Genomic DNA, 288,358 nt, shown 5'->3' with positions numbered 1-288,358 from the left:
AAAATTCAAAATATTCTATTACCGTACTTCGAAGCATGTCAAACGCTGTTTAAAATCAATTTTTATGCCATTTTTCTCGTAAAAAAGCGATAATATTCCGACCGGGAAACCCTGTTTTCGTTCAAAGACTGAAAATAAAAACATGGAGTCGTCTCGTGCACGCGCGCGTCAGTCTCATTGTTCTCAGATCGACCACTTACCAAATGCGCTACTGTTTTTCAGCCATGGCCTGCAAAGTCATCATTCAACGTTCTGGCGCCTTCTGAGAGCCTATGGGAGCGTTAGAAAATGTCACGTTACAGCAGAGATCCCCTGTTTTGGATAGAGATGATCAAGAAATAGTCAGAGAGGGCGCTTCCTGTTTGGAATCTTCTCAGGTTTTGGCCTGCCAAATGAGTTCTGTTATACTCACAGACACCATTCAAACAGTTTTAGAAACTTTGGAGTGGTTTCTATCCAAAGCTTATAATTATATGCATATTTTAGTTTCTGGGCAGGAGTAATAATCGGATTAAATCGGGTACGTTTTTTATCCGGCCGTGAAAATACTGCCCCCTATCCATAACAAGTTAAGATAACATACATGCTACAGCCCTGGCTAAGAAGGTGACTTATTGAGAGAAAGCATGCACTAAACCTGGGCATCGATCCTGTTATTCTATAAGAGAAGGAATGAAGAAATTATTAGATGAAAGCTTCCTCAGTCTCATGAAGTAGCCTGAGAGCTATTAGTGAAGAGTTTTGGTGATGTGAAATCACCAACATTACTAATAATATCAGAGCTGGAAGCTGCATCCAGATTGTGCCTGACACTACCAACACACACAAACACACACACACACACACACACACACGCGCCCACATGCACTGTGTGTTACCTCTCCATCATTGTATAAAGCAGACACTCTCTCTCCACCTCGTCTCCTCTCCAGCCTCGCATCAGGGGCTTTTGTGTGCGATGAATGCAGTCACAAGTAGGAGGTATTTTAATTTCAAAAGAGAGCACTCTTAGCATTGCTCTTTGTGTTTCTATAGCCAGTGCTGTGAGGGATGGAAGTATAGCTGAGGAGAGTGGAGAGCGATGGAGATGGAAAGAGTGAGATAAATAGAGTGTGTGTGCAGAGTTCTCACAATTTCTCCCTGTACATCAAAGCAGTACAGCAATTAATGCGCTATAGGCCATAAGTATGTACAGTATTTTGATTGATTTCATTCTGACTGCATAAGAAATATACAGAGCATACAGTGGCTTGCGAAAGTATTCACCCCCTTCTTGGCATTTTTCCTATTTTGTTGCCTTACAACCTGGAATTAAAATAGATTTTTTTGGAGGTTTGTATCATTTGATTCACACAACATGCCTACCACTTTGAAGAACTAGAAATAACACAAAAAAAATTAAAACTTGAGTGTGCATAACTTTTCACCCCCCCCCCAAAGTCAATACTTTGTAGAGCCACCTTTTGCAGCAACTACAGCTGCAAGTCTCTTGAGGTATGTCTCTATAAGCTTGGCACATCTAGCCACTGGGATTTCTGGCCATTCTCCAAGGCAAAACTGCTCCAGCTCCTTCAATTTGGATGGGTTCCGCTTGTGTACAGCAATCTTTAAGTCATACCACAGATTCTCAATTGGATTGAGGTCTGGGCTTTGACTAGGCCATTCAAAGACATTTAAATGTTTCCTCTTAAACCACTCGAGTGTTGCTTTAGCAGTATGCTTAGGGTCCTTGTCCTGCTGGAAGGTGAACCTCCGTCCCAGTCTCAAATCTCTGGAAGACTAAAACAGGTTTCCCTCAAGAATTTCTCTATATTTAGCGCCATCCATCATTCCTTAAATTCTGACCAGTTTCCCAGTCCCTGTCGATGAAAAACATCCCCACAGCATGATGCTGCCACCACCATGCTTCACTGTAGGGATGGTGTTCTCGGGGTGATGAGAGGTGTTGGGTTTGCGCCAGACATAGCGTTTTCCTTGATGGCCAATAAGCTACATTTTAGTCTCATCTGACCAGAGTACCTTCTTCCACATGTTTGGTGAGTCTCCCACATGCCTTTTGGCGAACCCCAAACATGTTTGCTTATTTGTTTCTGGCCACTCTTCACAGCTCTGTGGAGTGTGCGTCTTAAAGTGGTCCTATGGACAGATACTCCAATCTCCGCTGTGGAGTTTTGCAGCTCCTTCAGGGTTATCTTTGGTCTCTTTGTTGCCTCTCTGATTAATGCCCTCCTTGCCTGATCTGTGAGTTTTGGTGGGCAGCCCTCTCTTGGCAGGTTAGTTGTGGTGCCATATTTAATAATGGATTTAATGGTGTTCTGTGGGATGTTCAAAGTTTCTGATATTTTTTACATCCCAACCCTGATCTGTTGTTCTCCACAACTTTGTCCCTGACCTGTTTGGAGAGCTCCTTGGTCTTTATTGTGCCGCTTGCTTGGTGGTGCCCCTTGCTTAGTGGTGTTGCAGACTCTGGGGCCTTTCAGAACAGGTGTATTTTTACTGAGATCATGTGACAGATCATGTGACACTTAGATTGCACACAGGTGGACTTTATTTAGCTAATTATGTGACTTCTGAAGGTAATTGGTTACACCAGATCTTATTTAGGGGCTTCATAGCAAAGGGGTGGAATACATATGCACGCACCACTTTTCCGTTTTAAATATTTTAGACATTTTTGAAACAAGTTATTTTTTTTATTTCACTTCACCAGTTTGGACTATTTTGTGTATGTCCATTACATGAAATCCAAATAAAAATCAATTTAAATTACAGGTTGTAATGCAACAAAATAGGAAACATGCCAAAGGTGGTGAATTATTTTGCAAGGCACTGTATTTGAATATTGAACATTGTACATTAGGGGGTTTGAGTAATGTTTGATTCCGCAGAAAATTGGTTCAGAGTTTTGGATGGAGAATGCCCTAATAGAATATTCTGGGATGATTCTGAAACCTAGAGCTTTTCTTCAATCAGGAGCACTTGCGTCACAAGCCGATGTCCCCCTTCAGCATTATAATCTCTCTTTCTCTCTTTCTGTCACTTTCTGTCTGTCCTTCTCTTTCTCCATATCTGTTTCCTCTACACTCTTAGATAAAAAGGTGCTAAGTAGAACCATACAGGGTTCTTCGGTTTGTCCCCTTGGGGAACCCTTTTTTGTGCTGGGTAGATTCACTTGCGGAGGGTTCTATGTAGAACCCTCTTCATAGGGTTCTTCAAATAACCCCCTTTATATGGTTCCTCTATGAAGGGTTCTACCAAGAACCATTTTATCATCTAACGGTTCTTCCTAGAACTGTCTATGAAGGTTTCTATCAAGAACCCTTTTATTTTTGGAGGGTTCTTCATAGAACCCTCAATGAATAGTTCCACCAACCTTATTAGCCTTTCATATGTAATTATTTATGACAATACATTACATACTGTAAGGCCTTTCTTTGAGGGCCTAGTTAAACCCTAACACAGGGGTGTTAGGAATCTCCTGGTTTACAGGCCACATCAGGCCTGCAAGCTACATTATTCTGGCCTCCAAAGTGATGTGTAATTCCTTTTGGAATCCAGACAGAGTTAGGATATCCAACAAGTGGAATTGTTAATCACCCACAACCTGCATTCAGTACGACTGCCAGGGTAGGGAAGATTGAATAGTGAGACTACCTCAATCATCAAAACTGAAACAACCATCTAACTAACGGGTGCAATAAATCCAATTACTAACAGATTGGATTAGTCTTTGCGTTGCGTCAAATTAATCACCCAATCTCCCTGCAATAGACATGCTGAGAAATATTATATATGGTTCTATGTAAAACCTTCCAAAGAATCCTTCCTTCTTTGCCTTCCAAAGAATCCTTCTTGACTTCCAAAGAATCATCAAAGATCCCTATCTTCCAAAAACGGTTATTTGGATGTTAAAGGTTCTAGGTAGAACCCTTTGCCTTACAAAGAACCCGTGTCTTCCAAAAAGGGTTCTTCTGATCAAAAACGTTCTTGGTAGAACCCTATCCCTCCTCAAAGAACCATTTTGGAAACATTTTATCTAAAACTGTGTGTCTCCCGCTATGTATCAATATCTCTCTTCTCTCCTCTCTCTATGTCTCTCCTTCCATTTCTCACTCATCCCCCTGTACCCTTGTCTCTCTCCATCTCCCCCTCTCAATTTATCTCTGATCAGACAGCAGTCTCTCTCTCCCTCCACACAGACCCAACTGATCACCACCAGTCCAGACACTGAGTTACTTTCTGAAACCATATTGATTCTTCTTTTTGATTTGACACGGTGTTATAACAGACGCAGGGTGCACTGTGCTGGAAGAGAGCAGCCCAGGAACTGACCTTCTTTGAGATGAGCGAGAAAGAAACATTTATTTTGTACCTCTCAGTTCAACCAAGATGCATGAACAGGAGAACAAACTAGGTTGTGCATTACAACAGCTCTTAGAGGACAATGGACGTGGAAGAAATGCTTCTTATTAATAACTATCGACCTGATTTGAGAGATATTGTGACTCTGAAAGAGAGAGAGATGAGAGAGAAAAGGAGAGGGACAGACATTGAGAGAGAAGAAGCTAGAAGTGTTTGTTGTCCTGAAAGCTATGCTGTTTCCTATTCTCTGCCCAAGACAGATGTCTGATCTTTCATGCCAATACCACAATGGTACAGATTACGCAGTAGGTAAATGTTTTCTGTCTGTCGGCCAAAACATCCCACTCATTCTTGGTCTTTAGATGCACTATTGTAAAGTGGTTGTTCCACTGGATATCAAGGTGAATGCACCAATTTGTAAGTCGCTCTGGATAAGACTAAATGACTTAAATGTAAATGTTTGTGTGCTAGAATCTTTATTATAGGAAATTACTTTAGTAAACTGCAGTATAGTATTGTATAACTGTGGCTTTACTTTCATTATACAACTGTGAGCCACAACAAGTGTGAAACATAAAAAACACTTGTTTGTTTCACATTTGCTTTTGGGCTCATTGTGTAATTGTATTTGGGGTATATTGTAATCAGAATCAAGTCAATGGCCCTGCTAATTGGCCAGAAACTATTTAGCATGGGCTGATGGTAATTACCACATTGGAACAGCACTGCTCCGTCTAGCTGCATCAAGGTTTGGGTGGAACCAATGAGAGATGTAATGCATGATCCCGAAATCTGTTGACTTGTGTACGTTTGTTGATGAGCTATATCTGTGAATTTTGTGAATTTGTCGCTATAAAGTATTTATTTAACCAGGTAGGCTAGTTGAGAACAAGTTCTCATTTGCAACTGCGACCTGGCCAAGATAAAGCATAGCAATTCGACACACAACAACACAGAGTTACACATGGAAAAAACTAAACATACAGTCAATAATACAGTAGAACAAAATAAAACAAAAAGTCTATACACAGTTAGTGCAAATGAGGTAAGATAAGGGAGTAAAGGCAATAAATAGGCCATGGTGGCGAAGTAATTACAATATAGCAATTAAACAATGGAATGGTAGAAGTGCAGAAGATGAATGTGCAAGTAGGGATACTGGGGTGCAAAGGAGCAAGATAGATAAATAAATACAGTATGGGGATGAGGTAGGTAGATAGATGGGCTGTTTACAGATTGGCTATGTACAGGTGCAGTGATCTGTGAGCTGCTCTGACAGCTGGTGCTTAAAGCTAGTGATGGAGATATGAGTCTCCAGCTTTAGAGACTTTTGCAGTTCGTTCCAGTCGTTGGCAGCAGAGAACTGGAAGGAAAGACGACCAAAGGAGGAATTGGCTTTGGGGGTGACCAGTGAGATATACCTGCTGGAGCGCGTGCTACGAGTGGGTGCTGCTATGGTGACCAGTGAGCTGAGATAAGGTGGGGCTTTACCTAGCAGAGACTTGTAGATAACCTGTAGCCAGTGGGTTTGGCGACGAGTATGAAGCGAGGGCCAACCAACGAGAGCGTACAGGTCGCAATGGTGGGTAGTGTATGGGGCTTTGGTGAAAAAACGGATGGTACTGTGATAGACTGCATCCAATTTATTAAGTAGAGTGTTTGAGGCTATTTTATAGATGACATCACCGAAGTCGAGGATTGGTAGGATGGTCAGTTTTACGAGGGTATGTTTGGCAGCATGAGTGAAGGATGCTTTGTTGCGATATAGGAAGCCGATTCTAGATTTAGTTTTGGATTGGAGATGCTTAATGTGAGTCTGGAAGGAGAGTTTACAGTCTACGTATTCTAAGTCAGAGCTGTCCAGAGTAGTGATGCTGGACGCACGAGCAGGTGCGGGCAGTGATCGATTGAATAGCATGCATTTAGTTTTACTTGCGTTTAAGAGCAGTTGGAGGCCACGGAAGGAGAGTTGTATGGCATTGAAGCTCGTCTGGAGGTTAGTTAACACAGTGTCCAAAGAGGGGCCAGATGTATACAGAATGGTGTCGTCTGCGTAGAGGTGGATCAGAGAATCACCAGCAGCAAGAGCAACATCATTGATGTATACAGAGAAGAGAGTCGGCCTGAGAATTGAACCCTGTGGCACCCCCATAGAGACTGCCAGAGGTCTGGACAACAGGCCCTCCAATTTGACACACTGAACTCTATCAGAGAAGTAGTTGGTAAACCAGGCGAGGCAATCATTTGAGAAACCAATGCTGTCGAGTCTGCCAATAAGAATGTGGTGATTGACAGAGTCGAAAGCCTTAGCCAGGTCGATGAATACGGCTGCACAGTAATGTCTCTTATCGATCAAATCAAATGTATTTATATAGCCCTTCTTACATCAGCTGATTTCTCAAAGTGCTGTACAGAAACCCAGCCTAAAACCCCAAACAGCAAGCAATGCAGGTGTAGAAGCACGGTGGCTAGGAAAAACTCCCTAGAAAGGCCAAAACCTAGGAAGAAACCTAGAGAGGAACCAGGCTATGAGGGGTGGCCAGTCCTCTTCTGGCTGTGCCGGGTGGAGATTATAACAGCACATGGCCTAGATGTTCAAATGTTCATAAATGACCAGCATGGTCAAATAATAATAATCATAGTAGTTGTCGAGGGTGCAACAAGTCAGTAACACAAGAGTAAGTGTCAGTTGGCTTTTTCATAGCCGATCTTTGAGAGTATCTCTACCGCTCCTGCTGTCTCTAGAGAGTTGAAAACAGCAGGTCTGGGACAGGTAGCACATCTGGTGAATAGGTCAGGCTTCCAGCAGATCTGGGACAGCAGGTCTGGGACAGGTAGCACGTCCGGTGAACAGGTCAGGGTTCCATAGCTGCAGGCAGAACAGTTGGAACTGGAGCAGCAGCACGGCCAGGTGAACTGGGGACAGCAAGGAGTCATCAAGCCAGGTAGTCCTGAGGCATGGTCCTAGGGCTCAGGTCCTCCGAGAGAGAGAAAGAAAGAGAGAATTGGAGAGAGCATATTTAAATTCACACAGGACACCGGAAAAGACAAGAGAAATACTCCAGACTGACCCTAGCCCCCCGACACATAAACTACTGCAGCATAAATACTGGAGGCTGAGACAGGAGGGGTCAGGAGACACTGTGGCCCCATCCGATGAAACCCCCGGACAGGGCCAAACAGGTAGGATATAACCCCACCCACTTTGCCAAAGCACAGCCTCCACACCACTGGAGGGATATCTCCAACCACCAACATACCATCCCAGGACAAGGCCGAGTATAGCCCACAAAGACCTCCGCCACGGCACAGCCCAAGGGGGATGCCAACCCAGACAGGAAGACCACGTCAGTGACTCAACCCACTCAAGTGACGCACCCCTCCCAGGGACGGCATGGAAGAACAACAGTAAGCCAGTGACTCAGCCCCTGTAACAGGGGTAGAGGCAGACAATCCCAGTGGAAAGAGGGGAAACCGGCCAGGCAGAAACAGCAAGGGCGGTTCGTTGCTCCAGCCTTTCCGTTCACCCTCACACCCCTGGGCCAGACTACACTTAATCATAGGACCTACTGAAGAGATGTGTCTTCAGTAAAGACTTAAAAACCTCTTACATCTAGACGTTCCGCTAGCGGAACACCTGCTCCAATAGCCAATGATGGGCGTGGCGCGAATTACAAGTTCCTCAAAAATACAAAAACTTCAATTTTTCAAACATATGACTATTTTACACCATTTTAAAGACAAGACTCTCCTTTATCTAACCACACTGTCCGTTTTCAAAAAGGCTTTACAACGAAAGCAAAACATTAGATTATGTCAGCAGAGTACCCAGCCAGAAATAATCAGACACCCATTTTTCAAGCTAGCATATAATGTCACATAAATCCAAACCACAGCTAAATGCAGCACTAACCTTTGATGATCTTCATCAGATGACACCCCTAGGACATTATGTTATACAATACATGCATGTTTTGTTCAATCAAGTTCATATTTATATCAAAAACCAGCTTTTTACATTAGCATGTGACGTTCAGAACTAGCATACCCCCCGCAAACTTCCGGTGAATTTACTAAATTACTCACGATAAACGTTCACAAAAAACATAACAATTATTTTAAGAATTATAGATACAGAACTCCTCTATGCACTCACTATGTCCGATTTTAAAATAGCTTTTCGGTGAAAGCACATTTTGCAATATTCTCAGTAGATAGCCCAGCCATCACGGCTAGCTATTTAGACACCCACCAAGTTTAGCACTCACCAAAGTCAGATTTACTATAAGAAAAATGTTATTACCTTTGCTGTTCTTCGTCAGAATGCACTCCCAGGACTTCTACTTCAATAACAAATGTTGGTTTGGTCCTAAATAATCCATAGTTATATCCAAACAGCGGCGTTTTGTTCGTGCGTTCAAGACACTATCCGAATGGTAAAGAAGGGTGACGAGCACGACGCATTTCGTGACAAAAGAATTCTAAATATTCCATTACCGTACTTCGAAGCATGTCAACCGCTGTTTAAAATACATTTTTATGCCATTTTTCTCGTAAAAAAGCGATAATATTCCGACCGGGAAATCGTTTTTTAGTACAAAGAGAGAGAAAGTAAGAACATGGGATCCCCTCGTGCACGAGCCTCAGTCTGATGGCCCTCTGATCGACCACCATCCAAACGCGCTAAAGTTTTTCAGCCAGTGGCTGGAATTACATCATTCAGCTTTTTCCCGGGTTCTGAGAGCCTATGGGAGCCGTAGGAAGTGTCACGTTACAGCAAAGATCCTACATTTTCTTTAAACAGAGCCAAGAAGCTCAAGGAATTGTCAGAGAGGGTACTTCCTGTTTTGAATCTTCTCAGGTTTTTGCCTGCCATATGAGTTCTGTTATACTCACAGACACCATTCAAACAGTTTTAGAAACTTTAGGGTGTTTTCTATCCAAAGCCAATAATTATATGCATATTCTAGTTTCTGGGCAGTAGTAATAATCAGATTAAATCGGGTACGTTTTTTATCCGGCCGTGAAAATACTGCCCCCTAGCCATAACAGGTTAAAGGTTGAGACTGAGTCTGCGTCTCTCACATGGGTAGGCAGACTATTCCATAAAAATGGAATAGTCTGGCGGTTATGATGTCGTTTAGGACCTTGAGCGTGGCTGAGGTGCACCCATGACCAGCTCTGAAACCAGATTGCATAGCGGAGAAGGTACAGTGGGATTCAAAATGGTAATCTGTTTGTTAACTTGGCTTTCGAAGACCTTAGAAAGACAGGGTAGGATAGATATAGGTCTGTAGCAGTTTGGGTCTAGAGTGTCACCCCCTTTGAAGAGGGGGATGACCGCGGCAGCTTTCCAATCTTTGGGAATCTCAGACGATACGAAAGAGAGGTTGAACAGGCTAGTAATAGGGGTTGCAACAATTTCGGCAGATAATTTTAGAAAGAGAGGGTCCAGATTGTCTAGCCCGGCTGATTTGTAGGGGTCCAGATTTTGCAGCTCTTTCAGAACATCAGCTATCTGGATTTGGGTGAAGGAGAAATGGTGGGGGCTTTGGCGGGTTGCTGTGGAGTGTGCCGGGCAGTTGACCGGGTAGGGGTAGCCAGGTGGAAAGCATGACCAGCCGTAGAGAAATGCTTAATTAAATTCTCAATTATAGTGGATTTATCGGTGGTAACAGTGTTTCCTAGCCTCAAAGCAGTGGGCAGCTGGGAGGAGGTGCTCTTATTCTCCATGGACTTTACAGTGTCCCAGAACTTTTTTGAGTTAGTACTACAGGATGCAAATTTCTGTTTGAAAAAGCTAGCCTTAGCTTTCCTAACTGCCTGTGTATATTTGTTCCTAACTTCCCTGAAAAGTTGCATATCACGGGGGCTGTTCGATGCTTATGCAGAATGCCACAGGATGTTTTTGTGCTGGTCAAGGGCAGACAGGTCTGAGTGAACCAAGGACTATATCTATTCCTAGTTCTACATTTTTTGAATGGGCATGCTTATTTAAGATGGTGAGGAAGGCACTTTTAAAGAATAGCCAGGCATCATCTACTGACGGGATGAGGTCAATGTCATTCCAGGATACCCCGGCCATTGTCATGTGTTGACCTGAAAAATAATATTTTCCACGTGAGTGATCAGTAAAGGTAGCTATTGTTCTGTGACATATCACATTCATAAGTCAACGGCCAAACCCCGCTCAGTATCAGATGCCCACCCAACCTTATATTGACTCCAGATTCCATCTCTCTCCAAACAACGGGGTTCACTGGGTCAAGAAAAAGAATGGAATAATCTGATCAGGGTTTAGTGAGTAGGTGGTCTTGTCATATCAATTAAAGCTCTGACTAGCCCCTCTGCATAGTTTCACTCTCTCTGGGAGACCCCATATTTTACCTTTACCCTTTTTTTACCATTGATTTTCATTATTTTCCAGTGCAAATTGCCCAAGATTTGGACAATGGGTATAATTTGGGCTCATTGTGTAATTGTATTTGTATATTTTAATTAGAATCAAGTCAATGTACTAAATTGTTGTTGTTTTGTTATTTTGCCTCTACTGTTTATTCTCTTGCAGAGAGGCTTGTCTAGCTGTGTACTTTTATATGGGAACGTGAAGTGCTTTTTTATTACAGTCAGTTCAATTGGTCTTTCAGCTGCTCAATTGGCAAAACATCTTCATCCGCATCCAGCGAGTCCCAGACTGTGATTACAGCTTAGACTGTAAAACTTATTTATTTTTCACCATAGAGTAGAAGGCAGCACTCACTGGCCAAACACCAAACACTGCTGCTTATGTGGCGCTCAGCTCAATAGCCTCTTAGCTCTCTCTAAGGAGGAGAACAGTGGAAGAGTTTGTTTCCTCTCCCTCTCAAGCCTACTAATCCTGCTGCATTGTCTGTGTTTGCTAGCAGGCTTCTCTCTCTGCCTTTGTTGTGGTTGTCAAGCCAGTTTCTCTCTCCCACCTCTGTGTGTCTCTCTCTCCGGCTGCCACTAGAGATCCAGGAAGTAAAGAGAGAAAGAGAGAAAAAATACCCAGCAGCTGAGGGAACAAGGAAGTGAATACAGCCAGGGCCTGAGCTTCAACTGTGAAGTGAAAGTAGAGCAGGTTAGAGCACAGAGAGCAGGGCAGCTGTGCTAAGGAAGTGCTAGCTAGCTAACGTCATCACTGGCTGTGCTCTCCGCAGCAGAGAGAGAAACAAAGAGTGACAGAAAGCGAACAAAACTGCAGAGCCTGCCTCACAGATATACCAGTAAGTACACATTGGGAAGCGAGCTTCACACGGGTAGGCCCCATAGGGGGAGAGAGAGTGTGTGTGTGTCGGTGTGTGAAAGAGTCAGAGAAATGGAGCTAGCAGAGTGGAGAAGAGAATTGAAGAGTAGGGGGAGTTTTATGTGCAGTGAGGCCCAGTTGGTGGTTGTTTGTGTCAGAAAGGAGAGAGAATAGCCGAGCAGTGCTCAGGAGAGGTAGGCCCCCACGGAGCGAGAGAGGAAAAGAGAGAGAGAAGGAGATTGGAAGAGAGAGAGAGCACAAAACATACTTTTGTATGCAGCTCAGGCCCTGCTGTGTGTGTCAGGCAGGCAGCGTGGGTAGCCTCCATTCTTAAAATGCTCTCCCGTCGAGTGAAATAAATGAAATGGGAAGGGAGAGGAGAGAAAAACAAAAATATCGAAGCGTTAACCTCTCTGGGCCAGTGGGACGTTTGCGTCCCACCCTAGTCAACAGCCAGTGGAATCGCATGGCGCGAAATACAAATACCACAAAAATGCTAGAACTTCAATTTCTCAAACATATGACTATTTTACTCCATTTGAAAGATAAGACTCTCGTTAATCCAACCACGTTGTCCGATTTCAAAAAGGCTTTACAGCGAAAGCAAAACATTAGACTATGTCAGGAGAGTACCCTGCCAAAAATAATCACACAGCCACTTTCAAAGCAAGCATATATGTCACAAAAACCAAAACCACAGCTAAATGCAGCACTAACCTTTGATGATCTTCATCAGATGACACTCCTAGGACATGATGTTATACAATACATGCATGTTTGGTTCAATCAAGTTCATACTTATATTAAAAACCAGCTTTTTACATTAGCATGTGATGTTCAGAACTAGCATACCCACCGAAAACTTCCGGTGAATTTACTAAATTACTCATGATAAACGTTGACAAAATACATAACAATTACTTTAAGAATTATAGATACAGAACTCCTTTATGCAAACGCTATGTCAGATTTTAAAATAGCTTTTCGGCGAAAGCACATTTTGCAATATTCTGAGTACATCGCTCGGCCATCACAGGCTAGCTAATTTGACACCCACCAAGTTTGGGGCAACCTAAACTCAGAATTACTAGTAGAAAAATTGGATTACTTTTGCTGTTCTTCGTAAGAATGCACTCCCAGGCCTTCTACTTCAACAACAAATGTTGTTTTGGTTCCAAATAATCCATAGTTATATCCAAATACCTCCGTTTTGTTCATGCGTTCAGGTCACTATCCGAAGGGTAACGTGCGAGCGCATTTCGTGGCAAAAAAATTCCAAATATTCCATTACCGTACTTAGAAGCATGTCAAACATTGTTTAAAATCAATTTTTATGCTATTTTTCTCATAAAATAGCGATAATATTCCAACCGGACAACATTGTATTCATTCAAAGACTGAAAGAAAAAAATTGAGAAGTCTCGTGAAAGCGCATCTCAGTCTCACTGTCCCCAGGTAGGCCACTTACAAACTCTGCTGCTGTACTTTGCCCAGAGACAGGAGACACGTCATTCCGCTTTCTGAACACTTTAGAGAGCCAATGGAAGCCTTAGAAAATGTCACGTAACAGCACAGATGCTGTATTTTCGATAGAGATGCAACAGAAGGACAGCAAATTGTCAGACAGGGCACTTCCTGTATGGAATCTTCTCAGGTTTTGGCCTGCCATATGAGTTCTGTTATACTCACAGACACCATTCAAACAGTTTTAGAAACTTTAGAGTGTTTTCTATCCAAATCTACTAATTATATGCATATTCTCGTTTCTGGGCAAGAGTAGTAACCAGTGTAAATCGGGGTACGTTTTTTATCCGGCCGTGAAAATACTGCCCCCTAGCCCCAACAGGTTAACCCCTTCTAGAGCCGCCACTGCCTCTTTATCTTCATCATCAACTTTCCCCTTCCCCTGGTCTCTCTCTCCTCCACACACACTGTTCTCTTGTATCCCAGCCGTACCGCATGCCCCATTTTCCACCACCCCTGGCTCTGCCACAGGCCTCATTCCCTGTACCATTTCCTCCCCCGCCCCCTCCCTTGTGTGTCTGTCCCTGCCCAGCTGTTGGGACTGGGGCTGCAACACTTCCTGGCCGTAGGGCATCAGTTGGTGTCGTGTGCTGCAGGCGTGTTTCTCGGCGTGGCCAGGGCAGAAGACGAAGCTGCAGGTGTGACCTGGGTCGCCGGCTGGGCCTCGTCAGGCTCGCACGCATCACATGACCCATCCATCTGCGGTAGCTCGTCCTCATCAGGTCCTCCACTTCCTCTCCAAGGTTCCCCTTGGTCTGTCATTGTAGTGGGTCTGAGTAGGGTGAGTAGGTGGGTAAGTGAAGGACACCCTGTGGGAGAGATGAGTAGTAGAGGACAGGGTATATAAATAGGTACTTGCTTTACCTAAGCAAGAGTAACAAGTTGTAGGGACTACTGTCAGAGGGGAAACAAAACACATCCCTTTCAAAGGTACTGTACCTGCCAAAGTTTACTGCTTTTGTCTGCAAACACACCCCTCTTTGTTTGCATACTTTTCCCCACATACACACACTGTAGATGCACAAACTGGTGAGAGTGCATACCTGCATTATCTAATGCATACACACTCTCTTTCTCTCCAAGTTTCTCCTCTTTCTGTCCAGCATCAGGGCCAGACCATTTAATAAGAGGGACACAGTGACAGTGGAGAGGCTGTGCTGTAAGGAGGGCACTCTCTATTGCAAGGCTGACGAGAAGGTAATCTGTGGGGTGTGTGCTGTGCAGGGGGAGCACCGCGAACATGAGATCATCACCCTGCGCGAGGCCTACGTCTGGCAGAAGTTGAGTTGCACAGTGTCTTCAGAAAGTATTCTTAACACTTGACTTATTCAACATTTTGTTGAATTCAAAATGAATATAAAAAAATCTCACCCATCTACACACAATAACCCATAATGATGAAGAGAAAACATGTTTTTAGAATTTTTGGAAAATTTTGTGAAATTGAATGCAGAAATATCTCATTTACATATGTGTTCACACCCCTTTGCTTTGACACAGCATATTGAGCTCAGGTGCATCCAATTTCCTTTGATCATCCTTGAGAAGTCACTACAACTTGATTGGAGTCCACCTGTGGGCAATTATATAAGGTCCCACAGTTGACAGTGCATTTCAGAACGAAAACTATACCATGAAGTCCAAGGAAAGAATTGTGATGAGGCATATATCTGGGGAAGGGTATAAAACAATTTCTAGAGTGTTAAAGTTTCCAAGAGCACAGTGAAAAATATCCCCAGACTTTGCCTAGAGCTGGCCTTCCGAGCAAACTGAGCAACCGGGCAAGAAGGACCTTGGTGAGGGAGGTGACCAAGAACTCAATGACCAGTCTGACAGAACTACAGAGTCCCTGGGCTGAGATGTGAGAACCTGCCAGAAGGACAACAGTCTCTACATCACTCCACTTCACCAGTTATCAGAGTCGGTACAGCCACCCGGTTTCTTCACGCATCACGCCGACTGAAACAAACATCTCTCTGGTAAGAAGAAGGGTGGGGGTGTATGCCTTATGATTAACAAGTCGTGGTGTGATCATAACAACATACAGGAACTCAAGTAATTTTGTTCATCTGACCTAGAATTCCTTACAATAAAATGCAGAATGCATTATCTACCAAGAGAATTCTCTTAGATTATAATCACAACCGTGAATATCCCCCCCCAAGCAGACATCTCGGCCGCCCTGAAAGAACTTCATTGGACTCTATGTAAACTGGAAACCATATTTCCTGAGGCTGCATTTATTGTAGCTGGGGATTTTAACAAAGCTAATCTGAAAACAAGGCTCCCTAAATGTTATCAGCATATCGAATGCGCGACCCGGGCTGGCAGCATTCTGGATTATTGCTACTCTAACTTCCGCGACGCATAGAAATCCCTCTCTCGTCCTCCTTAGCAAATCTGACTACGACTCCATTTTGTTGCTCCCAGGCTATAGACAGAAACTAAAACAGGAAACGTCCGTGCTCAGGTCTGTTCAACGCTTGTCCAACCAATCTGATTCCACACTTCAAGATTGCTTCGTTCACATGGACTGGGATATGTTCCGGATAGCCTCAGACAACAACATTGATGTATACGCTGATTCGGTGAGCGAGTTTATTAGCAAGTGCAGCGGTGATGTTGTACCCATGGTGACTATTAAAACCTTCCCCAACCAGAAACCGTGGATTGATGGTAGAGGTCGACCGATTATGATTTTTTTCAATACCGATACCGATTTATTGGAGGACCCAAAAAAAAGCCGATTTATAAAAATAAAAAAAATAAAAAAAATAATATATATATATATATATATATATATATATATATATATATATATATATATATATATATATATATATATAATTTTTTTGTAATAATGACAGTTACAACAATACTGAATGAACACTTATTTTAACTTAATATAATACATCAATAAAATCAATTTAGCCTGAAATAAATAATGAAACGTGTTCAATTTGGTTTAAACAATGCAAAAACAAAGTCTTGGAGAAGAAAGTAAAAGTGCAATATGTGCCATGTAAGAAAGCTAACGTTTAAGTTCCTTGCTCAGAACATGAGAACATATGAAAGCTGGTGGTTCCTTTTAACATGAGTCTTCAATATTCCCAGGTAAGAAGTTTTAGGTTGTAGTTATTATAGGAATTATGGGACTATTTCTCTCTATACGATTTGTATTTCATATACCTTTGACTATTGGATGTTCTTATAGGCACTTTAGTATTGCCAGTGTAACAGTATAGCTTCCGTCCCTCTCCTCGCTCCTACCTGGGCTCGAACCAGGAACACATCGACAACAGCCACCCTCGAAGCAGCGTTACCCATGCAGAGCAAGGGGAACAACTACTCCAAGTCTCAGAGCGAGTGACATTTGAAACGCTATTAGCGCGTACCTGCTAACTAGCTAGCCATTTCACATCGGATACACCAGCCTAATCTTGGGAGTTGATAGGCTTGAAGTCATAAACAGCACAATGCTTAAAGCACAGCGAAGAGCTGCTGGCAAACGCACGAATGTGCTGTTTGAATGAATGCTTACGAGCCTGCTGCTGCCTACCATCGCTCAGTCAGACTGCTCTATCAAATCATAGACGTAATTATAATATAATAACACACAGAAATACGAGCCTTAGGTCACTAATATGGTCGAATCCGGAAACTATCATCTCGAAAACAAAACGTTTTTCCTTTCAGTGAAATACGGAACCGTTCCGTATTTTATCTAACGGGTGGCATCCCTAAGTCTAAATATTCCTGTTACATTGCACAACCTTCAATGTTATGTCATAATTACGTAAAATTCTGGCAAATTAGTTCGCAACGAGCCAGGCGGCCCAAACTGCTGCATATACCCTGACTCTGTTGCAAGAGAAGTGACACATTTTCCCTAAATTCATGTTAGCAGGCAATATTAACTAAATATGCAGGTTTAAAAATATATACTTGTGTATTGATTTTAAGAAAGGCATTGATGTTTATGTTTGGAGCAACGTGTACCTAAGAGATTATATGCAACGCAGGACAGGCTAGATAAACTAGTAATATCATCAACCATGTGTAGTTAACTAGTGATTATGATTGATTTATTGTTTTTTATAAGATTAGTTTAATGCTAGCTAGCAATTTACCTTGGCTTCTTACTGCATTCGCGTAACAGGCAGGCTCCTCGTGGAGTGCAATGTAAATCAGGTGGTTAGAGCGTTGGACTAGTTAACCGTAAGGTTGCAAGATTGAATCCCCGAGCTGACAAGGTAAAAATCTGTCGTTCTGCCCCTGAACAAGGCAGTTAACCCACCGTTCCTAGGCCCTCATTGAAAATAAGAATGTGTTCTTAACTGACTTGCCTAGTTAAATAAAGGTGTAAAAAAAAAATGTTTGTATTTATTTTTAATTACCGATTTCTGATTGTTATGACAACTTGAAATCGGCCTGAATTAATCGGCTATTCTGATTAATCGGTCGACCTCTAATTGATGGCAGCATCCGTGCAAAACTGAAAGCGCGAACCACTGCTTTTAATCATGGCAAGGCGACCGGAAACATGACCGAATTCAAACAGTGTAGCTATTCCCTCAAGCTAAGCGTCAGTATAGAGACAAAGTAGAGTCGCAATTCAATGGCTCAGACACGATGTGGCAGGGTCTACAGTCAATCACGGATTACAAAAAGGAAACCAGCCCCGTCGCGGACACCGACGTCTTGCTCCCAGACAAATTAAACAGCTTATTTGCTCGCTTTGAGGACAATACAGTGCCACTGACACGGCCCGCTACCAAAACCTGCGGGCTCTCCTTCACCGCGGCCAACGTAAGTAAAACATTTAAACGGGTTAACCCTCGCAAGGCTTCCCTAGCCACGTCCTCAGAGCATGCGCAGACCAGCTGGCTGGTGTGTTTACGGACATATTCATTCAATCCCTATCCCAGTCTGCCGTTCTCACATGCTTCAAGAGGGCCACCATTGTTCCTGTTCCCAAGAAAATGAAGTTAACTGAGCTAAACGACTATTGCCCTGTAGCACTCACTTCCGTCGTCATGAAGTGCTTGAGAGACTAGTCAAGGATCATATCACTTCCACCCGAGCCTCCCGTGTGGCACAGTGGTCTAAGGCACTGCATCACAGTGCTAGCTGTGCCACCAGAGATTCTGGATTCGAGCCCAGGCTCTGTTGCAGCCGGCCGCGACTGGGAGGCTCATGGGGCGGCGCACAATTGCCCAGCGTTGGCCGGGTAAGGGAGGGTTTGGCCGGCAGGGATATCCTTGTCTCATCACGCACTAGCGACTCCTGTGGCGGGCCGGGCACATTGACCAGGTTGCCAGGTGTGCATTGTTTCCTCCGACACATTGGTGCGGCTGGCTTCCGGGTTGGATGTGCATTGTGTCAAGAAGTAGTGCGGCTTGGTTGGGTTGTGTTTCAGGGGATGCATGGCTCTCGGCCTTCGCCTTTCTTGAGTCTGTACGGGAGTTGCAGCGATAGGACAAGACTGTAACTACTACCAATTGGATACCACGAAATTGGGGAGAAAAAAGGGCAAAAAATAAATATATAATAATAAAAAAATATATATCACCTCCACCCTACCTGATACCCTAGACCCACTCCAATTTGCTTACCGCCTCAATAGGTCCACAGACGAAGCAATCGCAATCACACTGCACACTGCCCTAACCCATCTGGACAAGAGGAATACCTATGTAAGAATGCTGTTCATCATGGGAGCTGTACTGTTAGATTTCAGTGCAGCCTTTGATATTATTGACCATAACTTGGTGTCGAGAAAAATGACGTGGTATGGCTTTTCAACCTCTGCCATATCGTGGATTCAGAGGGTTTTCTTTAATGGAAGCTTCCTTATCGTCAAACATGTAAAGTGTGGTGTACCGCAGGGCGGCTCTCTAGGCCCTCTACTCTTTCCTATTTTTACCAATGACCTGCCACTGGCATTAAACAAAGCATGTGTGTCCATGTATGCTGATAATATCTATGTTATAAAAGTGGTACTGTGTAATGCCTCTGTTATAAATGTGGAATTGTGTTTATATCCATGTTATGAATGTGGTACTGTGATTAGATCTGCTACTGTATCTAATAGAACTCAGAGGGTTTTCTTTAAAGAAAGCTTCCTAATGTCAAACATGTAAAGTGTGGTGTACCGAAGGGCAGCTCTTTAGACCCTCTACTCTTTTCTATTTTTACCTGCCATGTGGTACTGTGCAATATCTATATTATAAATGTGACACTGTCTAATATCTATGTTATAAATTTGGTACGGTGTTCATATCTACATTATAAATGGACATTTCCCCTCTGCTTCTCCCCCTATGGACATTCCCCCCCACTGACTTTTCCTCTGCCCCCACTCCAACAACATTCATCAATGTTGAGCTGTTAATATGTATATTATAGTTTTATAAATTATCCTTTTTTTTTAATTTACTTGGTCCCCACATCCCCTGAATAGTCTTTACTCTGCCGCCACCCCAATGGACATTCATTTATTCATCACTGCTACAGTTATGTTGTACAGTATATAGTGCTATTTCTATATTTCTATTGTTGTTTTTGTATTACCCTTTTCCTTATTTTATTTCACTTTGTCTTGCATGTTGGAGTGCAGAGCCTAATATTTGTACTATATCCTGCAATCACACCTGCAACCCTGTACATGTGACTATTTAGCACTCAACCTCTGAATCGGAATCTCAATAAACAAGTAGTGATCATGCTCAATGTGAAGTCAAAAAGTCAAAATGTTCCATTACCGTACTTAGAAGCATGTCAAACGCTGTTTAAAATCAATTTTTATGGTATTTTTTACGTAAAATTGCGATAATGTTCCAACCGGACAATAGCGTATTCATTCAAGGAGAAAAATAAAAAAGAGCGAGCTCGCGGGACCGCGCATATCCAATCCCTTTGTTGCCAGGCAGATCACTCAGAAACTGAGCTCCTATATTCTTCCCAGTGACAGGAGAAGGCTCAAACCACTTTCCGAAGGCTTTAGACAGCCAATGGAAGCCTTAGAAAGTGCAACGTAACACCACAGATACTGTAGTTTTGAAAGGGACTAGAAAGAACTACAATTCTCAGATCCTCCACTTCCTGGTTTACTTTTTCTCAGGTTTTTGAGTTCTGTTATACTCACAGACACCATTCAAACAGTTTTAGAAACTTCAGAGTGTTTTCTATCCAAATCTACTAATAATATGCATATTCCCATTTCTGGGCAAGAGTAGTAACCAGTTTAAATCGGGTACGTTTTTTCATCTGGCCGTGAAAATACTGCCCCCTATTCATATCAGGTTAACAGTTTTGAAAGTCAGTTTCTTAAATGGTGCATGTTTATCAATAATTTGAAGAAGCAATTTCATAAATTCATCAAGTGTAGGGTCTGGATGCTCCTGATTAATCACATCAGACCAACAAATATTTTTACATCATCCACATAAAAGTCTCAGCAAAATCTTTTGTGTGATCTCTTATACTGTACACTATTTTATGCCCAGCTTTTGGAACTTTGGCTTTCCTAGATATAACCATTATTGTGATCACTGCATCCAATGGGTACGACTACAGCTTTGGAACAAAGTTCTAAAGTATTAGTAAAAATGTGTGGATCTTGTTCCTGTAGTGTTTTGTAAACACCCTGGTAAATTGATTATTAACCTGAACCAGATTACAGGCACTGGTTACAGTGAGAAGCTTCCTCTTGAGTGGACATCTTGATGAAAACCAGTCAATATTCAGGTCCTCAAGGAGGGAGACCTTTCTGTTTACATCACATACACTATCAAGTATTTCACACATATTATTTAGATGCTGACTGTTTGCACTTGGTGGCCTATAGCAACACCCCAAAAGAAAGGGCTTTAGATGTGCCAAGTGAAGCTGCTACCACAACACTTAAAAAACACTTGACATGAGATCTTCTCTACGCATTAGAGGCATATGGCTCTGAATACATACAGCAATATTCTTGTTTTGCTACTGCTGTATTATCTAATTAATTATCTAAGTGAGTCTCAGAAATGGCTAATATATTAATGTTATCTGATGTTAGCAAGTTATTGATTTCATGAACCTTATTTCTAAGGTTACATATATTCATATGGGCTATTTTCAGCCCTTTCCTGGGTAGCTGATCAGAGATAGACATAATATGGAAAAGCGCGTTCCGTGTTCAACAGGAAGTGACGTGTTGTGCAGTGCATGGGTATGAATACATTCTGAAGGCGCTAACATAGATATAAGCAGTCCCACCATTTATAACATAGATATAAGCACATTCCCACCATATATAAGCACAGTCATGGCATAACAAAAGAGTTCTAAACTTACATTCCATTGTAAAGGGAGTGAGATATCTCAGCCACCTCTGTCCTTGAGTAGCTGAACTGCAAAGGCATTCTTCATGGTGAGAGAGCATACAGCACAGTGACAAAGCCTGTATGTAACTCATTCTATGCCCTCTACTGTATATGACCTACATAACATCACAATACATCCCCTACAGTATAGGAGAAATGATACAATCAATATTGTTTATGTATCTGTAATGTCAAATGATAGTAGTACACTAATAGAGCTGAGGAATATCAAATGATAGTAGTACACTAATAGAGCTGAGGAATATGAAATGATAGTAGTACACTAATAGAGCTGAGGCACTCATACAGCATTTCAAGTCAACACACAAGGGCTTTAGAAGAGTAGAGCAGAGTATCTCCATATGTTTAACATATAAAGATGTCATGTATTAATAATAATAAAAATAATAATAATAATGTATGCTATCATTGGACAGCTACAATGACATCATGACAAATCTTCCCAATTATCCAGCCCTATTAATAATGTGTTTGGAATATATTCCAGTGTCCGTTTGGCTGGGGATCAATTCGTTCCTGCGTCATGGCTTCCTTTCCAGATGGCTTTTTAATGCAGAAGTTTTACAGCCCGTCCCCTCCCGTCCCGTGACTCACCGACTAACTAACTGCTCTCTGTGGGCAGAGGAGATATCATGGAGCGAGAATGACACATCATCAGCTTGACTACGGAGGGAGTAGAGAGACGACATTAGCAACGTGAATGTCCCACCCACCTGAGGATCTGTCTTTTTCAGCCATCTATTTCTTGCGTTTGAGTTATGCAAAATCCACTTGTCACGTCTTGCTGGATTGATTGCTTTCATTTTACTCCTGCGAGTCTTTCATACTCTTGCTTGTGTCTGTCGTTTTTTCCATTAACGTTCCAACCGCGGACATTTTTGTAATGACCTGTCAAACACAACCCGGTAATGGCTGAAATGGGCTCAATGGAATACATAGGCCTTGTCCAAATTTCTTTATTTTACTTTATTTCAACAGGGTGCCCTGCATTTTACAATTTACACATTCTACAGAATACAAGCGACAGTTAAAATACAAAAATATACAAAATACAATCATAGATATCATCTACATCTCTCAGCTACCAGGTCTTCTATCAATACTCTAAACTGTCTGAGCGGCACCAGAACATCCAATTTCAATGAGATCTGCATATTTTCCCAGCAGTTGGACACATTAAAACAAAAACTGGATCTACCCAATTCGGTGCAGACCCGAGGAACCTCAATAGTTAACCTGTTTAGGATAGGGGGCAGTATTTTCACTGCCGGATAAAAAACGAACCCGATTTAATCTGGTTATTACTCCTGCCCAGAAACTAGAATATGCATATAATTGTTTGATTTCGATAGAAAACACCCTAAAGTTTCTAAAACTGTTTGAATGGTGTCTGTGAGTATAACAGAGCTCATATGGCAAACCAAAACCTGAGAAAATTGCATTCAGGAAGTGCCCTCTCTGACCATTTCTTGGCCTTCTATAGCCTCTTTATGGAAAATAGAGGATCTCTGCTGTAACGTGACATTTTCTAAGGCTCCCATAGGCTCTCAGAAGGCGCCAGAACAGGGAATGATGACTCTGCAGTCCCTGGCTGAAAAACAGTAGCGCATTTGGATAGTGGTCGATCTGAGAACAATGAAACGGGTGTGCGCATGCACGTCAAGAGTCCATTTTACATTTTCAGTCTTTGAACGAAAACGACGTCTCCCGGTCGGAATATTATCGCTATTTTACGAGAAAAATCGCATAAAAATTGATTTTAAACAGCGTTTGACATGCTTCGAAGTACGGGAATGGAATATTTGGACATTTTTTTTTGTCACGATATGCGCCGGCGCGTCACCCTTCGGATAGTGTCTTGAACGCAAGAACAAATTTGGATATAACTATGCATTATTTGGAACAAAAACAACATTGGTGTGGAAGTAGAAGTCCTGGGAGTGCATTCTGACGAAGAACAGCAAAGGTAATCCAATTTTTTGTATAGTAAATCTGAGTTTGGTGAGTGCCAAACTTGGTGGGTGTCAAAATAGCTAGCCTGTGATGGCCAGGCTATGTACTCAGAATATTGCAAAATGTGCTTTCACCGAAAAGCTATTTTAAAATCGGACACCGCGATTGCATAAAGGAGTTCTGTATCTATAATTCTTAAAATAATTGTTGTTTTTTGTCAACGTTTATCGTGAGTAATTTAGTAAATTCACCGGAAGTGTTCGGTGGGTATGCTAGTTCTGAACGTCACATGCTAATGTAAAAAGCTGGTTTTTGATGTAAATATGAACTTGATTGAACAAAACATGCATGTATTGTATAACATAATGTCCTAGGAGTGTCATCTGATGAAGATCATCTAAGGTTAGTGCTGCATTTAGCTGTGGTTTTGTTTTTTGTGACATTATATGCTCGCTTGAAAAATGGGTGTGTGATTTATTTCTGGCTGGGTACTCTCCTGACATAATCTAATGTTTTGTTTTCGTTGTAAAGCCTTTTTGAAATCGGACAATGTGGTTAGATAAAGGAGAGTCTTGTCTTTAAAATGGTGTAAAATAGTCATATGTTTGAAAAATTGAAGTTTTGGTTTTTTTGAGGAACTTGTAATTCGCGCCACGCCCTATCATTGGATATTGGAGCGGTGTTCCGCTACATCTAGATGTAAGAGGTTAACCTGTTAGGGACAGATGTTCCCCTCTGGATAAGAGCGTCTGCTAAATGACGTAAATATAAAATGTCTAACATAGCCTGGTAAACAGTTGGGGCAATGATATACATAAGTGTTGTTTGCAAACAGATTAATATTACAAGTTTTAGCAAATAGACCAATATTATTGATATAAGTTGTAAAGAGAGCAGGTCCCAGTACCGACCCCTGCGGTACACTTTTTGTAATATCCAGGCAACTAGACGTAACACCATCAGAGATCACACATTGACTCCTGTCTGACAGATCATTTTCAAACCACTTGCAAGAAGCCTGATCCAGGCCAATATCAGTCAACTTTTGAATGTGAGGGTCAATTGTATCAAAGGCCTTGGAAAGGTCTACAAATAAGGCAGCACAATTATTTTTATGATCCAAGCAATTTAACACATCATCTAAAGCAAGTGTAGCAGCTGAAACTGTACTATGTCCAGGTCTAAAACCAGATTGGTGTACATTACAAATAGAGTGAGAAGTAAAAACAATTCCTAGCTAGTCAGGTAAAGTTAGTCATGGATTCTAAAACTTTGTAAATGCAAGATCATTTGGAAATTGGATGGTAGTTATCTAAGTCAGAAGGATCAGCAGTATGACGATAATTTATGATTGGGATTATGTAAACGGGATTTGGTGTTGATAAATCAATGTCTCAGCACAACCTTGAAATGCGAGGACAGGGTCCAGACACCAAGATCATTTGGATGGACCCCATCCTTTCTGTAGAAAATCTTCTGTTTCCAAAAGGTGTCAACAGAGCTACAGCAGACTCATAGCCAGTATTGTAGTGCCAGCAACCTGCTGAATCTTTTGCTGCCATGACTCAGATAATTGGATGTTTATTGGAGTCTTTCAGAGTTCCAATCAGTTCTATAAAATCCAGTTTCAGACATTCCGAGCTAGCCATCCTAATGTAATTAAATCCCAAATGGATTATGACAGCGACAGCCCCCCATGTTCTGGCGTAAAATGGTAGGAAGCAGCCTAGTAATGTCCTATTCCCGAGCCCCAGGATAACGAAATGTTTTTGCCTCGGGAACCGAGATGTTTCTCACCATAGAGCTGCCGATTATAGCGTAAAAACCATTGTGGCTGACTGAGGAGCCAGTGCGTCAGACACCCTCGAGGTCCGGTGATCCGAGTCCAAGGAAGAATCCGATGCAGAATCCCCCTGGGAAGGAGTCAGGATAGCTGGAACATCCAAAGCCAGGATGGCAAAGCTGTTCAACAACTGGATTTGGGTCAGCCTTCCCAATGCCAAAGAAGCCCCACTCACCACAGGCTGCTTCCCTCCATTAGCTCTACGGCTGGTGGTGCGCTTCCGTGGTTGGGCAGTAGGAATGGTGACAGTATCATTCACTAAATCATTCACTGCCCTTGACCAGCACAAAAACATCCTGTGGCGTTCTGCATTAGCATCGAGCAGCCCCCATGATATGCAACTTTTCAGTCAAGTTAGGAACAAATATTCACAGGCAGATAGGAAAGCTAAGGCTATCTTTTTCAAACAGAAATTTGCATCCTGTAGCACAAACTCAAAGTTTTGGGACCCTGTAAAGTCCATGGAGAATAAGAGCACCTCCTCCCCACTGCACTGAGGCTAGGAAACACTGTTACCACTGATAAATCCACAATAATTGAGAATTTCAATAAGAATTTTTCTACGGCTGGCCATGCTTTCCACCTGGCTACCCCTACCCCGGTCAACAGCCCTGCGCTCCCCACACAGCAACTCGCCCAAACCTCCCCCATTTCTCCTTCACCCAAATCCAGATAGCTGATGTTCTGAAAGAGCTGCAAAATCTGAACCCCTACAAATCAGCCGGGCTAGACAATCTGGACCCTCTCTTTCTAAAATTATCTGCCGAAATTGTTGCAACCCCTATTACTAGCCTGTTCAACCTCTCTTTCGTATCGTCTGAGATTCCCAAAGATTGGAAAGCTGCCGCGGTCATCCCCTTCTTCAAAGGGGGAGACACTCTAGACCCAAACTGCTACAGACCTATATCTATCCTACCCTGCCTTTCTAAGGTCTTTGAAAGCCAAGTTAACAAACAGATTACCAACCATTTCAAATCTCACCGTACCTTCTCCACTATGCAATCTGGTTTCAGAGCTGGTCATGGGTGCACCTCAGCCACGCTCAAGTTCCTAAACGATATCATAACCACCATCGATAAGAGACATTACTGTGCAGCCGTATTCATCGACCTGGCTAAAGCTTTCGACTCTGTCTATCACCACATTCTTATTGGCAGACTCAACAGCCTTAGTTTCTCAAATGTTTGCCTCGCCTGGTTTACCAACTACTTCTCCGATAGAGTTCAATATGTCAAATCGGAGGGCCTGTTGTCCAGACCTCTAGCAGTCTCTATGGGGGTGCCACAGGGTTCAATTCTCGGGCCGACTCTCTTCTCTGTATACATCAATGATGTCGTTCTCGCTGCTGGTGATTCTTTGATCCACCTCTACGCAGACGACACCATTCTGTATACCTCTGGACCTTCTTTGGACACTGTGTTAACTAACCTACAGATGAGCTTCAATGCCATACTACCCTCCTTCTGTGGCCTCCAACTGCTCTTAAATGCAAGTAAAACTAAATGCATGCTCTTCAACCAATCGCTGCCCGCACCTGCCCGCCTGTCCAGCATCACTACTCTGGACGGTTCTGACTTAGAATATGTGGACAACTACAAATACCTAGGTGTCTGGTTAGACTGTAAACTCTCATTCCAGACTCACCTTAAACATTGTACAATCCAAAATGAAATCTAGAATCGGCTTCCTATATCGCAACAAAGCATCCTTCACTCATGCTGCCAAACACACCCTCGTAAAACTGACCATCCTAACAATCCTCGACTTCGGAGATGTCATTTACAAAATAGCCTCCAACACTATATTCAGCAAATTGGATGAAGTCTATCACAGTGCCATCCGTTTTGTCACCAAAGCCCCATATACTACCCACCACTGCGACCTGTATGCTCTCGTTGGCTGGCCCTCACTTCATACTCGTCACCAAACCCACTGGCTCCAGGTCATCTACAAGTCTCTGCTAGGTATAGCCCCGTCTTATCTCAGCTCACTCGTCACTATAGCAGCACCCACCTGTAGCATACGCTCCAGCCGGTATATCTCACTGGTCTCCCCCAAAACCAATTCTTCCTTTGGCCGCCTCTCCTTCCAGTTCTCTGCTGCCAATGCCTGGTACGAACTGCAAACATCTCTGAAGCTGGAGACTCTTACCTCCCTCACTAGCTTTAAGCACCAGCTGTCAGAGCAGATCACTGCACCTGTACATAGCTCATCTGTAAATAGCCCATCCAATCTACCTCATCCCCATACTATATTTATTTAGTTATCTTGCTCCTTTGCACCCCAGTATCTCTACTTGCACATTAATCTTCTGCACATCTACCATTCCAGTGTTTAATTGCTATATTGTAATTCCTTTGCCACCATGGCCTATTTATTGCCTTACCTCTCTTATCCTACATCATTTGCACATGCTGTATATAGATTTTTGTACTGTATTATTGATTGTATGTTTGTTTATTCCATGTGTAACTCTGTGTTGTTTTATGTGTCGAGCTGCTTTGCTTTATCTTGACCAGGTTGCAGTTGCAAATGAGAACTTGTTCTCAACTAGCGTACCTGGTTAAATAAAGGTGAAATAAAATAAATACAATTAAAATGAATCCATCAGAAGCGATGGTCCTGCTCCATTTTTTAGTAATGTGGGAGACTTCTTCTGGGAGGGGTCCCTGGAAGGCATTGGCCATTCAGTCAATGAGTGTTGACATGGTGGTGATACTCTCAGCACATCGGAATGGTGTCCAGTCTGGGGGAGTAGACAAGGAGAAGGTAGGCGGGAGTGCTTTCCCCAGTAGATTGTGTAAATTCTTAATGTGTTTGCTAAGAGTAGACACTTCTTCTCTATAGTCCTCTGCGAGTAACCAATTGTGGCATTGGAACTCCGGTTGGTCCACATTGTCCCGGAAGAGAGCGTAGTAAATACAGCTCCTGCAGCGCACAAATATTTCTCCTTCCAGTCAAAGAGTGGGCGTTTCTCAGGGTCAGTGAATACCCATACTCGTGTCCTAAATAGTATCCCGTTTGAGTATGAGAAAAATGTATGTTTTTAAAAGTATGCAGCATTTCCAAAATTGAGTATACTTTAAATGCCCACGTGTCATACTCATTTTGGCTTTGACCACAGCTGATCAATTAGATATGGGGATGCGCTATCGAAATCAACGAATAGTTGGAAACAACGCAATTACACATGATGTATTCTCAGTATGCGAAAATAGAATGTTTAATAGTATGCAACATTTCGAAAATCGAGTGTGGTTTAAATGCCAGGATGTCATACTCATTCCAGCTCTTCATCTAGTAGAATTAGATGCACACTTTTCCACAATGCATTGGAAGAGGTGGGCTGTGAGTGATGGGCCCTAGTTCTCTTCAAGTAGCCAACAACAAACTAGGCTACTTAATTGGGATGATGCCTGAAGCTTCTGTGTTGGTGTTCAAATGTAGGCTAAGTCATTTTTGTTCTCCTTAAAATGATCACAAGAATTGCATTGTAGGCTACATCTTTGAGAATGTAACTGTTTTTTATTTTATTTTTACCCAAAGTGGATTTCTGTTTTCTCACTGAAAAGTGTTTATTGTTCTCTTCGTCAGAGCTTTTAGTCTTGTCCGTCTATGGCAAACAGAAAGTGTATTTATTTAAAATCTATGAATTATTTTTGATAAATGGCTATAAATCTACAGTGGATATAAAAAGTCCACAAAAACCTGGCTTTTTAACAGGGGTGTGTACTGTAAAAGAATGAGACAAAGATAAATCATGTCAGAACTTTTTCTACTGTTAATGTGATCTATAATGTGAACAATTCAATTGAAAAACAAACTGAAATCTTCAGGGGGGAAAATGAAAAATAAAAACCTTACAATAACCTGGTTGCATAAGTGTGCACACCCTCTTATAACTGGGGATGTGGCTGTGTTCAGAATTAACCAATCACATTCAAACTCATGTTAAATAGAAGTCATTACACACCTGCCATCATTTAAAGTGACTGTGATTAATCACAAATAAAGTTCAGCTGTTCTAGTAGGATTTTCCTGACATTTTCTTAGTTGCATCTCAGAGCAAAAGCCATGGTCCGCAGAGAGCTTCCAAAGCATCAGAGGGATCTCATTGTTGAAAGATATCAGTCAGCAGAAGGGTACAAAAGAATTTCCAAAGCATTACATATACCATGGAACACAGTGAAGACAGTCATCATCAAGTGGAGAAAATATGGCACCACAGAGATATTACCAAGAACTGGACGTCCCTCCAAAATGTATGAAAAGACGAGAAGAAAACTGGTCAGGGAGGCTTCCAAGAGGCCTACAGCAACATTAAAGGAACTGCAGGAATTTCTGGCAAGTACTGGCTATGTGCTACATGTGACAACAATCTCCCGTATTCTTCATATGAATGGGCAATGGGGTAGGGTGGCAAGACGGAAGCCTTTTCTTACAATAAAAAACATCCAAGCCCGGCTGAAGTTTGCAAAAACAAACATCAAGTCCCCCAAAAGCACGTGGGAAAATGTGTTATGGTCTGATGAAACGAAGGTTGAACTTTTTGGCCATAATTCCAAAAGGTATGTTTGGCACAAAAACAACACTGCACATCACCCAAAGAACACCATACCCACAGTGAAGCATGGTGGTGGCAGCATCATGCTTTGGGGCTGTTTTTCTTCAGCTGGAACCGGGGCCTTAGTCAGGGTGGCGGGAATTATGAACAGTTCCAAATACCAGGCAATTTTGGCACAAAACCTTCAGGCGTCCGTTAGAAAGCTGAAGAGGAAGTTCACCTTTCAGCATGACAACGACCCAAAGCACACATCCAAATCCACGAAAGCATGGCTTCACCAGAAGAAGATTAACGTTTTAGAATGGCCCAGCCAGAGCCCAGACCTGAATCTAATTGAACATCTCTGGGGTGATCTGAAGAGGGCTGTGCACAGGAGATGTCCTCGCAATCTGACAGATTTGGAGCGCTTTTGCAAAGAAGAGTGGGCAAATATTGCCACATCAAGATGTGCCATGCTAATAGACTCCTACCCAAAAAGACTGAGTGCTGTAATAAAATCAAAAGGTGCTTCAACAAAGTATTAGTTTAAGGGTGTTCACACTTATGCAACCAGGTTATTGTGAGTTTTTTATTTTTCCCTTTCAAAGATTTCAGTTTGCTTTTCAATTGAATTGTTCACGTTATAGGTCACATTAAAGATGGAAAAAGTTCTGACATGATTTATCTTTGTCTCATTATTTTACATCACAAAAAACTGGCATTTTAACAGGGGGGGTAGACTTTTAAATCCACTGTATGTCAGTGGCTGCGATGTATAGTTCAGCCAGGAGTTGATGGACAGTCGGAAAAGTGAATGAAATGGTAGGCGGGACATCCCAGCTTCAAGTGGTTTCAGATTTCACATCTTATGTCACACGGGCTCAGAAATAACACTGCGTCCATGGGAACCAGGGCTATAGATCGAAACATTTCGATCTATAAACGAAAATGTCAGTTGGAACTGGTACCAGAACCATGCAGGTCCCCTAAATAGGGGACCTTACATCTAAGTTAATATGAGATGAAAGGAGAGTTCCTAACGAGTTCAGGAAGCCGAGCTAGAGCTCTGTGAGACTTTCACATTAACGGGGGCAGATGTTTTGACCAAGAGAGACCTTTAGAACATATGCACATTTTCTCTAATACTAAAGATACAAATATGTGTTTTACAGTTATAAGGAAGGTGAAATCTTATAGTTAATCATTTTATAATTTGATTATGCTATATTTAGAAACATAAGTAAATTCAAGCCTTATTCATAGTTTTGTTGAATAGGAAATACATCATACTGTACATAAAATTTGTACTGTGTACTTACATTTATGTCCTTAAAAGTGACTACACCTCAGCAATTTATAAAACATTTTACTAGAAAGGTGAGATTTCAACCTTTCTTTGAGCATGCAACATTACTAGTTATTGTTTATGGCCCTTTCATGATAAATAATCACTTTTATGCCGACTATGGGGATTATACCGCTTTACATTTTCAATCCCATTGAACTGTTTAATGAGGCAGTCTAGACAGTGCAGGTAGGCCTAGACATAGCATGTGTTTGGTGGTTGCAGCCCTGTTCCACCCCTTTGTTACTTTATTAATATATTCAAATGAACCCATTGTATTTATGCTAACTAGGCACGTATACTGTTCTATATTCTAACACAACATATTGTAAAAAATACCATTAGAACATTTATATATGAGTGCGTTCTAAGAAATCAAAGTGAAATTGACAATACATTGAATACCTGAATGTTCATCATAATCTCTGAACTTCATTAATTATTTGTCTGTGCCAGCAAAATGTTTTATGTGCTATAATTCGTTCAATATCTGATGGATTTAAAACATTCTAAAAGTTTGAAATATCTTCATCCATTGTCCAACTATTGCATTTATTAGAATCGTTTTTAAAACCTTTTAACAATTTTGATGACCGTTATTAAGGATATTATCACTTCCACATTTACACTCAGGCATACATTATCATGACATTATCATGACATTAGCAGGATATTATCATGACATTAGCAGGACATTATCAAGACATTATCATGACATTAGCAGGATATTATCAGGACAATGATGATTAAGTACAAAATTGTATCCACTCACTACTGTAAGTCGCTCTGGATAAATTACAATTAAAAAAAAAATATATATATATATATATATATATACTGCTCAAAAAAATAAAGGGAACACCTAAACAACACATCCTAGATCTGAATGAAAGAAATAATCTTATTAAATACTTTTTTCTTTACGTAGTTGAATGTGCTGACAACAAAATCACACAAAAAGAATCAATGGAAATCCAATTTATCAACCCATGGAGGTCTGGATTTGGAGTCACACTCAAAATTAAAGTGGAAAACCACACTACAGGCTGATCCAACGTTGATGTAATGTCCTTAAAACAAGTCAAATGAGGCTCAGTAGTGTGTGTGGCCTCCACGTGCCTGTATGACCTCCCTACAATGCCTGGGCATGCTCCTGATGAGGTGGCAGATGGTCTCCTGAGGGATCTCCTCCCAGACCTGGACTAAAGCATCCGCCAACTCCTGGACAATCTGTGGTGCAACGTGGCGTTGGTGGATGGAGCGAGACATGATGTCCCAGATGTGCTCAATTGAATTCAGGTCTGGGAAACGGGCGGGCCAGTCCATAGCATCAATGCCTTCCTCTTGCAGGAACTGCTGACACACTCCAGCCACATGAGGTCTAGCATTGTCTTGCATTAGGAGGAACCCAGGGCCAACCGCACCAGCATATGGTCTCACAAGGGGTCTAAGGATCTCATCTCGGTACCTAATGGCTATCAGGCTACCTCTGGCGAGCACATGGAGGGCTGTGCGGCCCCCCAAAGAAATGCCACCCCACACCATGACTGACCCACCGCCAAACCGGTCATGCTGGAGGATGTTGCAGGCAGCAGAACGTTCTCCACGGCATCTCCAGACTCTGTCACGTCTGTCACGTGCTCAGTGTGAACCTGCTTTCATCTGTGAAGAGCACAGGGCGCCAGTGGCGAATTTGCCAATCTTGGTGTTCTCTCGCAAATGCCAAACGTCCTGCATGGTGTTGGGCTGTAAGCACAACCCCCACCTGTGGACGTCGGGCCCTCATACCACCCTCATGGAGTCTGTTTCTGACCGTTTGAGCAGACACATGCACATTTGTGGCCTGCTAGAGGTCATTTTGCAGGGCTCTGGCAGTGCTTCTCCTGCTCCTCCCTGCACAAAGGCGGAGGTAGCGGTCCTGCTGCTGGGTTGTTGCCCTCCTACGGCCTCCTCCACGTCTCCTGATGTACTGGCCTGTCTCCTGGTAGCGCCTCCATGCTCTGGACACTACGCTGACAGACACAGCAAACCTTCTTGCCACAGCTCGCATTGATGTGCCATCCTGGATGAGCTGCACTACCTGAGCCACTTGTGTGGGTTGTAGACTCCGTCTCATGCTACCACTAGAGTGAAAGCACCACCAGCATTCAAAAGTGACCAAAACATCAGCCAGGAAGCATAGGAACTGAGAAGTGGTCTGTGGTTACCACCTGCAGAACCACTCCTTTATTGGGGGTGTCTTGCTAATTGCCTATAATTTCCACCTGTTGTCTATTCCATTTGCACAACAGCTTGTGAAATTGATTGTCAATCAGTGTTGCTTCCAAAGTGGACAGTTTGATTTCACAGAAGTGTGATTGACTTGGAGTTACATTGTGTTGTTTAAGTGTTCCCTTTATTTTTTTGAGCAGTGTGTGTATATATATATATATATATATATATATATATATATAATTTTTTTTATTTTTTATTTTTTTATTGTAATTTATCCAGATTTTATATATATATATATATATATATATATATATATATATATATATATATATATATATATATATATATATACTGCTCAAAAAAATAAAGGGAACACTTAAACAACACAATTTACATCCAAGTCAATCACACTTATGTGAAATCAAACTGTCCACTTAGGAAGCAACACTGATTGACAAATTTCACATGCTGTTGTGCAAATAGAATAGACAACAGGTGGAAATTATAGGCAATTAGCAAGACACTCCCAATAAAGGAGTGGTTCTGCAGGTGGTGACCACAGACCACTTCTCAGTTCCTATGCTTCCTGGCTGATGTTTTGGTCACTTTTGAATGCTGGCAGTGCTTTCACTCTAGTGGTAGCATGAGACGGAGTCTACAACCCACACAAGTGGCTCAGGTAGTGCAGCTCATCCAGGATGGCACATCAATGCGAGCTGTGGCAAGAAGGTTTGCTGTGTCTGTCAGCGTAGTGTCCAGAGCATGGAGGCGCTACCAGGAGACAGGCCAGTACATCAGGAGACGTGGAGGAGGCCGTAGGAGGGCAACAACCCAGCAGCCGGATCGCTACCTCCGCCTTTGTGCAAGGAGGAGCAGGAGGAGCACTGCCAGAGCCCTGCAAAATGACCTCCAGCAGGCCACAAATGTGCATGTGTCTGCTCAAACGGTCAGAAACAGACTCCATGAGGGTGGTATGCGGGCCCGACGTCCACAGGTGGGGGTTGTGCTTACAGCCCAACACCGTGCAGGACGTTTGGCATTTGCCAGAGAAGATTGGCAAATTCGCCACTGGCGCCCTGTGCTCTTCACAGATGAAGCAGGTTCACACTGAGCACATGTGATAGACGTGACAGAGTCTGGAGACGCCGTGGAGAACGTTCTGCTGCCTGCAACATCCTCCAGCATGACCGGTTTGGTGGTGGGTCAGTCACGGTGTGGGGCGGCATTTCTTTGGGGGGCCGCACAGCCCTCCATCTGCTCGCCAGAGGTAGCCTGATAGCCATTAGGTACCGAGATGAGATCCTTAGACCCCTTGTGAGACCATATGCTGGTGCGGTTGGCCCTGGGTTCCTCCTAATGCAAGACAATGCTAGACCTCATGTGGCTGGAGTGTGTCAGCAGTTCCTGCAAGAGGAAGGCATTGATGCTATGGACTGGCCCGCCCGTTTCCCAGACCTGAATTCAATTGAGCACATCTGGGACATCATGTCTCGCTCCATCCACCAACGCCACGTTGCACCACAGATTGTCCAGGAGTTGGCGGATGCTTTAGTCCAGGTCTGGGAGGAGATCCCTCAGGAGACCATCTGCCACCTCATCAGGAGCATGCCCAGGCATTGTAGGGAGGTCATACAGGCACGTGGAGGCCACACACACTACTGAGCCTCATTTGACTTGTTTTAAGGACATTACATCAAAGTTGGATCAGCCTGTAGTGTGGTTTTCCACTTTAGTTTTGAGTGTGACTCCAAATCCAGACCTCTATGGGTTGATAAATTGGATTTCCATTGATTATTTTTGTGTGATTTAGTTGTCAGCACATTCAACTATGTAAAGAAAAAAGTATTTAATAAGATTATTTCATTCATTCTGCTTTAGGATGTGTTATTTTAGTGTTCCCTTTATTTTTTGGAGCAGTGTATATTGAATTAAGACATTATCATTGTATTAAGTGTGATAATCGTTGTCATAATTTTTCCTCTGAGGAATATTTAGAATGATAAAAGGAATTTGACAAAGTTTAAAAACCAACTTCAAATGGTTTGACTGTGTCTCTGTCTTTTTTCTCCTCCAGAGCAGGGAGGGTTACGACCTGCTGGGCTGCACACAGAACACTGAGGTCAGTACAACCAAACTGTTACAACTAACATTCCAATATGGCCGATGGTGTTTCTACCTCGTAACATTGCTTTGAACGAGAACGTCTGATGATGATTCTTTTCCTTCAAATTCTATAACAATGAATCCCATCAGCGGCAGTATGAGACATCAGTCTATCGTGAGCTAAAGATGGATTACACAGAGATTACATCCTAAATGAGACAGGGGGTAAACATGGGAGCCAATTATTCCCATCTATTCACTGTGTTCCATTTACTGGGAGGGCTCCCATTTGGCTCCCTGTCTAAGAACCTAGAGATTTATGCCATCACCACCTAAATCTGTCTTCATCTCCTCCCAGACACACATACATGGCTCTGTTGAGCAGTACTATAGATAGATATCGTCACAACATCCTTGTTTACTGCTGAGACATAGTACAGAGCCCTGGATTGCTTTCATACAGTGCTAGTGACTGTAGGTCTTCCTTTAGGTAGTTTATTGTTCAGTGCAAGTTATTGAACATGCATGTTTGACATGGAGTAGGTTATTTGGCAGGGGTCCTGTTTATAGAGTGATATTAGTAGTGTTTCCTTTAGTGATGTTGGTTCCCACAGTAGCCTATGGGATTGGCAGGTGGCTAAGTTGTTATCCCTGTTGGCAAGCTACCTCAGGTAGACCAATGTAAAACACACAACAACTGAAATAGACTTTCACTATTCCAGGTCGACCTTGGAAAGGATAGCTGTAATTCCTGCCCAGATAGGTTAGTGTAGGGACACAGTCACTGGAAATAAAACGGTGTGCGTGCGTGCATGTCTGGGAGTTAGGTCAGTGCTAACCAGCCAGGTCTCATTTATTTACCACAGACAGTGTTGTACCTGGCCCCCCAGTGAACCCTGCAGGCCTAACGCTCTGCTGTGTCGTTACATAACTCTGTCTCCCGCTGAGAGCTGACCTGCAGCCATGCACCATAATCTAGCAGGTTCATTTGAACACCCTTTGAAAAGGTAATACCCTTATGGGCAGCCCCAGCCCCGGCAATATATCATACTGAAATATCAACGCTGCCCCCAGGCCTTCCCGCTACCCCAGGCCTTCCTGGACCTTTTGTCTCCTGTACCTCCACCAGAGAGGTGTGGCGTGTTCAGGAAAATCCACTTCCCTCCTTATTCACAGGCTGACGTGTCAGGAACCATTAGGTGGATTTGTCGCTGTGTCCTCTCCATGCTCTCAAACATCACAGCTTCTCATTATGCAAGACTGCAAGCTGATACAGTGCAGTCAACTGGTGGCAGAGGGAGGGGTGTGTGTGATGAGGAAGTTTGAAAATATGTAACTTTAGCATGGTAAAATGAGTCTAGCAAGAGAAGAGGTGTGTGTGTACAGTACCATCCCCCTGCGGCGCATGGAGATATGGGCTCAGAGACTTGCAGATTCAAATCCCCATACCTGAGGCAGAGTACACAATTAAGTAGAGGGAATTTAATTTAAGTTAACAACAGTTAGGGGTTCAACTTTTTTATCCACTCACCTCCTTGCATGCATGCACATACACACACACACGCACAAGCACGCACATTTTACTATCCTTGTGGGGACAAGGATAGTAAAAGGATAGTAAACCTAACCCTTACCCTAACCTTAACCCCAAGCCTTAAAATAGCGTTTGTCCTTTTGGGGACCTGTCTATTTTCTTGTTTTTCTATCCTTGTGTGGACTTTTGGGGATTTCCGTTACCTACGAGGATAGTAATACACACACACACACACACAGCTCAAGCAATTTCTTCAATTGTCAACACATTCAAAAATGAATAGAGGACGTGTACCGGAGATGCGTTGGTTGGGAATTGTGTAGAGGTGCGCGTTCGGGCTGTGTGTCCTTCGCGGATGCTGGTGTCAGAGCCACATAGCTATGTCACAATCGGATGCTGGACTATTGCGTCTCAGCCTATCTAGACTATGATTTAGGCTTAACTGCCTGCCTGCTTGCCTGCCAACCTTCCTGCGTGTGTGTGTGCATGTCTATGTGTCTGTCTCTGAGAGCAGGTAACAGTGTGTTAACGGGGGGATCAAGGCAGCAGGTAGTCAGCAAATTTACCTCTGTCTCATATTTAATTTACTGTTTCCTCTGCATAATGCAGTCAGTGGCACAATGCCTGCTGGGGTGGTGCTGCTGGCTGTCTCTCGCTCGCTCGCTTCAGCCAGGGCCCATATTAGGAGCACCGAACACACACACACACACACACGCACACACACCTTCCGGCAGCATCCCTTTTCCCTGCTTCAGAAAATCTAGAAAAGTACACATTAAAGCTGTCACAGGGAGGCCAGGAACAGACAGAAATGCATGGGAAAAACTAAGCTGTTGGCCTATTTCTTTCTTTCTCCTGCTCTTTCCATCTTTCCCTCTCTCTCTGCCTCTCCCTCCCTTTGTCCTTCTTGCTGTCCTTTCACAGCATTTTAATTGAATTACCGTATGTATCATTGCCCAGGAGCTCACTGTACCTGACTTTCTTTCACAACCGTGAAAGGCGCAGGGCATTGAAACTCCTGCCGTTTGAATGCCACAGGCCCTCTCTCTCCCTCCCTTGCTTTCCCCCTAGTTACATTACTTTAGAGTAAAAAAGGGTGAAAGTAAACAGCAGCAGTGCGTGAGTAAAATCACTGGGGAGCCCAGCCAGAAAAAAAGCCAATCTACAACCTATGTGTTGTGATAATTGCGTTGTTTGCTCTATATCCTGTTAGTTCATATGCCTTGCGACCGTGATACAGAGGCCTAACGCCAAGACGATAAGAAGACACAGTGGCAGAATAAATTCAACCACACCTTTGTTTCATCACAAAATCGGCGAGTAACCTCTGTCCGATGAAGTCCACAAAGCATATTGAATGTAACAAACAGTTACATGACCTACAGCATGGTCAAGCAAGTTAATGTTTCTGACATTTTCAGACCACTAAACAACTATCGATTTAGAACCACGGGACGTTACTGCAAGTCGCAAAGAAAACAGGAGTTGCCTTGACTATGCCAGCGCCAATTCAACTTCAACATCATCAAATCACCTAAAAGATACCAAAAACGATTTAGTCCAATCAACGTAAGCTAACTATGATGTGGCTGTCCATGGTTCTGATTTGTGTGTGTGTGTGTGTGTGTGTGTGTGTGTGTGTGTGTGCAAGTGGAAAAACATGATGACTCACCCTACTTGTAGAGAAACACCAATGCCATCCTCCGCTCGTTCATATTGACAAAGCGGTCTATGACTGTCATACAGTACACGCTTTTATTTTTTGTTGTCCTAGGCTACCTGGCTAAAATTCTTGCTTGCAAGCCTAAATTCCTTTCATGGACAACAATGCGCCAGGCCAGCTAATAAACATTAGCCTACTACATCTAGCTACATATTTTACCATCCTCTCAGGCCAGGGGCACAATGTAAGAATTTATGGTTGAATCAGAATCAGATTTTTCTTTGCTCTCAATGTGATGTGATTGGAGTGAAGCCAAATCCAAACTGGTTTCCCTTGACACTTTTTTGGGTGTTCGCCATGACCATTCACAGTTGAGCTCACTTAGTTCAGCTCAATGCTGATTTGCTATTTATACTTTTTTTTTTATCAAGGGAGGCCAAGTGCTCGCTGGCTTCCCTTGCATTCAATGCTATGGGTGGCAACAATGTCATGTTACTTTTGACCAGACAGCATCAGATAGATGATCTACACATACAGAGAGTAGCAATTTATTGCTCGCTTGGATGCTTTCTCCAATGAGATACATTCAGCCTCTTGTGAATTGAAGGAAAATTATGAAACAAAGTCAATTGTTTGGGGAAGCCTGGCTTCCCTTGGCATCCATTAATACACGCCACTGAAAGTAAATAAAACATGTTACCTCTCCTCTGTTGAGTTAGTGGGTCATTTGGAGAATTTGATTGCTGGCAGAGAAACGCCGATATCAGAGAGACCGAGAGCGCAGAATGGGGCTTTGGATCTCCCTGGAAAAGTGTTCATTTGGAGTGGGGCCATTGTTGCCAGAGGGAGGGACTGACAGTTCAAAGTCATTTGCTCCTAATGTTCCATTAATGCTTTTTTAGCCCTTTTAAAAACATTACACAGACCCTGGGACTGGGGATAAGCACCAGCAGGACCTATATGGGAGGAGATGACCTTCACAGAAAGTTTCATAACAAGTGTACACAGAGATGCGCAGTATGTATTTTAAATATGCATTTCAGTTACTTCTGAGTATTTTTTTCATTCGTATTGTGCTGGGCTGAACTACACCAATGTATTTTGTAACAAGATACTTTTGAGAACTCTACTTAGTATTTTCAAAATACCAAGTACTTTTCTATACCACTTGTTTTATAGTGCTTCACCCTTTCACCTTGCATTGGTATAGTGCTTCACCCTTTCACCTTGCATTGGTATAGTGCTTCACCCTTTCACCTTGCATTGGTATAGTGCTTCACCCTTTCACCTTGCATTGGTATAGTGCTTCACCCTTTCACCTTGCATTGGTATAGTGCTTCACCCTTTCACCTTGCATTGGTATAGTGCTTCACCCTTTCACCTTGCATTGGTATAGTGCTTCACCCTTTCACCTTGCATTGGTATAGTGCTTCACCCTTTCACCTTGCATTGGTATCAGAAGTCTGATGGCACTATGTTGTGTTCTTTTTTGTTTTTTGTTATTTCACCTTTATTTAACCAGGTAGGCCAGTTAAGAACAAGTTCTCATTTACAACTGAGACCTGGCCAAGATAAAGCAAAACAGTGTGACAAAAACAACAGCACAGTTACACATGGAATAAACAAACTTACAGTCAATAACACAATAGAATAATCTATATACAGTGTGTGCAAATGTAGAAAGGCAATAAATAGGCCATAGAGGCGAAATAATTACAATTTAGCATTAACACTGGAGTGATAGATGTGCAGATGATGATGCAAGTAGAGATACTTGGGTGCAAAAAAAACAAAAAAACTATATGGGGATGAGGTAGTTGGGTTTGCTATTTACAGATTGGCTGTGTACAGGTGTAGTGATCAGTAAGCTGGGTCTGCTAAACTGACTTAATGCGTATGTAAAAATGGACAATCGCAAAGCATGCAGAGTATTATTCGAATGAGCTCCGCCCTGAAACCTTGTTTCAGGGCAGAGCTCTAGAAGGGATATAGCTTTTGTAAAAATGTACTTTTATTGGCAGATTTAGGGGAACTTACACAGCAGGTTAGGAGAATTAACATAGCAGGTTAGGAGAATTAGGTTAAGCTGTATCTCATCTAGACATGACCCTGAAACAATGCCAATAATAATACCCAGTGTGCTTTGTAGTTCATTTTGGTATGTTCATTTTCACATATACATTAACATTTTGGTCATTTAGCAGACACTCTTGTCCAGAGTGACTTACAGTGCAACCAAGGTTGATAAACAACAACATATCACAGTCATGGTAAGTAAAAATTTGAAAATACATATATTTTAATTAAATACATTTCAAAATACAAGTATTTTGTCTTTTTATTTTAATGCAATTACAAAATACCCTGAAGATCAATGTATTTTGTCATTTTTGCCCATCCCTGAGTGTACAGGCCTTAGATGTTTTCTAATCTTCCGTAGCCGTTAGGGCATATGTATGCTAAATATTTCAAATTTATGCATGACTATGAGTTCAAGTGATCGTTAAAGAAAATTGTAAACACATACAGGCTTTAGCTGTTTTGGAGCTAAGTAGGTAATGTTTTCCTGTTTCTTATAAATGGCATGATTAGCTGGTTGTGTCTTTTGCTTTGGTCTATTTCAGAGTGTTGGCTCTGTTAGCATTCTCTATCAGTACTAATTGGTAGCACCACGTTCTGAATCTCCAACCCCAAAGGAGCCACTGTCCGTTGTCAATTTCATTGGAGTGTACACTGTATAGACTTCTGCAGTCATGTGCACAGCACTCTCTCTCTCATGACCAATGTTTAAGACATTTGCTATTTTTAGTCAAACACAGATCACAACTCTTCTCTGTCACATGTTGATACCAAAGAGCCGTTCCGTCTTTATCATTTTGATACCAAACAGTCGTTGTCTGTCTTCGTGTAGCCTCAGAGGCACAGTGGCCCAATCAATGCCCACACACTTGCCAGTGCCCTCTATCTCTTTCCCTCCCCCCTCCCCTTGTTGTGCCCTGTACCCTCTCGCTCAGCCCCCCCCCCCCCCCGGTGGCTCCATTTGGAGGCCTCAGTCTGCTCCAGTGTAAATTAAGATTAGCACGCATGGCTGCCTCCCCTCTCACTATCAGGACTACCAGGGAGAGAGGTCCAAGGGCAGAGGGCCATGCTCCATAAACAGCCAGTGCTAGGAGCGTGCCCCATCCCCTCTGGTGCAGGAGTTGTAGGGACCCAGCAGAGGGCATGGGGGTTCACTGGAGGCACCGGAGGATAGTAGAGGTGGTGAGAAAATGTGTCACCGTGTCAGATTGATGACATGTACACAGAAAATTTGCGATCAGAATTTCACCACACAGTGTTACATTTGAACACTTTCTTAGAAAGTATATTTGACCATCTCAAATAGTTTTAAACTAATAATTTGTGTTGACAAAGTGTTGACAAACTAACATGGGTGTTATATATTCCGACTTAAATTACAGGAGAAGTTATATTTTCTACAACCAGATCTCTATTTTTTATGTAAATGATATGTTATGGAAGGGTCCAGAAACCTTTTTTGTGATTTCACGGTTTTGAGAAACCTTATGTAGCATGGGGTCCCGAAAAAACATGAACAAAGGCTCCCAAAACACCCAAATATGTGTTGGACTAGTAACTGAATAGTTGCAAGTTCGAATCCCCGAGCTGACAAGATACAAATCTGTCGTTCTGCCCCTCAACAAGGCACTTAACCCACTGTCCCTAGGCCGTCATTGAAAATAAGAATTTGTTCTTAACTGACTTGCCTAGTTAAATAAAGGTACAAATCTGCACAATGTTATATTCTGTTTTGCGCAACTCAAGCCGATTCCCCTATCCAGCTGCTCCATTCTCCATGTATGCCTGCTGCTACAGGTAATTGCCAAAATAAAGGAAACACCAACATGTCTTAATAGTGCGTTGGGCCACGACGAGCTGCCAGAAAGAACAGCTTCAGTACACCATGGCATAGATTTTACAAGTGCCGTGCTTTCAATATACGAAAGGTGTCTGGACCCTTCTATAACATGCCAATTACATTACATTTGGTTTTAAAAAACACTTCTCCTTTAACACTTCATTAGAGCTGATGCTGTTACACTTTCTCAGTGTTAGGGAATTAGTAACTCGTTTTGGGTTGTTGTTTTAACACTAAGGTGTAAAGCCTTATTTCCATATTTATTTCCCAGGGTGCCTTTTGAGTGAATTTTAGAGGTACCAGTACTGTGTTTGCTAGTGACAGAGACATGATTGTTGCAGTTGATGGCTTTCAGTCTTGTAGCCTTCACCAAGTGAGTGCCTATGTCAATATTTTATCATAAAAATGTAATTATTTATGACTATACATTACTTTGTTTTACAATACCATACTTTAACATACTCGTTGTACCCAAGCGCAGTTGTCTGAAACTCCTGGTTTGCAGGCCACATTGGCAAGTCACATTTTTCTGGCTTGCAAAGTGGTATATCATTCTTATTGGAATCCAGCCACAGTTAGTATAGCCAACAATTTGACCCTTTTTTCACCCACAGCTCAGTTAGAATGGGTGCGAGAGAAGATTACTATATGAGACTACCTAAACCATCTAAATTGGAACAACAATCTCAATAACGGGTGAAATAAGTTCAACCACTTACAGATTGGAATAGTTTAGAAAAAGTTTGGATACACCTACCCATTCAAGAGTTTTTCTTTATTTTTACAATTTTCTACGTTGTAGAATAAAATGCCAAAAGTGTGCAAACTCTCATCAAGTTAAAGGGTGGCTACTTTGAAGAATCTCAAATATAAAATACATTTAGATTTGTTTAACACTTTTTTGGTTACTACATGATTCCAAATGTGTTATTTCATAGTTTGGATGTCTTCACTTTTATTCTACAATGTATAAAATAGTAAAAATAAAGAAAAACCCTGGATTGAGTAGGTGTGTCCAAACTTTTGACTGGTATTGTATATTTAAACGTTTTTGGAAAACGTGGTCGCATTAAAACAACTGAGGGATATTTTACTGTAACTCTGTTACCAAACTTTACATATACACAGTTCTTGTGAAATTTTCCGTGTAATTTATTCAAGGTAGTCCTTGTGTATTTTTTGTAACCCTTATTTAACTAGGCAAGTCAGTTTAAGAACAAATGCTTATTTACAATGACGGCCTAACCCGGATGATGCTGGGTCAGTTGTGCGTCACCCTATGGGACTCCCAATCACTGCCGGATGTGATACAGCCTGGATTCAAACCAGGGACGGTAGTGACACCTCTTGCACTGAGATGAAGTGCATTAGACTGCTGCGCCACTCAGGAACCCATATAGAGTTTTATAGATTGTTAAACTTTGAAATGAATGGTTTTTTTCTCAAATGTATGCCAAAGTCAAAAATCAGAGCCAAAGCGTAATTCCATTGCCGTGGAATTGCCCGCCAATAGGTGAAATGGGACAGAAAAAGTAACTTCTAGAATCAGTACACTGGTTCTGTGCCTACTAATTTGCTGTGATTGGATCGCCTGGAATCAGAATGAATGATGGACCTTTTTCAACTCCCCGCATATGAAGGAAGTAAATCAAAATGTTACATCTCTTTGTTGAGATAGGGAGTAATTTGGAGAATCGGATTGCTTGTGCAGAAATGCCAATAACTGACAAGACTTTCGTCCCCAATGCCCCAGCTTTGTCAACTTCTGTGAAACAGCTCCACTGGAGCAATTATGGGGAGGGGAGGGATCAGGGGAGGGGAAGGATGAGTGGAGGGGAGGGTAGATGTGGGAGGGAAGGGAGGTATAAAGATGTGAGATGACGTGAAGGCATTGAGGGGCATAGGGGGTGCCAGGGGACCTTGACAGGGGGCTGTGCGGTGCTCCTCAACGCTTCACCGTCTACGTTGTCGTGTTGTGTTGGAGGCAGAGGCGTCCCAGTGAGGGGCCTGCTAGTGGAGGTGTCATATTCTAATGAGTCATAGCTAAAGAGAGCTCGGCGGCCTTTAAGATGGGAAATGGATTAAAAGGGAGTCTCAGTAAGCAGTTCAATTGCCCTGAAAGCCAAACAGATGGCATGGCAGAGGGGCTCTGAAGACTCTATCTGCAGACTGGAGCCATGGAGGAGAGCCTGGGGAGGAGATGCACCATGCCAGGCTGCAGCCAGGTAGCCACCACATGGCACAGACACAGGGCTGGCTCAAGGCTTTTGGGGGCCCTAAGTGAGATATGGTTGGGAGACCCTCCCAACTTGCGGCAAAACATTTTGGTGACCCCTCTCTTCAAGGTGGAGAGAAAATGTTTAGTTTTTCCCTGCAATTCTAAACATTTTGCCTTGGGGCATAGAGAAAATATTGTACTTTTAAAGGAAGTATTCTGCAATTCGAGTATACATTTTGCCATGGGGCAGAGAGAAAATGTAGCAGTTGTATAACACATTTCATGCGATTCTACTCATTTTACCATGGGGCAGAGATAAACAACTTGCAATTTTACAGCTAATTTACTGCAATTCTACACATTTTGCAATAATTTATGCCATGTTAATATGATATCTGAGGGAGAATGACTAACAAAATCAATAGGAGCCCCCTGGAGGTAAGGGCCCCTGGGCACGTTCTTATTGTCATGAGTCTTGTCCTGGAGGCATAACTGAGTGATTTCCCCTGAGATAGGCCACCTGCAAAGTCCAAATTGGCTATATTGTAGAAATTCATGAAAACCAACATTTAGATTTTTGGTCTTAATTTAAGGTTAGTTAGGCATTATGGTTAGCAGTGTGGTTAAGGTTTAAAAACAGATTTTTATGACTTTGTGGCTGTACCAGCTAGTGACCACTCTGCAGAGCTGCCTCTAGAACAAGATTCATTACGAAAAACGCTATCCTGCTCCTACATGCCCGGTCGATATTCGGCCATAATTACTACAAGTTTAGCTGGCTAGACTAACTACCAATCTAAAAAGTGATAGCTGACATGACTAATTGAGTGACTGTCACTGACTGACATAACAAGAGAGAAACTGCTGATGCACAACCACATTTTGAAATTGCACCTAGTGTATTCTACTATTCTTACTCTCAATAGTAAGTTGAGACCCCTAGCGACCGGGGGCCCTAAGCGACCGCTTATGTCGCTTTTGCCTTGAACCGGCCCTGCACAGCGAGAGAGGAAGATCATTAATATGACACTACGAGAGCGAGAAACAGAAAAAGAGGAGGTTGAGGCCCCATCCCCTTTTCACTCTCACTCTCTCTCAATTCAAATCAATTCAAAGGACTTTATTGGCATGAGAAACATATGTTTACATTGCCAAAGCAAGTGAAATAGATGATTAACAAAAGTGAAATCTTTGTCTATCTCTCTCTATCCCTCTCTCTTCGTCTTTCTGTCACTCTCCGTTCCTCCTTCTCTGTCACCTTCTGGCTCTAGTCTTTTACCCCATCATCCTCTGTTATTTTATAATCTCCTCATCTCTCTTTTACTTCTACATTTATGCACTGGCTCTCTACGTCTCTGTCTCTTTTCCCCGTTTTAGGTCTATATCTCAATAATTCATATCCTACAAAGGTAGTTCATTCAAGTTCATTTGAAATTACAGTAATGTATCTCCTCACCTTACTGTACTCTCTCTCACTTTCTTCACCTTCTCCATATTTGACCTTCTTCCTCTCTTCCTTCATCTTCCTAACACACTCTCTCCCTCTCACCTTCGTTTCCATCTTAAGGCTGGTTTATAGTCCGTCTAATAACATGTCTATAGACCATTTGAATGCGACGTGTTGTTGACAAAAACAACATTAATTTATAATAAGGGGCGAGTGTTTGTAGACTGTCAATCGCAACCTCTCATCCTCCTCTTCTTCTTCTAATTTCTTCACATTCTCCTTCTATCTCTCTCCAAAAGTATTTGAACTGAAATATTTAGCATATCTCTCTCTCTCTCTTTCTCCTTCCCTCTGTCTCTTCAGATGTCTACAGAGCAGTTGGAGTCGTATGTCAACAGTCAGTTTGATGACCTCTACCGGCTGGTTCGTTTGGAGGAGAAGAGGACCCTCCACCTGGTTGACCTGAAGGAAGCATTCCTGACTGCCGCCGCCGCTGAGAATATTGCTGAGATCACCGTCCACACCAAGCAGCTCCAGGAGGAGATATCACACAGCAGCTGGGCCAGCTGGACAAGGCCGGGGCACAGCCTGGGGCCGCAATAGCAGCCCTAGTTCAGGGAGGAGCACCTGGCCCGAGCCCCAGACCAGCGGTGAGGCCTCTCTCCCTTATACACCACCATGGTCAGGGTAGATGTTACCACTATAGGCACTGATCTTGGATCTGTTTACCATCCCTAAATATAATAACCTTAATCATTGGGGGGTAAAGCAGCAAAGACTTTATAACTGACCCATCACAGGGATAAAACTATGGTGGGTTCTTAGATGTAAACATGTTTAGCACTGCGTAGCCAAGGGCTTAAGTGTAGCTGTGTATGTCCTCTGACTGCACACACACACACACACACACACACACACACACACACACACACAACAGCTGGAAATACTCTACCACCTATTCTACATACCAATCTCTACCAAGGTTAAGTTCTCACATGCCCACACCATTACTCAAATAAACAAATATACACAGATATGTATTCTCACTTACACACACACACACACACACACCACACATATGCAACAATTTCAAGGATTTTACTGAGTTACTGTTCATATAAGGAAATAAGTCAAATTCATTAGGCCCTAATCTATGGATTTCACATGACTGGGCAGGGGTGTAGCCATGGGTGGGCCTGGGAGGGCATAGGCCACTTGGGAGCCAGGCCCACCCACTGAGGAGCCAGGACCTGCCAATCAGAATGAGTTTGTCCCCACAAAAATACTTTATTAAAGACAGAAATACTCCTCAGTTTCATAAACTGTCCAGGTGGCTGGTGTCAGACAATCCTGCAGGTAAAGAAGGCGGATGTGGAGGTCGTGGGCTGGCGAGGTTACACGTGGTCTGCAAATGTGAGGCCGGTTGGACATAGGGCCAAATTCTCTAAAACAACATTGGAGGCGGTTTCTTGTAGAGAAATGAACATTCAATTCTATTGCAACAGCTCTGGTGGACATTCCTGCAGTCCGCATGCCAATTGCATGCTCCCTCAAAATACATCTGTGGCATTGTGTTGTGTTACAAAATGGTACAGTTTAGAGTGGCCTTTTATTGTCCCCAGCACAAGGTGCACCTGTGTAATGATCATACTGTTAAATCAGATTCTTGATATACCACACCTGTCAGGTGGATGGATTATCTTGTCAAGTGAGAAATGCTCACTAACAGGGATATAAACAAATTTGTGCACAAAATTTGAAAGAAATAAGCTTTATGTGCATATTAAACATTTCTGGGATCTTTTATTTCAGCTCATGAAACATGGGATCAACACTTTACATGTTGCGTTTATATTTTTGTTCAGTATATACACTATATATACAAAAGTATGTGGACACCCCTTCAAATGAGTGGATTTGGCTATTTCAGCCACACCTGTTGCTGGCAGGTCTATAAAATCGAGCACACAGTCATGTAATCTCCATAGACAAACATTGGCAGTGGAATGGTCTTACTGAAGAGCTTAGTGACTTTCAACGTGGCACCGTCATAGGATGCCACCTTTACATCAAGTCAGTTTGTAAAATGTCTGCCCTGCTAGACCTGCCCCGGTCAACTGTAAATGTTGATATTGTGAAGTATAAACGTCTAGGAGAGACAATGGCTCAGCCATTGGCTCAGCCACCGAGTGCTGAAGCATGTAGAAATCATCCTCGGTTGCAACACTCACGACCAAGTTCCAAACTGCCTCTGGAAGCAATGTCAGCACAATAACTATTCGTCGGGAGCTTCATGTAATGGGTTTCCATGGCCGAGCAGCCGCACACAAGGCTAAGATCACCATGCGCAATAGCAAGCATTGGCTGGAGTGTTGTAACGCTCGCCACCATTGGATTCTCACGCGTCACCATCTGTCAGTCCTACGTACGAATCTGGGTTTGGCGGATGCCAGGAGAACACTAACTGCCCGAATCCATAGTACCAACTGTAAAGTTTGGTGGAGGAGGAATAATGGTTTGGGGCTTAGTTCCAGTGAAGGCAAATCTTAAGGCTACAGCATACAATGACATAATAGACGATTCTATGCTTCCAACGTTGTGGCAACAGTTTGGGGAAGGCCCTTTCAGGATGTCTTCACAATTATTCTACAATGTATAAAATAGTAAAAATAAAGACAAACCCTTGAATGAGTAGGTGTGTTCAAACTTTTGACTGATACTGTGTACGTATTCTCACTCACATGCACACACACCCCTTCTCCACACACTCCTCCTCCCTCATACTAGTTAAGAGAAGGCTCTTATTACTTACAGGGTTAAATTAAAAGATCCTGCTGGCCCATTACTCACCTGCTATAGTTTAACTACTTCAGGCTCCCAGTCAGGCAGTCAGGGAGAGAGGAAAGGTGGGCTGTATTAATGGCTGTGGCCGGCCTGCAGATTGGTTTCCTGGTTTGAGAAATGGGCCAGTGGTAGGCCGAGTTCATTAAGGCCCTAATTGGATGGTGATGGTTGCCCTGTTTGTTCTCTCCTGGAAGTCATTGCTGCAGTGTGTAATGCCTGCTGTGACTTAGAGACATCGAGGAGAGAGAGAGAGACAGCGAGAGAGAGACTGTCTGAGCTCCTACAGTGGCACTTAGGTGTGTGTGCCACCGTGCTTCTACATCTGCATTGTTTGCTCTTTGGGATTTTAGGCTCGGTTTCTGTATAAGCACTTTGTGACATCTGCTGATGTAAAACATTTAATTGTGTGTGTGCATACGTGCGCATGATGAGGTACAAATAAAAAGTGTGTGTGTGTGTGTGCATGCATTTATATCTCTGTGGTGTGCAAGAGAAACGAAATGGAGAATGAGATAGAAAGAAGCCCTTAACACCAACTTATACACACAATCTAATCATTCTCCAGCGAGTTTCAGTTCTGTGTGTGTGTGTGTGTGTGTGTGTGTGTGTGTGTGTGTGTGTGTGCTCGCTAAGCAGTTAGTCTAACTAGAGGCAAGACTGATAAAGAATGTTATGGCAGTTGCTGTGTACATGTATTACAGAAATGCATGGGCTCCTGTTTTGCAGTGTAATCTACAGATCTGTCATTAAATCAATAGAGAGCGGTGCGGGCAGTAGGTAAGCAGCTGTACAGACGTACGCCGCTGTGTTTACCCTCCAATCACCACACACCATGATTACTGAGCACTTATCTGTCACCCCGGAGGAAACCATCTCTCAGGCTGTCTCACAGAACACACACACATGCACACACATCACCTCACGTAGCATACACAAATAGTCAGAGAACAAACACACTTTCACACACACACATAGCAGAGTAAATCCGGACGAGCACACACACTCATTTACCTATGCTTACGTTGAACTGTACTGACTGCCAGGAAAGTACCAAAATGTATTTGCTCTATGTGTGTACAGTAGACATAATCGTGTTGACACAGACACCGATTAGACTTTCTGAAATACACATTTTTGTCACACTCACACATATTCCAAGAGTGACACAGACAGGAAGGAGTGCCTCCACCCATACAGATAGACAGTCATGCACACTGACTCTCTCACATGCCCCAATGCATCAATACACAAAGAAACGCATTCCATTGAATTGTGTGAGGTGTGTTTGCACCCGTATGAGTCTGTGTTATTGTGCATACTAGAATGCGTGTGGCTGTTTGTGTAAGCAAGTTACAGTAGTGCCTTTGTGTGAGCAAGTGTGTGTGTGTGTGTGTGTATGAGTTTGGCAGAGGAGTGTATAGTCAGCTGGTCCAATCAGCCATTAGTCAATTATTAAATGCCAGGTGTGCGGACTGTGTTGACCCAGGCCTGAACTGGACCTAACCTGGTCCTGACCTGGTCCTGAACCAAATCTAACCTTTTTCTGACCTGGTCGTGAACCAGACCTAACCTGGTCCTGACCTGGTTCACAGTGAGGGACAGAGGGGCTGATCTTAGACAACCAATAGTCTAGAAAGTAAAGCTCATAGTGACTAAACAATTACTGCCATCACTGTAGACCACTCATTCTACAGTATGTTTTCACCTAAATCGGACATGGGTTACAATTAAGTGATAATGCCAGAGAAGCTGGTGTTTGGAGGATATATTGGTACAGGTTTTGTTAGGCCCGAGACACTGTTCTAATCCCTTGCTTTCTAGCTAGCCAACTACGGCTAACTTACAGTCACGTCAAACAGTGCAGCCAGAATAACAGCAAAGTAGCTGCATTTGCATTTGTTTAAGCTGTTTCCTAGTGACATTTATTTGGATACATCCATAACAATGAGCTAATGATGCGCGATTTCGACTGTTGTAGAAAATGTGCAATATCGTCAGAACACTGTTGTTCAGAGGAGCTAGCCAACAACACAGCTAACACAATCACTTCAATCTGAAGCTGGAAAGACAGCAAATTAGCTACACTTCATTTCGTTTGACCTGTTTTCTGTTGATAGTTCTTTGTATAGATCCATAAAAATTATGCTGATTCATGATTTCGACTGGCTGAGAAAAGTTGCTTGCCTGTCTGTCTCATCCCGACTCATTACTATGGGACAGCTAGAGATCGAATTTGAATATTGAAACAATGTTGCAAATGTTGGAGAGACAAACAGCAAGGTTTATACAAATCTCTGCTGTTGAAAACAAAATGTTAGTCTAAAAGAAATGTGAGATAATGTCTAGATGCTTTTTATAGTGGAGATCAAGTATATAAGTTGCCTGGTTGGGCGTATGAGACAGTGGATTGTGCAGTCAGATGGAACAGAGTAAATAGGCATTTTAACGTCATAGATTTAGCCGGTGGTAACTTGTGGAATAGTCGCTGACTGGAATGCGTTTTTAACAAATCAGCATTCAGGATTAGACCCACCCGTTGTTTAATAGTAAACTAAACACCACCCTGCCTCACAATATGTTCTTATTTTTACATTCACCTTTTGAATTCATTTGAATTCTGCACCTATTCCAATGAGATGTGGTAAGAAAGTGGGAACTAAGTGGGAAGAAATATGGCAGTATTCTGTTGTCTTGTTTTAATAAAAAGCAGCGATGGCATTAGCGGCTCAGGGCCCTTTGAGGGAAGATACAGTATAGTGCTGTATAGTTAGTCTCTGTGGTCCTCCTCTAGCTAGTGTCTGGGCTGGTGGCTGCTAATTAAAGTGTGAACAGTGTCTACTGTCAGAGTAGAGCTCCACCGCTGTATTAATTTACTCTCCTCTCATGTGACACAATGATATGTGAAAGCCACTGTCTCACACTCACAGTCACTCAGTAAAACGGTCACACGCTTACTAAGTCACACTGTAAAGCTGTCATTAAGGCACTGTCTCAAAGCCAGTATCACACAGACACTCATACTCAGACACTTTCTTAAACCCTTTTTTCTCCTTGGGTAGTATTCGTCATCTACAGGTATATACAGTAAGTATATAATAATTCCTACAGTGTGAATGCATTAAAGAACTGCTAAGTGTCTGTAAATAGCTTTTGATTTGTGAAGGTTTGCCAGCTGTGTAGCTACAGGACCTCTGTGTTATTGGCCCCTGTATTAAAACAGCTGTCTCCCTTGTCTTTTTCAGCAGCGCAGAATTGAGGCCAGGCCAAGGTAAGTCTGATTAATAACATTCTCAGCATCTAGCAGAGCAGGGAGAAAAAAATACATTTTCAAATCCCCACACTCAGGTGGTTTTACAGTGGGTTTACAGGGAGAGGGGATCAGTATACCACACACATCCATGCTCACACTCACATGTACAGTAAACGTGCATGCTCTCTCTATCTCTTTCACACACACACACACACACACACACACACACACACACACACACACACACACACACACACACACACACACACACACACAATTTTCAAGGGCTGGAGAGAGAAGCGTGTATCTCCTCTCCTCCTCCCCTGTAGTCCTGTATAGACCTTTTCACACTGCATTGTTCTTAGCCCCAGGCTAGACTGTCCCTGGGCTAGATTAGCCTGTGCTCAAACAAGCATTTTTTATCCCTGGGCTAAGCATTAGTTATACTTGTATTCCAAAGCCCTGGGCTAACGGACAAACACAACATGCAACCAACATTCTATCTCGACACGCAACCTGTAGCTCAGTTGGTAGAGCATGGTGTTTGCAACGCATGGTGTTTGCAACGCCAGGGTTGTGGGTTCGATTCCCACGGGGGGCCAGTACGAAGAAAAAAAAAATGGATGAAATGTAAGTCGCTCTGGATAAGAGCGTCTGCTAAATGACTAAATGTAAAATGTAAAATGTAAATGTAAATGTAAATACATTAATTAACACATTAGTTCCTCTAGCTTCGAGCCTAGCATTTGATTTCCAACAGTGATGGTTTGTATAAACCGTACAAACTTACAAAGCCGTACAAATTTGCCTGTCTGACTTTTTTTTATATAAAAAATAAAAATGATTTCACCTTTTATTTAACCAGGTAGGCTAGTTGAGAACAAGTTCTCATTTGTCCTCCTCTTGTCGTGTTCCGTGTGTGTATATAGCCACTCCTGGGCTACAATTACCTATCTGGACCCGTTTTACTGCCGATGCGGAGCCCCATCGGGCCTTCACGACTGGACTACCGACATTATCTGCCCGAGGGAGTTATCCAACTGGCCACTCCGTCGCGACGTAACCTGAACGCCCATCTGGGGCCCGCTAATCGTTAGCTGTCTTATCGGCTGCTATCTGAATAGGTCTATCGGACAATTTTCTTGGGCCACTATAACTATTTTGCCAATTAGACTGGTCCCCCCTACCACACAGAACCCCACTAATCTACAGATGGAAACGCACGAGGTGGCTAAAACCAGACCTCCCTCCATCTTCTGCCAGCTTGCTACCTATGGCCCGGCTAGCTTTCTGAATCTCACTGGACCCTTATGATCACTCGGCTAAGCATGCCTCTCCTTAATGTCAATATGCCTTGTCCATTGCTGTTCTGGTTAGTGTTTATTGGCTTATTTCACTGTAGAGCCTCTAGCCCTGCTCATTATACCTTATCCAACCTTTCAGTTCCACCACCCACACATGCTATGACATCTTCTGGTTTCAATGATGTTTCTAGAGACAATATCTCTCTCATCATCACTCAATGCCTAGGTTTACCTCCACTGTATTCACATCCTATCATACCTTTGTCTGTACATTATACCTTGAAGCTATTTTATCGCCCCCAGAAACCTGCTCCTTTTACTCTCTATTTCGGACGTCATAGACGACCAATTCTCATAGATTTTAGCCGTACCCTAATCCTACTTCTCTGCTCCTCTGGGGATGTAGAGGTGAATCCAGGCCCTGCAGTGCCTGGCTCCACTCCTATTCCCCAGGCGGTCTCTTTTGATGACTTCTGTAACTGTGGTAGCCTTGGTTTCATGCATGTTAACATTAGAAGCCTCCTCCCTAAGTTTGTTTTATTCACTGCTTTAGCACACTCTGCCAACCCGGATATCCTAGCCGTGTCTGAATCCTGGCATAGGAAGTCCACCAAAAACTCTTAAATCTTCCTCCCTAACTACAACATTTTCAGACAAGATAAAACGGCCAAAGGGGGCTGTGTTGCAATCTACTGCAGAGATAGCCTGCTGAGTTCTGTCCTACTATCCAGGTCTGTACCCAAACAATTTTAACTTCTACTTTTAAAAATCCATCTCTCTAAAAACAAGTCTCTCACCGTTGCCGCCTGCTATAGACGACCCTCTGCCCCCAGCTGTGCTCTGGACACCATATGTGAACTGATTGCCCCCATCTATCTTCAGAGCTCGTGCTGCTAGGTGACCTAAACTGGGACATGCTTAACACCCCAGCCATCCTACAATCTAAGCTTGATGCCCTCAATCTCACACAAATTATCAATGAACCTACCAGGTACCACCCCAAAGCTGTAAACACAGGCACCCTCATAGATATCATCCTAACCAACTTGCACTCTAAATACACCTTTGCTGTTTTCAACCAAGATCTCAGCGATCACTGCCTCATTGCCTGCATCCGTAATGGGTCAGCGGTCAAACGACCTCCACTCATCACTGTCATCACTGTCAAACGCTCCCACATATGGTGTCCAGGGCACAGCTGGGGGCAGAGGGTGGTCTATAGCAAGCAGCAATGGTGAGAGACTTGTTTCTGGAAAGGTGGATTTTTAAAAGCCTCGGAAACAATGTTTCACTTTTGTAATTCGCCCCTGTACAGAGAATACTGTCAACAAACTAACTTTTCTGATCTAGGTGAAATCATGCAAAACTATTATTATCATGGATATATCCAATTAAATGTTATTACAAAAACTATGAAAACAGATGAAAATGAAGTGTTTGCTGCCCTTCCAGCTGTAGAGTTTGAAGCTTTAGTTGGCTAATTGAGAAGACGTTAGCCAGCCGGCATAGCAACCATTTTTGTTAGGCATACTAATTAAAGTTTTTAGGTTTTTGTCCCCAGATGGAAGGATGAAATAGTATGAATCAAAATAACGTGCATAATAATTATAAGCATCACAAGTATATGTAAATTGACTTCCCTGGGCTATCGTCCCACCCTAGTCAACAGCCAGAGGAATCACTTGGCGCAAAATACAATTACCTAAAAAATGCTATAAATTAAATTTCTCAAACATATGACTATTTTACACCGTTTTAAAGACAAGACTCTCGTTAATCTAACCACATTGTCCGATTTCAAAAAGGCTTTACAGCGAAAGCAAAACATTAGATTATGTCAGGAGAGTACCCTGCCAAAAATAATCACACAGCCATTTTCAAAGCAAGCATATATGTCACAAAAACCAAAACCACAGCTAAATGCAGCACTAACCTTTGATCTTCATCAGATGACACACCTAGGACATTATGTTATACAATACATGCATGTTTTGTTCAATCAAGTTCATATTTATATCAAAAACCTGCTTTTTACATTAGCATGTGATGTTCAGAACTAGCATACTCACCCAAAACTTCCGGTAAATTTACTAAATTACTCATGATAAACGTTCACAAAAAAACATCATTATTTTAAGAATTGTAGAAACAGAACTCCTTTATGCAATCGCGATGTCAGATTTTAAAATAGCTTTTCGGCGAAAGCACATTTTGCAATATTCTGAGTACATTGCTCGGCCATCACGGCTAGCTATTTTGACACCCACCAAGTTTGGCGCTCACTAAACTCAGAATTACTATTAGAAAAATTGGATTACCTTTGCTGTTCTTCGTCAGAATGCACTCCCAGGACATCTACTTCAACAACAAATGTTGTTTTGGTTCCAAATAATCCATAGTTATATTCAAATAGCTCCGTTTTGTTTGTGCATTCAGGTCACTATCCGAAGGGTGACGCGCGAATGCATTTCGTGACAAAAAAATTCAAAATATTCCATTACTGTACTTCGAAGCATGTCACACGCTGTTTAAAATCAATTTTTATGCTATTTTTCTCGTAAAATAGCGATAATATTCCAACCGGGCGACGTTGTATTCATTCAAAGGCTGAAAGAAAAAAATGTAGAATTCTGACCAGGCTGACCACTCACAAATTCTCCTGCTTTTCTTCAGCCAGAGACTGCAGACACCCCATTCCACTTTCTGGCGCCTTCTGAGAGCCAATGGAAGCCTTAGAAAATGTCACGTTACAGCACAGATGCTGTATTTTCGATAGAGATGCAACAGAAGGACAACAAATTGTCAGACAAGGCACTTCCTGTATGGAATCTTCTCAGGTTTTGGCCTGCCATATGAGTTCTGTTATACTCACAGACATCATTCAAACAGTTTTAGAAACTTTCTAGTGTTTGCTATCCAAATCTACTAATTATATGCATATTCTCGTTTCTGGGCAAGAGTAGTAACCAGTTTAAATCGGGGACGTTTTTTATCCGGCCGTGCAAATACTGCCCCCTAGCCCCCTAAGTGACAATGCAGCTTTTGTGATTGGACGGTGAGCATTCTAGGTATTGTTCTAGACCCCGTTTTACACTGACTATTTTGGCACCATGTTTCTTGGGCTAACCCCGAAAATTTGGTGCTAACCCTGCTCCAGGGCAGGGCCAGCCAGCCCCGGGCTAAGGTTGGCGCTAGCCCACTTTAGTATGTGCAAAATAGAAACTTTTGGAACCTAGAATGTTGGCTGTCAGAAGTATTACAATGTAAACATACTGTCTCCATATTTCAACACATGGTATATGGGGGAGTAGTGAGATATCCAATGGGATGGATTATTCTTTTCTCATCACTCATCTTGATAAAACGTAGAATAAAAATGTGGAAATCAATCAATCCTACCATTAATTAACACAATGAAAAAATCTGTGGCAAACAATAACGCAGGGACTAAGGATGGGGTTGTGAGCATGCGGGTCTGGGCAGATGAGATGTAGTCATGCTTTGTGTGCGTCTGTAAGTTGTTGTTTGTATGTATACGTTTGTATATGGAGTAAAAATACAAAAATGTAGCCCGGGAACACTTGCTTAGGCCCTGGCAAAAATCTTCCTTATCCCAGGGCTAAGGTGCATTGTGAATGTGCCTTATGTGTGGCACATCCATGGCCCAGCCAGCATTTAGCTGCTCTAATCTCTATGGCCGCTGGAATTTAACGCTCAGAGAGGTGACGATCTCCCTGCTCCAATCACACGGCCACACAGTGACCTGCCCCATCCCGCTCCACTGGTCACTGGGCCAAGCCAGGCCAGGCTGGGCAAATGGAGAGACATACTGTCCACTAGCATGTGGTCTAGCTGTAGTTTCATTATTGGGGTCAACCCAAGCCCTCTGGTGGAACAACCGTGCTTAGGCGGCATGGTCTGTGTTGTACTAAGCTTGTCTAGAAGGTAGTCGTGTGAAAGGTCTGTGTCTTGTCTGCTTGTCTGCCTGAATGCCTGTCTACTTGTCTGTATCTCTGTCCATCTGTTCATCCTCTTATTCATTTGTCTGACTGTCATTTTGTCTGTCTCACTTGTAGAGGTGTGTAGGTTAGTGTGTGAGACGGTGTGTGTGTGTAGGTTAGTGTGTGAGACGGTGTGTGTGTGTAGGTTAGTATGTGAGACGGTGTGTGTGTAGATTTGTTTGTGAGACAGTGTGTAAAACAGTAGGTGTAACAGATAGCCTTTACCCAGTCACACACATATTGATCCCCTGACACTGACATGGCTTTCAGGAGTCGCTCGCCTGGAGAAGCTGCCTTCCCATCAACCCCTGCTGTGGCCTGTCCCTCTGGTGTGTGTCTCTCCAGGCCTGGATGTCAGGCTTCCCACCTCACCACATCTCTCACACACACACATACACACACTCGGTAATGGTCTGAGACACAGGCAGAGCCTGCCTGTCTGCCTGTCTGAGCTGTGCAAATGTCAGCCTTAGCATCTCGGGTGGGAAAGAAATGCTTTATCTGAAAGGTACTATCTGGGTGAATAATGGTTAAAGAAGAAAATGTCTGATAAGACAGACACCTACAAGCTAAAAGTTTTGAAAAATAACAGAGTGCTCAGTGTTTTATCTTTGGAATGTTGTTGGATTTTCAGAACATATGTATAAGTGATAACCAAATTACAGCTATGACGGGGAAACTGAATACACACTAACATCAGCCTGCATTGCCTTGCTCTGCTACACTCCTTATGACTGAAAAAGCCAGTGTAACAAATAAATATAGGAGTTTCAGGATTTATTTTGGAGGAATATACAGTATTTGTAGATATTTGCCGATTCTAGTGTTTTGTTTTTAACGGCCCTGTCCCAGTCATGGAGAAGCCCAGTATAACTGCCATCTCAGGGGCTGTAGGAGCTTTAACCTGCCAATGGTAATGCTTAGACCCAAGCACAATCCACTGCTCTCTACTCCAGACCAGATGGCTGCAATTTGGGACCCCAGGGTGGCATAACGCTTCTGCAATGCCCTTGGTCAAGGTTAACACACACACACACAGACATACACACATACACATAAAAGTATGCGCAGACACACATGATGAACGCACACACACACACACACACACACCACCTTTCTCCATCTTCATAAAACGCCTAGGTTGCAGAATCCAGCCCAGCTCCCTGCCTGAATAAAGACATCAGATAATGACTGGTATAAAACATAATGAACTCATCATACAAGAAGGATGAGAGAGGGAGAAAGGGAGGAATGTGACTGGGGGAGAGGAGGGAATGCAAGTATTTTTATTGTCTGAAGGGTTAGTTTACAAGCTCGGGAAGATGGGGATTGAGGCAGTGGAGAGGAGAAAATTAATTGGAGGAAGAATGGGAGAGAAAGATTTGTAGTTATGTATTAACTTTTATTTATTCAGGGGAATCCAATTAAGACCAGGGTCTCATTCTCAATGGTGCCCTGAGAAGAAATAATTCACAAATCAACATAATTCAATAAAACAGCAAAAAAGAAACTACAGATACAGCAGTTACAGATGCATTACAATTCAACAACACAAATAAATTCTTACAATCAACCAAAACACTCGCAAACCTCAGTGAATTCCTTCCTCATCAGCGTTCTAAACTGCCCTATTGGCACCAGGGATTTGTATATTATGGGGGGGGCATTAAAACTAAAGGCTGATTTACCTAGGTTGGTAGAGGCATGAGGGACCTCAAGAGTTAACCAACCCTGTGAGCGGGTTTGGTGCCTCGTATTTCTATACTTTAACACTGAAGTGAGATATGTTGGAAGCTGGTGCAGCAGAGCTTTGGAAACAAAAAGGGAGAAATTAAGTGATCTACGGGAATTTAGAGTAATCCAGCCGAGCTTCTGATAAAGGATGCAGTGATGAGTATTAAACCTGTCACCTGTGAAAAAGCGAAGCACACTATGGTACACTATATCCAAGGGTTTTAGAGTAGTGGCTGCTGCTTTCTGATAAATGGTGTCACAATAAACAAGAGCTGGCAGAAAGGTTGCCTTTACAACCTGCTTCCTGATGTTTAGAGAGAAGAATTGTTTTAAGATGGTCATACCATGGATCATTTAGCTATTTGATTTTGAATTATAGGATCCTTCAGGTATAGCAATTATTTGATAAAATATTGAATTTGGTGTTTAGTATTATAACCCATAGAAATGCATTGAATAACACATTCGTAAGTGGAAAAAAGGACTGTGAAAAAATAAATCATAAGGAATAAAGTTGTGTAGTGTCTGTCCTATATCTAGGAGGTATAAGAAAGCTCAGGAAATATTTGTTTTTTTCCTACACATATTTAACCCCTTATTTTTGTTGGCACAAAACTACCTCCATACTTCCATTCATTTGTATGGGTTACCTTCTGACGAGTCCCGTGACAACTGTGGGAGTCGTAGAGCAAAACGGATCCATCGTGTTCGTGGGAGTCTTATCTTTCCATAGATTGGTCACATTAGTTTGTAGGCCAAACCGTTCAGACGCTACAGAAGTTTTCATGAGAATACCGAGTTTCGGGATGTCTCATGTTCTGACAAACACCGCTGTAGCTCAGCCACCTTCCACTGCAGATGCGGAATGCAGAAATAGGCAGATGTGGTGGATTGAGAAGCAGCCCATGCAAAAAAAATAATCTCTAGTTTAAACTGACAGATTTTTTTGTAATTTCTTTATTATGTTACTTAGATTGACACACTGGTGCGTCAATAGACTCTCTTCATAAGTAGGTCATCCGTATGTTTTTTAAATGTCAAGTTGTTGTCAATCCAAAAGCCCAGATATGTTTAGGCAGGAACCTGCTCGATGAGAGAACCATCCCATGCTTAAATGTGTAAACCATATGAAATATTTCTATGAGAATTAGAAAACAACATTTATTTCATTTTTCCTGCATTAAGTACCAATTTTAAATCAACAAGGTCTTTCTGCAAGGCAACACAATCAGATTGCAGCTCTAACATAGCCTGGTCAGCAGTAGGTGCAATAGCATACATATGTGTAATCTGCATACAGATGAATGTTACAGGATTTTGCCGATAGACCAATATTATTTATATAAATAGTAAAGAGGACAGGTCCCAAAATCAACCCCGGCAGGACACCTTTAGTAATATCGAGGTGACTTGACACAAATCAGAAAGCATACATTGTGTCCTGTCTGACAGTTCCCAAACCACTTGCAAGATGCCTGGTCAAGGCCCATTTCAGACAACCTTTGAATAAGTAGGGGATGGTCGACATTATCGAAGGCTTTGGATAGGCCTATAAATATGGCAGCACACTGATGCCTATGGTCTAAGCAATTTAACACATAATTTAAGACAAACATAGCTGCTGAAACATTGCTATGTCCAGGTATAATACTAGATTGGTGCACATGAAGAATATAATTTGAAATTAACAAAGTTATTAGCTGACTGTTTGTGATTCCAATATTTGAGCAAAGCAAGATAGTTTAGAAATTGGGCAGTAGTTACAGTATATAGGTCAGAAGGATCCCCGCCTTTGTGAAGGGGGAGGGCATTCATTGCCTTCTAGATCTTAGGGATAGCACCAGAAGCAATCGTTAAACAAACAAAAAAATGTGGGTCAAAGGTTTGACATTGAGGGGGCAGAAAGCTGCAGTAAAAAGGGATTAAGCGAATCAGCTCCTATGATTTTTTTACATAAATTTTTTGCAAGGCACTTCATTGACATCAAATGGTTCAAATGAAGAAAAACAAAGTCCGTGCCTGGAAGTGCATCATTCTCTGCTATCTGTTTAGAGGTGAATAACTTGAGGTGTTTTCAGAAACTATTCTTTCAAATAGCTGACCAGCTGAGGCAAAATGGTCATTAAAAGCACCATACATTTCATTTTTAACTGTTATGGGACCAAAGGCTGTCACAACCTGCCGGGGCAATTAGTGGGTGAGTTTTGTTTCAAAGATTTTACCACTTTCCAGAATTTAGCTGAATTTCCACCACTCTCAGATATACAATTCAAGAAGTATGTTGGCTTTTTAAAATGTATATATTTAAACTCAGGACCCTGTCTTTCAAGGATAGTTCCTAAAAATTCTAATAACTTCAGTTTCCCATGCTTGTTCAATGAACCATAAACAATTAATGAACATGCACCTGTGGAACGGTCGTTAAGACCCTAACAGCTTACAGACGGTATTAAGGCAATTAAGGTCACAGTTATTAAAACGTAGGACACTAAAGAGGCCTTTCTACTGACTCTGAAAAACACCAAAAGAAAGATGCCCAGGGTCCTTGCTCATCTGCGTGAACGTGCCTTAGGCATGCTGCAAGGAGGCATGAGGTCTGCAGATGTGGCCAGGGCAATAAATTGCAATGTCCGTGCTGTGAGACACCTAAGACAACGCTACAGGGAGACAGGACAGACAGCTGATCATCCTCGCAGTGACAGACCACGTGGAACAACACCTGCACAGGATCGGTACATCCGAACATCACACCTGCGGGACAAGTACAGGATGGCAACAACAACTGCCCGAGTTAAACCAGGAACGCACAATCCCTCCATCAGTGCTCAGACTGTCCGCAATAGGCTGAGAGAGGCTGGACTGAGGGCTTGTAGGCCTGTTGCAAGGCAGGTCCTTACCAGACATCACTGGCAACAACGTCGCCTATGGGCACAAACCCACCGTCGCTGGACCAGACAGGACTGGCAAAAAGTGCTCTTCACTGATGAGTCACGTTTTTTTCTCACCAGGGGTGATGGTTGGATTCGCGTTTATCGTTGAAGGAATGAGCGTTACACCGAGGCCTGTACTCTGAAGCGGGATCGAGGTGGAGGGTCTGTCATGGTCTGGGGCGGTGTTTCACAGCATCATTGGACTGAGCTTGTTGTCATTGCAGGCAATCTCAACGCTGTGTGTTACAGGGATAACATCCTCCTCCCTCATGTGGTACCCTTCCTGTAGGCTCATCCTGACATGACCCTCCAGCATGACAATGCCACCAGCCATACTGCTCATTCTGTGCATGATTTCCTGCAAGACAGGAATGTCAGTGTTCAGCCATGGCCAGCGAAGAGCCCAGATCTCAATCCCATTGAGCACGTCTGGGACCTGTTGGATCGGAGGGTGAGGGCTTGGGCCATTCCCCCCAGAAATGTCCGGGAACTAAAACATATTCAAAGATGACAAAAAATGTAATGTGATACAATTTTGGTGGAAGAGTGTGGTAACAGCTCACAGCAAGAACTGGTAAATCTGGTGCAGTCCATGAGGAGGAGATGGACTGCAGTACTTAATGCAGCTGGTGGCCACACCAGATACTGACTGTTACTTTTGATTTTGAGTTTATATATTTTAGTTGTATTTTACCCCCTTTTCTCCCCAATTTCGGTCTCATCGCTGCAACTCCCCAATGGGCTCAAATCAAATGAAATCAAATTTTATTAGTCACATGCGCCGAATACAACAGGCGTAGAGTGAAATGCTTACTTACTAGCCCCTAACCAACAATGCAGTTTAAAAATATACGGATAAGAATAAGAAATAAAAGTAACAAGTAATTGAAGAGAAGCAGAAAAATAACAATAGCGTGACTATTTACAGAGGGTACTGTTGCAGAGTCAGTGTGCGGGGGCACCGGTTAGTTGAGGCCCATATCCTGGGGAGGCGGGAGGCGAAGGTCGAGTCATGCGTCCTCCGAAACATGAGCTTCCAAACCGCGCTTCTTAACACCCACCCACTTAACCCGGAAGCGAGCCGCACCAATGTGTCGAAGGAAATACTGTTCACTTGACGATCGAGGTCAGCCTGCAGGTCCCCAGCACGTCACAAGGAGTCGCTAGAGCGCAATGAGCCAAGTAAATCCCCCCGGCCAAACCCTCCCAGGACAACCCTGGGCCAATTGTGCGCTGCCCTATGGGACTCCCAATCACGGCCAGTTGTTATACAGCCCGGGATCGAACCAGGTTCTGTAATGACGCCTCTAGCACTGCGATGCTTTTCTAACCCGAGTAAGACATCTCTTTCTCAAATGTCTGAAGGACTGCCAGTCAGTGGTAGAATTAGTCAATCTAGCCTTGGCCCAAGCTAAGTTTCTTTCATGAAATCTCTCAGACAATTAATGCGTGAAGCATGATTTAGATCGGTCCTTTAACCTTAATATTTTCTATGGGGCATGCTAATCTACAACAGAGTTAAACAGAGAGTTAAGGGCCTAATCCAAATCAGAGATTGAGGACACACCCTCCCAATCATACAACCACAGGTCATACAGCGATGGTTGCTCATTGAACCCCCCCGCCCAAAAATGCGCCGACATGATTTATGATTTCTTACAGGCAATGGGACAATGGTCACTGGTCACTGAGCTTGTTAGCAAACAGGGGCGTTTGTTTGAATGATTTCCAAAATAGTATATTTTTCAGGCTGGTTTAGTTGGGACAGGTTGGTTTAGTTATCAGATGAGGTCAATTTAGCTCAGTACAAATATCTTTCAGTCTATCTGAACCAATCCAGGTAAAGATCATCGAATATTAATCATTCAGATTTAGCAGAGTTAAACAGCATGTCAGTCTATTTGCTAAGAGCAATTGGGAGGGCTGAGGGAGGATGATAAACTCCCACTAACGTTAGTTGGGCATTATTACCAAGGCACACATTTAGGACAAGACATTCAAATTGCTTGGGGACAGAGGTGGTAATACACACAGCAACATTCAAGTTGTTCTTTATGAAATGGCAACACCCCCATCTCTGCCAGCTCTGTCAGATATATAAACATTATATCCATTCAGAGACACATCAGTCTGGCACAGACTTTTTTAACCAAGTCTCAGTAATTATCAAAATGTCTGCTTTGGTCTGAGAAGCTAGAATTACAATAAGATCCATTTTCTAAATCAAACTTCTAACATTTACATGAATCAGTCCAAGGCCACAGTTGTGGTATTTCAGATCAGACTGAGTCTCTAATACAAATATGCTATGATCAGTAGATAACCCTCTATATCAAATTGCCATGGGGTTGTCTTGAAATGGTATACAGTATCGTATATACAAGATTGCTTAGAACTGTGCCATTTTGTCTATGCCTCAAACTAGGACGTGGATTAAAACAAGAATCAATGAGTGTTACCTGTTGCGGACAAGGACTGATATCCCATCGCTTTTTTAGTTCCCTTTCGATGTTAGCGCTCAGCATCCAAGCTCCTCTCCTGTTCAGGTGCAGGCCATTCCTTTATAGGAACTGTGGTTGCTCCCGAAACAAATCCAACGCTTTTTCTGAGTCCTGATTTCATCCAAGAGTCCAGTGCAAATAGTCGGGAGAAGTGATCAATTCCAAGACCTAGGGAGAGGGAGAGGGAGAGGGAGAGGGAGAAAGAAAGAAAGAAAGAAAGAAAGAAAGAAAGAAAGAAAGAAAGAAAGAAAGGGGGATTTTTTAAAAAGAAAACAAATTAAAAATCCCAATCAATCGAGTCTATCTGTCTTTAAAAGTTGATAATTGCTTGTCTCTGTAGGATGTTTTTCAGCCTGTGTGAGTTGCAAATGATCATAGACAGGCGTTTAGGGAGTCTGTCCTTAGGGATAAGGTTTCTGTTAGTTTTTTGATAAAGACAGAGGCAGGACATTCACTGAGGCCTATGGCACTTGGAATGCTTTCTGCTTTCTTTCTTCGGCTCACTCTATTCAGTAGTTGAGATGTCCCCATTCAGAGTTTTGGAATAAGAATGCCCTAATAGAATATTCTGGGATTGTTCAAAAATCTTGAGCTTTTCCTCGATCAAGGCTGCAGAGGATCAGGAACACTTGCGTCACAAGCTGTCCCCGTTTCACGTTATAATCGTTCTCTCTTTCTGTCTCTTTCTGTCCGTTCATCTTTCTCCACCCCTTGTTCTGTGTGGTGTCTTTCCATATCAAAGGTTCAATCAGATACAGTCTATAAATAAAGAGAAGAGAAAACAATGAGATCCGGTCAAAGAATATACCAGCTTTATCCAATATAAGATTTGGGAAACTTTTCTCATTTTAATAAGATAATACGTTTTATTGACACATACACCGCATAGGTTTAGGGAAATGTGTTGTTTTACAGGGTTGGGTTAGCAGTTGCATCTTCCATTGCAGTTGTGCTATTTACAGCATCTCTTTTTCTTTTTTTCTGGGTTATATATCACTGTATCCCTTTTTAGCTGTCAATGACATCACTGAGCGATGGCCCCGAGGGATGAAATGTACTTCTACAAACAGTGCCTTCAGAAAGTATTCACACCCCATTGACTTTTTCCACATTTTGTTGTTACAGCCTACATTTAAAATTGATTAAATTGCGGTTTTTGTATCACTGGCCTAAACACAATAACCCATAATTATTCAAGCCCTTAATTATGCCAAGCCTAAATAAGTTCAGGAGTAAACATTTGCTCAACATGTCACATAATAAGTTGCATGGGATCACTCTATGTGCAATAATAGTGTTTAACATGATTTTTGAATGACTACCTCATCTCTGTAGCCAACACATACAATTATCTTTAAGGTCCCTCAGTCGAGCAGTGGATTTCAAACGCATATTCAACCACAAACACCAGGGAGGTTTTCCAATGCTTCGTAAAGAAGAGCACCTATTGGTAGATAAAATAAATTTAAAAAAAGAAGCAGACATTGAATATCCCTTTGAGAAACGTGAAGTAATTAATTACACTTTGGATGGTGTATCAATACACTCAGACACAACAAAGATACAGGCGTCCTTCCTAACTCAGTTGCCGGAGAGGTAGGAAACCCGCTCAGGGATTTCACCATGAGGCCAATGGTGACTTTAAAACAGAGTTTCATCGCTGTGATAGGAGACAACTAAGGATGGATCAACAACATTGTAGTTACTCCACAATACTAATCTAGATGACAGAGTGAAGGATGCATGTACAGAATAAAAATATTCCAAAATGTGCCTCCTGTTTGCAATAAGGCACTAAAATAAAACTGCAAAGAAATTACCTTTATGTCCTGAGTACAAAGCATTATGTTTGGGGCAAATCCAACACAACACATCACTGAGTACAACTCTTCATATTTTCAAGCATGGTGGTGGCTACATGTTATGTGTATGCTTGTCATCGGCAAGGTCTACTGAGTTTTTTTAGGAATACAGCTAAGTATAGGCAAAATCCTAGAGGAAAACCTGGTTCAGTCTGCTTTCCAACAGACATTGGGTGACAACTTCACCTTTCAGCAGGACAATAACCTAAAACACAAGGCCAAATATACACTGGAATTGCTTACCAAGACGACATTGAATGTTCCTGAACGGCCTAGTTACAGTTTTGACGTAAATAGACTTGAAAATGGGTGTCTAGCAATGATCAATAACCAACTTGACAGAGCTTGAAGAATTTTTAAAAGAATAATGTGCAAATATTGTACAATCCAAGTGTACAAAGCTCTTAGAGAATTACCCAGAAAGACTCACAGCTGTAATCGCTACCAAAAGTGATTCTAACATGTATTGACTCAAGGGTGTGAATACTTATGTAAATAAGATATTTCTGTATTTCATTTTCAAAAAATCATATTTTCACTATGGCATTATGGGTTATTGTGTGTAAATGGGTGAGAAACAAAATACATTTAATCCATTCTGAATTCAGGCTGCAACACAATAAAATGTGGAATAAGTCAAGCGGTATGAATACTTTCAGAAGGCACTGTACACTGTATATATGGCAGGTAGCCTAGTGGTTAGAGCGTTGTGCCAGTAACTGAAAGGTTGGTAGATCCAATCCCTGAGCTGACAATGTGGAAATCTGTCTTTCTGCCCCTGAAAAAGGCAGTTAACCCAAATTGTTCCTTGGCCGTCATTGTAAATAAGAATTTGTTTTTAATTGACTTGCCTAGTTAAATAAAACAAATATATATATATTTACCAGAAGGCATTGCTGTGGTGGAGCTTTTAAAGTGCGTTGGCTCACACCCTGTTTAGCCAACACTGCTCCATTTAAGCAACCACTCCAGGAACAAAGGACATACAGTATGTGTGTCAAAGAGCTACGGGACTGTGATGTGCATAAAGTCTGCTTAGCAGGGGAGGCTTGGCAAGCATATAAATCATGCAATGTAATCACACTAATATGATAGGCACTCTGGGGTGTCTGGCACTTCTAATGATGATAGCAGGTCCCTCCACTTATTCCTCCACTCTGTCACGTTTCTCTGCTCTGTCCCTGTCTCTGGAGCCATGAAACATCCCCTGACTTCCTCTCCTGCTTTATCATGCATGGGACCTACACACACACACACAACCTCTGTTTTATCATGCATAGGACCTGAGGAGAAGTAGCGTTACCTCAGAGAATAGCGATAAGAGGGCTAAGGGCTATCGCTCTCACCAGAGCCTTTAAACACGAACACTATCTCTCTCTCCTACTCTCTTTCTGTCTTTCTTTCTTCCCCCCCTCTCTCTCACTCTCACTCTCACTCTCTCAAACACACACACACACACTAACAGCAGGACATTAATTTAAACACACCGTCTGAGCTGTAGTGGCTCACGTCCAACTACCTATTTTGTTGTTGTTTTGATCATCTCCATGAATGGGTGGTTAGTTAGTAGTGTTCTGGTTGAATGGATGGTAAGTTAGTAGTGTTCTGGTTGAATGGATGGTTAGTTAGTAGTGTTCTGATTGAATGGATGGGTAGTTAGTAGTATTCTGGTTGAATGGATGGTTAGTTAGTAATGTTCTGGTTGAATGGATGGTTAGTTAGTAGTGTTCTGGTTGAATGGATGGTTAGTTAGTAGTGTTCTGATTGAATGGATGGTTAGTTAGTAGTGTTCTGATTGAATGGATGGGTAGTTAGTAGTATTCTGGTTGAATGGATGGTTAGTTAGTAATGTTCTGGTTGAATGGATGGTTAGTTAGTGGTGTTCTGGTTGAATGGATGGTTACTAATGTTCTGGTTGAATGGATGGTTAGTTAGCAGTGTTCTGGTTGAATGGATGGTTTGTTAGTGGTGTTCTGGTTGAATGGATGGTTAGTTAGTGGTGTTCTGATTTAATGGATGGTTAGTTAGTGGTGTTCTGGTTGTGTTCTGGTTGAATGGATGGTTAGTTAGTGGTGTTCTGGTTGATTAGTTAGTGGTGTTCTGGTTGATTAGTTAGTGGTGTTCTGGTTGAATGGATGGTTAGTTAGTGGTGCTCTGGTTGAATGGATGGTTAGTTAGTGGTGCTCTGGTTGATTGGATGATTAGTTAGTGGTGTTCTGGTTGAATGGATGGTTAGTTAGTGGTGTTTTGGATGATTAGTTAGTGGTGTTCTGGTTGAATGGATGGTTAGTTAGTGGTGTTCTGGTTGATTGGATGATTAGTTAGTGGTGTTCTGGTTGAATGGATGGTTAGTTAGTGGTGTTCTGGTTGAATGGATGGTTACTTAGTAGTGTTCTGGTTGAATAGATAATTAGTTAGTGGTGTTCTGGTTGAATGAATGGTTAGTTAGTAATGTTCTGGTTGAATAGATCATTAGTTAGTGGTGTTCTGGTTGAATGGATGGTTAGTTAGTGGTGTTCTGATTTAATGGATGGTTAGTTAGTGGTGTTCTGATTTAATGGATGGTTAGTTAGTGGTGTTCTGATTTAATGGATGGTTAGGTAGTGGTGTTCTGATTTAATGGATGGTTTGTTGGTAGTGCTCTGGTTGAGGTCTGGTTCTGTGGATGGAGGGTGTACACGGAGAAGAAGTTGGAGCTCTCTGGCGTTACCTTCCTGTGTTCAGTTCAGTCAACACATCCAGGGTCAGGTGAAGGAAGGGTGTGGTGTTGAGATGAGTTGCCCTTCAGATGGTCAAACAGACCAGTGGAGGACGGGAAGAAAGAGAGAAGTGAGAGAGGAGTGAAATGGTAGAGGACAGTGGATGGACCCCTGAGATGGAAACACAGTGAAATATTTACAGTACCCAGAGAGAAGAAAAGGCACTGCGGCCTCCCACTCTCTCTCCCCCTCCCCTCCTTCATCCCTCCATTCTCCCCACCTCATCACATGTGTGCTGTATGCCGCGGTATAATCAACATGCACTCACTTAAGTGGCTATAGGCTATGTAACATCAGCCAACATGGTTTTAGTAAGTGCTGCTGGTGTGTGTGTGTGTGTGTGTGTAGATGGGCCCAGCTCGCTGCTGTGGTTGGTGATGGAAGATCATGTGTCTCTCCTCCACCTCACACTCCTCTCCTCTCTTATTCACACTCCAGTGGGACTGTGGATGTCACATTCTACTTCACACTCTGCACTATCCTGCTTACACCATACACACACACACTGGCATGTGCGCACTAACATGCACACTGGCATAACACCTTTCATTTCGTTCTCTGTGCATGCACAAATACACACACACACACACACACACACACACACACACACACACACACACACACACAAACACCAGTCATTGAATGTCACGCCACAAATAAACATGCATTATTCATTGAAAAACTCACATGTACTAGACACAGCGCACACACACTTCTTAAGGCTCATGTCACTGGTACTCACTCTGAGGGCCACTATCAAAAAACATCAACAAGGCAGCCTAAGCAGCACATATCTTATGCATGTGTGTGTGATCTTTCATGTGTTCCTTTAGAAGATGACTAATGGTCAGGTTTTCTTTATCTCTCAGGGATTCACTGGAATACATAAAAGGTCATTTTACAACAAAGAAAGCTTCTGATAACCATCGCAATTTAATGTTGGGAGTTGCCATAGCAACCTGTACATTATGGTTTTGTATTTTGTTCCCCTCTACAGACGTGGGCCTTTAAATGGAAAGGGTAGTGCTGCAAAATTACAGCTTTTCAGATGAATAGAGTTTCTGAAATGGCACAATCTGAATCATAGAAATGTGTTCTCCCACGTCAAAAAAATGATCCACGATAATGTTTTTTCATAAAAGATGTAACTGACAGAGTCTGGTTCTATAATGAATGTTGCTGTGGATGAGCTGCCTGATAACTCTGGTTGAGTTCAGTTGTAGATAGGAAGACTTGCAACAACACACAGCCTAGCAGTAGCCTGTGTATGGAGCAACATTTTGAATCCTAATATTTGAAGTCATTACTGGACAATATTGGTGTTGTTTTCTGCATTGACCATCACCCCCAGTACAGATGTAGGATCTTAATTTGATCACCCTGTTGCAGGATAACTTTCTTACAATGCAGGACATTTAATAGTGTATTTGTGGTTTTAAAAGGTTTCGCAAGTTTGTAATTTCCCTTACAAAAAATGTATTAACCCTGACAAAAAAGTCCATTTAATTATAATTCACATAATAATTCACATTTTCTGTTGCTGCATGATTCTTTTCCTGCTGTAGAAAACTGGCTCAAATTAAGATCATACATCTGTACCAATCACAGACTAGTATACTGTAGTACCAGGACTGTGATCTTAGGAAGTGTACTGAGTGAACTTTCCTGGTTAAATAAAATGAAATAAGCATATAGTGTCTGTAAATAATGGATTGTCTTTTTCTGAGAGTGTTTGTCAGTGTGTGTCGGTTTGTCAGTGAAGTATATGTACACACTGTGTTTGCCTACTCATTCATTTGAAAGCAGTTATCCTCAACGTTTTCTGGTGATATTGAAAAGGAGCCAGGAGAGTATGTACTTCAACTATCTAACAAGGGAATCAAGAGGGTACCGCTTTAAGTATTCAAGAAGATGAAATCCTGTTTAACTCAGAACAGAGAAGGGAAAGAGGGGAGATTGTAGCTTTCTGGGCATGCAGTAATATAGAGGAATAGGGGATGAAAAATGGGAGCAAGCCTAGTGAATCATACAGTATCGCATAGGGCTCCAGTGCACAAAACAACAACAATAGGTTAGTCTGACAGCAAACTTCAGTGTGTACGGTGGTATAAACAGTTTGCTATCTTCTCCTGTGTTGCACATTGCGTTGTATCTGCCTCCAGGGATGCTCTTGCTGATAAGCTTGTGTTATCCAATATATTACCAAGTATTACACTTCCTACCAAGTCCATGTACTGTACTGTGGCCTCGTGAGCTCAGTACAACTGTTTGACTCAAATCAAATCAAATTGTATTGGTCACATGCGCCGAATACAACAGGTGTAGACCTGACAGTGAAATGCTTAGTTACGAGCCCCTAACCAACAATGCAGTTTTAAAAAATACGGATGAGAATAAGAAATAAAAGTAACAAGTAAAGAGCAGCAGTAAAATAACAATAGCGAGACTATATACAAGGGGTACCGGTACAGAGTCAATGTGCGGGGGCACATGTACATGTAGGTAGAGTTATTAAAGTGACTATGCATAAAAGTTAACAGAGAGTAGCAGCGGTGTAAAAGAGGGGGAGAGGGGGCAATAGTTTGGGTAGCCTTTTGATTAAGTGTTCAGGAGTCTTATGGCTTGGGGGTAGAAGCTGTTTAGAAGCCTCTTGGACCTAGACTTGGCGCACCGGTACCGCTTGCCATGCGGTAGCAGAGAGAGCAGTCTATGACTAGGGTGGCAGGAGTCATTGACAATTTTTAGGGCCTTCCTCTGACACTGCCTGGTATAGAGGTCCTGGATGGCAGGAAGCTTGGCCCCAGTGATGTACTGGGCCATTCGCACTACCCTCTGTAAATCAAATCAAATCAAATTTTATTTATATAGCCCTTCGTATATCAGCTGAAATCTCAAAGTGCTGTACAGAAACCCAGCCTAAAACCCCAAACAGCAAGCAATGCATGTGAAAGAGGCACGGTGGCTAGGAAAAACTCCCTAGGAAAAACTCCCTAGAAAGGCCAAAAACCTAGGAAGAAACCTAGAAAGGAACCAGGCTATGAGGGGTGGCCAGTCCTCTTCTGGCTGTGCCAGGTGGATATTATAACAGAACATGGTCAAGATGTTAAAATGCTCATAAGTGACCAGCATGGTCAAATAATAATAATCATTGTAGTTGTCGAGGGTGCAACAAGCACGTCCGGTGAACAGGTCAGGGTTCCGTAGCCGCAGGCAGAACAGTTGAAACTGGAGCAGCAGCATGGCCAGGTGGACTGGGGACAGCAAGGAGTCATCATGCCAGGTAGTCCCGAAGCATGGTCCTAGGGCTCAGGTCCTCCGAGAGAAAGAAAGAAAGAAAGAAAGAGAGAATTAGAGAGAGCATATTTAAATTCACACAGGACACCGGATAAGACAAGAGAATACTCCAGATGAAACAGACTGACCCTAGCCCCCCGGCACATAAACTACTGCAGCATAAATACTGTAGTGCCTTGCGGTCAGAGGCTGAGCAGTTGCCATACCAGGCAGTGATGCAACCAGTCAGGATGCTCTCGATGCTGCAGCTGTAGAACCTTTTGAGGATCTGAGGACCCATGCCAAATCTTTTCAGTCTCCTGAGAGGGAATAGTTTTCGTTGTGCCCTCTTCACGACGGTCTTGGTGTGCTTGGACCATGTTAGTTTGTTGGTGATGTGGACACCAAGGAACTTGAAGCTGTCAACAGGCTCCACTGCAGCCCTGTTGATGAGAATGGGGGAGTGTTCGGTCCTCTTTTTCCTGTAGTCCACAATCATCTCCTTTGTCTTGATCACGTTGAGGGAAAGGTTCTTGTCCTGGCACCACACGGCCAGGTCTCTGACCTCCTCCCTATAGGCTGTCTCGTCGTTGTCGGTGATCAGACCTACCACTGTTGTGTTATCGGCAAACTTAATGATGGTATTGCCTGGCCGTGCAGTCATGAGTGAACAGGGAGTACAGAAGGGGACTGAGCACGCACCACTGAGGGGCCCCTGTGTTAAGGTTCAGCGTGGCGGATGTGTTGATGCCTAACCTTACCACCTGGGGGCGGCCCGTCAGGAAGTTCAGGATACAGCTGCAGAGGGAGGTGTTTAGTCCCAGGGTCCTTAGCTTATTGATGAGCTTTGAGGACACTATGGTATTGAACACTGAGCTGTAATCAATGAATAGCATTCTCACATAGGATGGGGCCACAGTGTCTCCTGACCCCTCCTGTCTCAGGCTCCAGTATTTATGCTGCAGTAGTTTATGTGTCGGGGGGCTAGGGTCAGTCGGTCACATCTGGAGTATTTCACTTGTCTTTCCCGGTGTCCTGTGTGAATTTAAATATGCTCTCTCTAATTCTCTCTTTCTCTTTCTTTCTTTCTCTCTCTCGGAGGACCTGAGCCCTAGGACATGCCTCAGGACTACCTGGCTTGATGACTCCTTGCTGTCCCCAGTTCACCTGGCCGTGCTGCTGCTCCAGTTCCAACTGTTCTGCCTGCAGCTATGGAACCCTGACCTGTTCACCGGACGTGCTACCTGTCCCAGACCTGCTGTTCCAGACCTGCTGGAACCCTGACTTATTCACCGGACGTGCTACCTGTCCTAGACCTGCTGTTTTCAACTCTCTAGAGACAGCAGGAGCATTAGACATACTCTGAATGATCGGCTATGAAAAAGCCAACTGACACTAACTCTTGTGTTACTGACTTGTTGCACCCTCGACAACTACTGTGATTATTATTATTTGACCATGCTGGTCATTTATGAACATTTGAACATCTAGGCCATGTGCTGTTATAATCTCCACCCGGCACAGCCAGAAGAGGACTGGCCACCCCTCATAGCCTGGTTCCTCTCTAGGTTTCTTCCTAGGTTTTGGCCTTTCTATGGAGTTTTTCCTAGCCACCGTGCTTCTACACCTGCATTGCTTGCTGTTTGGGGTTTTAGGCTGGGTTTCTGTACAGCACTTTGAGATATCAGCTGATGTAAGAAGGGCTATATAAATACATTTGATTTGATTTGATTTGACATAGGTGCTCCTTTAGTCCAGGTGGGAAAGGGCAGTGTGGATTGCAATGGAGATTTCATCATCTGTGGATCTGTTGGGGTGGTATGCAAATTGGAGTGGGTCTAGGGTTTCTGGGATAATGATGTTGATGTGAGCCATGACCAGCCTTTCAAAACACTTAATGGCTACAGATGTGAGTGCTACGGGTCTGTAGTCATTTATGCAGGTTACCTTAGTGTTCTTGGGCACAGGCATGATGGGGGTCTGCTTTAAACATGTTGGTATTACAGACTAGGACAGGGAGAGGTTGAAAATCTCTGTGAAGACACTTGCCAGTTGATCAGCACATGCTCGCAGTACACATCTTGGTAATCCATCTGGCCCTGCGGCCTTGTGAATGTTGACCTGTTTAAAGGTCTTACATGATCACACAGTCTTCTGGAACAGCTGGTGCTCCCATGCATGTTTCAGTGTTATTTGCCTCGAAGTGAGCATAGAAGTAGTTTAGCTCGTCTGGTAGGCTCGTGTCACTTGGCTGTGCTTCCCTTTGTAGTCTGTAATGGTTTGCAAGCCATGCCACATCCGACGAGTGTCAGAGCCGGTGTAGTATGATTCAATCTTAGTCCTGTATTGACGCTTGCCTGTTTGATGGTTCATCGTAGGGCATAGCAGGATTTCTTATAAGCTTCTGGGTTAAAGTCCCGCTCCTTGAAAGCGGCAGCTCTAGCCTTTGGCTCAGCGCGGATGTTGCCTGTAATCCATGGCTGCTGGTTGGGGTATGTACGTGAGGTCACTGTGGAGACGACGTCATCGATGCACTTATTGATGAAGCCAATGACTGATGTGGTGTAGTCTTCATTGCCGTCGGAGCAACCCCGGAAAATATCAAATCAAATCAAAGTTTATTTGTCACGTGCGCGGAATACAGCAGGTGTAGATCTTACATTTAAATGCTTACTTACAGGCTCTAACCAATAGTGCAAAAAAAAGGTGAATGTCTGTGTGTGTAGGTAAGTAAAGAAATAATAAAATAAGAGTAGCAAGGCTATATACAGACACTGGTTAGTCAGGCGTATTGAGGTAGTATGTACATGTAGGTATGGTTAAAGTGACTATGCATATATGATGAACAGAGAGTAGCAGTAGCGTAAAAAGAGGGGTTGGCGGGTGGTGGGACACAATGCAGATAGCCCGGTTAGCCAATGTGCAGGAGCACTGGTTGGTCGGGCCAATTGAGGTAGTATGTACATGAATGTATAGTTAAAGTGACTGTGCATATAAGATAAACAGAGAGTAGCAGCAGTGTAAAAGAGGGGTTGGGGGGGGTCACACAATGCAAATAGTCCAGGTAACCATTTGGTTACCTGTTCAGGAGTCTTATGGCTTGGGGGTAAAAACTGTTGTGAAGCCTTTTTGTCCTAGACTTGGCACTCCGGTACCGCTTGCCATGCGGTAGTAGAGAGAACAGTCTATGACTGGGGTGGCTGGGGTCATTGACAATTTTTAGGGCCTTCCTCTGACACCGCCTGGTGTAGAGGTCCTGGATGGCAGTGATGTACTGGGCCGTACGCACTACCCTCTGTAGTGCCTTGCTGTCGGAGGCCGAGCAATTGCTGTACCAGGCAGTGATGCAACCAGTCAGGATGCTCTCGATGTTGCAGCTGTAGAACCTTTTGAGGATCTGAGGACCCATGCCAAATCTTTTTAGTTTCCTGAGGGGGAATAGGCTTTGTCGTTCCCTCTTCACGACTGTCTTGGTGTGTTTGGACCATTCTAGTTTGTTGTTGATGTCCTCAATGCACTTATTGATAAAGCCAGTGACTGATGTGATGTATTCCTCAATGTCATCGGAAGAATCCCGGAACATGTTCCAGTCTGTGATAGCAAAACAGTCCTGTAGTTTAGCATCTGCTTCATCTGACCACTTTTTTATAGACCAAGTCACTGGTGCTTCCTGCTTTAATTTTTGCTTGTAAGCAGGAATCAGGAGGATAGAGTTGTGGTCAGATTTACAAAATGGACGGCGAGGGAGAGATGTGTATGCCTCTCTGTGTGTGGAGTAAAGGTGATCTAGAATTATTTTTCTCCTCTGGTTGCACTTTTAACATGCTGATAGAAATTTGGTAAAACGAATTTAAGTTTCCCTGCATTAATGTCCCCGGCTACTAGGAGCGCCGCTTCTGGATGAGCTTTTTCTTGTTTGCTTATGGCAGGCCATGAAACCAAATTCAACAATTGTTTATGTGTTTTGTCATTTGCGTGTGTAGACTATTTAAAATATGTTTAAACCATTAATTTGGTTTCATGGCCTATCATGCCCCCCAGGAAGAGAGAGAGAAAGGTGTTAGATGAAAAGATAAGTAGGTATATAATGCAGTAAACGTGCTAATTAAAACAATTGTCCTGGAGGAAACATATACCTGATATTGTTGAGTAGGGAGAGAAAGAGAAAGTGTGAGAAAGAAAGAGCAAGCTTGAGACAGAAAAAGGATGTGCATGTCAGAGAGAGAGCCCATATGAGAGGTAGACAGCAGGAGAAGGTGGGAGCAGTGTATCGTAGAACACAGATGTGTTGTGATTCTCTGTGTAGTTTGACTAGTCAACATCTGGAGGGAAGCATTCTGTTACAGCGTGACGAGACCAGGCAGGGTCATCATCGTCACGGAGTGGACACAGTAGCAATGGAGAATATGTAATGGTCTGTAATGGACTACGATGGTTATCAGAGCACTGGCGACGTACAGCATCCATTTCAACTAGCAGCTAAAGGTCAGTGTAGCAGTCTAAGTCTCCAGGCTGATAGAATTGTGGGTCTTACACAAGGCGGGCCTATTGGTTTTGAAAAGACAGTCAATGTCTGCTTAAGTGTTTTCTGGGACAGAGTTTTTTAAAGTTGGAATAACTGGGCACTGGGACTCAGTAACTGGGGATAACTCTCCCTCCTCCTTTGTCTGTGAAAACACACACGTACAGAAACAGACACAGAAAAGAGCAAGTGCACAATCTCTCCTTTCTTTCTTTGAGTGCCAGTGTGCTTCCCGAAGCAGATTGCCACCCTGTATCTCTGTAGAGAGTACTCCCACACATACACACTCTAGAAGTTACAGCACACAGAAGCATTATTCATGCAAACAGTCACAAGACTGAACACAACACGCACACACACTACTGGAGTGTTCATGCTCATTTTTTGTCTTTGTCTCGCTCTCTCTCGATTTCTCTCTCTCTTGATTTCTCTCTCTCGATTTCTCTCTCTCTCTCACACACACATTCACTCACACATACACACACTGCGACCGATCGAAACACACAGTGCAACAAACCCTGACACCCCGGGGTAATGTTCTAGGTTTGGTGTCAGCTCAGTGGAGATGCTGGAGGATGATAGCGGTGAGCTGAACAAAGGCTGATGAATCAGCTGCTTATCAAACTCCAGCCCCTCGTACGAACTGTCAACGCGGCAGCAGCAGAGCCACATTATCACCCAGCACCACCGCAGTGCCACATCACAACCCCTCATCCCCCAGCCGCAGCCCCACTCCCGTCCCACTGCAGGCAGGGCCCGCCGAATCGCGTGACATCACAACACACAGTTCAGCAGGGTAGAAAAGCCGAAGACGTCTGTTCCTCCTCTCCTTTCCTCCCTCCCTCACCCCATCCAGAGAGAGAGAGGGACAGCGTGAAGATTGTCATGGCATGTTTAATTTAGCAGCCTCCCGACAGTCGCTGTCACAGTGGCGATTTATGTGTTGCCGTGGCGTTGTGTTGCCTCCCACCTCAGCATCAGTATTCGGCGGCGGAGGGAGAAGGCAACCTTGAGTGGAATGTAGGGGCAGGGAGGAGTAGAGCGAGTGGAGGGAGCCAGTTTTTAATTACCCTGCTATAGGGGGTGTGTTAGTATGCACACCACATAACACACATCCTCTCACTAGTCAAACATCCAGACAGCTTTTTTATTTTTTACTATTTTCACTTTTTTATTTTTTACTATTTTCACTGTGTTGTTTTTTCCCCGCTTTGGATTGAGCGGGGCTGTTGAGGCAGACTGCTGATTCGTTTTTCTTTGTTTGAGGTGAGGTGAGAAGGAGGTTGTTATCGTGGTAGTTTTTATACTGTAGATGTGAATGTTTGCTGGTTGCTGTGAACTTGCACTGATTTAAATGACAGCGCCGTTGTTTCCCCCCTAGCCTCCATTGAAGGTATTTATGTGGTTGTGTCCTGGTAGTAGGGGTGTGTTTTTACTAACAGGCATGGATGGACAGGCCACTGGCTTTTCCAAAACACTTAAATTGCCTTCTGTCTAGTGCTATCCTGAAATATCATCGAGGGGTTTAACTCCAGGAGTTGGCATGCTTTTATGACAGACGCTTTACAAGATGCATTAGCACACATAAAAGTTTATTAGTCATCCAGCTAGCAGCTAACACTGTGGAGCTGTCAGGCCCCAGTGGCAGTGTCTCTGCTTGTTTCTCTTTCTGTTCCTGTCTCAGCTACTACTACAGGAACCACAGACACTGGGACCAGGCATACACACATACTCACAGCTCTATTCTGTTCTGTCTGGTTCATTATGAGGGCACGGATTGTATGCTCAAATATGAAAAGTTATGTAATCAATGATATCCCCAGTGGTTAGTATTCAGGGCAAATTCTGTCAGTCGATTCAAAAAATATATTTATGAGAGGACATGTGGAACTGAGGGACGGGGGACATTTATCAGGTGAAGAATGTTTTGACAGCAGCACACAGGCAGGCAGAGAAGATGGTATAGGCTTCCTGTGTGTCCTTCAGACTAGGGCTATGTACGTGTGGATGACAGGACTTGTATGGGGGGAGTGTTCACATGACAGAAGGCTTTGCCTAATAGCCAGGCTGTCACTTCTCCGACCACACTCTCTCTCTATCCTCCTTTTCTGCTACCATATGTGCCTCTGCTATCTCTCCATCTCTGACGAAGGGAGAGAAGGCGAGAAAGTGATTTCCATAACATCGCGCCAAGAGAGCACACTCAGACAGCATTCCGAAGCATTCCCGGACAGCTTGCCTCGGCACCTGGGTGATTCTCCAATGGAGGTGGCGCCAGTAATCTGCCGTTAGGGAAGGATGGAGGGAGGGAGGCAGATGTGCCAGTCTGCGTGAGTGAGTGAGTGCGTGAGTGAGTGAGTACGTGCAATGTTTGTGGGCGGGAGGACGCTGTGACCAGTCACTCTTCATAATGGCCTGGCGCCTATACATCTCATAACATACATCACATGGGCCTGATATTCATATCACACCAGGGGGAGTTCCCCTCTAGTATAGCAAGAGTGATGGCTCTTAGAGGCACAGAGAAGAGGAGAGGAGGGAGGGAGTGTGGGGATGGGGGATGGTTTTACTGTTATTTATCCCCTGTTAGCTATTGATTTCTCAGCACAGCAGAGGTGTGGTTTAATAGAGGGATAGATACAAGTTTATCTCCATGCTGTTTTTCTCTCTGCTGTCCTTGAATCTCCAACTTTCCAGAGAGAAGTTTAAGACATATTTAGAGTAGTGGTGAAGAAAGAGGCTTTTTCAACTGAGATGAGGAAAATAAACCTGGTTTAAAGTTTGGATCCTTGGCAAGAAGCTGGAGAGAAAAGACAAAGGTTCCTCCAAACTCTGCTCTCCTCGGTAGAAATGTCAAAGTTAGCCGCAGAAAGATCCAAATACTTTATTTTACTTTCTTGCCACCCATTTCAGGTGTGCAGCCCACACAAACACTCACATTCGTGGAGCGCTAACTGAGTGTGAAGGATTTTGTTCCAGTGCTTCTCCGAAACACCTGATTCAGCTAATCAAGGTCCATCTCTGCTATAATTAAATGGTTAATGTTGTGATCAAATGCTATGGTTACACTACAACACAGTTGGCAGCATTGGGCTGCAACACCGGCACTTGGTCACATTGGAATTCCCATGACCCCCTCGTCACTCCAAATAACCTTTTCTCCATTCAACCACGTGCTACAGCTTATCATTTCCACAATGTTCCAGAACCCAGTGTGACCGTTCTGTGACCTCCCAGCAGTTCCATAAGAGTGGCTTGTCCAAGCTGGTTATAGCCTCTGCTCTATTACCCTCTGACACAGGGTGGGACTCTACACTCTACAGTCATCGGCTGCGTCCCAAATGGTACCCTATTCCCTTTATAGTGCAGTACTCTTGACCAGGGTCCATGAGGCTCTGGTCAAAAGTAGTGCACTATATAGGGAATAGGGTACCATTTGGGACGCAGGTTATAGTCATCGTCTGGGAGGTGGTGAGTGGTACAATACCATACTGCTCCAGGACTTGTTCCCATATGCAGTCCCAATGAAACCCAGGACCAAATGGCATTGCACACTCTGGGGACAAGTCTTTATAGTGCATCGTGAACACAGAGGGCTCCAGTACTATGCAAGGCCTTGGTTGTTATGGGTCCTTCACTTCCCTATTTCCTGCCTGCCTGCCTGTCTGCCTGGTGTGTTCTGCAGGCTGCTTGCTTGGGGGATCCCGGCACATTGGCCTACATTAAACTACAGCATTACTGTAGGCACTGATATGCTCCATTTCTCCATCTGGCCCCAGACAGAATGAAACGAATCTCATCTTCTTTTCAGGCCTGCTCCATAGCTTCCACTAGAGACTTCTCTCTCTCTCTCTCTCTCTCTCTCTCTCTCTCTCTCTCTCTCTCTCTCTCTCTCTCTCTACACCTCTTTCTACACCTCTTTCTATACCTCTTTCTATACCTCTTTCTATACCTAGGCCTCCACTTTTATGTTTGTTTTTCTCTCTCCACTCTTCTATAGGAAGCTCTTTAGAAACTAATGACAGCTAATAGGACTTTAACGACTCTGGAGGTGGTATAGGAGGCAGGCACAGGATCAGCCCAGGATGTACTCTAATTGTTTATCGTCTATTTACATCTCTGTGAAGAATTGCTTTATGGGGGAATTATCAGCCACGTGACACGTGCTACACAAACATCCCTCCCTGCCGAGCCGCTAGGCCGCTTTGTGTCATTCTGTTTAGCCCCAATTTTTATTTCACATTACTTATTAATGAGCGATTTTATTTATTCGCCCTACGCAGGCGGCAGAATTTCTCGATGCAACTCTCCTCAATTAATTCCTCAATTGCCCCTGTGGCAACAGTGATTGATAAAGCACTAAATGAACCTATGTCAGATTGACTCTTTACCATGATTAATGCTCTTATCAGAATGTCTCTTTGTTCATTCCTGTAAACGATTAAGGCAGGTGCATACATTGTCGACGCGCACAGGAAATTGGCTCTTGGTGGATAACAGCTGTAACACTGCTACTAACACACACATACTATCTCCTCAATGATTATTCAGATTGGATGAACATCAACTACGCTTGATTTAATTCCACATCACTGACCTTATGTGTTCCAGCGTTGTGGTTTAGAGCCAGTAGCACACAGAGGCATATTCAGGCTATTGTATGCTACACGTAGTGGGTAGATTGCATGGATATCTTCTTGGGCAAGTGATTGGTAGTATCCAGTGAATTTTATAATGTACATTTTTACGTAATGGCATGCAAGAACATGAGCTGGAATCAGGGCAGCTGGAGGCTGTGGGACAGTAAGCTAATGATATGGATTCTTTCCCTACTGTACTGAGCAGCGTTTTGCTCACATCAATCACTTGCAATGTAAACTACAGGTTATAAGAAGCGGCAGCTCCCTCCGCTTCTCTGCCTGTAGCGAACAGATTATATCTTACACGCACCGTGCCAGTGTAATCATAGTTACATTATTTACCTATGAGATGTTCTCCTGGCCCTGTGAGTGAATAGACTTCAGTCACCATTAACAGTACAGTACTCTATACATGTATGTATGAGGGAATGCAGTATCAATATGCTGTGATGACATGGCTAGTAAAATAGATTGGTATAGTGATGGATAGTGATGGAGTGCTGCATCAGTGCTGCATCAGATGACACTCCATCACAATCACCCAACGTCAACACAATTGAGATGGTTTTGGATGAGTTGGACCGCAGAGTGAAGGAAAAGCAGCCAACAAGTGCTCAGCATATGTGGGAACTCCTTCAAGACTGTTGGAAAAGCATTCCAGGTGAAGCTGGTTGAGAGAATGCCAAGCGTGTCCAAAGCTGACATCGAGGCAAAGGGTGGCTACTTCGAAAAATCAAAAATATAACATTACTGAACTCTGCGAAGCACTTATTTGGGCTGCAATTTCTGATGCTGGTAACTCTAATGATCGTATCTTCTGCAGCAGAGGTAACTCTGGGTCTTCCTTTCCTGTGGCGGTCCTCATGAGAGCCAGTTTCATCATAATGCTTGATGGTTGTTGCGACTGCATTGACTGACCTTCATGTCTTAAAGTAATGACGGACTGTCGTTTCTCTTTGCTTATTTGAGCTGTTCTTGTCATAATATGGACTTGGTCTTTTACCAAATCGGGCTGTCTTCTGTATACCACCCCTACCTTGTCAAAACACAACTGATTGGCTCAAACACATTACGAAGGAGAGAAATTCCACAAATGATCTTTTAACAAGGCACACCTGTTAATTGAAATGCACTCCAGGTGACTACCTCATGAAGATGGTTGAGATAATGCCAAGAGTGTGCAACGCTGTCATCAAGGTAAAGGGTGGCTACTTTGAAAACTCTCAAATATAAAATATATATTTGAACACTTTTTGTTACTACGTGATTCCATATGTGTTATTTCCTAGTTTTGATGTATTCACTATTATTCCTAAATGGAGAAAATAGTCAAATAAAGAAAAGCCCTTGAATGAGTAGGTGGGTCCAAACTTTTGACTGATACTGTATGTGTTACATCATATGACAGGCTCCCATCTGGGTTGCCTCCCACAATTTTCAAATGTTCCCAGCTGAACATGTCTGTAGTAATAGAACGTCAGTTTGGCATAGAGCAGGGCTCCCCAACCCTGTTCCTGGAGAGTTATCGTCCTTTAGGTTTTTGCTCCAACCCTAGTCTTTTAATAACTGCATTTCGCAATGTTCTGATATGTCTGCCTCGTGATTTGTTGGGAGAGTTGTCTGTCTGAAGAGGACCCACCCAGATGTATTTTTTAACCCTTATTGAAGTTGCCAAAGTGTCCGTCATTGAAACCAGACCCTAATCACCGCTGAAGCCTAGGGTCATGTTTCTGAGACTCTCCTTGTAGATTCAGGATGTGATTGGGTGCTAGACAGCTTTTTGTTTTCTCTCTCTCTCTACTGCAACTCAGTCTTCAGATAGCTTTATCAAAGGAATTGTTGAAAATAATGTTCTGGGAATTATGTCAAGCAACGCTCTGAATGGTTTGCGCTGATATCTCCTTTATCATGGAATAGTACCTCTACTCATGTCTTTTTTCCCTCTGCGGCTTTGTTTCACAGCTTTATTAGGCCATCTGTTATGTCTTTGTCTCTATTTTAGTGGGTGCGTGTGTGTGTGTATACAGTATGTGTATGTGTGGTGGCTGCTGTGAAGTGAAGAGTGAGATGATGATGAGTGAGTGGACTGGCCGGCAGGTGTTCACTCCCTGTCAGGTCGGGGAAGGTTGCCTCAGCAAGCCGCTTCAGTTTATAATAGACACTCCAACGTCAATAACAGCTGTATGTAGAAAGATCCACTTACTGAATAGCTATTCACAGCTCTTATCTAGAGGCGATGTGGTGGAAGCATACATTTACAAAATCCTCTCTTCCCTTTCAACCTATGAAACTCTACGCGCTGACACAGACACACACACAGACACACAATCTCCAATTTACATTATAGCAGCTCCTCCTGCTTCCTCTGAATCACTCTGACAGAGAATCCATTTCCTCCTCAGGCTTCATGTGAAGCAGTGATCTTTTTTTCTCTTCCTCTCCACCTTTCCATGTCTCTCTCTCGCTCATTCCCTACGTCCCTCCCTTCCCTCCCTCCATCCACTCCTTCCACTCTGCATTTCTTCTCTTCACACTTCATCCCCAGCTGAGATTCTCCATGGCAGGATGATTGCAGTACAAAGTGCTAGAGACTGGCACAGGGTTTCCCAGGGACAGGTGGATGAGCAGGGGCCATTTCTAAATTACACATTTTCCACAGAACAGCTGTCGGATGAATGGTGGAGGACTGATCTACTGACATTAACCAGAAAAGAGAGAGAGATTGGGATGGTGAGTGGAAGAGAGAGGAAAGGAGAGGGAAAGAGAGACAGAGAAAGGAAGAGAGAGAGACCGAGAGAGGAAAAGAGAGATGGTGTCCTGCAGGACAATGGTCAATTAGACCCAGTGGATCGTTCGCTGTGATAAGTCAAATTACCCATCATACCCCTGCTTCCGTTTTCCACAAGGGACCGCCATCTGCCCAATGGAAAAAATACTATAGTGCCTCTGAAGTCCGCAAAAACACAACAGTGAATACTGTAGTATTTACTGCATATACTATTGAATTTACAGTTTTTTAATCGCACCCTTCAGCTACCCTCAACCCCTCCTATTTATCTCTGAAGGTCATCCAATTTTGATTTCTAATTGCCATCTTTTTTTCAACTGTGCTGTGATGTTTTAGAAAAGTTAGAAAACCTTTCAATTCTCATAGTTTCTACAGATAAACATTTTTGCTAAGAGTATTATATAATGGATTAAGACACACCCAGCAGTGCTATCTGCAGAGTTAGCTCCAGGTAAATGTTGCAATTCTACAGTCATTCCTGGACCTGCGACCAAAAACAAGCTACATAAGGGCAGTACCAAAACAGTGATCTCATGATTCTGTCTCTTTGTTGCCAAATCCGCAGCGCTGATAGGATTTACTGTAGTGTTTTTGCTGACTTTCATTTTTACTGTAGTGTTTTGGGGTACATTTCTGTATTTACTAAAGTGTTTTATTATATTTGATGTAGAAGTGGGTGGCTTTCTCCTTGAGGAAACCTACTGGATAAAGACTAAAAGAGCAAATGTTCCATAGCCTGTAGGTAGGACTGGGTTCTGAATGGAGAGTTCAGGGCTTCTGTAGGGAACAGAATATGACATATACTTGGCATGTAAGTTTCTCAGTTATGGGTTGTACAAATTGGGATATGGGGGAGGGGAATGGGCAGGGTATATGAAAATTGAATACTGTAGTATTTACTATAGTTTAAAAAATTTAGTGTTTTTCCGGACTGTAGTGTTATTGTGGACATTTCTGTAGTATTTACTACAGTATACTACAAAATGATATACTAAGTACTACACATGATTGGGGGATACTACAGTGTGTAGTATAGTATTCTACAGTTTACTACAACATTTTATAGTAAGTACTGTAATATTCTATAGTAAACTTTAGTTTTTTTATGTGGGTGGACTAACTCTTTCTTTTCTTGTTCTCACTCATACTTTCTCTCATTCTCTCTCTCCCTTTCTCCTTCCTTCCCTCTACCACTCTCCCTCTCGATCAGTCCATGTCTCAGAGCTGTTTGTGATGTTATATCCTCCCGGGGAAGCTACAAATTTTACTTCATTAAGTAGCGGCACTGCTTACTGGAGAGCTAGGATAAGAGGCTGTCCTGGGGGCCCTATCAATATCCGTTAAGGATCCTCTCTCATTACGGCCCCTTTCCTTGCAGGCCCTTGGGGCCCCTGAGAAATGGGCCTCTCTCTCCCTGCCTAATGTTATCGAGTAGGGTCAGTTGGCGGCCCTGCTTTTTGGAAATGCAAATGGCGATATTTATTTAACCCACGGATGACTGCCATGAGTGCCTCTCCTCTGCATCTCTGTTCCCTCACACAGGTTAGCATTATTCATCATGAATCTTGTTCTGGAGGCAGCTCTGGCACACTAACTGGCACAGCCACAGTCTCAACCCCCCCCCCCCCATCGCTGTTTCACCCGTCCCATTAAGACCATCCGAAGTACCGCATTCTGATTGATTATGCATGGTGCAATAAGGCTAGATTTGTCAAACCAACCTTCGCTTTGGCTGCCCCTCCTGTCCAGCTCAGGAATTCGGCGTCGCCGGCCTTCTAGCTGCTGCCGAACCTGTTTCTGGCAAACGCCCTTCACTCATCAACCCCGGACTTGTCTCGTCATCATTACACACACCTGGTTCCAATCCCCACTCTATCACTGTATATATACTCAGTCATTGTATTAAGTTGCTTGTTTTCCTGAGAGGAATCTCTCCTAGTATTTCCTGAGTACTTTATTATTTTGCACTTTGGGTTTCGTCCCGCTTTTCTATATGGTGCTTTAATAAATCTCAGTAGTTCTAAACCTGCGACTGCCTCCTGCCTACTCTTCTCTACACTTGTGACAAGATTGAGGAGGCAAGGCTGGAGCGTGATGGGCGCATTTCCGGATGATGACTTAGAAGCCCTGCGGTTTCTAGGCCAAGAGCAGGGAATTCAAACTCAATCAGGGCACAGCTCGCTCCCCTCCTCCCTCTCTGCATCTCTCCCTCCCTCATTCCCTCTCTGTCTGTCTCTATAGACCTCAGCAACGACGCCAGAAAAAGAACAGAGAGAGAAAAGTGTGTCGGCAACATGGTGCTTGATCCTACTCTCTGGTTCCTTGCGGGGCACCTAAAGTTTTCCAAAATGAGTGATGGGTTCATTTTAGGGGTGACTGGCTAAGCATTTCCAAATTAACCAGTCAGTGGATATTAGTACGATTTGGAGACGTTTGACACTTTCAGCTAATTTTTCCCCCCACAGCACTCTCTCTTTCTCAGCTTTGTCTCTCACACACACACAAGATACACATCCAACCCCATCTCTCCGTCCATCACCCAGGAGCCCCAGGACTGTCCCAACCCCAGACTCTGCAGTGAGCTCCGCATTGGGCTTTTCAGCTCAGCCTGCCCCCTATCCATGGGCCACGGTCACAAGCAAGGGGAGGAGGAAATGATTGGTTGTGATCAATAATGCATCGACTACATTAAAGCCCATAAATAAGAAATGGCTGGTAAGAACCCGGAAAGTCCTCTTTAAGATAGCACTTTCCCACAACTCGACTGTTCTAACCAGGGCAGAGCGGAGGGAGAGATGGAGAGGTGGTGGAGAGAGCTGGAGAGAAAGAGAGAGAGAGAGAGAGAGAGAGGTGATGGGGAAGTGTGCATGCATGTGCGTGTGTGCATTTCCAGAGAAACAGAGAGAGACAGGTAAAAAGAAAGAGGTATTCTAACCTTGTAGGGAATATTTATCTCTTTATTCTGACATTTCTTCCATGTTAACTCTATCCCTGCTTTCTCTCTTTCTAGACAAAATGGCCTCTCTCCTGCGGGTAGGGTAGAATATACTGTATAAGTTATTACATACATGGCTCCTAGGGCTGAGCCAGGACAATTGCAATAGAAATAGTTCATTTATCAACGTAGGGGAGCCATGTAAATATATTTGTAATTATGTCAAACAGCAGGGAGACTTTTTGGTTGACTGGAGATAAAAGATGAAATTGCCTAACACAAAAAAGCCTTTCTGAGTTTCTCCCTTAACTCAACTTCTCCCCCTCATGTCAGGCATGGGGGAATGGTGTGTGTGTGTGTGCGTGTGCATATGTGTGTTTGTTTGAGTGTCTACTCTTTGATGAAGTGCCCTTGTTGGCTGAGAGGTGTGTTGAGGTGCAGAACCAGAGGAAGCAGCTCTTTATATCTGCAGCCAGGAGAGAAGTATGCACATACACATAACAGAACATACACAAACACTGCAGAGCATACACACATGCGCACTCACACATACATACACACACTGCAGAGCAGAGCAAAACAAACAAACACACACACACAGAGGTGGGCTTAGTAGGGCTCAGGGATAGCTGCATGCCTGGTCCTGGTTAATGGACGTGGTGCTCTGCTGCCTGAGACAGCACCTCAGTCTAAAGCTGGGGAGCAGGAGAGGGAGGAAGGACAGAGGAATGGGTGGTACGGGTTGTTAAAAGAGGAGAGAACAGAGGATAGGCTCTTTGACCAGATCCCAACAAGAGAGGATAGGAGAGAGAGGGGAGAGAGGGATGTTTGGATTCAGACAGAGTAAGCGCCAGCAGATATGTGGTCTTTGGGAGGGGAAAGGGGGTAAGAAGATAGAATGGTTAGAAGTACAGAGAAAGATCAGTTAGCAGAGTGGGGAGATAGAACGTTTGAGGGGGAAGAGTAGGAAGTGGGTAGAAGGAAGGGAGGAAAGAGAGAGAAAAAGAGGAGGATAAGTGTGCAGACATGAGAAGTGAGGAGGAGTATGTCTGTTGTCTTCTCTCTCTCAGGGAGGAATGGGGAGAGGTAAGAGGAGGGATGAGAGGAGGAGGATGAGAGCATGAGGGGAGAACGATGTATTTTTCCTCTCCCTTCTCTGTCGTTCTATCACCCTCAGAACGTTGTCCAATTAAGGGATATGATTATTGCAGCCTGTCCCCAGTGGAATGAAATCTATTACACTCTCTCTGATTGCTACAGGCTCCACCAATTTGGCAATCACTTTATCTGCGTCACTCGACAGCCACTAAGTAGAAAGATTTCTATACAAAATTTCAAAATTAAGACTTGATTGGTGACATGTAGTTTGTGCGTCTGTGTGTGTTTGTGTGTGTGTGAGAAAGAGATTTTCTTCTCACGAAGATGTTCTTGTGTGTCTCGTTCCATCAGACTCCCTGAGCCGAGACGAGACCCCAGGGACTATGGAGAGAGCAGGTCCGGATCCTCAATGGGATACGCCCCCTGACAAATCTCCTCTCTCTCCTCCTACCTCTGTCCAGGAGACCAACACTAGAGAGAGTCTCCTTTTCTCTTCATGTCTGCTCACGTTGGAGTGACCTTGAAGAAGGCTGCTGGTGGTGTAACAAAATGGATCTTATTGCTTTCAGAACTTTTAAAACTACAATAACTATTTTAATTGAGGAGCATGACATCCATGCAATCAATTTTCGTCAGGCTCAATTTTCACACCCAATCAGATCCTTGGCTGGTGAGCTTGGCTTAGAGAGGACTATGGGTAGGAAAGCGTAGCGGCTGAGTGCCTGCTAAAACCCAGCTGAGGTCAGGAATAGAACATGAAATCCTGAATGTGACACGCTGTGCTTTACTTTAATTTCTTCTGTATATTTTATTTTGACAAGCAGCCTTGAAAATAGAAAAGTTGACTGGTGACAAGACTTAGATCAGAGGAGGAACATAGAATGTACAGGACAAGGTGGGTGTTCCTGTTTTATACTCTAAAGGGAAATGTATTACAGGTGTCTCGAAAATCTTCCTTGACGTACAAATACAACCTAGCACTCACCTCTCATGTCCTCTCCTCTTCTTCTTCTACCTCACCTTCAAATTCTCCCCACTCCCTCCTCTTGTGTGTGTGTTTGTCAGATCCATCATCAGATGAAGCATTGACACATTATTAATTTGTGAGAGCTGCAGAGTACATGCTAGGTGAAAATCAAAGTGTATTTTGCCTGTATGTAATAGTCCTCTGTGCAGTGTCAGCATTCTCTAATACCACGCTTCATTACCCCGAGACAATCTGCACAGACATGTCACGATCGTCGTAAGAACTGGACCAAGGCGCAGTGTACGTAGCGTTCCACATCTTTATTATAAAGTGAAACTTCAGCAAGTACAAAACAATAAACGAACAAACGAAACGTGAAGCAAGTGAAGTGATCACAGGCAACTACAAAAAAACAAAACAAGATTCCACCAAACACAGGGGAAATGGCTGCCTAAATATGCTGTGGGGAAATGGCTGCCCCACAGTGGGGAAATGGCTGCCCCAATCAGAGACAATGATAAACGGCTGCCTCTGATTGGGAATCATACCAGGCCAACATAGTAATAAAACAACCTAGATTACCCACCCTAGTCACACCCAACCTAACCAACATAGAGAATAAAAGGCTTTCTATGGTCAGGGCGTGACAGTACCCCCCCCCCCCCCCCCGAAGGTGCGGACTCCGGCCGCAAAACCTGACTCTATAGGGGAGGGTCCGGGTGGGCATCTAGCATCAGTGGCGGCTTCGGTGTGGGGTGAAGTACCCACTCCGATCATGGATCCGCCAGCATCGGTGGCGGCTCTGGTGCGGGACTTTGCCCCCGCCCAGACCACGGGTCCGGCCAAGGAGCCGGGTAGAACGCCGTGCCCGGACTGGCCCTCGGCGCAGAGGAGGACCCCGGCCATGGAGCTGGGTTGAACGCCATACCCGGACTGGGCACCGGCGCCGAGGAAGGCTCCGGCCATGGAGCTGAGTTGGCTGCCGTGCCTAGACTGGGCATCGGCGTAAAGGAAGGCTCCGGCCTTGGAGCGGGACTGGACGCCGTGCCTGGACTGGGCACCGGCGCAAAGGAGGGCTCCGGCCTGTGGACCATCATAGGAGATTCCGGACTGTGGACCGTCGTAGGAGGTTCCGGACTGTGGACCGTCGTAGGAGGTTCCGGACTGTGGACCGTCGTAGGAGGACCGTGGACTGTGGCCTGTGGACCGTCGTAGGCGTAAGGCTGGCACAAATCGTACCGGAACGATGACACACTTCGCACGGCGAGTGCGGGGAGCTGGCACAGGACGTACTGGGCTGTGAAGGCGCACTGGAGACCTAGTGCGTAGAGCCGGCACACATCGTACCAGACAAATGATACACTTCTCAAGGCGAGTGCGGAGAGCTGGCACAGGACATACAGGGCTGTGGAGGCGTACTGGAGACCAAATCAAAAAATCTAATTTATTTATATAGCCCTTCGTATATCAGCTGAAATCTCAAAGTGCTGTACAGAAACCCAGCCTAAAACCCCAAACAGCAAGCAATGCATGTGAAAGAAGCACGGTGGCTAGGAAAAACTCCCTAGGAAAAACTCCCTAGAAAGGCCAAAAACCTAGGAAGAAACCTAGAGAGGAACCAGGCTATGAGGGGTGGCCAGTCCTCTTCTGGCTGTGCCGGGTGGATATTATAACAGAACATGGTCAAGATGTTAAAATGTTCATAAATGACCAGCATGGTCAAATAATAATAATCATAGTAGTTGTCGAGGGAGCACGTCCGGTGAACAGGTCAGGGTTCCGTAGCCGCAGGCAGAACAGCTGAAACTGGAGCAGCAGCATGGATAGGTGGACTGGGGACAGCAAGGAGTCATCATGCCAGGTAGTCCCGAGGCATGGTCCTAGGGCTCAGGTCCTCCGAGAGAAAGAGAGAAAGAGAGAATTAGAGAGAGCATATTTAAATTCACACAGGACACCGGATAAGACAAGAGAATACTCCAGATGTAACAGACTGACCCTAGCCCCCCGACACATACACTACTGCAGCATAAATACTGGAGGCTGAGACAAGAGGGATCAGAAGACACTGTGGCCCCATCCGATGATACCCCCGGACAGGGCCAAACAGGCAGGATATAACCCCACCCACTTTGCCAAAGCACAGCCCCCACACCACTAGAGGGATGTCTACAACCACCAACTTACCGTCCGAAAACAAGGCCGAGTATAGCCCACAAAGATCTCCCCCATGGCAAAACCCAAGGGGGGGCGCCAACCCAGACAGGAAGACCACGTCAGTTACTCAACCCACTCAAGTGACGCACCCCTCCCATGGACGGCATGGAAGAACACCAGTAAGTCAGTGACTCAGCCCCTGTAATAGGGTTAGAGGCAGAGAATCCCAGTGGAAAGAGGGGAACCGGCAAGGCAGAGACAGCAAGGGCGGTTCGTTGCTCCAGCCTTTCCGTTCACCTTCACACTCCTGGGCCAGACTATACCTAATCATAGGACCTACTGAAGAGATAAGTCTTCAGTAAAGACTTAAAGGTTGAGACTGAGTCTGCATCTCTCACATGGGTAGGCAGACCATTCCATAAAAATGGAGCTCTATAGGAGAAAGCCCTACCTCCAGCCGTTTGCTTAGAAATTCTAGGGACAATTAGGAGGCCTGCGTCTTGTGACCGTAGCGTACGTGTAGGTATGTACGGCAGGACCAAATCGGAAAGATAGGTAGGAGCAAGCCCATGTAATGCTTTGTAGGTTAGCAGTAAAACCTTGATATCAGCCCTTGCCTTAACAGGAAGCCAGTGTAGGGAGGCTAGCACTGGAGTAATATGATCAAATTTTTTGGTTCTAGTCAGGATTCTAGCAAACGTATTTAGCACGAACTGAAGTTTGTTTAGTGCTTTATCCGGGTAGCCGGAAAGTAGAGCATTGCAGTAGTCCAGCCTAGAAGTAACAAAAGCATGGATTAATTTTTCTGCGTCATTTTTGGACAGAAAGTTTCTGATTTTTGCAATGTTACGTAGATGCAAAAAAGCTGTCCTTGAAACAGTCTTGATATGTTCTTCAAAAGAGAGATCAGGGTCCAGAGTAACGCCGAGGTCCTTCACAGTTTTATTTGAGACGACTGTACAACCATCCAGATTAATTGTCAGATTCAACAGTATAAAGACCTCCTCCATTCCTGCCATTATTGAAAGAGATGGTGATACTTCACATCTCAAAATTGGGTTACTTAATGTTAGATCCCTCACTTCCAAGGCAGTTATAGTCAATGAACTAATCACTGATCATAATCTTGATGTGATTGGCCTGACTGAAACATGGCTTAAGCCTGATGAATTTACTGCGTTAAATGAGGCCTCACCCCCTGGTTACACTAGTGACCATACCCCCCGTGCATCCGGCAAAGGCGGAGGTGTTGCTAACATCTACGATAGCAAATTTCAATTTACAAAAAAAAAACAATGACGTTTTCGTCTTTTGAGCTTCTAGTCATGAAATCTATGCAGCCTACTCACTCACTTTTTATAGCTACTGTTTACAGGCCTCCTGGGCCATATGCAGTGTTCCTCACTGAGTTCCCTGAATTCCTACCGGATCTTGTAGTCATAGCAGATAATATTCAAATTTTTGGTGACTTTAACATTCACATGGAAAAGTCAACAGACCCACTCCAAAAGGCTTTCGGAGCCATCATCGACTCTGGGTTTTGTCCAACATGTCTCTGGAACTACTCACTGCCACAGTCATACTCTGGACCTAGTTTTGTCCCATGGAATAAATGTTGTGGATCTTAACGTTTTTCCTCATAATCCTGGATTATCGGACCACCATTTTATTGCGTTTACAATTGCAACAAATAATCTGCTCAGACCCCAACCAAGGAGCATTAAAAGTCGTGCTATAAATTCTCAGACAACCCAAAGATTCCTTGATGCCCTTCCAGACTCCCTCTGCCTACCCAAGGACGTCAGAGGACAAAAATCAGTTAACCACCTAACCGAGGAACTCAATTTAACCTTGCACAATACCCTAGATGCAGTTGCACCCATAAAAATTTAAAACATCTGTCATAAGAAACTAGCTCCCTGGTATACAGAAAATACACGAGCTCTGAAGCAAGCTTCCAGAAAATTGGAACGGAAATGGCGCCACACCAAACTGGAAGTCTTCCGACTAGCTTGGAAAGACAGTACCGTGCAGTATCGAAGTGCCCTCACTGCTGCTCGATCATCCTATTTTTCCTACTTAATTGAGGAAAATAAGAACAATCCGAAATTTATTTTTGATACTGTCGCAAAGCTAACTAAAAAGCAGCATTCGCAAATGGAGGATGGCTTTCACTTCAGCAGTAATAAATTTATGAACTTCTTTGAGGAAAAGATCATGATCATTAGAAAGCAAATTACGGACTCCTCTTTAAATCTGGGTATTCCTCCAAAGCTCCATTGTCCTGAGTCTGCACAACTCTGCCAGGACCTAGGATCAAGGGAGATACTAAAGTGTTTTAGTACTATATCTCTTGACACAATGATGAAAATAATCATGGCCTCCAAACCCTCAAGCTGCATACTGGACCCTATTCCAACTAAACTACTGAAAGAGCTGCTTCCTGTGCTTGGCCCTCCTATGTTGAACATAATAAACGGCTCTCTATCCACCGGATGTGTACCAAGCTCACTAAAAGTGGCAGTAATAAAGCCTCTCTTGAAAAAGCCGAATCTTGACCCAGAAATTATAAAAAACTATCGGCCTATATCGAATCTTCCATTCCTCTCAAAAATTTTAGAAAAAGCTGTTGCACAGCAACTCACTGCCTTCCTGAAGACAAACAATGTATACGAAACGCTTCAGTCTGGTTTTAGACCCCATCATAGCATTGAGACTGCACTTGTGAAGGTGGTAAATGACCTTTTAATGACGTCAGACCGAGGCTCTGCATCTGTCCTCGTGCTCCTAGATCTTAGTGCCACTTTTGATACCATCGATCACCACATTCTTTTGGAGAGATTGGAAACCCAAATTGGTCTACATGGACAAGTTCTGGCCTGGTTTAGATCTTATCTGTCGGAAAGATATCAGTTTGTCTCTGTGAATGGTTTGTCCTCTGACAAATCAATTGTAAATTTCGGTGTTCCTCAAGGTTCCGTTTTAGGACCACTATTGTTTTCACTAGATATTTTACCTCTTGGGGATGTCATTCGAAAACATAATGTTAAATTTCACTGCTATGCAGACGACACACAGCTGTACATTTCAATGAAACATGGTGAAGCCCCAAAATTGCCCTCGCTAGAAGCCTGTGTTTCAGACATAAGGAAGTGGATGGCTGCAAACGTTCTACTTTTAAACTCGGACAAAACAGATGCTTGTTCTAGGTCCCAAGAAACAAAGAGATATTCTGTTGAATCTGACAATTAATCTGGATGGTTGTACTGTCGTCTCAAATAAAAGACCTGGTGCATGGAGCTGGAACAGTTTTTACCAGACTGCTAGCACGCTCCTCAGGACGAGTACAGAGAGCTGACTCAGGTGGCATCAAACGGATAACACGCTCCTTAGGGCGTGTGTCATGCATCGTACACCAACACAACAACTCTCTCATTTCTCTCTCCTCCAATTTCTCCATCAACTCACTGACAGTCTCTGACTCTCTCCATTCACTCTCCTCCAATTTCTCCCTCTTCTCCCAGATTGGCTCTGGTTCACTCCTCGCCTCCGCCGACCACCCCGTGTGCCCCCCCAAAAAAATGTTTTGGGGCTGTCCTTTGGGCTTTCCTTGTGGCCGCGAACCCCGGTGTCGTCGCTGTCCTCCCTTCTCTCCTTGCGTCTGCCGCCAAGGAAGGCGATCCTGTCCTGCCAGGATTTCCTTCCAAGTCCAGGATCCCTTCCCATCCAAAATCTCCTCCCAAGTCCAGGATACTCTCTCCTCCTGGGCACGCTGCTTGGTCCTGTTGTGGTGGGATCTTCTGTCACGATCGTCGTAAGAACTGGACCAAGGCGCAGCGTACGTAGCGTTCCACATCTTTATTATAAAGTGAAACTTCAGCAAGTACAAAACAATAAACGAACAAACGAAACGTGAAGCAAGTGAAGTGATCACAGGCAACTACACAAAAACAAAACAAGATCCCACCAAACACAGTGGGGAAAGTGCTGCCTTAATATGATCCCCAATCAGAGACAACGATAAACAGCTGCCTCTGATTGGGAACCATACCAGGCCAACATTGAAATAAAACAACCTAGATTACTCACCCTAGTCACACCCTGACCTAACCAACATAGAGAATAAAAGGCTCTCTATGGTCAGGGTGTGACAAGATAGTACAGTCCTGACTCCTGATGACTGACTTCACGCAGAACTATGTCTTACTCCATCATGTCTTTCAATATTCACATACAGAGGGTGTGTGTGTGTGTGTGTGTTTTGTTTGTGATGTGATCTAGAGACAAGTCTTAATGTGAAAGGAGAAGGTGACCTTTGACCTAATCAATATGATTTGAGTTGTGAGCAGGACTCAGCCCTACCCAATGGATCAGGTTACTTTGTAGCAGTCATATAATGATTTCTAGAAAGAGATGCATTGATTGTTTCTATTCAGCAATAATAGTAAGAGTAAAGAGGGTGAAAGGAAAATAGTCAAGACATTAAATTGTTTTAATTTTTGTTGCCTTAACCTGTCTGGGGTATGTGGGACGATTTCGTCCCACCTACGTAACAGCTACTGATATTCCAGTGGCGCGATTTTTGAATCGTTAGAAATACTATTACTTCAATTTCTCAAACATATGACTATTTTACAGCTATTTAAAGACAAGAATCTCGTTAATCTAACCCCACTGTCCGATTTCAAAAAGGCTTTACAACGAAAGCAAAACATTAGATTATGTCAGCAGAGTGCCCAGCCAGAAAAAATCAGACAGCCATTTTTCAAGCTAGCATATCATGTCACATAAACCCAAACCACAGCTAAATGCAGCACTAACCTTTGATGATCTTCATCAGATGACACACCTAGGACATTGTGTTATACAATACATGCATGTCTGTTCAATCAAGTTCATATTTATATCAAAAAACAGCTTTTTGCATTAGCATGTGACGTTCAGAAAACGCATAACCCCCGGCAAACTTCCGTTGAATTTACTAACAGTTTGCTAAATTACTCACGATAAACGTTCACAAAAAGCATAACAATTATTTTAAGAATTATAGATACATTACTCCTCTATGCACTCGATATGTCCGATTTTAAAATAGCTTTTCGGATGAAGCACATTTTGCAATAATCTAAGTACATAGCCCGGCATTACAGGGCTAGCTATTTAGATACCCACCCAGGTCAGCATCCACCAAAATCACATTTCCTATAAGAAAAATGTTCTTACCTTGCTTGTTCTTCATCAGAATACACTGCCAGGACTTCTACTTCAATAACAAATGTTGGTTTGGTCCCAAATAATCCATCGTTATATCCAAACAGCGACGTTTTGTTCGTGAGTTCTAGAATGCTTCTTCCCGGTTTCGCGCATGGCGCATTGGCGTGTCAAAAATGTCTAAATATTCCATTACCGTACTTCGAAGCATGTCAACCGCTGTTTAAAACCAATTTTTATGCCATTTATGTCGTAGAGAAGTGATAATATTCCGACCGGGAGTATGCATTGAGCCTAAACAGCCGAATAAAATTTCTCCTCAGAAGCGACTCATGCACGCGCATCATTGAAAGGTCCTCGGAGCATCCACTTACAAAAGGCGATAATATGTTTCAACCTGAGGCTCCCTCGTAAACCTTCAGTTATTTCGCGGGCTCTGAGAGCCTATTGGAGCCCTGGGAATTGTCACGTTACAGCTAAGATCCTTACTTTTCAATAAAAAGATGCAAGACGCACGACTCCTTGTCAGACAGGGTACTTCCTGCTTGAAACCTTGTCAGGTTTTTGCCTGCCATAGGAGTTCTGTTATACTCACAGACACCATTCAAACAGTTTTAGAAAATTCAGAGTGTTTTCTATCCAAACCTGAACAATAATATGCATATTCTAGCTTCTGAGTTGGTGTAGGAGGCAGTTAAAAATGGGAACATATTTTTCCAAAATTCTCAATACTGCCCCCTAGCCCAGACAGGTTAAATTAACCTCTCTAGGGTAGGTGGGACGAAATCGTCCCGCACTATTCAACACATCAGAGCGCCAAATTTAAAACCACAAAATGTCATAATTCAAAGTTCTCAAACATAGGACTATTTTACACCATTTGAAAGATAAGACTCTCGTTAATCTAACCACATTAGGCTTTACAGCGAAAGCAAAACATTAGATTATGTTACGAGAGTACATAGCCAGAAATAACCACACAGCCATTTTTCAAAGCAAGCATATATGTCACAAAAACCAAAAACACAGCTAAATGCAGCACTAACCTTTGATGATCTTCATCAGATGACACTCCTAGGACATTATGTTATACAATAATGCATGTTCTGTTCAATCAAGTTCATATTTATATCAAAAACCATCTTTTTACATTAGCATGTGATGTTCATAACTAGCATACACACCGCAAACTTCCGGTGAATTTAGTTAATTACTAGCATAAAACGTTCACAAAATACATAACAATTATAGATACAGAACTCCTTTATCTATAATTCAGATTTTAAAATAGCTTTTCGGCGAAAGCACATTTTTTTAAATATTCTGAGTAGATAGCCCGGCCATCAAGTCTAGCTAATTTGACACCCACCAAGTTTGGCCCTCACCAAACTCAGATTTACTATAAGAAAAATTGGATTACCTTTGCAGTTCTTTGTCAGAATACACTTCCAGGACTTCTACTTCAACAACAAATGTTGTTTTGGTTCCAAATAATCCATAGTTATATTGAAATAGCTCCGTTTTGTTCATGCGTTCAGGTCACAATCCGAAGGGTGACGCGCGAGCGCATTTCGTGACAAACAATTTCCAAATATTCCATTACCGTACTTCGAAGCATGTCAAACGCTGTTTAAAATACATTTTTATGCGATTTTTCTCGTAAAATAGCGATAATATTCCAACCAGGCGATGTTGTATTCATTCAAAGACTGAAAGAACAAAATGGAGAATTCACATGAATGCGCATCTCCAGTGTCACTGTCCCCAGGCAGGCCAGTAACAAACTCTGCTGCTGTTCTTTGCCCAGAGACTGCAGACATCTCCTTACACATTCTAGCACCTTCTGAGAGCCAATGGAAGCCTTAGAAAATTTCACGTTACAGCACAGATGCTGTATTTTCGAGAGAGAGGCTACAGAAGGACAATAAATTGTCAGACAGGGCACTTCCTCTATGGAATCTTCTCAGGTTTTGGCCTGCCATATGAGTTCTGTTATACTCACAGACACCATTCAAACAGTTTTAGAAACTTTAGAGTGTTTTCTATCGAAATGTACTAATTATATGCATATGCTCGCTTCTGGGCAGTAACCAGTTTAAATCGGGTACGTTTTTTTATCCGGCTATGCAAATACTGCCCCCTAGCCCCAACAGGTTAATTAATAAATGAAATTACAGATAATGGTTTCAGAAGCCTATTGTCTCCCTTAGTAATGTGTTACACAAGCTGAGTCCTGTGAAGAGGTGTTTTCCAGTCCCATATCAATCAAATGTATTTATAAAGCCCTTTTTACATCAGCCGAAAAGTGCTGTACAGAAACCCAGCCTAAAACCACAAACAGCAAGCAATGCAGATGTAGAAGCACGGTGGCTAGGAAAACCTCCCTAGAAAGGCAAGAACCTAGGAAGAAACCTAGCGAGGAACCTGGCTCTGAGGGGTGGCCAGTACTCTTCTGGCTGTGCTGGGTGGAGATTATAACAGTACATGGCCAAGACGTTCATAGATGATTAGCAGGGTCAAATAATAATAATCACAGTGGTTGTAGAGGCTGCAACAGGTCAGCACCTCAGGAGTAAATGTCAGTTGGCTTTTCATAGGCGAGCATTCAGAGTTAGAGACCGCAAGTGCGGTAGAGAGAGTCAAAAGCAGCAGGTCCAGGACAAGGTAGCACGTCCAGTGAACAGGTCAGGTCCATAGCCGCAGGCAGAACAGTTGAAATTGTAGCAACAGCATGACCAGGTGGACTGGGGACAGCAAGGAGTCATCAGGCCAGGTAGTCCTGAGGCATGGTCCCAGGGCTCAGGTCCTCCGGGAAGGAGAGGGAGAGAGAGAAAATTAGAGGGAGCATACTTAAATTTACACAGGACACCGGATAAGACAGGAGAAATACTCCAGATATAACAGACTGACCCTAACCCCCCGACACATAAACTATTGCAGCATATGTGAGGGACATTCCTTCTCGCCAACTCACAGGCAAACTTTGGGATGGAGGGAGGAGTAGATGAGCTGGGTGAGGAAGGGAGTATTTTTCAGTCTTTCCTTTTTCAAGATTCATGGCACCGTTTGATTCAGATGGGGTTGGGTGAATAGAGGAATGAATGGAGGAAAGGGGAGAAGAAGTCCTCTTAAATTCTATCTTCTAACTGCTAGCACCTTTTAAATGCAGTCAACAGCCAGGGAGAGATTCCCTTAGACCTCGCCAAGAAGGAACCACTCTCATCCCCTCACAGCCGTAATCGAAAACAGTGTCTCATCTTCCGCTCCCCCAACTTTCCTTTTTATGCCTTCACATAATCGGGGCACAGCACGTACTGCGGATTCACACCTGCTTTCAAGCGGAGATGGAACGCTCCATTAAGTGTGGTGCTGCTGTCTCAGCAGACCTCCCAATGTCTTTGCGTTGAGATATCGACGGCTAGAAACTCATTTAACAATTGGTTATGGTTAGCTGGAGCTGGAGTGTATGCGGTTCTGCATTCTCTCTCCTCACCTGTTTCCCTTTATAGAAATAATGGGCCTTAATGACTTACTGTAGGAGGCATTGATCCCCAGGCCTGGCTAAGCCACTGCTGAGTGTCAGTGGACCAAAGCACTCAAAGCCTTCTAGTGGGGACTTTTTTCCTCTGCTAAATAGATTTTGGCCAGAGAAAATCCAGAGGGAGAGGGGTTTTCATGCTATCAAAGGAGGGCTGTTTTCAACACGTAATCATTAGCCTGTCATACGTGTTGCCTCGATCGTAGATTCCGACTTGATCAAAGAAATAATAACAGGCCTGAGGGGGAAATGGAGAGGAGAAGATAGTCTGATCTAATTTAGCGAGAGAGACCACAAGGTTCCCTTTTTTCCACACCCAATTACACCTGTTCTCCCAGGCTGGGCTAAACATACACGCCTGCACACAAACACACACACGGATACACACACCGGCACAGATACACACACAAACACACACACATCCGTTAGACCACCGTCTTCCCGACAGGCAAAATAGAGAATATGTGTGTTTGTATTGACAATAATTTATTATTTTGTGGGTTTTAAGATGAAATTAGCTACGTGACGGGGATGCTAGTGGCGGGTGGCTTTCATTACTGTGTTTAATAGAGCCTTTGTCTCTCTATGTCATTTAAAAATGTAGGCTGTGGTTTCAGAGTAGCAGAGCAGCTCAGACGCCCACCTTCCTACTATGACATGCTTTAATGATTCTGCTTATTGGCATCAAGCCTTGAGTAGCAGGGGGAAATGGTAATTATGTTCAATGTTCAGACCACACACTGCAAGAGGCTCAAACCTGGTTGTATGGCTGCACTTTTCAATATGCGGCTGCACATTTGTATTTGCGCGTGCGTGATGGCCTGTCTAAGATAGGAGCCGTTTATTTGAGGAGACCCACCCCTGCCTAGATTGCATAGTGCCTCACAGGTGAAGAGAATGTATTGCCTGTCTCAGGGTAAAAGCACTTTCCGATTCACCTTTCCCCAGCCCCCTCGAGCAGACACACACACACACACACACACACACACATTCTCGGGAGATAAGGATCAACAGCAGGATTCCACCCTGCATTCCTTTGGCTCTTGAACCCTGCTACTACAGACAATGAAGTCCTTTTTCCTACAGCATCAATTCACCAATTGTTCAGAATGCAACAACCATTTTTAATAAAAGGAGAGGCTGAATATCAAAACAGTAACATTATTCACATGTTGTTGAACACTGAGAAGCTTGGATACAATAGTTATTAGTTTGAATTAAGGTTGTCAAACTATTACAATAATTAATTGCGATTAAACGTAGTATTTTCTGTAGTTAATCGCAATTAATTCATTTAAAAAGCAGTGCATTGAGTTACAGGCATACTATGCTTTTATTGTAAGGGACAGAAACACAAAACATTCTCTATCAGAATGTTTATAATAACATTTTCATCATAACCAACACAAAAGTCACTATAAATTGGCCTACTCTAAATTGGTCTACTCTCTCTTTACAATCTTCTTGAAAAGGCGTCCCGCTAGCGGGACAACTTCCGGTGAAATTGGAGGGCGCGCAATTCAAATAAGTAATCATAAAAATGATGGATATTAAACATTTATGTACATACAAGTGTAATATATCGGTTAAAGCTTAAATTCTTGTTAATCTAACTGCACTGTCTGATTTACAGTAGGCTTTACAGCGAAAGCATGCCATGCGATTGTTTGAGGACAGCACCCCACATCAAAATACTTTTTTTATATCCTTAAAAGTCTGTTTAGTTGGCGCCATCGATTTGAGTAATCCACTCGTTCAACATGCAGAGAAAGGAATCCAAAAAGCTACCGCTAAACTTTGTTAAAACAAGTCAAAATAACTTTCTATATAATCCTCAGATGCCCTAAAATGTAATTAAATTATAATATTTCATATGGAAAGAATTATGTTCAATAGGAAAATGATATTAGCAGGTGCGTGTCCTCTTCATCGCACGCGCATACACTAATTTCTAAGTCTGTGTCCCTGTATCAAAACTCATTATTCTTCCTTGTTTGGGAAGAAACAAGCCTGAAACCTTGAACAACGTCTACTGACATCCAGTGGAAGCCATAGGAATTGCATACTGGGAGCAAGATTACATTTTTTACCTATACGTTCCATTGGAAGAGCATGGGCTCTCAAAAAAAGAAAACATTTCTGGTTGGTTTTTCTTTGGATTTTCTCCTACCATATCTATTGTGTTATAGTCTCCTACATTATTTTAACATTTCTACCAACTTCAGAGTGCTTTCTTTCCAATGGTACCAATTATATGCATATCCTGGCTTCAGGGCCTGAGCAACAGGCAGTTTACTTTGGACACGTCGGTCAGGCGGAAATGGAGAAAAATAGACCCTATTCTGAAGAAGTTTTAAAGCTTCAGGCATTCTAAATTTGTGTTCTCCCAATTTCTGATTAGATCTAGTCTTGGCTACTTATCCGTGTTCTTCAACATGACAAACTAGTCACAAGCTACTACAAAAAAAGTAGCTAAATGGAATGGATGTCCTGTTGTAATTAAAATCATTAAACTGATGATACACTTGCAATTTTTTGGGCAATATTGCAGAGCAATGTTGCTGGCAACGGAGTGGGGTATGAGACACTGCAGCAATGAGGAGCAATGAGGAACATGGACATCAACTTTAAACTACATTTCACCATATATTTACTTATCTCCTATAGCTTGTTGTTGCCTGTTGACTGACACATCTGTACTGGAATTGATCAGCTAACAAACGAGCTGAAACAAAGAGGTGTTGGCCCTGCCTTGTTAAGTCCACTCAACCTACTGCCAGTGAAGTCAATAGCAATGCAGACATAAGGATAACTAGATTTAGCAAACTTTTTACTTCACAATTCTAAACGAAGGAGTGTAAATGGAATTCATCTAGCTAGCCAACTAGTTAAACATACAAAAAAACGATCTAAAATGAAATGCGGAATGTAAAATCTACATGGCTGGCTAGCTAGCTACCAAATTAGCCTGTTTGTCCCATTGACTTAGCATAGATTTCTGTAAACCTGCTCCTAATCAAAAGCATACACACCACGTCAACATTTTCAGCAGTTAAACATAAACTGAACACAGTATTAACGTATTATGATAAAATATTGTAGTGACGCAACATATGAGACCTGAATGGCCAACATTTCACTTCATAGCTACATAACAGCTACTGCCATCGAGTGCACATGTCACGTCCGTCGTACGAAGCGTACATCTTATTTTATTTAGATGAACACCGACAAAACAAAGAAAATACAAAAACGAACATAAAGTTCTGCAGGCTTAACAGCAGCTAACAAAAACAAGATCCCACAAAAACCCAGTGGGAAAAGGCTGCCTAAATATGATCCCGAATCAGAGACAACGAAAGACAGCTGCCTCTGATTGGGAATCATATCAGGCCAACATAGAAATACATAAACTAGAATGCCCACCCAAATCACACCCTGTCCTAACCAAATAGAGAAATAAAAAGGCTCTCTATGGTGCAGGGCGTGACAGCACACTGTGTTGTGTGTTGCGCTTGGTCAGGGAGGTGATCAAAAAGCCGATTGTCACTCTGACAGAGTTCTAAAGTTCCTCTGTGGAGATTGGAGAACCTTCCAGAAGGACAGCCATCCCTGCAGGACTTCACCAATCAGGCCTTTATGGTAACATGGCCAGATGGAAGCCACTCTTCAGTAAAAGGCACATGACGCCCGCTCGGAGTTTGCCAAAAGGCACCTAAAGATTTTCTGGTCTGATGAAACCAAGACTGAACTCTTTGGCCTGAATGCCAAGCGTCACATCCAGAGGAAACCTGGCACCATCCCTATGGTGAAGCATGGTGGTGGTGGCATCATACTGTGAGGATGTTTTTCAGCGGCAGGGACTGGGAAACTAGTCAGGATCGAGGCAAAGATGGACGGAGCAAAGCACAGAGAGATCCAAAGGCGCTTCAACAAAGTAATGAGTAGAGGGTCTAAATACTTATGTAAATGTGATATTTAAATTTTTTTACAAAAACTGTTTTTACTTTATCATTATTGGGCATTGTGTGTAGATTGATGATGGGGAAAAAACGATTTAATCAATTTTAGGGTTTGATGTATCAATTTCAGGCTGTGATGTAACAAAATGTGGAAAAAGTCAAGGGGTCTGAATACTTTTTGAAGGCACTGTATGTGCTTAAAAAGGGTCCCTGCAGTAAATAAATTGAGATGTGATTAATGGTGTCCAAAACATGTGTGGAATAAAAAATTGAACTCATTAAAACGTTATTAACACCTTCACTTTGACAGCCCTAGTATTAACTGAGCAGCTTTAAAAGGCAATGTTCCTTAATGCTGTGGTTTTCTAAGTGAAAACCTGGAAGTGGACTGCTTTAATAGATTGATTAGTTCTGTGCCTCCCTGGGCTAGTTAAAAACACAGAGGACTAAAATGCCTATTTGTGGTCTGAGCTCTGAATCAGAGGGTGGTTTTTGGTACTGGGTTGGGCTCATCATCATCTAGTCGTCTGAAGTCGACGGGATGAATAGTGAAACTGCCTGTCCTCCATTGCAGAAGGAGGCTCATACCTAAATCATCAGAAACAAGTGTCCAAGGCTCTGGTGTGTGTGTGTGTGTGTGTGTGAGACAATAAGATGGACAGCTGTGTCTGAGATTTTGGCCCATCCCAGACTGAGTGTCAGGTGTGGCACAGACAGACAGGTGTCAGGCAACACACACTGATGAACAATGACTGTGTGGAAATGAGAGGGCCCAGAAATCCATCTCCCACTGTCTTCATCACTCCTTTGTCCCCAGGTCTGCCAACATGACCTCTGGTCCACTCATCTGTCTGTAGGTCTGTCTGGGTCTCCCTGGCTCTGGATCAGTTTGTGTCTCTAGAACTTGTCTGTCTCTGCCTGTCTGCTGCCAGGTCTGTTAGCCCATTCAATCTGTCTGTCTGTCACTGGGAGTGTGTATGTGTGTGTAGAGAAGGTTGGTTCCTTCTCAGTCGGTGAAAACGGTACGTTTGTGTGAATAAAATGTGATCCTGCGGCAGATACCCATCCTGCTGGTGTTCCATCTGGGAGCTGTAGCACATTCTCTCCCTCTCTCTCTCTCTCTCCAAACTCTCTCTTTCTCTCTCTCTCTCTCTCCCTCCAAACTGTCTCTCTTCAAACTCTCTCTCTCTGCTATCCCACAGGTACAGGTAACAGCAAAACAATAGAACTCTGGATTGCATCATCAAAGTGGTACATGAAAAGGCTCACCCCAAAAACAGTTTCATCATGTTTGTGTCAAAGAAGAAAGTTGAGCATCCGACTCAGAATTTAAAACATGTTCCTTTTTTTTCTTTTTCTCAGAAAGAGAACAGCACTGGTTGTTGTGATGATTCTGCCACCCGCCTACACCAGCTGTTCACTACAACCTGGCAACCCAGCATGTCCACCCTCCTGCGCGTGTTCTCTCCATTCTCCCTCCTTCCTCCTTCCTCTCATCCCTCATTCTGTGTATGCGGTCTGTCACTCTGTTGCTGTCCAGGCTCCTCCAGAGCTTGTTAATTGCGTTGGCGACACAGGACAGTGTTTGAGTCAGCATGTCTAATTGCTCTGTCTAGTAGTATGGGGGCAGCGTGGCAGCTCAGGGTATGCCACATGGCCTCTGTCCTGCCCCCAGGCCCTGCCCTCCTCTGTCACATCACATCTGCTTTCTGTTTGATGACATGGAAAGGTTGTTCTTTCTTCATTTTTAGGGACAGTTAAAGGACTGAGAGACCTTGTTAGGAGTGTGTTAGGAGCTCAAGGTATGCCAGTTTGCTACCTCTGCTTATAACTGTCACTCAAACCATTCTGTTCTTACATGAGATTCAGGGTGAGGGGGATGCTGCTGCTTCTTTATGGGACCAAACTATTTCCAACTTTTTTCATTTTAACTTTTTCAAAGTTTAAAACATAGCGATCGGATCGTAAATGAAGGCAGCTGAAGTCTGAATCTCCTGAGGGTGAACGACAGGCAATAGACAGACTTTTTGGGGATTGTTTGGCGCGTAATCTGGCTAGCCTAGCTATAACGTTACATTTAGCTGGCTATCTAACGTTACCTTGAACAGCAATAACAGAAACACTTAACCGCTGAAACATATGGATTCTGATAGAAATCTACGCAGTGGTGAAAAAAGTATGGAGCCAAATTTATCAAAGTAAGAAAGTGCCAATAGCATGGCTAATCTCATGACGGAGATAAGGAGTCTAGGTACAAAAATTGAAAAAAAGATGGATGAAATGAAGCTGAGTATTGAAAAAGGAATGAATAGTAAAGTTGACAGCTTACGTGCATCTTTGGAGAAAGCCATTCGGAATGATCATACAGCTTTGCTGACTCAACGGGAGAATAATAACAAGCAGCTACAAGACCACATAGCTCTTGAAGTTGGACGTCTGGAGTTCCTAGAATCTGGGAGAATAGGTGCTGCCAAAACAATAAAGTTCAACCCAGACGTGTCTATCATAGCTGATGAAAACGAGGACCTAATCTCCAAAGTGAACCAGTTGATATCGGTAGGCCTAGGCTGCGAAACAGAGGTGATTGCAGTTGAGAGGATGAGGGAGAGGGAGAGAGGTGAAGGTCCCAGGGTTGTGAAGGTGAAGTGTCGGTCCGTGGAGGAGAAAGGGGCTCTGTTACGGAAAAAAAAGCTGCGAGTCTTCCTTCGATCAGCCAAGTCCCACACCGATCGCCTTATAGAACTGAATTTCAAGACGCTGCTGAGGGAAATACCAGGAGGAAATTACTATTTTGTTATGGGAAATGGACGGATCATGAAACAAGATCAACCAGAAGGACAACGCGGACAAGGGCATGGGGTGGACAGACCTACTAGATACTGAGGGGCTTCCCATCCCCTACGACATTCGATTTCAGTTGGAATGTTAATGGATAGACTACATTGAACAATAAATTACAAATAATAATACTAAAATCCTTAAACCCAGACATTATCTCAATAAATGAAATTAAATTTTATTTGTCACATACACATGGTTAGCAGATGTTAATGCGAGTGTAGCGAAACGCTTGTGCTTCTAGTTCCGACCATGCAGTAATATCTAACAAGTAATCTAACCTAACAATTTCACAACAACTACCTTATACACACAAGTGTAAAGGAATGAATATGAATATGTACATAAAAATATATGAATGAGTGATGGCCGAATGGCATAGACAAGATGCAGTAGATGGTATAGAGTACAGTATATACATATGAGATGAGTAATGTAGGGTATAAAAACATTATATAAAGTGGCATTGTTTAAAGTGGCTAGTGATACATTTAATTACATCAAGATGGCAAGATGCAGTAGATGGTATAGCGTACAGTATATACATATGATATGAGTGATGTAGGGTTTGTAAACATTATATAAAGTGTCATTGTTTAAAGTGGCTAGTGATAAATATATTACATACATTTTTCCATTATTAAAGTGGCTAGAGTTGAGTCAGCATGTTGGCAGCAGCCACTCAATGTTAGTGATGGCTGTTTAACAGTCTGATGGCCTTGAGATAGAAGCTGTTTTTCAGTCTCTCGGTCCCCGCTTTGATGCACCTGTACCGACCTCGCCTTCTGGATGATAGCGGGGTGAACAGGCAGTGGCTCGGGTGGTTGTTGTCCTTGATGATCTGTTTGGCCTTCCTGTAACATCAGGTGGTGTAGATGTCCTGGAGGGCAGGTAGTTTGCACCCGGTGATGCGTTGTGCAGACCTCACCACCCTCTGGAGAGCCTTACGGTTATGGGCGGAGCAGCTGCCGAACCAGGCGGTGAAACAGCCCGACAGGATGCTCTCGATTGTGCATCTGTAAAGGTTTGTGAGTGTTTTTGGTGACAAGCCGAATTTCTTCAGCCTCCTGAGGTTGAAGAGGCGCTGCTGTGCCTTCTTCACCACGCTGTCTGTGTGGGTGGACCATTTCAGTTTGTCCGTGATGTGTACGCCGAGGAACTTTCCACCCTCTCCACTACTGTCCCGTCAATGTAGATAGGGGGCTGCTCCCTCTGCTGTTTCCTGAAGTCCACAATCATCTCCTTTGTTTTGTTGACATTGAGTGTGAGGTTATTTTCCTGACACCACACTCCGAGGGCCCTCACCTCCTCCTTGTAGGCCGTCTCGTCGTTGTTGGTAATCAAGCCTACCACTGTAGTGTCGTCTGCAAACTTGATCATTGAGTTGGAGGCGTGCATGGCCACGTAGTCGTGGGTGAACAGGGAATACAGGAGAGGGCTGAGAACGCACCCTTGTGGAGCCCCAGTGTTGAGGATCAGCAGGGTGGAGATGTTGTTACCTACCCTCACCACCTGGGGGCGGCCCGTCAGGAAGTCCAGGACCCAGTTGCACAGGGCGGGGTCGAGACCCAGGGTCTCGAGCTTAATGACGAGTTTGGAGGGTACAATGGTGTTAAATGCTGAGCTGTAATCAATGAACTGTCACGGGCGTCGTAAGGATTAGACCAAGGTGCAGCGGGAACGTGTATACTCATCTTCTTTATTTTTTATTAAAAGAAGGAAAAACAAAAGAAACACGTATACAAAACAACAAACAACACTAAACAGTCCTGTCAGGTGCACAGACACAAAACAGGAGACAACTACCCACAAATCCCATTACAAAAATACCCCTATACATAGGACCTTCAATCAGAGGCAATGAGGAACAGATGCCTCCAATTGAAGGTCAATCCAATGAACTAAACATAGAAATAGATAGACTAGACTGAACATTGAAATACACTAACATAGAACATAGACCAAAAATCCCCGGAACACATAAAACAAACACCCCTCTTACATAAGTACATAGCCCAACAAACCCTGAAATACTCTAAACAAACACCCCCTGCCACATCCTGACCAAACTATAATAACAAATAACCCCTTTACTGGTCAGGACGTGACATGAACAGCATTTTTAGATAGGTATTCCTCTTGTCCAGATGGGTTAGGGCAGTGTGATGGCGATTGCGTCGTCAGTGGACCTATTGGGGCGGTAAGCAAATTGGAGTGGGTCTACTAGGGTGTCAGGTAGGGTGGAGGTGATATGGTCCATGACTAGTCTCTCAAAGCACTTCATGATGACGGAAGTGAGTGCTACAGGGCGGTAGTCATTTAGCTCAGTTACCTTAGCTTTCTTGGGAACAGGAACAATGGTGGCCCTCTTGAAGCATGTGGGAACAGCAGACTGGGATAAGGATTGATTGAATATGTCCGTAAACACACCAGCCAGCTGGTCTGCGCATGCTCTGAGGACGCGGTCGGGGATGCCGTCTGGGCCTGCAGCCTAGCGAGGGTTAACACGTTTAAATGTTTTACTCATGTTGGCTGCAGTGAAGGAGAGCCCGCAGGTTTTGGTAGCGGGCCGTGTCAGTGGCATTGTATTGTCCTCAAAGCGAGCAGAGAAGTTGATTAGTCTGTCTGGGAGCAAGACATCGTGGTCCGCGATGGGGCTGGTTTTTTGTTTGTAGTCCGTGATTGACTGTAGACCCTGCCACATACCTCTCGCGTCTGAGCCGTTGAATTGCGACTCAACTTTGTCTCTATACTGACGCTTAGCTTGTTTGATTGCTGTGCGGAGGGAATAGCTACACTGTTTGTATTCGGTCATCTTTCCGGTCACCTTGCCCTGATTAAAAGCATTGGTTCATGCTTTCAGTTTTGGACACAACAGAAAAACTCATGTGATAGCCCCCAGAGGCTCTGCGGGAGTGGGAATATGTGTAAAGTCTGATATGATGAAAGCATATAAAATTGAAATTATCGATAAATCCATATAAGGAATTATTGGTTTGCGCTTTGAACATAGGGAGTCAGAATATTGTTTTGTTGGGTTTCCATACTATTTGCCACCTGAACAGTCCACATAGGGTAGAGATGCATCCTCCTTCTATTGTCATTTGTTAAGTCAAGTATACCTATATACAGAAGCAGATGCTATTTACATATGCGGGATCTTAACAGTCAAATTGGGAGATTAGATGACTATATAAATTATTTTGATGATATTTCATCACGTGTTGCTTTGGATGACTTTGTTAATCATCATGGGGAAACCCTATTAGAATTCCTTTGGGACTCTGAAATGTGTATCATTAATGGAAGGATATGCCCCTTAAGCAATAACTTTGCATCCATATCTGACAAAGGAAAAGCTGTGGTGGACCATATATTTACCCTGCACGACTCTCTAGAAACTTGTTTGGAATTTAAGGTGTTATCTCCTACACAGATGGTTGAAGAACATGGATGTTTTGACTTAATTGGAGAAAAAAGTTGACTTCCTGATCATTCTCTTTTATTTATGATCTTTTCTGTTGGCCACAAACTTTCTCAACCAGGTATTACTGTGCATCACACAGGGCAAAATATACATATCCCGCATAGGCATAAATGTAAGAAAAGAAATGTGCCAAACGACTTTTATGTTCTGAAATGGCATGTAGAGCTCTGGTGGAACTCATTGAAACTCTGCAAAGATGCCAAGAAACAACATTTGTGATATGACATTTTTTGATATTATATATTCTGAAGTGGGAAGAAATGTGAATAATGAATACACCACCAAGTCCAGGAAAGTTTACAAGCCGAACGAGCCTTATTGGAATGATGAGTTAAGGGATCTATGGTCAGTAATGCGGAAGGCTGAGTACTTATTTTTACAGTGTGAAGATAAGAATCCAAGAGAACAGTGTTTTGGAATTAATTTAAGAAGAATCGGCATGTGTTTCACAAAAGACTGTGCCTATTTAAACGGAGATATAAGAGAGGGCAGTTAATACACCTTGAGGAGATACAGACAAGAAGTCCTCAACAGTTTTGGAGCCAGATAAACAAGTTAGGACCAAAACAACATAAGAAAATTCCAATGGAAGTCAGGGAAGAGCAGGGGGGGCTGAACACTGATATTACACAGGTACTTAAGGAGTGGGAGAAGGGGTTTGCTAGTTTGCTCTCAGGTAATGAAAATGTGGCATATTTTGAGGAATCATTTTTTAAAGAAATTTTCCCTGAGAAATAAAATGGAAAATACAATGTTAGAACCCTCTTATATATGTAACCCGTATTTAAATGAGGAGCTGTCTGTGGCAGAAGTTAAGAAGATGATTGATGCTGCAAAACATGGGATTGATTAACTGCCTAATGAGGTTTTAAAATACCCTAAATTAATTGATGTTCTATATGATTTGCTCCAAATTTGTTTTGAGTACAGTGTACTGCCATCCACTTGGTATAAGTCTATATTGAATCCCATTCCCGAATCTTCAAAAAAATGACCCAACAGTGCCACTGAACTATAGAGGCATATGTTTTATACATTATATTCATATTCCATCCTTAACAATAGGCTAATTACATTTTTGGAGGACCAAAACATTCTGGTGGAAGAACAAAATGGTTTTCGTAAATCCAGAGCCTGTATAGATCATATCTTCTTGGTCTGCACAATAATTAGAAATAGATTACACGAAGAGAAGCCTACTTTTGCATGTTTCATTGAATTCCAGAAAGCTTTTGATTTTGTAAGTAGGGATCTTCTAGCCTATAATTTGTTAAAGACGGGTTGATGGAAAATGTTATCACGCAATCCAGTCTCTTTACAAAGCACCAATTGCTTGTGTGCGTTTTAATGAATATCGTACAGATTGGTTTCCCACACCCTCGGGTGTAAAACAAGGAGACACCTTATCACTGACTTTGTTTGCTTTGTTTATAAATTATTTGCCAAAATAAATGAAACAGTTAAATATTGGAGTAAGATATGATAAAACGCTAAGTATCCTTTTATATGCTGATGATATTATTTTGATGGCAGAAACTGAACAAGACCTGCAGAACATGTTATTATGTGCAGTCAATTGCTGTAAAAGATGGAGACTCATGATTAACCAGACAAAAACACAGAAACTGTTTTTCAGTTTTGTTTTGGTGAAGACATTCTTGAGTTTACTAGCATTTATAAATATTTGGGTCTTTTTATTGATGAACATATTACCTTTCTATACGTAACATCTGACCTGGCAGACTCAGCAAGTAGAGCTCTTGGGGGAGTTATAGGAAAAACAAAAACACTCAACGATATTGGGTTTTGCTACGTATTCCAAACTGTATCAGACATGCGTGTGTCCTGTTCTGGACTATTCAGCAGGAGTGTGGGGTGCTACGAGGTATCTCAAAAATGAACATGTCCATAACAGAGCAGTACATAACTTTTTTGGTGTCCACAAGTTAGCACCTATACTTGCAATAACTGGGGACATGGGCTGGGAATCCTGTGAGGTGAGATGGAAGGTGTGTATGGTGAGACTGGAATAGATTGTTGGATATGCCAACTGCCAGAATAGCTAGAAAAGTTTTTCAATGGGATCTATCCATAGGGTGAGCCTGGGCAACTGAAATGTCTGACTTTTTCAACAGTCTGACTGTGAACATCTGTATGAAAACCAAATTAAGGGAGACAGAGATATGATTAAAAAACAACTTGATGCAATATGAAAAAAATGGGTGGAGGAGATTAATCATAAACCCAAATTGAGAACCTTTTGTTTGATTAAGGATGAGTTTGTGTGTGAGAGACATATTATGTATAACCTACCTAAAAGCAAGAGATCGCTATGTGCACAGGTAAGATCAGGAATATTGTCTCAGCGTATTGAAACAGGTAAGATTAGGTATATTGCCTCTGCGTATTGAAACAGTTCGGTATTGTGGTGAAATGGAAGAGGAAAGACTATGTAACTATTGTGACCTCGAAGAAATAGAGAATTAAACAAATTGTATCCTCTATTGGCCTTTCTACCGTGATATACACTTGCTCTTATTCCAGAAAGCACACCAGATATACCCTGGCATTATGTGGCTGAGTGATGAGGAGAAATTGAAATGTTTTTTAGTTTATTGTGTATTTCCGTTTGCGGAATATTGAGATAAAGCCTTGCATAAAAGAAAAAGGGCTACCTATAATTAAATAGTAAAAATATTTAGCTTCTATGTGGATAATGATGTGTGTATATATATTGTGTATAGGCTTGTCTACCATATGAATCTTCTCTTTGTGTCAGACTGGGTTGAAGTTACTTCTTTTTTCTATTTTCTGTATTTGTTTGTCTGTATTTGTTTGTCTGTATATGGTATGTATGTATGTATGTATGTATGTATGTATGTATGTATGTATGTATGTATGTATGTATGTATGTATGTATGTATGTATGTATGTATGTATGTATGTATGTATGTATGTATGTGTATATATGCATGTACAGTTGAAGTCGGAATTTTACATACACCTTAGCCAAATACATTTAAACTCAGTTTTTCACAATTCCTGACATTTAATCCTAGTACAAATTCCCTGTCTTAGGTCAGTTAGGATCACCACTTTATTTTAAGAATGTGAAGTGTCAGAATAATAGTAGAGATAATGATTTATTTATTTCATCACATTCCCAGTGGGTCAGAAGTTTAAATGCACTCAATTAGTATTTGGTAGCATTGCCTTTAAATTGTTTAACTTTGGTCAAACATTTCGGGTAGCCTTCCACAAGCTTCCCACAATAAGTTGGGTGAATTTTAGCCCATTCCTCCTGACAAAGCTGGTGTAACGGAGTCAGGTTTGTAGGCCTCCTTGCTCGCACATTCTTTTTCAGTTCTGCCCACACATTTTCTATAGGATTGAGGTCAGGGCTTTGTGATGGGCACTCCAACACCTTGACTTTGTTGTCCTTAAGCCATTTTGCCACAACTTTGGAAGTATGCTTGGGGTCATTGTCCATTTGGAAAACCCATTTGCGACCAAGCTTTAACTTCCTGACCGATGTCTTGAGATGTTGCTTCAATATATCCACGTAATTTTACTTCCTCATGATGTCATCTATTTTGTGGAGTGCACCAGTCCCTCCTGCAGCAAAGCACCCCCACAACATGATCCTGCTCCCCCATGCTTCACGGTTGGAATGGTGTTATTTGGCTTGCAAGCCTCCCCCTTTTTCCTCCAAACATAACGATGGTCATTATGGCCAAACAGTTCTATTTTTGTTTCATCAGACCAGAGGACATTTCTCCAAAAAGTACGATCTTTGTCCCCATGTGCAGTTGCAAACCGTAGTCTGGCTTTTTTATGGCAGTGTTGGAGCAGTGGCTTCTTCTTTGCTGAGCGGCCTTTCAGGTTATGTCGATATAGGACTCGTTTTACTGTGGATATAGATACTTTTGTACTTGTTTCCTCCAGCGTCTTCACAAGGTCCTTTGCTGTGATTGATTTGCACTTTTCGCACCAAAGTACGTTCATCTCTAGGAGACAGAATGTGTCTCCTTCCTGAGCGGTATGATGGCTGCGTAGCCCCATGGTGTTTATACTTGCGTACTATTGTTTGTACAGATGAACGTGGTACCTTCAGGCGTTTGGAAATTGCTCCCAAGGAGGAACCAGATTTGTGGAGCTCTACAATTTTTTTTCTGAGGTCTTGGATGATTTTGAAGGTAGGCCTCGAAATATATCCACAGGTACACCTCAAATTAACTCAAATGATGTCAATTAGCCTATCAGAAGATTCTAAAGCCATGACATAATTTTATGGAATTTTCCAAGCTCTTTAAAGGCACAGTCAACTTAGTGTAAACTTCTGACCCACTGGAATTGAGATACAGTGAATTATAAGTGAAATAATCTGTCTGTAAACAATTGTTGGACAAATGTAATATGTCATGCACAAAGTAGATGTCCTAACCGACTTGCCAAAACTATAGTTTGAAACAAGAAATTTGTGGAGTGGTTGAAAAACAAGTGTTAATGACTCCAACCTAAGTGTATGTAAACTTCCGACTTCAACTGTATGTATATTATTTTACTGCTCTAGGAATGTAATTATTGTTTAGATAACCGTATTTACTATTATGTATCTGTATATTATTTTACTGCTCTATGTCACAGGCGTCAGAATGAGTAGACCAAGGTGCAGCGTGGAATATGTTCATCTTGAATTTTAATGCCAAAATAGAACACTTTACAAATATAACAAAAATGACAGCTGACAGTTCCGTCAGGTATTTACAACAAAACAGAAAGCAACTACCCACCAAACGCAAAGGAAAAACAGGCTGCCTAAGTATGGTTCCTAATCAGAGACAACGATAGACAGCTGCCTATGGTTAGGAGCCATACTCGGCCCAACACAAAGAAATACAAAAACATAGAATCCCCACCCCACACCCTGACCTAACCACATAGAGAAACAAACCTTCTCTCTCAGGTCAGGGCGTGACACTCTAGGGATGTAATTATTGTTTGGATAACCTTATTTACTATTATGTATTGACATTTTTTATTTGTTCATGATCATTTTTTTCACTCTTTATGATGCACAATGCAGAGAACGCCGGAAGAAGAATTATAATTTCATTACCATAGTGAATTATTGTAATGTTAGTTTATGTGTCAATTAATCCCTTCTGGGATGGGTTGCCAATTGGCAAATTGAAACGAAAATAAAATTTTATTAATTCTTAAATTTTTTATTCATTTATTTAATTTAATTTCACCTTTATTTAACCAGGTAGGCTAGTTGAGAACAAGTTCTCATTTACAACTGCGACGTGGCCAAGATAAAGCAAAGCAGTTCGACACTGTCAGGTCCTGACCATAGAAGCTTTTATTTTCTATGGTAGAGTAGGTCAGGGCATGACGGGGTTGTGTCTAGTTTAGATTTTCTATGTTGTCATGTTCTTGTTTCTGTATTTCTTTGTTTTTTTGGGGGGGGTGATCTCCAATTAGAGGCAGCTGGTCATCGTTGTCTCTAATTGGAGATCATACTTTAGTAGTTGTTTTTCCCACCTTGGTTTGTGGGAGATTGTATTTTGAGTAAGTGTATGTTGCAACTCTTTGTCACGGTTTGTTGTTTTGTTCATTAGTTTATTTGTATGTCTTGCATAGATTCACAATTATAATAAAATGTGGAACGATACACACGCTGCGCTTCGGTCCCATTCTTCAGACAACCATGACAGACACATACAACAACACAGAGTTACACATGGAATAAAAAAACATAGTCAATAATACAGTAGAAAAAGTATATATACAGTGTGTGCAAATGAGGTAAGATAAGGGAGGTAAGGCAATAAAATAGGCCATAGAGACGAGGTAATTACGATATAGCAATTAAACACTGGAGTGATAGATTTGCAGAAGATGAATGTGCAAGTAGAGATCCGGTGGGGCAAAGGAGCAAAATAAATAAATAAATACACTATGGGGATGAGGTAGTTGGATGGGCTATTTACAGATGGGCTATGTACAGGTGCAATGATCTGGGTGGGTGCTGCTATGGTGACCAGTGAACTGAGATAAGGCGGGGTTTTACCTAGCAAAGACTTGTAGATGACTTAGAGCCAGTGGGTTTGGCGACGAGTATGAAGCGAGGGCCAGCAAACGAGAGCGTACAGGTCACAGCGGTGGGTGGTATATGGGGCTTTGGTGACAAAACAGATGACACTGTGATAGACTGCATCCAATTTGTTGAGTAGAATGTTGGAGGCTATTTTGTAAATGACATCGCCGAAGTCGAGAATCGGTAGGATAGTCAGTTTTACGAGAGTATGTTTGGCAACATGAGTGAAGGATGTTTTGTTGCGAAATAGGAACCTGATTCTCGATTTAATATTGGATTGGAGATGCTTAATGTGAGTCTGGAAGGAGAGTTTACAGTCTAACCACACACCTAGGTATTTGTAGTTGTCCACATATTCTAGGTCAGAACCGTCCAGGGTTGTGATGCTGGACGGGTGGGCAGGTGCGTGCGGCGATAGGTTGAAGAGCATGCATTTAGTTTTACTTGCATTTAAGAGCAGTTGGAGGCCACAGAAGGAGAGTAGTATGGCATTGAAGCTTGTCTGGAGGTTACTTAGCACAGTGTCCTCCATGGACTTTCCAGTGTCCCAGAACTTTTTTGAGTTTGTGCTATAGGATGCAAATTTCTGTTTGAAAAAGCTAGCCTTAGCTTTCCTAACTGCTTGTGTATATTGGTTCCTAACTTCCCTGAAAAGTTGCATATCACGGGGGGTATTCGATGCTAATGCAGTACGGCACAGGATGTTTTTGTGCTGGTCAAGGGCAGTCAGGTCTGGAGTGAACCAAGGGCTATATATGTTCCTAGGTCTACATTTTTTGAATGGGGCATGCTTATTTCAAATGGTGAGGAAGGCACTTTTAAAGAATAACCAGGCATCCTCTACTGACGGGTTGAGGTCAATATCCTTCCAGGATACCCGGGACAGGTCGATTAGAAAGGCCTGCTCGCTGAAGTGTTTTAGGGAGCGTTTGACAGTGATGAGGGATGGTCGTTTGACTGCAGACCCATTACGGATACAGGCAATGAGGCAGTGATCGCTGAGATCTTGGTTGAAGACAGCAGAGTTGTATTTGGAGGGCAAGCTGGTTAGGATGATATCTATGAGGGTGTCCGTGTTTACGGATTTGGGGTTGTACCTAGTAGGTTAATTTGTAATTTGTGTGAGATTGAGTGCATCATGCTTAGATTGTAGATTGGCCAGGGTGTTAAGCATGTCCCAGTTTAGGTCACCTAGCAGCACGAGCTCTGAAGATAGATAGGGGGGCAATCAATTCACATATGGTGTTCAGGGCACAGCTGGGGGCAGAGGGTGGTCTATAGCAAGCGGCAACGGTGAGAGACTTGTTTCTGGAAAGGTGTATTTATAGAAGTAGAAGCTTGAATTGTTTGGGCACAGACCTGGATAGTATGACAGAATTCTGCAGGCTATCTCTGCAGTAGATTGCCACTCCGCCCCTTTTGGCAGTTCTATCTTGTCGAAACATTGTATAGTTAGGGATGGACATTTGTGAGTTTTTGGTGGTCCTCCTAAGCCAGGATTCAGACACAGCTAGGACATCTGGGTTGGCAGAGTGTGCTAAAGCAGTGAATAAAACAATTTTTGGGAGGAGGGTTCTTCAGTCACTCCAACCATTCTGCTCTTACTTGAGATTCAGGATGACGGGGATGGAATTATACTCAGTCACACTGGTAAAGAGCATCTGCTAAATGAGTAGAAATGGAGTGGTTTTAAAGTGACTTCTAAGCTATAATGACCCTGTTAAGACTTAAATGCCGTCTCACAGTTGAAATTATGCAGTCATTTTCTTTCCATAATGAGTGGCTCCAATTGGCTTTCAGATTGAAATACAGGAATATAAAACTTCAAGCAGTATAATATCAAGCTTTCTTGAAAATGTCAATTGTCACAGTCATTTTGCATATCATGAGTGTCAACTAAATGCTGAGCAATGAAATAGCGTGTGTCCAACATTGTCTCGCCCTTGTCTCACCTTGGGTTGATCTTGTCCTGTTGTTGTTATCTGTCATATATTATTGTATTCTGTCCTTGAGTCTCTCCACCCACTCACTCCTACTGTACATCATCCTGGTGCTCTCTCTTTCTCTCAGACTCTTCCCATGGCAACCGGTTAATCAAGATGACGGGCGGATAAAAAAGTGGATCCTAATTGGATTTGGGTGATGATGATAAAACGTTTACATGCAGATGTCTGTAGATGTCCTTATGATAATCACTGCTGATTCTCTGCAGTATTTTCTAAAAGCTAGGAGCAGCAACAGTGATGCTGGGATGACTGAGGAAGAGACTCGTAAACAAACCACTGATGGATAAGCATTCACCCACTGAGCTGAGCAATCTGCATCTGGCTTGATGAATCCATCCACCCTGGTAAGCACAGCTGCATGCAGGCAGGAAATATACTGTATACAGAGTCTGGCCATGGTTGTGTGTGCTCCCTACACATTATTCCTGATATAGAGCAATACTTTTGACCAGTCTCATATAGTGCACTAGTTTTGACCGGAGCCCCACATAGTCCAGAAGACAGCTATTTATCTGGTCTAGTTCTTACATCTTAAAAACTGCCCAGGCCTTTGACTGTCTACCATTGTACCTGTATTAGACATACTGTCAGGCTTCAGCTTATCTTTGTGAAAAAGATTGTAAATTATCCCACAAATGACCTTTCTCAAATGTGAACCACTAGTCTATTCTACTACATGGACATACATTGCCCTCTGTAGTTATTTGGGAAAGTGAAGCATTTTTTGGTGAAATCAAACAATGACTTTGAATGCACACTGTCGAATTTAATGTGAGTGTATGACTACATCGTGCTTGTGACTCTACAAATTTGTTGGATGCATTTGCTGTTTGTTTTGGTTGTGTTTCAGATTATTTTGTGCCCAATAGAAATTATTGGTAAATAATGTATGGTGTAATTTTTGAGTCCCTTTTATTGTAAATAAGAAGAAAATATGTTTCTAAACACTTCTACATTAATGTGGATGCTACCATGATTACTGATAATCCAGAAATAATTGTAAATAATGATGAGAGAGAAACTTAGATGCTCAAACAGGTTTGTTTTTTTGTGGGGTATGATATTGTGCGTCTGTAACTTTCTCACTCATCATTATTCGTGATTCATTCAGGATTATTCATAATCATGGTAGCATTCACATGAATGTAGAAGTTACTCTGTTCTATTCTAATTTACAATAAAAGTGTCTCCAAAATAACACAATTCATTATTTACCTTTCATTCCTATTGGGCACAAAATAATCTGAAACACAAACAAAACAAACAGCAAATGCATCCAACAAATTTGTAGAGTCACAAGCTTGATGTAATCATTGCGTGCTAGGAATATGGGACCAAACACTTAACTTTTTCCTACTTTAATACACATATAAGTGAATTTGCCCCAATACATTTTGTTCCCTAAAATGGGGGACCATGTACAAAAAGTGCTGTAATTTCGGTTCACCCGACATGGACGAAAATACCCTCAAATTAAGGCCGGCAGTCTGCACTTTCACCTCATAGTCATTATTTGATTTCAATTCAATTTTTTGGAGTATAGAGCCAAAATAAAAAATTATCTTTCACTGTCCCAATAATTACAGAGGGCACTGTACATGCTCAGGCCTGTATCAGAGACTTGCACTGAAACTGAGAAAGTGTTAGAAAGAGAGAGAGGGAACAGAAATAAACAAGTAGTTGGGAAATAGGAGATTTTGCTCTTCAAGGGTGAATCCTCAATACAAACACATAGATCATACATGTGATGTTGGAAGGGCCAAATGTTTTTCCACTCTTTACTATAAGGTGACATACCACAGAATAATTTCTGCTTTCTGTTTGATATGTCTCTGCTAGAGAGAGGCCCATGAGGGTTTTTGTGACACCCCTCAGAGTGCTGGATGCCTGGGGAAAGAGTTTGACTGACTGAGTGAATGTGTGTGTCCCAGGGCTCTGCAATTTCTTCAGTCCTTCTTCGAGCCTTGCCTGTGGGTGGCATAGTCACACCCACACCCTTTCAACAGCAGGAACCTCTTGCGAAGTCCACTCTCTAACAATGTTTCTAATGAGCCTGGTGCTGGGCTGCTCTCTACCTAAACAGGGTCCTGCTTGGCTGATAGCGTAGCAGGCAAACAGATGGTGGAGATATGCATGCAGACGCACTCCGCTCATCTCATCTGGCCCACTGAGGAGGAGAGGAAAAGATGAACAGTTCAGCTCTGAGAAATACTGGAGACATATTTCTATTTATTCACATTACGCTTCAATTAAGGCCTCGTTGTATTCAGAGCACTGTTGCAAAGAAGTTAAGAGCATCGAAAAGGGAGTGCATCTCTGAGTAGAAGTAACAAACCATTCTCTCCTCCTTCCTGTCTCCTGTCTCTGTTGTAATGGTTATCTGTAGGGACAGAATATTTTTCGGACCACAGGACCCCTCCATGCAGGGCCTGACTGGTGATGTCACATGGTCAGAAGACACTCAGGGCCCTAGTTATTTGATTATATGTGTTTTGGTTCTTAGATCACAGCCAATTAGAGCGCTGCATTTCCTCTGTGCCCGCCTCAGTACCCAAGCAACCACATTGAAGCAAACAGGCTCTGATTGTAACCATGATGTATGGGTTCTCATAAAGATATGATAAAACACCCTTCTGATTAAACGAGCGCCCAGTCATGTTAATTGTTCTTCTGGTGAAAGTTCAGCCTCAGCATGTATCTGTGCACTAGCTGCCACTGGCAGCACTATTTAATGAGACTTTCTCAATTAAATGATCAGCATGGAAACAAAGAGAGAGGCCAGCTTCCTCTGCCATCGGCTGACATTTATGTGATATGCTGACTGGTGGTGGTCTTTAAAATGCCCTGGCAGGCAGTTTATGGCCCAATGAAACCTTCTGGTGGATGGGTTTGATGCACCTCTTTATACCATCTATCCTCTCCACAATCCTAAATCCAGCCTGATTATTATTATACTGCAGTGGCAGTTTGTAGCCCCATGAAAATGTTGGAGTAGATTGGAGCATATTCCTACAGCCCACCCCACCATACACACAGACACACACCATCTTTCCAAAAGTCTAATGTTTGGTCCACCCGTTTCTCCAAGGGTGCTGAGGTAGGCCTCTCCTCTGAGGATTAGGGAAGATCAAAGCCGGCCTTATTTCACGCTCACATTTCCTTCCTCTGCGACAGGCGGCTGGGAGGGAGGGAGGGAGACAAACACCACCGGTCAACACTCACACTAACTCCCCTGCATTAGGGATCTACAACATAGATGTTTTCCTTCCTAAATGAATATTATAAATGTACCATGCATATCCAATGTTCTAGTTGTTTAGTCTCTGAGAGAGATTATAAATGAGCATTCCTACAGTTGTACCTATCGTTTAAATGCTTTAGGGCCTGTCCTTGCTCTTCAGTCAGTGTGGACTCTAGGGGAATGTTGCAGACAACCGCAGCATCAGAAATTAAAATATTCTGACCCGTTTAAATTCTTCCAGACATTTTTCCTTGGTCGTCAGTCACTGTAAACGCAGGCATGCATGGGGAGTTCTGCAGCCAGCTACAGCACCTAAACTATTGACTCTCAACAAAGAAAGATTAAACATATTTTGAATTCCACCATTTCCCACTATTCAGATCTATTCCCAGCTAGCACATTTGGTTCCTTGGAAGTTGGTTTCCCATTGCTTCTGGGAATGAAGCCACAAGTTACCTGAATGTTCTGAGAACGGAAATGAAAATTTCACCTGTTCTGGAAACCTTACATTTTAGGTTGCTGGGAGGTTATAAGAACGATTTATTATTTTTCCCTGAACGTTTTCCTGGGACGTTTTTATTAACATTCTGAGAACAGAAATTCTAGGTTATTTGAAGGTAAATAAATATTGTTCAGAGAACATGTTTCAATAAGACTTTTAATAACACTGCTAGCTTAGTTCCTTAGGCATTAATCAGTCCACTGCGCCACAAGGATGGAGCTAGCATGCCATGTGTTTTTAATTCATACAAAGTTGTTCATTTAAATCTATTCAATCAGACCCCATTTTGAAGGAAACAAGCACTCATTAAGATCGGGTTTGGCCAATTAGGGCATGGCCAACACACCTGAACACACTTAACAAGATACAAGATAGAGAGTTTTGTTGACGCTGAGAATGGAATGTAGATGTTTTTAAATAACATTCTTAGAACGTTCTTTGAACATTAATGTTTTGTGTTTCTCATTTTTCTGAATGTTCTGAGAACATGACTTTAAATAGAACAATGAGGAAACCTGCAGAAAACGTTATGCTGAATAATTAAATTCCCACAGAAGAACATTGTTTCTTAACGTTTTCTAAATATTCAGAGAACTTGACTTTAAATAGAACCACAAGGAAACCTGTAGAAAACGTTATGCTGAAGTACTGAAATTACCACCTAAGAAACATATGGTTCTCTGAACGTTATGCACTTACTGGGTATCCTGCACCATTTCCGGAACCATAGGACAAACACGCTAACACCAAACTAAGAAACATACAGTTCTCAGAACTTTATGTGCTAGCTGAGTTGATTATGTCCGTTAATGCTTGTTCTTGTAGTTGAGTGAGTCACTCTTCAGGCCTACAGACTGAGAATAGTTTGGCTGCCTGAAAAACATTGGATTTTTCACAAAGAAAGGTTATGAACATGCATTTTAACTATTCACACATCATTGTCTAGATCCTGCTAACAACATGGCTCTGTTGCTCTCTCCCTCTCTCTCTCTCCCTCTGTCACTGTGTCTCTCTGTCACTGTGTCTCTGTGTCTCTCTGTCATTGTGTCTCACTGTCCCTGTGTCTCTCTGTCTCTTTCTCACTGTGTTTCTATGTCTCTCTCTCACGGTGTCTCTGCTTCTCTCTGTGTGAGTGAATGGAGTTTGGCATCACCTCTTCTTTATGTGTGTGTCTCTGTGTGTATGTATGGCTCTGTGTGTCACGGCCCACATTCCTCACTGTTGACTCTAATGAAAAAAGGCAAGGTGAGGGAACAAAGACATTAAGTAAGGTGCGTGCATGTGTGTGTGTACCAGGGACATAGAGAGTAAGGGTTTGGTTGGAGTCTGTGTATTGTACTCTAATCCAACAGAACCATTTCCCAGAATGATTTGTGGAGTTGGGGCCCAGGAGCCGTGGATACGAGCTGGTAATTCCTCTCTGGGTGATCAAAGGCCTTCTTCCCCCTCCCTCTCCTTTCCTCTCCCCCCGTCTCTCCCTCTACTCTCCTGTCCTCCCTACCCTTCCTCACAAAAAGGCCCTTAATGCAGCCCCTTCTTCTAATCACTTTCCTCTCTCCCTCCCTGTCCTCTCCACCTATCTCCTCCCCCTGTTCTAGTCAGGGTTGAGGTAAGTCAGGCGTGAACACTAAGCCTTTAGCGACAGCCCTCATTATCCCAGAGCCCAGGACACCTCTGGTGCCACCACCTGACCGTTATCCCCTGCCCGCTTCAAACCTTAGCCCCTGTCCGCTTGACCGTTAAACCATGTCCACTTTAGCTCTTACCCCTGTCTGCTTGACTGTTACCCCATGTCCACTTCAGCTCTTACCCCCTGTCTGCTTGACCGTTACCCCATGTCCACTTCAGCTCTTACCCCCTGTCTGCTTGACCGTTACCCCACGTCCACTTCAGCTCTTATCCCCTGTCTGCTTGACTGTTACCCCATGTCCACTTCAGCTCTTACCCCCTGTCTGCTTGACTGTTACCCCATGTCCACTTCAGCTCTTACCCCCTGTCCGCTTAACTGCGATCCCCTCCCAACTTTCACTGTTATCTCCAGCCAGCTTTCACCCTCCACCGCTTTAACCTTTGACTTCTTACTTCCTACTCACTTTGTCCTCCCTATCCAAACCTCTACTCTCATGGACACTCTAACTGACAGTTGTGGCTGCTTTGCATGATGTATTGTTGTCTCTACCTTCTTGCCCTTTGTGCTGTTGTCTGTGCCCAATAATGCTAGTACCATGTTTGTCCTGCTACCATGTTGTGTTGCTACATTGTTGTTGTTATGTTGTGTTGCTACCATGCTGTGTTGTCATGTGTTGCTGCCTTGCTATGTTGTTGTCTTAGGTCTCTCTTTATGTAGTGTTGTGTTGTCTCTCTTGTTGTGAGGTGTGTTTTGTCCTATATTTCTATGTTATTTAAAAAATACATTTTCTTTATACCAGCCTCTGTTCCTGCAGGTCTTTTGCCTTTTGGTAGGCCGCCATTGTAAATAAGAATTTGTTCATAACTGACTTGCCTAGTTAAATAAAGGTTAAATAAATATATAAAAATGTCCCTTTCCTAGATGTCACAAACCCAGTTCTCTTAATCATAATAATTGTGCAACTCAAACACCTTACTCCTCTCCAGTTCAGTCACTCTCTCACTGTTATCTTGCAGTTTCCATTCATTTTCAACCTTTTTAATATCAGATGTTTTAATCGGCCCAAGGTTATACTCAATGTTACTCTTTCACAGGGCTGAAGTTTTTTATCTAATGGATATACAAATATAAGCCCAGAGCAGGCTTCTGAAATATGCAAGAGTGGGGGCAGTGAGAGAAGGCAGGGAATGTCCCACTTTGGTCCATAAAAAAACACCTGCAGTAGGCAGTTGGTGGGCCACTAAGGCAGGCCGTGGGGCTGAGGGCTGAGACAGGGCCAGCCAAGCCAAGCTGCCGGCAGTAAAACAGGCCTTGCCTGCTGGGAAAACTGGTGATGGGGCCTGGCCTTTCTCCACTAGCCCCCCCCCCCCCTCCCCGCCTGTCATTTTTCGCACATGTGCTATCTCTCTTACCCTCTCTCTCTCTCTCTAGCAGAAATTCTCTTTATCTCTCTTTCTCCCTCTATATTTCTCCCTCTGACCCCCTAAGACACACCTGTCCTTGACACACATCCTTGATGAGAGAGGGTAAGACACATCCTTGATGAGAGAAAGTGGTAGTCAATTCCCTGGAAGGTGGCTACTGGTGGAGGGGAGGGAGGGATGGATGGAGAGAGGAATAGAGGAATGGATGAAGGGGGGAGGGTGAAGGGTGAAGGCTGGACACATGGCACAAAGATGAAATAACTATAAAAAGATTAGATGAATTACCTGGAAAGTGGATGCTGGAAGAAGCGACAGAGAGAGGGAGCATGGGGACAAAAGGAGGGAGGGAGGCTGGACAGCCCACACTGGAAATACCTATAAACTGAAGGATGTGTCAAGGACAGGTGTGTCTTAGGGGGTGAGGAGTGGCATAACTTTGAAGAATGACGCACACACACTACCCTTTCCTCCTCATTTACAGTGGGGTTTTTTTATCGCTTTGGTACTATTTTCACAAGCATGTGGTAAAATTGCACAACTCAAAACAGATCATCAACCAGGCTGTTTTTTCAAAACTTAAAAAAAAAATTCAATTGACTAAGTACAACACACAAAATTAACTTTTTCACCAAACCCAATTAGTGTTTTATCTAGAAATACCTTTCATATGAAGTAATTGCCTTTTACCATGCAAAGCTCACAATACTTTTCATATCATTCCCTTCTCATTTAAAACAAATATTTTTGACCATCACTTAATCCAACTGCACTTAATGGTTAATCACTTAACCGTTTGGTAAACCTATAGATTTTAAACTGGTTTGTCTACTATATATGGATTTTGAGAATAACATAAATAAAATGTGTGTTTGTAAAGTATAAACATCTAAATGACCTATTTGATACATGATAACCATACATAATGACTACTTGTTATTGCTAATTGATCTCACATAGTGGTAACCACAATTGGTCACCATGTAAAAGCAGTGGTGGAAAAAGTACCCAATTGTCATACTTGAGTAAAAGTAAAGAAACGTTAATAGACATTGACTCAAGTAAAAGTGAAAGTCAGCCAGTAAAATACTACTTGAGTAAAAGTCTAAAAGTATTTGGTTTTAAATATACTTAAGTATCAAAAGTAAATGTAATTGCTAAAATATACTTAAGTATCAAAAGTAAAAGTATACATAATTTCCTTATACTAAGCAAACCAGATGGCACAATTTGCTTGTTTTTTAAAATGTATGGATAGCCAGGGGCACACTCCAACACTCAGATATAATTTACAAACAATACATTCGGGTTTAGTGAGTCTGCCAGAAAAGAGGCGGTAGGGATGATCTCTTGATAAGGGTGTGAATTGGACCATTTTCCTGTCCTGCTACGCATTCAAAATGTAACGACTACTTTTGGGTGTGAGGGGAAATGTATGGAGTAAAACTTACATTATTTTCTTTAGGAATGTAGAGAAGTAAAAGTTGTCAAAAATATAAATAGTAAAGTACAGATACCCCAAAAAATTACTTAAGTAGTACTTGAAAGTATTTTTACATAAGTACTTTACACCACTATGCAAAAGGGGAACTTGCAATTTCTTTCAACATGGAGCAGGATAGACAACAAGGGAGAAGAAGAAATCGAAGTGCTCGTTGGATAAGGGGCCTGTCAGAGAGGTGGGCAGGGGCCCCATCAAAGAGGTCAATGAGGTGGGCATTGCCCCCTTCAAAGTGGTGGACATCAAAGAGAGGGAGGCAGACGGCAGGGAACTGTTGTGTCTGATGAAGACCGGGCCATCCTCGTTGACCATGTGGTAAACAGAGGCCTTACAATTGCAGAGCCTGCCAGATTAGTTCACCCCGTTCTGAAAAGATCAACTGTCAATGTGATTGTGAGAACATTTTGCCAAGAAAACCGGTAAGTCTACAGGATATGCACTATGCTTTACCATTACACCTCATTGTGTAAATGACATATTGTAATGCATGTAAATTCACAAAACATGTTACAGTATTCTTACGGTACGATCTATTGACAGTATACTCTGTTCTACCCTCAGAATTGACAGAAGACCCCATGGTAGAGGCAGAGTACTGGTCCACCAGCAGGAGTTGGCAGTGGTGGAAATGGTAAGGGCCAGGAATGACATACAGCTGTCCGAAATAAAGCAGGCCATTGAGGAGAACGATGACACCTTTGCCAATGTGGCATCCATCAGTCTACCAACAATCACTCACCTTTTGAAGAGGCACCAGGTATCTATGAAACAAATTTACCTGGTGCCTTTTGAGAAAAACTACGACCGGGTGAAATAACTGCGGGTCGAGTAAGTTCAGGTACAGCAGTATATACTGTATTACTGTTACTATTTGATGTACATGCTACTTCACAATATCAAATTGGAACTATACTGTAAAAATAACTTACCAAAACATATTTTTAGAGGGTGATGGTGCTTTTTGCTGCTGTGAACCATCACAAATATATCTTTGTTGATGAAGCAGGCTTTAACCTGACCAAAACTCGGCTCCGTGGGAGGAACCTCATCGGCCACAGGGTGACCGTCCAAATTCCTTGGAAAAGGTGGGGGAAACATCTCCATGTGCGCTGCTATCTCTGAAGATGATGTGGTAGGAAGTAGGTCATTACTTGGATCATCATACAATGCTGCACACCTCATGAAATTGAGCAGGCCTGTCAAGGTGAAGGGGTCACTTATGTCATTGTGTGGGACAATGTCAGGTTCCATCATGCAGAGATGGTTCAGGCATGGTTTCGGGCCCAACCCCGATTCATGACCCTATACCTGCCCCATACACTCCTTTCCTCAACCCTAATGAGGATTTTTTTTCAGCATAGAGGTGGAGGTGTACAATGGCCATCCCTATGAGCGTGACACCCTCCTTCTGGCCGTGGATGAGGCATGGGACAACATCAATGCAGACCAATGTCAAGCTTGGATTCGCCATGTGTCACGTCCTGACCAGCAGAGGGCGTATTGCTTAGTCTAGGTCAGGATGTGGCAGGTGGTTTGTGCTTGTTTAATGTTGGTGATTGGGACTTCAATTGAAGGCAGGTGTGTATAGTTGCCTTTGATTGGAAGTCCTATATAGGTGTGTGTGTTTGTCTTTGGGGTTGTGGGGAATTGTTCTTGCACTGCGTTTGCATAGCCTGTCCATGTTGTGAGTATCATTTATTGTTTTGTTTTCCGGTGAATGCTTTGCCTTTTACCATTAAAAGAAAATGAGTATCCACAATCCCGCTGCGCCTTGGTCCTTCTCTATCCAGTATGACATTTTCAGCAACGAGTACAACATATTTTGTGACACCATGCCAAAAGGTTTTTCCTGAAGTGCTTGTACAATGAGGACCTTCACTGTGATGTGGATGAGAATGTATGGCCAAATGCATTTAATATCTTACATTTGATTAGACAGTACACATACGGAGCATTCGGAAAGTAATCAGACCCCTTTAATTTTTCCACATTTTGTTACGTTAGTCTTATTCTAAAATCAACAAAAAACAAACACATAATGACAAAGCCAAAACAGGTTTTCAGAAATGTTGGCAAGTTTATTAAATATCGAAAATGAAATATCATATTTACATAAGTATTCAGACCCTTTCCTCAGTACTTTGTTGAAGCACCTTTGGCAGCGATTCCAGCATCGAGTCTTCTTGGGTATGACGCTACAAGCTTGGCACACCTGTATTTGGGGAGTTTCTCCCATTCTTCTCTCCAGATCCTCTCAAGCTCTGTCAAGTTGGATGGGGAGCGTCGCTGCATAGCTATTTTTAGGTCTCTCCAGAGATGCTGGATCGGGTTCAAGTCCAGGCTCTGGCTGGGTCACTCAAGGACATTCAGAGACTTGTACTGAAGCCACTCCTGCGTTGTGTTGACTGTGTGCTTAGGGTCATTGTCCTGTTGGAAGGCTTCCATTTGGCCACTCTAGCATAAAGGCCTGATTGGTGGAGTGCCGCAGAGGTGGTTGTCCTTCTCGAAGATTCTCTGAACTCTGGAGCTCTGTCAGAATGACCATCGGGTTTTTGGTCACCTTTCTGACCAAGGCCCTTCTCTCCCGATTGCTCAGTTTGGCTGGGCAGCCAGCTCTAGGAAGAGTCTTGGTGGTTCCAAACTTCTTCCATTTAAGAATGACGGAGGCCACTGTGTTCTTGTGGACCTTCAATACTGCAGAAATGTTTTGGTACCCTTTCCCTTTGTTCAGGGACACATTATTCCATTTCTGTTAGTCACATGTCTGTGGAACTTGTTCAGTTTATGTCTCAGTTGTTGAATCTTGTTATGTTCATAGAAATGTTTACACATTTTAAGTTTGCTGAAAATAAACGCAGTTGACAGTGACAGGACGTTTTTTTTTTTTTTGAGTTTAGATATTCCATAAAAAATCATCTGTTTCCAGCTACAATTGTCATTTACAACATTAACAATGTCTATGCTGTATTTCTGATCAATTTGATGTTATTTTAATGGGCAAAAAATATTAGCTTTTCTTTCATAAACAAGGACATTTCTAAATGACCAATTGTTGTGTGGTGAGAGATGTTTACAATCAAAATGAATTCACAATGACAGGTTTCGATGAAAGACCGGCAGCGTTACAAGTGTGACCAGTTTGGAGATTTGTACTAAAAGTTGTGAAAATGTACCACATACTTGTGAAAATAGTATCAAAGTGATTAAAATACATTTTTATTGGCATTGCCTATTTGCTGTTTCTCTGCATCGGCAGCTGGCAAGACGTCTGCTATACGAACTACCCATGTCAAAGGAGAGAGATAAAAGTATTACTTAATTGAAGAATAAATTAATGCCTTTAGAGGAGCTTGATGGAGACTTCGGGGTGATGTGACACAACACATGGGTGTGCATATTTGCATAAGTGTGTGTGTGTGTGTGTGTGTGTGTGTGTGTGTGTGTGTGTGTGTGTGTGTGTGTGAGAGAGAGAGAGAGAGAGAGAGGGAGGACTGTGTGTCTGTGTCTCTCTGTGTGTTTATCCTTGAGCGTGTTACACGACACATGCATGGGTGTGTGTGGTCCATTTGCCACCAAAGTGGATGTGCTAATGGGCTAGCAGGCAGATTCTTGCTGAAATCATCAGTGGTATGTCCGCTGAAGTGTCCTCTGCTCTGCTCTGTCAGACACACAAACACACACAGAGTTGTCCTTCACATCACACCACTCCTGACATAGTGTACACTATCGTGGTTATTAAGTTTGGGATGGGTATTGAAGGAGATACACACACACACACACACACACATCCTCCTATTAGCCAGTCCTTTAGGGAGCTTGGCATTTCCCAGCTGCTGTGACAGCAGTCCAACATGACAAGGGCATGTCATCCTGAAGCCTATGTGACTTTTATTACTCTCCCTCAGATGCAGTAGTAAAAAATGATGGATTTAAAGTCATGCGTTAAGGATGACCTCACAGTGGAGCACAAGATAACTGGCAAGGTTAAATTAACATCCCAGAATGCCTTGTGGCTTCCTCTGTTCTTCATTCTGCTTCCCTTGCTCTTTCACACCTACCCTCCTCTTCCTCCCTCTCTCTCACATTACCATCTTACTCATCTCCCCTCTGTCTTTGCTTCTACATCTCTCTCTACTTATCAAAATTCAACTCCATATTTCAAATTAGATGATGAAAAACATTTGAAGTTGCCAATTATTCTAATGATTATTTAATTGGCAAAGTGGGCAAACTTAGGCAGGAAATGACAACAACGAACAGTGAGCCATCGTACTTATGCATAAAAAAAAAAATTATGAAAGAAAAGCATTGCAGGTTTGGATTTTGTAAAATGAATGTGGGGGAGGTGGAAAATGTATTGTTATCTATCAATAATGACAAAACTCATGGAATTGATAACTTAGAAGGAAAGCTATTGAGGATTTACTCATTCTAACAGCAGACCTATCAGCCTGATGCCAGCTCTTAGCAAACTGTGGGAAATATTTTTGGGGACTAAATGCAATGCTATTTCTCTGTACAGAAATTAACAACAGACTTTCAGCATGCTTATAAAAAAGGGCACTCAACATGTACTGCACTGACACAAATGACAAATGATAATAAGAAGATTGTGGGAGATGTAATGTTAGATTTCAGTGCAGCCTTTGATATCATTGACCATAACCTGTTGTTGAGAAAACGTACAGTACCAGTCAACAGTTTGGAAAGACCTAATCATTCAAGTAATTTTCTTATTTATTTTTTGATATTTTTCTACATATTTTCCACATCAAAACTATGAAATAACACATATGGAATCATGTAGTAACCAAAAAAGTGTTGAACATGTCAAAATATACTTTATATTTGAAATTCTTCAATGTAGCCACCCTTTGCCTTGATGACAGCTTTGCACACTCTTGGCATTCTCTCATCCAGCTTCATGAGGTAGTCACCTGGAATGCATTTCAAAAGCACAGAAAGAGTGTCCAATGCTTACGTCCTTCGTATTTTGGCGAATAATTATATAGTACGACATCGGGGAACTTTTGGCATACAAACTATAACCATAGTATGACCAATAAGCATAGTACATGCTCAATTTACGTCACAAATACTACGGTTAGTGCAGTTAGTATGATAATTCAAACACAGCTATTGTCTAAATGACTGCTAGAAACACATTCATAACCATAAAGGGGTAACTAGCCCCCAAGAGGCCATTTACCCCCTAATACTGGGGGGAAAATTGCCCCCAACACACTCATTCAACACAAACTCAGCAAAAAAATAAACATTGATTTTTCAGGACCCTGTCTTTCAAAGATAATTCGTAAAAATACAAATAACTTCACAGATCTTCATTGTAAAGGGTTTAAACTCAGTTTCCCATTAATGAACTTGCACCTGTGGAACGGTTGTTATTAAGACACTAACAGTAGGCAATTAAGGTCATAGTTATTAAAACTTAGGATACTAAAGAGGCCTTTCTACTGACTCTGAAAAACACCAAAAGAAAGATGCCCAGTGTCCCCGCTCACATGCGGGAATGTGCCTTAGGCATGCTCCACGGAGGCATGAGGACTGCAGATGTGGCCAGGGTAATAAATTGCAATGTCCGTATTGTGAGACGTCTAAGACAGCGCTATAGGGAGAAAGGACGGACAGCTGATTGTCCTCGCAGTGGAAGACCACGTGTAACAACACCTGCACAGGATCGGTACATCCGAACATCACACCTGCGGGACAGGTACAGGATGGCAACAACAACTGCCCGAGTTACACCAGGAACGCACAATCCCTCCATCAGTGCTCAGTCTGTCCGCAATAGGCTGAGAGAGGCTGGACTGAGGGCTTGTAGCCCTGTTGTAAGGCAGGTCCTCACCAGACATCACCAGCAACAACACCGTCTATGGGCACAAACCCACCGTCACTGGACCAGACAGGACTGGCAAAAAGTGCTCTTCACTGTCGAGTCCCAGTTTTGTCTCACCAGGGGTGATGGTCGGATTCGCGTTTATCGTCGAAGGAATGAGCGTTACACCGAGGCCTGTACTCTGGAGCGGGATTGATTTGGAGGTGGAGGGTCCGTCACGGTCTGGGGCGGTGTGTCACAGCATCATTGGACTGAGCTTGTTGTCATTGCAGGCAATCTCAACGCTGTGCGTTACAGGGAAGACATCCTCCTCCCTCATGTGGTACCCTTCCTGCAGGCTCATCCTGACATGACCCTCCAGCATAACAATGCCACCAGCCATACTGCTCATTCTGTGCATGATTTCCTGCAAGACAGGAATGTCAGTGTTCTGCCATGGCCAGCGAAGAGCCCGGATCTCAATCCCATTGAGCACGTCTGGGACTTGTTGGGTCGGAGGGTGATGGCTAGGGCCATTCCCCCCAGACATGTCTGGGAATTTGTAGGTGCCTTGGTGGAAGAGTGGGGTAGCATCTCACAGCAAGAACTGGCAAATCTGGTGCAGTCTATGAGGAGAAGATGCACTGCAGTACTTATTGCAGCTGGTGGCCACACCAGATACTGACTGTTACTTTTGATTTTGACCCCCCCTTTGTTCAGGGACACATTATTCCTTTTCTGTTAGTCATATGTCTGTGGAACTTGTTCAGTTTATGTCTCAGTTGTTGAATCTTGTTATATTCATACAAATATTTACACATGTTAAGTTTGCTGAAAATAAATGAAGTTGACAGTGACAGGACGTTTCTTCTTTTGCTGAGTAAATTACTACTTAAAAAAAAAAGTATCAAATATTTTCTCTCCAAAGAAGTGGATTATTTATCTTAAGGCTTTCCTTCTTAAACAATTATAGATCTAACTTCATTGGAATATATATACAACTTTTTCAACTTACCACAAAATTGTTTTGTTGAAATATCTCCAAAAGTTGTGATGACACAGAGGAAGAGCAGTGGCAGCCAAGGAAAGTGGTGACATCTTCTGATCTTAATGTGATTTACGGGGGTGTCACAACATCCACAGAAGGTGGCGCCTCTCCTCGGTCGAGCGGCGCTCGGTGGTCGTCGTCGCCGGCCTACTAGCTGCCACCGATCTGTGTTTCAGTGTCTGTTAGTTATGTCTGTTTTGTGATTGCACCTGTTTTGTGTTTGTCATTAGTGGGGGGGTATTTAGTCTGTCTGTGTTTAGCTAGGATTCGTGCGGGATTGTTCTTTGTTACGTGTGGTGTTACTTTTATTGTATAGGCATTAGGGTTGCCGGGCTGCGCCCCGTCTGCCTTTTGAGCGGAGCTTCGTTTAAGTCATTTTTGACTATTATGCTCTCAGCCATATATGGATCTTGCCATTGGATTATTAAATTAAGTTTGTTCCAACGGACCTCAGTCTCCTGCGCTTGACCTACTCCTTAAACGGTTCATTCCGCTCGTGACAGGGGGGGATGAGCTAGTTACCCCAGGGGGCTATTTACCCCCTAGTACCCTAAGCATTTCACTGTTAATCTACACAATGCGTTTGAAAAAATGTGAATTGATTTGAACCTCTATACCTACACTCTCTACATTTCTTTCTCTTTCTCTCTCTCTCAATATCCACTCTCTCCCTCTAACTAGCTTCTCTGGTTCAGAGGGATTGAGTTAAACGCGGAAGGCTCATTTCAGTATCCCCCCTTTCCCTACTTGACCTCTTTCTTTCCCTCTCTCCACCACTTTGCCTCCTTCCCTTTATCAATGCAACCTCACCAGTCACATCGTTCCACTAACCCAGAGTCATTTTCCCAACTTGCCGTCTAATTGGGTTTCTCCTGCGATTACGTCAATAACAACCTTCCTATTAGATTTTAATGTTCCCTAATGAGGCCGGTGGTTGCCGTCCGTTACATTAAAGGCATTTGTCAGTCGCCAACAAGCTAATTAGGTCCTGCAGGCCTGCTGTTTATAAATAGCCTCAGCTAATTGATGGGACATTACTGAGAGCTCTGCGTGTCAATCAATAGCTAGGTTTCCATCCAATTGGTGACAGATTTTCTAGAACATTCTAAAACCCGCATAAAACAGAGATGTGTTTCCATCAAATTGACTTGTTGCTGATAAAAGGCTGTGCGTGATGACAATTACTTTTGTGGTTAAATTCCCATGTACCGATAAAAAATAAATTGGGTTTCCATCGCATTTTCAACTCTACTGATGGATTTGTCACAAAGAATGTTGCGTTATTGATAAGGCAATTTATATGCTTAAAGGTAATGATTAAAGAATTCCACCCTAAAACGTAACTATTAGTGATTATTAGTTTATGTAGCATGTATAATGAACGTAAAGTACTAAATGTAAGTCCAATAAGGTTCGGTAGAGACATGTGAGGGAGAGAAATGTGAGGGAGAGAAATGTGTGTGTGTGACTGAGAAGATACCGAGAACAATTAAACTGTGTATGACCTGAACCTGGCTAGAACTCTGAGAAACTTACGATAGGAAAGGGAGTCCTGTCAAGGTTCCTCTAATCTCGGGGGGATGGAACTGCCAGTTTGGTAATGATGAACAGTGGTGAGAACTATGGGGAAGGATACATTCTACCTACTGTTCGTGTGTATGTATGTGCGTAGTCTATCTACTATTTGTGTGGAGGTATGTGTGTAAGTAAGGAGTGAGTTATAAAATGGCATGTCTTTGTATTGTGGACTTTAGAACGTTCTCGTGAATAAACTGTACGAACCTTTTGCAGAAGCTGAGTCTTTGCCTAATTATTATTATACTCAGGCTCTTACAAACCCCAGGAATTAGTCAAAGCTTAAATAAGTGTTAGTTATTATCATTGGGATTGAAAAGTCTTGTGACAGTTATATAGCAAATGTGCACACTCTGGTCTTGGCAAGTGCGCTCTAGCCAATAGCTCACAGATACAGTGTGGGTAAACTATAACCTACATTATGAGATTATTATTGTCACGTCCTGGCCAGTATAAGGGTTAATTGTCATTGTAGTTTGGTCAGGACGTGGCAGAGGGTATTTGGTTTATGTGGTTCGGGGTGGTGTTTTTGTAGTAAGGGCATTTGATTTAAGTATTCCGGGGTTTTTGGGCACTGTTTGAGATTCATGTAAGTCTATGTTTAGTCTAGGTAGTCTGGTTCTGTGTTTAGTTAATTGGAGTGGGGACTCTCAATTGAAGGCAGGTGTGGTCTATTTGCCTTTGATTGAGAGTCCCATATATTAGGGTGTGTTTGTCATTTGTGGGAGATTGTTTCTTGTCTAGCGTATGTGAGCCTGAGAAGACTGTCTGTAAATCGTGAGTTCGTTTTGTTATTTTTTGTATGTTCATTGTGAGTTTATTAAATGTTCAAGATGAACAATCTCAATCCTGCTGCATATTGGTCCTCCTTTTCCGACGATGATGTCGCTATATCGTCTGACGATGACGATAAGCGTGACAATTATGGACAAAAGAGCAGATTATTTTTATTTGTCAAAGCTTCATCATCGTGTCACCAGAATAAGACCCTCGAGGAGTTGTGACAGAGTGAAAGTCGTCACTTTTGTGCAGATATGGGATATACATTTTAAAATTAAGAGGTATAGTTTGTTTATATATAGTTTGTTAACCAGGTATTGAAAAAGTTTAGTCTGAAGTGTTGGTTAGTAGGCTATTTGTGATGCACAATTGTCATCATTTATTTTTATTTTTATTTCACCTTTATTTAACCAGGTAGGCAAGTTGAGAACAAGTTCTCATTTACAATTGCAACCTGGCCAAGATAAAGCAAAGCAGTTCGACAACACAGAGTTACACATGGAGTATAACAAATATACAGTCAATAATACAGTAGAAAATAAGCCTATGTACAATGTGAGCAAATGAGGTGAGATAAGGGAGGTAAAGGCAAAAAAGGTCCATGGTGGCAAAGTAAATACAATATAGCAAGTAAAACACTGGAATAGTAGATTTGTAGTAGAAGAAAGTGCAAAATAGAAATAGAGATAATGGGGTGCAAAGGAGCAAAATCAAATAAATCAAATAAATAAATACAGTAGGGGAAGAGTAGTTGATTGGGCTAAATTATAGATGGGCTATCATGGGCTGTTTGCATCAGGGGCATAGACATGGATGGACTTGGGTGGGCAGAGGCCCACCCATTGGGGAGCCAGGCCCTGACAGAAAAAAATACAGTAATTTGATGGTCTGTTTAAAAAAGTGTGATTTTGAGAGTGAAAATCTTACAAAACCATAGGAAAACAGGATTTTTCACACAGGGTGCCATTATTTCGCTGGGCGGGCCTTTTGTGAACTTTTGGGCAAAGTTAGAGTATACCCACTTCTCCAAGTGCCACTACACCATTGCATAGGGCCAATGGTAAGACAGCAGTCACAGACAACATGAAGTTAAAGGATAAGCTGTCTATAAACTCTGGCATAATAAGCTAGTAGGTCCAATCATAGAATACAAAAACATAACTATTGAGCATTTCCCAATCTAAATGTACAACTATTACTTCCCATTGCAAAAAACGTTTCACATTTAGCACACAAAGTAACTGGTCACCTAAAGTTTAAAGTGGAACTGACATCGTTTTAACTACTTTGCGGATATGAAACAAACAGACATTCATAATATCAGTCAAAAATATCAAATTCCCAGTTTATGCTACAAAACCAACTTTATAAGAGGTTTTAAAAATAGGTTCAATTTGACTCAACGTTCCAGGACGTACACTAATTGTGTACGTCATTCTGTATTGTGGCAGAATAGATGGATGCTATTCAATCCATGATTAATATAATTCACCAATACATTTCTTGTTAGTCCAAAAATATATTACCATCAGGTTGTAAATAATACCTGGCCTGGTACATTGTTTGCTGCCTTCATTCTGGATGCACTGTTTCAGTTTCAATGACTCAATATTCTGCACAAAACAGACAAATGTAACTAAGGCTGGGAATGTCAATACAATCAAACTAGAAAGGGCAATGATCACAAGTCAGACATAACGTGGCTAATAGGCTAGCATATCTATTTATGTAGCAAGCTAAGAACATGGAGCCTAAAGTAAGCTAGATAGCTAGCTGCTAGGACAATGTCATGTCAATCCATTGGAGGAGTGGGTGAGTGACTGACTTTTTCCCCTCATATCGTTTTTCGGTCGCTATACACAGCTAGAGATGCAGGTGTCATTTGGTTAGCTAGAAAGAACTTTAGCAACTTTTATACAGTTAATATATCTCCTGTGTTTGCAAATTCACTCTGGCTATTTACTCCGATTTCAGAGGACTCTCGTCTGAGTGTGTCACGACTTCTACCGTAGGTGGCTCCTCTCCCTGTTCGTGCGGCGCTCGGCGGTCGTCGTCGCCGGTCTCCTAGCTGCCATCGATCCCTTTTCCTTTTCGTTTGGTTTTGTCTGTCTTGTGTTTCACCGGTTTTGAGTTTAGGTTCATTAGTGGGTTATTTATTCTCGCCCTACCAGTTTGGGTTCGTGCGGGATTGTTTTGTTTTACCTGTCATGGTTTTGGGTTGCGTCATATTTTCTTTGTCTTTAGTGGACAGGCGTACTTTCTGCACTGCATTCCGGATCTATTTTGGTGGACTACTTATTCTGGTCCTGTGCCTGTCTCTCCTGTCTCTTGCATATTTGGTCTCCTGCGCCTGACTTCACCCACCCACCCCCCCCCCCCCTCCCCCTCCCCTAGGGAGAATTGACAGAGTGTGCCAGAGCACAAAACAACTGATACATTTACGAACGCACAACACCTGCTGAATATGACCGGTGTCAGTAAACACAGACAAAAAAAAGTAATCGTTAGTCACGAATACTCTAGATAACATGTAAACAGCCCAACCAGCTCTGCTACGGCAAGTAAAATGGTCAGAGTGAGGTGTTCTCTCATTTTGGTCTGGAAGTAGCTAGCTAGCAAGCCAGTTAGTTTGGGTGCTTGGCTGGGACAAGCATGCATTGGCAGGCAAGCTGCAGAAGGACAAGGAGGCTACAATTTCCCATTGTTTATCAGTGCAATTTTGATAGCCAACTAGCTGAAAAAGTTTGAGAGGGTTTATCTGATGTTCCTTTGTTAGATTTTAGCTCATCTTGCTCTGGCTAGCATTAGTTGTTGATCTTGTTGATGTGCATAACTGAGGGAGAGAGAGCCTACCTTTTGATGGTTGTTTGATCAACAGGACTGTAAAGTTTCCAAATGTAAGAAGACTCCCGTGGTGTTTAAACATTTGTAGAAATCTATTTAGGTGTATTGTGTGGCTAGATCTAATGATCTAAAATCGCACTGTTGCAACTGCCTGTAAACACACAATCCAGTTCAAAGTGAATGATGGCAGACTCGTTTGGCAAATGGCTTGTTTGTATAAAGATCTACTGTAGTTCTGATTGGCTAAAGCACACTGGTATCTTTAGTTTCCGGTCCTGGACAAGACAGATGCTTTTCTTTGGTTTTATTTACTGTAGTGTCTATTAATTGTCCAAACGCACAGCTGCTTTCCCACTCTATATTGCTATAGAATTTTCACAAATGCCTTGTGTACATAATTCCCAAACATTCTTAGAATTTATGAACATATCTAAATGGTCACTTGTCAGATTTATTTTTTAAGTGTCATATTCTTCCTGGGGGTGTATATGAACAGATTTGAATAAGATTTCATGCTGCTAAAATGCTGTAAGTTCCACTTTAAATTCAACAATGTTTCACACACATAAGTTATTTTCAAAGAGAAGGCTGACAACAGCAAGCGCGCTGCATTAAAAAAACACAGTTCCACACACCAGATGATGATCATTTGAAACTTAACTTCTTGTTGAAAGTTATTCTTGAAAAGGGAGAAGCTAACAAATTAGCAACAAAATCCTCTGCAGGCGCTGCAAACTATCCGACAACAAAAGCTAGCTAGCTAGACCGTGGGAAAACTATTGCTCGCTATTGCGCAGTGACCTGTTGGCCTTCAAGAAGGCAGAAGTTTCCATACGTTTTTGTAAAAACGGTCCCACTCAATAAGTCAAAATGTGATTTGATGATTCCTCTGTCACTCCAAAGTTTTGCCCTAATACAGTTAAATTATCTAGCTTTTGATGGCCTAGCCAATGGCTGACTAAGCGAGCTAGCTTTTTCAATTATTTTCTCTTCAGTGTTAACCCTTTCCAACAAAAACTGAAGAGATTAAATTAGAACATCATTATTATTATTTTTTAAATCCTTAGCCCTTCTCTGAAGTCGTAGAAGGCCCATTGTTCACCACTGTGTGTGGGTTAGTAATAATTTGTAGAGTGGCTCTATTTTCCCTCAGCATGCATGTTTTCACTATTCTGAATGTCTAAAGAATGCATATGTTGTTCTGAAATATGAACACAGAAATACTGGACATTTTCAACTCTTATTATGGTGGTGATTTGACAAAATTACAATTATGGTCTTGATTTGGACTCAAATGTTTCTTTTCTCAGACCCCATCTCCCCCTCTGTCTCATGAAAATGGGTCACAACGGGGTACCAGCGTGTGTGTGTTGGGGGGAAGGGGGGGGGGTATCCAAGCTCCATCAGCTAGGTATTGGTTAATCAAATCTTCCCATTCCTGCTAATTTTGACAATTTGGCATGCCTTCTTAAAAAGCCAAACTGTATATGATATGCATTCACACATCAAGTCTTCTCTTGAGTTGGGCTTGGGGATGGAACAACTGTTGAACATTTGAGCTTGTGGTTGTCTGTGTGTGCGCGTTTGTCTCTGTGTGTGTGTGTGTGTGTGTGGGGGGGGGTGGGGGGGGGGGTAGGTAGATATATTGGTGGAAGGGGAGAGAGGGGCAGAGGTGTTTATTTGGGAGGGGTAGAGTGATTGAGTGAGTGAGTGAGGTGTCCCACATCTGTTGGCAAAAATAGAATTCCTACTGCCAACCCTTGTTATAGATAACCATCCTTCGTAGAAGTGCTTGGAGTGCATTCGGAAAGTATTCACACCCTTTTCTTTTTTCCACATTTTGTTACGTTACATCCTTATTCTAAAATTGATTACAAGTTTTTTTTCCCTCTTCAATCCAGACACAATACCCCATAATGACAAATCCAGAATTTTTGCCAATGCATTAAAAATAAAAACAGAAATACATTATTTACATCAGCATTCAGACCCTTTGCAATGAGACTCGAAATTTAGCTCAGGTGCTTTCTGTTTCCATTGATCATCCTTGAGATGTTTCCACCTGTGGTAAATTAAATTGGTTGGACAGTTGACAGTGTATGTCAGAGAAAAAACTAAGCCATGAGGTCGAAGGAATTGTCCGTAGACCTCCAAGATGGGATTGTGTTGAGGCACAGATCTGGGGAAGGGTACCAAAAAAACAATTTCTGAAGCATTGAACATCCCCAAGAACACAGTGGCCTCCATCATTTTTAAATGGAAGAAGTTTGGAACCACCAAGAAAGACTCTTCCTAGTGCTGGCTGCCCGGCCACACTGAGCAATCGGGGAAGAAGGGCTTTGGTCAGGGAGGTGACCAAGAACACGATGGTTACGCTGAGAGATCCAGAGTGCCTCTGTGCAGACGGGAGAACCTTCTAGAAGGACAACCATCTCTGCAGCACTCCACCAATCAGGCCTTTAAGGTGGAGTGGACAGACGGAAGCCACTCCTCAGTTAAAGGCACATGACAGCCCGCTTAGAGTTTGCCAGAAGGCACCTATAGGTCTCTCAGACCATGATAAACAAGATTCTCTAGTCTGATAAAACCAAGATTGAACTCTTTGGCCCGAATGCCAAGCGTCACATCAGGAGGAAACCTGGCACCATCCCTACGGTGAAGCATTGTGCTGGTAGCATCATACTGTGGGGATATTTTTAGCGGCGGGACTGGGAGACTAGTCAGAATCGAGGGAAAGATGAACAGAGCACTGTACAGAGAGATCCTTGATGAAAATCTGCTTCAGAGCACTCAGGACCTCAGACTGGGTTGAAGGTTCACCTTCAACAGGACAACGACCCTAAGCACACAGCTAAGACAACACAGGAGTGGCTTCTGGACAAGTCTCCTAATGTCCTTGAGTGGCCCAGCCAGAGCCCAGACTTCAACCCGAATATCTCTGGAGAGTCCTGAAAATAGCTGTGCAGCGATTCTCCACATCCAAGCTGACAGAGCTTGAGAGGATCTGCAGAGAAGAATGGGAGAAACTCCACAAATACAGGTGTGCCAAGCTTGTAGCGTCATACCCAAGAAGACTCGAGGCTGTAAAGGGTCTGAATACTTATGTAAATGTGATATTTCAGTTTTTTTTAAATACATTTGCTAAAATTTAAAAATGTTTTTTTTCTTTGTCATTTTGGGGTATTGTGTACAGATTGATGAGAGAAAAAAATGATTTAATCCATTTTTGATTAAGGCTGTAACATAAAATGAGGAAAAAGTAAATGGATCTGAATACTTTCCAAAAGCACTGTATAAAATTAAGCATTTTATTCATCACTTGTGGGAATAAATTAAGATATGCAAGATTTCTTTATATATATATAGTACCAGTCAAAAGTTTGGAGACACGTACTCATTCAAGGGTTTTTCTTTATTTTTACTATTTTCTACATATGAAGTAACACATGGAATCATGTAGTAACCAAAATTGTTAAACAAATCAATTAACGGGTATGCCTTGTTAAAATTTTATTTGTGGAATTTCTTTCCTTCTTAATGCGTTTGAGCTAATTAGTTGTGTTATGACAAGGTAGGGGTGGCATACAGAAGATAGTCCTTGTCATGACTGTCCACGAGAATCCAAATCGGTCAGATCAGGTTTGCAATGAATAACTTCAATCAGACCCCCTCTCACCCGCAGAGACAGGGATGTAAAGAACTGGGGGGGTTAACAACTCACACCCTGTTGCAAATAAAGGAGAGAAGATTCAGGTCTCTCTTCAAATTCACTAAAGGAATGTGCCTTTGTTTCAAGAGACTTTTCCTGACGAAACTCTAACACGTTCAAAAGCAAATACTGGAACAATATTTCTAACATAGAACATGGGGAATGGATAGAGGCGATATATAGAACACTAATGTCATTTTGTTTGTTATTTTGTGATGTCATAAAAAATGTTATAAAGGAAATAGTGTAACTTGGAAAGTATACCAACTACATGTATGAAGTGCCCATCCTATGCCATGTGCATATAATATGAAACATTATGAAAGTGTTTTTTTTAAGAGAGGGATGTGATTTGAGAAACTATAACAGATATGTTTTTTTTATAACTGTGCACAGTAAGTAGCCACCGCCCCTGAGTGAGTTCAGAGAGTGTGTCAGCCTGCCGGAACTGCCCCTTCCCTGCAAACTGTATAAATGATGGGTAAGAAATAATCATAGCACCAGAAAAGTGTGAAGATGCAGCTGCAATTTTAAAGTGGTCTGAACTTTGAATCTCAACACGAGGTATAGACGGTAAACTCACCTCCCAGACAATCACTGGTACAGCTGATTAGCTGTCCTAAGTAAAGTATCTTCAAAAGATAATTTAAGTAGGACCATCCTACTACTCTGCGCAAACCATCTTATTACGCTACTCTCATCACCCCACTGGCAACCATCGACCCGGCTGGCTAGCCTATCTTCAAAGAAGCATCTTCAGAAGCGAATGGAAGGAAAATAAACTGTGTAGTTATTTTACATTTACATTTTAGTTATGTTTAGGACTACACGACAAGTCACCGGATACCAGACAACTACATAGGAGAACAACAGTAAAAGACTTGTTGGAACCCTTTTGAACAATCAGAGCCTTTACAAGTGTGCCATGAAAAGGCCAAACCCTCTTGACAAGGCGGCCCGGTTCCGAGAAAGATGAACCCAGGCATTTCATGTAAATACATTTATCATTTCTTACTCAAAGAGGGTGGCGGTTTGTGTGCAACGTATACGACTACTGTAAGTGAGAGTAGTTTCTGAAAGTACCAATGTTAAGTGTCTCTGTCCCCCCTCACCATCTCTGTTGTAACAATCAGCCACGTTGTGTCATTCCGCTAGGGACCTGTTAAGGTATTAGCTAGTAAATAAATAATTTATCTGTAATCAAGTAATCAATAATCAATTTGTGTAGTACTGAATCATAAGTAAGGCACTGTTTTTTTCAGATGCAAGTAGGTTACGACTGTTGAGAATGAGGACATGATACGAGGTTATGGTTAATAAATTGACTGTTTAAAGATGTGAAAAGTAAAATACCTTTTAGAGTTTATTCCGGGAGATGGTAACTCATTAAATAACCGCTGTCGTCTTCAGATGAATCTTAAAGTCAAGTCACGACACCCTATTTGGTAAAAGACTGTAACGCCCTGGCCATAGAGAGGGTTTTTTGTTCTCTATTTTTGCTTAGGCCAGGGTGTGACATGGGTGGGCGTTCTATTCCGTTTTCTATGTTGGTGTATTACTTTGTTTCGGCTGTGTATGGCTCTCAATCAGGAACAGCTGTAGATCATTGTTGCTGATTGAGAGTCATACATAGGCAGCCTGTTTTTCCTTTGGGGTTTGTGGGTGAATGTTCTCTGTTTAGTTTTACAACCTGACAGAACTGTTGCTGGTCGTTTTTTGGTTTATTTTGTAAGTGTTCATTTAGTCCATTAAAGTCTTTCAAGATGAACACATCCTCCGCTGCACCTTGGTCTCATTTTGACGACGGCCGTTACAAAGACCAAGTCCATATTATGGCAAGAACAACTCAAATAAGCAAAGGGAAATGACAGTCCGTCATTACTTTAAGACATGAAGGCCAATCAGTCTTCTAGTGCAGTCGCAAAAACCATCAAGCGCTATGATGAAACTGGCTCTCATGAGGACCGCCACAGCAAAGGAAGACCCAGAGTTAACTCTGCTGCAAAAGATAAGTTCATTAGTGTTACCAGCTTCAAAAATTGCAGCCCAAATAAATGCTTCACAGAGTTCAAGCAACAGATACATCTCAACATCAACTGTTCAGTGGAGACTGCGTGGTCTAACTGCTGCAAAGAAACCACTACTAAAGGACACCAATAAGAAGAAGAGACTTGCTTGGGCCAAGAAACATGAGCAATGGGCATTAGACCAGCGGAAATCTGTTCTTTGGTCTGATGAGTCCAAATTTGAGATTTTTGGTTCCAACCGCTGGGTCTTTGTGAGACAAAAAGTAGGTGAATGGATGATCTCTGCATGTGTAGTTCCCACCATGAAGCATGGAGGAGGAGGTGTGATGGGGCTTTGCTGGTGACACTTTCTGTGATTTATTTAGAATTCAAGGCATACATAACCAGGATGGTTACCACAGAATTCTGCAGCGATACGCCATCCCATCTGGTTTGCACTTAGTGGGACTATCATTTTGTTTTTCAACAGGACAATGACCCAAACTCACCTCCAGACTGTAAGGGCTATTTGACCAAGAAGGAGAGTGGTGGAATGCTGCATCAGAAGACCTGGTCTCCACAATCACCTGACTTCAACCCAAATGAGGTGGTTTGGGATGAGTTGGACCGCAGATTGAAGGAAAAGCAGCCAACAAGTGCTCAGCACATGTGGGAACTCCTTCAAGACTGTTGGAAAAGCATTCCAGGTTAAGCTGGTTGAGAAAATGCCAAGATTGTGCAAAGCTGTCATCAAGGCAAAGGGTAGCTACTTTGAAGAGTTTAAAACTTGTTTGGGATAGAGGCAGTATTTTCACGTCCGGATGAAAAGCATGCCCAAAGTAAACTGCCTGCTACTCAGGCCCAGCTAGGATATTTATATAATTGGTAGAATTAAATAGAAAACACTCAAGTTTCTAAAACTGTTAGAATAATATCTGTGAGTATAACATAACTTATTTGGCATTCTTCATTCTTGTCTATGGAATGCCAGCTGTATGTTTTTAGGCTCCTCTCAGTTCACACAGACATTTAATAGAACATAAATGTCTTACTGTTTGTTAAGTAGACAGTTGTTAAATGTTAAATATCCAACAAATGAGGTAAATATGTAATTTTTCTGTCACAATGGGGAGGAGGTTTTAGCGGGTGGAATATTGATGGACAATTAGGGGTTTACTTAGTCACAGCTACAGTATGCTTAACAGTGCAAATATCATTTTCTGATAATTTGAAAGAAGAAGCAAAGTACTTTAAGCATATGTTTTCATTTCAGTATCCTCCATCTCCACTAACTGAAGTTAATTGTACGTTTTTAAAATTCTATTAATAGTGTAAAATGAACAGCTATACAGAAAGACTCATGTGAAGGACTAATTACAGAGGAGGAACTTCTAGACGCAATTAAAGCCTTCAAGTCCTGGAAAACTCCAGGGCTGCATGACATACCAGTTGAAAGAAAGATGTATATCAAATATTTTTTGATGTAGTCAAAGGTCCGTTATTAGCATGTTTCAACCACTCTTATAAAAATTGTAGACTATCAGATAGGCAGCAAGAATGTCTGAATTCACTATTACTGAAACAGGTGGTAAATTTAAAGATCCGGTAGACCTAAAAACTGGAGACCTCTTACACTTCAGTGTTGTGATGCCAAAATCCTAGCAAAATGCATAGTATTAAAAAGGTATTGTCGAATATTATTCATCCTAATCAGTGTTTTACATGGACGATACATTGGCGATAATATAAAACAAGTACTGGAAACAATAGAACATTATAAAACATCTGGGAATACAGGCCAGGTATTCACAGCTGACTTTGAATAGGCCTTTGATAAAGTACGACTGGAATGTACATTTCAGCCGTACTTTAGCCGAATCTCTTATACAAATGGGTTAAAGTTATGTATAATTACCCCAGGTGTAAAATTGTAAATAATGTCTACTTCTCAGAAAGTATCTCTGGATTAAAAAATTTATTATGATAAATGCACTATAATACATATTGGATCTCAAAAAAATACAACTTTTACATTACCGTGCAGTTTACCAATAAAATGGTCCGACGGTGAAGTGGACATAGTCTGGATTCATATCCTGAAAGAAAGAAATGATCTCACTACAATATGTTAATATAAAGTTGTCTAAATTAGATACATTTTTGCTACAGTAGCATAGAATGGACAACACCTGTCTATTTGTGTAAAAATCACCCTGATTCAGTCTTTAGTCAAAACCCAGTTTACCTATTTACTTATGGCTCTGCTTTCACCTAATGACTTGTTTTTTTTTATTATATGAGCAAAACATATTCCACTTTATTTGGAACTGCATTCCAGGACATTTTTTACAGGCCTATTTATATAAAGAATGTGAATTCGGAGTTCAGAAATTATTAAATATTAAAGCATTGTACTTCTCACTAAAGGCTTCAGTCATACAAAAATTATACTTCAATCCAAACTGGTTCTCTAGCATATTAGTAAGAATGGCTCAACCCGAGTTCAAGAATGGCTTGTTTCCGATTCCATGGCACATGCTTTTTTTTTTTGTTTAGTTTATTCATTCGACCATTTTGAAAAACAAGCACACATAAAATTCGAAAAAGCCATACATGCACATGAATAAAACCATCGAGGATAACGCACAATAAAGTCTGGGACTTATTTCCATTGTGGTCCTCTTTAGACAAGATGGCTAGGCAAGATCGAACACAGTATGGCCGACGTGAGCAAGACCTTTAAACAGGTCAACATTCACAGAGCCACGGGGACAGACGGATTACCAGGACGTGTACTCAAAGCATGCACGGACAAACTGGAGAGTGTCTTCACTGACATTTTCAACCTCTCCCTGACCGAGTCTGTAATACCTGTAATACCAACATGTTTCAAGCAGACCACCATATTCCCTGTGCCCAAGGAAGCAAAGGTAACCTGTCTAAATGATTACTGCCTGTCTAAAAGATAACCTGTCTAAATGATTACTCACGTCGGTAGCCATGAAGTGCTTTGAAAGGCTGGTCATGGCTCACATCAACAGCATCCTCCCGGATGCCCTAGACCCACTCCAATTCACATACCGCCCCAACAGATGACACAATCTCAATCACACTCCACACTGCCCTGTCCCACCTGGACAAAAAGAACACCTATGTGAGAATGCTGTTCATTGACTACAGCTCAGCGTTCAACACCACAGTACCCACAAAGCTCATCACTAAGCTAAGGACCCTGGGACTAAACACCTACCTCTGCAACTAGATCCTGGACTTCCTGACGGGCCACCCCCAGGTGGTAAGGGTAGGCAACAACACTTCTACCACACTGATCCTCAACAGTGGGGCCCCTCAGGGGTGTGTACTTAGTCCCCTCCTGTACTCCCTGTTCACCCACGACTGCATGGCCAAACACGACTCCAACACCATCATTAAGTTTGCTGGTGACACAACAATGGTAGGCCTGATCAACGACAATGATGAGACAGCCTACAGGGAGGAGGTCAGAGAACTGACAGTGTGGTGCCAGGACAACAACCGCTTCCTCAATGTGAGCAAGACAAAGGAGCTGATCGTGGACTACAGGATAAGGCAGGCCGAACAGGCCCCTATTAACATCGAAGGTGCTGTAGTGGAGCAGGCTGAGAGTTTCATGTTCCTTGGTGTCCACATCACCAACGAACTATCATGGTCCAAACACTCCAAGACAGTCGTGAAGAGGGCACGACAACACCTTTTCCCCCTCAGGAGACTGAAAAGATTTGTCATGGGTCCTCAGATCCTCAAAAGGTTCTACAGCTGCACCATCGAGAGCAACCTGATAGCTTGCATCACTACCTGATATGGCAATTGCTCGGCATCAGACCGTAAGGCTCTACAGAGGGTAGGGCGTACGGCCCAGTACATCACTGGGGCCAAGCTTCCTGCCATCCAGGACCTCTATATCAGGCGGTGTCAGAGGAAAGCCCCAAAAATTGTCAGAGACTACAGTCACCCAAGTCATAGACTGTTTTGTCTGCTACCACACGGCAAGAGATCCTTATTATTCTCTGTTTGGTTAGGTCAGGGTGTGACTCGGGTGGGGAAGTCTATGTTTTCTGTTTCTTTATTTTTGGGCCAAGTGTGGTTCCCAATCAGAGGCAGCTGTCTATCGTTGTCTCTGATTGGGAATCATACGTAGGCAGCCTGTTTTCCACCTGTGTTTGTGGGAGGTTATTTTCTGTTCAGCATTGTGAACCTGACAGAACTGTGTGCTTTAGTTTTTCCGCCGTTTGTTATTTTGTTTGAGTGCTTCTTGAAATAAAGTATCATGAACACTTACCACGCTGCGCCTTGGTCCACTTCTTCTTACGACGAGCGTTAGTTACTTTTTATTCTTTTTTACTTGGTAAATATTTTCGTAACTCTTCTTGAACTGCACTGTTGGTTAAGGGCTTGTAAGTAAGCATTCCACGTTAATGTCTACACTTGTTGTATTCGGCGCATGTGACAAATAAAGTTTGATTTGATCCACAAAACGAAGCTGGATTCAACACTTTTTCAAGAGACAGAATCATTAGATCACTTGTTTTGGTATTGCTCATATGTAGCTTGTTTTTGGTCGCAGGTTCGGGAATGAATGAAAATTACAACATTTAGTAGGAGCTAACTGCAAATAGTACTGCTGGGTGATTTGAAAACTAATAGTCAATTGATCAATAATATAATACTCTTAGCAATTTTTTTTATTTAATCTGTAAAAACTGTGAATAGAAAGGTTCAGAACTGTTGTGAAACGTAACAGCACAGTGGAAAAATATGGCTGCTCAAAATCAAAACTGGATGGTCTTCAATGATAGATAGGAGGGGTTGAATGTATCTGAAGGCTGGGACTAAAAACAAACAAAAGATAAACTAATGTAATATATGTCTGTAAAATGTATATAGTATGTATAAGCTGGAAGTAGAAGCCAAACTATTGTTGTCCATTAGTTTACTCCAATTAGGGGCGGGGTGGTAGGCTTGGAAGACCCACTTGCAACCAAGCTTTAACTTCCTGACTGATGTCTTGAGATGTTTCTTCAATATATCCACATAATTTTACTTCCTCATGATGCCATCATTTTGTGAAGTGCACCAGTCCCTCCTGCAGCAAAGCACCCCCACAACATGATGCTGCCACTCCCGTGCTTCACGGTTGGGATGGTGTTCTTCGGCTTGCAAGCATCCCCCTTTTTCCTCCAAACATAACAATGGTCATTATAGCCAAACAGTTCTATTCTTGTTTCATCAGACCAGAGGACATTTCTTCAAAAAGTAAGATTTTTGTCCCTATGTGCAGTTGCAAACTGTAGTGTGGCTTTTTTATGGTGGTTTTGGAGCAGTGGCTTCGTCCTTGCTGAGCGGCATTTCAGGATATGTCGATATAGGACTCGTTTTACTGTGGATATAGATACTTTTGTACCTGTTTCCTGCAGCATCTTCACAGAGTCCTTTGCTGTTGTTCTGGAATTTATTTGCACCAAAGTACGTTCATCTCTAGGAGACAGGACGCGTCTCCTTCCTGAGCGGTATGACATCTGCGTGGTTCCATGGTGTTTAAACTTGCATACTATTGCTTGTACAGATGAACGTGGTACGTTCAGGCAATTGGAAATTGCTCCCAAGGATGAACCAGACTTGTGGAGGTCTACAATTCTTTTTCTGAGGTCTTGGCTGATTTCTTTTGATTTTCCCACTAAGTTTTAAGGTAGGCCTTGAAATACAGCCACAGGTACACCTCCAATTGACTCAAATGATGTCAATTAGCCTATCAGAAGCTTCTAAAGCAATGACATCATTTGAGAATTGTCCAAGCTGTTTAGAGGCACAGTCAACTTAGTGTATGTAAACTTCTGACCCAATGGAATTGTGATACAGTGAATTATAAGTGAAATAATATGTCTGTAAACAATTGTTGGAAAAATTAACTTGTCATGCACAAAGTAAATGTCCTAACCAACTTGCCAAAACTATAGTTTGAAAAGTGGTTAAAAAATTGTGATTAATGACTCCAACCTAAGTGTATGTAAACTTCCGACTTCAAGCTGTATATATACAGTGGGGAGAACAAGTATTTGATAACCTGCAAAATCGGCAGTGTTTCCTACTTACAAAGCATGTAGAGGTCTGTAATTGTTATCATAGGTACACTTCAACTGTGAGAGACGGAATCTAAAACAAAAATCCAGAAAATAACATTGTATGATTTTTAAGTAATTGTTACGAATCCCTTTGGCCCAGCAGTCTAGGGGGGATGGATACGAGACCCGTAACATAAATCATGCAAATTATAATAGTGATAAAGAACAATGAGAACCAAAAACCACAGACAACTGAAATCTACCGTCAAACTCAAAAGGTTTATTTTAAACACACGGTAAAGGGGTGTGAGAAAAGGGGCTGAGCTGGACCCAAGCAAAGAAACAATAATCAAAAACACCCCTAAGCTAGACTAGCCTATTTCCACAACAGCTAGCTAACTAACCAAAAATACAGAGGGTGGTCCGCCCAGTTCTAACTAGGGTACTTTAGACACAGTATTCCTACGGGTAATGTATGCCCATGGGCGACTTGTCTTGGTACCCCCTTTTCCCACCAAACAAACAAACAGTCAAACAACAAAACAATACTCACAGGATTACCGGACAAATGTGACATGTAGTTGCAAAAACAAAAGAGAGATCAACACAGATAGCGCTAGAGCTGGGGACACAGCGAGAGATTGAGAGAAAATTAACACAAAGATTGATCTGGGGAGAAAACAACTGACTGTGTTTTTAAACCAAGGGAAAGGGGCTGTGATAGGTTGAGGGAAAAGGAACAGGTGTCTTCTGATTGGGGACTGATTGATGACTGATTGGGGAGTGATGATTGTCACCTGTGAGGAGAAGGAGAGAAAAGAAGTACACAGGATACACACTTGTATCCGTAACAGTAATTAATTTGCATTTTATTGCATGACATAAGTATTTGATCACCTACCAACCAGTAAGAATTCCGGCTCTCACAGACCTGTTAGTTTTCTTTAAGAAGCCCTCCTGTTCTCCACTCATTACCTGTATTAACTGCACCTGTTTGATCTCGTTACCTGTATAAAAGACACCTGTCCACACACTCAATCAAACAGACTCCAACCTCTCCACAATGGCCAAGACCAGAGAGCTGTGTAAGGACATCAGGGATAAAATTGTAGACCTGCACAAGGCTGGGATGGGCTACAGGACAATAGGCAAGCAGCTTGGTGAGAAGGCAACAACTGCTGGTGCAATTATTAGAAAATGGAAGAAGTTCAAGATGACGGTCAATCACCCTCGGTCTGGAGCTCCATACAAGATCTCACCTCGTGGGGCATCAATGATCATGAGGAAGGTGAGGGATCAGCCCAGAACTACACGGCAGGACCTGGTCAATGACCTGAAGAGAGCTGGGACCACAGTCTCAAAGAAAACCATTAGTAACACACTATGCCGTCATGGATTAAAATCCTGCTGCGCACGCAAGGTCCCCCTGCTCAAGCCAGCGCATGTCCAGGCCTATCTGAAGTTTTCCAATGACCATCTGGATGATCCAGAGGAGGAATGGGAGAAGGTCATGTGGTCTGATGAGACAAAAATATAGCTTTTTGGTCTAAACTCCACTCGCTGTGTTTGGAGGAAGAAGAAGGATGAGTACAACCCCAAGAACACCATCCCAACCGTGAAGCATGGAGCTGGAAACATCATTTTTTGGGGGATGCTTTTCTGCAAAGGGGACAGGACGACTGCACCGTATTGAGGGGAGGATGGATGGGGCCATGTATCGCGAGATCTTGGCCAACAACCTCCTTCCCTCAGTAAGAGCACTGAAGATGGGTCGTGGCTGGGTCTTCCAGCATGACAACGACCCGAAACACACAGCCAGGGCAACTAAGGAGTGGCTCCGTAAGAAGCATCTCAAGGTCCTGGAGTGGCCTAGCCAGTCTCCAGACCTGAACCCAATAGAAAATCTTTGGAGGGAGCTGAAAGTCCGTATTGCCCAGCGACAACCCCGAAACCTGAAGGATCTGGAGAAGGTCTGTATGGAAGAGTGGGCCAAAATCCCTGCTGCAGTGTGTGCAAACCTGGTCAAGAACTACAGGAAATGTATGATCTCTGTAATTGCAAACAAAGGTTTCTGTACCAAATATTAAGTTCTGTTTTTCTGATGTATCAAATACTTATGTCATGCAATAAAATGCAAATTAATTACTTAAAAATCATACAATGTGATTTTCTGGATTTTTGTTTTAGATTCCGTCTCTCACAGTTGAAGTGTACCTATGATAAAAATTACAGACCTCTACATGCTTTGTAAGTAGGAAAACCTGCAAAATTGGCAGTGTATCAAATACTTGTTCTCCCCACTGTGTGTGTATGTATGTGTGTATATATATTTACAAAAATGTGATTTGGGGGTTCAGAAATGATGCAGACAATTACATTGATAGATGCCACAATCTGCAATATTAAAGCTAATCTACCACCTAAAAAAATAATAAGATCCTCGATATTTATTGGAAAGGAATCACCATGCATTTTATTACCATATGACATTCCTTCATAGTTTATTTAATCTATAGCCTAATAAATTGAATGCTTTCCTGAGTCATAGTTAGAGAACCATAAAACATACCATTGCGTGACTCCAATTTTACTTCAATTTTGATAGTTATTATATCAATATTTGAGCACAAAGGCGTTTCCATCGCCATTTCTCACACAATCAATTTTACAGACACAAAAAGATCCCACCTTGTCTAGTTTATTTGTCGACATTTGGAAAGTTTACAGACATATTCTGTTTCCATTAGGCCTGTCGTGAAATGTTTTATCCAACATGTACTTTACTCACATGAAAAGGTTGGATGGAAACCTTGGGAGAATCTCAATTGGGACCTTTGGTTTTCTCATCCAATGGGTTTTTGAGAAGGAGGTGAGGAGAGAGTAGTTGAGGAGTATACCAATTGGTTTATGGCGAGGGGAGCGTTTTCTTGTGTTGGCATTCCCGTAGTCTATAGACCGGGGCCCTGTTTCAGAAAGCAGGTTTAACAAACTGAGTTCAAACCTGAACTCTAGGTTGACTAACTCTGAGCTGTCAAACTGCATGAGAATTAATACAAATAAAAAATAAAGTTATCTTGAGTGTTCCACTTATTCAACACACACACACACATATAGTGGCAGACCAGGGGGTTGGGTCAAAACGTTTACACAGATCAGACACGGACAGAGTAGGATTAGTTCAGTTTCAAAGGTGTTTATTAAAATAAAAGTCCAAAAGAAAAGAATCGGTCTCGCCCAAGAGACCCTCTCCGGGATACCGTCTTCTGGGCTCCGGGTCTTGCTGTATCCTGTGGGGATCAAAAACTGAACTCCCTCCTGTTAGCTCTAGTACCGTCCCCAACTATACGGGAGTCCTTTCCTCCCCGTAGAGACCTGGCACGTCCAGCAGATGGAGCCATCGCCTCGTGATGTATACTCCGTCCGTCACCAGGCCTCAACGAGTCTCCCCCTGGTGGCTGACCTGCTGTACGCCACAATATAAATAATCAATGGAAATCCAATTTATCAACCCATGGAGGTCTGGATTTGGAGTCACACTCAAAATTAAAGTGGAAAACCACACAACAGGATGATCCAACTTTGATGTAACTTCCTCCCTGGGCAAGGTGGGACGTTTGCGTCCCACCTTGTCAACAGCCAGTGGAATAACGTGGCGCAAAATACAAATACCTCAAAAATGCTATAACTTCAATTTCTCAAACATATGACTATTTTACACCATTTTAAAGACAAGACTCTCGTTAATCTAACCACATTGTTCGATTTCAAAAAGGCTTTACAGCGAAAGCAAAACATTAGATTATGCCATTTTCAAAGCAAGCGTATATGTCACAAAAACCAAAACAACAGCTAAATGCAGCACTAACCTTTGATAATCTTCACCAGATGACACTCCTAGGACATTATGTTAAACAATACATGCATGTTTTGTTCAATAAAGTTCATATTTATATCAAAAAACAGCTTTTTACATTAGCATGTGATGTTCAGAACTAGCATAACCACCGCAAACTTCCGGTGAATTTACTAAATTACTCACAATTAACGTTCACAAAATACATAACAATTATTTTAAGAATTATAGATACAGAACTCCTTTATGCAATCGCGGTGTCAGATTTTAAAATAGCTTTTCGGCGAAAGCACATTTTGCAATATTCTGAGTACATAGCTCGGCCATCACGGCTAGCTATTTTGACACCCACCAAGTTTGGCCTTCACCAAACTCAGAATTACTATTAGAAAAATTTGATTACCTTTGCTGTTCTTCGTCAGAATGCACTCCCAGGACTTCTACTTCAACAACAAATGTTGTTTTGGTTCCAAATAATCCATAGTTATATTCAAATACCTCCGTTTTGTTCGTGCGTTCAGGTCAGTATCCGAAGGGTGATGCGTGTGCGCATTTAGTGACAAAAAATGTCAAAATATTCCATTACCGTACTTCGAAGCATGTCAAACGCTGTTTAAAATTCATTTTTATGCGATTTTTCTAGTAAAATAGCGATAATATTCCAACCGGGCGACATTGTATTCATTCAAAGGCTGAAAGAACAAAATGGAGAATTCACATGAACGAGCATCTCCAGTGTCATTGTTCACTGCCTGACCACTCACAAAATCTCCTGCTGTTTTTCGACCAGAGACAGGAGAGACGTCATTCCACTTTCTGGCGCCTTCTGAGAGCCAATGGAAGCCTTAGAAAATGTCACGTTACAGCAGAGATGCTGTATTTTCGATAGAGATGCCACAGAAGGAGAACAAATTGTCAGACAGGGCACTTCCTGTATGGAATCTTCTCAGGTTTTGGCCTGCCATATGAGTTCTGTTATACTCACAGACACCATTCAAACAGTTTTATAAACTTTAGAGTGTTTTCTATCCAAATCTACTAATTATATGCATATTCTCGTTTCTGGGCAAGAGTAGTAACCAGTTTAAATCGGGTACGTTTTTTATCCGGCCGTGCAAATACTGCCCCCTTGCCACAACAGGTTAAAACAAGTTAAAATGAGGCTCAGTAGTGTGTGTGGCCTCCATGTGCCTGTATGACCTCCCTACAATGCCTGGGCATGCTCCTGATGAGGTGGAGGATAGTCTCCTGAGACATCTCCTCCCAGACCTGGACTAAAGCATCCGCCAACTCCTGGACAGTCTGTGGTACAACGTGGCGTTGGTGGATGGAGCGAGACATGTTGTCCCAGATGTGCTCAATTGGATTCAGGTCTGGGGAACGGGCGGGCCAGTCCATTGCATCAATGCCTTCCTCTTGCAGGAACTGCTGACACACTCCAGCCACATGAGGTCTAGCATTGTCTTGCATTAGGAGGAACCCAGGGCCAACCGCACCAGCATATGGTCTCACAAGGGGTCTGAGGATCTCATCTCGGTACCTAATGGCAGTCAGGCTACCTCTGGCGAGCACATGGAGGGCTGTGCGGCCCCCCAAAGAAATGCCACCCCACACCATGACTGACCCACCGCCAAACCGGTCATGCTGGAGGATGTTGCAGGCAGCAGAACGTTCTCCACGGCGTCTCCAGACTCTGTCACGTCTGTCACATGTGCTCAGTGTGAACCTGCTTTCATGTGTGAAGAGCACAGGGCGCCAGTGGCAAATTTGCCAATCTTGGTGTTCTCTGGCAAATGCCAAATGTCCTGCACGGTGTTGGGCTGTAAGCACAACCCCCACCTGTGGACGTCGGGCCCTCATACCACCCTCATGGAGTCTGTTTCTGACCATTTGAGCAGACACATGCACATTTGTGGTCTGCTGGAGGTCATTTTGCAGGGCTCTGGCAGTGCTCCTCCTGCTCCTCCTTGCACAAAGGCGGAGGTAGCGGTCCTGCTGCTGGGGTGTTGCCCTCCTACGGCCTCCTCCACGTCTCCTGATGTACTGGCCTGTCTCCTGGTAGCGCCTCCATGCTCTGGACACTACGCTGACAGACACAGCAAACCTTCTTGCCACAGCTCGCATTGATGTGCCATCCTGGATGAGCTGCACTACCTGAGCCACTTGTGTGGGTTGTAGACTCTGTGTCATGCTACCACTAGAGTGAAAGCACCGCCAGCATTCAAAAGTGACCAAAACATCAGCCAGGAAGCATAGGAACTGAGAAGTGGTCTGTGGTCCCCACCTGCAGAACCACTCCTTTATTTTTTGAGCAGTGTATATGTGTGTTCAATACGTGTTTAATATTTATGCAGGTGCAACCCAACAGGCACAAAACGTACTTGGCAGCAACTAAAGATGATATGTAAAAATATACATCGAACAGGTAAGATATAATTTCATAACAAGCAATTGTGATATTGTTTAGCCTACCCTACCTAATTAAACAGCATTCAGTGGTTACATTCAACATGTGATATATTTAAGTAGTTAGTGAAATTTTCTAAGCAAACATTTTCAGCCATCCCAACACTGCCAGTATTTAATATTGTCTATTTGAAAGTAACACCTAAATGCCTTTATACATAAAAGTCTCCAAATTTGTGCTTACTGGACATGTTCAAATTTGACCTCCATTATAGCCAATAGAAAAAGGTTGAGGGCTGAAAAACAGGTGAGGGTCCACCTCCACCACGACTCACAGAGGCTGAAGAGAGAGCCCTCAAAACAGTGGGCGACTTATTGCTGAAGGCATCTCTGGAGGAAGCTCATCTGACCCAACCACACACAAGGGCCTAAATAAGAGGTTAGTTATTCAAATTAATTATATATGTACATTCATCCTTTTGCCAGTGTTACCTCAGTGATGCCCACACGGGTACCATCTTAGACACAACTTGGCACACTGGTTTTCTTGTAGCGGTACAATTCTTTGTAATTGACTGCTGTTACTTTTTCAGATTCTTAGTTGTCCTTCAGACATCATAATCTATTTTAAGGTGACTCAGAGTTAAATATTTCAAAAATTGTGATGCGGCCTGCACACTGTTGTAAAATTCAAATTAGGTGGGTCACTTTTCTGGGTAAAGTTATAATTGAACTGTCTAATCTTCATCTTCTACCAGTTACTGATGGTGTAATCTGTCTAGTGGAGCCTTCTGCCATAACAGACCTCCATGCAGTTGTATGTACTCTTAATACTCCACAAAGTTTTCATAATAGGTTGGAGTAGAACACCAAAATTGTTAATTTTCATTACAGGAGGATGAGGAAGACACCTTGTTAGCTGCCACAGAGAGGGAAGATACAGAGAGGTCGATTGAGGTTTACACTTTAAAAATAACATCTAACAGTTGATGATAGTGTTGTACCATAATATAACTTGCACCTTCCTTTTCTCTAACAGAGCAATGCTGGAAATTACAATGAGGAAGAGGGCCATCCACCTCCACAGCACAACTTACCTCAGTAAGATGTTGTTCAGCATTGGCCCATGACTTACAATGAAAGTAAATAGACCTGGCACTGTGAAATTCAATGTCATTTTTTGTGTTCCTATAGCCCCCTGTGAAACAGCTGTACAAGGTGTACTTAGAGAAACAAATTGAAAAATGTAATTTAGAAATTGACCACAAGGCTGCAGATGCAAAAGATAAAAATAGAAATACAATTGCTGGAACATCACTTAAAGGTGGGTGATGTGCCCACAGGTGGATGATTTTACTTGTTTGAACAGCATAAAACAATACTAACTACTATACTGCATTTGTACTTGCAGGAAATAAAGAAGACTTCATAAAAAGAAAGGCATAATGTATTTATTTGACACTGGGGAGGTGATGGGTCAATCAGAAATGATGGTAGCATATTGTATCTGACTGCTCTTCCATCTCGTGCGTCAGCGGGGTGGTCAGGATCGTTCACTGGTTGAGTAGGACATTGTTCTCTTCTAATTGTGGCAATGTTGTGCAGAATCACACATGCCACAATAATGTCCATTGCCCTTTCTGGGGTGACCCTGAGCCTACGAAGCCACTGGAACCGGGCCTTGAACATCCCAATGGTCATCTATACCCTGGCTCGTGTCCCTCTGTCACCGAGCAGGTAACCATCAAACTCTCCTATGATAATACGAGGATACAGTTGAAATTTTCAGTTGCAATCGGAGGAAACAAAATATTGATTATATATATCATATATAGCTATATACTATTATAAACTCACCATGGGCAAATCTAGTGCTCAGTGTACACAAAAAAAATCGCGAGCACAGATCCAGGCCACTTTGCTTCCACGTTGCTGATGACGTGGGCTACATTACATATGATCTTCACAGTGCAGAACAGTAATTAGCTGCAGTAGCTGTAATGTGAAGTGTCTTTCATTTGGAATCCTAGAGGCTACTATTTAGGCCTACCTGCACATTAATGCTGTGGAAAGACTTCCTATTCACAATATCTCCTTCATTTACTGAAGGAGCTATGATAGGAATATGAGTGCCATCTATGTCTGTGGGAACACCACAAAAGTGTACAGTAAGCGTTTCAGTGCAAGAGACGGTTGCCTTGGAAATATACTCAGCGTCACCGATGTCATATAGAAAACTCCGATTGGCAAAAAAACTAAGTGCAACACAAAGAATTTGTTGCGAACTGAGAGCATGTCCACAATGGTAAATCAAATCAAAGTTTATTTGTCACGTGCGCCGAATACAACAGGTGTAGACTTTACAGTGAAATGCTTACTTACAGGCTCTAACCAACAGTGCAGAAAAGGTATTAGGTGAACAATAGGTAAGTAAAGAAATAAAATCAACAGTAAAAAGACAGTGGAAAAATAACAGCAGCGAGGCTATAACAGTAACCTGTTAGTCGGGCTGATTGAGGTAGTATGTACATGTATTTATGGTTAAAGTGACTATATGATAAACAGAGAGTAGCAGTAGCGTAAAAGAGGGGTTGGCGGGTGGAGAGTGGCGGGACACAATGCCGATAGCACGGTTAGCCAATGTGCGGGGGCACTGGTTGGTCGGGCCAATTGAGGTAGTATGTACATGAATGTATAGTTAAAGTGACTATGCATATATGATCAACAGAGAGTAGCAGCAGTGTAAAAGAGGGGTGGGGGGGCACACAATTCAAATAGTCCAGGTAGCCATGTGATTACCTGTTTAGGAGTCTTATGGCTTGGGGGTAAAAGCCTTGAGAAGCCTTTTTGTCCTAGACTTGGCACTCCGGTACCGCTTGCCATGCGGTAGTAGAGAGAACAGTCTATGACTGGGGTGGCTGGGGTCATTGACAATTTTTAGGGCCTTCCTCTGACACCACCTGATGTAGAGGTCAGGGATGGCAGGCAGCTTAGCCCCAGTGATGTACTGGGCCGTACACACTACCCTCTGTAGTGCCTTGTGGTCGGAGGCCGAGAAATTGCAGTACCAGGCAGTGATGCAACCAGTCAGGATGCTCTCGATGTTACAGCTGTAGAAGAGGATCTGAGGACCCATGCCAAATCTTTTTAGTTTCCTGGGGGGAATAGGCTTTGTTGTGCCCTCATTATCACTGTCTTGGTGTGTTTGGACCATTCTAGTTTGTTGGTGATGTGGACACCAAGGAACTTGAAGCTCTCAACCTGCTCCACTACAGCCCCGTCGATGAGAATGGGGGCATGCTCGGTCCTCCTTTTCCTGTAGTCCACAATCATCTCCTTAGTCTTAGTTACGTTGAGGGAGAGGTTGTTATTCTGGCACCACCCGGCCAGGTCTCTGACCTCCTCCCTATAGGCTGTCTTGTCGCTGTCAGTGATCAGGCCTACCACTGTTGTGTCATCTGCAAACTTAATGATGGTGTTGGAGTCATGCCTGGCCATGCAGTCGTGGGTGAACAGGGAGTACAGGAGGGGACTGAGCATGCACCCCTGGGGGGCACCGGTGTTGAGGATCAGTGTGGCAGATGTATTGCTACCTACCCTCACCACCTGGGGGCGGCCCGTCAAGAAGTCCAGGATCCAGTTGCAGAGGGAGGTGTTTAGTCCCAGGATCCTTAGCTTAGTGATGAGCTTTGAGGGTACTACGGTGTTGAACGCTGAGCTGTAGTCAATGAATAGCATTCTCACATAGGTGTTCCTTTTGTCCAGGTGGGAAAGGGCAGTGTGGAGTGCAATAGAGATTGCATCATCTGTGAATCTGTTTGGGTGGTATGCAAATTGGAGTGGGTCTAGGGTTTCTGGGATAATGCTGTTGATGTGAGCCATTATCAGCCTTTCAAAGCACTTCGTGGCTACGGATGTGAGTACTACAGGTCTGTAGTAATTTAGGCAGATTGCCTCCGTGTTCTTGGGCACAGGGACTATGGCAGTCTGCTTGAAACATGTTGGTATTACAGACTCAATCAGGGACATGTTGAAAATGTCAGTGAAGACACCTGCCAGTTGGTCAGCACATGCCCGGAGCACACATCCTGGTAATCCGTCTGGCCCCGCAGCCTTGTGAATGTTGACCTGTTTAAAGGTCTTGCTCACATTGGCTACGGAGAGCGTGATCACACAGTTGTCCGGAACAGCTGATGCTCTCATGCATGCCTCAGTGTTGCTTGCCTCGAAGCGAGCATAGAAGTGTTTTAGCTCGTCTGGTAGGCTCGTGTCAGTGGGCAGCTCGCGGCTGTGCTTCCCTTTGTAGTATGTAATATTTTGCAAGCCCTGCCACAGAACACGAGCATCGGAGCCGGTGTAGTACGATTCAATCTTAGCCCTGTATTGACACTTTGCCTGTTTGATGGTTCATCGGAGGGCATAGCAGGATTTCTTGTAAGCTTCCGGGATGGAGTCCCGCACCTTGAAAACGGCAGCTCTACCCTTTAGCTCAGTGCGAATGTTGCTGTAATCCATGGTTTCTGGTTGGGGTAACTACGTACAGTCACTGTGGGGACGACGTCCTCAATGCACTTATTGATAAAGCCAGTGACTTATGTGATGTGCTCCTAAATGCTATCGGAAGAATCCCGGAACATGTTCCAGTCTGTGATAGCAAAACAGTCCTGTAGTTTAGCATCTGCTTCATCTGACCACTTTTTTATAGACCGAGTCACTGGTGGTACCTGCTTTAATTTTAGGTTGTAAGCAGGAATCAGGAGGATAGAATTGTGGTCGGATTTACCAAATGGAGGGCGAGGGAAAGCTTTGTGCTCGTCTCTGTGTGTGGAGTACAGGTGATCTAGAATTGTTTTCACTCTGGTTGCACATTTAACACGTTGATGGAAATTAGGTAGAACTGATTTAAGTTTCCCTGCATTAAAGTCTCCGGCCACTAGGGGCGCTGCCTCTGGGTGAGTGGTTTCCTGTTTACTTATTTCCTTATACAGCTGACTGAGTGCGGTCTTAGTGTCATATGAACGATATGAGGGCTGAGAATATTGTTCAGATGAATGATCGATTGTGCAGAAAAACGGAAACGCTCAAACAGATAATCATCAGGGAATGATAAAACGTCCAAGCGGGATCACCTTCTCCCGACAGAGATTTCTGCGGAGTATTTGTGCTTCAATATCAACTGGCTCTTCAAGAAAAGGACATGACATGTCTGACACCTCCTTCAGTCTGCAGGCTTCAGCTAAAGAGGAGGAGAAACTCAGGGTTAGTTAAAGAAAACCTGCCAGTGAGCAGGTTAGCTTCATGGAGTATGTTGCCATAGTAACTGACTCAGAGTTAAGCTGAACTGACTTTGTGAAACCGAAAACCAAGAGTTTCCTTCAACTCTGAGTCAACTAACTTGGAGTTTTCACTAAACCCGCTTTCTGGAACAGGGCCCAGGGAGGGACCAAAGGCCTCAAAATGTTTACTCTGCTCTGTGCTGGGCTCATTCATTATGGAGGTTTTGTTTAGCAATGTTGTATTGTTATGGTGTATTATTTTCATCAGCGACTCAAGGGCTTCCCTCACTTATGAATCCATTAGATATTAATTGACTGGAATATATGTGTTACGTCTCAATCTCTGCTCCACATAACAGTGAACTTCTTCAACTTTGTAACTGTATTGCATGAAGTTGAGTCAAGTACCAGCAAATGTCCATGATAATGTGGAATACAGTTTGTTTTGTTTTTAGTGTAGTATGGAAAACTATGTATTGTAGTACACATGAGAGAGTAAGAAATCTTGAGCTTTGAGATTTTCCCATAATGACCCATATGGATCAAACTGAGATTATTGACAATGGCCTCATACATCACTCTGCCTGGCTCCCTGCCTGCTTGCTCCAGGCCCTACTGCCTTGATAAGCAATGTGTTGATGAATTCTTTCAGGGCCGGGGGTTGTTCGATAGTGGGGGCTCAAAAGCTGTTTTTTTGTTTGAACTGGGGCTGTCTTTTACACAGCCGACAAACACATTCACACACACACTCTGGGCTTTGACTTCACACAGCTGCATTGCATGATAAAGAGAAAAGGTCCACTCAGGTGAAAGCTCATCGCTTCTGTTCTGTCTGCTCCCTCTGTTCTCAGAGTTTACACACTTTTCACAACACTGACACTGACAGCCAGACTGATGTGGTGTTTGTGTGTGTGTACGCGGGCATGCATGAGTGTGTGTGGATGTGTGAGTGTGTGTACATGCATACATGCTTGAGTGTGTGTTTGTATGTGTGTTATAAAGAGTGATGCTTTTCACAATAGTGTTGTACTGTATATGCATATTGGGGTGGTGGGTAGCCAAGTGGTTAGAGCGTTGGGCCAGTAACCGAATGATTGCTGGATTAAATCCCAGAGCTGACAAGGTAAAAATCTGTCATTCTGCCCCTGAACAAGGCTGTTAACCCACGGTTCCCCAGTAGGCTGTCATTGTAAATAAGAATTTGTTCTTAACTGACTTGCCCATGTAACAGTATAGCTTCTGTCCCTCTCCTCGACCCAACCTGGGCTTGAACCAGGGACCCTCTGCGCACATCAACAACTGACACCCACGAAGCATTGTTACCCATCGCGCCACAAAAGCCGTGGCCCTTGCAGCACAAGGGGAACAACTACTTAAGGTCGCAGAGCGAGTGACGTCACCGATTGAAACGCTATTAGCGCGCACCACCGCTAACTAACTAGCCATTTCACATCGGTTACACTCACCCCCCTTTTGACCTCCTCCTTTTTCCGCAGCAACCAATGATCGGGGTCAACAGCATCAATGTAACAGTATAGCTTCTGTCCCTCTCCTCACCCCAACCTGGGCTCAAACCAGGGACCCTCTGCGCGAACCAGGGACCCTCTGCGCGCATCAACAACTGACACCCACGAAGCATCGTTACCCATCGCGCCACAAAAGCCGCGGCCCTTGCAGTGCAAGGGGAACAACTACTTAAGGTCGCAGAGCGAGTGACGTCACCCAGTTAAATAAAGGTAACATATGCAGTGTACTATCTCTTAGTGAAATTGAATTTCACATAGGGAGAAAAAAAACATACAAATTTATCCCCAAAAAATGTCAACTGATGTTTTCATGAATTAGATTTTTTCGGGCAGAGAGCAAACAAGGAGCTGTAGCTTATTCTAACTTCTCACTGAGTGCACACATGCGACATGGCTTTTCCTAGGTATCTAAAGTCTACAGAGATTTCCTCTCACAAGCCAATAAAGTACATTTTAGACATTTAGCAGACACTCTTATCCAGAGCGATTTACAGTAGTGAATGCATGCATTTCTTTCATACTGGTCCCCTTTGGGAATCGAACCCACAACCCTGGCGTTGCAAACACCATGCTCTACCAACTGAGCCACACGGGACGTATAAAGGAGGAATAACTAATGGCTGAATAGAATAGGATGTGCCAAACTTTTGAATAAACATTGGCCTGGCTATGTCACAAGTTCTGTGATAAAGAGTTTGTGAGTGCTGCACATGGTCCTACTCCCAACCGACCTCTAGTCTTCTGTAGCAACCACAAGTCTCCGCCTCTCTCTCACAGCGCTAACCCGATCCCCACTCACTCCAACTCCCCTGCCACCGCCATCCTCCTCCATAGCCCTTATTCCACACGTTTGTCCCAGCGATAAGCCACCTCTTTACGCAAGCGATTTTAGAACTTTGGCCCGAAGAGAGAAAAAAAGGATAAAACATCCAGAAAAGTGAAGATAAAAGCGAACCAAATACGTTTTATATTGCCCAGATTGTTGGCCACGGCGGGGTGGATAAAAGCAGGCTGGAAAATACCATATCATGTGGATCTGGTACCTCTTGCTTGGTTCGGGGACGGGCTCAAGCTTGGTTGGTAAGTTTCAAAACCACTAGCTTTCAGTGTTCAAGCTTTCACTTCTGTTAGCGCTTCAAACAGTGCCGCCGTGACTGCTCTGGGAGATCAGAAAAGAACAAGCGTGCTTTCGCAACAAGTAACAATTAAGATGTAGCCTGTTCTTTACTTTTGTGTCCATGATATCGTTGTTGTCACAACCTTACAATGTAGCCACCGCTAACTTCAAACAGAGTTGGGGCAAAGTATGTGCACCATCATAGGCTGCGACGTCGATTTAGCTTGGATACTGTACGTACCGTTGTTTTGCTTTTGCAAACCCAATAGCAGCGGGCAATTATAAAATTCCCGTTATTTTATTGAGGTGTGGAGGCTGTTTAGAGTTGAAGCAGAGGGAGAGGATGTAGGCAAGTTATGACGAGGGTTGTTGACAAGTCAATCTGTGCCATGGCAGCTGGGGTCCTGAGAAGCTGTATGGAAGTCTAGCCTCTTTTGCCTCAATTTACACTTCTAGCAGCCTGGGCAGCAGACATGGGATTGTATGCAGACCTGGTTTCATATACATGTATTTGACTATCTGGTATTGAAACTTTATTTTGAGTATTTTCAAATACACAGCCCTAAACAAGTACTTTTATTTGAGTATTTGAATGTTTATTTGTAAAAACCAAATTGTCTGCCAAGTTCTATTTGACAGTGTTAAAATACTTATTTCAAATACCTGGGTTAAATGTATGGGAGTGATCTTGAGTCGGTGTATTTGAGTTCTTCAAAAATGTTCAAAGTCTATTTATAAATACATGAAAATATTAAACTACTTGGTTTATTTTTCAAATAAAAGATAGGCCTATCTGAATACTTACTTCGAATGTACAGTACCAGTTAAAAGTTTGGACACACCTACTCATTCAAGGGTTTCTTTATTTTTTATATTTTCTACATTGTTGAATAATAGTGAAGACATCAAACCTATGAAATAACACATATGGAATCATGTACTAACCATTTTCTCAACCAGCTTCACCTGTAATGCTTTTCCAACAGTCTAGAAGGAGTTTCCACATGTGCTGAGCACTTGTTGGCTGCTTTTCCTTCAATCAATATAAAAAATAAAGAAACTCAGCCCAAACCATCTCAATTGGGTTGCGATCAGGGGATTGTGGAGGCCTGGTCATCTGATGCAGCATTCCATCACTGTCCTTCTTGATCAAATAGCCCTTACACAGCCTGGAGGTGTTTTGGGTCATTGTCCTGTTGAAAAACAAAATGATAGGCCCACTAAGCACAAACCAGATGGCATGGCGTATCGCTGCAGAATGCTGTGGTAGCCATGCTGGTCTAAATAAATCACATACAGTGTCACCAGAAAAGCACCATCATACCACCTCCATGCTTCACGGTGGGGACTACACATGTGATGATCATCCGTTCACCTACTCTGCGTCTCACAAAGACACAGCAGACACACTTCATCAGACGAAGGACAGATTTTCACAGGTCTATTTTCCATTGCTCATGTTTCTTGGCCCAAGCAAGTTTCCTCTTCTTATTGGTGTCCTTTAGTAGTGGTTTCTTTGCAGCAATTCGACCATGAAGCCCTGATTCACACAGTATCATCTGAAAAGTTCATGTTGATGTGTCTGTTACTTGAACTCCATGAAGCATTTATTTGGGCTGCAATTTCTGAGGCTGGTAACTCTAATGAACTTATCCTCTGCAGCAGAGGTAACTCTGGGGCTTCCTTTCCTGTGGCGGTCCTCATGAGAGACAGCTTCATAATAGCGCTTGATGGTTTTTGCAACTGCACTTGAAGAAACTTTTTAAAAGTTCTTGAAATGTTCCGGATTGACTGACCTTCATGTCGTAAAGTGATGCTGGCCTGTCGTTTCTCTTCGCTTATTTGAGCTGTTCTTGCCATAATATTGACTTGGTCTTTTACCAAATAGGGATATCTTCTGTATACCACCCCTACCTTGTCACAACACAACTGATTGGCTCAAACGCATTAAGAAGGAAAGAAATTCCACAAATGATATTTTAACAAGGCACACCTGTTAATTGAAACACATTCCATTTGACTACCTCATGAAGCTGGTTGAGAGAATGCCAAGAGTGTACAAAGCTGTCATCAAAGCAAAGGGTGGCTACTTTGAAGAATCTCAAATATAAAATATATACTGCTAAAAAAAATAAAGGGAACACATAAACAACACATCCTAGATCTGAATGAAAGAAATAATCTTATTAAATACTGTTTTCTTTACATAGTTGAATGTGCTGACAACAAAATCGCACAAAAATAATCAATGGAAATCCAATTTATCAACCCATGGAGGTCTGGATTTGGAGTCACACTCAAAATTAAAGTGGAAAACCACACTACAGGCTGATCCAACTTTGATGTAATGTCCTTAAAACAAGTCAAAATGAGGCTCAGTAGTGTGTGTGGCCTCCACGTGCCTGTATGACCTCCCTACAACGCCTGGGCATGCTCCTGATGAGGTGGCGGATGGTCTCCTGAGGGATCTCCTCCCTGACCTGGACTAAAGCATCCGCCAACTCCTGGACAGTCTGTGGCGCAACGTGGCGTTGGTGGATGGAGCGAGACATGATGTCCCAGATGTGCTCAATTGGATTCAGGTCTGGGGAACGGGCGGGCCAGTCCATAGCATCAATGCCTTCCTCTTGCAGGAACTGCTGACACACTCCAGCCACATGAGGTCTAGCATTGTCTTGCATTAGGAGGAACACAGGGCCAACCGCACCAGCATATGGTCTCACAAGGGGTCTGAGGATCTCATCTCGGTACCTAATGGCAGTCAGGCTACATCTGGCGAGCACATGGAGGGCTGTGCGGCCCCCCAAAGAAATGCCACCCCACACCATGACTGACCCACCGCCAAACCGGTCATGCTGGAGGATGTTGCAGGCAGCAGAACGTTCTCCACGGCGTCTCCAGACTCTGTCACGTCTGTCACGTGCTCAGTGTGAACCTGCTTTCATCTGTGAAGAGCACAGGGCGCCAGTGGCGAATTTGCCAATCTTGGTGTTCTCTGGCAAATGCCAAACGTCCTGCACGGTGTTGGGCTGTAAGCACAACCCCCACCTGTGGACGTCGGGCCCTCATACCACCCTCATGGAGTCTGTTTCTGACCGTTTGAGCAGACACATGCACATTTGTGGCCTGCTGGAGGTCATTTTTGTAGGGCTCTGGCAGTGGTTCTCCTGCTCCTCCTTGCACAACGGTGGAGGTAGCGGTCCTGCTGCTGGGTTGTTGCCCTCCTATGGCCTCCTCCACGTCTCCTGATGTACTGGCCTGTCTCCTGGTAGCGCCTCCATGCTCTGGACACTACGCTGACAGACACAGCAAACCTTCTTGCCACAGCTTGCATTGATGTGCCATCCTGGATGAGCTGCACTACCTGAGCCACTTGTGTGGGTTGTAGACTCCGTCTCATGCTACCACTAGAGTGAAAGCACCACCAGCATTCAAAAGTGACCAAAACATCAGCCAGGAAGCATAGGAACTGAGAAGTGGTCTGTGGTCCCCACCTGCAGAACCACTCCTTTATTGGGGGTGTCTTGCTAATTGCCTGTAATTTCCACCTGTTGTCTATTCCATTTGCACAACAGCATGTGAAATTTATTGTCAATCAGTGTTGCTTCCTAAGTGGACAGTTTGATTTCACAGAAGTGTGATTGACTTGGAGTTACATTGTATTGTTTAAGTGTTCCCTTTATTTTTTTGAGCAGTGTATTTTCATTTGTTTAACACTTTTTTTGGTTACTACACAATTCCATGATTCTTATTTCATAGCTCTGATGTCTTCACTATTATTCTACAATGTAGAACATTTTTTAAAATAAAGAAAAATCCTTGAATGAGTAGTTGTCCAAACTTTTGTGAAAGTAATTGAGATATTTGAAATAGTTTTTGAACCCATGTCTGATTGTATTACAGTACCAGGACAGGTTTTGATCTGCTTTCAATATGAAAGTTGTGGACCTAGTCATGAATGGAATTTAGAATTCTTGAAATTAGCCTATTCTCATCAGAGACCTATTGAGAGGAGTAACTACACAGAAACACTAGTAAAAACATTGTTTTAACGTGTAGCTAAATAAAAGGGCTGCTTGATTTTCTTTTAATGAAGTCCAGTGTAGGCATACTAGTATGATGACTATTAGCCAGTTGATATACATAGAGCTATGAACACTCTACACAGTTTGAATAAAGACAGACCATTGAGAATTGATTTGTTGTGCAAAACATCTGCAGCCACATTTTTTGAAGGCAATGGGAGTTCAATAGAAAATGCCTCATTATTGTTAAAACACAACATGTTTCAGATTTAAAGGTGACATCGGGGTACGGAGTTGAGTTGTCCACAGAATTGTAGACCCAAATAATTCAGCTGTGTAGCTTATACCACCTGTCAGTTTGTAAGATATACACAGTTTAAATAGAATTACAAATATTTTCACTGGTTGTTTGTGCTCTAAAACGGATTTAGTTCTGACATCTAAATCCGAACCAGCTGATATTCTGTTAATCATTATACATTCTGGAATGGGTGAAAGTTAGTATTTTTTTTAGCTGATGCCATTGTCTTGATGTCTTTCTCTGTATCTCTAATTCATTTCTCATTGGTTTGGCACTTGTGCAATTTGGGACAAGTTACAGTGTCTCAGTATTGCAGAACAGTTTGTTGATTACTTTAGTTGGGAATAGAGTGGTTGATTTTTAATTTACAATGTCATAAATGTATGCATACAGTGCCTTCAGAAAGTATTCATACCCCTTGACCTATTCCCCATTTTGTTGTGTTACAGCCTGAATTCAAAATTTAAAACAGTTACAGAGTTTAATGGCTTTGATAGGAGAAAACTGAGGGTGGATCAACAACATTGTACTTACTCCACAATACTAACCTAATTGACAGAGTGTAAAGAAGGAAACCTGTGTTGAATAAAAATATTCCAAAACAAGAATCCTGTTTGCAGTAAGGCACTAAAGTGATACTGCAAAAATGTGGCAGAGCAATTAAGATTTTGTCCTGAATACAAAGTGTTATGTTTGGAGCAAATCCAATGCAACACATTACTGAGTACCACTCATAGTGGTGGCTGCATCATGTTATGGGTATGCTTGTAATCGTTAGGGACTGGGGAGTTTTTCAGGATAATGAAGCAAATACAGAATGGAGCTAAGCACAAGCAAAATCTTATAGGAAAACTTTTCCAACAGACACTGGGAGAAGTAATTCAGCATTCAGCAGGACAATAACCTAAAACACAAGGCCAAATCTACACTGGAATTGCTTACCAAGAAGATAGTGAATGCTCAGTTTTGACTTAAATCTACTTGAAACTCTATGGCAAGTTCTGAAAATGGTTATCTAGCAATGGTCAACAATCGATTTGGCAGAGCTTGAAGAATTAAAAAAATAATAATGGGCAAATGTTGCACAATCCAGGTGTGGAAAGCTCTTAGACTTACCCATAAAGACTCACAGCTGCAATCACTGCCAAAGGTGCTTCTACAAAGTATTGACTCAGGGGTGTGAATACTTAAGTAAATTAGATATTTCTGTATTTCATTTTCTATAAATTTGCAAAAAAATATAAAAACATGTTTTCACTTTTTTCATTTAAGGGCTATTGTGTGTAGATTGGTGAGGAAAATCTAACAATTTAATCCATTTTGAATTCAGGCTGTAAACCAATAAAATGTGGAGTAAGTCAATGGGTATGAATACTTTCTGAAGCCACTGTAAGACACAGGCGTTAAACATGTTATAGTTATGAACGTTAGTGCCTGAGGTTGTAGTGAATTTAGAGAAGGCTGCCAAACTTTAGACTTCCACTATGTGACCAACCCACTTTGGTCTGACCAATCATCGTCACCCAGACCTAACACCACCCACACACACACAGAGCAAATTAAACCTGCATGTATTGTAAATATATCTTTCCAAAATGGACCCCCTGTCTGTTTGTAATCTCCCTTCCCCTGTGACTCTGTTCTCTGGCACCCTGTATGTGTTCTGCCAGCTTGCACAGTAAAGTATTCTTGTTATAATGAACCCTATCAATCACAACAGACCTGGTTGGAATATAGTTGGAATTACTCTGTGTGTGTGTGTGTGTGTGTGTGTGTGTGTGTGTGTGTGTGTGTGTGTGTGTGTGTGTGTGTGTGTGTGTGTGTGTGTGTGTGTGTGTGTGTGTGTGTTGTGTGTGTGTGTGTGTGTGAAGTGACAAAGGCCAATAAAGCTTTTATTAGTCATCTGTGTGCGGTATGGAATAAGGGTGTTCCCCATGTCTCGCTTGTCAATATGAATGTATGATCAGGCGATAGTGTTGGCATACAACATCTGTCACACCTTATTGGCTTGCTGATGCCTCATGGTCTGATACTGCACTCTCAACCTGACAAACACACCAGCTATCACTTCTCTCTATAGGAGGGTAGATACTATTTAGTACTGTATGACTATCCGCTATATCTGCCATCCTCACTTCTTATTGTATTTACTACTGTAACGCAGCGAGTCAAAGATGCATCATCAGCAATGGCAATGTGAGCAAGCTGACAGGAGCATGCTCCGATATCTCCTTAATCAAGATTAATGTGTTCCATTACAGTCCCAGTAGTACCTCACACCGCAGGAGACAGGTGGCCCGATGTTTTCATACATAAGCACAGTAATTTCTCACTTGGTGACACTCAGTCAAGGAGCAGAACCATGTTGTGTATTGTTTTGGTTAATATTTTGCTCCTGGCTTTTCCTGTTGTCAGGGGAAGTGGGGTTAGTGGCTAGCCCTGTGTGTGTGTGTGTGTGTGTGTGTGTGTCTGTGTCTGTGTGCGCGCATGCGTTAGTTAGGGCTGCACAATGAATCTAATTCATATCGAAATCGTAATCTTGACGTACAATATGGATATCACATGCACTATTTTCGAAACGCCACTAAGCCGCGTGTAACATCCGTTTTTTGTTTTTGTTTTGCTTACTCCGTTTGTCTCTCTCACTCGCCTCTTGCAGCTGCCCCCCGGTCCGTCCGTCCGTCCGTCCGTCTATCAATCAAGCAGTACAGTTCCTCCTCCTTATTATTAGATTCAATATAAGTTTCATGCTGTTCTGTTAGGTCAAATGCAGTCAACAAATTGTTACAAACAAGAATGATGCTGCTTTTCACTTTGCTTCTTAATATAAATCATTCAATTTGAATGATTCCAACAGTTCACCCAAGTATTTTGATCAATATCACAAGTCAAATCGCAATCGCAATATTTGTAACGAAAGACAAAAAGAAAATGCCCCTAGTGTGTGGTGTGTGTGTGTGTGGGTGTGTGTGTGTTAGGTATGGGGGTTCAAAATAATTTAACTTTTCAAATAGTATCAAGAATTTTTGTCAGGTATCCGGAAATGCGAAAAACATGTGTCAGCCTTAATGTTATTTATCATCCCATATAACAGTGCCTCTCTTGACTGGAGTAGCCTAGGGAACCTAGCTAGCTATAGGCCACATGCTGCGCATTCTCCCCAACCCCATTCAGATGAAACAGCCTACCTGTTGGTTCGTCCTTGTAGCCTACAACCCTATTCATATGAAACAGTCTACCTGTTGGTTCGTCCTTGTAGCCTACAACCCCATTCAGATGAAACAGCCTACCCGTCGGTTCGTCCTTGTAGCCTACTACCCCATTCAGATGAAACAGCCTACCCGTTGGTTCGTCCTTGTAGCCTACAACCCCATTCAGATGAAACAGCCTACCTGTTGGTTCGTCCTTGTAGACTACTCCTTCTCATTTCGCTAACTTTGAAGAACCTCTTTTCCACTTTGATTGGCCAACGTAAACAACAAGCTACACAGGTGAAGGCTACCGGTCGGCTACGGGTCTTTTTATACATTGAATAATTAATAATTTGGATTGTCATGGTATATCACATGGATATTTAAATTTAATTTAGAAAAAGTCCTTTCAGTGTTAAAATAGGCTGTTTTTTTGTTGTTGCAAAAATGAATGCTCACACAAGTATTCAAATACTAATGTCCATTCGAATATTCTAATAACCGTGCACATCTCTAGTGTGTGTCCGTCCGCGTGTCAGGCAAATGTCTGTGACTGTATGTATGTCTGTACGGTTTGTGCATACATGTGAAAGTGTGTGTGTGTGTGTGTGTGTGTGTGTGTGTGTGTGTGTGTGTGTGTGTGTGTGTGTGTGTGTGTGTGTGTGTGTGTGTGTGTGTGTGTTTTACGTCATCTGATATGCTTCCAATCATAGTCCTATTGTGTCCCTTGGATTAGGCCTGCCTTGTGTTTTGAGAGAGGTGGTTTCAGTTCCCAGAGTTGTTAAACAAAGCCATATGACAGGAGTCACGTTTCCCCAGCACAGCACCACACTCTAAACCCAATACCAGTGCTGTGATTTGAACCTGTATGCCTGTTAAAGAACTGCGCTGGACCAGACCACTACAGACAGAATTCAGTCGTTGCAGCAGATCAAGACAAGATAAAACTCAAGACTTGTTGGAGTGGGTTTTATTCATTGATAGCTTAGAATCTTTTCTGACATACTTTTTGAAGTTCAGACATTGTACCGCTAACTTCGGTGGGAGAAAGTTTGTAGCCCCGGTGAAATATTCGAATAATGGCTATTCATAAAGTATGACTTGTTAATCCTACGGCTCACCATGGTCTGGCCTAGAATGTGCTGTATACTCTTCCCCTTGGAGTTTATAATATTGCTGCAGTCACTTCTACTCTTCATTGTAACGGCCTCTCACAAATTCAACTTATTCTGTGAGCTAGGTCTGACTGTATTTTTGTCTGTTTTGCACTAATTCACTGGCACACACACACTTGAACCAAAGCCAAGGAGTAGCAGCAGGGCTGCTTTTATTTATCTGAATGCAGTCTTTTAGAATGAAATGACAGCGCCGTGTTGAGTGAGTACATGGCAGTGTTTCATGTCACTGCAGTGCTGTCTCCTGGCGACCCATTAACCCACCATCGCCACGGAAACAAGGAAGCCTGATGAGGTTGGAGATTCCATTCCCCTCATGCTGGCTGGGGGGCGGCAGTGGATATGACTTGGTATCTCCCATGAAGAACCAAATAAACTTTCAGATTGTTTGTGACGCCTACACACACCATTACCTCATCTCTCCCTCTGTCTCTCCATCTCTCTGTATGTTTTCTTCTGTTCTCTCTTGTTGTTCGTGTTGTAGGAAAAGGCCATTAGCATGGCCCTGTGTTGTACCCCACTTGCCTGAGAGGATGATTGACTGCTGCCTTCCAGACAGCTGGGTCCCCTGCTGTCCTTGCGATCAGGAGTCATTTGCTGTGTTGTGTCACACAGCGTGGCACTGGGGACACCGACAGGATATTTTTGACCGCAATCCCAGCATCCCTCTGTCAATCCAAACAAACAAAGATCTTCTAAGGTCAACAGAGACACGGATCTCGTCCAGGGAGGGAGGGAGGGAGACTGGATCATTTGGCTTACAGGATTTATTATTTGCTCTTTTGTACTATCTGTTAAGTAACATTGATTGTGTACTAAGGTGCTGAGTGAAGGTCACACTGGATGAGAGCATCTACTAAATGTTATCATAGTGTTTGGGCTACACTGCATGGATGTATTGGCAAAGTGTATGGGTAGTTTGTAGAAATATATTAATGGCTATACTCTATACTGTATATATTCTACACATCTTGGCTTATCCAGAAATAAACTCACTGTTTGAACAGGGATAAACTCCAGGTCCCACTCACCACTGAAGAAAGTATTTACTCATGGAACGAAATGTTTTAAAATGTGAAACTCCAACTCAGAATTGAGATGTCTCGGCCTCCTGAGTGGCGCAGTGGTCTAAGGCACTGCATCGCAGTGCTAGCTGTGCCAATAGAGATTCTGGGTTTGAGTCCAGGCTCTGTCGCAGCCGGACACAACTGAGAGACCCATGTGGCAGTGCACAATTGGCCCAGCGTCGTCCAGGTTAGGAGAGGGTTTTGCCGGCAGGGATGTCCTTGTCCCATCGCGTACTAGCGACTCCTGTGGCGGGCCGGGCACAGTGCACGCTGACACAGTCGCCGGGTGTACGGTGTTTCCTCCGACACATTGGTGTGGCTGGCTTCCGGGTAAAGTGAGCATTGTGTCAAGAAACAGTGCGGCTTGGTTGGGTTGTGTTTCAGAGGACGCACGGCTCTTGACCTTCGAGTTGTACAGTGAATGTACAACTGGAGTTGACAATGACACAAATATAAATTTTCACAAAGTTCGCTGCTTCAGTGTCTTTAGATATTTTTGTCAGATATTACTATGGAATACTGAAGTATAATTACAAGCATTTCATAAGTGTCAAAGGCTTTTATTGACAATTACATGAAGTTGATGCAAAGAGTCAATATTTGCAGTGTTGACCCTTCTTTATCAAGATCTCTGCAATCCGCCCTGGCATGCTGTTAATTAACTCCTGGGCCACATCCTGACTGATGGCAGCCCATTCTTGCATAATCAATGCTTGGAGTTTGTCAGAATTTATGTTTTTGTTTGTCCACCCACCTCTTGAGGATTGACCACAAGTTCTCAATGGGATTAAGGTCTGGGGAGTTTCCTGGCCATGGACCCAAAATATCGATGTTTTGTTCCCCGAGCCACTTAGTTATCACTTTTGCCTTATGGCAAGGTGCTCCATCATGCTGGAAAAGCATTGTTCATCACCAAACTGTTCCTGGATGGTTGGGAGAAGTTGCTCTCAGAGGATGTGTACCATTCTTTATTCTTGGCTGTGTTCTTAAGCTAAATTGTGAGTGAGCCCACTCCCTTGGCTGAGAAGCAACCCCACACATAAACCGTCTCAGGATATTTTACTGTTGGCATGACACAGGACTGATGGTAGCACTCACCTTGTCTTCTCCGGACAAGCTTTTTTCCGGATGCCCCAAACAATCGGAAAGGGGATTCATCAGAGAAAATGACTTTACCCCAGTCCTCAGCAGTCCAATCCCTGTACCTTTTGCAGAATATCAGTCTGTCCCTGATGTTTTTCCTGGAGAGAAGTGGCTTCTTTGCTGCCCTTCTTGACACTAGGCCATCCTCCAAAAGTCTTCACCTCACTGTGCGTGCAGATGCACTCACACCTGCCTGCTGCCATTCCTGAGCAAGCTCTGTACTGGTGGTGCCCCGATCCCGCTGCTGAATCAACTTTAGGAGATGTCCTGGCGCTTGCTGGACTTTCTTGGGCGCCCTGAATCCTTCTTCACAAACAATTGAACCGCTCTCCTTGAAGTTCTTCATGATCCGAAAAATTGGTTGATTTAGCTGCAATCTTACTGGCAGCAATATCCTTGCCTGTGAAGCCCTTTTTGTGCAAAGCAATGATGACGGCACGTGTTTCCTTGCAGGTAACCATGATTGACAGAGGAAGAACAATGATTCCAAGCACCACCCTCCTTTTGAAGCTTCCAGTCTGTTATTCGAACTCAGTCAGCATGACAGAGTGATCTCCAGCCTTGTCCTCGTCAACACTCACACCTGTGTTAACGAGACAATCACTGACATGATGTCAGCTGGTCCTTTTGTGGCAGGGCTGAAATGCAATGGAAATGTTTTTTTGCGATTCAGTTCATTTGCATGGCAAAGAGTTACTTTGCAATTAATTGCAATTCATCTGATCACTCTTCATAACATTATGGAGTATATGCAAATTGCCATCATACAAACTGAGGCAGCAGACTTGAAAATTAATATTTGTGTCAGTCTCAACTTTTGGCCACGACTGTACACAAAATACTCTGTCAAAATGGAAAACAAATCTAACATTTATGAAAGATAAAACACTAACATATGTTGATTTAGATAAGTATTCACCCCCCTGAGACAATACATGTTAGAATCCCCTTTGGCAGCGTTTACAGCTGTGAGTTTTTTGGGGTAAGTCTCTAAGAGCTTGCACATCTGGATTGTACAATATTTGCTCATTCTTAAAAAAGATATTTAAGCACTGTCAAGTTGGTTGTTGATCATTGCTAGATAGCCAATTTAAGTCAAAATTGTAACTAGGCTGCTCAGGAACATTCAATGTCGTCTTGGTAAGCAACTTCATTAAACTCTGTAACTGTAAAATCACTATTCCCTGAGCAATTTCATTCGTCTCCGGCAACTGAGTTAGTAAGGACCCCTGTATTTTTGTAGTGACTTGGTATGATACACAATACAAAGTGTAATTAACTCTTTAGAATCCATTGCGGCCGTAGAGAACCTTAGTAATTGAAACATGAACGGCCTTGTTTTTCTAACAATGTGTCAATATCGCTAAATTAACTTGCTAACATCCTGCTGTAGTATTTGCGTGGCTACCAACCAAAAATTGGAAATACGGTATGTTGTCATTTGACCTTAACATTTTTTTTCATTACTCAAAATGGCGCTGCAGCGGACACAACTTTTCATTGTGAAAGAAGTTGTATCTATGTTGGTTGGTGATACGGACACGTCATTGCACTTTGAAAAGTGATGATGTCGAGGTGAGTGTAATAAGTAAATATATGTTTGGTGTTGTGAAACTTGGGGAATAACTCTCAGAATAGCAAATCCTGTCATGTCCTGATTACTTGGTTGGTCCAGGCGAGCACATCAGCAGTGGGGCTCAAATGATTGCTTACTGTCTCATGGAAACAGTTGCAGTGTTTTGCTGTATATAGTCTGCTAACTAGTTGTTTGTTTTGTCAAATCAAACTTTATTTGTCACATGCGCCGACTACAACAAGTGTAGACCTTACCGTGAAATCCTTACTTACAAGCCCTTAACCAAGAGTTAAGAAAATATTAAGAAAATATTTACCAAATAAGCTAAAGTAAAAAATAAATATATAGCTATACAGCCTCGTCATTGTCATTTTGTGCTAATTTTTATCAAAAGTTTTACTTTAGTTTATATAATAAATATTTTCTTTAACTATTTCTTGAACTGCATTGTTGGTTAAGGGCTTGTAAGTAAGCACCTGTTGTATTCGGCGAATGTGACAAAACATTTGATTTGATTTTAGATGCCAGTTCAGTGGCGCTCATATGAGAAGTTGGATCTTTGTTTAAATAACCAGATAACAAGTTGCTTGTTTTGTCCTGTTTCTACTGATGCAATTAATTTGAAAACTGTCCCAGCTTCATAACTAATCAGCGAACATTTGCAAGCTGAGTCTGTCAGGCAAAAAAAGCAAGAGTTGGAGAGAGATGAGAGGAGAGACCACAATTGTATCCTACTTGTTGCTCCTCTCCCACTGTTACTCTGTTCCTCTAGGTTAGTGAAAGCAAAGTAAGTGATGTGGAGAGTCAGGGCTCAGCTGCAAAGTGCAGGGACGAAGAGGAGTTAGAGATGATTGGAGGGATAGAGATATGGAGCGATGAAGGAGGAGTGGAGGGGAGCCTATGTTTCCATGGAGTGTGTCTGCCAAGTACCCCCATTTACCCTTGTACCACACATCCTGGGCCTAAAGGTTTTGGAGTTGTTTTTAAAAGTGGTAGGAACTTCTATCTGTTCCAGAGCTTGACCATCTTGACCAGCTGAGGAGCTATTACAATGCTGGACGCACAGGCAGAAAATGGTGGAAGTATGTGTTTTGGAGGATACTCAGCATTGCAACAATAATGCGTGGGGGACCCTGCAAAGGCCCTTCTCAGAAACTGCAGGTGCTGGTCCCTGAAGGCATTCAAAATGTAGCTTGTGCAGTCACTTTGTGATATGGCTACAGTGGCAGGAATAAGGGAGCCAAGAGTGTGGCACCAGGGCGTGGCCCAAGTTGTAACTCATTTGAAAGTGGGTGACACAGGGCAAAGAGTGGTAGATGTGTAGAAACCTCCTTTGGGTGTTCACTGCCACTTTGCAGGATGGGGCCATGCTTACAGAAGTTCCATGACATGTTGTAGGCTACAGCAAATGCAAACACCAAGGTGAATGTGTGAAATATGAATTCATCCTACAAATCTTTTATTGTGTTGTTGTGTTTTGAATCTTCTCTCTTTATCTGGCTCCATCTAATACTTGTTGCATTCACTGGCTTGTTCTCAAAGTAGGCTACTATTTCCACATTTCGTGTCAGACCTGGTCTGTACTAAATCTTATTGAGAGAGGTTACCTACATTTTGAAACAGTCTCTGAATAGTTCGTTTTCAGACCCCTTGGCTTTTTCCACATTTTGTTACATTACAGCCTTATTCTAAAATTGATGAAATTGAGGGAAAACAAACTATCTACACACAATACTCCATAATGACAAGGCAAAAACAGGTTTTTAGAAATTCTTGCTAATTTATAAAATAAATCTGAAATATCACATTTACAAAAGTATTCAGACCCTTTACTCAGTACTTTGTTTAAGCACTTTTGGCAGTGATTACAGCATTGAGTCTTCTTGGGTATGACATTACAAGCTTGGCATACCTGCAGATCCTCTCAAGCTCTGTCAGGTTGGACGGGGAGCGTTGCTGCACAGCTATTTCCAGGTCTCTCCAGAGATGTTCGATCGGGTTCAAGTCCGGGCTCTGGCTGGGCCACTCAATGACATTCAGAGAATTGTCCCGAAGCCATTCCCGAGTTGTCTGGGCTGCGTGCTTAGGGTCGTTATATCCTGTTGGAAGGTAAACCTTCACCCCAGTCTGAGGTCCTGAGCACTCTGGAGCAGGTTTTCATCAAGGATCTCTCTTTACTTTGCTCTGTTCATCTTTGCCTAGATCCTGACTAGTCTCTCAGTCACTGCCGCTGAAAGACATCCCCACAGCATGATGCTGCTACCACCATGCTATACCGTAGGGATGGTGCCAGGTTTCCTCCGGATATGACGCTTGGAATTCAGGCCAAAGAGTTCAATCTTGGTTTCATCAGACCAGAGTCTTTAGGTGTCTTTTGGCAAGCTCCAAACAGGCTGTCATGTGCCTTTAACTGAGGAGTGTATTCCGTCTGGCAACTCTACCATAAAGGCCTGATTGGTGGAGTGCTGCAGAGATGGTTGTCCTTCTGGAAGGTTCTCCATTCTCCGCAGAGGAACTCTGGAGCTCTGTCAGAGTGACCATCGGGTTCTTGTTCACCTCCCTGACCAAGGCCCTTCTCCCCTGATTGCTCAGTTTGGCTGGACAGTAAGCTTTAGAAAGAGTCTTTGTGCTTCCAAACTTCTTCCATTTAAGAATGATTGTGGACACTGCGTCCTTGGGGACCTTCAATGCTGCAGACATATTTTGGTACCCTTCCCCAGATCTGTGCCTCAACACAATCCTGTCTCTGACCTCTATGGACAATTCCTTCGTCTTCATGGGTTGGTTTTTGCTCTGACATGCACTGCCAACTGTGGGACCTTATATAGACAGGTGTGTGCCTTTCCAAATCATGTCCAGTAAATTGAATTTACCACTGGTGGTCTCCAATCAAGTTGTAGGAACATCTCAAGGATGATCAATGGAAACAGGATGCCCCTGAGCTGAATTTCAAGTCTCAAAGCAAAGGGTCTGTAAATAAGTTATGTTTAAAAAAAATAATAATAATTGTTTTGCAAAAATGTCAAAACTTTTTTCACGTTGTCATTATTGGGTATTGTGTGTAGATTGCTGAAAATAATATTAAAATGTAATCCATTTTAGAACAAGGCTGTAATGTAACAAAAAGTTGTGGAAAAAGTTAAGGGATCTGAATATTTTCCGAAGGCACTGTATATTTAGTTTGAGAAATGTTTCTGTCTTCTGTAAGTTTAAGAAACATTGCCTTGTGCCTTGCAATTTCGTTACCAAAAACCCACATATCTTTCTAATAGGATGGAGGATAATGAAAGTTCACAGAAGTAACAAGTAAAGGTAGACGTAGACCTATCAATTAGTTTGTGTTTTTACTGAGATAAATAGATAATTTGTTTTATTATATATTTACGTGATTACAACTCAAAATTCACCCCCCCCCCAAAAAAAAATATATATATATATATATATATATATAAAAATTGGTGACAGCAATGGGAAATCATAATACTCACAAACCACAGTTGGGTTCACAAGTTTGGACACCACAGTAAAGTCCACAGAGCACATTAGAGTTGAGTACACTTTATTGTACTGAACTATACTTTACTTTTACTGTTCTGTGTTGTGCGGTACTCTACTTTGATGTCCAAACTTGTGAAACATAGACGTCTATGATTGGTTCAAATTTGGTCTGTACCAACCAAATTTGGTCTTGTGGGCAGAGCTTATTTAAATAATAGCCAGTGTGTAGAATAATACCCAAATATGCAAAGGAGGATATTGCATATGTATACATTTTGTGTACCTATTTAGGATACATCACCATGAAAATAATTACATTCATATCCATAATTATGCATTTCTGTTTAATATAGATCAGGGACCCATGATGAAATTCCGTTACTGGGTGTAAATCCACTTCACTTATTGTAGTTCAATGTGTCATGTCGTAGCTGACACCCCATTCTTTTTGTAGACATAGTTGAATCTTAATTCGGAGAAGAAATGTAAGAGTTTTTAGAAAATGTGCACACAAAAAACTGAGGGAGATTTTACTGAAATTCTGTTAAACTTTGCATCTGCGGTTTATCCAGCAAGTTTTTTTGTAGTGTAAATTGTTAAGTATACCTTGTGGTTTCTTAAACTTTTAAATCAATGTTTTTTGTTTGGCAAAAAACATTGGTCTCAGCGCAATTCCGTGACCGTGGAATTGCCAAGGGTAAAGTACAATGTAGTCCGACACTGAGCAAGAGAAACTCTTAGCCTCAAAATAGAACTAAAACTCTGCACTGTTTACTGTAGCATGTAGAACAGGTAGTGTGCCAACATTAGCAATTTCTCACACTAATTTGTTTGTTTATTTGGATCCCCATTAGCTTTTGCAGAAGCAACTCTTCCTGTGGTCCACAAAAAAAACACAAAACATGACAAGTAACAAAACACTGATAGACAAGGAAAGTCAGACAAATTTAAAATACGATATTCAAACAATGCAACAAAAACATAATACAAAAAATATAACAAAAATTGTGTGTTAGTGTGTGTGTCCCCTCACAGTCCCCGCTGTTCCATGAGTTGTTTTTTTAATCTGTGTTTTTAAAGGTAATTTTGCTCTTTTCTTGAGTATATAGGAGATGAACGAGAGTTCCATGCAAACATGGCTCTTTATAAAACTGTGTTGCCATGAATTTGTTTTGGGGACTGTCAAGAGACCCCTGGTGGCATATATGAATATGTAAAAAAATGTTTACCAGGTAAGCTTACTGAGAACACATTCTCATTTACAGCAACGACCTTGGGAATAGTTACAGGGGAGAGGGGGGATAAATGAGCCAATTGTAAGCTGGGGATGATTAGGTGGCCATGATGGTATGAAGGCCAGATTGGAAATTTAGCCAGGACACCAGGTTTAACATCCCTACTCTTACAATACGTGCCATGGGGATATTTAGTGACCACATAGTCAGGACACCTGTCTAACATCCCATCCAAAAGATAGCACCCTACACAGGGCAATGTCCCCAATCACTGGCCCAATATTTCATTAGAGCAGAGGAAAGAGTGCCTCCTACTGGCCCTCCAACACCACTTCATGCAGCATCTGGTCTCTCATCCAGGGATTGACCAGGACCAACCGCGCTAATCTTCAGAGGCAAGTCAGCAGTGGGATGCAGGGTGGTATGCTGCTGGCTGGGTAGGCATGGGTGTCTGAGCTGAATGTTATTTGATTATGCAGACAATCTGTAATTTTCATCACAATAATATTTCTCATAAAAACAAAAAGAGAAACAGTTCATCTCTTGTTAACCCTCAACCAGGAAAGACTGGCATGCATGTTGGTGATGTTAGTTCTGTATGTGTAGTTAAGAGAAAGGCATGCTGCTCTGTTTTGAGCCAGCTGCAGCTTTGCTAGGTCTTTCTTTGCTGCACTTGACCATACCAGACAGTAATCAAGATGGGACAAGACCAGAGCCTGAACGACTAGAACAGTAGACATGTCAAAAAACGCAGAACATATATTTATAAACAGACATACCTCTCCCCATCTTCACAACAACTTTGTCAATATGACTTGCCCAGGATAATTGACCATCCAATGTTATACCTAGGAGTTTAGCCTCCACAACTTTCTCAATGGTCACACCCTGTACAGTGTACAGTAGATCGTTGACCAAAAATGACAAACCCATTTGAATCCCTCTTTGTTACACATCAAGATGTGGAAAATGTCAAGGAGTGTGAATACTTTCTGAAGGCACTGTATGCCTTCATTTTTAAATGCCATTTAATTTGACACCCAATTTGACATGCTCCTATGTTTCTGCCTTTTCTCAGTCATCCCTCCACAGAGAAGACCGCATTCCTTTGGATAAATATTCATATGAATACTAAACCAAAACCATTGCATATGCTTTATCTCTGTGGTTCTTCATGTAAACATAATTGCAAGAGTAACAAATTATTATAGAGACTAGTGACTGACAGAATGATGGACTCATGGACTCGCAGCATATTGGCATTCAGCTGAGGCTGCCAGTGGAATTATCTCCACCTTTTATTTAGTGCTCACTCACATGGATACACATCTCATTCACCAACCTCTGGGGTGAAACTCCAATCACAGATGAAAATCTCGCAACGCAAAAGCCATTACGCACTTGATGTAACTCTCCCAGGCAAATGCATAAATGAACAAATAAGATCAATCTCAATTTGGCAGACTATAAATAATTACCACTTTGTCACAGTTCATTTAAAAGATTTGACTTAAGACCCCATGATATTGATATTGAATTTCTCATTATTGCTACCTGAAAATCCCTCTCATTAAGCCCAGATCAGCTCAGAGGATCATACCAGAGCCTGGCTGTTCTCCCTGGTGTGTAATGGCTGATGGAATATGTCAAGTAAGGCAGGAAAGCAATAATATTTGCCTGTCTGAACATTTATAGTGAGGAGAGGTGAATTGAATTCTGGCAGAAGAGAGAGGAGGAGCACATTGTTTCACCCCCCCCCCCCAGACAGCAAGTGTTGCATAGATTTTCAAGCCAATTTAAGTAAAAAATGTAACTAGGCCACTCAGGAACATTCAATGTCTCAATGTCATCTTGGTACGCAACACCATTGTATATTTGGCCTTGTGTTTTAGGTTATTGTCCCGCTGAAAGGTATATGTCTCTCAGTGTCTGTTGGAAACCAGGTTTTCCTCTAAGATTTTGCTTGTGCTTAGCTCTATTCCGTTTCTTTTTATCCCCCCAAAATCTTGTCCTTGCCAATGACAAGCATACCCATAACATGATGCAGCCACCACCATGCTTGAAAATATGAAGAGAAGTACTCAGTTATGTGTTGGATATGCCCCAAACATAGTGCTTTGACCTCAGGACATTCATTTTATTTATTTTACACATTTTTTGCAGTTTCTTTAGTGCATTATTGCAAAAAGGATGCATGTTTTGGAATATTTTATTCTGTACAGGCTTCCTTTTCACTCATTTAGGTTAGTATTGTGGAGTAACGACATTGTTGTTGAGCCATCAGTTTTCTCCTATCACAGCCTTTCAACTCTGCAACGGTTTTAAAGTCACCATTGTCCTGATGGTTTAATCCTTCAGCGGTTCCCTTCCTCTCTGGCAACTGAGTTCGGAAGGAGGAATGTATCTTTGTAGTGACTGGGTGTATTGATACACCATCCAAAGTTTAATTAATAACTTCACTTACGCACACAGACAGCGTAGTGAAGAAGGCAGCTCCTCTTCAACCTCAGGAGGCTGAAAGAATTTGGCTTGTCACCGAAAACCCTCACAAACCTTTACAGGTGCACAATTGAGAGCATCCTGTCAGGCTGTATTACCACCTGGTACGGCAACTGCACCGGACACATCCGCAGGGCTCTCCAGAGAGTGGTGCGGTCTGCACAATGCATCACTGGGGGTAAACTACCTGCCCTCCAGGACACCAACACCACCTCTGAATATTGGGGAATATTCAGAGGTGGAAACTTTCCGGGGGAATTAACGGGAATATATCGGAATTAACGGAAATATATTCAAATTAATATTAATACCATTTAAATGTAGATGTTTTCTGCATTGGATATATTTACCATATCAATTGGCAATAAGGTAAAAGGTTTATCATAAGTAGACATAATTGCAAATTATTAAATCCTTCCAATAGAAATATAAAAAAAGATTTAGTTACGAATTGAACTTTAATTAAATGAGTTGACTCTTCACAAGAGATGATTTCAATGAACAACAAAAGAAAGTGAATATTGAATGATCCCCAATGATCCATCTTATCAAAAACCCAAAACTTTTCAACATACATATGTAAAATGATAGTCTAGAAACTAAAGCTTTGGTTGTCTTCCTCTCAGGCTTCCATGTCTTCTCCCTGAACCTCCTCAATGTCCAACTCTTGAACATCAGACTCTGAGGCCTCATCTTCACTGTCACTTTCCAACCTTATTGAGGATGGCTCGTTCTCAGGCTCAAAAAGCCTCAAATTTGCCCTGATGGCCAAATTTGCCCTGATGGTCAGCCTGTTGCGTGCTTTGGTGTGTGTGTTCCCAAACAAGGACCAGTTGCGCTCTGAGGCGGTTGATGTTGGTGGGATTTAGAGGATTATGGAGGCAACAGTGGAAAGAGCCTCAGATCCTCAAAGTCCCTTACACCAGGTGGCTGATGAGATATGTTGGCATTACTCATCTCATATGTATACACTGTATCCTTCACTATCTATTCTTTACTATCTATTGCATCTTAGCCGCTTTGTCACTGCTCATCCATATATTTTATACTTATAAATTCTCATCCCATTCCTTTACTAGATTGTGTGTATTAGGTTTTGTTGTGGAATTGGTTAGATATTAGGTTTTGTTGTGGAATTGTTAGATATTACCTGTTAGATACTACTGCACTGTCGGATCTAGAAACATAAGCATTTCGCTACACTCACAATAACATCTGCTAACCATGTGTATGTGACCAATAACTTTTGATTTGATGTATTTTAAAAAATACTTTCAAGTACAAAAATGTAAATATCTCAGGCATTTTAACTCAGGTCTGTTTGGTCCATGTTATTTGAAATAATGTATTTGAAAATAGTTTCAAATAGTAGGCTATTTATAGGAAATTATTTTAAAATTCTTTCAAATACTTCAATTAAAAGTAGTTGATTCAGCACCACCTGATTTGAAATTAGTCAAATACACAGAATAAGTATTTAAATGTGAAATACTTCAATACACATGTATTTGAACCCAGGTCTTGTGTTGTGTTGGTAACATCCTACAAAGGACTGTGTGTCTAGTCAAAGGATCATTCTTCATGATCCTTCATAATTGGCTGCTTGGCTGCTCTTTCAGACACCATCTCCTAACCCGTATCGGACATATTGCAAGATAAACATCATTTGAGAAAGCATTGGATGTTCACTGTCTTTGGTAATGTGGACCTGCTTTCTTGATATTTTAAGCATGTTACTTTACAACACAGTTAGGACTTTACACTGAAGAGTGAGGACACTCTTGTGGCATGTCAATCGATTTCTTCACACAGTCAAATAGGAGACCAGACAGGCTAATAACAGAGTGATATCACTCTCTCTCCTGTTACTTAGCTAGTCATACCTGAAGTATTGATCAAAAGTGGCACCATGACAAGTATTTCTGAACATCATTAAAACACTTAACATCAGCCTCGGAATTAAATTCAAGCATCAATCTAGTAAATTAACTTCAAAAATAGGTGGAGAACAACCTCGGAGTGTAATAATACTTAGCTCCAAAGTCAGTCAGAGAAATCCCACCAATCCTTCATTAGGCCTATGTAGTCATTAGCTGAGCTGGAGGAGGGCAAGTCTCTCTGATAGTCTGACACATTATCCGGAGCAGAAGAAATGAGTCACAATTCCAGCCTGTAGCTTCTCATTAGACAAGGGCTGCACAGAGACTAACTCAATTACCATCTCCGACATCACTTCCTCTCCTCTCCTGCAGATTAATACAGCCTCAGTAATGGCCAAACTCTGGCCTGACCTGCCTGCCCTCTATTAAGTAGTGCTGGGCATTTAACTGAAATGTTGTTTAATTTTCGTTTTTAAACAACTAATTGACCGACATGGGTTCAATTTTAATTCCATTTAGTTTCGTTTTTTTTCCTGTGAGCGCAGAAAAACCCAGATCTGCACAACAGATTATCAGAGCTTCAGCACTTCCTGGTCCTCAACCAAACCCAATCAAACATCAAACTCACCAGACAGACAGCGACCGACCGACAGGGGGAAAAAAACCTGTGCAAGCTGTTTTGGAGTGGTTCATTTGTTTTTATTTGGTACAGTGTCGTCACTGTCGTCACACACAAACATTATCACATATGGTGCGGGGGGAGGTAGTGAAAAGAAATGAGGTGGAGCTGCCACACGTGTACGCTCCTTCATGTCTCCATACGTTACCTTCCAGCAGACCTCCAAAACACTTGTCTCTGCTTTCTTCCTGAATACTGATGTGAAGGGCAGACTAAACGGAGAGGAGGAGAGCAGGAAATGTTCAAGATGACTAGAGGCACAGTAGGGAGGGAAGATTTAAGGGTTCTGACTGTGGACATCAAATCTAACTCTGAGTCCCACAATGGTGATTGAGACAAAATGCTTAGATAGGTTAGTTCCTCTTTCGTAAGCATCATTCCGTGGAGAGATAATAAACAAGTGCATCATATCGCCAGAACAGGTGGCCTTGCTTTGTTTATTGTATTGCTAGTTCCTCTTTAATAACTAATTCTCAGAAACTTTTACGTTTATGTCCACTGAGGGATTGTCCTTGAAAGTGGATCTTGTGGTTTCTGCCATGACTTTGTCTCTGACCTTCAGGGACAACCAGATGCTGCTGGGAGGGAGGAGAGGAGGGTTTCTGTCGTTCCCTGCCTCCTCCTCTGCACAGCATCCAATCTGCTTAATGTAGTCACTCTCACAGTGGGGAAGTAAAGCCAGGATTAAGCAAGCTGGACTTTGTTGTTGTTATGAAGTCCAGCTATATTGTTCAGGACTTCCAAGTCTCAATGATGACACACAGCAACACCTCCCCATGCACCTCATTTCGTCCTCTCACTACCAGGAGTTCACTCACCTCCCTAGAACAACAGGAACAACTCCCCTTGAGAGGGAGGGGGAGAGGAAATGAAACACCTGCTCCTCTCCTCTTTCTCTCTGACAGACAAGTAGAATGGCCTCTCAATCCTCATCTACATTACATTGAAAAGCACATCAAAGCATGCACCTCTATCTCTCTCTCTCTGCCCCCTTCTGTCTCTCTTTCCATATTCTGTTTTTCTCTCTCTCTCTCTGGCACCCCCCCTCTCTGCTTTGGTCTTTTGGTGTGCATAGATCATGTGGTGCTCTGTTCGTCCTCCTTGCTACACAATTAGGAGCTCATTACCTGAAAACACAGAAACAGGACAGAGAGAACGAGAGAAAAGAGAGCAGGTGGCCTGTCCTTTCTGTTCCTTCTTCTCCTCTTTCTCGTCCCTCTCTTTTTCCCTTCAGCATCCTTTTTTAAGTGCAGGACCTTTAATGCCTGCCTTTGCTAATCTTTCCCCCACGGGAACCACACCTGTTGGCATTCTTACAAACAATCGCAACATTGTTTCAATAATAAATATAACTTTTCTCGCAGCTCTGGTATATAAAGATTTGCCTATAGGCTATGAAGTGCATACTCAGAGAAGCACAGATGAAAGTTATTTTTCTAAGGTAGCTGCTGGGATGGTGTAAATAAAACTAGGCTGCATTACATACTGCAATGGATATTCCAACCCTGAGCCCTGGCCTCTGCTGTTGCTGATCCAAAACTTTTTTGTGTGCTGCCTAACCAATTGATGTGCTATGAAGGCCTATGGGGGCAGTTTCCAAAATATTTTTTGAGTAAGCCTAGTCCAAAAAATGCACTACCTTGCATGTGGACTATCCTATAGCCTACTGTACGTTCTGTTCAGTTTGAGAAAGAGAGTAAGAAGATGAGAAGGAGGACCGGAGGTCAACTTTGATAGTTTGCTACTACTGTAATTGATTTATTATAAACAATATGTTTGTTGCCCATGATGTAGGTCAATTTATCAGGGTTATAGTCCTCACAATAAACCAGATTAGAGTCATTTACATTGGTGCTGAAACTTGAAGTAGCAGCCATAGCACAATCAATTGGAAATGGACAGCTCATGGGGATGAAAGTAGGCACATTTGAGTAGACATAATTCATTTAAACCGTCTTCATTTTAATTAGACTTCACTAACAACAAGTGGGCTTTGTGTTGGAGCCCATTTCTTCCTATTTAAGAAATAAGAGGTAGGCCTATCTGTTTGACAGACAAAATTTGGCAATAGACTGCTATACAGTGCATTCGGAAAGTATACTTTTTCCACATTTTGTTACGTTACAGCCTTATTCTAAAATTGATTAAAAAAAAACATTTCCCTCATCAATCTATACACAATACCCCGTAATGACAGCAAAAAATAATAAGAAAACAATTACTGAAATATGACATTTACGTAAGTATTTCAGACCCTTTACTCAGTACTTTGTTGAAGCACCGTTGGTAGAGATTACAGCCTCAAGTCTTCTTGGGTATGACGCTACAAGCTTGGCACACCTGTATTTGGAGTTCCTCCCATTCTTCTCTGCAGATCCTCTCAAGCTCTGTCAGGTTGGATGGGGAGCGTCGCTGCACAGCTATTTTCAGGTCTCACCAAAGATGTTCAATCGGGTTCAAATCGGGGCTCTGGCTGGGCCACTCAAGGACATTCAGACACTTGTCCCAGAAGTCACTCCTGCGTTGTCTTGGCTGTGTGCTTAGGGTAGTTGTCCTGTTGGAAAGCGAACCTTCGCCCCAGTATGATGTCCTGAGCGCTCTGGAGCAGATTTTCATCAAGGATCTCTTTGTACTTTGCTCTGTTTGACTTTCCGATTTGCTCTGTTCGACCCTCCGATTTGACACACTGAACTCTATCAGAGAAGTAGTTGGTGAACCAGGCAAGGCAATCATTTGAGAAACCAAGGCTGTTGAGTCTGCCGATAAGAATGTGGTGATTGACAGAGTCGAAAGCCTTGGCCAGGTCGATGAATACAGCTGCACAGTAATGTCTCTTATCATTGGCAGTTATGACATAGTTTAGGACCTTGAGCGTGGCTGAGGTGCACCCATGACCAGCTCTGAAACCAGATTGCATAGCGGAGAAGGTATGGTGGGATTCGAAATGGTCAGTAATCTGTTTTGTTAACTTGGCTTTCAAAGAGCTTAGAAAGGCAGGGTAGGATAGATATAGGTCTGTAGCAGTTTGGGTCTAGAGTGTCTCCCCCTTTGAAGAAGGGGATGACCGCGGCAGCTTTCCAATCTTTGGGAATCTCAGACGATACGAAAGAGAGGTTGAACAGGCTAGTAATAGAGCTTGCAACAATTTTGGCAGATCATTTTAGAAAGAGAGGGTCCAGATTGTCTAGCCCGGCTTATTTGTAGGGGTCCAGATTTTGCAGCTCTTTCAGAACATCAGCTATCTGGATTTGGGTGAAGGAGAAATGGGGGAGGCTTGGGCGTGTTGCTGTGGGGGGTGCAGGGCTGTTGATCGGGGTAGGGGTAGCCAGGTGGAAAGCATGGCCAGCCGTAGAAATATGCTTATTGAAATTCTCAATTATCGTGGATTTGTCGGTGGTGATAGTTTCCTAGCCTCAGTGCAGTGGGCAGCTGGGAGGAGGTGCTCTTAGTCTCCATGGACTTTACATTGCCTGGAACTTTTTTGAGTTTGTGCTACAGGATGCAAATTTCTGCTTGAAAAAGCTAGCTTTAGCTTTCCTAACTGCCTGTGTATATTGGTTTCTAACTTCCCTGAAAAGTTGCATACCACGGGGGCTATTCGATGCTAATGCAGAATTCCACAGGATGTCTTTGTGCTGTTCAACGGAAGTCAGGTCTGGAGAGAACCAAGGGCTATATCTGTTCCTGGTTCAACATTTTTTGAATGGGGCATGCTTGTTTAAGATGTTGAGGAAGGCACTTTTAAAGAATAACCAGGCATCCTCTACGGACGGGATGAGGTCAATATCCTTCCAGGATACCCGGGCCAGGTTGATTAGAAAGGCCTGCTCGCTGAAGTGTTTTAGGGAGCGTTTGACAGTGATTGACCGCAGACCCATTACGGATGCAGGCAATGATGCAGTGATTGCTGAGATCTTGGTTGAAAACAGCAGAGGTGTACAGTGGGGGGGGAAAGTATTTGATCCCCTGCTGATTTTGTACGTTTGCCCACTGACAAAGAAAGGATCAGTCTATAATTTTAATGGTAGGGTTATTTGAACAGTGAGAGACAGAATAACAACAAAAATATCCAGAAAAACGCATGTCAGAAATGTTATAAATTGATTTGCATTTTAATGAGGGAAATAAGTATTTGACCCCCTCTCAATCAGAAAGATTTCTGGATCCCAGGTGTCTTTTATACAGGAAACGAGCTGAGATTAGGAACACACTCTTAAAGGGGAGTGCTCCTAACCGCAGCTTGTTACCTGTATAAAAGACACCTGTCCACAGAAGCAATCAATCAATCAGATTCCAAACTCTCCACCATGGCCAAGACCAAAGAGCTCTCCAAAGATGTCAGGGACAGGATTGTAGACCTACACAAGGCTGGAATGGGCTACAAGACCATCGCCAAGCAGCTTGGTGAGAAGGTGACAACATTTTGTGTGATTATTCGCAAATGGAAGAAACACAAAAGAACTGTCAATATCCCTCGGCCTGGGGCTCCATGCAAGATCTCACCTCGTGGAGTTGCAATGATCATGAGAACGGTGAGGAATCAGCCCAGAACTACACAGGAGGATCTTGTCAATGATCTCAAGGCAGCTGTGACCATAGTCACCAAGAAAACAATTGGTAACACACTACGCCGTGAAGGACTGAAATCCTGCAGCGCCCGCAAGGTCCCCCTGCTCAAGAATACATATACATGCCCATCTGAAGTTTGCCAATGAACGTCTGAATGACTCAGAGGACAACTGGTGAAAGTGTTGTGGTCAGATGAGACCAAAATGGAGCTCTTTGACATCAACTCAACTCGCCGTGTTTGGAGGAGGAGGAATGCTGCCTATGACCCCAAGAACACCATCTCCACCGTCAAACATGGAGGTGGAAACATTATGCTTTGGGGGTGTTTTTCTGCTAAGGGGACAGGACAACTTCACCACATCAAAGGGACGATGGACGTGGCCATGTACCGTCAAATCTTGGGTGAGAACCTCCTTCCCTCAGCCAGGGCATATAAAATGGGTAGTGACTAGGTATTCCAGCATGACAATGACCCAAAACACACGGCCAAGGCAACAAAGGAGTGGCTCAAGAAGAAGCACATTAAGGCCCTGGAGTGGCCTAGCCAGTCTCCAGACCTTAATCCCATAGAAAATCTGTGGAGGGAGCTGAGGGTTCGAGTTGCCAAACGTCAGCCTCGAAACCTTAATGACTTGGAGAAGATCTGCAAAGAGGAGTGGGACAAAATCCCTTCTGAGATGTGTGCAAACCTGGTGGCCAACTACAATAAATAGTCTGACCTCTGTGATTGCCAACAGGGGTTCTGCCATCAAGTACTAAGTCATGTTTTGCAGAGGGGTCAAATACTTATTTCCCTCATTAACCTCTTGTCGTTCGCCTAGGATAGGGGGCGCTACAGCGAGTTTTGAAAAAAATCTGTGCCCATTTTAAACGGCCTCCTACTGAAACTCAAAAGCTAGGATATGTATAACTGTTTGAATGGTGTCTGTGAGTATAACAGAACTCATATGGCAGTCAAAACCCCGAGACAGATCGTAACAGGAAGTGGAATTCTGAATTGCGGAAACAACTTCATCAGTTTGCCTGTAAATCACACAATGAGCAATGGTTCATTGAGCACTTCCTATTGCTTCCACTAGATGTCCCCAGTCTTTACAAAGTGATTTGAGTCTCCTACTGTGAAAACTGACAGAATGACAGGCTGTGGAACGTGGTCACATGAGGAGGGCCATCACCATTATGACGCCGGCGCCCCTGGCTACCCTCCCCTTTCGAAACGTTTATAAAGACAATGCAATCGTCCCCCTTGAATGTTATTGGAGCTCTGGTTGAAAAAGGCTCTAAAGATTTATGTTATACAACGTTTGACATGTATGAACGAACCTAAATAAGAAAAAAATGCATTTTGTTGAAAGAGTAGTCCCGCGGCCGACTGAGCTTTTGGTGCAGCCTTCAGAACGCGCTAACAAGAACAAGCTATTGGAACATAAAGGATGAACTTTTTCGAACGAAAATACATTTGTTGTGGACCTGGGATTCCTGGAAGTGCCTAAGGATGAAGATAATCAAAGGTAAGGGATTATTGACAATAGTATACAAGACTAGATTTGATATGCAATTGTTCCAAGATGGCGCTGACCTGTAATGCTAGCCTATTGTTCTGAGTATCGCATCCCCTTTTATCGCAAAGTGTGATTACCCAGTAAAGTTATTTTTAAATCTGGCATTACAGGTGCTTTCAAGAGATATTCATCTCTCACTGTTCAAATAAACCTACTATTAACATTATAGACGGATCATTTCTTTGTAAGTGGGCAAATGTACAAAATCAGCAGGGGATCAAATACTTTTTCCCCCCACTGTATTTGGAGGGCAAGTTCGTTAGGATGATATTCATGAGGGTGCCTGTTTTGATAGTTTGTGTGAGATTGAGGGCATCAAGATTGTAGGATGGCCGGGTTGTTAAGCATGTCCTAGTTTAGGTCACCTAGCAGCACGAGCTCTGAAGAGAGATGGGCGGGCAATCAATTCACATATGGTGTTCAGGGCACAGCTGGGGGCAGAGGGTGGTCTATAGCAAGCGGCAACAGTGAGAGACTTGTTTCTGGAAAGGTGGATTTTTAAAAGTAGAAGCTCGAATTGTTTGGGTTTAGACCAGGATAGTAAGACAGAACTCTGCAGGCTATTTCTGCAGTAGATTGCAACACCGCCCCCTTTGGCAGTTCTATCTTGTTGGAAAATGTTAGGGATGGAAATTTCAGGGTTTTTGGTGGTCTTCCTAATGTAGGATTCAGACACGGTTAGGACATCCGGGTTGGCAGAGTGTGCTAAAGCAGTGAATAAAAGAAACTTAGGGAGGAGGCTTCTAATGTTAACATATATGAAATCAGGCCTTTACGGTTACAGAAGTCAACAAATGAGAGCACCTGGGGAGTAGGAGTGGAGCTCGGCACATCTAGATGTGCCGCTAGCGGAATGCCTCGCCAATATCCAATGATAGAGCGTGGCGCGAATTACAAACACCTCAGAAATCCAAAAACTTCAATTTTTCAAACATATGACTATTTTACACCATTTTAAAAGACAAGACTCTCCTTTATCTAACCACATTGTCCGATTTCAAAAAGGCTTTACAACGAAAGCAAAATATTAGATTATGTCAGGAGAGTACCCAGCCAGAAATAATCACACACCCATTTTTCAAGCTAGCATATAATGTCACAAAAACCAAAACCACAGCTAAATGCAGCACTAACCTTTGATGATCTTCATCAGATGACACTCCTAGGACATTATGTTATACAATACATGCATGTTTTGTTCAATCAAGTTCATATTTATATCAAAAACCAGCTTTTTACATTAGCATGTGACGTTCAGAACTAGCATTCCCACCAAAAACTTCCGGTGAATTTACTAAATTACTCACGATAAACGTTCACAAAAAACATAACAATTATTTTAAGAATTATAGATACTGAACTCCTTTATGCAATCGCGGTGTCAGATTTTAAAATAGCTTTTCGGTGAAAGCTCATTTTGCAATATTCGGAGTAGATAGCCCGGCCATCATGGCTAGCTTTTTTGACACCCACCAAGTTTGGCACTCACCAAATTCAGATTTACTATAAGAAAAATTGGATAACCTTTGCTGTTCTTCGTCAGAATGCACTCCCAGGACTTCTACTTCAACACCCAATGTTGTTTTTCTTCCAAATAATCCATAGTTATATCCAAATAGCTGCGTTTTGTTCTTGCGTTCAAGACACTATCCGAAGGGTGACGCGCCGGTGCGTATCGTGACAAAAAAATTCAAAATATTCCATTACCGTACTTCGAAGCATGTCAAACGCTGTTTAAAATACATTTTTATGCAATTTTTCTCGTAAAATAGCGATAATATTCCGACCGGGAGACCTTGTTTTCGTTCAAACACTGAAAATAGTGAATGGAGTCTTCACATGCACGCGCGCCATGTCATTGTTCTCAGAACGACCACTTTCCAAAACCCCTACTGTTTTTCGCCCAGGGACTGCAGAGTCATCATTCCCCGTTCTGGCGCCTTCTGAGAGCCTATGGGAGCCTTAGAAAATGTCACGTTACAGCAGAGATCCTCTATTTTTGATAAAGAGGCTATAGAAGGACAAGAAATGGTCACTTCCTGTATGGAATCTTCTCTGGTTTTGGCCTGCCATATGAGTTCTGTTATACTCACAGACACCATTCAAACAGTTTTAGAAACTTTAGAATGTTTTCTATCCAAATCTACTAATTATATGCATATTCTCGTTTCTGGGCAAGAGTAGTAACCAGTTTAAATTGGGTACGTTTTTTTATCCGGCCGTGCAAATACTGCCCCCTAGCTCCAACAGGTTAAGCACTAACCTTTGACAATTTTCATCAGATGACACTCCTAGGACATCATGTTAGACAATACATGCATTTTTTGTTCGATCAAGTTCATATTTATATCCAAAAACCCAATTTTTACATTGGCGCGTGACGTTCAGAAAATGTTTTCTCCCCATAACTGCCGGTGAATAGGCACATACATTTACAGAAGAACTCATAAACGTTGACAAAATGTATAACAATTATTTAAAGAATTAGAGATAATCTACTCCTTTATGCAACCACTTTGTCAGATTTCAAAATAACTTTACGGAAAAAGCACATTGTTCAATATTCTGAGTACAGAACTTAGCCTTCAATGTTAAACTATACAGTTAGCCTACAACCACGGCATCGACAAATCTCTGAAAATATGTTCAAAATATTTTTCTTACCTTTGCTTATCTTCGGCGGAATGCACTCGGAAGGGCACCCACTTCCACAAGAAATGTTCATTTGTTCTGCAAAGTCCATCATTTATGTCAAAATACGTCAATTTTGTTGACCCATCCAGAACACTTTACAATGCCATGTGGCGTGGACGCAAATCTATAGACAAAATGGTCAAAAGTTCCATTACCGTTTGTAGAAACACGTCAAACGATGTTTACAATCAATCCTTTAGGGTATTTTTTTACGTAAAATTGCGATAATTTTACAACCGGGCAATAGGTATTCATCCCAGGAGAAAAATAACAAACAACGAAGTCATGTGCACGCGCGTCATAAGACACCTGTCCTCAGACTGGCCAGTGATTGACTGAGCCACAATTTTCTGCCCGGTAACAGGTGACGGATGAAACCAGTTCCTAAAGATTGTTGACAGCCAATGGAAGAGTTAGGAGGTGCAACGTAAATCCTATGTCACTATAGTTTTTCAAGGGATTCAAAAGAAAAACTACATTTCTAATTTCTCCCACTTCCTGATTCAATTTGTCTCTGTTTTTTTGCCTGCCATATGAGTTCTGTTACACTCACAGACACCATTCAAACAGTTTTAGAAACTTCAGAGTGGTTTTTCTATCCAAATCTACTAATAATATGCATATTCTATTTTCTGGGCCAGAGTAGTAACCTGTTTAAATTGGGTACGTTTTTCATCCGGCCGTGAAAATACTGCCCCCTAGCCCCAACAGGTTTTAAGCATATCCCGGGTACAGGTTGGTGCTTGATGGTGGCTGATAACACCCAGCGACTGTCAACAAAGTTTTTTGAAACTTTAATGTGTAAAACCAGCAAATCAAATTGCTTGGGGACAGACTTGGTGTAGACAACCAATCACTGAATGTGTTCCTTGGTAAAGATTGCCACTCCACCACCTTTGGAAGGTCTGTCTTGCCGAAAAAGGTTATAACCAGAAAGGTTAACATCAGTTTTCAAAACACTCTTTCTTAACCACGTCTCAGTAATGACCAACACATCTTGATTGGAGCTGTGAACCCACGCTTTCAATTGATAAATGTTAGTTAATAAGCTTCTAGTGTTAACGTGCAGAAAACCCAGGCTTTTATGAGAGCAGAAATCAGTGAAGTATATATTAGAGCACAAATCAGAATTGTGGCTAGAAACAGTAGATGGGCCAGGGTGTACGTGCACATTTCCAGATATAATTAGCAGTAATACAATCAGGGCACGACAGAGGTCAGGTAGAGCTCTGCAGTGTTGATTTATAACATTTGAATGTGCATTAGATGGCAACAAGATCATATTGTACAGCAATTTCATCAGGTAACATGAATACAAAGCCGACAAGAGGTGGTTAGAACAGGATGGGAGGCCAAGAGTCAGTGTAACCAATAGAATAAGAGTCCCGAGTGTGGGAACAAACACATTCTGTCCCAACAGCAGCCTTCACACTGGAGACTGGAGCACATTAGGTTTATGACTGTGTCATGGTAATACCAGAATTATGTTTGTGTTTACCAAGAGCACTGAATCAAACTACAGTTGAATTATTTAATGATATGGTATGGTGTTTGTGTGCCTGTATATTAAGCAAACAGCATTTAGGATATTACTGTGGATTCACTTTTAATTTAATCAGCTAAGTGGAAAACGTAAGTAGACAGAAGTTTGTAATCAATTCTACAATAAACATTAAAAACATTAACACAGCAAGATTGAGTAGAGATTAGGAAAGCATCCCAAATCATCCAGCCAATCTCTGCTAATGTAATTAGCCTGGGCCATAGTAGAAACTGCTCTGTACTTTAGGGGGCACTGGAATTGCACTCATATTAATCACGTATATTGGAGGGAGCATTGCATTATGCATCAGTTTTTCCTCTTTCGTCTGGAAGGAAAAAGGCCAATCTCCTAATGTTGTCCTGCTAATGTTGATTAGGCCATGTCAGAGGAGACAAGGCTATTTACTGTGATTACTGGATCTAATGGTATTTCGTGGATATAACGGAACTAGGCCAGGCTACTAGAGACAGTGCTGGCTAGACAGTTGGAGGAAAGTTTGAGTAATCACATCATCACTGAAATGAAAAGGTAGCGGAGTGGTGGTGGAATTGAGCGTGTGTGTGCGAGCTCGTGTGCGTGCGTGCATGTGCATACGCGTGCACACATACCCCCGCACTGAAGGATTGGCCTTGAAAGTGGATCCTGTGGTTTTTGCCATGACCTTGTCTCTGACCTTCAGGGTCAGACAGATGCTGCTGGGAGAAACAGGAGAGGAGAGTAGAGGATGGTTTTCGCTCTTTCTCTTTCTTGCTCTCTCTGCCCCCTCTCTTTCTCTCTCTTTCTTGCTCTCTCTGCCCCATTCTCTCTTTCTCTCTCCATACTCTTTTAACTCCACATCTGTTTTTAAGCCACAGATGGATCATCAATAACGTATGGTTCAGATACGTCGGAGCGGAGGCATTTAACTGGGCTTTAGTGGCCCTATCCATGCTGCCAGCTAGTCACTGTAGATATAACGTGATTTGATATAATTTTATCTGTGGCAAATGACCTTGAGCCTTCTTGGATGGACACTTCTAATGTAACTCTATGGCAGCACCCAAGGGGCTTGAATTTTTTAGCTCTACCATTATACTTGGCGATATCGTAGTGTCCACATGAGTGACAGAACAGTGAGCCAATCACGACGCAACGCTCTGTATTTTCTGCTGGCTTGCTCCACCACACAGAAAGCACTGCACTAGGCTGAAACACCTGCATTTTGGAGCTGCCTTACTCAAGAAAACAAAAAAGAGATCATGTTTGTATGCGGCTTTATTAACTCAATGATATATATATATTTTTTTACATTGTTTGCAAACTGATATGTGACACTTATTAATGTCAAAATAAATAAAAAAATGCTAAAAATGTCAGGCTCAAAAGAGGTGCCCTAAATGACAGGTCCCGAGTGTGTGTCCAGATTTAGGTCTGTTGCATGTAGCATATCCTATCCTATTTATTGATGATAGGCGCTGCTTTACTGATGTTGCGAGACATTGCAAGTCAAGAAATTGCGAAATACAGCATTGCATTGCGAGATAGTTTTTTGATTGCCGATAGATAGGCCAGGTGCACGGTTCTGACTCCATCAACCTGGTAACCAATCTGTCTATACTGGGACACCTCTCTCTCCGTCTTTTGCTAGCTCGCTATTAAAGATGTGTGTTTGATTAGTTGCAGTGCTTCCAAAACACAGTCTCCCTTCCAAAATACTGACTCTTTCAGAGCTTAACCCCTGGTCGGGTACATCCAGCGAAAAATCCTATCGCCATTAGCATAACAAAATGTAATATTTTTTTTTTTTCATTTTTTTTTTCAAATTATATCGTTTTATAGATACACCTCTCCTGAATCGAACCACGTTGTCCGATTTCAAAAAGGCTTTACAGCAAAAGCAAAACATTAGATTATGTTAGAGGAGTATATCGTAAAAGTAGCCACATAGCCATTTTCCGACCAACCACATGCATCACAAATAACCAAAAAACAGCTAAATGCAGCACTAACCTTTGACAATCTTCATCAGATGACACACCTAGGACATCATGTTACACAATACATGCATTCTTTTGTTCGATAAAGTTCATATTTATATATAAAAACAGCATTTTACATCGGCGCGTAACGTTGACTAACTATTTTCCCTCAAATGCATCCAGTGAAACAGCTTTACAATTTACTAAATTACTATTTGAAAACATTTTTAAAATGTAATATTGTCATTCTAAGATTTATAGATGAATATCTCTTGAAAGCACCTGTAATGCCAGATTTAAAAATAACTTTACTGGGTAATCACACTTTGCGATAAAAGGGGATGCGATACTCAGAACAATAGGCTAGCGTTACAGGTCAGCGCCATCTTGGAACAATTGCATATCAAATCTAGTCTTGTATACTATTGTCAATAATCCCTTACCTTTGATTATCTTCATCCTTAGGCACTTCCAGGAATCCCAGGTCCACAACAAATGTATTTTCGTTCGAAAAAGTTCATCCTTTATGTTCCAATAGCTTGTTCTTGTTAGCGCGTTCTGAAGGCTGCACCAAAAGCTCAGTCGGCCGCGGGACTACTCTTTCAACAAAATGCATTTTTTTCTTATTTAGGTTCGTTCAAACATGTCAAACGTTGTGTAACATAAATCTTTAGAGCCTTTTTCAACCAGAGCTCCAATAACATTCAAGGGGGACGATTGCATTGTCTTTATAAACGTTTCGAAAGGGGAGGGTAGCCAGGGGCGCCGGCGTCATAATGGTGATGGCCCTCCTCATGTGACCACGTTCCACAGCCTGTCATTCTGTCAGTTTTCACAGTAGGAGACTCAAATCACTTTGTAAAGACTGGGGACATCTAGTGGAAGCAATAGGAAGTGCTCAATGAACCATTGCTCACGGTGTGATTTATAGGCAACAAGATGAAGTTGAGTCCGCAATTCAGAATTCCACTTCCTGTTTCGATCTGTCTCGGGGTTTTGACTGCCATATGAGTTCTGTTATACTCACAGACACCATTCAAACAGTTTTAGAAACTTTAGGGTGTTTTCTATCCACAAGTATTAATTATATGCATATCCTAGCTTCTGAGTGTAGTAGTAGGCCGTTTAAAATGGGCACGATTTTTTTTCAAAAAGCGCTGTAGCGCCCCCTATCCTAGGCGACCGTCAAGAGGTTAAATAACCAAAATGATTAGTCTCAGGAATCAGGACTAATAAAGCCAATGCAGCTGCCTGTTTTACAAATGGTAGGTCTACCACAGGGATGGGCATTCATTGAGGGACCTCCTTTGAGGGCCAACACTTTTGGCTACACCCCAGTAAGCATGGACCGGCCTTTTTTTAAATATATTTTTGGTGTGGTTTGGACTGGCTTTTTTTTATTTCAGCATGAACGGATCGGACCAAATCTGAACCAATCATAGACGTCTATATTTGGTCTAGTCTAGACCGGCCTATATTTGGCCCAAACATTGAAGTCCATAATTGGTTCAGATTTTGTCCGGTCCAGACCGGTCTTGACTTGGCCCAAACATTTGAACCAATCATAGACATCTATGTTTCACAAGTTTGGACAGCACAGTAGAGCACAGTACAGTAAAGAAAAGTAAAGTATGGTTCAGTACAGTAGAGTACAACAGTACAGCACAGTAGAGTATAGTACTGTATTGTACCCTACTCTACTCAAGACGTCTTTCATTCAGAAGCGAAAATGAACCTGATTTTCAAATTTTGCAAAAGACATCTTTTCACCTTTTCATTCAGTACCTAAAATGAGCTTAACTTCAATGTCTGGAAAATACTTATTTTCTACGTCATTTTGTTTACTGGGATTATTCTAGTTCGCGGGGGTATAGGAGGAGGGCGGCCATGAGTCGATTCCTAGTGGAAGATGTTTCGTTCTACTAAATGCCATAAGTCACGGTATTTAACTGACTTTAAAGGGCTTTTTTATGTAACGTAGACGCAGGGTGTCAGGAAGGAGGTGCAGATGGGGAGGTTAATAATAACCAACATGGAGAGTTACTAAACAAGTGAAGCATCTGGACAAGAGAACTGAACCAATACTGCCTGAATAGTGATGCTAAGGAGTGCTAGATAAAGGGGAAATAAGCGGGGTAGTGATGTCCAGGTGTGCCTCATGAGAGTTGCCAGATGGAAGCGAATTCACCATTAATTTTCTGTATTCAGGGTTCACTTAAACATTGTTTTAAGCTTTGGTTTACTATTGACAGATACAGCTGATGTTGGGATTGTATATCAATTTGCTCTCCTTAAATATTTCATGTGATTCATTCGTTTCAGACTCTGAATTGTTAAACCAAACTTTTACCACCAGCTCCTGATATCGGGGCCTATAAATTGCAACCTATCTCCTGAATTAGCCAAATGCACAAGTACGCCCAGCTGGGCACACATGCCAACAGGACATTCAAAACTGTAATATCTTATGCTTCATGGAGTCGTGGCTGAACGAGGACACTATCAACATACAGCTGGCTGGTTATACGCTGCACCGGCAGACAGATATGTACAGACACAGCGGTGTCTGTTCTATCCTGCCGTTCTATACACTATCCTGCTGTTCTATACACTATCAACCTAGAGAGTTTTAATCTGTATTTTTTGTAGCTGTTTACATAGTGCCAGCCTCTGACTATGGTGGTAAGACAGCATTGAATGAGATGTATTCCGCCATAAGCAAACAAGAAAACGCTCACCCAGAGGCGGCGCTCCAAGTTGCAAGGGACTTTAATGAAGGGAAACTTAAATCCGTTTTACCAAATATCTATCAGCATGTTAAATGTGCAACCAGAGGGAAAAAACTCTGGACCACCTTTACTCCACACATAGAGACGCATACAAAGCCTCTCACCCTCCATTTGGCAAATCTGACCAGAATTCCATCCGCCTGATTCCTGTTTACAAGCAAAAATTAAAGCAGGAAGCACCAGTGACTAGATCAATAAAAAATTGATCAGATGAAGCAGATGCTAAGCTACAGGACTGTTTTGCTAGCACAGACTGCAATATGTTCCGGGATTCCTCTGATGGCATTGAGGAGTACACCACATCAGTTATTGGCTTCATCAATAAGTGCATCGATGACGTCATCCCCACAGTAACTGTATGTACATATCCCAACCAGAAGCCATGGATTACAGGCAACATCCGCACTGAGCTAAGGGCTTGAGCTGCCGCTTTCAAGGAACGGGACTCTAACACGGAGGCTTATAAGAAATCCTGCTATGCCCTCCGATGAACCATCAAACAGGCAAAGGATCAATACAGGACTAAGATTGAATTGTACTACACCGGCTCTGAAGCTCTTCACAACCGAGAGCTGCCCAGTGACACGTGGCAACCAGACGAGCTAAACTACTTCTATGCTCGCTTCGAGGCAAATAACACTGAAACATGCATGAGAGCACCAGCTCTTCCGGAAGACTGTGATCATGCTCTCTGCAGCCGCAGGGCCAGACGGATTACCAGGACGTGTACTGCGAGCAACCGTTGACCTACTGGCAAGTGTCTTCACTGACATTTTCAACCTCTCCCTGTCCGAGTCTGTAACACCAACATGTTTTAAGCAGACCACCATAGTACCTGTGCCCAAGAACACTAAGGAAACCTGCCTAAATGACTACCGACCCGTAGCACTCACATCTGTAGCCATGAAGTGCTTTGAAAGGCTGGTCATGACTCACATCAACACCATTATCCCAGAAAACCTAGACCCACTCCAATTTGCATACCGCCACAACAGATCCACAGATGACGCAATCTCTATTGCAATCCACACTGCCCTTTCCCACCTGGACAAAAGGAACACCTATGTGAGAATGCTATTCATTGACTACACCTCAGCCTTCAACACCATAGTGCCCTCAAAGCTCATCAACAAGCTAAGATCCTGGGACTAAACACCTCCCTCTGCAACTGGATCCTGGACTTCCTGACGGGCCACCCCCAGGTGGTAAGGGTAGGTAACAACACATCCGCCACGCTGATCCTCAACATGGGCCACTCAGGGGTGCGTGCTCAGTCCCCTCCTGTACTCCCTGTTCACTCATGACTGCACAACCTCCAACACCATCATTAAATTTGCCGATGACACAACAGTGGTAGGCCTGATCACCGACAACGACAAGACAGCCTATAGGGAGGAGGTCAGAGACCTGGCCATGTGGTGCCAGGCCAACAACCTCTCCCTCAACATTATCAAGTCAATGGAGATGATTGTGGACTACAGGAAAAAGAGGACCGAGCACACCCCCCATTCTCATCGACGGGGCTGCAGTGGAGCATGTTGAGAGCTTCAAGTTCCTTGGTGTCCACATCACCAACAAACTAACTTGGTCCAAGCACACCAAGACAGTCGTGAAGAGGGCACGACAAAACATATTCCCCCTCAGGAGACTGAAAATATTTGGCATTGGTCCTCAGATCCTCAAAAGGTTCTACAGCTGCACCATCGAGAACATCCTGACTGGTTGCATCACTTCCTGGTATGGCAACTGCTCGGCCTCTGACCACAAGGCAGAGGGTAGTGCGTACAGCCCAGTACATCAATGGGGCCAAGCTTCCTGCCATCCAGGACCTCCTATACCAGACGGGTGTCGAAGGAAGGCCCTGAAAATTGTCAAAGACTCCAGCCACCCTAGTCATAGACTGTTCTCTCTGCTACCGCACGGCAAGCTGTACCGGAGTGCCAAGTCAAGGTCCAAGAGGCTTCTAAATAGCTTCTACCCCCAAGCCATAAGACTCCTGAACAGCTAATCAAATGGCTACCCAGACTATTTGCATTTCTCTCCCTCTTTTACACCGCTGCTACTCTCTGTTGTTATCTATTCATAGTAACTTTAATAACTACCTACATGTACATATTACCTCAACTAACCTGTGCCCCTGCACATAGACTCTGTACCGGTACCCCCCTGTATTTACAGTGGGGGAAAAAAGTATTTGATCCCCTGCTGATTTTGTACGTTTGCCCACTGACAAAGAAAGGATCAGTCTATAATTTTAATGGTAGGTTCATTTGAAGGTGACAACATTTGGTGCGATTATTCTCAAATGGAAGAAACACAAAAGAACTGTCAATATCCCTCAGCCTGGGGCTCCATGCAAGATCTCACCTCGTGGAGTTGCAATGATCATGAGAACGGTGAGGAATCAGCCCAGAACTACACGGGAGGATCTTGTCAATGATCTCAAGGCAGCTGGGACCATAGTCATCAAGAAAACAATTGGTAACACACTACGCCGTGAAGGACTGAAATCCTGCAGTGCCCGCAAGGTCCCCCTGCTCAAGAATACATATACATGCCCGTCTGAAATTTGCCAATGAACATCTGAATGACTCAGAGGACAACTGGTGAAAGTGTTGTGGTCAGATGAGACCAAAATGGAGCTCTTTGACATCAACTCAACTCGCCGTGTTTGGAGGAGGAGGAATGCTGCCTATGACCCCAAGAACACCATCTCCACCGTCAAACATGGAGGTGGAAACATTATGCTTTGGGGTGTTTTTCTGCTAAGGGGACAGGACAACTTTACCGCATCAAAGGGACGATGGACGGGGCCATGTACCGTCAAATCTTGGGTGAGAACCTTCTTCCCTCAGCCAGGGCATTGAAAATGGGTCGTGGATGGGTATTCCAGCATGACAATGACCCAAAACACACGGCCAAGGCAACAAAGGAGTGGCTCAAGAAGAAGCACATTAAGGTCCTGGAGTGGCCTAGCCCGTCTCCAGACCTTAATCCCATAGACAATTTGTTTAGGGAGCTGAAGGTTTGAGTTGCCAAACGTCAGCCTCGAAACCTTGTTTTTAGACAATACCTTATAAAACAGCACAGAGGTCACAGACGTAGAAACAAAATAAAAATGTATCCTATACGATACCAGGAACATCTGCAAAAAGATAGCGAGAGATACTGGAAGAAAAAGGCAAGAGAGTAGTGAAATCTATCTCTGAGCTTACAAAGCGAGAACAAAGAAGCAAGAGATGGCAATGGAAATGCAACCAACGGAATAGAAGACAGACTTTAAAGAGAACAGTTGAAAAACTGCATATTCTACTGGAGGACTTCTCCAAATGATTGAAAGAGAAGTTGGGGAAACACGTGTACAACATTCGACACCAATACTCCAAACTGAGAGAATTTACAGAGAATCTGCGGAAAGTGATCATCGTGCATATTAACTTCGCAGAGAACTCAGGGTCGCAACTTTCACTGGGGACGGGGGGACATCCACCCCCTCACCACATTCTGAAATTGCATCTCTGTCCCCCCCAGTTTTACCATTGGAATGTGATACAAAATGAGGCATGCTGCAGACACCTCCGAGCGGTCGGGTAGGCTGTTTTGGAGTGTTTATCCGACTGGATAAAACTAATTATAATAATTATTTCCCCCCCCACTTCAAAAACCGAAGTTGCGCCCCTGAAAAACTACCTGTGTAAATACAAATCAAGTCAAATGTATTTATATAGCCCTTCTTACATCAGCTGATATCTCAAAGTGCTGTACAGAAACCCAGCCTAAAACCCCAAACACCAAGCAATGCAGGTGTAGAAGCACGGTGGCTAGGAAAAACTCCCTAGAAAGGCCAAAACCTTGGAAGAAACCTAGAGAGGAACCAGGCTATGAGGGGTGGCCAGTCCTCTTCTGGCTGTGCCGGGTGGAGATTATAACAGAACATGGCCAAGATGTTGAAATGTTCATAAATGACCAGCAAGGTCAAATAATAATAATCACAGTTGTCGAGGGTACAACAAGTCAGCACCTCAAGAGTAAATGTCAGTTGGCTTTTCATAGCCGATCATTGAGAGTATCTCTACCGCTCCTGCTGTCTCTAAAGAGTTGAAAACAGCAGGTCTGGGGCAGGTAGCACAGTGAAATCCATACACCAGTGAAATCCAGGCAGTTCACTTTGGTGATTCTCACAAGCAGGTGACCCTCCTCACCTGTGTTGGATATACCACAAATTATACAGTTTCACTTTGCTCACTGAGCTCTTCTATGCGGATGACCCCTCTACAATCTGGGCTCATCTTTCAAAAGCACTGGCCTACTTCCTTGAGCTCTGCCCATCGGCTACTTTTGGAATCTTACTTTGTCTTAAATTAATTAAATGTTTAACAATGGTTGTTGTTGAAAATGTTGTTTTCATACGATTTTTGTTTTTTTACATAGATGTCATTTCCACCACACCCATATATTCAATGCAAGCTAATGCACAACTGTATAAGAAATGTGTTATAAATTAATTGCATGATATTTCATTTTCAACTAAAATTGACTTTTAATGATGTGATGTATATGACATTTGTCTATGGCTGTCTGAGAAATATGACAGAAATATATAAATTCCTGAATAGTACGATCGCAGCCATTATCAAATATTATTTCTAGACAAATCCAAGACAATTATAATACTGGTAAAATGGTTTTTCATTACATTTTCATTTCTGAAAGCTTGCATGGCCAAAGTGCCCGAAGTTGCAGAATCACTCTTCTGCGCTTTCAAGGGCATATGACTGCGGTAGATATACTGTAGCTTCATTGCCCGGCCCTAGCGGTCATACGTATATAATAGGACCATTATTCGGCATTGGGAATTGTTTGTTATCGTTTTAATGGAAAACCGATGATAGAATTTCAGTTTAAACGTTAAGCAAAATTGTCCATTTGTCACATCCGTAATTTATTCACATTATGCAAATTGTGTTCTTTTAACTCAGTGAAGCGGGTGTCTTTGTATTTTTGTGTGTGTTAGTTTTTGTGTGTGTACTTTGTGTGCAAAGGGAACAAGAGAAAAGAGAGTGAGGCACTGACTGTTTTGGGCACAATGGACTGCATGCTGTATCGTTAGTACACTCCACCTAGAGCCCAGACCCATGTGGGGCAACTTGTTTAGTACCCATGGTGTAGTACATGTGTTCAGGTGGCTAGGGAGGGGGTCCAGACATATTTGTTTTGTTTAGTTGATAGATCTCTCTGGTGAAGGCTGTGTGCACATGTGTGTGTTTGTTAAAAACTTTTCTGCAAGCCTCCTTTGAGTCGTTTGGACCAGACAGCATCAGATAGAGGACCGACGTGTAGAGAAACAGAGGGGTGCTGTTTCGCTCACTTGGATGCTTTCTCCTGTGAGATACATTCAGCGTCTTGCAAATTGAAGGAACATTATGAAACACAGAGAGACGAAAGATATATATTGTTTTATTTTTTATTGGTACATTTTTGGAGGAAGCCTGGCTTCCCTTGGCACCCATGATACACACCACTGCTCAAAACTTGAGACATCTGTAGCATTCAATGTAACGAATCATAGAAACGATCCGACACCCTTTGGCCTGGTTTAGATCAATTGAAGACACAATAGACAGAGATACAACAGCAGGCTGCAACACATACATCTAACCTGTCCTGAATGGGGAGAAATGCACAAAGAGCAGTGATGTCTGAAAGCTTCCAGTAAAGCCTGTATGTTATTACACTGGTGAATGCTACAGGCTAGCTAACTCTACATGTAGGAGACCTTCAGAGGCCTAGCCTTAGGCCTGTACAGGGAATTCAAACAGACTGTTCATTTATATTGGATGACCGGTGCCCTGTGCCCCCTGCCGTGTGTGTGTAATATGTAACGCTATGTGACTTGTGCCCTGTGCTCCCTGCCCTCTGCGCTGTTCCCATCTAGAGACTGAACAATAAGACACTGCAGAGAGGTAGAAGAGAGGGAGACGGAAGGAAAGGAGCCGAGGAGGACAGAAGAGAGGGATGACTGGACAGTCTTCCTCTGTGACCTTGATGTCCCTAACAAAGACTCCACCGTAAAACAAGCAAGGTGTTGTAGCAAACGAGACCCCCACAATGCAGCAGCGACACACATAGAAATATAATTAATAGAACGTGCTTGGAACCTCTAACCCTGGCAATTTGACTGGTAAACTCATGGGTACACTCACAATGGCTGCCTGGCATTGTGACGCAATAATCCTGTTTCTACTTCCTGTGTTGCTCCTATGGACGAAGATTAGTTTAGCATCTTCCTCTTTGCAATGGGTACACTCACAATGGTCTCCAGTCCACCCATTATGCAATCAGTGACTTGAATGGGGACATCCGTTCTATTCTATTGCTATGTCAGCACATGCAGTCAGGAGCGGCGGAGAGGGGAAAATGTATGTCTAATATATTTTTTTTACAAAAATATATAGATTTTTTTGGGGGGGGTTATTTGACTGGCCAATTACCGTAATCCAAAATTCCATAACCATCATAGCCCTAACACACACACGCACATACAGACTCTGACAGACACACACACACACACACACACACGGCTCCAATTTTCCTCCACCACTCGCTGTGCTTCAGAAGCTCCTGATACAGCCAACCCATTAAAGTCAGTCTGTAATTGGAAAATAAATTCCTACCTCTAGCCATAAAAAAAGACAGGCTTATTCAGAGCTGTCTAATATTGATCTGTCCCCTCCCTTATTTTTACCTTCCTCAAACATAAAAAGCCCTTCTGTATTTGAATTGGATTTGGAGTCCTGAAAATGTAACTGTCTGTATTTTTTTCTGCTTCAAACTCAAGTTTACATTCTTAATGGGGTGTGTGACATTATGTAGAGCTTTGTTGTGGACCATTTTCTGCAGTGACCATGGGAACTGGTTGGTTTTGCTTGTAGAAAGTGTATGTCAATACTAACATCAGTGCTACTGTACAGTATATACACCCTGTGTATATAATCCCCTCATTCAATTATGTACCATTCGAATCTATGTCTCACCTCTTCCTCCCTCCTGATCAATGTAGGTGAGATATGATACCCTGGCTGCGTCAAAGAGCCCACTTTAATGTCAGGTTATAGATTGAAGCTATAGATTGATACAGCCAAGGGTGTACAGTCCAGGGTACAGGGATCAACATGCTGAGGAATGATGGTATTACTGGGGAATGTGGAGGCAGTAAAGTTCAGGCCAGGACTTCTCTCTAACCCCTCTATCTCTTCTTTCCCACTCTCTCCATACCCCTTATCTCTCCTTCCCCTCTGTCTCCCCTCTGCCACCCCCCCATTAGTCTATCCCCCACCTGTCATTTCTCTCCTTGTATTCCTTGCTCCCCCATCCCTCTCTCTCCCCCTCGCTCCCCTCCTTGTGCGGCTGTAGCTCCAGTGGAAGTGGGGATTATGCAGCCTCTCATCCAGATGGGCTGTTGCCTTTTCTTCTCCTCTCCACTCTCTATTCCCCCTATGGCGGTAGCTGTATTGAGTATGCAATGTCTGCTCCATCCTACTCTCTTACATCTTCTCTCTCTCTCTCTGTCCCTCTCTCTCCATCCCTCTCTCTCGCTCTCTCTCCATCCCTCTCTTTTCCCTGTGTCTACAGTTGAGGTGTGTGTGACAGTAGGGATTATGCGTAGACTGGTCCAGGCGTGCCTACTGTGTCTCTGTGGAGGCTTAAAGCCCAAGGATTCTAGTTGACAGAGGTTGAGGGAAGCGGGGGAGCTGATGGCGGGTGAAGGGAGCGGGGGGCTGACAGGAAGAGGGTAGCAGGGGCTAGTCAATATTGGCTCAGGGTAATTGCTTTCATATTCGTTCTTACTGTTAACACATAGTCCCAGGTATGCTTCGTTTAGAGACTCCTACAGGTATCTTACTTTCTGATGATTTTATATGGAGTAAAAATGAAGTGAATTAGGTGAAGAGCAGTAGTGTGCTGGGGCGGGTGCGCATGTGTGCCTGCATGCATATGCGGTGTGTTTCATGCTGAAAGGGTAAATGCATTGCCAAATCAATTAAAGGTTATCTCAAGTCACCTTGGGGGATTTAAGTAGGAACGATGCACTAAGGTATACAGTTAAGTGTTACTGATGAAAACCCTACAGTAAGCTGATTCCAGACAGTGAAATGAGATTGCCTTTTTATTACAAAAGGAGCCAGTGAACTGGGATGCATACAGTGTGTGTCCTTGTGTAGGAAGACATCATATGTAGGGAAGGACACGCATCTCAGAGTGAATGAATGAATGAAGGCATGATGGACTGAGTGAGGTGTAGAAGAGTGAGTGAGTAAGTGTAGGCCAATATCCTGGTGTAGTGCTAGTGCACACACACACACACGTACAGTCCCAGACCAGCTCTCTAATTAACCCATTGCCCCTCGCAAACAGCCCGGTTCTCTCAAGTCTATATGCACGGCTCCCTCATACACATTTCCAGTGTGTGTGCACCAATGTGAATTTATGTGCTCGAGCATTCGTGCGTGCATGTGCGTGTGCATGTGGGTGTGTGCGTGTCACTGCTACTGGAGGCTGGTTTAAGCAGCTCAGTGTAGCCATCCTACAAACCCGCTGGCACGTCCTCCTGCCAATTAGAAATATAACTATTAGAATGCTACACATAAAAGACCTGGCAACAGCCCTTTTTCTCCCATTCTGTCTCTCCCTCAGTCCCTTTCTCCTTTTATTGCAAGAGACAAAAGTGAGGGTTACATCACCCCCTCTAAGGATCAGGAGAGGGCTGCCGTGTAACATTCTGATGGGATGTTATGTAGACGTTTTCAGAACCTCAAGGTTTATGCCTCGATCACACCGACAGCGTCATTGCATTTTGGTTGCAGAGTCATTTTTGCGTTGCAGAGGCAATTGTAGTGCGTTCTGTGCGGTGCATACTTTGGATTTTTCGAGCGTATGCGTCAAACTATATGTGTAGACAGCTTGACAGAAATGGTAGCAGAAGGTGAATGTTGAGCTTTTGTTGCACACATTTCCAGATGATGCTGCGTACCATTTTGCACAATGATTCTGTAGGTGTGATCAAGGCATTAAATGGCCAGGGTGATAATGAAACACTTCTCATACAGCTGTAATCCCTCTATGACTCATACCAGCTGTCAATCACTCAGATGAAGCACTGGGAGTGGCTGGATCAGAGGAGGTTCAAAACAAGTGGGCGGGACTCAACCTCTGGAGCAGGAGATCTGATGGTTGGGGGGAAAGCACAGTAGTACTTGGCTTGCAGGCTTTCTGGTTATCTGTGTGTAGGTGTGTTTGATGTACTCTCATCAGATATAGTCTAATGAAAACATTAAAGGGTTAACTGTAATGAGCAATGTGCTAACATTGTGATTTTCCATCCAGACCACTTAAGTTAATGTTTTCATTGTTTCTGTGTGATGATGCATATAGAGGAAAACATGTTGGTTCTGTTGCTAGTTACTTAATAATACAACGTGTTTAAAATACTGTGTTGCCTGTTGCGCGTCGATGACAATAACAAAATCACCGTTACTACAAGCAGCAGCTATCTAACACATCTTACAATCTACTTACTAGTTCCAGTTTGTCAACTTGAATTATAATGCATGTAGGCCTATTATTTATATATTGACACTGGACTCTTGTCATGTTGTATTCCTCCCCTAGCTTGGTCCAGTTTGGGATGCAGATACAGAGTGAAACAGTGTATGGGTCCAAAATTATCCCTATTTAGTGCACTACTTTTGACCAGAGCTCTATGGGTACAGTATAGGGAATAGGGTTCCATTTGGGACACATCCTGTGCCTTGTTGTCCTTAAAGGGATAATTCTGGATTTTGGCAATGTGGCCCTTTTATCTACTTGCTAGCAGATACCCATAGACTTCCAGTCATTGCGCTAACGTGAGCGTTTGATAACAAAACTACCTCTAACTTCCTTCATACTGGACACAAAGACATAAAAATGGTATTCACAAGTTCATCTGACTCAGGTTAATTATCTCTTTAAGTCATAATTAGGCTGACTATAATGTAGGGGTGTTTGTTAGTGCGTACCCACAACCAGTGCCAGAGCCCAGCCAGCCAGCCCAGCAGCACATGGTTTACATTCCAACTCCATTTGTCTATACTGTTGCAGTGCGTCAACAAGTTCTGCCTCATCATGTCCCACTTACTAAAGATCAGACAGGCCACTGTGCTTCTCTGCTGCTCTGCTTGGGTGTCAATGGATCATACAATGGAAGAGCTTTATGGATGTACTTGATGCCATACAAATATAGCCATCCATATTGTCTTCTAGGTCTATAATCTACACAGGACTCTAGAAAGGAGGCTTCACTAAATGCTGCATGCAGCAGACTCTTGTCGTATTGAGCGACAGAGAAATCAGAGGATAAATTGTGTGTGTGGGTGTGTGTGTGTTTAGGGATAGACATTTAAAATAATTTCAGTATTCAAATAATCATGCTATTTTCTTAAGATATCTGGATAGTGTTTGAAAGAAACATTTTGGGGGGAATCTTCAATGAAAACTCGCTCGTGAGAGAGAGTCGGTGCGCTGCGCTCTGCTTGTTTCAGCAGAAAGGTGGGGGAGGGGCGAGAGAGGTGCAGGGGCTGGTGTGTGTGTGTGACAGTCTATCTGTGTGGCACAGAGGAAGAGAGAGTGCAAAAATAGCTAAACCAACTTGCACAAATTTGATAAACTTGTTGCTGCCATAGGTTATCTATCATACCATCTGGTAGTGCCCATCTTGACTGCATCAAATCATTGTAAAGAAGTTAGCTAGCTACAGTAGCCAGCTAAGTTAACCAGCTAGCTAGCTAAAGTAGCAAAGCTAATTGAGACAATTTTGTTGCGCTACCCATCCTTGGAGCAGGTTGAGAGCTTCAAGTTCCTTGGTGTCCACATCATCAACAAACTATCATGATCCTAACACACCAAGACATGCCCTCAGGAGAATGAAAAGATTTAGTATGGGTCCCAAGATCCTCAAAATGTTACACAGCTGCACCATCGAGAGCATCCGAACCGGTTGCATCACCGCCTGGTATGGCAACCGCTCAGCATCTGACCGTAAGGCGCTACAGAGGTTAGTGCGTATAACCCAATTCATCACTGGGGCCAAGCTTACTGCCGGGACCTCTATACTAGGCGGTGTCAGAGGAAGGACTCCAGTCATCCAAGTCATAGACTGTTCTCATTGCCGCCACATGGCAAGTGATACCAGAGCGCTAAGTCTAGGTCCAAAAGGCTCTTTAACAGCTTCTACCCCCAAGCCATAAGACTGCTGAACAATTAATCAAATGCCCCCCCCCCTTTGTTTTTACACTGCTGCTACTAGCTGTTTATTATCTATGCATAGTCACTTTACCCCTACCTCATGTACAAATTACCTCGACTAACCTGTACCCCCGCACATTGACTCGGTACCGGTACCCCCTGTATATAGGGGTGGCAGGTAGCCTAGTGGTTAGAGCGTTGGGCCAGTAACCAAAAGGTTGCTAGATCGAATCCCTGGGCTGTCAAGGTAAAAATCTGTTGTTATGCCCCTGAACATGGCAGTTAATCCACTGTTCCTAGGCTGTCAGTATAAATAAGAATTTGTTCTTAACTGACTGCCTTATACACCAGCTTCAAACAGCTGAAAATACAATATTTTTGCTTATGGAAAATATATTTCACAGCGGTTTAGATAGTACACTGATTCTCTACACAATTACTGTTTGTTAATCTGAAACTAGGCAAACTATTAGAATTATAGCAACCAGGAAATGGCGGCGTGATTTCTGCATATTGCACCTTAAATTAATTAAAAAAAAAAAAAAAGAATACTCTCCCAAGTAATCGAATACTGTCAGTTTGAATATTTTAGTATTCATATAACCATTCCCATCCCTAGCGAGTGCGTGCCCTTATCTGCCTTTCGTTATATTAGCCAGCAATAGAGTGACTCAGAGACTGACTGTTATCACCATATGACCCTTTCGTACCTCTCATATTGGTATTCATGATGCTATCCTCTGTTTGTATGATCTGCCTGTATACTGATATAGGAATGGAGCCACTGCCTTTAAAAATGTTCCATTTGGAGATAATAATAGCCTGCCTTTTGACTGTGATTATTATCTTTTGAATGCAATATAATTTTATCAACCTAGTTCTGTTTGGACTATTATTATTATTATGATTATTATATATTATTTTCCTCTTCCCACCTCCCCACCCCACTCTCTTCCCTATCTTCCCCATCCTCCTTTCTTGCCTCATCCCCTCTTTCTTGTCCTTCTCATGCTCCTCTCTCCTCCCCTCCTCTTGCCCTCTCCTTCTCCTCCCTCTGCTCCTCTCCTCCTCAATCTCTCCTCTCCCACAGAGAGCCAGCTCCTTCCAGGGAACAACTTCACCACAGACTGTAACAACCCTGGGAACTTCATGTGTGGGGACGGGAAGTGTATCCCAGGGGCGTGGCAGTGTGACAGACTGTCCGACTGCTTCGACAAGAGCGACGAGAAAGGCTGCCGTGAGTACAGATCCCTTTCTCTGCTGGCTAATTCTCTCTTTCTCTTTCCCCCTCTCCTTCCCTGTCACCTAGGGTTGGGCCGTTTCCCGATTTCCATACCATTTCTGTTCCATCCCGGGGTATACGGTATTAACGGAAGTGCACACAGGGGGCGCTATTTCCCAAAATTCTAAAATATTATTTTTAAGCAAGAAAACAATTTAGGAAACAGGACTCTTGATCCAGGAGGGGTTTGGATGTATCTGATGTTACCAAGAAGCTTGATCTTGAAATCTAGCCACTTAGCTAACAAGATAGCAAACCAAATGCATAGCTGGAGCCCTAAGCTGGATATAATTTATTTGACACATCTTTGATTTCTTACCAAAGGTTCGATTTCAATGAAGGAATATGTCGCCTACTCATGTTGGGTGGGAGGGTTTTAGGTCCCTCCCACCCATCTACTCACTCCCCTCAATATGGCTGTGTAGGTCACAAATTTTCATCAGCAGGTGATTGTCAAACAAATAACTGTCGGTCTCACTGTAATTGACCGTTTATTAATATAAACACATTTAGCATCTCCTGGCTTCCAAACACTTTTATTTAACTAGGCAAGTCAGTTAAGAACAAATTCTTATTTACAATGAAAGCCTACACCGGTGAAACCCGGACGACACTGGGCCAATTGTGCACCGCCCTATGGGACTCTCAATCACATCCGGTTGTGATACAGCCTGGATTTGAACCAGTGTGTCTGTAGTGACACCTCTAGCACTGAGATACAGGGCCTTAGACCACTGTGCTACTCGGGAGCCTATAAGCCACTGATGCAGAACTTTGGAACATCTACATTTTAAAAAGTCTAATAAATCCATGTGAAATAGCCTACACCTTCACAATAAATCCATTATGTATTTTAGACAGGTCTAAAGAAACCTGATATGAAGAAAGTGTAGTCTATTTCAGAAGAACAGAATAGCAAATTATTTGAGGGAGTGCGCACATGCGGCTATTCTGTGTTGAACTGTTGACAAAAAAATATGCACTCATATGCTTAATTTAGAGTTATTCATGTAATCTTAGTTGTACAAATGTTGGCTGTATGTTTTGATTTTTAATAAATTGTAAGGTTGCATGATGCGACTAATGATGATTTTAAAAAGTTGCTTTAAAGGCATGAACTCTGCTAAGTTTTTTTTGTGCAGGCTCTAGACACTTCGTCAGTCTCTCATTCACAATTTGACAAGCACTTCATAATGACTTGAATTTCCCAGCAGCATCCCCTTTGTGTGGCCATAATGCACCCTAAAAAAAAATCTGGCCTTTTGGAGCCATTCTCCCTGAGTGCACCTGCTCCGAAGCACCTCTCACTCACACGGTTCTCCATCATGTGATCCATCATGTGATCAGGTCTTTCTCACAGGCTACAAGTGAAGACAGACCGATCGGGGATGCAACTGCGTGCATCCTTATCCAATTCCGAGGTGCATACTGAAGATATTGGAAGAACTGTCCACATTTACTTTTCGTCATCCAAAAAGATGAGTAGGCCTAGCGAACAGCAAAAGCACTAGCCTATGTCAATCTACTATCCCTCATAATACAAAAGTTGCCCTATTTTGTGCGAGAAATAAATATTCCAAACATAGTGTGTGAAATTACTTTTGATTGAGAATGGACCGTTATCATGCACCTTCCTGAAACAGGGGGCAGGGGAAAAAAATACATGTTATCTCTGCACTTAAATAACAAATGGAGAACGCTTTTCCTGTGGTTCATCTTCATGCCGGCCAAGTAGGCTATACTCCTGTTTTAAAGAGAAGCAATGTGCTTAATATTAGGAAAGTTGAGAAATAAATATAGAAGGCCTAGCCTACAGAAAGCTGATGGGATCCTCCTCTTTTTAATAGAGGCAATCACTTTGTTTTCTCGCGTAATTGCATAGCCTGTAGAAATGTTGCGCAACATGAGCTCATGGGCTTTCATGAAGAGTTTGATTAGCTTTTCGATTACATTTGCATTGATGTCAGAGTGATTAGAGGGACAATAGAATGCTGAGTACCGGACAGTTAGCAAGTTTGGTAGGCTACTAATGACCATCAGCAGCATTAGAGCTTGGAGAAGCCTAATTACCGTGACTAAACGGTCATGTAGAATTTGACTGCCTTCATGACTCGTGACTGCCGGTGTAGCGGTAATATGGTCACCTCAACAGCCCAGCCCCTCAACTCTCGCCCCTCTCCCTTCAACCCTCTCCCGCTCCTGAGACTATTAGCCATCTCTGGGGAAATGTACATGTTGCTCAGCCACAGTTTACAGAACTTCCTAACACTTATAACACTACACACACACACACACACACACACACACACACACACACACACACACACACACACACACACACACACACACACACACACACACACACACACACACACACACACACACACACACACACACACACACTGTCCTTCCTCTTGTCCTCTCCTTCTGTCCCTTCACCAACACTCTGCTGTTTGCTGTGGCAGCTCAGGGAGTTACCAGACAACTCAAAGTCTCTCTCTCTATGTCTGCATCTCATTTTGTCTGCATCTCTCTGTCTCTCTTTCTCTCCATCTCATTCTCGCTCTCACTCACTCTCAGCCTGAGATGTCTTGTTCATTTCAGTACAACTTTTTTGGGCAGACTTCTCCTCTCCTTTCTCAGCCTGAGGTCTCTGTAATCCATCCAAGCCGTCCCCTTCACTTCCATTACTTCACTTCCTGGTCTTGGCAGAGCAGACAGGCTAGGTTAGACTTGGTTCTTCAGACAGCTCCCTGCTCTGTCAGGTGTTTTCACCTCCCCAGATCACTGACGCTAATGTGCAGTAATAAATAAATAATACATTTAATTTGCATAGCACTTTTCATTACAGTTATATCAAAGCCCTACATGGGTAAAAAAAAATCATAATGATGATAAACATACAATTAAAACATAATACATTTAGAATCAAGGCAGAAAATAGTAGGCTAGGTGCTAAAAGGACTTTCCAGATTAGGACTATAACAAAGACAGTCTGTAGAAATGTGTTCAGGTCCTAAAATTACCACCCGCCAAATGCGGGTAGATTTTGGCATTGGCAGATAAGAATATCTAATTCACTAGCCACGTTGGTGCGTGGTCACACTCAAGTCTCTACAGTGCAAGTGTTTCATAGAAATAGTTAAGTCAAGTAGTGATTTATAGTAAAATAAATGCTACAGTAGCTGTTCTCAAAGTATTTATTCCGTTTTGTTTCATGTCTTGTAATGCACAAGGAAGTAGGAATCCTAGCATTGCCTGGCTGGGGGGCTGTGCGCACTGTGAGTAAAATACTGAAAGATGTGTTTTTAGAAGCAATGTGCACAGGCATAAAAGGTAAGGGAGCAGAAGGCTCAGTCCCCCATAGTACAGAGACTTGAAGCAGTGGTGAGTTGCTGGAGTGGAGAGTGCGAGGTGGCTCATTGATAGAAATTAGGTTGCTGATGTAGGTGGGACTCAATCCGTTAAAGGCTTTAATGGGCTACACTGGCTACCGGTCAATCCTATAGTTGACCGGTAGCCAGTGGAGTTCAGCAAGGATGGGGGTGATGTGGGCTGAGTTCTTGGTCCTGGTCAGGACTCTGGCAGCACTATTCTGGAGAACTTGTAGCCTTTGAAGTGATTTGGCTGGACGGCCTCCAAACAAAGCATTGCCGTTGTCGATCCGGGAGAAGATGAAGGCGTGGACAACTTTCTCTGCATCTGGCTGGGAGAGCGAACGTTAGAGCGTGGCAATGTTTCTGAGATGGAAAAAATATGTTCTGCAGATATGTTTTATATGGGCATTGAAGAACAGCAAAGGATCAAACTTGACTCTCAGGTTAGAAATGACAGAGGGATAGCTTGACCATCAATTGTAGGGTAGATATTTCCAGCACTGGTGACGTGCTTGGGTGTCCAAATAAGTATAGCCTCAGTCTTGCTGTTGTTCAGCTGGAGGACGTTATTGCTCATCCATGCCATGATATCATCTAGGCAGCTGCCAAGTTTTGCTAGGGCTGAGATGGTGTCTGGTTTGGTGTTAATATATACTTGGCAGTGGAAGTTGATGTTATAGTCTGAGGATTTTGCTGAGATTAGGAACAGAATAGGCCCCAAAACACCCCTCTGAGGAACACCGCATGTGACTGTAGACTCCTCCAAGCTGGACTCTCCAATCATGTGGTATTGCTTCCTATTGGAGAGGTAGGAGGAGAACCAGTTAAGAGTAGTTCCAGAGACTGCAGTGTGCTCTTTGAGACGCCGCAACTGTGTCAAAAGAAGCACTGAGATCTAAGAGGAGGAGGAGGCTTGGTGATCCAGATTCTGCAGCCATCAGTAGGTCGTTGGTAACTTTCACCAGAGCTGTTTCACTGCTGTGCAAGGGCTGGAAGCCAGGCTGAAAAACTTTTTAGAGCTGATTGGAAGACGGATTGAAGCTGGTTTGCAACCACTTTCTCCAGGACTTTTGATAGAAGGGGAGTTTGAAGATGAGCCTGTAGTTGGAGAGGATGTCCTGGTCAAGTTTGGGGGTGATAGCAGCTGTTTTGAAGAGTGATGGTACATCCCCGGTCAGCAGGAACTTGTTGCTGACGATAATGTCAAACTGAAGAAGGCTAGATAAGCAGGTTTTGAGTAGGGATGTAGGGATAGGGTCAAGGGAACAAGTAGTGGCCTTCATTTTAAAGACGATTGACTGCACTGTGGTGGATATGACTTCTGTGAAGTTTCTTGAGGTAGGGTGCAGGTCATTTTAGAGGCCATGATGTTTGTTCTGATGGTGTCCAACTTACTCTTGAAAAAATCAGAGAAGTGATTGCACTGCTCAGATGAGGCTGCAGGAGGGCATACGTTTGCAGGATTGAGAAAGGATTGGTTAAGAACAGGGTTCTTGGATTAGCTTTGTTGTTTTCAATCGTGGTGGAGTTGAAGGCTGATCATGGTGCTTTTAGGGCAGCAGAGTAGCTTGCATGGTGGTCTTTATAGACCAGTAGATGGACAGTGAGGCCATCCTTGCTCCAACACCTCTTAAGCGTACGTTAATGAGTCTTCATTGTGTGCAGTTCATCAGTGAACCAGGCTGAAGAGCGTTGGAAGGTTAATTTCTCAGTTTTTTCGGGATCATTATGTCCAGGGTTGTACTCAGAGTTCTCATACAGGTTGACGATGTCATTGAGGGCCAGCTCACTGCAGTCAGACTCAAAGGTGAGCTGGATGTGTTCCAGAATGAGGGATGGGTGGTTTCCTTAGGTTGCGTAATTGAATGGTCCTCTTTGGGCGGTGGAGAGGTGTGAGTGCAGTCAGAGACAGTATCAAAGCCATAGTATTAGGTCAGCCATGATGGTCAGGTAGTTGGTCAACCATGGTTTGCCAGTGCTGTGATAATATATTGTGTAAAACAATGCATGTGAAGAATTAGCTAGACAGCCAGTTTTTAAAGAAATTATTCCATTAATTTGTCAAATTAACAGCCAATATGCCAAGTCAATCCACATCCATACACTGACTGAAATCAGTTGATGATAGGACTTGGAGCATGGAGTACTGATATTGCATCATATAATTGCACTCACAGCTTTCCAAGAATACAAAATATGAGACATTTATGGTCTGTTTACATAGGCTATTTATACAGAAAATGTGTATAAAACATGTATAAACTGTATTTATAATTGTCTGACACTATTTTAAGTTGACTGTAATAATAATCACATGCCTTTTTTTATTTTCCTGCATAAGAAAAAGCAATACATTACCTATGCCTCTACTGCCATTCATTCCAATTAGACTGGTTTGGGATTTCTCCCTGACCAAGATGCTATTTTCGCCCCTTTCTGGAACTTTGTCGTTTTTTGACATATCCCCTCTAGTAATTTAGGCAGGGACATCCAGTGATAATGAGTTCTGTGTGTACATGGTTGTGGGTGGGAACATTTAACATGTTGCACAAGGTTTAGAAAGTTCTGCAGAAATGGTGACCTTTATCATTCAACTCCACTGGGCATGTTGTACTGCTCTCATTGCGAGTGCACACAATTAACTTTAGTTTGTTAATTAGTCTCCTACCACCTCGTCGACCTCACCGTCTGCGTATGTTCTGTAGGAGCCCATATAGAAAGAGGCTGTTTGTAAGCTCCTTACACAGGGTTGTTTTAATCTGTGCAAATCTTGTGAGGAATCCTGAATAAAGTTTGCTGCCATTTCTGAATCTTTTGGTCCAGCCTTTGGTCCAGTAGATGGTAGATGAGATGAAGATCTAGCTAGGCTGTCATTTGAATCAATACAATTTGCTAGTTGAGTGGCGAGGTTGGAGAAGAAGCCAAATATTTTAACTAATTTAATCTTGATGATAAAAAATACTTTTGCAGGAGTAAACTTCCAAGGCTGCCTCTAGGAGCTATGGCAACCATGGATGAGATCATTTAAAATTGATGCTGAAACAAAGTGAATGGCTTCACAGGAAGTTATTCTAATTGACGCTGAAGCAGAGTGAATGCATTGGTATAAAATTACCTGATAGCTCTCCCTACATTGTGGGAGCATTTAGTTGTTATTGTCTATCTCCTCCTGGGCCCCAGTCTGAGACACGCACACACACATACACACATAAACATACGCACACATGCACGCACAGAGACATACACACACACATACACACAATGTCTGAGACGCCGGGGTGTAGGTGGGCCTTAATATCCTGCAATAGATGGTTATGTGTCACCTGATATCTCCAGTGACTGCTCCTCCAAATCCCCAGCAAATCTCCCTGCTCTATTAGAGGCTGTGTGGCTGAATAGCTGGCCCTCTGAGTGGGGAGTAGGAGAGGAGAGCTTCATTACAGCTGCTGGGCCTGCAGCTGGGGCTGATATACACAGATTCCTACTGTCTAGGGCTATGATGTTGGCACTTTATACAGGCTACTATAGTGTGGAACTTCGCTAATAGACGTTTAAAGAAGTACACTACATAAAAAAGTATGTGAACATCCCTTCAAATTTATGGATTTGGTTATTTCAGCCACACCCGTTGCTGACAGGTGGATAAAATTGAGCACACAGCCATGCTATCTCCATAGACAAACATTGGCAGTAGAATGGCCCGTACTGAAGAGCTCTTTGACTTTTCAACAAGTCAGTTCTTCAAATTTCTTCCCTGCTAGAGCTACCCCTGTCAACTCTAAGTGCGGTTATTGTGAAGTGGAAACTTCTTGGAGCAACAACGGCTAAGCCACAAAGTGGTAGGCCACACAAGCTCACAAAACGGGACCGCCAAGTGCTGAAGTGCATAGCGCTTCCAAACTTCCTCTGGAAGCAAGGTCAGCTCAATAACTGTTCGTCCGGAGCTTCATGAAATGGGTTTCCATGGCCGAGCAGCCACACACAAGCCTAAGATCACCAAGCGCAATGCCAAGCGTCAGCTGGAGTGGTGTAAAGCTCGCCGCCATTGGACTCTGGAGCAGTATAAACACGTTCTCTGAAGTGATGAATCACGCTTCACCATCTGGCAGTCTGACGGACAAATCTGAGTGTGGCGGATACCAGGAGAACACTACCCGCCCCAATGCATAGTGCCATCTGTAAAGTTTGGTGGAGGAGGAATAATGGTCTGGGACCCGTTTTTCATGGTTCGTGCTAGGCCCTTTAATTCCAGTGAAGGGAAATCTTAACACTGCAGCATTCAATGACATTCTAGACAATTCTGTGCTTCCAACTTTGTGTCAACAGTTTGGGGAAGGCCCATTCCTGTTTCAGCATGACAATGCCCCGTGCACAAAGCGAGGTCCGTACAGAAATGGTTTGTCGAGATCAGTGTGGAAGAACTTGACTGACATGCACGAAGCCCTGACCTCAACCCCATCGAACACCTTTGGGATGAATTGGATGCCGACTGCGAGCCAGGTCTAATTACCCAGCATCAGTGTGCGACCTCACTGGTGCTCTTGTGTCTGAATGGAAGCAAGTCCCTGCAGCAATGTTCCATCATCTAGTGGAAAGCTTTCCCAGAAGAGTGGAGGCTGTTAAGGCAGCAAAGGGGGGACCAACTCCAAATTAATGTTCGTGATTTTGGAATGAGATGTTCGACGAGCAGGTGTCCACATACTACCATGTAGTGTATCTATCTCAGATAATTGAAGTTCAATTCACATTATGTACTTATTAAATAAGCCTACTAACTTCTATTGAATTTGTTTAGTTTCAAAACATTGATGTTTCTATTATGCCTATAAGACCTGAAACAACTTTGTGTCTTTGTTTTCTACTACAAACCTGTGGTTTAGAGCTGTGCCTTTATTCAATATTTTGGATGAGGCACTGTTTATCCACCTCCATACCAGTAGTATACATACTTGCCATTTCTGCATGTCTTGTTTCTTGTCTGGCTGCTTGCTTACCTGTATGCATGGCAACACTTATTATCAATACTATCATTAATGTTAGCCTTGCTTCCTTCCTGCCGTTGCAGCAGCAACAACAGGACATGTATGTGTCGCTTGTCAGATGAGCTGCAACTAGTTTGATAGTATGTTTGCCAGCTTACATTTTCATATCTCCAGTTGTGAGGCCATATCTACAGTATGTCTACTGTAGACGTTAAAGCCTGGACTAGCCTGTTATTCCATTAGCCTTCAGCTATCCAGCTTCCCTACCTCTGTGTCCTGAATAGTAATCACTATTTTATGTGGATATAACCTATTTCCCAGGTGCTCTAAGTGCTTTACATAGTAAAGGGAGAACGTTAGGAACTCACCTCATCTACTATCATGTATCACCCTTGTAAGTGAGGCCATGGCAGCTGTGTTGTACCAGAACGTTGTACCAGGCAGTGCAGTAACCTTTCAGCTACCTGCTCTGCCTCTGTCTTGTGGATGGGAATCATTTATCTGGTTCTCTCTCCTACCCCCCAGAGACAGTGCTACTTAGCCAGCGGTTAGCACTGATGTGGGCGGACTTCACACAAATTGGGTTTTTCATGCAGAGCTGGAAATAAAGGTCATATTCAATGGGATCTCCCCCATGTCCCAATAATGAGAATTTGTTTTTGGAAATGATGTAGCTTAGGGGGAATGAATGGGCTGGAGCACTGGCTTACTGGCTGAACTGGACTTGCAAATGACTGATTTGTACACACTGAGACCCATATGCATACACTGACAATGTATAAACTCACATAATCAAGCTTTATTTATACAGCACATTTCAGACATGGAATGCAACACAATGTGCTTTACAGGAAAAAATGTATAAAAACAATGAAAATAAACTGAAATATTTACTACACAACAAACATAAGAGGATGAAAACTAAAGAATAACAACAACTAAAAAGCACCCTAAGGAAAGCGCAAAAGGGGTTTCTGCCCCCTTCAGGTTCTCTGTCAGACTGTTCCAGAGGCTGACAGAGTAACTAAAGGCTGCCTCTCCATGCCTCTTGGTCCTAGGCTTTGGGATTGTTAAAAGGACATTGCCAGAGGACCTGAGGGACCTGACATGCATTGGGGTGAACAATTGTGTATTGATCTAATAACCAATAGAAGCATCTTAAAATGAATTAGAAAACTCACAGGCAGCCAGTGCAGAGACCTTAAAACCGGTGTAATGTGTGCTCTCCATATGGTCTTGGTCAGTACCCGTGCTGCAGAATTCTGTATGTTTTTCAGTTGACCAATGGCTTTCTTGGGTAGACCATACAGGAGAGCATTACAGTAGTCAAGCCTGCTTTTAACAAAAGCATTGAGTCTCGCTGTATCAGCCTGAAAGAGAAATGACCACACCTTGGCAATGTTCCTCAGGTGGTAAAAAGCTGTTTTGGTCACATTCCTAATGTGTGATTCGAAATTGAGTTCAGAATCTAAAATAACACCTAGGTTTTTGTTATCTTTTTGCTCATGGATTAAAATGAACAGCCAGATTCTCTCTCTGGAGTAATGAATCACGCTTCACCACCTGACAGTCCGACGGACGAATCTGGGTTTGTCGGATGCTAGGAGAACGCTACCTGCCCCAATGCATTGTGCCAACTGTAAAGTTTTGGTGGAGGAATAATGGTCTGTGGCTATTTTTCGGGCTAGGCTGTAGCATTAAGGGAAATCTTAATGCTACAGCATACAATGACATTGTAGACGATTCTGTGCTTCCAACTATGTGGCAACAATTTGGGGAAGGGCCTTTCCTGTTTCAGAATTACATGCTGACCACACCGCTCGTGTTGCAAAATAAATGTGCACATACATGTTATTCAATCATTGCATCCACACTGATGAGTGCGTCAATGAGTGTCTACGTAGCCAGGCACTAAAATAGAACTTGGTTCTATTTGTGACACTCAACGAGCTGCAAGTCCTGTCTCTACTATCTCCTCATTGATATTTAGGAGCATATACCCACGTGGGTGATTGAAAGATGAACTGAGGTCCACACTCCAGTCCAGTTGGTTGTGGTAATGCACCATAAAGTTGGTTGCCAACAAAGTCTAAAGAAAAAGAAGCCTGATGGAGGAGAGATTACAGGAAAACAAACTTTTACCCATTTATCTGTAGATTAATTGTCGGATTAGAGGACCTTGTGCACGTCAGGTAAAATAACAACCCAATGTTTATATCCCAGGACAAATTAGCTAGCAACAGCAAGCTAGCTATTTAAATTGCCATAAATGTTTAATGCTTTTTGACCTGTCCCCAAATTAATATAGTTGGTTCAGAGTTTGTTTTGATATTTCAATCTGCGTGTCCCGATCGCGTCTGTTGTGGGGGGACAAAATCAACATGCGAGCGATGACGCACGCGGACGCACGGTCTAGTCAGCATGTTTCAATGCCCCTGTGCACAAAGCGCGATCCATACAGAAATGGTTTGTCGAGATTGGTGTGGAAGAACTTGACTGGTCAGATTCTCTCTATGCTTTGGCTCCAACAATAACTACCTCGGTCTTGTCTTGATTTAGCTGGAGGAAGTTGTCAGCCATCCAAGTATTTAAATCACTAATACAGTTTAATAATTTATCCATGGAGCTAAAATCCTCCGGTGACACAGAAATGTATTGTCTGCGTAGCAGTGAAAATCAATGCTGTGCTTCCTGATAACGTTGCCACATATATAAACTGATTAGTACCGGACCCAAAATCAAACTTTGTGGAACGCCACATGTGATATGTATTTTCTCTAAGTTATGTTCACCAAGAGTGACAAAAAACTATTGACCGGTTAAATAGGTCCTAAAGCAATTTAGAACTGGACCTGAGAGGCCAACCCACCTCTGCAGTCTGTCCAGAAGGACATCATGGTGAACAGTGTTGAATGCAGCACTTAAATCCAAGAATACAAGGACAGAGGGCTGTTTGCCATCTGTGTTGGCTCTGAGATTATTTACCACCTTAACTAAGACTGTGCTGTGGTGGGCCCGAAAACCAGATTGGATTTTTTTTTTAAATAAAGGTGGCACTTAAAAAATAATTTAGCTGTTTGAAAACCAATTTCTCCAGTATTTTGCTTAAACATTTAAGGTTGGAGATTGGCCGAAAATTGCTAAGCGCTGAAGAATCTAGATTACTTTTCTACAGAAGGGGTTTCACCATAGCAGTTTTTAGTGCAGAGGGGAAAGTGCCTGTGAACAAGGAGCGATTTAACAATAGCTTGCATTTCTTCAGATATGCAATTAAAACTGTTTTGAAGAAGGTGGTGGGGATAGGATCAAGAAGGTAGGTAGATGGCTTAAGTTGTGATATCACTTTCCTGAGCATGTCTGTGTCAACCAGGGAAAATAAATTCATAGTGCCTTTGGGTGGTAGGCTAGGCCACATATCATCAAACTTCTCATCAGGTCTTGCTTGACTGATATCCAGCCTAATGTTTGTTATGTTATCTCTGAAATATGTTGCAAACTCATCACATTTAGATGTGGAGGACAGTTGACATACGTTTGTGGAGGTAAGAATTATCACCCTTTTTCCCTTTTCTGATAGAGTATGAAAAGCTGTAGTCCACGGGGGCGGCTTCAGTAAGAGCCACAGTACAGTCTGAAGGCAGCCATGTTTCAGTGAGAAACATGCAATCAACTTTGCGCTCAGTAATGAGGTCATTCTTGAGAAAGGTTTAACTAGTGATTGCCCTAACATTTAAAAGTGTCATATTAAATGAGTGCGGACCACTCTTTCCCTGGGGCATCTGCCTAGAGGTAACCAATGGACTAACAAGCAAATTATTAATGTTACGACCACATTTTCTGACAGTTTCCAATCAGAATGGTAGGAGATGACAGGTTGTATAAACTCACTAGAAGGCAGAGTTAAAGGAACATAAATGTAGGTTACTCACAATAACCATAGTGCCATTTCCACAGGAGATGAAATGGTTTCCAAGTCCTCTGTTGCTTATTCTGACAGGGAGAACTGGAGCACTACCAGAACCTGTCTGACAGTCTCTAAAACAATTTGCAATGTTGCTGGAAATAGTCCTGGAAACCCTGTGGTTAAGGTGAATCCCTTGTCTTTTAAAAAGTGCTGGTTGCTCCCAAACAAATCAAAGTTGTCACAAAAATGTGACATTCATGCCTTTGCAAAGTTTCTTCAGGTACATGTTTAGGGCAAAGAGTCGACTGAAATGTTCCGAACCCCTTTGGTAGCACGGGAGGGGGCCAGAGATAATTATTCTTTTCTTGTGCTATCAAGGGTCTTTAAAAAAAATGGTAGTCCTCCCTCAGTTCCTCATATCGCCTAAAACAAAGGTCGTTAAAACCTACGTTAGTGACGATGGTGTCAATTTTGGAGTAGATGGACAGAACCATAGGCACAAGAGAGTTGATCTCATGGACACGGGCTCCTGGGTGACAGTGAACCTTGGTTGGTCCACAGACCGTAGGCAGGCCAAAATCTCTCACCATCAAGCTGCCCACAATGATGGTGGTAGTGATGGAATCCAATGGGGAAACGACCTGCTGAACTGTGGTGGCCGTGGGGGAGGGTGCCACTGGGCGGCCCCCGGCTTTTGGTATACACCCAGGATCTGTGCTGACTCCCGGGGCTGATAGGTTCGTCTCAAGTGGGGAAAAGCTGTTTGATAGCGGGATCGGATCTTCTCTGATAGATGGGTGGCCAGACTGCCTCCCCGATCTCCTACGCCTTGTGAGTGTTCAGTCTCCCATGGGCCGTGTACTTGAGCTTTACATCTGTCCTTTGAATTGGGACAGATCAACGCCCCCCGACTCATCAACAGCTTTGGTATAGGAGGCATTAAAAACTGAGATTCAGTTTGCCTGGGTTACAGCAAGGTCAGTGAACTTAGAAAGCAGGTTTTCCTTTTCTCACAGCCAAGCTAACAGCCGGAGGATCACTTCCCTAAGATTCTTGATGGTGGTGCATTTAGAGCAGACAATTCCCTGTCCATTTTCCAGTTCCACCTCATTTTTATCTTGTGTAGAAATCATCTCGAACCTGAACCATTTGTGCCCAGCTGAGGATAAACACACCGGTGGGCTTGCACTGCTAGCATTAACGTGCTCCATTTTCATGATGGCAAGCAACTGACTGCTACTTAACAGGAGTCCGGAACACAAACGTGCGGTCCCAGCTGTAAAGGCTAACCGTGTTGGGGAATCAATAGCATTACAACCTTTAGTTAAGATTAAAAACGATTTAATGAAAATTATTTAATAAAAACAAATCCGAGTGTAGGCTGTTGCATCTGTTGCATGATGACATAGCTCTTGACACAAAGCTCACACACAACCACACACTCAAAAAAATATATATATACTGCTCAAAAAAATAAAGGGAACACTTAAACAACACATCCTAGATCTGAATGAAAGAAATAATCTTATTAAATACTTTTTTCTTTACATAGTTGAATGTGCTGACAACAAAATCACACAAAAATAATCAATGGAAATCCAATTTATCAACCCATGGAGGTCTGGATTTGGAGTCACACTCAAAATTAAAGTGGAAAACCACACTATAGGCTGATCCAACTTTGATGTAATGTCCTTAAAACAAGTCAAAATGAGGCTCAGTAGTGTGTGTGGCCTCCATGTGCCTGTATGACCTCCCTACAACGCCTGGGCATGCTCCTGATGAGGTGGCGGATGGTCTCCTGAGGGATCTCCTCCCAGACCTGGACTAAAGCATCCGCCAACTCCTGGACAGTCTGTGGTGCAACGTGGCGTTGGTGGATGGAGTGAGACATGATGTCCCAGATGTGCTCAATTGGATTCAGGTCTGGGGAACGGGCGGGCCAGTCCATAGCATCAATGCCTTCCTCTTGCAGGAACTGCTGACACACTCCAGCCACATGAGGTCTAGCATTGTCTTGCATTAGGAGGAACCCAGGGCCAACCGCACCAGCATATGGTCTCACAAGGGGTCTGAGGATCTCATATCGGTACCTAATGGCAGTCAGGCTACCTCACATGGAGGGCTGTGCGGCCCCCCAAAGAAATGCCACCCCACACCATGACTGACCCAACGCCAAACCGGTCATGCTGGAGGATGTTGCAGGCAGCAGAACGTTCTCCACGGCGTCTCCAGACTCTGTCACGTCTGTCACGTGCTCAGTGTGAACATGCTTTCATCTGTGAAGAGCACAGGGCGCCAGTGGCGAATTTGCTAATCTTGATGTTCTCTGGCAAATGCCAAACGTCCTGCATGGTGTTGGGCTGCAAGCACAACCCCCACCTGTGGACGTCGGGCCCTCATACCACCCTCATGGAGTCTGTTTCTGACCGTTTGAGCAGACACATGCACATTTGTGGCCTGCTGGAGGTCATTTTGCAGGGCTCTGGCAGTGCTTCTCCTGCTCCTCCTTGCACAAAGGCAGAGGTAGCGGTCCTGCTGCTGGGTTGTTGCCCTCCTACGGCCTCCTCCACGTCTCCTGATGTACTGGCCTGTCTCCTGGTAGCGCCTCCATGCTCTGGACACTACGCTGACAGACACAGCAAACCTTCTTGCCACAGCTCTCAGTGATGTGCCATCCTGGATGAGCTGCACTACCTGAGCCACTTGTGTGGGTTGTAGACTCCGTCTCATGCTACCACTAGAGTGAAAGCACCGCCAGCATTCAAAAGTGACCAAAACATCAGCCAGGAAGCATAGGAACTGAGAAGTGGTCTGTAGTCCCCACCTGCAGAACCACTCCTTTATTGGGGGTGTCTTGCTAATTGCCTATAATTTCCACCTGTTGTCTATTCCATTTGCACAACAGCATTTGAAATTTATTGTCAATCAGTGTTGCTTCCTAAGTGGACAGTTTGATTTCACAGAAGTGTGATTGACTTGGAGTTACATTGTGTTGTTTAAGTGTTCCCTTTATTTTTTTGAGCAGTGTATATATACACACACACACAGACTGTCAGAAGTAAACACGTCCAGCTACTTGTAGTACACACACCTCAGATACACTATGAGAGATCAAACATTTTTACACAAAACACACGGTGACACACACACCTCGACCATAAAAAATGAAATGTGGTGCTTATGTTGCCCCAGGCTATCCTCTTCCTTGCATCCTATCTCCACGACAACCAGTTGAAAAGTTCATCTCAGAGAGTCATACCAATCTGGCCTGTATTTCTCTGCTGTCTCTGATTTCTCTCTGCTGTCTCTGATTCCTCTCTGCTTCTCTGCTGTCACTCTGATTTCTCTCTGCTTCTCTGCTCTCTCTCTGATTCCTCTCTGCTTCTCTGCTGTCGCTCTGATTTCTCTCTGCTTCTCTGCTCTCTCTCTCTGATTCCTCTCTGCGTCTCTGCTCTCTCTCTGATTTCTCTCTGCTTCTCTGCTGTCGCTCTGATTTCTCTCTGCTTATCTGATCTCTCTCTGATTTCTCTCTGCTTCTCTGCTGTCTCTCTGATTTCTCTCTTAATTCTCTCTGATTCTCTTTCCATCTGTTCTTCCTGATAGCGCTGAGGGCACTTATCTTTCTCTCTCTCTCCCTGTCTCTCTCTCTCTGTCTCTCTGTGTGTGTGTTTTCTATCTCATCTCTGATGCAGGGTCAGCCAGAGTCATGTAAATAATACCACTCACTTTAAAATAGCATTCTACAGCACACAGAAAAAAATACAAATATCTCTGTTTACTTCTTTCTCTTCTCTAAGCATGTAAATAAAACATACCCTTGAAATATCTTTTAACATTACACATGTAAGTTATTGTTTTACTGTATTCCAAAGCCAGTGCACAGTCAATGCCCTCTAAAACTTAACTCATGAACTACCTTTTCCTTCACAAAGCGTGTGTTAAATGAAAACATGTACATCACAGAACTTCAGGGATTCTGTATTTTGGCAGCATGTGTCTACTGTGTATTGGGTTAAGTGAGATTTTGTGCATGTCTGTCACAGGCGTCAACATGAGCAGACCAAGGTGCAGCGTGGAATATGTTCATCTTGAGTTTAATGAATGAAATGAACACTTTACAAATAAACACAAATGACAGCAGACAGTTCAGTCAGGTACTTACAACAAAACGGAAAACAACTACCCACAAAAACGAAGGAAAAACAGGCTGCCTAAGTATGGCTTCCAATCAGAGACAACGATAGACACCTGCCTCTGATTGGAAACCATACCTGGCCAAAACATAGAACACAAAACATAGAATGCCCACCCACCTATCACACCCTGGCCTAGCTAAACAGAGAAAGCACAGCTCTTCTAGGTCAGAGCGTGACAATGTCTCAGTAGTTTGGCAGTATATGTCTACATGCGTGCATGCAAAATCTGCAAGTTTATGCATGTGCATGAACAGTACCAATCAAAAGTTTGGACACACCTACTCATTCAAGGGTTTTTCTTTATTTTTACTATTTTCTACATTGTAGAATAATAGTGAAGACATCAAAATGATGAAATAACACATACGGAATCATGTAGTAACCAAAAACTTGTATATTATATTTTAGAGTCTTCAAAGTAGCCACCCAATGCCTTAACAACGGCTTTGCACACTCTTGGCATTCTCTCAACCAGCTTCCCCGGGAATGCTTTTCCAACAGTATTGAAGGAGTTCCCACATATGCTGAAGACTTGTTGACTGCTTTTCCTTTACACTGCGGTCCAACTCATCCCAAACCATCTCAATTGGGTTGAGGTTGGGTGATTGTGGACGCCAGGTCATCTAATGCAGCACTCCATAACTCTCCTTCATGGTTAAGTAGCCCTTACACAGCTTGGAAGTGTGTTGGGTCATTGTCCTGTTGAAAAACAAATGATAGTCCCACTAAGCGCAAACCAGATGGGATGGCATATCGCTGCAGAATGATGTGGTAGCCATGCTGGTTAAGTGTGCCTTGAATCCTGAATAAATCATCAACAGTGTCACCAGCAAAGCACCCCCACACCATTACACCTCCTCCATGCTTCACGGTGGGAACCACACATGCGGAGATCATCCATTCACCTACTCTGCATCTCAAATTTGGACTCATCAGACCAAAGGACAGATTTCCACCGGTCTTATGTTCATTGCTCGTGTTTCTTGGCCCAAGCAAGTCTCTTCTTATTGGTATTCTTTAGTAGTGGTTTCTTTGCAGAAATTTGACCATGAAGGCCTGATTCACGGAGTCTCCTCTGAACAGTTGATGAAAAGATTTGTCTGTTACTTCAACTCTGAAGCATTTATTTGGGCTGCAATTTCTGAGGCTGGTAATTCTAATGAACTTATCCTCTGCAGCAGAAGACTCTGGGTCTTCCTTTCCTGTGGCAGTCCTCATGAGAGCCAGTTTCATCATAGCGCTTGATGGTTTTTGCAACTGCACTTGTAGAAATGTTCGAAGTTCTTGACATTTTCTGGATTGACTGACCATGTCTTAAAGTAATGATGGACTGTCATTTCTCTTTGCTTATTTGTGCTGTTCTTGCCATAATATAGACATGGTCTTTTACCAAATAGGGCTATCTTCTGTATACCACCCCTATCTTGTCACAACACAACTGATTGGCTCAAACGCATTAAGAAGGAAAGAAATTCCACAAATGATCTTTTAACAAGGCTCACCTGTTAATTGAAATGCATTCCAGATGAATACCGCATGAAGCTGGTTGAGAGAATGTACAAAGCTGTTATCAAGGCAAAGGGCGGTTACTTTGAAGAATCTCAAAGATAAAATATATTTGGATTTGTTTAGCATTTTATTGGTTACTACATGATTCCATATATGTTATTTCATAGTTTTGATGTCTTCACTATTATTCAACAATGTAGAAAATAGTAAAAATAAAGAAAAACCCTTGAATGAGTTGTCCAAACTTTTGACTGGTACTGTATGTGTGTTTTATGTATTGCCTGGGTTGCGAGAAGAGATAAGGGGGTGACTGGGCTTACTGGACCTGGCCCTCATAGTTGAGAAGGAGGATGTGAGAGAAGAAGAAAGAGAGGAGGTAGAGATATACAAAATATATACAAAGGACAGGGTGAGGGAGAGTGAGAAAGAGGGAGAGATGAGAATATAAAGAGGCAGAAAAAGTAGGACGTGTAAAAAATGAGTGGCCATCAGTAAATCCCAGAGGGAAATCCGGATGATGCTGGGCCAATTGTGCGCCGCCCTATGGGAGTCCCAATCACGGCGGCCGGATTTGATACAGCCTGGATTCGAACCAGGTACTAAAGTGACGCCTTTCGCACTGAGATACATTGCCTTAGACCGCTGGGCCAGTCAAAGCCAGCTTTCTAAAGGAAGATGCATTCAACATTATGTTTTCATCAAATTTGTATTTGTCACATGCGCCAAATACAACAGGTTTAAACCTTACAGTGAAATGCATATTTACAAGCCCTTAAACCAACAGTGCTTTAAGAAGTTAAGAAAACAAATACAAATAAATGTTGAGTAAAAATTAGGGGAAAAAAGTAACAAATAATTAAACAGCAGGGGTTACCGGTACAGAGTCAATGTGCGGGGGCACTGGTTAGTTGAGGTATTTGAGGTAATATGTACATGTAGGTAGAGCTAAAGTGACTATGCATAGATTATAAACAGAGAGTAGCAGCAGTGTAAAAGAGGGGTCTGGGTAGCCCTTTGATTAGCTGTTCAGGATTCTTATGGCTTGGGGGTTGAAGCTGTTAAGGAGCCTTTTGGACCTAGACTTGGCGCTTGCCGTGTGGTAGCAGAGAGAACAGTCTATGACTAGGGTGGCTGGAGTCTTCGACAAGTTTTAGGGCCTTCCTCTGACACCACCTGATTTAGAGGTCCTGGATGGCAGGAAGCTTGGCCCCAGTGATGTACTGGGCCGTATGCACTACCCTCTGTAGTGCTTTGTGGTCGGAGGCCGAGCAGTTGCCATACCAGGCAGTGATGCAACCAGTCAGGATGCTCTCGATGGTGCAGCTGTAGAACCTTTTGAGGATCTGAGGACCCATGCCAAGTCTTTTCAGTCTCCTGAGGGGAAATAGGCTTTGTTGTGCTCTCTTCATGACTGTCGTACACGGAACCCAAACCGGCTGTGCGCATGTGCTATCGTGCATACATTTATTTTGTCCTCCCACACCAAACGCGATCATTACACGCAGGTTAAAATATCAAAACAAACTCTGAACCAATGACATTAATTTGGGGACAGGTCGAAAAGCATTAAACATGTATGCAATTTAGCTAGTTAGCTTGCACTTGCTAGCTAATTTGTCCTATTTAGCTAGCTTGCTGTTGCTAGTTAATTTGTCCTGGGATATAAACATTGAGTTGTTATTTTACCTGAAATGCACAAGGTCCTCTACTCCGACAATTAATCCACACATAAAACGGCCAACCGAATCGTTTCTAGTCATCTCTCCTCCTTCCAGGCCTTTTCATCTTTGAACTTATATGGTGATTGGCATCTACATTTTCATAGCATTACCACGACAACCGGCAAAACATTTAGTCTTTCAATCACCCACGTGGGTATAACCAATGAGGAGATGGCACGTGGGTACCTGCTTCTATAAAACCAATGAGGAGATGGGAGAGGCAGGACTTGCAGCGCGAACTGCATCAGAAATAGAAAGGAGTTCTATTTTAGCCCTTGGCATCGCAGATGCTTGTTGGCGCGTTCGAGCAGTGTGGGTGCAATAATTTAATAACATGGATTTCGAAATGTATTTTGCAACGCTTGCGCACTCGACGTGTCCGGTCTGGTCAGCATGTTAGTGTGTTTGGACCATGATAGTTTGTTGGTGATGTGGACACCAAGGAACTTGAAGCTCTCAACCTGCTCCACTGCAGCCCCGTCGATGATATTGGCGGCGTGCTCGGCCCTCCTTTTCCTGTAGTCCACAATCATCTCCTTTGTCTTGATCACATTGAGGGAAAGGTTGTTGTCCTGGCACCACACGATGAGGTCTCTGACATCCCTATAGGCTGTCTCATCGTTGTCAGTGATCAAGCTTACCACTGTTGTGTCATCAGAAAACTTGATGATGGTGTTGGAGTTGTGCCTGGCCATGCAGTCATGAGTGAACAGGGAGTGCAGGAGGGGACTGAGCACGCACCCCTGAGGGGCCCCCGTGCTGAGGATCAGCATGGCAGATGTCTTGTTACCTATCCTTACCACCTGGGGGCAGCCCGTCAGGAAGTCCAGGATCCAGTTGCAGAGGGAGGTGTTTAGTCCCAGGGTCCTTAGCTTAGTGATGAGCTTTGAGGGCACTATGGTGTCGAACACTGAGCTGTAGTCAATGAATAGCATTCTCACATAGGTGTTCCTTTTGTACAGGTGGAAAAGGGCAGTGTTGAGTGCAATAGAGATGGCATCATCTGTGGATCTGTTGGGGCGGTATGCAAATTGGAGTGGGCCTAGGGTTTTGGGATAATGGTGTTGACATGAGCCATTCAGAGCACTTCATGGCTACAGACGTGAGTGCTACGGGTTGGTAGTCATTTAGGCAGGTTTCCTTAGTGTTCTTGGACACAGGCACTATGGTGGTCTGCTTGAAACATGTTGGTATTACAGACTCAATCAGGGACATGTTGAAAATGTCAGTGAAGACACTTGCCAGTTGGTCAGCGCATGCTCGGAGTACACGTCCTGGTAATTCATCTGGCCCTGCAGCCTTGTGAATGTTGACCTGTTAAAAGCTATGGACAGCGTGATCACACAGTCGTCTGGAACAGCTGGTGCACTAATGCATGTTTCAGTGCTACTTACCTTGAAGCGAGCATAGAAGTAATTTAGCTCATCTGGTAGGTTTGTGTCACTGGGCAGCTCGTGGCTGTGCTTCCCGTTGTAGTCTGTAATAGTTTGCGAGCCCTGCCACATCCGACGAGCGTCATAGCCGGTGTAGTACGATTCAATCTTAGCCTTGTATTGATGCTTTGCCTGTTTGATGGTTCATCAGAGGGCCTAGCAGGATTTCATATAAGCTTCCGGATTAGAGTCCCCCTCCTGGAAAGCGGCAGCTCTAACTTTTAGCTCAGTGCAGATGTTGCCTGTAATCATTGGCTTCTGGTTGGCGTATGTACGTACGGTCACTGTGGGGATGACGTCATCAATGCATTTATTGAAGAAGCCAGCGACAGATGTGGTGTACTCCTTAATGCCATTGGAAGAATCCCTTAACATATTCAAGTCTGTGCTTGCAAAACAGTCCTGTAGCTTAGCATCGGCTTCATCTGACCACTTTCTTGTTGACCGAGTCACTGGTGCTTCCTGCTTTAGTTTTTGCTTGTAAGCGGGAATCAGAAGGATATAATTATGGTCAGATTTGCCAAATGGAGGGAGAGCTTCGTACGCGTCTCTGTGTCTGGAGTAAAGGTGGTCTAGTTTTTTTTCCCTCTGGTTGCACATTTAACATGCTGATAGAAATTAGGTAAAACTGGATTTGAGTTTCCCTGCATTAAAGTCCCCGGCCACTAGGAGTGCCGCCTCTGTATGAGCGTTTTCCTGTTTGCTTATGGCCGTATACAGCTCATTGAGTGCGGTTTTGGTGCCAGCATCGGTCTGCGGTGGTATATAGACAGCTACAAAAAATATAAATGTAAACTCTCTTGGTAAATAGTGTGGTGTACAGCTTATCATGGGATACTCTACCTCAGGCGCGCAAAACCTCGAGACTTCCTTAAATTTCGTCCACCAGCTGTTGTTTACAAATATGCATAGGCCGCCGCCCCTTGTCTTACCAGAGGCCGCTGTTCTATCCTGCCGAAAAAGCTTAAAACCTACCAACTGTATGTTATTCATGTCGTCGTTCAGCCACGACTCGGTGAAACAAGATATTACCGTTTTTAATGTCCCGTTGGTAGGATATACGTGCTAGTAGTTCATCTATTTTATTATTGATTGATTGATTGTACGTTGGCTAATAGGACCGATGGTAAAGGTAGATTACCCTCTCAGCGAGGGATCCTTACAAGGCACCCGGACCGTCGTCCACGATACCTCCGTCTTTTCTTCCTGCGAATGACCGGGATGAGGGCCTTGTCACGTGTCTAGAGTAAATCCTTCCCGCCCGACTCGTTGAGGAAGAAGAATTTCTCCAGTATGGGGTGAGTAATCGCTGCCCTCATATCAATAAACTCTTTTCGGTCATAAGACACGGTGGCAGAAACATTATGTACAAAATAAGTTACAAATAACACGACAAAACATACACAATAGCACAATTGGTTACGGGATTGTAAAACAGCAGCCATCTCCTTCGGTGCCACATATTTGATATAGCACACACTTTTCTGGACAGAAGGTTGCACATAGTGCCTTGACAGTTTATGAAATAGACTGATTTTCAATCATTGCAAAGACATACAGTGTCTAGGAGTCACTGCTCCCCTTCTACACATTTTGGCAATATCGCCTGAACGTTGCTGGCCTGGGCGTGATCGAAAGTTCCATTAACGTTTTGGGGCGAAGAGAGAGCAAGGCCGAAGGCTGCTCTTTAGTGCCAACCTACTGTACATTGTTCTCCCTCAGATGTTTATTGCATTGTACAGCGTCAGACTGGGCCAGGACTCTGAAGGAGCCAGATTGATTAGTTTGATCTCCCAACCTCCTAGCAGACTGCCTCTGTCTCTGTGTGCCCTCTTTGCTTTCACCCAGACTCCATTACCCATCGATTTTCCTTCCCACACAAACGCACAGGCAAGGTCAGAGAATATCCTTTCAACTCCTCAGCCTTTTCCTCTCTCTCTCTCTCTCTCTCTCTCTCTCTCTCTCTTTTCTCTATTTTCTTTTATTCCCCTCCGCTCCATGTCACTCCTCACTCTCGCTCATGCATGCTCGTCACGACCTGGTCCACCTGTGCTCAGAGACTTATTTTCTTATGGAGTGAGGGAGAGAAGGAAGGTAGGAGGGGCTGAGGGGGGATGTGCTGAGGGGCAGGAGAGGGGGAAGGAAAATAAGGAGGGAAAGTATTGGCTGTGGAAGGAGAGGAGAAGGTTTGAGGGATGCTGTTAGGAAAAAAAACAAAATTATTTAATAAAGGCTAAAACTATCATGCTCTTCGCTGCTTAGATACTTTTATGGCAAACATATTTGCAATTAAGAATGTTCTCTAGTATAAGGTTTAGGAAGGATTTGAAATGAAAAGCACTCACCCATGAAGTGTGTGTGTGTGGGTGCGTGTGTGTGTGTGTGTGTGTGCCTTTGCGCCAGCGGCATCAATTGGCAGGTTAAAATGGCTGTAATTCCAGTCCTCGAGTGCCTTTTTTGCCCCAGCTAACACACCTGACTCCAATAATCACCTAATCATGATATTCAGTTTACAATGCAATTTGATTAATCAGCTGTATTTGCTAGGGATGGAGAAAAAGTGTGACACCAATCGAGGACTGGAGTTTTCCACCCCTGGGTAGATGACTTGGGCTTGGTACTGTAACTGCTGTTTGATTTGACATGAAACTAAACTAGAGTTTTAATCACGGTGCTTATGTAGCTAGTGCATAGCAGTGTTTTTACCACAAGTGAACTCCAATCAAGTTCTAGAAACATCTCAAGGATGATCAATGGAAACAGGATGCACCTGAGTTCAATTTCGAGTCTCATAGCAAAGGGTCTGAATACTTATGTAAATAAGGTATTTTTTTATATTTTTATACATTTGCAAACATTTCTAAAAACCTGTTTTCGCTTTGTCATTATGGGGTATTGTGTGTAGATTGATGAGGGAAAACATCTATTTAATACATTTTAGAATAAGGCTGTGAAGTAACAACATGTGGAAAAAGTCTAGGGGTCTAAATACTTTCCGAGTGCACTGTAAATGAAGCTACAGCAACAAGGTAATAACGTCTGAAGTAAATTTAGCTTATTTTTTGCTGTTCTCAAAATTTCATTTTTTAGTTTTTAAGTTGTGTAGAAATGCAGTAAATAAGCTTCAATTTTATTTTCCTGCTGGTATTGGCCTTACCTGACTGCAGGCGCATTCGTTTTAATTTGTACTGCTGAGCTGAACACCCCCACTGACTTTGGAAGCCATACAAAAAAACTGGGGCTGTTTTTTGTAAACAACTTCTATTTAGGCTCAGAGGAGAAGGGGAAAAACTTGGCCCAGAATTAGAGAAATTCAACTAAGAGGGAGCGTGTGATAGGAGTGGTGGAAGAGTGGGGGGAGGGAGTGGGAGAGGTTGAAGGACAATGCTCTGGAAAATAAACAAGAAAGTACTTACATTTAGAGAGGTGGAGAGCAAGGGATTCCAGGAAACAAAAACAAAGAGAACACCTTCACAGAGGAATAAACAAGGGACATTTAATAACAGGGTCTAATTTTTTATTTTGTAAAGTCTCTCCCCTCTCCGCTCCCCCTCTTTTACCCAAAACTATGTAGCTTCTCTAATTAACTTTGATTGTTTTTTTATGTCCTGAGAGCTGCACTCTGCTCTGCCTGTGGAGGACGAGGTGACCCCAAACAGATGTGAATGCAGCTATAAGCACATTAACTTCCCCCTTCCACACCCCTCCACCCACCCCCACCAATCCAGTTTCTGTGCGACTGCCATGAAATGAACATTAATGCTAATTTTTGAACTAATTCTGACAATATAAGCTTGGATCAGACAGTGGCTATCCATACTGGTGCTACTGGGTTGCTGGGGGAGAAGGAGGAAAGGTAGCCATGACAGGGCTTGGGGCGACAAGTAGCCTAGTGGTTAGAGCATTGGGCCAGTAACCGGAAGGTTGCTGGATTGAATCTCCGAGCTGACAAGGTACAAATCTGTCGTTCTGCCCCTGAGCAAGGCAGTTAACCCACTGTTCCCTGGAAGCCAAAGACGTGGATGTTGATTAAGGCAGCCCCCAGCACCTCTCTGATTTAAAGGGGTTGGGTTAAATGTGGAAGACACATTTCAGTTGAATACATTTAGTTGGACTACTGACGAGGATGCACCCCGGGTCCGGGATAAAGGGAAAAAGGAAAGGGGCCCCTTTCCAGGGGTGCATCCTCGTCTCCTGTCCTTCGTATGAGTAGATGATAAAGGAAAGGAGCAGACAAAAGAAGTGGATTGAGACTTCAGTTCAATGTAGCCACAAACCATTCTCCGCTCGAATTCTCACTTTCTTAGGAGGCCAAAAGAAATGCAAGAAAGACATGATATGTGAGAAACAGACTGCAATCTGTTTTGATTGTTTTCTACAGCAAAGTGAGAGAGAGTGAGAAAATATGAAGAAAAACAACAACTCAGAGCCATGTCTTTTTTCTCCGCAGAGTTTAATGAATGTGATATACCATCCATGCAGAATGGGCTTTAAGCACTCAGGGCCTCCGCTGTGGCTGTAAACAAAGGCTGTACACACACACACACACACACACACACACACACACACACAAACGTGCACACGCATACACACACACACACACACGCACGCACGCACGCACGCACACACACACACACACACACAGGCAGACCAGACGCTCCAGTGTTGAGGGATTGCATTTCAGCGAGGAGAGGAGAGAGTATGCGGGTGCTCTGCGTACCCCTCCTTCTTTCACACATAATCGCTGCAGCTTGAAAGAGCTCATAAATCAGCCTACCACAATGGATTGTAGGGGGAGAAATGTGTGCCCCTGGCATTTTAAATGGCGCAGTGCCAAGCCATGGACAGGCCAATAATAATTCTCTTTGTTATTCAAAGTGGCGAAAACACAGGGAGATGTTTGGGTGTTGGCTGGCTTAGAGATATACTGTGTACCCACTCACTACACCCCTTTCCTGTGTCAGTGATTCAGAGGGTTGAGGCCTTGCTTTGTAATGTTGGGTTTTACTAGAGCTGCCGGTTATGTATGCAGTGTCTGTGCCCACATACTGGTGGCTAACTGGTTACTGGTGGTTGCTCAAATGACTGCTGAGTTGACCATGCCACCTACAGAAGGTTAGATCTCTTCCTATAGCATCTGATTTACTAAGCTTTTGTGTTGCATACATTTTCCAGAGGGAATTAAACTTTGAATGTTGAATTAATTATAAAGAACAGATTAAGAAGTAGAAGTTCTGAAGTATAAGTGGTTTTAGCTCTCTCTCTTCTCTCTCTCTGTCCCCCACCCCCCACCCCAGATAGTGGATTTCCAATCTAGATAATGCTCTAAGGTTCTTTGATTTGCACGGCAGAGTGTCCCAGATGGACTCATCTTGCCATAGCAGGCTTGGGTCACACTATGGAACGGACTCCATGGGTCTATGCAAATCCAATGCACTTCTCAAAATGCCTATCCAGGCCCTGGAAAGTAATTACCTGCTCTGGACTGAAAAGCATCCAAAGTAACCTAGTTCTTTCTGGTCTGACTTCTCCCCATGCGTCTCCCTGTCTTTCCTCTGCCTGGTGTAGCTACTTTCTCCACAGTGTTTTCCTCCTCCAGAGAGGGGATCAATGTGTCTAAAGCAGGCAGCTAAAGTTAGGTGCTGCTGGGGTTAAACAGGGCTGGGTGATGGGGGTGGAGGCTCATCAACCTCCTGGCTATCCACCGAGATCTGGCCCTCCCTCCGTCTACCCTCCGTTAGATTGATCGATGGTGGATCTATACTAACGCTTCCCTCCACTTTGTTCTCTCTTTGTCTCTGTCTGCTTTCTGTCTGCTCTCCTCCTAACTGCTTTCCATTCTGTTTCCAACATGTAGCTCTTAAGGTGGGGGGTAGGTCTATAGAGAAAGTGCAAAGAAGTACTGCAGGACAAGTAGAACTGATAAATTCACTGACCTTTAGTATAACAGAACTACATTTGTAACATTCTGTATTAGAACTCACCATTGCCAGAATGTCAATAAGAAGGATCTTTTAAGGCCATGAATGAAATGCGAGCAGTTGCCTGTAATATACAGTGATTGTCTGGTAGGACCCACATCCCTCTATCCCTCCCACTCGCCTCTCACTCCTTGTCTCCCCCTCACTCACTGTCCTGTTCTTCATCTCTCTCTCTCCTTCCTTCCCTTTCTCTCCCTCTACTTCTTTCCCTTCTTCTCATTCGTTCTTCTTTCTCATATTTCTCTCTTTTCCCCACAGCTCAACTCTATTATGAGACACTTAAAACTGTAGCATCATCCATCCATAGTCATTTCTGCCATCATCCTAATAACAGACCCTTCTCCCCTTCCTCTCCCTCGCTCTCTCCCCCCCTCCTCTCCTCTCCTCCCCACAGCCAAGATAAAGTCCAAGTGTGCTCCGACGTTCTTCGCCTGTGCCAACGGGATCCACTGTATCATCGGGCGGTTCCGTTGCAATGGCTTCAGCGACTGTCCTGACGGGAGCGACGAGAAGAAATGCAGTGAGTATCTCACAGCAACCACCTCCCATCCCATAATAACCCTGGCATAATACCCCATCATGACCTTAATGTACAGTATGTCATGGAAGCCACTCTCTATATAACCACATACTGTATTTAAACACAGGTTGGTCTTCTGGATCTACTGTATGATCAGTGCAACTTGTCCTCTTGTTAGGATAATTTGGGGGCCAGCTTTAGCTGTAGTATACAATGGGGGAAAAAAGTATTTGATCCCCTGCTGATTTTGTACGTTTTTTCCACTGACAAAGAAAAGATCAGTCTGTAATTTTAATGGTAGGTTTATTTGAACAGTGAGAGACAGAATAACAACAAAAATCTCCAGAAAAACGCATTTCAGAAATGTTATAAATTGATTTGCATTTTAATGAGGGAAATAAGTATTTGATCCCCTCTCAATCAGAAAGATTTCTGTCTCCCAGGTGTCTTTTATACAGGTAACGAGCTGAGATTAGGAGCACACTCTTAAAGGGAGTGCTCCTAACCGCAGCTTGTTACCTGTAAAAAAGACACCTGTCCACAGAAGCAATCAATCAATCAGATTACAAACTCTCCACCATGGCCAAGACCAAAGAGCTCTCCAAGGATGTCAGGGACAAGATTGTAGACCTACACAAGGCTGGAATGGGTTACAAGACCATCGCCAAGCAGCTTGGTGAGAAGGTGACAACATTTGGTGCGATTATTCGCAAATGGAAGAAACACAAAAGAACTGTCAATATCCCTCGGCCTGGGGCTCCATGCAAGATCTCACCTCTTGGAGTTGCAATGATCATGAGAACGGTGAGGAATCAGCCCAGAAGTACACGGGAGGATCTTGTCAATGATCCCAAGGCAGCTGGGACCATAGTCAACAAGAAAACAATTGGTAACACACTACGCTGTGAAGGACAGAAATCCTGCAGCGTCCGCAAGGTCCCCCTGCTCAAGAATACATATACATGCCCGTCTGAAGTTTGCCAATGAACATCTGAATGACTCAGAGGACAACTGGTGAAAGTGTTGTGGTCAGATGAGACCAAAATGGAGCTCTTTGACGTCAACTCAACTCGCCGTGTTTGGATGAGGAGGAATGCTGCCTATGACCCCAAGAACACCATCTCCACCGTCAAACATGGAGGTGGAAACATTATGCTTTGGGGGTGTTTTTCTGCTAAGGGGACAGGACAACTTCACCGCATCAAAGGGACGATGGACGGGGCCATGTACCGTCAAATCTTGGGTGAGAACCTCCTTCCCTCAGCCAGGGCATTGAAAATGGGTCATGGATGGGTATTCCAGCATGACAATGACCCAAAACACACGGCCAAGGCAACAAAGGAGTGGCTCAAGAAGAAGCACATTAAGGTCCTGGAGTGGCCTAGCCAGTCTCCAGACCTTAATCCCATAGAAAATCTGTGGAGGGAGCTGAGGGTTCGACTTGCCAAAAATCAGCCTCGAAACCTTAATGACTTGGAGAAGATCTGCAAAGAGGAGTGGGAGAAAATCCCTCCTGAGATGTGTGCAAACCTGGTGGCCAACTACAAGATACGTCTGACCTCTGTGATTGCAAACAAGTACTAAGTCATGTTTTGCAGAGGGGTCAAATACTTATTTCCCTCATTAAAATGCTAATCATTTTATAACATTTTTGACATGCGTTTTTCTGGATTTTTTTGTTGTTATTCTTTCTCTCACTGTTCAAATAAACCTACTATTAAAATCATAGACTGATCATTTCTTCGTAAGTGGGCAAATGTACAAAATCAGCAGGGGATCAAATACTTTTTTCCCCCACTGTATAGAAGTGGTGGATTTGGGAGTGGGCTCACATGGCTCCCTCCCTTTGTTCCTGTTTCTCTCCATCTCGGCAGAGCAGCTTCTAACGATCCAATCACTCTCCATCGTCAGAGACACTGTGCCTAGCCTACAGGCCCCCACGCTGATGCACATCTAATCTAGCCATTTAAATGGAACTGCGCTCCTTCCGCGTGCTCTGTGCTACGAACGCCGCGCTCTGAGAACCGACCACTATGTCTTTACTGCCTAATTGTCTGGATATTCTTACAAGATAATTCAGCCTCATTCTGCTCAGGCTTGGAACAAAGGCCAAGCAGCACAAGAGTGCATAGAGGAATCAGAAGTGTTCTGAGGTCTCTCATGCTATTTGTGTATCTAATCAAAAACCGAGATCAAATGGTTTTACTGTATCTCTCGATGCGGTGTGATGCATTTCATTTTTTCATTAATTCCCTCTTGATATTTCTTTGATAAATTGATCAATTGGACTGTGTAAAAGGTTTGAGGTTTCTCTCGTTTTTTTTTAGGTTTCTCCCGCTCTTCAGTTTAAGGAGCTGGTGGTTATAAAAATGAAACAAAAGAATGCCTACAGTTTGTTTATCACATACCTAACCCCTTACCTCTATCCCCTGACCTCTAACCTCTGAGCTGTGCTGTGGTCCTCTCACAGCAGGTAACCCGCTGGTGTGCATGGAGGCCCGCTTCAAGTGTCGTAACGGGCGCTGTGTGGACCGCAGTTTCCTGTGTAACGGACAGGACAACTGTCAGGACAACAGTGACGAGGAACACTGTCTCACCACCGCAGGTAAGGAGCTACACACTACATAGTAACTACCCGCTAGCTACACACCAGTTACATGCTAGCTACGTGCTAGCTATACACTAACATGGCTACATGCTAATGGTTTCACAGTCACAAGGCACCATTATGCTAGTATCCAACATTGCTCACTAGGATTCGGTACTTTGCTACCAATTGCAATCCAAGCCAACTTTGTAAACTTTAAGTCAGTAGCAAGAAGCTAGCTTGTTCCTGCAGAGGAAGTTAACATGCACATGTGCCTCAATACACATCTCCCAGACCTCCATGGCCATCCTGATATAGGCCGGAGTCAGGATCCATCAGGTGGGAACTGTGTAGAGGTCTGCCATCAAGACAGATTGCAGCACGCAGAGAGGAGAGGAGAAGCTCAGGGTTTATTATCCCTCTGAGCTGAGGAAGAGGAGGCATAACACAGCCACAAACACACAATCTATGCCCCCCCCTCTCTGACTTTGCCTCTCTCTAGAATAAGAGCAGAGGTGCTGCAGATGACAGATAAGGCACACAATATCCGCTTTAAGCCACCTGAAGTCATCCCACACTCCCTTCTTCCTCTCTACACTCCCCATCTCATGTAGTTAGAATGCTGTTTGGGTTACCTGTGTCTGATAATTACATCTAGCCTACTCTCATTGTTTTATCCTTCCATTGTTTTATTCCTGCAGTCTGATTTAGCCCATTTGTTAGACAGCCACAGAGAATGGCCTCTATGTTTTTTAATCTATTTATTCATTGGGTAATGGGTTTTTGGATGGGGAAGTGACAAAGTGGCGAAAAATGCAATGTAGCAATATAAAATAGTGGTGAGGGAAAAAATCGATACAGTTACATATCTGTCACGTCCTGACCAGTAAAAGGGGTTATTTGTTATTGTAGTTTGGTCAGGGCGTGGCAGGGGGTGTTTTTCTGTGTGTTTTGGGGCGTTCTATGTTCCTTTTTCTATGTTTTTGTATTTCTTTGTTTTGGGCCGAGTAGGGTTCCTAATCAGAGGCAGGTGTCTATCGTTGTCTCTGATTAGGAATCATACTTAGGCAGCCTGTTTTCCTTTGGGGTTTTGTGGGTAGTTGTTTTCTGTCTTGTGTGTTCACCTGGCAGAACTGTTGGCTTTCGTTTTCCCTGTTTGTTTTTGAAGTGTCTCATTAAAAATCATTATGACCACTTACCACGCTGCATCTTGGTCCCCTCTTCCAGACGATTGTTACAATATCAAAATATTATTTTGGACGATATTATATTGATACTTTGATTAGATTGATTTGTTGAAATAGAAATAAAAATTATAAAAGTGGGAGCATTTATTTCATTTTTTGCCAAGTGGCGTTAAGGGTTTATCATACCCGTGCATGTTTACCAAAATGTGTACACATATGCACAACAGTGGAATATTGGACCGTTAGCTTTCATACTTTTTAGAATTTTTAGCGCAGCTCAAACAATTTCTCCAACTGTCAACACATTCAAATGAATAGAGGATACATACCGGAGACACGTTGGTTGGGAATTGTGGGGAGGTGCTATGCGTCCCCCGCAGATGGTGGTGTCAGAGCCGCGGAGCTATGTCACAATGGGACACAGGACAATCACTTATCAGCATCTATGGACTGTGATTTACACTTTCGCTAGCGCTACTCAGCTATACCTGTGCCAAAACTCTGGTATTTTTCATCCTTTAGCTTGTTCTCCACCTAGGTTTTCAGCAATTTTATTTCCTTGACTGATCAAACCGAGAATCCGGGACACTCAATTTAGTATGATATGTTACGTTTGGTATGGTTACATAAGACAGAAGGTTACTTAAGGTAAAAACGAAATGCGAGTGGATGGGTGGGCATAAAATGTGAACGTCTAGCCGCCCGAAGGTTCCGTGTTCGAATCTCATCACAGACAACTTTAGTATTTTAGCAACTTTGCAACTACTTACTACTTTTTAGCTAACCCTTCCCCTAACCTTAAGCCTTTAACCTAACTCCTAACCCCTTAACCTAACCCCTAGCCTAGCTAACCTTAGCCACCTAACTAACGTTAGCCAGAAAAAATGTGGAATTCATACGTATTGCAAATTCGTAACATATTGTACGAATTACAATTCGTAACATATCATACGACTTGTAAATGTTAAATATAGGCAGAACTTTACCAAAATGATTACTACGTTGTTTGCTGGAAATAAAAGTTTTGGCTTTGATACCGGCTTACCTTTCAGATATAAAGAAAAGCTGGAAAAAAGTTGGCAGTATAGTAAAGTTGGCAGAAAAACGTATTGCGATGTAATCTAAGAAGAGCATGGGAAGACAGAGAATAAAGTGCAATAGAAACCATTGGAATAAAAGGCTAAGGGGGATTTGAGATCAAGTGAAAGAGAGAGAGAGAGAGAGAGAGAGATAGTAAGAGCGAGAGATAGTAAGAGCGAGAGATAGTAAGAGAGGGATAGCAGTCGTCTAGAGTCGAGCCCCGAGGCAGAGCGAGGGAGGGGGAGGGCTCTGTAATTCAGGAAGCAGAAATAACATTAAAGCCCATTCGGCAAAGCAGCGTTTACTTTTCCTCACAAATCTGTGTTTGGGTGCATGGTGTCGGAGGGGTTGGGTGCGGGGTGTGTGTTTGACCCCCCCTTTGCCTTGTCACAGCAGGAGAAGAGCCCGGGGGCACAGACGTCCCAGACACACACACAAACACATTGGAGACCAGAGACACACTCTGCATGCCCAAGCACCAAACACATACACACACACACTAAAGCAATAATACAGCCAGTATAACTCCCTGACCTTCAGCAGTCTAATATCAGAATGAGAAATTTGTGAATGTGAAATAATATGAGACATGCAGAGAGCTGTAGATGAAGTGTTCTCTGTTAGATGGAAAGTTGGAGACAGTGTCTTAACAGTAATATTAATTCAAAGAATGGGGGAAAGTTATTTCAAATCTGCTACGAAGGGACATGTTTTCAAAGTATTGCCATTGAATTGTCTTAGTAGACTAATGACACAGTGTGTTACACATGATGAGGTTGGAGTGAGTCATCCAGAGAGAGAGCGAGAGAGAGAGAGAGAGAGAGAGAGAGAGAGAGAGAGAGAGAGAGAGAGAGAGAGAGAGAGAGAGAGAGAGAGAGAGAGAGAGAGAGAGAGAGAGAGAGAGAGAGAGAGAGAGAGAGAGAGAGAGAGAGAGAGGGGAAAGCTTTCAACTGGCTTTGTGTATTTCTGAAGACATGTCATGCTTTGTTTGATGACCACCATCAAATGCTTTTGTTTTGGCAAGCTCTGTGTGTGTTTGAATACTCAACACCTCCCTTCATAGTAAACTGTGGACATTCAACATAAACATTTTCAAATAGAGATTGTCATAAAATATTTACATTCCAAACAATATCCAGGAATTGAGAAATGCAGTGGGGATTCTGCTAGTGACTTCATGTAGAGTATAGCGCACAAAGGCTCTGAAAACATCTTCATTATTGCTCCCATTCACATCCACTTTCTACCAAAGCTCTGTTTCATGTCCCCAATCCCAAACCTTACTCCTATTTCAGCATCCAATGAGCATTTGAATACAGATGCAATGTTTGTCAAATGAAAGTTTATTGGCTGTGTACACAATTTAGCTAAATGTTTATGTTACTAGCGCCTAACAATGCAGTAAAATGTCAAACAAGTACACAAGTAATACTTTTTTTTTAAGAAGTCAAGAGATGTTCGGAACGAAACCAATTAACAACCCAAATAGCACTGTAACACGAATCCAAATGCAATCTATACGTATCTACATGTAACCGATGTGAAATGGCTAGTTAGATAGCGGTGGTGCGCACTAATAGCGTTTCAATCGGTGACGTCACTCGCTCTGAGACCTGAAGTGGTTGTTCCACTTGCGTTGCAAGGCTTTTGTGGCGCGATGGGTAACGATGCTTCTTGGGTGACTGTTGTTGATGTGTGCAGAGGGTCCCTGGTTCAAGCCCAGGTTGGGGCGAGGAAAGGGACGGAAGCTATACTGTTACATACACATACATGTGTTAATGGTGTGTATAGACAGTATGTGAATAGAAAAGTTATATATACCAGTAGTTATAGAGGATAAGTCATGACTACAATATAGTATATACATATAAAGTGGGTAAAACAGTATGTAAACATTAGTAAAGTGACCAGTGTTCAATGATTATGTACTCTACATAGGGTAGCCATCTCTAGTGACTTCCTTTGTTTACCACTCACCCTCACATATACAAATACAGTACCAGTCAAAAGTTTGGACACACCTACTCATTCAAGGGTTTTTTATAATTTTTACTATTTTCTACATTGTAGAATAGTAGTGAAGACATCAAAACTATGAAATAACACATATGGAATCATGTAGTAACCAAAAAAGTGTTAAACAAGTCAAAAATATATTTTATATTTGAGATTCTTCAAAGTAGCCACCCTTTGCCTTGATGACAGCTTTACACACTCTTGGCATTATCACAACCAGCTTCATGAGGTAGTCACCTGGAATGCATTTCAATTAACAAGTGTGCCTCTCTTTAAGTTAATTTGTGGAATTTCTTTCCTTCTTAATGCGTTTGAGCCAATCAGTTGTGTTGTGACAAGGTAGGGGTAGGATACAGAAGATAGCCCTATTTGGTAAAAGACCAAGTCCATATTATGGCAAGAACAGCTCAAATAAGCAAAGAGAAATGACAGTCCATCATTACTTTAAGACATTAAGGTCAGTTAATCTGGAAAATGTCAAGAACTTTCAAAGTTTCTTCAAGTGCAGTTGCAAAACCCATCAAGCGCTAAGATGAAACTGGCTCTCATGAGGACCGCCACAGGAAAGGAAGACCCAGAGTTACCTCTGCTGCAGAGGATAAGTTCATTAGAGTTACCAGCCTCAGAAATTGCAGCCCAAATAAATGCTTCACAGAGTTCAAGTAACAGACACATCAACATCAACTATTCAGAGGAGACTGCGTGAATCAGGCCTTCATGGTCTAATTGCTGCAAAGAAACCAATACTAAAGGACACCAATAAGAAGAAGAGACTTGCTTGGGCCAAGAAACACAAGCAATGGACATTAGACCGGTGGAAATCTGTCCTTTGGTCTGATGAGTCCAAATTTGAGATTTTTGGTTCCAACCACCGTGTCTTGGTGAGACACAAAGTAGGTGAACGGATGATCTCCATGAGTGTGGTTCCCACCATAAAGAATGGAGAAGGAGTTGTGATTGTGTGGGGGTGCTTTGCTGGTGACAATGTCTGTGATTTATTTAGAATTCAAAGGAACACTTAACCAGCATGGCTACTACAGCATTCAGCAGCGATATGCCTTCCCATCTGGTTTGCGCTTAGTGGGACTTTGCTGCTTCAGTAACCACACCAGGGTCGGTATTATGGGAGGGCCTTAGGGGGCCTAGCCTGTCCTACCACACCTCCTTGCCCATCCAAATAAAATATTGAAATATAGATCATTTATTTGACCGAGACACGCGCCGACAGAAAGACGCATCAATCTCAGTTAAAGCATCCAAGTGAAACAGCGCCCCTCTGTCTCAGTATGTGTAGAACATGTATCTGATGCTCTTGCAAATTGGAAAGAAGACATTGCACTAAAGTAAATGAATGTTTAATCAAAATTATGTAGTTACTCCTGTCTAAATAAAATCATTCAATATACTTCAACAGGGAGCATGACTTAGCCACAGATGATCTTTAGCTTCTTTAATAAAAATAGCTGTGGATTGTTTCAAATCACAAGTGTGTTTGGGAAGGCCACAATTTGGTTATTACGCGTGGCAATAGGTCTAGCTGATTGGGTAGCGGCTGTCAGTGAAAGCATCTAAAATATGTGAAGACAATGTGTTTTGAGTATAATTTAAAATGTTGCATCAAGAAGAAGGGGAGGGGGGTGTGGCGAAGATATGGTCTGTCTCCAGAATGCATCCATATGTAGAAAAGTGCCCATTTGGCAAAGTCGTCTTTCTGATTGTCTTAACTCACCACGTACACCACAATTTTTTTCTTCGCCTCACACAAGTCAACAAAATCTGTTTCTAACATCCATTGTGAAAGATAGTTCCTCAGTATTTGAAAAATCTTTCCAACACTCCTGACCTCAATAATCACCAAGCCTCTGTGAAAGAGCAAAATATCATGATCTGATGATTTCATAAAAAACAGCTTTTTGTCCCGAGCGCACTGGCGCAGGAAGCTTTGTGGTCCCGGAATAGGCTAGTTGATACACTGTTGAGAGTTTGTTAATGACGGCTTCGGGCCGGACCCTGTGATAATTTGGTACAATGTTGAACTTCACTAGCAATAGCTCAGGTCAAGACAGCTAGAAAGGGAGGCAGACAGGTGGAGAAGAGAGATTAATGCGATTAAAAGAACCAGAATTTTCATCAGTATATTTTCTACTTTTTTTATTTGTTGGCTTTAGGCCTATGTATTTTACTTAGTTGGTGATGGAAGTTATAGGCCTACTGCTGCATTAGTCTATAGGCTATCACTGAGTTCTAGACAATCATTTCATTAGCCGCCAATGGATCACAGTGTATCAATGTGTCTATATAGCAGAGGCTTGTGCTCTAGCCATAGTTGAATTTTAACTTTTACATTTCTATCATTTTACTTCAGATTTTTATGATTAACCACGTGACAATGATTTTGAGAAACGAAAAGGTTATTATTAAAATGTAACTGTTCCACCAAAAATGTGCATATATAAATAATCATAACTGGCATGCAGATCGGTAGAAATGGTAGGATAAATTGTAAGCTTCCCCTAACTTATAACTCATGAGCTGCCTGTGGTCTTTACTATTACTCCCATTTAAAAAATGAGTGCAAGCGCGTGCACACATAGGAGGTCCCATGAAAAAACAGGCCCGCCTCTGGAAATCAAATGCCCGTCCAACTGATTTGTTCTGTCACAACATGTATTTGGTCACATTACGTTTCCTGCCACCAACCCCATCAGTGTAATCAGTGGCCTACAGGTCCATAGAGGACTGTCAGACAGCCAATTACATCTAAGCAGAGACACAGAGGAAGCAGGCAGGCAGGCAGGCAGGCTGACATAATGCATTAGCCTGCTACATGACTAGCCTGTCAGCACATGAACAGCCCTGCTGGAAATCACAGATTAAAGATCATCTCTGGGTGGTTGGAAGTGTGGGAGAACCTAAGGCCTGTGCGTGTGTGTGTGTTAGCTAATCTACAATATGTGTTCTCATCGCTTCGCCTATGTGTTTGAATGGTGATCGCCAATCATCTAAGTTATTCTCAAATGGCAATGAAGGAATGTAGGCTTTTAGCGTGTAGATCATCATTCAATTGAAAAGGAACTGCTTGGGATAGAACAATTAATCTGCCATTACAGATTGGTCTATATGAACCCGTTGAAGCTGGCTTCTGAATCCTTGGCTTCAAATGTTTGTGGCACACAAGTTTCTCTCTTTTCTCTCAGTAAAACTCCAGAGAGCCTCTTTTGAACTCCGGAGAAGCACTCAGTCTACAGAGTATAATCTACAGCTCTATATTTAATAGATCCTTCCTCAGTGTGAAAGGAGATTCATGGCTGCATCTGCTGCTTTGCATAGACGTTATGCATGAGAAACCTGGATCCCCGGGCCAACCGCTCACACCAGCTCATAAACAGATACATACATAATACTCATTTCCACCTCACCATTAGAGTCCACAGTAAAGCACCCATTAGGGCCTGCAATCACACTGATATATAGACTGAATGGAGAATGTCAGTGATTACAGATTTCTGGGTTGTATTCACCATTGGTGGTATCACTCTGCTTTTAATGGCTTTTCAGCCTCCATATCCCACATTGATTTCTGCAGGAGTTTGGGCCAGAAAATAGGCACAGTAGTTTAAAATGACAAGTTAATCCAAGGGTGTTTTGGAGGTGTGTGTGCATGTGTCTGTCTTTGTGTGTGAGGTGTGAGTCTGTCTGTCTGTGTGTGTGAGGTGTGGGTCTGTCTTGTCCTGTCATTAACACAGAGAGCGAAGGCAGAGGGAGAATGGCGTGGGAGTGGAGGGCAATTTAATGGCTGCAGTGTGAGGTGGGGGAGTGGAATATAATGGCTGCAGTTTATCAGAGTCAGCAGTCACTGGACAGAGCCAAAAATAAGATGTTAGACACGCTACTGCCCAGGGAGTTCAACTAGGAGAAACGTTTAGTTTGTGTGTATGTGCGTGTGTGGACCCAAGTTTCTCTTCCCTCTGTTGTTCTCCTCTTACCCCCCCTTCCATGTTCCTCTCCATTGCAAGTAGCACTCTAACCTCGACCATGGCTGAGTGTCAGTGTTCATGGAGATCCTTGTGTTAGGGCCTAACAGTCTTGGCCATGCCCAGAAAGAGCACTCCTCCCTGGACTTGTGTCTGTGTGAATCCCTCTGTCCTTGAACCAGGACCAGCCATTCCACTCTGTCTGAGATCCCCGAAAATAACAAACTTTTTTCTGCTACATCTAACCCCATTTAGTCACCATGACGATGGTGGTCAACTGACAACCAGCACCAAGGGATGTGAAGAGGAATTCCAGTCGGGACAAAAGCTCTACTGTTCCTAATACCCAATGCCCCTCTTCTCTAGTGTGATTGTGATGTGTGCATGTGCACGTACGTGTGTAGAGCTACCACCCAGTATATGTGTGTTTGAATAGGGCTCAGGAGCGGCGTCCCTCTCTGTGCCAACGTCAAGCACTCTACACTTGCATTAACATTCAGTCATCTAGCTCCACTCTGCTCACAATACACTAGCTCTCCTGCCAGAGTAGAGTGGAGGCTACTGTAGCATTAACATTCAGCTGCATTGTGCTTCTGTTGCAAACACTGATGACACTCATAGGGTCAGGTCTTTTGTTGAACAGTTGAGGGTCTCTTTTTTTCTCTCCAACCTCTCTTTCCCGCTCTCTCACTCTTTCCTGAATAGAAACCACTCCTCTCCTTTCAGCATGTTTTTGCATAACCATCTCAACCTCTTGGCCAGGACGTAATTGCTGAAGAGAATGTGTTATCAAGTAACTCAAAAGAGGCGTTTGAATAATTAGGCCTACACTTGCCTGACCTGTTATAATGTCAAAACACTGCCGCATGCATATAAATGAAGCTTGTTAATAGTCCAGACCTCTTTAGCCTAGGAGGTGTGCAAACCCATTTTCTGAGAACTAAGAGGCATTCATAGATATGAGTGAAGAGGTGCAGCATATGACTTCATCCTTCTGGGCAGCAGGGTTGATGATGAATGTATGATAAATAGACCTACTCTCAGAGGTGTGATGTGCCCAGAAGCCCATTTAATTATCATATCATTACTTTACCTGGCTGACATACCTAATGCTCTCATCCATAAGCAGCAGAGCGAAGCAGATAGCTAGGCAAGGTCATATAGGGCAGCTCAACAAACTGTTCATCACTGGGAGCTAATGCCAGAGTTTGTGCCAAAGCTGTTTCTACGACTATAGGGCCACTTTATTGATGGTGGAAACTAAGAGTTTTTATGAGTAAAGAGCATCACTTCTGACACGAGTTTTATCATGTGTCTTGTCAAAACACTTACCCTCACCTTTGACCTCTAAGCTTCATCTCTATTGGCCTACAGCAGACTAACCTCCTCTGATTGGTTGTGTGGTCATATGGATCTATTAGGATCTGTTCTAATGGGACCAATCTGTAGCACTAGACATTAGCTGTCTGCAGGGGATCCATTAAAGGTCTCTGGCTCCATTCAGTTCTGAGAACAACATTACCGTTACCATTACACGCTTCATCTGTCAATTATCTACTCATGAGACATGATGTATATGTGTGTCCCATGGTAATGCTACTCTACTCTTTGGGCCCGTCCCAAATGGCACCCTATTTACTGCCATTGGTCAAGAGTAGTGCACTATATAGGGAATAGGGTGCCATTTGAGACACAGCATTTATCCATCAGTGCCACAACAGGCTAATGGACAGCATAGAGAGGAGCTAGTGAATCCGTCAACCTTAATGCATATGAGTTAATATATTTGTTTGTCCCTCTCTCTCTCTGATGTGAATATGTTTGTATTGAGCCATTGGCATTAGGACTGGCAGAGTTGGATTACTGTTAATAGAAATGGTGTCCTTCCAACAAATTGATACTAAGATCATACGATATACAGTTGAAGTCGGAAGTTTACATACACCTTAGCCAAAATCATTTAAACTCTGTTTTTCACAATTCCCTGTCTTAGGTCAGTTAGGATCACCTCTTTATTTTAAGAATGTGAAATGTCAGAATAATAGTAGAGAGAATGATTTATTTCAGCTTTTATTTCTTTCATCACATTTCTAGTGGGTCAGAAGTTCACATACACTCAATTAGTATTTGGTAGCATTGCCTTTAAATTGTTTAACTTGGGCCAAATGTTTTGGGTAGCCTTCCACAAGCTTCCCGCAATCAGTTGGGTGAATTTTGCCCATTCCTCCTGACAGAGCTGGTGTAACTGAGTCAGGTTTGTAGGCCTCCTTGCTCACACAAGCTTTTTCAGTTCTGCCCACAAGTTTTCTATAGGATTGAGGTCAGGTCTTTGTGATGGCCACTCCAATACCTTGACTTTGTTGTCCTTAAGCTATTTTGCCACAACTTTGGAAGTATGCTTGGGAGTCATTGTCCATTTGGAAGACCCATTTGCGACCAAGCTTTAACTTCCTGACTGATGTCTTGAGGTGTTGCTTCAATATATCCACAAAATTTTCCATCCTCATGAAGCCATCTATTTTGTGAAGTGCACCAGTCCCTCCTGCAGCAAAACACCCCCACAACATGATGCTGCCACCCCCCTGCTTCACGGTTCTTGGTGGTGTTCTTCGGCTTGCAAGCCTCCCCCTTTTTCCTCCAAACATAATGATGGTCATTATGGCCAAACAGTTCTATTTTTGGTTCATCAGACCAGATGGCATTTCTCCAATAAGTACGATCTTTGTCCCCATGGGCAGTTGAAAACCATAGTCTGGCTTTTTTATGGCGGTTTTAGAGCAGTGGCTTCTTCCTTGCTGAGCGGCCTTTCAGGTCATGTCGATATAGGACTCGTTTTACTGTGGATATAGATACTTTTGTACCTGTTTCCTCCAGCATCTTCACAAGGTCCTTTGCTGTTGTTCTGGGATTGATTTGCACTTTTCGCACCAAAGTACGTTCATCTCTAGGAGACAGAATGCGTCTCCTTCCTGAGCGGTATGATGGCTGCGTGGTCCCATGGTGTTTATACTTACGTACTATTGTTTGTACAGATGAACATGGTACCTTCAGGCGTTTGGAAATCGCTCCCAAGGAGAAACCAGACTTGTGGAGGTCTACAATTCTTTTTCTGAGGTCTTGGCTGACTTCTTTTGATTTTCCCATGATGTCAAGCAAAGAGGCACTGTTTGAAAGTAGGCCTTGAAATACATCCACAGGTACACCTCCAATTGACTCAAATGATGTCAATTAGCCTATAAGAAGCTTCTAAAGCCATGACATAATTTTCTGGAATTCTCCAAGCTGTTTAAAGGCACAGTCAACTTAGTGTATGCAAACTTCTGACCCACTGGAATTGTGATACAGTGAATTATAAGTGAAATAATCTGTCTGTAAACAATTGTTGGAAAAATGACTTGTGTCATGCACAAAGTAGATGTCCTAACCGACATGCCAAAACTATAGTGTGTTAACAAGACATTTGTGGAGTGGTTGAAAAACGAGTTTTAATGACTCCAACCTAAGTGTATGTAAACTTCTGACTTCTACTGTAGGTGTTCAGACATAGATGAGTGTTTAGGGGTTGGAGCTGTGTGTGTGTCGATAACGGAGCAGGGTGTGTGTGTGTGTGTGTGTGTGTGTGTGTGTGTGTGTGTGTGTAGGACGGTGGAGGTGTAAGTGTGTGTATTCGTCAGGGAAATGCAGGAGGGAAAGATCCTTGAGTAGAGTGAGACTGAGTGCCCAGGAGAGATAGGAGTGATTGTGTGTCGGAGAAAGGGAGAGAGGTTGAAATGCGAGAGGAGGAGGAAATGAGATAGAATATGGGATGAAAAATAGTGGAATGTGAGGGATATGGGAGCGGCAGAGAGAGAGAGAGAGAATAGGGAGTTTATGGAGATGGGAGATTAGGAAAAGTGACGAGGGAGAGAGTGAAGGAGAGAGGGAGGGAAGTTGAAGACAGGAGGAAGGAGAGAGAATGAGGAGGGACTTCAGGGAAACGGGAGGGTGACAGGGTGAAAAGGAGGGAGAGAGAGGTGGGAAAGCGGAGGAGATTTTGAGCTGTGTCCCTGAGGCCCAGAGAGTGAATAGAGAGCAGGATTCGTCCCTGCATGCAACACTGCTTTCATTAATGGTCATTACTGAGCTTAACTGCCCTCTCTACCACTCTCTCATTCTCTTCTCTCTCTGTGTGTCTCTCACTCTCTCTGTACTTATCTCTCTCTCTTCCCCTCTTTTTCTCTGTGGACAAGGTTAAAAATGCACAGCTTCAGAGGGCATCCATGTGTCTCTCTCTGTACGTTTGGTAAAACTTTATTTGTTCTACAGACAATCATTAACATTTCAACTAACTATCTACTAACCCTAACCTTAACCCTTATTCTAAACCTAACCTTAACCCTTACCCTGACCCTTATTCTAAACCTAACCGTGACCTTAGCAAGCAGTTGCTCAACAGATAATTTGTAGAGCATCTACAGATGGAATATCCAGGCTATCCAAATAAAGTGTGACCGCACGCACGCACACACACACACTTATGCTCTAATCTCTGTTTGATAGCAGAGGCAAGTGTGCATCCTGACTCACTCTTCATCCTCTCTCCTCTGCTCCTCCTTCCCCCTCTCCTCCTCACTCCTCTGCTCCTCCTTCCCCCTCTCCTCCTCTCTCTTCTGCTCCTCCTTCCCCTCTCCTCCTCCTTCCCCCCTCTCCTCCTCTCTCCTCTGCTCCTCCTTCCCCCCTCTCCTCCTCTCTCCTCTGCTCCTCCTTCTCCTCTGCTCCTCCTTCCCCCCTCTGCTCCTCCTTCCCCTCTCCTTCTCTCTCTTCTGCTCCTCCTTCCCCCCTCTCCTCCTCTCGCCTCTGCTCCTCCTTCCCCCCTCTCCTCCTCTCTTCTCCTTCTTCCCCCTCTCCTCCTCTCTCCTCTGCTCCTCCTTCCCCCCTCTCCTCCTCTCTCCTCTGCTCCTCCTTCCCCCTCTCCTCTGCTCCTCCTTCCCCCCTCTCCTCCTCTCTCCTCTGCTCCTCCTTCCCCCTCTCCTCCTCTCTCCTCTGCTCCTCCTTCCACCCTCTCTTCCTCTCTCCTCTGCTCCTCCTTCCCCCCTCTCCTCCTCCTTCCCCCCTCTCCTCCTCCTTCCCCCCTCTCCTCCTCTCACCTCTGCTCCTGCTTCCCCCTCTCCTCCTCTCTCCTCTGCTCCTCCTTCCCCTCTCTCCTCTGCTCCTCCTTCCCCCCTCTCCTCCTCTCTCGTCTGCTCCTTCTTCCCCCCTCTCCTCCTCTCGCCTCTCTCCTCTGCTCCTCCTTCCCCCTCTCCTTCTCTCTCCTCTGCTCCTCCTTCCCCCACTCCTCCTCTCTCCTCTGCTCCTCCTTCCCCCTTCTCCTTCTCTCACCTCTGCTCCCCTTCCCCCCTCTCTCCTCTGCTCCTCCTTCCCCCTCTCCTTCTCTCACCTCTGCTCCCCTTCCCCCCTCTCTCCTCTGCTCCTCTCCACTCCTCTAGCACTCTCATGGTTGCTCTTGTTCACAGGGAAAACTTGAGTACAGCGCTTGAAATTGTAATTCAGCTTGGCTCCTGTGGAAGTTTTTATTTTATCCTCCCCTCTCACTGTCTTTTTTCTTCTCTCTCTTTCTTTCTCTAGTGTCTCTGTAGGGAACAATTCTATGGACTCTCACATGCCAGAGGTATGGACACAGAGAGTGAGTGTGTTCTCTGAGTGTGTGTGTGTGGGGGGGTGTTTTGATATGCAGAGCCATCAATAAGAGTGAAAGTGTTGCAGCTGTGTATGTCTTGATATGCGCTGGGCTGTCTTTGTTACTGATTGAGTGAACCAGTCCCAGTTCTCACCCAAGTTGAGAATCTCCTGCAGATGACATAGACAGAGCAGGGAGGGAGGAGAGGGGGACAGAGAATGGAGGTGGGGTAAATAAGAGAGTAAGGGAGATAATTAGATGTCAGCAGACAAATGGATGTTGTAGAAGAACAAAGGGTACCCCACTGACATGGCCAAACACACTAAGGCCCCTTGCAGTACATCCATCCATAATTAATTGTGTAAGTATTGATCTTAATTGGTTTCGTTTTGACTCTCCAGGGACAGATTTTCCTAGTAAGCAGGCAGCACTCTGGGCTCTTAATAGCCAGGAGAGCTGTGTTCGAGTGAATTTTCTCTGTGTTGCCGTGCCTGATTGAACATTGCAGAACTTTTTGTTCTCTTGGAAGGGAGTGGGGGTGTGTGTGTGTGTGCTATTTCCAGACGCACTTGATGAACAATCATATGCAAATTAGCAGGGAGGGAGGGAGAGGGAGAGAGAGAGAGAAAGGGACTTGACAATGGAGGGAATCTTGCTTCATCTCATTCCTTATCTCTGGGAAAGAGCCCCCTTGCCTTCTCTTCCACCCAGGCAGAGCTGAGTAGAGCCATATAGCTGCAGTGGTGTGGTCCATAAATGTGAGCTGTGTTGTGAACTGTGATAAGGAGACCAAGGCCCTCTCCCATACACAGTGCTGGACAGACTATTGTTTTGAGGAGAGGGGATTAGATGCTGTGATCAGCATCAGGAGCCTTTGTGCATTTCAGAGCCATGGTGTGTAAGGGTAGTGTCTGCATGTGTTTGTATTAACTTAGCAGGGTGGATGTACGCTATGTTACTCTGATCGCCTCACATACTGTAGAGCCAGAGTCTGAGCCTCTCTCTTTCTCTCTCTCTCTCTTTCTCTTTCCCAGTCCACTCTGGACTCATCTTTCATGGCATGTCTGGATACACTGGATCTAAGAGAAAATCCACTGGTCTCTGTTACTATAGCAGATAAGCCATGCCCAGAATCTCTATGTCCTTGTCTGGTCCAGCATGCAATGACCTTCTACACACACACACACTCTCTCTATTATCATAAGGAGGGTGCGTGTGTGAGATACGGAGGGCCCCACACGTGTTGTCTTTTCATTAACCCTGACACATGATTTCCTGTGCTGAGCACATATCACATACCTTCAACCTGATCTTCAAACGCTCACAAAGACTCCAGTTGCCACCAGTTCCCATGTGGCTAGAGTTACAATGAGGAATGCTCGGTGTGTGTTTGTGTGTGTGTCTCAGCCCCCAACCTCATTTCTAGATCAGTTCCCCATCTATGCTCCAAAGTCTTTTTGTCTGTAATGTCTTTTTTGTTATGTTTTGGACCCCAGGGAGAGAAGCTGTTGTCATTGCATCAGCAATGCATCCTAATAAAATCTAAATCTTAACGCTTGAATATGTTTTCTCCAGCAGCTGCGATATACCTCCCTGGCCAGAGGGGGAGCACTTTGAGTTAACATCCTGTAGTTACAATTCTCCTAGGATCGTTAATTTGAGCCATATTCTATTCTATAGGATCTAAGGGGAGCAATATAAAGTGCTCTAAAGGTAGCTTGAAATATGGCTAACATTTAACATTTCCCTGTTCAAAGCCTGTGAATGTTAGGATAGAAACCCCAAGGAAAGGTATTAAGTTGGATAAGTACCCAGCACTAACTGAGTCTCTTATAATGGGATTTGATATAAGCTGTGTACATTTGAAGGGGAACATATCCTTAACTCTGCTAGTTTTCATAACCAGAGCCCTGGGGCATTGGGTACTGTAGAGGAGGATTTGTTGCTGTAAGAATGAGTGCCAAAGGACCTGTTAGATTATTATACGTGGGTGGGTGGGTGGGTGGGTGGGTGGGTGTGTGTGTGTGTGCCTGTCATAACCATTTCATATCTTCAGAAAGTTGACTAGTAAAACCAGTAGATGACAGTCAGAACAGAATGGAAAGACACTACTTCTCCCGGCAATATCCTCAAATAAGATACATTTAATAGGCTTTTGGGGGATGAATTGGATGTTGAAAGAAAGAGTAAAGACAGAAGAGAGATAGTACCAACAGAAGAAGAGAGGATTGGGGGACAGTTATGCATTCAGGGGACCTCCTCTCCTCTGCTCCCTCCCTCCCTCACAAACTTGCTCCATACAGCGTTCTCTTACCCAGACCCAGTATCTCTCTCTGCTCTGTCTCTCTGCTCTGTGTGTGTGTGTGTGTGTGTGTGTGTGTGTGCGCGCGCCACTGAAAATAATGATCTCGTTTAGCTTCAAACACCCCCACCGATGGCGTCCATTCTCCCCATGACAGCATCATTAGCTCGTCCCATTGCCCCTGACTTCAAACACAGCCATTCCCTCCATTCCATTCATCCATTTTTAAAACCATCATTTTTTGGCAGTTATGTGGAAAATAAGAATAGTCTAATTTCATGTTCCTGTCATGAAGTTAGTGGTAGTTATTCAGCTCTGCCCTGGCTGTGGAGCTGAATATGTTTGTGTCTGTACTTTGAACTATTAATGAGTCTGATTTCCGCTGTTTTTAATCTCAAAGAGCATCACCTGCATAAATAAAGGGACAATCAAATAAATGTGTTTCCTAGATTTGACTGTGGCCATGGCTCTGTATCTCTCTCATACCGTGTTTCTCAAAATGCATACTACCCTTCTTCAAGCACGCAAATCAAGCACAGGAGGGTCGGAGGATGAGTCCAAATCAAAGTATGCGAAACAGAGCATGGAGGCACTTCTCGAATGCGTACTCCATTTGTACATATTTTGAAGCATGCATCGATGCAGTGTTCCAAGGAAAGTATGCACAGAAATATGAAGCAACCACGCAAAAATAACGAAAAAGGTATTGAAATCAAAAGCTAGGTTTCCATCCAATTGACGACAGATTTTCCTGCGAATATTCTAAATTCTGTATTTTCCCACCATAGATATGTTTCCTTAAAATTGACTTGTTGCAGATAAAATGCTGTGCGTGTTGACGTAGTGCACATAAAAATACCTTTTTCGGTTAAATTCCCATACATTTTCAACTCTACTGCTGGTTTTCTCACAGAAAAACTGGGTTATATAGTAGCCAATAGTAGCCAACATGCACTCACGCTGTTGGCGAGAGTGCATGTAAAGCCTACAGGATGATATTATTATGGACAAAAGAGCGAGATCATTTTTTGTCAAATGTCAGATTATTTTTTGTCAAATGCAACCAGGCGTCGATGATCCTGTCACCAGAATAAAATCCTCAATATTTATTGGAAAGGAGCATCAAGCTCATCACCTTGCACAAATTCATCATAACTCATTTCATCTGTAGCCTAATGAACTGCATGCTGATGAGTTGTAGTGGGAAGACCACACAACATGTCATCACGTCTCCAAGTTCACTTCCATATGATGGTTATTATATCGATATTTGCCTATAAAAGCATTTACACCGACATTTCTCGCATAATTCATTTTGTTTTGACAACATTTGGAAAGTTTACTGAAAAATGATCTGTTTTCATCAGGCCTGTCATTAATTCTGACATGTATTTTACTCGCATAAAAAGTTTGGATGGAAACCTGGGTAATGTTGGCCATTATTTGAGCTGAAGCGAGAAAAAATCTACTCTGACTTTGGAATGAAATGTTGCCTATTCACTTCTATGTTTATAGACACTTTGATATCTTGATAATATGCAGCTGTTTAAAGGGCAAATCCACAGATGAAACAATAACAGGACACCCACGCCGCCTCTTTTGGTAAAAAGCTGAGGGATGGGCCTTGAGAAATGTAAACCCTCTCAGATTAATAGACAGATGTAAGGACTGACCATCTTGATATCAAAAGTTATTGTTTTATCCATGTTATGAGGTTATACAGTGTTTGTTTACATTTACAATGTTTACAAACATTGGAGAAAAACAAGGTGATATTGTGGGTTCTCATGGAGTGTGACAGTTGAGCTAAGCTCATGAGGCATTCATAAGTTATATTATTCAAGAATCAAGGGATATACACTGCTCAAAAAAATAAAGGGAACACTTAAACAACACAATGTAACTCCAAGTCAATCACACTTCTGTGAAATCAAACTGTCCACTTAGGAAGTAACACTGATTGACAATAAATTTCACATGCTGTTGTGCAAATGGAATAGACAACAGGTGGAAATTATAGGCAATTAGCAAGACACCCCCAATAAAGGAGTGGTTCTTCAGGTGGGGACCACAGACCACTTCTCAGTTCCTATGCTTCCTGGCTGATGTTTTGGTCACTTTTGAATGCTGGCGGTGCTTTCACTCTAGTGGTAGCATGAGACGGAGTCTACAACCCACACAAGTGGCTCAGGTAGTGCAGCTCATCCAGGATGGCACATCAATGCGAGCTGTGGCAAGAAGGTTTGCTGTGTCGGTCAGCGTAGTGTCCAGAGCATGGAGGCGCTACCAGGAGACAGGCCAGTACATCAGGAGACGTGGAGGAGGCCGTAGGAGTGAAACAACCCAGCAGCAGGACCGCTACCTCCGCCTTTGTGCAAGGAGGAGCAGGAGAAGCACTGCAAGAGCCCTGCAAAATGACCTCCAGCAGGCCACAAATGTGCAAGTGTTTGCTCAAACGGTCAGAAACAGACTCCATGAGGGTGGTATGAGGGCCCGACGTCCACAGGTGGGGGTTGTGCTTACAGCCCAACACCGTGCAGGACGTTTGGCATTTGCCAGAGAACACCAAGATTGGCAAATTCGCCACTGGCGCCCTGTGCTCTTCACAGATGAAAGCAGGTTCACACTGAGCACATGTGACAGATGTGACAGAGTCTGGAGACGCCGTGGAGAACGTTCTGCTGCCTGCAACATCCTCCAGCATGACCGGTTTGGCGGTGGGTCAGTCATGGTGTGGGGTGGCATTTCTTTGGGGGACCGCACAGCCCTCCATGTGCTCGCCAGAGGTAGCCTGACTGCCATTAGGTACCGAGATGAGATCCTCAGACCCCTTGTGAGACCATATGCTGGTGCGGTTGGCCCTGGGTTCCTCCTAATGCAAGACAATGCTAGACCTCATGTGGCTGGAGTGTGTCAGCAGTTCCTGCAAGAGGAAGGCATTGATGCTATGGACTGGCCCGCCCGTTCCCCAGACCTGAATCCAATTGAGCACATCTGGGACATCATGTCTCGCTCCATCCACCAACGCCTCGTTGCACCACAGACTGTCCAGGAGTTGGCGGATGCTTTAGTCCAGGTCTGGGAGGAGATCCCTCAGGAGACCATCCGTCACCTCATCAGGAACATGCCCAGGCGTTGTAGGGAGGTCATACAGGCACGTGGAGGCCACACACACTACTGAGCCTCATTTTGACTTGTTTTAAGGACAGTACATCAAAGTTGGATCAGCCTGTAGTGTGGTTTTCCACTTTAATTTTGAGTGTGACTCCAAATCCAGACCTCCATGGGTTGATAAATTGGATTTCATTGATTATTTTTGTATGATTTTGTTGTCAGCACATTCAACTATGTAAAGAAAAAAGTATTTAATAAGATTATTTCTTTCATTCAGATCTAGGATGTGTTGTTTAAGTGTTCCCTTTATTTTTTTGAGCAGTATATATATTTATAAGTCAAAAAATAGATGTAATATCTAAAGATTTCCCCTTTAAGTCTATCGAAAGTGTGCGAGTTTGAGCATGTGTCCATCAGCATGAATTAGATTGAGCAATAAATGCCCCACTTTTATTCCATAGGCTGGGATCCGCACTATGTAGCTGTTGCAAGAGTGCATTTTTCACTGACTGTCCACTGGTTTAAAAAACAATGATTGATAGGCAAACCTGTTGAATTCAACCATTATTGGGTTCAATACACATTTAGATTTGTGAACAGCCATCCACAACAAACACAATCCTTAAGGCGCAAATAGCTAAATGAGAGAGCAGCAGTGGGATTCACATCAATGCACAATGTAGATATCAATAATAAGTTATATCCTTATCGCCATAGACTACAACGCTGCTGTCATCCTTACCTCCAAGCATTTATTCAAGTTGGATAATCTTTGGATGCTGACAGCAGTCGCACCATTGGAAGACATAGCTTGGACTGTAGCCTACAAAAGCATATTTCTGCTCTTTTGCCGCAATCCATCAAACCCATTTGGTGTGTCATCATTGTGGTCTCTGACTTGTGGTCAGACTCGCTCAGGTGGAGAAATTTTAACTTGCGCCTTTTCTCAAATCTGATTTGAATGTCTTTGCGAAAACAGAGAAGTGTCAAAGATTTTTTTCACAAAAATCCTTTCTGAATTTAAAAGTAATCCTCAAAGTAATCCTCTAGTTTTTCAAAAGTATCTGTAATCAGATTACAGAATTTTTTGCTGGTAACGTAACGGATTACAGTTACCGTTTTCTTTAAATCGCTTGCATATACACTGTTACTCCCCAACACAGCCAGTAGTTATGAAGTAAAATGTTTGCTTTGTGTATATCTTGTTTGGTCTCTATTGTTGCCATTGTCCTGGCTGAAGAAGGTTCATTGAAGGAGCAGCGTGAGGTAATACAGTAGGGGGAGTGCGAGTGCTTCTGAAATGCAATGTTTTATGTGTTCTCCACACTCTCGTCCTCACAAGAATGTACTCAAGAGAACGTCCTCTGAGATTACACTCGGTGGTAGTAGTATGCATACTGAGAAACACCCATTGTGTCCAGCTGCAACCTGGTGTTTTGTGATGGCTCCTAATCCTGTGGATCCTTCCCGTCACAGACAGACGGACGGACGGACGGACGGACGGACGGACGGACGGACGGACGGACGGACGGACGGACGGACGGACAGACAGACAGACAGACATGAATAGGACTTATGATCAGTTATCACTCATCTCAGGCTTAGACCTAGGGGGCTTCATGGTGTGTGTGTGTGTGTGTGTCAACTCTTGGCCCAAAGCACACAGTTACCATGGAGATTAGCCCCCTCAGGTTCAGTGGGAGTGGCCTGTAGTCAAAGCGCTCTCTGACCTTTGGCCCCTCCCTTTTATTACCATTCCTCCAGAAGGTTCTGACCCTCCAACCACACTACACACACATCGCACCCCATCACTGCTCATCTCCAAAGAATTCTACATTTGAACGTCTTTGACACACTCAGTGTTACACCAAAGCACCCAACCGTTTTTCTTCACTGGGATCCCTATTGACATCTTTGTTGCACTATTCCAGCCAAGTCTGGCTCACTGCAATACAATTATTCATCCACTCTGTCACCCTCCATTTGTGTCTCCATCCCTCCACTCTTTCTTCTTCACTTCTATTCCTTCTATCAGTCTTTCACCCCCTCCATTCCTCCATCTCTCCATTCCTCCCCGAGTGTGTATGGGTGTGGTGCTATCTGTGACGTGGTCTGTTAACTACCCTGCCTCCCTCCATGGCTGGCCATGCTGCTGTAACCGTGTGACTGAGTGTTATGGCTGCTGTGATAGTGGCAGGCAATGGAGCGGACAAGTTATTACAGGACAGGCAAATGGAGACCTGATAGAGCATGAAAACCTCTTCTCTCCTCACATCTCTGCGGGGCTACCTCCCTTACTCCCTACCTCACTACCTCTCGCTCTATCTTTTTTATGTATACCTCTCTCTCAGAAGAGGCTGGTGGGAGGACAGGCTCATTGTAATGGTGGAATGGAATTAATGGAACGGTATCAAACATATGGAAACAACGTGTTTGTCTCCATTCCATTAATTCCATTCTATCAATTACAATGAGCCTGTCCTCCTATAGCTCCTCCCACCAGCCTCCTCTGCTCTCTCTTTTTTTCTTTTCTCTCCCTTTTTATTTTTCACTCGCTATTGTGGCCGTACTCGCTATCTCTCTTTGTTGTTCCCTCTCACTTCATTGATCCCCCCTTTCTCTCTGTTTCTAGCTCATCCTCACTCCCTGTCTCTCATCCTAACTTTCTCCTCTCTCTCTCTCTCTCTCTCTCTCTCCCTCTCTCTCTCTCTGTCTCTCAATTCCATTCAAAGGGCTTTATTGGCATGGAAAACATGTTTACGTTACCAAAACAAGGGAAATAAACAGTCAAAAATGAACAGTAAGCATTACACTCACAAACATTTTAAAAGAATATAGACATTTCAAATGTTATATTATTGGCTAAGTACAGTATTGTAACAATGTGCAAAAAGTTGAAGTATGAAAGGGAAAATAAATAAAGAGATAAATATAGGTTGTATTTACAATGGTGTTTGTGCTCCACTGGTTGTCCTTTTCTTGTGGCAACAGGTCACACATCTTGCTGCTGTGACTGCACACTGTGATATTTCACCTAATAGATATGGAAGTTTATCAGGATTGGATTTGTTTTCAAATTCTTTGTAGGCCTGTGTAATCTGAGGGAAATATGTGTCTCTAATATGGTCATACATTTGGCAGGAGGTCAGGAAGTGCAGCTCTGTTTCCACCTCATTTTGTGGGCAGTGTGCAAATAGCCTGTCTTCTCTTGAGAGCCAGGTCTGCCAATGGCGGCCTCTCTCACTAGCAAGGCTATGATCACAGAGTCTGTACTGTACATAGTCAAGGATGTTCTTAATTTTGAGTCAGTCACAGTGGTCAGGTATTCTACTAATGTGGACTCTGTTTAGGGACAAATAACATTCCAGTTTTCTCAGTTTTTTGTTGATTCTTCCCAATGTTTCAAGTAATTATCTTTTTGTTTTGGTTAGGTCTGATTGTGTTGCGGTCCTGGGGCTCTGTGGGGTCTTTTTGTGTTTGTTAGCAGAATCTCCGTACCAGCTGGCAGAGGGGACTCTTCTCCAGGTTAATCATTTTGTAGGTGAGGGCTTTGTTAGATTTGAGAATCACTTATGTTTAGGTGGTTATAGAATTGAATTGCTCTTTGCTGGATTTGGATAGATAGTGGGAATCATCCTAGTTCTGCTGTGCGTTCATTGTTTGGGGTTTTACATTGTACACGGAGGAGGTTTTTGCAGTGTCAATTTGGTGTTTGTCCAATTTAGGGAATTTTTGGCTGGTCTCTCTCGCTCTCTCTCTCTCCCCCCTCTCTCAGGACATATTCACAGGAGGGGTCACACATGAAGTGTGTAATAGCACAGCAGCAACAGGCATGGATGAGTAATGATGTGCTGGTGATAAGGAATGGCCCTGTCTGTCTGTCTGTCTATCTGTCTGTCTGTCTGTCTGTCTGTCTGTCTGTCTGTCTGTCTGTCTGTCTGTCTGTCTGTCTGTCTGTCTGTCTGTCTGTCTGTCTGTCTGTCTGTCTGTCTGTCTGTCTGTCTGTCTGTCTGTCTGTCAGGGAGCAGCTAACATGCTACGCTTTTCTATTACTGCTGAGAAGAGCAGCATGGCCAGCAACTGAAATACAGTGTTAATATTATCACAGAGAGGACAGGAGAGAGGGAGGATAGAAGAGAGGGAGGAAAGATGAGATGAAAAGAGGAAAAGGGAGGAGAGAGGAAATGAGAAAAGAGGAAAGGGAAAGGAGGTTACCTAGTCAGTTGTACAACTGAATGCCTTCAACTGAAATGTGCCTTCCGCATTGAGAGGGAGAGAGGAAAAGAGGAGAGGAGAGAGGAAAGGATAAAAGAGGAGAGGAGAGATAAAAGGAGATGAGACGAGAGGAGAGGAGAGGAGAGGGGGAAAGGAGAAAAGATGAGAGAGGAGAGGAGAGGGGGGAGAGGAGAGAAGAGATGGAGTGTGGTGTCTGTCCCTCAACCAAGTAGCCCACCACATCAGTAATTTTTAAGAGTGTTTTTCCCTCTCTTCACTGTTCCACAGACAGAGGATTGTGACAGTGAGTAGCTAACATACGTAAGAATGAACAGCATGGCCTCTACAACTTGTTTGTAGTTTCTCCTGCATTCATTGATTTCCCTCCATGTGGGAAGGGTTTAGTTAGTGAAGTTTGGACCAAGATGAAAGACGTGTTGGAATTCTGGAATTGTGTGTATTGTGTGTGCGGGCGGGCGTGTTGGTGGGTTTGAAGTCTGTTAGCCAGATGGCTGGTTCCTCTGTTTGTGCTATGTTATACCCCGCACTCTGCTGGCGATATGGAGGGCTGCCCATAGGGTGAGAGGGGTCGACTATGGATGGGAGGAGTAGTCTTGTTTGAGTTTGTAGGCCTGCAATGAGGGGAACCAGATTTCCCCAAATGTGGTGAAAAAATAGGAACAGCCTGCCACCTAGTGGTACGTCTCACCACTGCTCCACTCCACAGCATGGCCCTTCTTTACTCTAGCTCAGGGATGGGCAACTCCAGTCCTCGGGGTCCGGAGTGGTGTCATTCTTTTTCCCCATGCCTGGAAAACACAGCTGATTAAACTAATTGCATTATAAACTGAAGATCATGATTATTGAAGTCAGGTGTATGATGTGGGGCTAAAGTGTGAAACCAATCAGGCCCCCAAAAACTGGAGTTGCCCATCCCTGCTCTAGGTCCATACATGTTGATGTATGGAGTGGCCAGCTTGGTCAATGACTCCATCGCTGCACCAACATCACACACCTCTCTCGTTGTTATGGCCATATCCATGGTAACCGGGCCGCCGGCCTTGCGCTATACCAGCACCTGTAACTATCAACCGCCACAAGGCGTGCCGCATCCTCCATGTAATGAGACAAACCAATCAACTGGAGACACGTTCTACAAGCAGTGGAATGTTTTAGTAGGAGACAATCCAGTTTCCTAATTTTTCTCTCTGTTGGAGAGTACACTCATGGCCAAAAATATTGGCACCCTTGCACTTTTTTCAAATAATGCACCATTTCTTCCAGAAAACTGTTGAAATTAAAAAATATTTTGCTATCCACATATGTATGTCTTTGGTTTGCAGTTAAAAATACAATTAAAAAAATGAATAAATGTTAGCTTATTCCACAAAGAAATCCTAAAATGGCCCAGACAATATTATTTGCACCTTCTAGAAGTAGTTAGAAATAATTTGAGTTCAAGCAGGTAATTATCTTTTACTTTGGAATTGAACTCGCCTATGGTGTGTCACTGTGTATATCGCAATGAGTATGGAGAAAAGAAAGAAAACCAGATAATTATCTGAGGAGGTCCGACACAAGATTGTAGCCAAGCGTGGACAATCTCAAGGCTGCAAGTCCATCACCAGAGACCTTGATGTTCCTGTTTCCACCGTACGTAATGTTATCAAGAAGTTTAAGGCCCATGCCACTGTAGCCAGCCTCACTGGACGTAGCTGCAAGAGAACTTGACGGAAGATTGCAGTGAAGGATTGTTTGAATGGTGGAGAAAGCACTTCGATCAACTGCCACACAGATTCAAGCTGACCTTCAGACACAAGGTACGACAGTTTCAACTCACACCATCTGTCACCAACTCAATGAAAGGGGGTTATATGGCAGGAGACCCAGGAGGACCCCACTGCAGAGAGTGAGACATAAGAGAGCGGACTGCAATTTGCCAAAACACACCTGAACATGCCAAAATCCTTCTGGGATAATGTCCTGCAGACAGATGAGACCAAATTAAAGCTTTTTGGTAAAACACACCATCTCTAGGTTTACAGAAAACAAAATGAAGCCTTCAGAAAAAAGAACACCTTTCCTACAGTCAAACATTGTGGAGGTTCAGTGATGTTTTGGGGTTGCTTTGCTGCCTCTGGCACTGGGTGTCTTGAACATTTGAATGGCATCATGAAATCAGGAGAATTCCAAGGCATATTTGTAGAGCAATGTCGGACCCAGTGTCAGAAAGATGGGTCTCCGTCGAATTCATGGGTCTTCCAGCAGGACAATGACCCCAAATACTCTTCAAAAAGCACCCAGTAATGCTCAAGACAGAGCACTGGACTGTTCTGAAGTGGCCATCAATGAATCCAGATCTAAATCCCATTAAAAACTTGTGAAGAGATCTGAAAACAGCAGTTGGGAGAAGGCACCCTTCAAAAATGGGAGAACATGAGCAGTTTTGACAAGATGACTGTGCCAAACTGCCAGTACAGAGGTCCTGGAAACTCATTTATGGTTATAGTAAGCGCTTCATTGCAGGTTCTTTTTTTTTTACCAAAGGCTGTGTTACCAAATATTAAGTCTAGGGTGTCAATAATTTTGTCAATGCCATTTCTGTTTATTTTCTGATTTGGGGTATGTTCGTAAATTCAATCTGGAGTACCAAAGTGACCTCAGAGTACGTTCTGGGCATTCATAAATTCAGAGCGTTGTCAGATTCTCTGTCCGTAAATTCAGTGTTTCGCTCTCGGAGCGTTCAGGGTGCATGCACACTGGACGCTCTGGCATGAGGAGTAGGGTTGATCCGAGCGTTCTGACCTCACAACGGCAGTCAAGCAACCAAGCTAACATGCTAAGGTTGGCTAGCTTGCTAGCAACTTCCAGACAAAAATGAGAGATCACCTCACTCTGACCATTTATTCAACAGGTGTTGAGAAATCGTAAATGATCAGTTATTCTACGCTCTGGCACACTCACATGAGAGTGCTCTGAAATCGGAGTAGATAGCCAGAGTGTATTTATGATCGTACCCTCAAATGGATATATTAAGTTTTGAATCAAAAACAAAGGTTCTGTAATAATGACAGTGAAATAAATAATTGTGGACACCAAATACTTTGGTCAATTTCAACTTATTTTTTAGGGAACGTTTTTAGTTACTTGAAAAAAGTGCAATATTTCTGTGTAGGCATTATGCGTCCTAGGTGTGTAGAGAAAGGATTTGCTGTGCTATGTATTGCACAGCAATCCATAGATGCTGGTCTCCTCCCCTATAGTATAAGCAGGGAAAGTGTCTCTATTCCTTTATTCCAGTATTCCCAACTCCCTCTTTTTGTTGATAAAGAGGGGCAATTAGGATGAGGTGCTACTTTTTTCTCTTTCTCTTATTTTCTTTCTCTCTCTATTCTCTCAATTCTCATTCATGTTTCTCATTAGAATACCCGCAGGCAGGTGTCTAATCAGGATAAAGGAATGTGCTTCAAAAAAAGCCCTGGTATCCCAGCAACCAACTGCAGTGTTCCATTGATGTGGCTGCATAGTTTGATACAATCAGACAAAGAAGAGTTTCAGGGCTGCTCACTGTAACCACTGCATGTTCAATAGGCTATTATGTTACAATGTTGGCCCTCAGTTTGTTTGTCACTCAATACATCAGGCATTCTCCAATACTGTGTCTCACTCTCCTGTCTGTGCCTCCTATCTATGCATCTGGTCCTTGAGTTAGAGAAAGATTAACTAGGTTACTTTATTTTCAGGCTTTGATTTTAGGTTTATGTGTCATACTGTAACTGCTGTTGTGTTTCTGTCTGTGGTGTGTGAACGTGTGTTCTTCCTTTATACACACACACACACACACACACACACACACACACACACACACACACACACACACACACACTGTGATGACACAAAAAGGATCTACCTCCCACACCACCACCTCTCTGTTGAAATGACAAGAACACACTCCTCTCTCTCAAAATTCAAATTCAAGCTGCTTTATTGGCATGAAAAACATTGTGTCAATATTGCCAAATCAACAATGTATACAATATACATTGTAATACAATTATAAACAATAACAGATAATAATATAAAATGGCAGTGAATAATAATACAAAATTAAATATAAAAATAATAACAATAAAATAGTAAGAAAATAATAGTAAAATCTCTCTCTCTCTCTCTCAATTAAATAAATAAAATGTGCTTTATTGGCATGACGTAACAATATACATATTGCCAAAGCTTACTTTGGAGATTTACAATATTAACATAATTAATAATAATAATAAATATTGTCAATTGGACAACAGTAACTACAATAACCAAGGGTCAAAATAACCATAAATTGAACAATAACAATAAGCATTGAGGACGTTCAGGTTGGTTGGTTGGTTGGTCTCTCGCTCTCTCTCTCTCAATTTTCAATTTTAATTTAAGAGACTTTATTGGCATGGGAATCATATGTGTACATTGCCAAAACAAGTGAAATGGATAATAAACAAAAGTGAAATAAATAATAAAAAATATCAGTAAACATTACACTCACAAAAGTTCCAAAAGAATAAAGACATTTAAAATGTCATACTATGTCTATATACAGTGTTGTAATGATGTGCAAATAGTTAAATAAATAAGCATAAATATAGGTTGTATTTACAATGGTGTTTGTTCTTCACTGGTTGCCCTTTTCTTGTGGCGAAATGTCACAAATCTTGCTGTGATTGTACACTGTGGTATTTCACCCTATAGACATGGGAGTTTATCAAAATGTGATTTGTTTGCAAATTCTGTGTGGGTCTGTGTAATCTGAGGGAAATATGTGTCTCTAATATGGTCATACATTTGGCAGGAGGTTAGGAAGTGCAGCTCAGTTTCCACCTGATTTTGTGGGCAGTGTGCACATAGCCAGTCTTCAGGTGCCTTTCTCAATAGCAAGGCTATGCTCACTGAGTCAGTCACAGTGATCAGGTATTCTGCCATTGTGTATTCTCTGTTTAGGGCCAAATAGCATTCTAGTTTGCTCAGTTTTTTTGTAAATTCATTCCATTGTGTCAAGTAATTATCTTTGTGTTTTGATTTGGTTGGGTCTAATTGTGTTCCTGTCCTGGGGCTCTGTGGTGTCTATTTGTGAACAGAGCCCCAGGACCAGCTTGCTTAGGGGACTCTTCTCCAGGTTCATCTCTCTGTAGGTGATGGCTTTGTTGTGGAAGGTTTGGGAATTGCTTCCTTTTAGGTAGTTATGCAATTTAACCTTTTCACATGTACCAACACACGGGTGTGATCATTCTACAGTGGTCCCTGCAGCGTACGCTCAAACCAGTGTGAGTAGAACGCTAATTTAGAACTTCCAGATCCGATTGGCCAGCTCAAACGCTGACTGTTGTGTCACACTGTTTTTTCACAGAAACATTTTGCACAAACACAGTCCTTACAAAGTTATGTCCTGAATGTGACCAGTTTATTTTTGGATGCAATGTTCAGACATTCACAGAAGAAGCAACAGCTTACACAATCATCCAAACCCGAAAAATGTAGGTTACGTTTGTCCTAGCGCTAACCGAGGAAAGATTGACGTAACATAAGCAGTCATATTTTTATAACTCTAGGCTGACAGAAACTACAATATAAATGAGCTAATAGCAATTACTTTTTATAATTAATCACATCATGGGTGAGCTCACCATTGATCGAAATAATTGAGTAAAACACTTTCTACAAATAGGAAGTAATCCAAAGATGAGCAGTTTATGCGCGGCCATGTTTGTTTTTTTGCATCAACCTAAGATAATAACAGGAGACAAGATGAGTTTGGTCTGTTTATAGTATGCATGTTGAAGGGGTTGTGTCGTCTACCATCATTCACTTCCCTTCATTCACTTCCGGAAGTTTACCCGAAAGTTGAGTGAATCATTCCTTCATCTCATTATAACATTTTTGGTCAGACAGGCATTTACGTGACACCCAGAATGCATTGTATAAAGTCAACAAACATGGTGCCACACACACAGTTGAAGTCAGAAGTTGACATACATTTAGGTTGCGGTCATTAAAACTCGTTTTTCAACCACTCCACAACATTCTTGTTAACAAACTATAGTTTTGGCAACTTGGTTAGGACATCTACTTTGTGCATGACACAAGTAATTCTTCCAACAATTGTTTACAGACAGATTATTTCACATTATAATTCACTGTATCACAATTCCAATGGGTCAGAAGTTTACATACACTAAGTTGAGTGTGCCTTTAAACAGTTTGGAAAATTCCAGAAAAGGATGTCATGGCTTTAGAAGCTTCTTATAGGCTAATTGACATCATTTGAGTCAATTGGAGGTGTACCTGTGGATCTATTTCAAGGCCTACCTTCAAACAGTGCCTCTTTGCTTGACATCATGGAAAAATCTAAAGAAATCAGCCAAGACCTCAGAAAAAGAATTGTAGACCTCCACAAGTCTGGTTAATCTTTGGGAGCAATTTCTGAACACTTGAAGGTACCATGTTCATCTGTACAAACAATAGTACTCAAGTATAAACACCATCAGACCACGCAGCCGTCATACCGCTCAGGAAGGAGACGCGTTCTGTCTCCTAGAGATGAACATACTTTGGTGCGAAAAGTGCAAATCAATCCCAGAACAACAGCAAAGTACCTTGTGCAGATGCTGGAGGAAACAGGTACAAAAGTATCTACAGTATATCCACAGTAAAACGAGTCCTATATCGGCATAATCTGAAAGGCCACTCAGCAAGGAAGAAGTCACTGCTCCAAACCGCCATAAAAAAAGCCAGACTATGGTTTACAACTGCACATGGGGACAAAGAACGTACTTTTTGGAGAAATGCCCTCTGGTCTGATGAAACAAACATAGAACTGTTTGGCCATAATGACCATAATGTTTGGAGGAAAAAGGGGAGGCTTGCAAGCCGAAGAACACCATCCCAACTGTGAAGCACGGGGGTGGCAGCATCATGTTGTGGGGGTGCTTTTCTGCAGGAGCATTTCACAAAATAGATTGTATCATGGGCGATGAAAAATGATGTGGATATATTGATGCAACATCTAAAGACATCATTCAGGAAGTTAAAACTTGGTTACCATTGGGTCTTCCAACTGGACAATGACCCCATGCATACTTCCAAAGTTGTGGCAAAATGGCTTAAGGACAAAAAAGTCAAGGTATTGGAGTGGCCATCACAAAGCCCTGACCTCAATTCCATAGAAAATATGTGGGCAAAACTGAAAAAGCGTGTGCGAGCAAGGAGGCCTACAAACCTGATTCAGTTACACCAGCTGTGTCAGGAGGAATGGGCCAAAATTCACCCAACTGATTGTGGGAAGCTTGTGGAAGGCTACTCGAAACGTTTGACCCAAGTTAAACAATTTAAAGGCAATGCTACCAAATACTAATTGAGTGTATAAAAACTTCTGACCCACTGGGAATGTGATGAAAGAAATAAAAGCTGAAATAAATCATTCTCTCTACTATTATTCTCACATTTCACATTCTTAAAATAAAGTGGTGATCCTAACTGGCCTAAGACAGGGCATTTTTACTAGGATTAAATGTCAGGAATTGTGAAAAACTGAGTTTAAATGTATTTGGCTAAGGTGTATGTAAACTTCCGACTTCAACTGTAGCTGGCAAATAGCTTAACATTAGCTCATTATAATCAGTACATCCTTCAAAAAAGTATTTTACACACATCAGATGTGTCCGTTACAATCTATGCAAGAATCGGAATGCATAATTTGTCACCAGTACTACAAAACGTGAATAAAATGGTAAACACGATATACTGAAAATCAGGAACTTAATTTGATAGGAATGCACACATTTCCAAAGCTATTATTTGTAAAGAAAACAACAAGGAAGGCAATGCAAGCGCCAGCCAGAAAATGTTACAATTTGTACAAGACTGCGCAAATGTCTGCATACTTGATCTGCGCAAACATTGGTGAAGTGTGTTGGCTCTCTTGGAAGAGAGAAGTTTGTCCGGCTCAGTAAAGCCTCAAACATAAATTGGCCGCAATGCTGAAATGGGCTACTTCTATGTGAATTAGTGAGGAGGCGGAACACACCTTAATTCAAACTGTTGTTAGAAAACACAACTTGTTGGAAGATAATTTGAAATGGACAAGTTGAAACATAGTCTATAGATAATTAGCAGGAAGCACGTGTTAACTGTCCTGTTGCGTAATAATCACATTTTCGACAGTGAGGGCATTCTGACATCACTTGCATAAAACAACTCACGCTGGGGCAACCGTTAGAGATATTTGGAACTCACTTATGAAAAAGTTAACGGCTCTTTTCTGGATTTTGATATTTAGCGGGTATCGGCCTAATTCTGCTCTGCATGCATTATTTGGTGTTTTACGTTGTAAACTGAGGATATTTTTTGCAGAATTCTGCATCCAGAGTCTTAATTTGGTGTTTGTCCCATTATGGGAATTATTGGTTGGTAAGTGGACCCCAGATCTCACAAGCATGAAGGGCAATGGGTTCTGTAACTGATTAAAGTATTTTTAGCCAGATCCTAATTAGTATGTTGAATTTTATGTTCCTTTTGATGGCATAGAAGACCCTTCTTGCCTTGTTTTTCAGATCGTTCACAGCTTTGTGGAAGTTACCTGTGGCGCTGATGTTTAGGCCAAGGTATGTATCGTTTTTGTGTGCTCTAGGGCAACGGTGTCTAGATGGAGATTCATTGTCAGGGCCCAGGTCTGACAGAATTCATTCAGAAGATCTAGGTGCTGCTGTAGGCCCTCCTTGGTTGGAGAAAGAAGCACCAGATCATCAGCAAACAGTAGACATTTGACTTCAGATTCTAGTAGGGTGAGGCCTGTTGCTGCAGACTGTTCTAGTGCCCTCGCCAATTCATTGATGTATATGTTGAAGAGGGTGGTGCTTAACCTGCATCCCTGTCTCACCCCTCAGCCCTGTGAAAAGAAATGTGTTTTTTGCCAATTTTGACCGCACACTTGTTGTTTGTGTACATGGATTTTAGAATGTCGTAGGTTTTTCCCCCAAGACCACTTTCCATCAATTTGTATAGCAAACCCTCATGACAGATTAAGCCGAAAGCTTTTTTGAGGTCAACAAAGCTGGAGAAGACTTTGTCTTTTGTTTTGGTTGGTTTGTTTGTCAATTAGGGTGTGCAGGGTGAATACGTGTTCTGTCATACGGTAATTTGGTAAAAAGACAATTTGACATTTGCTCAGTACATTATTTTCACTGAGGAAATGTACGAGTCTGCTGTTAATGATAATGCAGAGTATTTTCCCAAGGTTGCTGTTGACGCATATCCCCCAGTAGTTATTTGGGGTCAAATCTGTCTCCACTTTTGTGGATTGGGGTGATCAGTCCTTGATTCCAAATTTTGGAGAAGATGCCAGAGCTGAGGATGAAGTTAAAGAGTTTAAGTATAGCCAATTAGAATTTGTGGTCTGTATATTTTATCTTTTAATTTAGGATACCATCAACCCCACAGGCCTTTTGGGTTGGAGGGTTTGTATTTTGTCCTGTAGTTTATTCAATGTAATTGGAGAATCCAATGGGTTCTGGTAGTTTATAATAGTTTATTCTAAGATGTGTATTTAACTCATGTATATGTTTTTGCTGTTTGTTCTTTGTTATAGAGACAGAAAGATTGGAGAAGTGGTTTATCCATACATCTCCATTTTGGATAGATTACTCTTCGCGTTGTTGTTTGTTTAGAATAGTAAAAGCTTTGTGTTCCATAGTGTCTAGTGTTGTTTTTCTGTGGTTTAGGCCCGGACCATCACAGTAGGTGTGAGCAGAGCATGTTGAGCATCTGATACGTGCCTCTTAGGTTGCAGGATGGGGCTTGGGCGGGTGTATTAGTGGCAGTTGGGCCTGTTGCTCTGCTCATGGCCTGGGAATATGTCCTGCTGTCATGTTGAGGTCCTTGTCGCAGGGGCTGGGGGCATGGATCTGTCTCTCTCAATTCAGTTCAATTCAAGGGCTTTATTGGCATGGGAAACATAAGTTAACATTGCCAAAGCAAGTGAAGTAGATAATAAACAAAAGTGAAATAAAAAATACAAATTAACAGTAAACATTACACTCACAGAAGTTCCAAAAGAATAAAGACATTTCAAATGTCATATTATGTCTATATACAGTGTTGTAACGATGTGCAATAGTTAAAGTACAAAAGGGAAAATACATAAAGATAAATATGGGTTGTATTTACAATGGTGTTTGTTCTTCACTGGTTGCCCTTTTCTTGTGGCAATAGGTCACAAATCTTGCTGTGATATTTCACCCATTAGATACAGGAGTTTTATCAAAATTGGGTTTGTTTTCGAATTCTTTGTGGATCTGTGTAATCTGATGGAAAGATGTGTCTCTAATATGGTCATACATTTGGCAGGAGATTAGGAAGTGCAGCTCAGTTTCCACCTCATTTTCTGAGCAGTGTGCACATAGCCTGTCTTCTCTTGAGAGCCAGGTCTGCCTACGGCGGCCTTTCTCAATAGCAAGGCTAGGCTCACTGAGTCTGTACATAGTCAAAGTCTCTCTCTACTGCAGGAGGGAAATAGGGTTTACAATGGCATGACTACCTCCTGCAATCCCTCCCTCTCCGTCTTTTCCTACACTGTCTCTATACTTTATCAATCTCTCTGTCTTTCTCTTACACTGTCCTCTATACTTTATCAATCTCTCTCTTACACTGTCTCTATACTTTATCAATCTCTCTGTCTTTCTCTTACACTGTCCTCTATACTTTATCAATCTCTCTCTTACACTGTCTCTATACTTTATCAATTTCTCTCTTACACTGTCCTCTATACTTTATCAATTTCTCTCTTACACTGTCCTCTATACTTTATCAATCTCTCTATTTTCATCTTGTATTTCTCCCTGGCTCTCCTTCCTGTCTCTCCCTCCCTCCCTCTCACTCTCGCATTATCTTTATCTATATTTCTTTCTATTTCTCTCCCTCTGTCTCTAACTGCCCCTCTCTCTGTCCATATCTGTCTCAATCCTTCTCTCTCCTCCCGTTGGTCTCTGTCTGACCTTTCTCCCTATAATTCTCTCCTTCCACAGCACAGCTAATGAGATGGATGCAGACAGCAGATAATGGGATGAGAGAAAAATCATGGAGGAGAAAAGGGAGCGAGAGAGGGAAACAGCATGGAGGAGAAAAGGGAGAGAGAGATGGCTGTATATTGTATTGAGTGTATAATATACACTGAGTGTACTAAACATTAAGAACACCAGCGCTTTCCATGAGTCAACATGGGCCAACGTCCCTGTGGAACGCTTTTGACACCTTGTAGAGTCCATCCCCCGACGAATTGAGGCTGTTCTGAGGCTGTTCTGAGGCGAGTATAAAGCACTGAGAGTATAGAGACTCTGCTAGAGGTGATAATGTCATCTGGGAAGGGGAAAAGCTACCCTATTAGTGGTAGCACAGCTCCTTCCTTTGTGTGAAGAACTTCACGGTATGTAAGGGGTTAAAACACAAGCAAGAGGCTTGGAGCAATCACACACACAGCGGGGGGTAGAAACAAGACACTACCTCCTTCCCCTGACAGCTAGGGAATTGCTGTAGAGTAAAAAAGAAACCACCTCTTTCTCTCCCTTTTCTGTCTCTCTTTCTCTCTCTCGCGACGAGTTTGTAAAACCCAGCAGGCATTCCAGTTAGGCCCTCTATTGCTAAAATCCCCAAATCCCCACCAGTTGTTTATGCGGGGGCATTATGAGTTCCTTTTGTCTGTGAACTCTGTGAAAGAGGCCATTGAGACCTGGCGGGCGGGACTGGTGGCAGCGGTGGGATCCTTTTATCAGTTTTTTATGAGGTAATTACTGTAATAATTTCTCTTTGTTTTGGACCTCTCTCTGCAGAGCTCGGTGCATAATGAATGGAACCAGTGGACTGAGGAAAAGAACAGCCAGGTCCGAGTAATTGAGCATAGTTCTAAGAGAGAAAACAAACCCATACTCCTCCTCACTCACTCACTCACTCACTCACTCACTCACTCACTCACACACACACACACACACACACTGTTTACCATTCATACAGCTGGAGATAGTCTTGATGCAAGCTTTGTCCTCTGTTACAGTAGCTGAAGTGCTTTGAGAGGCTAGTTAAGGACCATATCACCTCCACCCTACCCCACACCCTAGACCCACTACAATTCGCATTGTAATTTGCAATCCCCGGCAGATCCAAGGACAATGCAATCGCCATTGCACTGCACACTGGCCTATCCCATCTGGACAAGAGAAATACCTACAGTGAGGGAAAAAAGTATTTGATCCCCTGCTGATGTTTGCCCACTGACAAAGAAATGACCAGTCTATACTTTTAATGGTAGGTTTATTTGAACAGTGAGAGATAGAATAACAACAAAATAATCCAGAAAAACACATGTCAAAAATGTTATAAATTGATTTGCATTTTAATGAGGGAAATAAGTATTTGACCCCCTCTCAATCAGAAAGATTTCTGGTTCCTAGGTGTCTTTTATACAGGTAACGAGCTGAGATTAGGGGATGGTGTAAGAATGCTCTTTATCGACTACAGCTCAGATTTAAACACCATAGTGTCCTCCAAACTCATCACTAAGCTCAGGGCCCTGGGTGGCAACTGGATCCTTGACTTCCTGATGGGCCGACCCCAAGTGGTGAAGGTAGGCAACAACACCTCCGCCACGCTGATCCTCAACACGGGGGCCCCACAGTGGCAGCACGCTCAGCCCCCTTCTCTCTGTTCACCCATGACTGCGTGGCCATGCACGTCTCCAACTCAATCATCAAGTTTGCTGACGACACAACAGTGATAGGCCTACAGGGAGTGGTGCCAGGAAAATAACTTCTCCCTCAACGACAACAAAACGAAAGAGCTGATTGTGGACTTCAGGAGACAGCAGAGAGAAAACGCGCCCCTATCCACATCGATGGGACCGCAGTAGAGAAGGTTAAAAGATTTATGTTCCTAGACGTGCACATCACTGACAACCAGAACTTGTCCCTTCACACAGACAGCGTGGTGAAAAAGGAGCAACAGCACCTCTTCAACCTCAGGAGGCTGAAGAAATTTGGCTTGGCCCCTGAGACCCTCAAATAATTCTACAGATTCCCCAATTTAGAGCATCCTGTCGGGCTGTTCACCGCCTGGTACGACAATTACACTGTCCGCAACCACAGGGCTCTCCAGAGAGTGGTGCAGTCACCCCAACGCATCAGTCGGGGCAAACTGACTGCCCTTCAGGACATCTACAGCTCCCGGTGTCACAGGAAGGCCAAGAAGATCATCAAGTACCTCAGCCACCTGAGCCACATCCTGTTCACCACCCTACCAGCTAGAAGGCAGAGACAGAACGGGTGCATCAAAATTGGGACTGAGAGACTGTGAAACAGTCACCACTAGAGAAAGAAAATGAGAGCCTCAATCTAGGAGCTCAGATGCAATAATTGTATAACCAATGTTTCGACAGACAAGCTGTCTTCATCAATTTCAAACAGTCACCACTTGTCTTAGTCACAGTTCTAGCCGGCTACCACCCGGTACTCTATCCTGCTACCATATGTATGGTACATAGTCATTGAACACTGGTCACTTTAATAATGTTACATACTGTTTTACTCACTTTATATGTATATTCTGTATTCTAATCATTGAACACTGGTCACTTTAATAATGCTTACATACAAAACACACCATTTATATGTACTGTATATATACAGTATCTGTAGGGCCACTGAAAACCATAAACCCTTACAGAGCCAGATAAAGCTGACATATAGGATCCTGATATAGCAGATCAACGAGATATCCACGTGAGAAAGCCTTTAAAACTCCTACAACAAGACACTTCCCCCTCTAAAGTCTACCCTTACAGTTGTAAATCAAATCCAAATCAAAGTTTATTGGTTGCGTACACAGATTTGCAGATGTTATCGCAGGTGCAGTGAAATGCTTGGCTCCAACAGTGCAGTGCTATCAATAATAATAAATGACAGTGCTATCAATAATAATACACAAAAAAAGACACACACATTCCAGAAAAATGAAGAAATAACAGAATGAGCAATATCAGAGACCGGAATATAAATATACACTGATCAAAAATATAAATGCAACATGTAAAGTGTTGGTCCCGTGTTTCATTAGCTGAAATAAAAGATCCCAAAAATGTTCCAAATGCACTAATTCGTTTACATCCCTGTTAGTGAGCATTTTTCCTTTGCCAAGATAATCCATCCACCTGACAGGTGTGGCATATCAAGAAGCTGATTAAACAGCATGATCCTTACACAGGTGCACCTTATGCTGTGGACAATAAAAGGCCAAACTAAATGTGCAGTTTTTGTTACACAACGCAATGGCATAGATGTCTCAAGTTTTGAGGGAGCGTGCAATTGGCATGCTGACTGCAGGAATGTCCACCAGAACTGTTTCCAGATAATTGAATGTTAATTTCTCTACCATAAGCCGCCTCAAATGTTGTTTTAGAGAATTTGGCAGTACGTCCAACTGGCCTCACAACCGCAGACCACATGTATGGTGTTTTTGTGCACGAGCAGTTTATTGATGTCATTGTTGTGAAAAGAGTGCCCCATGGTGGTGGTGGGGTTATGGTATGGGCAGGCATAAAGACAAGAACACAATTGCATTTTATCGATGGCAATTTGAATGCAGAGAGATACCGTGACGAGATCCTTGGGCCCATTGTCATGCCATTCATCTGCCATCATCACCTCATGTTTCAGCATGATAATGCACGGCCCCATGTTGCAAGGATCTGTATACAATTCCTGGAAGCTGAAAATGTCCCAGTTCTTCCATGGTCTGCATACTCACCAGACATGTCACCCATTGAGCTTGCTGGGATGCTCTGGATCGACGTGTACGACATCGTGTTCCAGTTCCCACCAATATCCAGCAACTTTGCACAGCCATTAAAGAGGAGTTGGACAACATTTCACAGGCCACTATTAACAGCCTGATCAACTCTATGCAAAAGAGATGTGTTGCACTGCATAAGGCAAATAATGGTCACACCAGATACTGAATGGTTTTCTGATCCACACCCCTACTTTTTTTTTTAAAGGTACAGTATATGGAGTAGGTAGAATCTCAACCTGAGAAAACAACAATACAAAACCTCCTTGCCTCTCAAAGCCAGGTAGCGTTCAAACAACTCTGGCAAAGCCTGACAGATTTGAAAGTGGATAGCATTCTATGTAGGCTACTGACGTTGCTTAATTTCATTTGCTGTACAGATGCAGACTATCATAAAAGAGGTGCTCATACTTCTACAGTTGTAATCAGGCTTTGAATTACATATCCAATCTTTTGAGTGCAATAGAAGCAATGTGCTGGGCCAATATGGATATTTCCTAAACGTATAGGGGTGTTCTGAATTGTAATGGGATTGGCTATAGCACCCTTAAGGACCCCAGTAATCCTACTCCTTAATGTCTTGTTCAGACTGTGACAGAAATGTATAAGCCTTACTGGGACTGGTCTTGATTCTCATCTAGCCAGTCAATGTGATTTCTTCTCTCTGCCTCAGAGCAGTAATCCGCTAAACCAAAGCAGCATTACGCCACTCCAAATATGGGTGCCATACCAGTCAGTCCTAATATGGATACCGAACCCGTCAATCGTAATAAGATTCCGTACCGGTAAGTCCTAATATGGATGCCTTACCGGGCTCCTATCTCTGCAGCTGAATTTCAATCAGCAGCTGATTGAAATTCTCAGCCAGTACTATCAGAGGAAATGTTTAAGTGCCATTCCTTCCACTCATCTGGAATAATAAGGCACAGTGCTCCTTATTAGTGTGGCAACTCCCTCTGTTCCGTTTTTGACCACCAACTATTCACTTTCTCATCCTGAGCTGTGAGTTCCTAAGTGTTACTCTCTCTGGTGCGTGTGTGCGGACAAGCAAGTGTGTGTGTGTGGTGTGTGTGTGTGTGTGTGTGTGTGTGTGTGTGTGTGTGTGTGTGTGTGTGTGTGTGTGTGTGTGTGTGTGTGTGTGTGTGTGTGTGTGTGTGTGTGTGTGTGTGTGTGTGTGTGTGTGTGTGTGTGTGTGTGTGTGTGTGTGTTGCCGCGTCCTCTGCAGCAGTAATCAGAGTTTCCCTGTAGTGTTGCTTTCTGTTTTCATCTCAGATACTGTAAGATCCTGAACTCTGCAAAGGTTTTTGCTTCTCCAATTTGCCCCTTAGAGCTAGATCTTGCTCTCCTCTCCACTGGGAACAACTGAAATTCCTCAACAATTATGAATGTGACATTATAATATTAAACATGACAGTAGCATAAAACTTAACCCTTCTTATTCTATTCTCCCTCCTTCCTCCAGAAGCTCCAGGCCAGGACTTTGTAACCCTGGACTACCGCAACTACCCCAGCATCACCTACGCAGTCATCGGCAGCGCTGTCATCTTTGTCCTGGTGGTGGCGCTGTTGGCCTTGGTTCTGCACCACCAGAGACAGCGCAGCGTGCTGCTGCCCCGGGAGGTCCGGTCCTCCTACCACCACCACCACCATCAGCCCCTGCTGCTATCTCGCCTGGTCATCCTAGACCGGGGACACATCCACCCAGCTGGCCCTGGCCTCTCCCCCACCTCCCCGTCTGCAGAAGCCCAGTTCAGTGCAGGTCCACAAGGGCTACAGATGCTGTCTAGGACCCTCTACCCTGCTGACGTGTCCATGGACTCGCCACCCTCCTACTCCCAGGCCGTGCTGGATGTCAGGTAGACATACAGTAAATGTACTGTACTGGAGGGAGTAGCGTGAGGCTAATCGTTTTGCCAACTGTAGCTTTGCCTATTTAAATGTTTTTTTTGGATTGATCTGCCTCTAAACTTGATTTCAGAATACTTCGGAGCATCATTTGTTAATTTATGTGTGTGCTTCTTCCTGTATCTATTTTTCCTTCTCCATCATGCCTCCAGCCGGCCTCCCTGGTTTGACCTTCCCCCGCCTCCCTACCTCCCAGATGGGGAGCTGCCGTCAGAAGGAGAGCTGCCCCAGTATGAAGCCCCCACAGAGCCCTCCACTCAGCCCAGCACATGTTCCTCTGAGCCCCCCACACCCAGAACTGTGGCCCCAGGCATGTCCTGGCCTAGCTTCAGCTCCAGAGAAGAGTCGGACTAGCTGTAGTCCTCCTCAGATGACTGCATGTACATAAGACTACAATACCCAGCCTCAGGGCTGTGGAAGGCTGAAGAGAGAGGAGCTGTTCAATTTGGGAAGACCCAATGGATTGTCCTGCCTAATGTGAGAATGAGAGACAAGGCTATAGTCTATCGATAACTACAACTGACTGACTAAGGCACTTGGATTTATTGCCATTATATGCTGGCACCCTCTGCTGGAGATTTATCTACATATCCCCTGACTGGGTTGCTCACTTATTCAATCAATCAATCATCAGTCAATTGCATTTCATCTGTGGCTATATAGTGCTTTTTATACATTCATTTCTCAGTGTGCTTAACAACTTCAAGGGTCTAAACTAAAACAAAATCAAAACTACCACAGCCTCTCAACACTATGCATCTCCTGTTGAACTGGTGAAGACCCTGGTTGGTGCGAGATCCCGTAGCTTGGTTGTGTTGACTGGATGGATGGTCAACCTTTATAGTACAGTTATGCATTAACAATGTAGTAGGACTCACAGTAACTCACATTGTTTGTGGTACTCATAAAGGGTCAAATGTCACATGGTGTTACAGTTACAGATGTATATGCTGTGCAAACATAGAGATACAGGGTCAGATCTGTAATGTTACAGTTTAGCACATGAGGACAACCAGCTAGCCACAGAAACATGTGGGTAGTGGACACATGGATATGGGGCACGTTTTCCTCTCATCCATATTGCACAATGCTGGTTCTCTTCAATCTGTTCTCATTGGCCATCTCTTTCATTTCATAGGGATAACTGTATTTCTCTGTCATAGAGCACTTATCATGATGGCTGGGTTTACAAGTAATTCATGTTTTATAACGTTTGGATAAAAAATACTTCTACTGAGTAAGGTCCCAAAGCAAGTTAGTTTTCGGGGTATCTGGACCTTTTCAAAGCACTCAAATATAAGTTTAACCACTTTGTCTACTGTCCCACTCAGGGTCTAGTTTGACAAAATGTTATTGAGGTCATGTTCTACTGCCCATAAGGACAGTCCATATTGGTTTATTTTGATATTATATCTGTCCAGACTCTTTGGCAGAGGGGAGAAGAATGTTCAGATTGAACTTCTCGTCTGACTAGTGTTTTCATGTTTATTAATGTTACACTCTGCTGCCTGAGAGCACAAGACAAACATTTTGTCAGGGAAGAGAAAAATATATTTAAGGATTCATTTTCATTAGTGCATAAAGAGGAAGTGTAGAAATACATCAGTAGTAACTTTATTGGCAGGAAAACAAATGGTGCGTGACGAGAACATCCCCACAGCTAGAATATCTAACAACATAAAGTGCTTCTCCTGTGGACTGGAGCAAAGACCCTTCCACTTGGTACCTTGGAACACAAATGTGTAGATTGAAATAAGCATTTGGGATCCTCCTCAAGTTTAAAACATCATTCAAGTCAGTAACTAATTACAGAAGCTGTTCAATTGACTCTTATGTAGTCACTGAACAAAAAGATCAGCCATTTTCTCCTTGGTTCCATAATTATGTGTTACTGACTGCACCATGTACCACCTACCTCCATGTTTTTCCTGACAAATTGAAATTGTTTGATAGTCACAAATGGTTGGTCATAGTATTGGTGTATTTCAATCTATGCGATATGTCAATCAGAAAAGGTATTTTTTGCTCCACGAATTACATTTAAATACATTCATTATATACAGTTATGACTCCATACATATTAACATGTTAACCCTTTGTAGTGCTTATTTAAACAGAATTGTATCAGATCAATGTCCTTACTGGGTTGTTGAGGCAAATCAAATTAAATCACATTTAAGAAATATTCACTAAAATAAACATGTGTAAATAAAGTTAGACAATCATTTTTGTATGGAGCTCTAGAAGTGACTGATTTACCTACAGTGCCTTGGTTCAAATGTCTCTCTTACTGTATTTCTTTGATTCATACTCAACCACTTACTGATAGGATTCCAACTGACTCATAGGATTCCAACTGACTCATAGGATCCCAACTGACTCATAGGATCCCAACTGACTCATAGGATTCCAACTGACTCATAGGATCCCAACTGACTCATAGGATCCCAACTGACTCATAGGATCCCAACTGAC

At 42.9% G+C, this 288,358-nt stretch overlaps 1 protein-coding gene and 2 long non-coding RNA genes across 3 annotated transcripts; 2 read left to right on the top strand and 1 right to left on the bottom strand.

Annotated features, from left to right (window-relative positions):
* The first annotated feature begins 11,391 nt into the window (after positions 1-11,391).
* Positions 11,392-89,752, top strand: LOC115197308 (uncharacterized). The gene is made up of 5 exons (XR_003878993.1): positions 11,392-11,606; positions 35,513-35,557; positions 46,686-46,972; positions 52,409-52,434; positions 89,115-89,752. It is a non-coding gene; the product is annotated as an uncharacterized LOC115197308 (long non-coding RNA).
* Positions 89,753-165,062: 75,310 nt separating this feature from the next.
* On the top strand, positions 165,063-286,634 carry LOC115197306 (low-density lipoprotein receptor class A domain-containing protein 3). The gene is made up of 6 exons (XM_029758698.1): positions 165,063-165,361; positions 215,156-215,302; positions 242,848-242,973; positions 245,444-245,578; positions 285,441-285,834; positions 286,036-286,634. The coding sequence occupies exons 1-6, from the start codon at positions 165,310-165,312 to the stop codon at positions 286,235-286,237; spliced, it is 1,056 nt and encodes a 351-aa protein (XP_029614558.1). The 5' UTR covers positions 165,063-165,309; the 3' UTR covers positions 286,238-286,634.
* Positions 242,829-247,961, bottom strand: LOC115197307 (uncharacterized). Its single transcript, XR_003878992.1, has 4 exons — positions 247,793-247,961; positions 247,077-247,150; positions 245,394-245,514; positions 242,829-242,946 (listed from the first exon to the last, which is right to left on the bottom strand). It is a non-coding gene; the product is annotated as an uncharacterized LOC115197307 (long non-coding RNA).
* Positions 286,635-288,358: the final 1,724 nt, after the last annotated feature.

The sequence above is a fragment of the Salmo trutta genome, chromosome 7 (genome assembly GCF_901001165.1).
Source record: "Salmo trutta chromosome 7, fSalTru1.1, whole genome shotgun sequence".
NCBI lineage: Eukaryota > Metazoa > Chordata > Actinopteri > Salmoniformes > Salmonidae > Salmo > Salmo trutta.
Note: the sequence above shows the minus strand (reverse complement) of the source record. Positions and strands in the feature narration are given on the sequence as shown.

Excerpts from the sequence above, each read along its gene's own strand:
- LOC115197306 (XM_029758698.1), top strand. The coding sequence starts at position 165,310 with ATGTGGATCTGGTACCTCTTGCTTGGTTCGGGGACGGGCTCAAGCTTG. Across the intron at positions 245,579-285,440 it reads ACACTGTCTCACCACCGCAG|AAGCTCCAGGCCAGGACTTT; the intron begins GTAAGGAGCTAC and ends TCCTTCCTCCAG. Across the intron at positions 285,835-286,035 it reads CAGGCCGTGCTGGATGTCAG|CCGGCCTCCCTGGTTTGACC; the intron begins GTAGACATACAG and ends TCATGCCTCCAG.